Consider the following 243,197-nt stretch of genomic DNA (forward strand, 5'->3'; position numbering starts at 1 on the left):
AGGATGTGAAACCTAGTGGAAGACAGCAAGAAAAAAAAAATATAGAAAGGATGAGGAGAGAGTTTATCCTGTTTTATCCTCTAGCTCACTCCCTCCTTTTGCCACCTCAGACCAACTTCAAGAGGCTGGACGTGGAGTTTGAAATCTGAGAAGTGAAGCAAGATGAGGAGGGTCTTACCGCCGCTGTCTTTGCTCTGCCGTCCAGGTCAGTACCCAGAAAACAACAACTACTCATATCCTTTTTCTGCTTGTAATCATTCAGAATTAATTTCCTAGTGCAAATAGCTGCTGAATGTTATACAACAGAACAAATAATAGAATCTGCTCTGTTCTTCCAGTGCCCAGCATGCTAAAATCCTTGTTTGCATGCATACACGTGTTCAGGGTGGACAAACTCACCAAATTTGAAACACGTGGATGAGATGAGGGGGAAAACTCAGATGTACAGTTTGCTGAGTGATCACGTGGGAGACTACAGCACAGGTTAAGATGGAGATGAACATTTTGCCTTTCTGTGTTCAGTTACAAAAATATAATATAGACTGTGTAATTGTATTTGCAGTTTGGTTGTGATTGCTTGATAGGCTAAATCAAAATGATTTTACATTATTTACATTCAGATTTTTCTTATAAAGTGAATAATGTTGTTTATTTACTGTATGGTATTTGTATGATTAATAATGCAGTTTGAGACGTCTCAGTCCTAATCCGAAATCTCCTAAATCCATTAATGTTATTTAGTTTGGTCATTGTGAATTTACGATATTAATGTCTGTAATGGATTAGCATAGATTAGCTGGGGATTCCATTTTCACAATGGTACACATTTATTATTGCGGTCTCGATGTTGACCTCTCTAGCAGCTCACCCGAGCTTTGTTTGTCCTCTTTCAGTGACACCCAGTCAGGTTTTGTCTTAGTAGCTTTTGCAGCATTCCTTGCCACTGACAACTAGATGACAGCATTGGCCTCCTGGGGACTCATTGGCGGCAGGTTCATTATTCCTGGGATTTGGAAGTGGGCCAAACCACCTAAAGGGAACCAAACAGTTAAAACAGGATTATATAAAAGCACTTTGTAGCAAACCTCTGCCAAGGCCAAACAATAAGGATGGATAGGCCAGATTTCTCCTTCTGCGGTTAGCACTTTTTACAAAAGGCCAGGATTTAGTGTACTACTGATTACTTATGGCAGCTGAGTATATTTAGTGATTTCTATTTGATTTTTTTTTGGTAGAGTTAATACTGCTGCACATTGGGCAAATGGGCCTACATTGGAACAAGCTGTGACTCTTTGGCTAATGGCTATAGTGATATTCCATCCATTTTGTTTCACGAATTGTGCAGGCACATTTCAGCCGTGGTACTCTGGTTGGTAATCATCGGTCTAATGTGGTGGCGCTACACCGGGATAATGGGAAGGCTGAAGCCCCGTCGGAAATCTGTGTCAAACCTGTTAAGCCTCTTCAGCGTTTTACTTGATATTCAAAAATACATCCACCCAACCAGAAATTTATCAATTATATTTATAAAAAAAAAGATATATTTCTCAGCACCTCGAGGCCATCTTCAGCCCCAGGAGAGCAAAAATCCTGGAGTCATCCCTGTATGAGCCAAACTAATAACTAATTCATAGTTAGTTTACATTTATGCTTTTTCTGTACTGCCAATTTGAAATACTTCAAACACAGTTCATCATTGCACAAGTGACGCTTATCACTTTGTCAGGTGTCATTGCCAAGATATCTCGTGTTATTCTAAAAAAAATATATATATATATCTACTGTGCTGCTTGGTGTTACATTACTGTTATGTCTTAAAAATGAAAGGACCTTATTTTTAGAGCTGTCAGAGGCTTTCATTTGATTTTACATGTCATGTTTTAGTTGAACCTTTCGGAGGTAATTTATTTGAACACCAGGTTTAGTCCTGTTTCTGGCAGAAAGATGTTTCCCATGCATTCTTCCCCTGGCTCCCACCAGCGAGGGCCAATCTAAGGCTCCATGATCCATCACGCGGCAGGCAGCCATGTTTTCTGAAAGGGCCGTGAACTTGTTACCTCCCTCGCCATGCCAGACTGAATGTTCCCCCCCCCCCTCTTTTTTTCCTCCGACCCCTTTCTGTGGTCTTCCCTTCCTAACATCGTGGACGTATTGAAATAATTGGGCTGCATTCAGTGTGACCAAGTTCCCAGTGCAGCTTCTGAATGGAGATATCAAGTCTAGTGCTATAATTTCCCTCTGACCTCCCTTTCAGATTTTGTCCCATTGCCAAAGCCTGCCTCCCTCTGCGGTCGTGACAGGTCATCATCATGACTCTATCATCTCATTACAATGAAACTACAACCATGGTACATTATCATACACACATAGGGGGTCTACTGGCCTGGAGCCTTAGTCTAAAGACTTTTATTTCTCTCTGTTGTCTTGGATCCTCAATTCCAGCCTGTTCAACATGGCACACATTCAAAAAAATGCAACCTCAAGGGGCTTTTACAGAGTTACAGAGTTTAATGATCAGCGAATAGAAAGGAAAGCTTATGGGTTGCTGGATGATGGAGAGGCTGGTTCTGTATTGAGCCAAACAAAGCTCCAAGTGAGTTTTTTCCCCCTCCAGAGGCAAAAGTAATTGAGATGTGAGAAATCACCACTGACTCTGATGCTCAAGAGTTTAGATACAGAGATTTAATGTGAGCTCGAGGGGTTTAAGATAAAGAGGATTTTTGTTGCAAACTACAGATTTTTGATTAATGATCAAACTGATTTACATGGTTGTGTGCTCTCTCATCTCCAGTTTTGTGCTTTATTTGAATGACTGCTCTGCTTTACTGTATTCTTTAACACAGGGGTGTCAAACTAATTTTTTTGGCGGGTCGCATTGTAGTCATAGCTTCTTTTGGAGGGCCATTATGACTGTCAACCCAAATAAATGTATGAGCACCTCATATTATATACAGTAAAAGCTACAAAACAAACTGACAAACAACTCGTTTTCAAATCAGACGAGTAAAAACTGGTCAAATATTCAACAAAAAAAAGATATTATTAAAAGTGAAGACAATTTGCAATTCTAGTAATGAAACAAGAATTTGATGCACAATTTGTCTTCGCGGGCCATATCTGGCCCCCGGGCCTTGAGTTTGACACCTGTGCTTTAACATAAGCTAATGTGCGTGTTTTGGAAAGAGTACTTGACAGTGTGGGAAGTGAATCGATGTCAGTCGTGAAGTTCCCTGGGGTGAATAGATAGAATTCCATCTTAAAAAGAAAACATTTAAATTTTGCTTCTCAATGTATTGGGGTCAGAAGATTATATAAAAAGTGGTCGGCAATAACATAGACACGTTATTGTTTTGCCATTTTATGAACTCTTGTCACTTCTCAAAATCTCAAACGGTAAATATTAATGAGTTGGTAGTGCTTTATCACCCACGCTAGTGTTTTGTTTTGTACATATTGAGCTGTAGACGTGTGTGCACGTCCGTGTGTTTGGGTACATGTGCGAGGAAAGCAGCGATAGTGAATGTTGATGTATGTAAATAAGCATGCATGCAAATGAGCATTTATCAGTCCCAAAAAAACAAAACAAAAAAAACTTGCAAACTATTGTGCATGCAAATGAGCATTTATCAGTCCCAAAAAAATATTGTGTTCATTATTTTCTCATCAAATGATAGGCCAAAATAGTAATTGTTGAAATTACGGTGAAACGGTTACTTTACCTCTTTATGCTTCTTTTAGTGCGCAAATAAATGTTGGATGTGCATGTGTTTCCACTTACATTTCACTTGGCAAATGAAATCTTTTTGGTTTTAGAAATCACACTTAATTACTGACAAGTTTGTCGACATTTTTCCTTATTTTTCCTGGGAGCTGCATCTTGAGTAGTCTCCAAGCTTTCGCACTGTTCACGTTTCCCATTGATCAAAGTTGTACCGGTTTGGTCTTGACTGATCTTGATCAAAGATTCCGAGTCCGCTCTGTCTGAGAGACCGAGATAAGACCGAATAAAAATGCCTTCAATTCCGAGACAAGATCGAGACTAAAAAAGACGGTCGCAAGATCGGTCTCTAGACTAGACATCTCAATTTCGAGAACTGCAACACTAGAGTTGTCAATTTGTTCTCATTTCTCTTTAACCAGGTTAAATGTGTAGTCTTGGCAGTAATTTAAAAATCCAAATAAGCTATAATGCGTGTTTTAATTCCCCTTCATATTGACATCTGTAATGACATTGGGCGTCCGATTGTAATCCCAGGTGGGCATGACAGGTAATGATTGATCTGAAAATGAGCCATTTTGGCCTGGATTCTCCCATTCCTGTCTGTCACTCTTTGCTTCCAGTTACATTTTCAGGCCCATTCATATGGTAATAGAGGTCAGAAGATGAGGGGGTTCTCACGTTCAATGTAAAGCTCGGCTCTTTGTTTAGCCACGGCTCAAGCTGCCGCCACTGAGGCCAGAGGGGAAATTGAATTCAGATGAAATCCCCTGTGAGTCTGGTCTGGTCTTGCTCTGCGCTGTGCACAAGGACTGGCCTGGCCTTGATGAAGGCTGAAGGGGCATCTGCACTTTTCAATTAACACTGGGTCCATACAGTAAGAAGTTGTTGCATTTCTGCTCTTTGGATGAGTATTGACAGTCATGGACATGGCCATGTGCGACTTTGCAGATAAAGCCTTCCTTATGATGATGAGCCAAAACTTGAAAAGGTGGCGCACTGGTTAGCATGTCCACCTTACAGTTCAGAGGTTGTGGGTTTGATTCCTCCTCTTCGTGACGATTCACAAATGAATTATGATTCATGATTTGTAACGCAGTGGAAATTTCTGATTCAGTTTGAGACTCAATCTTAACCATGTACTGTACTCACATTATTGTTCATCAATATGCACACACATATCGATCAAAGTCCTTATCTTCTGTATCTGAATCAAACAAGTTCGCCGTTAATCATGACAAGTTCACGTTGCTCTTCGGCAACGAATTGTGCCTTGTAAGCATGTCTCTTTGTCGATGCCATTTTAGAGGGTCCTAATGCTGTTTGCTTTGCACAAACAGTATTTATTTATCAATGGTAACGGAGATACGTACTCTACGTATTACGTACAGTTCTCTGATTGGTTTACCGTCCCGCTCTGTGTTTTACGAAAAACGCAATGTCCTCTGACTGGTTCTTTGGGTCTACATTTTACATCTACATATTACTTTCCTGTGTCGGCAGCCACATAACATTTCCAGATTTTGGAATTCGGTCCACACAAAAGGCGCATCTTTGGTTTTTGAGAAAATTAAAGGCTTTTAAGTGCGCCTTGTGGTGCGGAAAATACGGTACTACTTTGTGAGCGGTCATTGAATGCACTATATATACACATAATATACAATATTACACAATATAAATACATAATTATTTTTTTCCCCAAATGTTGGTCAATCTCTGAAATTTGAACATTGACACAAGTATAGAGAGTACATATGTTCTACCCTGGTGGTTGTAAGTGAAGACTTCTAACAAATAATATCAAACAGCTCAAACAGATGGGACTCAAATGGATGACACCAGTCCAAATCTAAATCCTTGGTCCACAAAAAAGCGGTTGATACCAATTGATCAGAGCTCAGAGGTTACGTAACATTATCTAAACGCACAGTGACAATCTTTGCAGTGCAGTCCAAAATTTGGTGTGATAAGCCGCTTTGTAAGAGACTAAAAAGTCCTGTTAACTGGAAGGATTTGTTCTTTGTAGAAAGTCTTTTTAACGCTCGCACACTGCAACGTTGGAAGCAATTACAGAGCAGTCGCAGAACAAAAAGTAAATCCTTCCGTTCATAAAATCCATTTCTTTTAAAACCTTTAATCCCATAGGTAGTGGGTGTGATGGGCTATGAAGGTTGGGGATTTTAGAATCGGGCCTCTTGGGTACATGTGAGCGGGTCATGTTAAGGGCACATTTGAATTGTTATGCATAGCTTTCTTTTTTTGCTTCATATTGCTCAATTTTACTAATGCATCTGGTTTTAGGATTCTTGCAATGTTTGAAATTATCATGGGCGTTACTAATGTCCATCACTTTTTAATAGTCAAAAAAAAATACACTGCACATACTGGTGTGTGTGTGTGTGATTATAGTTAGTTTCCTGTGGAAGGAAGACATGTTTCAAAATGTGACCAGAATGTACTCATGACATGGGGCTGAAGGAAAGGCATATTTATTGACTCTGTTTTTTGGGGGGGTTGGGGGGGGACATTGCTCCTTCACTACTGGCTTTGGGCCAAGGACCACAGAGAATGTTTATTTTGAAATGAGGAATACGAGACAAACATATGAGCAGAAATCTATATTTCGGTCATGTCATGTGCACATGTTCCAACCTAAAAGCAGAGTTGAGAAGAATCATGAAATTAGCGACTGATTTTCTCACCAGGCGGTGCACTGGTTGGCAAGTCTGCCTCACTGTTTATGGGTGCAGGGTTTGATTCCAACTTCGGCTTCCTGTCTGGGATTTGCATTCCTCCTCCCACATTCTGAAAAACATGCATGGTAGGCCGATTGTCTACACCAAATTGTGCGTAAGTGTGATTGTGGGTGAAAATGTTTTTGTCTCTATGTGCCCTACAATTGGCTGGTGACCAGTTCAGGGTGTACCCTGGTTGTGGGATTTTGTAATTCCCAAAGTTTGCAATTTAGAGACCTTTAATGTTAATTGTATCCTTTAATACAGGGAATTTTTACTTTTATTTATTTATTTATTATATTTGGGTTTGTTGGTTTTTTACAAAATACACATACGACATTACCTAAAACATTGTCTGTATAGGGCTTCTGAAAATATATGTATCAACTTGAAAAACTTGTTGAAGATGTTTGAGCAAGTAACTGGTAAAACTTTGGAGAATACATTCCACTTGTCACAAAGACAATATAATGCATCTACTTTTAACTAACATTCTCCATAAATGTGTACACCAGATGTCTTAAACGTCAGCTCTTATCATAAGAGAAGATGAGGCTGTTTCCAGTTCAAGAGACTGGAAACACTGATTTATACCTTGTCCTTTTTGATACGATGGCATCTACTTTTGCAATAAATGTGACACGGATGACTGGCACATAAGATGGCATCGGATTGTAATGAAAGTAAAGGAGCAGCGCAGACTGCAAGAGAAAGCGCAGTGAGAGAAAATGTGGCTTATGAAAATGCTGTAAATTAAACCTGAGCAGGCGAGGAAAGGAAGCAGACTATCCCCAAGACAACCTTTTTTCAAGGTGTAAAATTATGGCTGCCCCCCTCCCGAGTGACAAGTAATTATTTTGGTGGTCAGCCCACGTCTCCAAAGCCATCCTGCTAACCGCATATGTCCACCTCCCTCGGGGAGGCTGTGTGATGCTGCTCCACTTTGTCTCGCTGAAAGGAAAAAGGGACAGTCAGGCATACCTGCACATCAGATCCCAGAGGAAATTGCTCCTCGTGGACTGTAGACGCTTAGATTTGCTTTACGCTGCAGGGTTTACTACCCAATCCTGATTTCTCGGCTAATCATGTTTGTCTGTTTACATCGACTGCGACTTATTCAACAAATTTAAAGAGGACTAAAATAAATGAAGGTAGTAATAATCAACAGCAATAAAAATAAAAGCTGATTTACCCATACCATCACGGAGTAAAAAATTAACATGCTCACAACACTATCAGTAACTATGAGCGGAAAAAGTCACCTAATGGCAGTTTTTTAAAATATTTTTAAAATGCCATAATGTGCCACAAGATGGCACCAAAGCTATTATGAAAGATGTAAATTGGTTTCAAGGAACTATGTTTAAGTGAGGTATTTCAACTGAGAGACAAGCTTTGTTGGGCAGAAGGTAAATTTAGTCCGAGTTATTAAAGGAAGAAAGTGTATTCCACACATATGCATGCATACTTGCAGTGAATTTAAAAAAAAATTCATATAATCTGAAAACTATTAATTTTAGGTGTAATGTTGTAAGATGTGTTTGAAATATCAAACTGAGCTATATTAATGTTTTAGACTAACTTGAATTTTCTGTGCCACAATTCTGAATTTTTCGACTTCTGAGCTGTCTGAGCCACTTTTATTCTTTTTGTTTTTATATTAAGAGTTTATTTAGATTGACCATCTTGATTGCTTTAGCGTTTTTAGTCAAATACTGTACATCCTCTCTCGTCCATGTCTTTGCTTCACATGCAAAAAAACACATTTCATCTCACACTGACTTGGTAATGAGAGAATAAAAGGGCCCTTTTATTGGCATGACAACTTCAAATGAAGGACTTTAGAGGCCTACTACATTGCTATACTCATCTTATGTGCTCCATGGAAAATACGCAGTGCTGTATTTCATTTGGGTTTGATAGATGACAATGGAGATCTGCTTACTGTTTTCAATTAGCAGCCAATTGTTTCTTTAGTTCTTTGCGCTGATCGCATTTATTTTTTTAGTCTTGCCATGTTTTCTCATTAGGGCTGCTTTAATTTATCTGCTTACTATAGAAACTTGTTTTAGTTCAACAAGACAAAATGTAATTAAGATGTTCAATTTCATGCAAATTGTACCTGAACAAACATGAAATAAATTATTACTACTTATATGTCACTCTTTATTAAATGTAACAGCCAGCCAATAATTTTCGGTTGCCAATAGAACAAAGAAAAAAAAACATTCATACTCTCACCCAGGCTCCCTGCACAAGTCAACTGAGAAATGTACAGAGGGTGTCAAAAGCTAAAGAAGGTCAGCCAATAAATCTTCAAAACGCTAACAGAGTCAAAATAAATGTGAATGAGGATAAATGGGAAAGAGAATCGAAATTAGTTACTTTATATGTCAAGGATCGACGTACGGACGGACGGACAGATGCAAGATTTTTCAGTAACAATTCTGAACAGCAGACTTTCGCAAACAATCACTTGAATGAGAAAAGTGATATAGAAAACCAATGTATTGATTCTTTTCATCCTTCTAATGTGTTTTTCCACATTAAAGTTTAAATTCAATACATCAAGAATGTGTTTATCGCAGCTTCAGCTCCAATTATCAAATATAAATCGAATGATAATTTTGACAAAACAGCCATCCCAGCCTACTTGTTTTTAGACTAGTGTTTTAGAAAACGGTGCTTGTAACATTGAATTAAATTGAATTCAATGAATTACTTTTGAATAGAAACTACTTAAATAGCTAGTCAGGTGACTGACTAGTTAGCCCCCAACAAAACAAATGCCAAAAGAATTATGCACATCCATTTGGTTTATTTTTATTTCATGATTTTTTTTACTCAAAGGTTTAATTCAACATTTAGAAAAAAAATGACATTGACGGGAAAATAAAGGATGGAATGGTGGAGAGTAAAAAGATGGCGACAGGGAGCTCTATATTTCTAGACAGCGCAGCTGCGCTCAAGCATAAAATCTGGTGTATCCGAATGATTTTCATGATGAGACAAGCCTTGATGCACTTGTTTGGTTCATTCCTCTTTACAGGTATTGTCAATTTCTTCACATGTGCGGGGCATATAAATTCATCAAAATTACATTCCTCGCATTCCCGGGTGTAGAAAAAAGAAAAGACACTAGTCGATCGACTAAAGTGCCTAGGCACAATAGGTTGCAGTAAATCATAATAGACAGCAGACAGGGTATAAAAATACCAAATATGAGAGGTGCCAGCTCAGACAAAATAATTCTGCCTCTCACTGAGTAATAGGAAGAGCCTGACTCTGTAGAAAGGTGGATGAGATGTGGAGAAGTGAGCGAGGGTGAAAGAGAGAAAGAAATTGTCAACACAGTTTGTTTGAACGCCTCACTTACTTTGGCTATCTTCCACCACTCTTGTTACGTTCTCCCTCAATTTTAAATTTGGTAAGTGAAAACAAGTCTTCAAAGTTTACTGTACTTAAACCTTGGCTGGTTTTTGAATTATTGTTGTTCAACATTGTTTTGATTAAGTACTATTTTATTCGTTTCATTTTGGTACACGCCACAATTGCAATGTCATGTTTTCTTTTTCTCTCTACAGTTGTAAGAATAGAATAGAATAGAATAGAATAGAATAGAATGTGGAAAAACTTTAACCACAGTGGGGAAACTACAAAATACAAAAATACATCTATGTGCAATTACTGTAGCAATATGTGGCACACGCCATACTGTGTAGGAGTGTCGTGTTTTGATTTTAGTTACTAGTCTAACAGCAATGTTTGACATAAGCATTTACTAGAGGTTTGTCAAAAATCCAACAGTCAAATATTGCTAACACAATTACACTGTAGATAATTCTTTAAGCATGTAAAGCTGATAGTTGAGTTTCTACAATGGTAAAAAGAAAATCAATAGAAAACAGTGTCTGCATTTATAAGGGGTTGATTGGGTAAGCTGATTACACACTGTAGTTTCTTGGTTGTACCAGCAGATGGGGAAAGTAATTGTCATTATTGGATATACTGTGGAGGGTTCAATCAGTGGGAGATGATGTGCATTTCAGTTTGTGTACACGTGTTTGTGTGTGATTTAAAAACACGATTCATATTAGCATTTATGAGAAGTGTCTGGGAGGTTTACGATTTCCAATGAAGTTATCAGCAACATGAATTTCTCTGACGTATTATTTTTTAATTAATGTACTGTTTTGTTTAATAAGTACACAAACAGCTGCCATTCCCTTGTTGCGTCTTTTCCTGAAACAGGCACATACCGTAATTTTCGGACTATAAGTCGCGGTTTTTTTTCATAGTTTGGGTGGGGGGGCGACTTATACTCAGGAGCGATTTATATACATATATATGGGTTTTTTTCACTTTTTTGGGCATTTTATGGCTGGTGCGACTTATACTCCGGTGCGACTTATAGTCCGAAAATTACGGTAATTATTGCAAATATTTTAAAAAACATGTTTAGGGAACTAAAAGGAAATAATACATGACATACATTCTTTTACAAAAATGTAAAACCAAAAAATGTGGCCTTCAGAACTACATACATTAGGTTTTGAAAAAACATGACGTAATCTTAGACTCCTTTTGACTTTGTTGAAAGTAAAAAACTGTGTGTTGTACATAGACACCGAATTTTGTCATACATATGCATATGCGTCCCCCACATCCGTGTCACATTACCTTCTACAGTGTAAGCGGGAAATGATTTCCTTCCCTCTCCGTCGTCCCCCTCGCAACCCCTCGCTCCTCCCTCTCCGGCCCCCACCGCCTTTCCCTCTGCTACACAGTGTAAACACAGTGTTCCAGAGGAATGTTGGACTCCCTGACCTCTATTGCAGTTCACTCGGTTCAGCCTGGCCGTGCTGTGCTCCGGCATCAGCAGTAAGCAAGCAAGCAGCAGCCCCCTCCCGCCTTCCACCCTGTGCTTCCCCCTTTAGAGCCCCTTCATCCACTCTCCCTCTCTTCTTCCTCCTTGCACCACCTTCTCATTCTGCCTTGGCTCCTCTTCCTCCTTTTGTCAGTGACCTTAAGCCCCGACCAGTCTCTTCCCAGTGCCCATAGCCTTTATTTTTTTTTCAAATTCCATCTTGTCAGAGTCCAAGTGATCCCTGTCTCAACTGACTGACTTGAGCAAAATGCAGGCAATGCTTAGCTGGAATCTGCAAAATCTGCAAATGGCTGCAAATACACACCTCACTCTGAAGCCATCTTAAACAGGACACCTCTTCCCCCTTCATCCCCCCCACAATTTACCTTACAGTGAGTTCACCCCCACATCGTTCTGCAGTTCCTAGAAACAGGATACAGCTCGAGGTTGTAATATCTCAGAGCTGTGAGGGGACCGCGGGCTAAGTGCATCCGGCTGATCAGCGGTTCGATTACAAAGGTGTCAAGAAGGCCACAGCAGACTTGTTCGACTTGGAGTCTGCCTGGTTGCCACACTTAAATTGCACTTCAGTTCACTGGGTTTGCAGTCTGACTGAGATTATAAATAAATGACGCCAGTTATTGCAGGTCATGCTTCGCATCAGCCTGTTGTAAAAAAAGATGGCGCGTTTGGTGTCCTAAGGGCTGCCACATCGCAGACGGTAGATCAGCAGATTATTTTTATAGCCAGGCAGCAGGTCAGGCTGCCTGACAAGCTGAACAGCAGGTTCTACCATCCTGTTGATTAATGAGAATTAACTTTCAACTCAAATTGACCTTTTGGAAACCGTAATCCTGCATTTGTGTTCCAGAAGAAACTCAACTGTATAAATTCATTTTTTGCATCTTTCTTTTTTGTGCCGATGAGCGTCTTTTTTGTTTTTAACCAGTAATTACTTTTGTCTGTGGTCCCCCACTATTAACATTGTCTTTGCCTAAGTGTCCCAAGCTGCTCTTCGGTGATACCAGAGAGGAGGGTTGTGCTCATCACTTCTGTTTCTGTTCATCTGAACATACTCAGTTTCACTCTTAACCCGTCGTTGTTAGCACTAAGCATCCATCTGAATTCATTGAAACGTACAGTTAACTTAAGATGAGTAATGATGTGTTCTGCCGCCCTCTGGTGGCAGTGTTGCTCTTTGCTGGCAGTGGTGCCATAAACACCTGGGCAACTATTACAAAGAGAAGAATGTTGTCTGCTGGAGAGCTATTCATATTAAGATTATGACTGTGGTTGTAGACGGCATTGATGTAAATTGACCGATGGATCGATCCATGCACCGATCCATCCATCGACCCATCGACCCATCCATCGACCCATCCATCCATCGACCCATCCATCCATCCACCCACCCACCCACCCACCCATCCATCCATCCATCCATCCATCCATCCATCCATCCATCCATCCATCCATCCATCCATCCATCCATCCATCCATCCATCCATCCATCCATCCATCCATCCAATACTGCTTTAAGTATTGCTTATAGTACACCCTGGATTGGTCAGCAACCAATTGCAGGTTAATTAGTATGCCGTACATGCTACATTTTTTGTATAGCACTCCTGTTAGATTTTGAAGTTCTGCCTCAGTCAGCAGTCTTTCAAAACTCAGGTGGTTCAACTGCGGTAGAAATCGAACCTTTTAGTACAATAGTACTGTTGTTCTCTTTTCTTGCATTGATTTTTGCACAGTATTACTCCATGCAGCAATAATGGTAGCAGGAGCTGGAAGTGCCTTTATAAAATGGATGTTTTTGCTAATTTTGTCATTTGAATTTTGTTTGTGGAACGTTACTGACCTAAGAGAGACAACTAGAGTGGAGAGAATGTGCCGTGGAGAGAAGAGGAATGAGGTAGGGAGAGTAAGAGAGAGAAGCAGATGGCTCGAAATATAGCCTGCTAAATTATTCAGCTAGGCTGGAGTCTGGAGATAGATGGATGGGTATGAGCTGGCAGTGGATGCTGCGAGGAAAGTGGCTCTAAACACAGTGATTGCCTTTTGAGATGAAGAGATGCAATTGCATCAGGACTGATAAGCAATTCTTGCAGAGGAATTAAACATCATGTATTAAATGAAGACAAGCCTGGATGTGTATACAAGCCATATTCTAAACACATATATGTACACCTCGAACAAATTTGGGGAAGGTTTGGATTATTTGTTTATACTAATTGCTGTGATGTATCTTCTTTGTTTAGTTTTCTGTGTATTTTGTTGTGACAGAGTTGCATCAATTCCATTTTTTAAATTTGTAAAAATCAGAACAGAAATAAATTAAAAGTGACCAGTATGTTAAGTGGGGAAATAAAATAGGATTTCTGCTCAGCATAAAATCTTTTGATGAATCCTCGCACAGTTTCCTCCTGAATTTATAAACATGACATGTGGAATCAATAGAGGTACTTAAACATATTTGTACCTGTGCTTTGTTTCCATCATAGTTCAAATGTGCCCTCAGTAAATATTTACTCTGCATTTCCAATTTTTTCCCCATTTGCTTTTGTGCATCATGATTCGTGTATGAATATACAGGACTATTCATAGACTCACACACACACACACATACACATGCACACACACTCCAGAGAGGAGGGCTCCGGGGAAATAGAGTGAGGAAGCTACGTGCCTTCGCCAAGCAAGGTCTGTCTGGTGCCATGGAAACCGGTGCAGATTACCCCATCCTCTCTCAGCAAGCGAGGAAAAGTGAGGTGGACACTCTCGCATTATGCACAACATGCACACATCGACTCTCATGAATGTATTTGTACTGTATGTGAAGATTTATAAATTTTCTTTAGCATCTAAAATTACACACATAACATTCTGTCATTTTTCACTGATGCTAAAACTATCTGAATCGACAGGTTAGGAAGAAGGGGGAGGGGGTTTTATGTGAATGTGAATGTGAGAAGACTGCCAGGTTAAGATGTGACACACAGTCCATCTAAATAAATGTGGGAGATATTTCATGGGGGTCCTCTCCACGAGTCATCACCTTGTCATGGTGGAGAGGTTTGAGTGACCTGATGAGCCTAAGAGTTGTCTGGGGCTTTATGCTCCTTGCAGGGTCACCCAAGGGAAACAAGTCCGGAATGAGGGACGAGACCAAGAATGACTGGCTCTAGGGACGTGGAAAGTCACCTGAGCTTGACCTGGTGTGCAAGGCAGAAAAATCCGCCTCCATGTAGCTTGTGCTCTGTCCTCTCGAAAGTTTTTGGACTCTCTTAAACTGGAGTTGCCCATGATGAGAGGCACTTAGCAGGTTTGGGCAAATTTATTGGCCCTCGGCTTAGTGCCGATATACTGAGGTACATTTAGGTTCGGGGAATGACAGTGAGACCTAAAAGGGCACAATTGGGAAGAATGGCCCGAACGATTAGAACCTGAGTGGTGTTTTGTTGCTGGACCTCTGTGATCATCACGGCTATCATTTTAGTACAAGCACTTCAAGTGCCATGGTGCAACGCTGTAGCAGCCCAGCTCGGGGACGTTGGTGGTTCCCATCAAAGACAATGCACGTACATTAAAATTAAGTTATAATTTGCTCGTCCAAATTTATTGAAGCTTACTTTTTTTGTCAACACCAATGTGTGCAATCAATACCGAACATGCATCCTTGATATTCAATTTTTTTCGTGCCAACACCTTGACCACGTATTGTACTAATTTTAACATCGTATATATGACAGCTGTAGTATTTCATGGATGAGCATGGGTAATAAGTGGATTTAAAAGGAGACTCAAAGTAAAAAAAAATAAGAAAATAAAAAATAAAATAAAATGTCCCAAGCGGCAGGAGACGAACAGAATATATATAGAGTAGGGGGGCAGCAAAAGAATGGCGGCACTTGAGGTCAGCAAAGAAAGAATATATCCCGCAAAAGTGACTGAGGCACATTCAGTCATATCGCAAACACTCAAACTCGGGATGAACCCCAGCTCTTGCTCTCTTTCACTCTTCTCCTCTCTGTGTCCTCATAAATCTTTACAGGCTTCTGAGCCAATTTATTATTTGCCTCGAGTCATATCCATTTCAATCCTTCATTCTTTTCTCTCATTTCTGCAGTCATTAACGGCGGCGATATGGTTGTAATAAGCGTTATTAATGTTCGCATTATAAACACAAGCTTTCTCCTCAAGAGTCACACATCTTCCAAGATCACTGCCATGATCGTGATTTCCTGAATGATTGTAGATACTATTGCTTGGAACATACACAAAGCATCACTTTACGGTAATATGATATTGAGTCTTATTATGCAGCATTTACCGTATATGATCTGTTGAAATCAGACAAAAGGTGTTTTTATCCTGCCAAATGAAAGCACATTCCTGCAATGTCATGGAGCATTTTGCAGTGTAGAGTGCAGTCACGGCCTGCTCAAGGACAGCATATGTTAGTGCATAGAACACTTCATTGCTTACACCACTCAAAGTGGAGATCCTTCAGTTTACGTGCCATTGTCATGCACAAACTCCAGCTAGACTAATTTTAATTTCCTCCATGTCACGCAGGGTGTACTCGGCATGGGCTCTCTACCGCCCTAATTTGGATTGGCCGTAAAACACTGGTTCCAGGGTGCACAAAGTTAAATGCACAATAAAGAAGGAAAATACATATATAAATCGCGCTGGAGTATAAGTCGCATTTTTGGGGGAAATTTATTTGATCAAATCCAACATCTAGAACAGACATGTCATCTTGAAAGGCAATTTAAAATAAAAATAGAATAGAGGCTAACGTTACATAAGCTTCTTTGGGTCCTTGAAAAGCGCTATATAAATTGAATGCTTGGACATATATTCCTGATATTTTACCCCTCTCATATAGTGACACAATGCAACCAACTGTTAAAAACTTAAACTACACATAAAATGATGAACATTGTTAAAAAACACCCTTCTTAATATGTCATTCAGAATTTAACATGATCATCCCCATGAAGGCAACTTGGTGCATTCAATTATTAGTATCTACTATAACAATATGAAAGAGTTGTCATGGAGTGCAGCCAACATATTGTAGCCTTCCATCTATCCCTCGGCAATGAGTGAAACAATAGTACGGGATGTTGAGGTTCCCGGTTTTATCCTATCTATTCATCACAGCAGCTGCACAGGCAAGAGGAGAGGCATCATTACAGTGAAACAGGGTCTGTTAATAGGTTTACTACGTGGGGGGCCTGCGTAGGGCTGACGAGAGGGGAGGGGACGGAATCGGCAGGTGGACGATGCCAGGTCAAAGCTCAGGGAGATGTTTTTTATCTGGGTGGAGCGAGCAGAGGAAAAATGGACTACAGAGCAAGATCTTAACTTTGGTTTTTTGTGCAATTTATTTCAATGTAATACTTTCTGCGATTTAAAAATGTATTTTTTTATGTGCATGTAATTTTTACTTTGTATTTTGAATGGTACTGAGGTATAATTACCGATAAATTTGTAATTGATTAAAAACAATGCTGTATATTAAACACAGTTCAGGTAATCAAGTCATCATTGGGCTGCACTAAGACCAGATTATTTTTGTAAATAATCATTTAAACTATTAGTTATTTGAAACCTTCATGATTTCTTTTAAATCTGTATTAAGTATGAATCCATAAATAAAACATTTTATAATGTTCACAAAAAGGGCAAAATAGAGGATTTAAAAAAATCACTCAAAATTCATATTCTCAAAGAAGACTATGTCCTATAATTCCATTCACGTATCCCAAAAAAGATTCAGAGCAAATGACAGCCTTTGCAGTTTAGTCAGTGCTTGCATAGCTGTACTTTTTTTTCTTGCCCTTCTCAAGGTGATGTCTATTTGCCATACTTTGTGTCTCCCTCTACACTGGAGGCGGGGTGAATTTTGGGTGTGGCCTGCAGACATTTCACTTCATATGATTTGCAATTGTGTGCATGTGTGTGTGTCTATTCCTGAGTGTCTGAAGGTCATGCCATCCCCATGCTCTGTTTCATGGAGGGCTGCCAATGCTGACGGCTGCTGTGCTGTGTGTCTGGCACACCTACTACCCCCCCCCCCCCCCCCCCCCTCCAGCCCCCATCACTATAGGGCATTGATTAAGTAAAACAGCTCTACCTCCCCTGCGGAGGCCAGCCAATACCAATATACCAGAAACTCCATTCAGCCAATACCAAATCGAGGCGGTTTCGAGAGGCTGGGGACAAACCAGCAGCCATAAAAGTGATTTTTTTCCCCCCTTTGGTGACGAAAGAAGGAGGTGGCGAGGGTGAAGGTTGGTGGTCGACAAATGCGGCGAAAACGAGAGAGAGAGAAAAGACAGCGTGAAGAATAATGAAGCACATTTATGACCGAGGTGCAAGTGACAATAGCAGCAAAGACGGGCAACATTGAAAAGAGAGACAGAATCAAAAATGCCACAAGGAAACAAAAGAGAACAGAAATCCTCAGCTTTTTGCCAGATTCTTTAATGAAGCTGTCAAAATGACATACGGGGCAGTAAAATCTAATGACAAGTAAAGAAACTCACTTTTCATGCTGAAGCCAGGAAAAAAGTTGAGCACAAGGAAGTCATTTACAATTTAGTTTACAGTACATCTTTTTTTGCTGACAATTTACAAAAGTAGGCTACGTATGAGGGGAGAAACTACTCATTAAAATTCCAGTTTCTCCTTCAATGACATTTTAGTAAATGTCACAGATACATACACACAAAATTCACCGCTGAAATAAAATCGTTACTAACATTAAACAACAATATGAGCACATGGATTTAATTATAAGATTAAGAAAAAAAAAACCATATGCTGGTCAGTCAGTTTTCCAAATTATCCATATTGTAAATTGCTTCTAACGCAAAGCATGCTGTTGATGGGCATGTCACGCAATATCTGCTAAGATTGCACAATTGGCAACAGGTAACATTTAAGTGGTGGCGTTTGCCATTTAAAAGCAGGTTTTGCAATGAAGTTTTGTGAGAGGATAGCAACACTGTGCACTGAACTGACCTGGATGGAAGGGAATTTAGTTGAGAGGTTTTATCACAGGCAATATGGCGTAGCTTCTCGTGACTGCCTCTTAGTCAGTTTGCCTCATTCGTCCTCGTTCCAACTGAGTACAGACTCAGACAAATGTTGTCCGTCCGCGTAATCCAGGTCAAGTGTCGACTAACCTCTCAGTCCGTCCGATAGACTGTTTCGTCACACTAACATGGAAGTCTGCCAAAGATAGGGGTTTCTGTTTCCGACGGAAATGATAACACGCTCGCTTGTAATGATGTGGAATTTGTTCACTCAATCGATTGGGCATGGCATTTTAAGAATTGATTTATAATTTGAGGACTCGGATGATTTATTTCAAATGAAGTTCTGAGGTCTGCCTGAGTCACTTATCATGGTCAGTATGTTTTTTATTTTATATATATTGCACTTTTCAAAACAAGCATTTCACAAACCTATACATACAAAATTGAGAGAGAATAAAAAGGAAAACGAGAGAGACGATGTAGACAATGATGCAAACATAACAGAACTGGCGCTAGAATAAAATAATTTAAAAAAACGGGCATGGGAATAAAAGGGAGGTTCAAAAAACGCTTGATGATCATTTTCAGGCATTTGTTTGAAATAGTCCAAGGATTCAGCAGATCTAACAGATTATGGAAGATGCTTCCACAGAGTTGGAGCCAGAAATGCAAATAGACTGTCTCATTTTGATTTGTGCTTTGTGCAGGGGATGGATAGAAGGCCAAGATGTGCTGAGCAGAGAGGTCGTGTAGTAAAATGAGGAACATGGAGTGCTTTAGACGCAAACACAAGTAATTTATACTGGGTTTTAAATGTTTCTTTTAGCTCGTGGAAGAATGTGAGTAATGTGGGATCTTGGGTTGGTTAGAGATTAGAAATCGAGTGACTGTGTTTGAATAACTAAGCATTTGAGACAATACTGATCGAGGCAATAACTGTACGGGGAGTTACAGTAATCCAACCGGTAGAAAGATTAATGTGTGGATTAATTGTTCAAGCGCTGAAAGGGGAAAAACAGGTCTTATTCTAGCTCAAATACTAAAACCTACCTTTTCAACTCCTCTTTTTGGGGACTGTGAATTGTTGCCAGTTTGATACACATTTCTGGAATAAAAAATCTGCTCAAATTGTATTTAATTGTATATGTAATTATGAATAATGAATGATGTTCTTTTATGTCAATCATGTCTCATAATGGGGATGGGCACCGCTAAGGATGGGAACTGATAAGATTTTTACGATCCCATTTTCGATTCTATTTAACGATTCAATTCTTTATCGATTCTCATTTGGGAGACCGAAAGGAGCACATAAAGGATTATGATCATTTTGTTTTATATATATTGCAACTTTGTCCAAATATGACATTACAAACCTAAGAGTGAAGAATGCAAACATTCTCCCACAATAGAAATCATCACCTACCGAAAATCAGGGGCTTCTACGGTGGCAAATGGGGGCAGGCCTTTAACGACAAACTTTGTCACGGCACGATGACATTCCTCAGTCCTTTCCTTAGACATTTTGCTCCTCCCAACTGAATGGATAAGCTCCAACAGTACTGCTGGCGTCTGAACCAGTCAGACGGTGTCTCTGGTCGTCATCTAAAATAAAACACAAGACGTGATTTGCATGACAGATTTTACAATTATAGAAATAGAGCTAGCACGAAAAGCAGTGTTAGTTGCCTGCAGTAAAACTGCACGTCCGGCTCGGGCTAATGTTGCTGCGGATCAAACACACGACATTCCGTTAAAGTAATGGCATGCTGCATGTACAAATGCTTTTGCATATTAGGGGTATTTCCTCCCTTTGGGGCGTTCCCGATTGACCCACTTCTGCAACACTGCATGGTCATAAGGGACAGTTTCTGGATTGTTAGTGGTCCCCACTTTTTACGAAGGAGTGTGTTTCAGTTTCAAATTCAATTTCAAAAATGGTTTGACCCAACTTCCTGGGTTGGTCCGATTTTTAACCCAAATCATGTTTAAGTCAAGTTAATTTGATGTATATAGCCCTTAATCACAGACACGTCTCAAAGGGCTACACATGGCCACAGTTGACAATTATTCTTGATAACACACAATATAATATATAAATATGTGTGATATAGACACGAATCTCCACCACTTGACAGAAAATACATTCCATTAATCGCCTAAAACTGTGGTGAATGCAAAACAGCAAAAACACAAAGATACCTTATCAATACTTGCCTACAAGTTGTTCGATGCATTCCGATAAGTTTGAGGAAGAAGCAAAAGAAGGTACACAATTTAAGTCAAATACACGGAACATTAAAATATGGGGTGTCTGCGGGTCAGGAGGTAGGCCGGGTACTCCAGGAACCAAAGATTCTGCTATTTGAATCCCACCCTGAGTCATGTCGTTGTGGCTTCATACGAAAATTGGCTTCGAATTGCCGAACTATACTGTGAAAATAAATTACAGTAGGGGTATTACAAAATAACAGTGAATTATCCCCGCTGCCAGTCATTTACGATTGAAAGTGCCAATGTGTGTGCGTGTGCGTGTCACATATACCAGACAGATGAACAAACAAGAATGCATACTGTCTGGCTTATTTACCTCCAGGCTTGTCTGCATTTTACTGAGTGACATTGTTTTATCCTAAGCTTTAAATCACTTTTTTAGCTTACCGACGTAATGTTTGCCTTGAACTAGCGCTGCCTGTGTGTTTTTTTGTCGGTTTGTTTGTTTGCAACTCAAGGGACATGCCCTTTAAAACCTATTTCATTTTCAATTGAGCCTCTTAAACTGGGTGAAGTATTTTGCATTTAAATCATCTGGTTCCTTTTTGACAAGTTTCGCACAGCCCAAAACATAATCGGAATCAATTTTTTGATTCTACTGAACTTGAACTTAAGTCTCATGAGGTCTTCTGAGGTCTTGCACCGTATGCTAATGTCTTGTACTTGATAGTCTGCGCTCAGATTTATCCAATTGGACAGTAAGGTATATTTGTCCTGAATGTGATGAGGTCAAGTTCTGATTTGTATGAGCATGGTGCAGTGGTCACAGAACGGGGGACATAAGCCCAAAGCTGTTTTTTACTATGGTCAAGGAACTTTGGTATTTGTTGTGCAAATTCCACCAGAAATCTGGTTTAACACGGAAACTTTGATGTGACTTTATGGGTGAACAGCAGGTCAGCCTATGTTTTCATTTCCAAGACTTCAAATTATCTTCACTTTTGCCTCTTCTCCTAACTCCATAACCTGAGCAGACATGAATATGCTGAACACACACAAGCATGCATGCACAACATCACACACTCATGTTGCTGCCCAAGACATGTGATGCACATACGTAGAATGAGACGGCTCCACTGGGACAACCCAGACGCAGATTTCATGCAACAATTTTCTGCTGAGCTTTCCATGATTTACATTCAATGTGAACTGCATGTTTTGCATGTACAAATCAGTTCATTTTCCCCATCTTATCCATACATGACCAGTGGGCATGAATGTAATAAAGCCTCTTTGCATGAGGCTAAAAAAAATCATGCAACTACATTTCATGCTAAATTCAGGTCTTTTCGACACACTAAAATTGCTATTTGGTGCTCAAAGCACTTTACAGGACACATAGTGTAGCTATGCTTACACATCAAAACTGAGTATCAAACACACGCAGTTATTTCATTCCATGTAATGCCATCTCTGTGTAATATGTTTGTGTTGTAACCAGTTCCCACTGCCATATGTTATCTGAAGCACATCTTGCTCTGGCAGGCACTCAGTAGCCTGCTGTTCTCAGGGCTCACCTCTCCTTGTCCAAACAAAAACTGTACTGACCAGTACGCACACACATGCATGCACGTACGCACGTACACAAACACACATCACAAAGGAATAGACTTTCATTATCATTTCATTCTCAAGGTTTTCAGAAGGACATTGCCAGACCACTTCATTCATTAATCCACCACATTTCTTTTCCCCCAAACTTAGCCTCACTGCCATTTTCAAAAACATGGAGAGCTGTTTTACAAATACGGGTACAATACATATCTATTGTATATTCAGTGGGAGGAACTATGAAACAATTTATTCAAAGGCATTAGGATCAATGTTCTGGGTAACATGAAAAAAACAACAATTTGAATAAATGTTTTTTTGCTGCAAAATACTGTATATGCAAAATATACTGTATAATTTACACAGTATGATACTTAAATAAAACAATGATCAATATTATCTTTCTTAAAGCAAAATATTTAATATACTGCTAAGCCTATCATTGTTGTATTGTGCTCAATATTAGATGACTGCTCTGTGTATTTATACAACATTATATAATAATAATAATAATAATAATAATAATCATAACAATAATAATAATAATACATGTTATTTGTAAGGCGCCTTTCAAGGCACTCAAGGTCGCCGAACACACATAGCAGGCACAATTAAAAGAAAAGAAAAGAGAGTCTAAAAGCAAAGAACATCTGCAGCAGAGTAATAAAATTAGACATATATTGATATTTAACCTTTAAACAGTATATACACATTTTACACGTTATTGTATAGTACATACTAGCAATCGTGGCGATAGCAAAATGTGTTAATCAAATTAGTTTAACAACTTTCATTCAACTCGTCTCCATTTCTTGCACACAAAACACAGAAGTGTTTTTTTTTTTTTTCGACCCTCTCTGCTCTGAATGTTGAGCTGGCTACATATTGGATTTTCCTAGCGCCAGGGGAAAATAAGCTCCAAGATGGCTGTTGGAGAACAAATCATGTCTCGGATTACTATGACATTGGCCTTGGTTCTGTGGTTAATCTGCAAATATTGAATACATACAGTAATAAGCCTTGACTGACCAAAATTGGCAATGGACTGTATAGCTGCTATATTTGCTTGTGCAACGGTTATGATTTCCCTAAAATTGTGATCACTTGTTCTGTAGAAAGAAAAAAAGTCCTCTAGACTCTCTTTCAACTGTTTTTGTCTATTCTGTTTGAAGTGTCTGTTTGACAGCTTCATTTGTGAAGTGTTTCAATGAGCCAGAATATTTCTGCCGACATATCTCGACACTCTGACTGTCTCACTTGAACATGAAAGCCTGGACTTAAGGAAGTCATCACACACCTCACCAGGGAAAGACTGGCACACACATGCGCATGCATGCAAACACTAAAAATAGAGGCAGCTCTCCTGCAAACGCTGTGTAATGCTCCTCACCCAGACAGCTTCATTTGCCTAGCTTTAATGTGATTTTTTTCCCCTTCTCCTTTCTCTTCCCCTTTCTCTTTTTTCTCCTATCTTTTGGGAAACCGCCTGGTTTTGTAGCATTTCTCTGGGGAGCTTTCAATACATTCTAGGAGGGTTCTTTTTGTATCCAAAAAAAAAAGACCTGAAAAGATTACAACAAACCACTGCAGTAATTAGACATTTTGGAAATTTGAGACATCCCCGTAGCCACCTCTTTCTTAAATCTACAATAGTCTCCATCTGGTTCATGAGGGTGAATAGAAAAAGCATTGAATCTCTTGACTGTATTGGTAGGCCATCTGGGCTGGGACACTCCCACCACTCTAAGGCCACTCAACAGTCCCAACTGACCAGACAACAGACCTGGCACGTCTTGATGCATAAGCCGATTTCAGGCCCAGTTTAATTGTTTATTCAACTCTTCTGAGATGTATCGTAGATCATCAACATTGTAATCACTTTCCTTGTAGATAGCACTAAAATGATAGGCACAGAAGAAAGAAAGTAGTCGTGAATCACAGGCACCTCCAAATCTTTGTCTAGTTTGTCAGGATACCTGAAAACTCAATGTGACACTAGCTGTGAATATTTGTGTGAATGGTTATTTGTCAAACAGTACGTGCCCCAAGTCAAGTCAAGTCAAGTCAGGTCAAATAAATAAAATAAATATAAAATAGATAAACTTGACATTGCAGTTGTCGCTTTCTTGGAACGAGTCAGCAGATTTTATTTTAAACCCATACTAATGGATTTATTTTTTTCCCTATAGGGCTAGACTTTAAACACAACCTGAAATAAATATTTAATCTTAATGTGCAGCGAACAGAGGGGGGAGTTTTTTATACCGCTGCTAGCCCACTGAGAAAATTGATTATGTGCAATTACTCATTGACGAAAAATGTTAATGGTCTAAAAGTAAATGTCCCTGAGGTATACTTTCAAAAGTTATACAACAGTACAAACGTGGAGAATTTGCCTGCCAATTGCTGTAGCAATATAAACATTATGGCATTGTACTTCCTCCGTAGAGCACATCCAGGACTGCACTCCTAACACAAAGACACTTAACTGAACACCACATGACAATCACATTTCCCTGCTTTGCTCCTTTAGGACGATTTGCTGTGATCGATGGAACCACGAATTCTGCTTTTCACCAGAAAATCCTGAAGGAGAATGTTTGGGCATCGGTTTGTGACTTCAAGCTGAAGCGCAAATGGGTTCTGGAATAGGACAATGATCCAAAACACACCAGCAAGTCACTTCTTAAAGCCATCGAACATAATTATCGGAAAGTTATTTGAGTGGTCTACTCAACATTCAGATTTGATTAAAATGCTCTGGTTTGACCTTAGAAATTCTGTTCATGCTGGAGTAGAGTCTGTTCTGGAATAGAACAATGATCCAAAACACACCAGCAAGTCACTTCTTAATGCCATCGAACATAATTATCGGAAAGTTATTTGAGTGGTCTACTCAACATTCAGATTTGATTAAAATGCTCTGGTTTGACCTTACAAATTCTGTTCATGCTCCTGTGCATTGTCTGATTTGCCAATGGAGCCTTGTTCTTTTCACTGATGAGTGCAGGTCGACACTGAACATTTGATACAGTAAAAGTATTGCGATGATGTGACGGACGCTCTGATGCCTGCAACATCCTCCAGCATGGTAGTTAGTGATGCTCTGGGCAGGCATATCCACTAAGAGTTCAGAATGAGTTCCTCAAAATTATTATCAGGTTCAGTGACCTCTTCATGAAACTGGAGTGTGTTAGTATACATATGTGTGAGAGTATCAAATTAATTTGATCATCCATTAAGCCTTTCGCCACAGGATAATAATAACCGTCATGTGAGCCCGCTATGCAGGAACATCGGTACCCTTATAGCGGGAATCTGTGTCACTGTCATCACTGTCATCTATAGTGAGTGTCAATCAATGCGTCTCTGTCAGGATTGCAAGGCGACTTTGATGGATCGAGTTGTCAACGGCACCTGCAGCCAGGAGCTGGCCCGCTGGCCAGCTGTCACATAAAGTGGCTTGAGCTTTCCACTCCACAGCTTATTTAACGTTTCTGCAGTCCCGCAAAAAACAAAAACTGAAATATATTGCTTCAAATGCTCGCTCTTTCTGCTATCACACAGCGGAGCAACACTTTTGTTTTAATTGGAGGAAAATTGCACATTTTAATGAGCATCACATGTGCAAGTTAGTGCGACTGTCGCGTTTGAGAAAGTGTAAACACCATTAATGGGCGTGTGCAAGGCACTGTGCTAAAGGAGGCTGGCCTTGATTGCGCAAGAGATATCACAAGCGTGGACCAGTCCTGCTGGGGTTTAAGGTCCAATTTCCCAATGGGGAGTGTCGGATTAATGTTCAGAGGAGTAACTTTGCAGAAGTTGGGACTTTTGCGAGGCAATCCTCTCGACTTTGTCTCAACACGATTTTGTTGTAAGCTTACCGCCAATGTGGGTATCAAATGTTGAATTTCAGTTCTATCGACTTGGTCAGAATTTATTCTGGAATTTTTCTGTGTTCTTGCCTCTAGCCACTGTCTGTCTGCAGTCTGTCTGCTTTGTCACCTTTGACTTCCTCTCTGTTTCTTACAAGAGTCATCCAAACTATCCAAGCCCCCAGCCAGTGGAAGAACGCTAGGCACCATGCCAGCAAGCCAGGGCGCCAGTTTGGTTGAACATCAGTAGCGTTAAAGATATGGTATCTACCCAAGTCTATCTGTCTGGCTTAGAGCCCTGATTCCCTGTTCCCCCCCATCCCCCATATGCTGTCCCTTGATTCCATTAGACCCATCTTGCTTTATCAGCATGGAACCCAGACATCTAGTATACCGCTTTAGGTCTCTTAAAATACATACACAAATAAATGAGCGAAGGGTTGGGAGTGCTTGAAATAACTACTTTCTCATCTGCAGCCAAGCTACCCCGATGATTAGGTCATTGTCTTTAAAGGGACAGGGACTGCGGAATGCAGACCCCTCTTAACCTTCATTTACTAAATTAATGAGAGGAATGAAAGTGTTAGTTTTGTAATATTTTGCAAGAATTATTTTCATTCTTCAAATGATGCCTGTGTGTGTGCGTGTGTTATAGTTAGCTGCACAATAGATACTGTCATGATGGTTAAAAATATATCTGCTCTTGTTTCATCATTTGTTTGCCCTCATTCTTTCCACTCTAATATAGATTGTGTTGCTTCAAATATTATGACACAATGATTCTGAAGTGGGACTTTGGTGGCTGACTTTGGTTATATGAGCTTCATGTTTTGGTTGTTTCTTATGGTTTGGCATGGCAGGAAAGTGGTTAGCGTAGCTACCTCACAGCAAGAAAGGGACTGCTTCATTTTATAATAAGAAATACATTTAAATAAATAATTTGGACTACGTGAAACACCTTGAATGAAAAATACTAGGCGTATCAGTTGGGGTTAGTTAACTACAGATAATATGCTTTTTTGTACAATATATGACTGAATTTTTTAAAAATCTTTAACTGCAACTGTTTGCTGTTTCAATTTTTATTACAGACACACTCTGGGAATATCTCTGATGAAGTCTGAGGGCACTGCCATCATGCAGGCGGTATGTAATTACCGATTGTTGCAAGTATTGACAATGTTGTGAAACAAAATAGGATCCGCTAACATGAAGAATCTCAACTTTGGAAATGTTATTTGAGATTACAATACTGGCCCGCTAAATAATCAAAGAAAAAAAAAAAGAATTACTGATTCTGGCAAGTAACCTCATTCGTCTTAAATGTTGCAGGTGATCTTATAAGATGATTGTAGAAGATCATTCATTATTAGCAATCATCATCATCATTGTTAGCAAGGTGAATTAAATGTGGTAAATTCATGTTTTGAACTTTAAATGAGAACAATGGAATTGAATTTTTGGTTGAAACTGGGATTTTTTTGAATGAGTAAAATAAGGGTTAGGGAAGTAGATGCATGTTAACATTATGGACATTTTCATCATTGACAGTAATGTATACACCGGTAACACAAGGGCACTCTCAAGGTGACAAAAAAGTGATGGAATGAAAATAACTTGCATGAATAAAAGAAGACCGTGTGTTGACCTTGGGTTTTGCGATTGGAAAATACGGACGTTTCAAAATTCAACACTTTTGTGTCAACTCTTCGGTTAAGTACTTGACACACAGGAGAATGAAAGCAAAATAAATTCTCGGAATTGAATCACAATGCAGTGGAAGACGACAAAAAACATAATAAGTATGACATCGAAATCAACAAAACTGTCCAATGTTAAAGCTGGGTGACAGATTATGACATTAAAAAAATGTGTGCAGTTTTGAACACTGACTTAATTTCGTATTTTAAGATTCTGCTGAACATGTAGATCTTCTTATTCTTCTTCTTATAATGATACTGATAGTTTTACTAGTTCATACATATTCTGACTAACCTTACTGAGATGAGAGGTCTGCTATCATTCATTACTTGAATTATCTTTAGTTCAGATTAAAAACATATTTTGCAAATATTCTAACCAGTGGGAGGCAGCAAAGTATTCATCAAATTCAGTCTAGAAAAAAACCCATTTTGTTCATATCAGCTTCTGGGATATCATCTTCACCTCAATTTACTAACAGGTTGGCTATGGTCAGCATGAAATCTGTATTTAATTATGTGTGAATGGCAAGTGAACAAATTATTACTATTGTACCTTTGGGCATCTAGTGGAAGAGCAATTAATTGTTCTGCCTGTCACTGTATGACACTGGTCTTGATAGATGATCTAACATATATTTATGATTCATACAAAACAACATTTGTACAAATTAAGATATATTGGATTAATGTAGTATCTAAAGCTGTTGGATGCAGGTGCAGCAAGGCAAGAAAAGTGCCATGAAAGAATCTTGAATTTGTTTCACCAAGCTATAGTAAGATACAGAATACAATCTGCAAACAAGTTACAATTTCACAATTTAGGTTTAATAATAAGGTCAAGTGCTATATTTTCTTTCAATCATTTAAATGTATTTAATTATTATATATATTATTATTATATATTTTATTTATTATTATTATAAACCTGCCATACTTATATTACGTCAATATTCCAAATCAACAAAGAAAGGGACTGTGAAAAAATGCTTGTAATATCTGTATAATGTAAAGAACTTTGCAATCTTGTAAAGACTTTCTGCCATAATGAATGAACAAAACAGTTTAGCAAGTAAAATGAAGTTGACTTTACTATCTTTAGAGGATCAAAAATGACGTAGCAGTACAGAAGTGGCCCACTGGCCTTGTTTTGAACACCGCTTATCAGCAGCTGGTGCAAAGTAAGCTGGGGCTGCAAATCCAGCCGTCAGCAACAAAAACATTCCTCCTGGTATTTATTGACCGGCGCCATTAATTGGTCGTGTTCCAATCATCAGTGGTAAAAAAAGAAGAGGATGCGAGTACCCGTGAAATATCTGAGTTGCTGCTGTATAAATTAGGAAATTAGCAAAATTCTCATTTCGGGCTTTGTCCCCCATGTCAGACAGACATGCAGAGCAGCAGTAATGGCTATCGGCTTTCAGCGCCAGTACCAGCTGTGCCCGATCCAAATGGGCACAGACAGCTAGCTATTCAGGCCAAGCCAGGTCAGATGAGGACGCAAACACAGAATGGGGGAGGGTTGGCAAGAAGGGAAAATGGAATCGTGAGGCGGAGGAGGAGGAGGGAGTGTGAGAGGAGGAAAAAAAGGACAGTAGAAGACTAGTCTTCTCGCAGTAAGGTACGTACTATATTTGCAGCCTGTATTGTGATGGGTGAAAACCCTTAAAACAAAAATGGAACTGAGTACAAAATAAAAACAGGTCTTGCTGCATAGTAAAAAAAAAATTGAGCAATACAATAAAATTAATTCAGAGTTACATATTGATATTCAAATTCATTTCAACAAGCAAGATACCGTGTTGGTCATACAGTGTAGTTGCAATATGTAAGACAAGAAAACATATGACTGGGAATTGAATACATATCAATGAGTACAAGAGAAAGGTTAAAAAAATTCATCTTCCTGTTATCAGCCACCAGACCTTCACTTGCAGTCAAGGAGCTCATAATATCTGAGCGTAAAAAAATATATAATAAAAAAATAACGCTTAAAAAAAAATGTTCACCCCTTGTGGGATTTGTAGCCCACTCACAGATTTCTCATTGAATTATTTTGTTTAATTTCCCCGCTATCTCTCATCATTCAAGGCCTGCCATGTACTCTTTTTATTGAAACATTCTTTTGAGAGCTTTTTTGTGCAGTAGAGATGACTTTTCTTCGGACGCACAAATACTGCTTCGAAGAGTGTGGGAGGGCATTTCAAATTAAACCACTGTGAAAGACTTGCACTATACTTTGGCTGTATTTTCATTTAAACTGCCAGGGACAGATCAACACACATTATGGACCAAAATAATTAACTTTGTAACTTGTCTCTGTAGCATCAGTGATATCATACATGAAAAATTTCATAATTTTTAACTGTCCTCATGGGAGCTCACATAGGCTCCCACGTAACTCCAATCCTGGATAATGTTACATGTGTGGAGAACAAATATGTGTTTTTTGATTTTGTTATTCACCCAGTTTTGGAGGGTTTGGTGGACTGCATCCCTGGTACAAGCAATGTATACAGCATATATGAGTAATATTTGCCCTTGGCAAAAGTGTGACTGCAGGGATTACCGTCCTTGATTATGAGTTCTCAGTATGGATTTTCCCAGTTGCTCGACAAAGCGACACCTTCTATGGAGCGTCTCTCTGTTTAACTCTGGTATCTTCGGCATCCATATAACAATGATTGCTAAGATGTACAATATGTTGAAAACTATCACGAGTGTAGAAGTGTCAACTGACAGGTAAAGGTAAAGTTACCTCTGGGAGCTTGTTTGTGGCAGGGTTTTTACTTTCTGGAACTGGATTTGACATTTCTGCATCAGTATCCAAGATAGGGTTCTTTCTTTGCAATACCTCGTTTTATGAATGTTTCGCGTTACTAATGGAATGAATTCAGTTCATACCACTATACAGGAAATAATTGCGACTGCTATAAATGCTACATCTACCTTGAACCATTCCATTCCATCTCACAACATGCAGGCCACTCTTTTGGCAAGGACATAAATAGTAGAATTGAGAATAGCATAATGCGTAAGTGGTCGTTGGATACTAGGCTGTTTTCCGCCCTTCTCAGAATAGTCTGAGATTACTGGAATGTAGGAATGCTTTTGGAGTGATGGAAGATTCTACTCAGGTGAAGAAGAAAGTCAAAATTTCCCTGTTAAGTTTCCATCTCAAGGCTCATCATTCATAACTGCCTAAAGAATTAAACTACTACAATCTTAGCTTTGTTTTGCCCCGTCCAAAGGAAAGATTCCCAAAGGTGTGCCAAATGTCATCACAAATAAATTTGAGCAACAAAAAGACTTTCACTTACTTAATGTGAAATATATAGTGAATAAAGAATATGTGACCTGGTTAATGTGATTTTGGTTCCTTTATCTCAGTATCTGCACATGTGGGCTGTAAGCATTGCCACCATTTTCCCACACAATTGTCAAGTGTCATCTGTGAGACGAGACGAGCGAGGTTTGTTTTTAATACAGCTCACGCAACATTAAACGTTCTGTTGTCTTCAAAAACTTTTCTTCAGTTAATTTATGCTTTGCCTACAGGGGGGTCAAATAGTTTAGTAAATCTTGGCATTGGGTGTCGAGCGCCATAATCTTCCAGTTTAGAGTTTGAAAAAAAAGTAATTTAAAATTAAACCCTGAACAAAACACGTGTCAAGGTTTTGTTTATGGTTAAAAAAATAACTGAAAAGAATGTTGTTTCATATAGTTACGTATATATAATTCAATGGACTGCTTTGACTGTAAAAGTTAGAGATAGCAAACTTACCCTTAATGACTCCCACTACATTAAGCCAAATGTTTAGTACTATTTTTGCTTGTTAACAGTAATACCCAACAAGAAACCAAATAAAACACAATAAATGTTCTTTTAAAAAATACATCGAGACAGACCTTCCATTTTCATTTGGCTTCTGGGCCCAACAGGTTGAATTCTAAGCTGTTCGACTGCCCCCATTTGCATGAATAAAAGTGAGTAATACCCAAAAGTAAGAAAGAAATCGCTAAAATCCGTAAATTAATGGAGCTACTATTTAAATGGGCTCCGTCTACTTGGGGGTCTATCACATGGTTGGTCCGTTGGATGCCACCATTTTAGTTCAAATAGCCCATAGGGAAGATTAGGAGATACTTTTGTCTGACAGCCGTGGCTGAATGGAGAGAGAGAAAAGGGAAATTTAGAGAGTTTGTGAAAGAATGAGCCAGAGCAAAGGAAACTGGGCAATGAAGAGCCACAGGGAGACGAGCTGAAAGGAAAGAGGGCTGAAAAGGGAGGGGGAGGTAAGCGATAGAGAGAAGCCAAATGTGTCTTGGGAAAGTTTTGGGGCTGAGGTGCATTGTGGGAGAGCATAGAGGGTGTTAGGGGGTCTGAATTTCACTTCACTTCACTTGAGGTGTGGATTAATGCCAGTGATTGGAGGAGGTCTGCCGCAGCCGTGCGTGAGCAGAATACTCGAGATGCATGGAGGAATTAAAAAAAAAAAAAAAAGGAGTTAAGATGGAAAAGGTAAATACAGAAAACGGTAGAAATATACAATAAAAAAAAAAAAAAGCTCCCTGCTCTCTTAACGTTGCAACAACAGGTCCGGTCAAAATGTCGGCAAGAAGAGAGGGGGCAAAAAAAAATTTTGATCATGAGCAAAACAAGGTGCCACCTCAGCCCTTTTTTTTATCTTGTGTTTCTTGCCCATGTGTTGTGAATTTAAACACATAAATAAATATCCGCTCCCACTCTAATTTTGCTGTGTGTCTGTAAATCTCAACTTATCTGTTTTAAGAGAAAATAAAGTCTTCTTTCGTCTACTACATGTATTTGACAAATTGTACATTTATGTATGAAGAATCTTTCCAAATTTTTATATGAGGATATTTCATTGTGATGTGATCGCAGTTGTCAGCCAGCAGCAGCAGGACCAGCAGATGTTTTATGAAAGTACATATTTCTCTCACAAGCTTTTGACAGTCTAATGAAAAATATCAGAATATTTTTTACTCAATCAAATTGTGTTTGAAATGCAAGTAAATAGTTAATAAAAGCATGTTTTATAATTAATATTCATTATCTAAAGTCATAAGGTATTAAATAGTGCTTTTCAAGGTACCTCACATTTTGCAGTGACCACACAAAACATAACTCAGTACAGCAATTATTTTGAAGGCTTCTTGAGCAAAAACAACTTTTGGTGTGAAGGCAGAATTTTTGGGCTGAAACAAGGATTAAGACAAGCATTTACAGTATTAAAAAATGATAATAGTACAAATTGATAATTGCCAAAAGCAAATTTTCAAGATGTCAAATCATTTAATATTAATGATTACATTTTTTTTCTAATTTGCGGTAAAATAAGGTGACTTGATGATATTTTCATTACTGTCAGATTTAAGGATTTCAGCGTTCTATAGGAAATTGTTACTGGCAGACAAAGTAACTCTGTTACTCCTGTGATTGAGACTGCAAGGTTTGCATTTCTTTCGAATAAAAATATTGTAATGCCTAGAGACAGAACTGAATAAATGCCGGCTAGATTCATGCATTTGTCGTTGAGGATGTGACGTTGACATCGACAAAGATGTTTGTAGACAGAATGTCGGCCCAGAAATACATTGAAACGTTTTCAGATGAGTGGAAATGTTTGAATTATGTCAAAAATGTTGTGACCAATATAATTTCACCAACACCTCATTTTTTTATTCCTATTCTATCCTCCAAATTACAACATACAATACTCTAAGTGTCATATAGTCATAGTACATTGCTATACATTACATTTGGATTTGATTGAAGATATTTAATTCAGTCATTTCTTTTGCCTCCTCATCCTCGAGTTGAACAGAACTCAGCCTGCTCCATATTGAATAATATGTTATATTTGGAGGCTGCCAGACAATTTTGTACAGTGACAACAGACATATGGCGTATGTGTGCCTTACTAAATCAAGAGTCAAGGCTTTAAGCGCCTTGTTGTTTTCAATCAGTGCGCTGGGGCTAAATAAAAATTGCTATTTGTTTTTGGTGCAGGGAAGTTCTCCAAGAAATGTCTGTGTCCGTGTCCGTGTGCGCGCGTGTGTGTGTGTGTGTGTGTGTGTGTGTGTGTGTGTGTGTGTGTGTGTGTGTGTGTGCGCGTGTGTGTGTGGCAGACAGTCTGCTTCTTGTTGTGTGGGACGCTCTGGAAGAAGAGGATACAAGTCCAAGTGTATGTGTGAGAGGGAGGTAGGGTGTTTTGGGAGGAGAAAGGCTGAGTGAGTAGTAGCTATACCTGGACTGGACTGTCCCTCTTGCATTTAAGTGGGTGTGGGAGGGGGCGGTTTGGGGGGGGCAGGAAAAAGGAGTGTGAGCAGAGAGGAGGGGGGAAAGGGGTGAGAGAAGATAGGAAGGAGGTGTTGGGGTGACAGGAGGACGGCTTCATGGCTGCTTTTTCCTTTCGCCGAATTTCCACACTCCCATTTCTCTCTCTCTTTTTTTTTTGCTTCATTCAGCTGTGCAAGTAAAGAAGATTGCAAAAGAATGAAGGACAGTTTCAGACAGAGAAAGGGAGAAGTTCATTTTTAAAGGGCCGGGATTTGGGCTATGTTGTGGGCAGATTGGCATTTGCAGCTTTTAGAATATAGAAGTGGAAATATGAGCTGTCTTTTTTTTTTTTTTTTAATATGGCTATGACATTTAGCGTACGCGGAATTTGGGTTATAACAAAAAAGTGTTTTTTTCTGTTCTTGTTAATTTTCCCCTCCTTCTTCCCCCCGACTAGTCCCTCATCCTCTCCTTTGCTTTTTTTCTCGTCTCATTCCGTCCCAACCTCTCCCCGAAGCGCCTTTCGCTGTTGTTTTTTTTCTGTTTGTTTTTCTTTTGTGCATGTTTTAGTTTGGTGTTTTTCGATCGGTCACTTTGGAAATGACTGCATATAATGTACGTAGCTTATGCCATGCGTCCAAGGCCCTGCCTTTAGAAAGAAAAGAAACATTTGGAAGCCAAAGAGAGCCAGAGAGGCAAAAAACGGGTAAGTCACTATGCTTCCGTTTTGCTATGAGCTGTGTTTGCTGTGTTTCCACGTTTTCCTTTTTGATATTCTCTCCTGACACACGGTGCTTTATTAGTAGTAAAACGGGGCCTCAACTGGCGGCAAGCATTTCTGCAAGCGCTGCATATCTGATTATACTCTGCGGATATTATGAAGTGATAACAGCATGCCTCTTCCTCACCTCTTACGACTTCACCTTTGTTCAACCACCGCACCCCCAACACACAACAACACACGTGCACACACGCAGACGCTGTTGCTGGGTAGATTTTGCTGGGCAGGTTTGGCCACTGGCACTTTTTAATGCCGACTGTTGCAAGTGTTGCCTGTTAGCTCTCTTCTTGGACTTTCATAAACCTCCTTACACATGCGCGCACACGAACGCACACACACGCACGCACGTACACACACACACATGTACACACACACATGCAGGCACACACACACCGTCTTGCAGCAGTAGACGGTTCTTTGGAACCTGCTGAACTCTTTTGTTCGAGCCAATCTCAAGGTGTCTTTCAGTGTGCTGGCAAAGTCCCACTAACATACTTTCAGCAACTTGGCAACAGCTTCAAAGTCAGATATCTCATTTAAATTCAGTCAGAGGGAGGTGAAGGAGAAAGCAAACTCCAAATTGAAATTGAGCAGCTCGCGGAAGGAGTCTTACAAGTGTTATTTTGTTGCTTGGAGGACAGCTCTCTTGGTGTTACTAGCGGATGTTTTCAAATTTGTACGACGTTGTGAATACTACTTGTGAAGTGGCCCTCACTTTCTTTTTCATAAAAAGTATGTGAGTAGCTAGATTCTAAAAATGCTCTTTAATTTAAAATGATTTATTTTGATTTTTTTTTATTTGAAAAATGACACTAAACCACCATCAGTATGCAAAATGTCATACAGATTTTTCCTCAATGAAGTGATATCACGTCGACACACACAAAAAGAACCTCATATCTTTGTTTTGGCAAATAAACATCCGCATTCATTCTTGTTATAGACAAACATTTTTCTCACATCTTATTTGAGCTAAGCCACATGGCTCTTAAAATGCCACATAAACTTTTCCAGCAATAACTCAGGCAACCACTCGCTTGTGGTCAGGAAAACAAGTTTGATATATATCGTTTTATGGACATTTCTTTCCCAATCTGTCACACCAATGGACGTTTGAATTCCTGTGCTTACAGCCCCAAACCCGTAGATCCGAACTTGTGTTAATTGCCACCACAAGCTTGTATCTACAGGTCTGCGTCTGTGTAGCTCTAACAACCTGAGCAGCATCACCTAAATCGTTAACAGCAATATTACTAATATTAAAAACTGGTCTCTTAATTCACTTCATCTATCGTCTTTTTTTCCTGATCTGCTGAATTACCATTGAATGTGTGTACACGGTACTGTGCAGGTTCGGGCTATCACTAGCTTTGCCGTTTTAATGCTCTTTTTCACAGCAGCCATTTTGGTGCAGCCATTTTGGTGTAGCATTACAATAAATCGCAAGATCCACACAGTTGGCGGGATTGCATGAAAAGCTCAACTAAAATCGGCATTTGCCTCAGCCATAAAGTTGGTGTCCCGCTCCGCTTGCTGCCAGGTTGAGGTAGTAGGTTGTATAGTTGAGAATTACACCATAGGAGATAACTGTACAACCTCCTAGCTTTCCCTGAGGCATGCACGACACCCTGCATAGCTGGATATTTACCAGTGCTAGATTAATTGCATATTATTGAAAAATGTGTAACGTCAACAAGTCTTAAATGCACAAATTTCATTAAATGTCAGTTTTGCATCATGACGCTGACATGAGTGGAAACATTCAGTCGCTTCTACTCCACTGTAACCTTTTATTAATGTGTTTTTGCTGATTGACACAGCATTTAAATTTGGAGCAAATGTGTTGAAATGTTGCTTTTTGCGGGATGACAAACGTTTTGACATCTGACTACAAAGGAAAATGCATTTGCGAGTGGCATTCAAACAAGGGGAAATAAAAGATTTGTTCAGTCAAGACGTGAACCATTTTCTGGGATATAATTGTCACAATATGCAATTTTCTTTTTAATGATAGCATCAACAAAACCATTGTTGATCAAAAGCCTTTCAAAAACTTCTGTGAAATCATCAAAAACCACAACAGAGCACACAATAAACTCTTTTTTCCCTCAAACCTACAATACCCTTCACAGATTATAAATCCTTTATTGTTCTCATAATAGTGAAAATGGGAGATGCAATAAAGCTTTTGCCACCTTCACTGCAACAGTCTCTGGTTAGCCTTAGCCACGTCCAGCTTATTTGGAGCAAAAGACTGACCCCTGTTGGTCTACACAATCAAGCTAGTTAGCATTAAATGTAACTCAATTTGAAAATAAAATTGCATTTGAAAGTGAAATCACCCGCTTTCCTTAAATTAGCGTATATGGCGGTTTGTTGGAAATTAGTGGGAACAATATATAAGGAAATGGACTGTCACTCGTATGGCGCTTCACACGGTTACCTACATCTCTCACATATTATCAGTATATCTCTCATATATTTTTATTCTTGGTTCAAAATGCACAAATTGTGAGGTATGATTGTACTCACTTTTTTAATGTATATATTTGTGTTCTTTTAAAAGGATTATTGCACTGCAATTTGCTGGCGACTAGTCCAAAGTCAGCTGGGATAGGCTCCAGCTCACCTTCAACCCTAGTGAGGATAAGCGGTGCTGAAAATGGATGGATGGATGAATGGATGGATGCCTTTTGGTGTTTTGTATAATTTTACGCAGTTTTTGTATTTTTGTCATGATTCAATTCTTTCCTTTACCCTTTTATTGGGTGAGGAAACCAAGTAGACAGTTTTGGGCAAGTTACTTTCAAAATGTAATATATTACATATCACTAATTACTTGCCTTTAAAAATAATATTTACAATATTACTTAGACGTTACTTATTTTTCCAATCAGGGAGTCATTCATTTAATAATGATTTCAACACTTTAAAAGGAAATTTGCAACCATATTGTAGCTGGTACGGTCAACTTGTATTGAGGATCTTATCCTATTTAGCCTGAGCTATAATGTTAAATGTTGGGAGATCACTACCTGTGATTAATATTTTTATTAAAAACAAGTGTTACTTTTTAATATAATAAATGGAACTCATATTTGGTGCAGTCTTAAAGATGAATTTGTCATTTATGGTAAGTGTCAACATTATTTCACGGTTTTAGTTGAGGATTTCATGTTGACATGAAAACCTTGTCTTGAAAATTTGTCATCGGTCGTCTCCACAAAAAATGTTTCAGCCGGATGTGGCAAATGTCAATCACTCAAGGCTTTTTTTTTTTCTTTTTTAAAATCGACACCTTCCCTGTCGTGTGCACCATCACACACCTTTACACACTGTCCAGCCTGAATGCTTGCGTTATTATATCTCAGCGCTTCCTCTGCAGTCCTGCTTTTGTGTGTGCGTTTGCAGTCTTGCTGCTATTTCGTCCAGTGTGTGGGATGTCGTGACAGAACTGGGTCTCCGCTGATGTGTTATTTGGCCTGGCCGACTGATCCCTTCCCATCAGCAGCAGATAACAAATGCTTGGGCAGGACTGAAATGAAATCAGTAAATCAATGGTGACTTGTCTTCAGTTACCTGAATACAGCTAATGTCAGAATGTGTTACTGAATGGTTTCAGCTGCTTTTATGTTAGTTCGCGAGCTGGAACATTACCGACTAGAAGTATTTAAAAAATAAAAGACAAATTAATCTGACATTTTGGTGCAGTTTCGTATGAAAACAAAAACCTCTGAATTTGGAAGCGCACTCAGTAATAGAGTGTGGCTTGCCGTATTTGTTTTTGTTTGTTTATGACATAACACATTCAGAATAGACAGGACTCTGTCGGGTCGCCATTTGGTGCAGGGGGAATTCTTTCTTTAGTGTCCCAGATAGCAAGAACAGAAAATACCGTTCTTTATTCACATTTGTATCCAAATACAACCAAATTAGTAAGTCATATCATGCTAGTTGATGGCATAGCAAGGGTCATTTTTAGACATCACGGTAGAGGACAAGATGCAATGCATTCAACACAAAATTGAAATCACTTTTCAAAATTTGCTTTGAGAATGGGTTCAAAATATATCGTGCAATTTTGTTGTCTATTTTTAAGGCATCTAAATGACCAATTCCTGGGATATGAAGTTTGAATCTGCTGTAATTCAGTGTTGTGTTTGTGTACAAACGTAACACCTAGTTCAAACTGATTGTGGTGCGGTACATATCCGTATGCGGAGCTCCCAAAGGTTTACACGAGGTTTCTATTTTTTTGAAGCTGAAAAAATTACACGAGCCAGACAGGAAGTTAGGCATTGGCGTACGAGGTAGAGACTTTAGGTAGAGATTTTTCGAAATAAAACCGTTCTGCGAACTTTTTTTTTTCTTCATAAAAACATATTGGATATCTACAACACCTATTTCAGCTAACTAGTATATAGCTTGACACGAGTCAAAAAATAATATAGAAATGTATTGAACATGACAAAATAACACTGTTTAAACACAAAACACAACGTGAACTAAAGGCAAGTACGGCTTGTGTTTTAAAAGTAGCTCTCTATATACATACACGGTTGTTATTGCACCGTGGTCGTGTGCATTGCAGTCTTTACGGTTTTCGCACAGACACTGCAAAGCTGATGTTTTGCAGTCAGTGTGAATTAGGTGTAACGTGTGTACGTGCATGTACTATATCTCCATGCGTGTGCTCGCAGGCATTAAAGCAGCTAATATTAGCATGTCACTCAAGAAGTGCTCTATTTGGACACAAAGCCGGTGATAAATATGGGGAGCTCTCCTGTATTACTCGTGTGTGTGTGCGTGTGTGAGCAAGCAAACGCAAATATGTGTCATTATCCAGGCTGGGTTTAAAACTGGTAATGTCAGGGATCTTTAGCCTGAGCGTGCCGTCGATTTTCAGATGCGATTTTCTGTACTTAAATAAAGAAGACAGCGCCCTACGTGGATCCAAGTCAAAAAGGCTTCCAGATGAGCTAGGGATGCAGACACACCCAGTCGGTCAGGCAGCCAAGCAGGGAGGACGAGAAGAATAGAAAAGGGCAGTGTGATCTCAGACACTTGCCTTCCGCACTGTGCAAGTCTCTTTGCCTTCGTCGCTGATTTGAGGCTACAGTTGGTTGTACGTCGCCACTCTCCCTCTCTGCTCCATCTGTCCCTCCCCCATCCTCTCTCCTCTTTCTCTCCTTCCTCTCTTCATTTCTCTCTCTCTCCTTCCTCTCTTCATTTCTCTCTCTCTCTGTCTCTCTCGCCGCGCCAAAGCCTGGGGGAGCCAGTGGAGATTATATGTAGCCTCTATAAGCCAAAGCACATCATGTTGCAATGTTTCTGCGGCCCCTCTCGCTCATACGCTGTCGGCCTCTCCTTCACTCTCTGAAGGGATAATGGGATTGATGTCGGCCCACAGGAGGACGGAAAGAAAGACAGCAAAAAAGAAAGAAAGACAGAAATTAAGAAAAGACAGAAATAAAGAAAAGACAGAAGTAAAGAAAAGACAGAAGTAAAGAAAAGACAGAAATAAAGAAAAGACAGAAATAAAGAAAAGACAGAAATAAAGAAAAGAGAGAAAGACAGAAAGACAGAAAGACGGAAAGACAGAAAGACAGAAAGAACGAAAGAACGAAAGAAGAGGATTTCCTTCAAGGGTGCAAATGTGACAATGGCAAGGTGGAAAAAAACAAGTCCGGGTCCACCCCGTTTTCCTCCTCCTCCCTCTCTCCTTACCTCGCTCCCTCGCTCACTGATATGGAAGAAAGAGTGGGCCTCTAGCTGTAACTGATTACAGCTGTGGGGCAAATTAATGGATGATATTTCTCTTCCCTTTCTTGCTGTTTCCTCTCCTGCCTTTATTATGAAGGGGGGGGTTAAAGACAAATACTAGGGTGAGAAGAGGGAGGAGTTGTTCAGGGGCTTTCCCCCCGCGTTTCCTCCTTTCCACTTCTAATCAAAAAGAGAAAAAAAATGAGAGAAAGTGGCAAGGAAGAGCGAAAGTGAAGCTGCACAAGAGATTTGAGTAATCCTGTTTTACGTATTTACATGTGGGCATGCTTGTCTGTGTCCAACCCGCATTTAGACCTTCAAATTCAGACAAAATTACGTAGTGTCGGTGCCGATGCGAGCAAGGTAAAAGAGTCCTTCAGTGTGTGTGTGTGTGTGTGTCCCACCCCCACCTCTACTCTGCTCAGTAAGTGAGGCTGCATACTGGTATGCTTGACTGGCACTGCGCACCCGGCTGCAAGCACTCCTGCTCTTTTCGACTCCCCTTTTTCAACGTCTGACGCTTCCACCTATTTTCCAGAAAGCGGAATTACATCGCCCTCTCTCTCTTTTCTCCTGTGAGTGAGAGAGAAAGGGAGAGGGGGAGAGAGGCACCAAAGATAGGGAGGGGAGGGAGAGAAAGAGAGAGAGAGAGAGAGAGAGAGTGTGTACACATGGTCCATTCCGGCTCGGTCTCGCACCCACCTCATGCCTCTCGTTCTTGCCTCTGCCATCACTCTCCTTCGGTTTATTGCGTCTGGCTGTGAGCAGCCTGCTTGAAACGATGGTTCGGCTTTTGGTGAAGTCATTCTTATTGAAAGCAAAGTTACTACCTGGAATCTCCTTGGTGTGCTGCTGTAACTTTAAATCTGAGCTTTCTCTCTTTGCCTGTTTTTCTTCTTCCTCTTCTGAGCAGGCAAGTGAGCTAGGAGACGAAAAAGCAGGAGGTTCCCGTTTCAAAAGGAGGTGAGTGACTACCTTGCTCCCCACTTCCATCTCAGCTTCCCATCTGTTTCCTGTGCTTTAGACCACCGTGCTTGCATGATGGAACCGTAGAGCTCTGTGAACTGCCTTGCCTGCGCTTAGTGCCGCCTCAGGACGTCGCTGAAGAAGCTCTGATGGAGCGCTGAAAGGTTTAGCAGTGGTGCTAAACATGCCAGGCAGCTACTGGGTTGTAATTTGGAGATTGGGGTTCTCACTCTCTGGAGTCGTTGCAGGTTTTTGTCATCCACATTGGTGGTGCAATGACTTGACATCGTCTGATTCCAGGTTTATAGAATAAGTAGGATCTTTTTGGTATGCTGGACGAAGACAGCCATACCTGATGGAGGAAAAGCATTTTTAAAGTATTCCTCGTCTAAAGAGGGGGAGGGACAGAGAGTGAAAGTGTAAAAAGGGGGGGGGGGGTAGTCAGGCCAATGTTGTGTCTGGCACTTGCTATTGTATATTCTCACAACGTATAGACGGGCAGCAAAGCTGGCAACCGCTGGGCTTAATTTATCTGGATACTGATGTGGCGGTATAATTGGCAAGGCTGCATGCCTTTTACTGGCAAAGAAAGAGCGCATGCTAGAGCTAAGCCACTTCGTCCTCATTTGACTTCACAACAAGTTTCAGTTTGCTAACAAAGAGTCGGAGCAGGAGCAGAACGGCAGTGTAAGAGGCTTAGAGGACATGTGTAGCTGATGTGGACATGTGTCTCTCTCCGTCCCTGAGACCCTAACTTGTGACGTTGTGTTTTCATGTCCACGGGTTAGGCTCTCGGGATCTGAGAGGGCTTCGCGCTCGCCACCATCACCTGTACGTCCGCCTCTCCCCGAACAATGCCCGTTTGATACCGCGCGGTCATTACGGAACGCTTCCCCGTTTGGCTCCTCGTGCAAAAAGGCATGTCACCTTGGCTGCTGCTCTTATCAGGCTGCTGCACCTTGCGCCATCCTCCATGAAGCAGAGAGCAATTTAGTAAGCCGTACTAGGGTGTGCTCGTGCGGGATTGTGCTTTCACTTTGTGTACGTCATGTGGACAAGTTGGAAAAGATAATGAATTGTAACAAGGGTTCTACTACTAGAATTATTTTTGGTCATACCTTTGATTTGATGGCATCAGGCCAACTTGAAAGAATTAATTTCGTTTGCCTAACGATGTAAGCCGATCAAATTTACATGCACTAACAATAAAGCAATCAAATCTGACAAATGAAAGTGATAGTTCCGCTGCTTTTCAAATCCGATAACTCTTCAGGTTGTCCCCCTACAGGTGTTTGCTCTTACAAAAGCAGAAGAATTTGATCCATTTTTCAAAAGTTGCTTGCGCTAATACCGATAAAGAAATACTTAACAGCCGGTTAGCAACAGGCGCTTGTGAAACCTAATGATCTGGTTAGTGTATGTAATACATTTGCCATCGCTTGTGATTCCTGAATTACGCAGCAGGCCTTTGTGTGCATTCACCTGTATGACTTGAGAGCAGCACAGAGTAATGTTGAGAGCGTGACCATGACAGCTCTGTACGTTATGTGCTTGACCTCAGTGAACCTTCTGCGTCATTGAAGATTACAAAAATGACACACATCCCAGTAAAATAGTTTTTTTTGGTGGTATTTCTTCATTGACATTTTTGTTTTGTTTGACCTTCATATTTGATTTGGATTTAGATCTGCTTCATCATACCAAAGCTATTGTGCGATTGCTTTTTTATTGAGTAAATTCATGACCCTTTGGTTTAGCTCGTCTGTTTTTGCTGCAGCATTTATGAATGTCAATTAATTGCTGATATTTTTTTGTACACGAGACTATGTATGGCTTGTGATTGAAATGCTTGTAACCCTGGAAATTCATTTTGGAATTTCCCTGTACTGCTTCTCAGTCATGGCTTATTTTTCCTCATCTTTCCTCCTAAGTGACAATTGTTTTGGCTATACTCAAGAATAATTTTTATATACACAATCTTATAGAAAAGATGCCTGATATGATTTCAACTGACTATCAAGAGATGGGTTTTCTTATTGCATTTCGTCCTGTAGTTGAGATTGGCTATGATGACCACTGCAAACAATATTCGATACAGCTCCAGTATCGGATTTTATTTCGCAGGTGGACCTAATATTTTGGTCTGTGAGTGTGCATGCGCCAACGCCAACATACTTCAAAGTGGATTCCGAGAGAGATTTCTGGCCTGTTGTTAATTAACAAATATGGATTTTAACTTCAACCCCCACTGCGCTGCTAATCTGCTGCTTTAGCAATTCTCTTATGTAATGCTTTTGTAAGCCTCGACTCTCCCTTTCCCACCATCCCTCTGCATCCAAATCATATTTTATTTGTTCAGCTTGGTGAAGAAAAAATTACCTGAAGGGACTTAGGGTGTCGCAGATAAGCTTGGGGGGGGCTTCTCTATTGTTCTGCTCCTCCACACACACAGTCTGTACGTTGCTTCTCCGTGGCCGAGTGAGGCAGACAGACTGAGGGAGTAGTGGGCTTATACCGGCCACAATAAGCTGCTTTATCAACCTAACGTTATCCTTGATTGAATTTTTCACAAAGGGGATTCAAGCGTGTCATCTTCTCCTGATTGGATGGAAATAATGCCGTATGCACCTGGGAAGCTGATTTTATGATCTGATCGTGCATTTCAGACGGATTGAGTTCAAATGTGGATGAAACAGTTTATCGTTGCGGCACTTCAGATCAGCTTGCTATGATAGCATTTTCTAGATAGTATTCTGTTTGAGTATTTAAATACAGCCTGTGGCGTTTGTTACCTAAAATGCTCGGGGGAAAAAAAAAAAGAAAAAGAACTGCTACACTGTTGATGTCACATATGACAACTTGGTCCTGAGGGCCACATCATTTTATGTGACCTGCGAAAAGCAAATTCTACGCATCGACTTCAAACGTCTTGCTAAAAAGCCAACACTGCAAATTGTCTTCAGTTTTTAAAACATTGAGATCCTGCAATCGCTTTTTGTTACCAATCCCACTCATAAGATAAATCTACGAATATTTGAACAAACACGAATGGCCTCTGTTTTCATAAGTCGTTCTTCACCAATTTAAGTCATATATGGCAATTTTGCATTTATTTGGATTTACAGCCATAATGGCCTTCTAAAGGACTGTTCAGGACAGTGAAAACAAATAAGTCCTACTAGACCTGCGGTAAACGAGATAGGACAATATTCTATAAATAAGATGCTTCAAGATGTCTATTGCTACCCTTATCTGAAGGTTAATGCCATACAAAACATAAGCATTTCAAGCACTGTATTTAAAGCAACCACACAGCCTGTCCTATGTGAATGCTAACATATGATGGGAATAATTCCATGGACACAGAGGATAACACTTAGCATGTATGCGGCAGTTTATGTAACAGGCATCTGACCACAAACATTGTTAGAACACATGTAGACAGACCATAGAACATTCCTCACATAATGACTAATATTAGTGCCATACTGATGATCTTTGTATTGTCGGTTCTGAGAACATTTTCCCTGGGATTGTGGTTTGGTTCAGTGTGCGGTGTATGGTAGTTGTTGAAACCATGAACCCACAATTTTCCAAGTTGGCCTTCAGGTTTTAGGATATCTGACATGTTTTTTTTCAATCATTCGCACCAAACTTTGAAGACCACCTCCCACCTCCCCACCCCCAACGTACAGGGAGGTTCTTTACAATTCTCTGCTCGGCAAACTTCTTAATCACATTATGCACTGTTGAAAAAGGGTTCCCAAGGTCTTTCGAGATGGCTTTATACACTTTGGAGGTCTTGTATTTACGAATTATAGAACTTCTGATGTTCTCAGACAGCTCCTTTGTTTTCACCAGTGACAAAGAAAAATGGGATAACAGGTGGCTTTTAAAAACATGAATGTCATGTTATAATTCATGTCACATTGGCACAGACAATTTAGAATACGCAATTCACATTTGTGATTTACCATAGGAGCGTTACAATGTGTTCCCATTGTTATTTAAAAGAGAGGGTCAAATACCAGTGACAGTGTTTTCTATGTTTTCCTCCCATTCTCGATTGTTATACTATATAGATGTTTTTTATATTTATACACTATATATTTACAGTGAGGCAGGATGCTTACAGTATATTACTTTCTTGCATTACACAAAGCTGGAAACATATTGTAATGTGCTTCAATGTCTCATGAGGACGATATTTTAGGTTTATTAGATTCATGCCATTAATATGGCCGTACATACCAATTGAATTGTCACATCATTGTTACTGTTCTAATTCAAGCTAATTGCTTAGGTTGATAAAATTCCTGATAAGATGAATCTTTTAGTAAAAGGACATGAACAGCAGGTGGATGAATGGAAGCTACGGTCCGTCGGCGAATAGGTCGCTACAGTTTAGTGAAATGATTCAATTGGATTACCCTCGAAGTTGAATAATTGATCAAGGGGAACGACACGTGGAGTGCAGGGACTGCTAGCTGGCAATACAGTATGCGTGCTCTGTTCCTCTTTGTGTCAAGTTTACAGCCACTATACTGCAGTTTCTTTTTGCCACACCCTTTTTTTTTTTCTCTGCTGCGGACAAGAAGCCACATCGTGAATAAGCGGCATACAAGGTTGGAATTTTTAACAAGATGGGTGTAAATGTCGACGGCGACCCCTTTGCCTGTGTGGATCAAGCAGGTCTTCTGTTCACTATCCCTGTGCACATTCCTTTGGGTGGAGCAACAAGATGGCGTTGTGGCGCCATGTGGTGCCAATGTGTGCAGCCTAGGAATCTTTAAGTCTGGACTTCTTTTCATTCCTTTTCGTTAATAAGGGTTTCATGATTTGATTGCTTTGTTTTTATTTTCAAAATAAACATTTTAAATCAATCAGACGTGATTGTTGGACACATGGGGAACTCACTGGTACATTAATGGCTGCAGTGTTTAAAGGGCCACAATGAAGTCAAAAGGTTTGGAGCAACTCCATCGTACAATACGAGCAGATTATTCAGGTAACGCTCGCCTCAATCAAAACAAACAAAATATACTCAAACGTGAAGGTCACTCGGCTTCAAAGCAGTTGCTTATGTTCATCCCAAAAAGAAAAGGCAAAGGTTTGGTGCTGAGGCAGAGTGAGCCGTTTGTGGAGTTGCCCTTCACATTGGATTTAATTTAATCATCATGTTGGAAATTGCTGTGTTCACAGACACATCGATCAAAAGGTTAAAAAAAATGTGGATGATTAATAGATCTTGTACAGGGAGGATATGGCGATGTGATCAGCCTTGGCTGAGTCTGTCGCCACAAAGACATGACATTAACGTTGTTTCATGTGGCTTATTTTATTGGAACTATGGAACTGCTCTGGCCTTCATTTGAACGACATCAGTACAGTGTTTAAAAATGTCGATTAGAAGCAATAATGCCATGTCTGATTCGTAGTATTTTGAAAAAACGATTTTTTTCCTTTTCATCATTTTATTTTCATCTCCTTTCAAGTATTTTGCCACAAAATGTCAGTTTCCTTTCAAAGGTCCAACGGAGAAAGTAAACTGAAACTTTTTCAATGATAGTACAGCACTAATTTATCTATGGATTTTAATTTGTAACTGGCGCCGATCTTTGGGCGTCATGTTTGTCATCTATCACCTCCAGATGATGTCATCATGCTGAGCTTCCTCTGTTTTTACTTTATATGAATCATTGCTGTTTTTTTTCCAGGCGCAAAATAAATGTTTATAGTAACATATCTAATTGACAAACATGTCACAAACTACTGAGACATTGATATACGTTTCGACATTCATTGCTGTAAGTAGTGGCTGTCTATTTTAATGATGTTATTTTAAAGCAAGCCCTTCATAACTTCCAGGTCTGCTTATTAATGCTCTTCTTGATAAACTGTGTTGTAAAGTTCCAGAATGCTGTTTGGCAACAATTCATTGTCGTGAAAGTTCTTTTGTTTTTGTATAAAAATAAACAAATAAAAAGAAAGGTTCTTGGTCGCATTCCACAATGCTTCATCACAAATCATTACAAACATACAATATTTATGAGAATAAACGAAAAAAGTTATCCCTCGCCGCTTCACGCTTCACCTATTGCGACCTCGGTACATCGCGGATTTTTATGAAAACAAATATTTCGGATATATTCGGTGCATCGCGTATCATCTGTATCCTTGCCGCTGATTGGCTTAGAGCTCTAAGAGTTCTAACCACGCTTTATCTCAGCTTCCCGCAGTCACGCTACGTATCCACTTTTCTACTTCGTTCGAGTCATCAGAATCAGCAGCATCTCTGATTTGCGCTACGTTTGCGTTACGGATCACTGTATGCCTATTAATTTCTAACAGTATCATGTTGTCCTGTCTGGTGTAGTGTTCAAATCAAATTCTTCTGTTCATAGATTTACTTTTTTCCCCACAGACCAATATGCCATTTGAGTTATTTATATATTCATTGGATCTATTTATATACTCTTTGAGTGTCTGAAAGCTCTGACAAGATTCGTTATTAAATTTCATGTCGACGCTTTATTAAAGCATGCTTGTAGGAGGGGCGGATCTTTATTGGCTCTAGATTTGCAGCGAGTGACATTTTTGATACGAGAGGGCTCGTCAATGTCGGTAAATATAGCAACAAAAATCACTAAATTGTCAACTCTGGGACAATATTCACACATCATTGAGTTCTTCTTTTAGTTGGGCAGGGTTTATTTTGCTTTCATTTACAAGCAGACTCGAGCACGGCATGCGCAAATTTATGACTCCCGGCGAACGACCGAAGGGATTTTGAGGTGAAAAAATGTACGTACCTTGGCAGATTATTGTGAAGCTTTTGCAAAAGAACTGCCCTATCTCTGTATTTAGAGTCCAAATGCTTGGTTAGAACACACTGAAACCTGTCAAAGATATATTCATGATACTATTTTGAGCCACATTAAGACTCAAGTCCTTGTTAAGAAATGTTGTGAAGTAACATATTTGTGTGCTGTTGATTAATTCTCAAGCCTTCGATGCCAAACTTCAACCTACCTCATCTGCATTTTATGAGCAAAACATTTGAAATATTTGCAACATTTAAAAGCATACCTGGAATAAGGAATCATAATATGTCCATTCTGTGAAAGAAAAGTATCCATCAATGATACATACCTATCTTTGCTCCCAAAACATTTGAATGTGTTTTATTGGTATGATCATTTCCCCTTGTTTTTGACTAAAAGCAACACAAATTGCATTTGTTGTTATTCATGTTCATTTGCTTACTCTTGCTCTCTCAATCCGTACATCGCATGCACACTCTGCCAGTAAACCCATGTCGAGATTTGGCACGCACACAAACACGCACACATACACAAGAGCTCGGCAGAAAATGTAGGCCAGAAGCCATCTGAGGATGGGGCTCAGTAAAAGAGGTACAAAGACAGACGACAAGGAAAGTATTAGAGAAAGACATTCATTTGGAATAGAAGGCAGTTATAAGTTTTATACCTTTAACATGATACAGTATGTATTCCAAATGCCATATCGTAGAGAGAGAGATTCAAATGGCTCAAAAACTACATTCTGCCCTTTGTCCAGATTATCTCACGTTTTCCTACTTATCTCTGTGACATGCAGTGAATTTGACTCCTCTAGATATTAAAATATGAAACCAAAATAGAAGCCTAGCCTGTATTTTAATTTGACCCTTAATTGAAATATTTGCTGCGATTTACAATCAAGGTGAAAATGGAATATTTGAACATTTGTTTTCAAACCTTGCTTTATTAATTTTCACACTCTCAATAATGTAAATAGCAAGAAAGAAAAGATTTAGTATAAGGTCAAGCATGCATTCTTGTTTTGCTGATCTTTTTAACAATCAAATAAGCATTTGGTATTCCCAGTATAATTAACGTGTTCTAAAATCCCCAATTATAAAATGATTTAGGCATCTGGTAACGTAACTGCACAGGATTCTAACAAACCAATAGATGTCAAGGTACATGGAGGAAACCCACAAAATCACGGGTTGAGCATGCTACTCAAGAATCCTGGAACCAAGATCTGAATTCTAAACTTCAGAACCGTGAGGCAGACCACTCATCTACTGTGCTGCTGTCTTCATGTTTAATAGTCTTGTCCAGTTTTTCACATTGCCTAAGACCTGGCAGACATGAGGGATTCAACTTTCCACACTGCTGCATTTTCACCTCTGTTTGCTAGCAATAAACAATCTTCTTTTTTCAATGTATCTCTTGTCTATATTTCTCCCAATGAGCCGGGGCTTAAAACCAATTTAATTAATGTATAAATAAAAAAAGTACGTTCAATTGACCTCTTCGCTGAACACCTGACTCAACCGGTATGTACGAAGACCTAATATGCACGTTAAGCGCAATGACACACATGTAAACATGGACTTTATCTGAAATTTGCTATGCCTTACCATTGTCATGTAAAATGAGATGTTGCTGTGAATCAGACCCAACATTGGTCGCTTCGGCTTAACACGAGTTTTGATCTGATTGGCTGTCCTCTCCTTCCTTCCTTAAGTTTGCACAGTGGTTTGCAATAGCCTCTAGTTGCCATAGAAACCAAATCTTGCTGTTTTTCCTGTCTTTCTCTCTCTCTCTCTCTGCAGGAAAATGACAGTTGAATCTGAACTCCGCGCCCTTGATTCATTTCATCTATCCCTCATAGCTCTTGTCACCTTCCATCTATGATCCTCTTTTCCTCTTCCTCTTCCACACTGTTTTCATTTTTCCTTTTCTTGCGCCCTCAGCCGCCTTGCTTCTCGGAGCTTAATCCGCGCTTGCTGAGCTGCTGATTGCTGCACATGCAGAACATGGGGTCACTATGAGTTTATGCTTGTATTTACATTACTTGCTGCTGTCAGATCTGAGGAATGTGGCTGGGGCTGAAATACAATTATCATATAGCAACTAAAGCACATTTCCTTCGGAGCGAGCTTACGTCCCATCAGAACTGCCTCGATTCATTCGCCTATGCTTTTGTTAAACCAACGACTCCTCCATCCGCAGCAGCCAGTCGCTAAAGTTTTAGGGGCGACTTTGAACGTTCTCTTCAGCAGCACATAATGTATCATCAAAGCTGGGATTAAAAGTTTTTTTTCTTCTGTCTTTTTTTCATGGTCTTGGCTGTTGGAAGAGTTGAGCTGGAAGATTTAAGCTTATTAGCTTAAAGAACAGGGGAAGGGAGTTTTGAACTGATGTATGGCAGACTTCAAAGATGGCTTAATCTCTCAGTACACATGCCCTATACAGGCTATTTTTACTGAGAAGCCATGTTTCTTCCAAAAGACTTCCTCCTGCTACCCTATAACAACTCCGGGTTTTATTATTGCTTGTATGTCTAGACAGACAAGACTTCCCAGCTGAGTATTTCCCCCTTTCTAGTAACTAAAGTGCATAGAGTGGATAAATAAAGTCCCCGTTTTGAACAAAATTCAACAGAGCGACTATTTCAAAAAATTTTACACTACTACAACTGTTGACCTTAGTTCGAGGTTAATCAGAGGCACTTTAAATGGTGGCAGATGTGTGTGACTCTGAACGTGGTTGTTAAATTCTGAACACAGCAACATCGCCAGTTACAAGAAGGTGTGCATACTTGTCCAACCACATTATCTCAGTTGTTGACTTTACTTAGACTTTTTATTTTCTTCATTTGAACAGATTAGAGATCGCAATGGTGGGAAAAGTTTTGAAGTGATCCATCTTTGTTTTTATGCAGTTTCTGTAAACTTTGGTTAAATCCACCTCAAATCCTGCCAATTGTCTTGTTACTTTTTTTCATGTTTTAATTTTTTTTTCTATTTTTCCCAATGAATATTTGGAAAAATGAAAGTCACTTCAACAAGTTTTTGGAATTAAAATTTGAAAATTCTATTTCATGCAATAACTCAAAAGTGTTTCGATTCAAAATCGGAAAAACAGCTTCACTAAATGAACAGACTGTTTTAGTATTTGCAGTCAAAGGTAAGGCAAGGTAAGTCCAGTGATTGAAGAACATCAACACACTAATGTCTTCTGGACTTTACGCTTTTATGTTACAACAATTTCCAGTGGTTCATCATTGGGACTTTAGTCGCATGCAAGTGTGCGCTCTCGGTCCTTGAAAAACTATTTCTGACATTCGAGCAGAGGAGTCAGAAATTTATGTGGTCGCTCAGGTGGAGGACTCAGGTGAGTCAAGAGGCAAACATCTGTTCTTCAATTGGAAAATTCCTTGCAGAGAATACAACCGGGAAGCTACGCAGCAAACCCAGAGTGACTGAATTTTGATCAAGAATGAGTTTTAACAAAACAATTTCTCCACAAACAACTCATGTTAAAGTAGATTTTTTAATGTGGCCCTGCTAAAAAAAATGAAATAAATTAAGAAAATCATTCAATCATTTCACCTTGTCCCTGCAATACCTATATTTCCCCGTTGGAAAGTGCATTGGCCATTTTATCAGTATATTAGTCTGGCAAGCCACACCCACTGTTTTACTGTATGTGCGTCTACTTTTGCAGACACTCTCGCATCATACCATCATTTTCCAACTGTGACTTAATATTATATATCGAAAGATATCGACAGCTCCTACCTGGGACTTTTAGCAGCTCCCGGTCATCGAGTTTCTGCATTGCGCAATCAGCTCCAAATATTGGACTGTATGTCCTGCTTTTCCCGAGCAGATCACAGTGGAGCAGTCCCAGATTGATACTGTGGAGAACTCCTTTGAGTGATTCATGCATCAATCTGGGAATCTACTTTTCTACAAAAAAAAACATCAAGCAGGACATAATTGGTGTTATTTACCACTGCTTGTATATCAGTCAGCCGATGCACTTGTTTGATTGGCTACATTTTTCACATCACAGTCCTCAAAGTCAAAGGACTTGGGGAGACCTCAATTTCCCCCACATATAAAGATTTTTAGTTGTAAAGGTTGTGCACGTTTATTTAGGATTATTGTCCGTGACCTATTTATGACTCCATTGTTGTGACAAAACCACACCTAACACTTTTCAGACCAAAGGATAATCTCATAGAACAATCAAATACTGTAAAACATACTGTAAGGTAGACAGTAAATGTCCTTAATTGGAAATGGGCAAAATCGTGACAAAAACAGCCCCATTGTACTCAACCTATAGAATCCATTGATGTGTACACCAAGAAAAAAGGTAGCATTTAATTGTTTCAGAAAACACTGGACGTTGGAAATGCATGAAAGGTGTGTGTGGTATTGGCAATGCTGTGTGTGGCATCTGGCCACCTTTGATCGCCCCCTTCAGAGCCTATTTCAAAAGACTCCCTTTTGGAAGAAAAGTGTGGGTGCTGGAGGGGAAGGAAAACGTTATAGAGGAAGACGGAGGGAAGCAGTGAAGTGTGAAGACTGTGCATCTTTCTCCCACTGTCTTTCATCACTCTAAGAAGCCTATTATGTCTGTGGAAAGTGGCAGAACAAGCAGACATTTGCTCACTCCCTCTCCCCAGTTTCTTAATATAGGAAGTTGGTTCCCACAGGCGGAACAATACGTTAGCCAAGCGGAGCAGTATTGTTTGAGGGGAGGATTTGCTCAACCTGAAACTACACAGACTTTAGAGGAGCTACTTATGAGTGCAGGAAACAACGGCACCCTATAGTCCCCAGTGGGGTACGACCATTATGGCTTCAACAGGACCTAAATTTGCCAGATGAACCAAAGTCCACATAACACAAGAGAAGAATTGCTTTAAACCTCAGAGATTTGTTACAAATTATGTGACAGTAATGGCTTGATTGTTGTAGGCTATCTAACAATCTCCCAAAACATCTACTTTAATAGCTTTAAACTTATTTCAGAGTGCATCTGAGGCAACCTTGTACTTTAGTTCTATTTTGTTGCTGGATCAACACATGTTCATTTTGATTCATTATTACAAGGGGAAAGGTGGATAAAAAGTAGCTAAACGCCCTTTTCTATTTCTACACTTTAGGTGATGCACAACAGTGACCTAATTCCTGGCGCACCAATAACGCTGGCGCACAAATTAGATTGAGTAATGGCAGTACAACTTTAGGGGATAATAACATGACAAAATAGGCTGAATCAGTTTTTTTTTTTTGCAGAACATTGTGAGGAAATGCTTATGATTGTGCCTCAAAATTCAGAGGATCTAGATTTGAACTTGAGACTATTAGGCTGAGGCCTTTCCGTGTATGGTGAGCAGGCATGGGCTTTCTTCAAAGACTCCTGCTTCTTCTCATCTTCCAAAAACATGCATGTTGGGCTCATTGAAGAATCTAAATAAACTCTAAATAGATGTGAATTTGAGTGTAAATACATGGTTGTGTACATGTGCCCTGTGATCAAGACCGGAATAGGACTGGAGTTTCATAGCTCAGACCAACCCATTCTAGTTAACGTTTTAATGAAGACAAATAAAATATCTAAATTCCGTTTGAATGTGCTTGCAAGATCAAAATCTGTGTTTATTTGAATTAACTTATGATGATAAATAGTTAAAATGGTTAAAACAATTTAGGGCATTTTGCTGTTTTAATTGAATCTTTAAATATGCAGAAGTAACTAGTCCGTTGCATGGAGGGGAAAAAAAATCCTGAACAAAAATAATTCCTAAAAATGTACGTTGTTTGCGAGTACATTCGGCCGTATTTGCCAGTACGTTCAAGCGTATTTCCGAGTGTATTCCAATCAAAGGTATTTAAGTCTCGAAAGTACATTTGAACGTATTTGCCGTGCTTTTTTTTTTTTTTTTTACTCTACCTTGGTAGCTCCACGCCTCCATAGAAATGCAAGGATATGATGCTTTTTTTCTATTTATCTCCCACTCCCGAGTCCCCACACACTTTCTGTCTCTCAAGCAATACCACATTCAACACTGTATGCCTTTCAAAGTCATCGGGTCATTGTAGGGCTACAAAAAACTACAAAACTAAACTTTCAATGAGAACTCTTGGCCTTTCTGACATTTCAAAAAAAACATGATTGAACAACGTAAAGGATTTAAGTGGAACTGTAGTGTTGCTGTTGCTGTGACAAAATGACTTTTCAGAATAAAATTGGGGACATGAGCTCAGCTTCCCTTTCACATAGCAGTTATTAGATACAGCACTTTTGAATCACGTTTTAGGTTTTGTTTTATCAATTGTTGTTTTTATCCTGTTGTAAAGCACTTTGGGTACCAGTTGGCTATTGTAAAGGGCAATGTAAATAAAATGTGATTGATTGATTGATTGATTGATTGATTGATTGATTGATTGATTGATTGATTGATTGATTGGACAAAGTCAGCTAAAAGTGAACAAGTGGTTAAATTGTGGAGGGAAATTGCAGATGTTATGTTGCAATTTTGAGAGAGAAAAAAAAACGTTCCTCAATCCCAGCTCCGACCCCTTTTTCCCTCTCTCCTTTGATTTTTGTTTCTCCTTCAACAGGCTATGCCTCAGCAGCGGTCAGCAAGGTATGCGACTCTATTGACAGCACGAAGTAGGGGGTCCAACACTGATCCGTTCACGAGTCCCGTCCCCCCCATCCTGGCTCAACCAAGCCCTCTGCTAGCTCTTGCCCGCCAAGGTTCAAATACAGGCCTGGCCAACAGTGAATGAACATGACTTTGGGGTGTGTGGGGGTTCGCAGCCTCTTTTCCTATGAGAGTGCTAAAGCAGAGAGGTGCTTTGAAGATGCACTTGAATCTGGAACTAAATGTTGAAATCGTTTCTTTATCATTATCATATAATATTGAACATTTAAAAGGAAATTTATTTACCAGAAATCTGTGGCTTTTTTTCCCCTCAGCTGTTCATTCATGCATGGTTTTTGGTATGTGAAAAGAAGATGGAGTGCCCATAAAAAGCCCATGCAAGCTCAGGGTGAACATGTAAAACGTCACTAAAATGCAACATCTAAAAATCAAATGCTTCTAAATCTATGCAAATTCCAGTACAATTAAAACATTTGAGGGAAGGAATGTGCCTCAACTTTCAAACAAACTTGAAGGTTCATCACTTTTTTATGGGGTAAACGATTTCTCACAATCGCATGCACGGTTTAAGTTTAATATCTCTGTGATTTGTTGATTTTTTTTTTCCTGCAATAGCCAATAAAAGATGAAAGGCTTGAAAAATGAGAGGATCTGATTGTGGCGACAAACTGGAATACCTTGAAAAAGGTCATCTTGGGCATTTCCAACACAAAAGAATATTTTAAACCCAATAAGATGAAAGAAGGAAAGATTAAAAAAATAAAATGATAAAAAGAAGGGTGGCATGAGACTCACAGCCACATGTCAATTTGTAGGCTATACAACACAGACTTATCCAACAGCTAAGAATGTTATAAAACAGTGTTGTATAACATGCACGTTTTAGATTTCAATTATCTGGCAATTATTAAGCAATAGATTGAATAATACAGTTGCAATTTGCATGGAGAAGAACGGCAATGAAATGAAAACATTGAAAACCAAAATAAAATGAAGAATGATAAAAATGATGATTGCTACATACCGCAATCATTGTTTCAACACTACCTAAGCTTCCACAGCAAATGTCTTCGCTCGAATTTGGCAAAATAATATGATAGCTTTGTTGGAAAATGTCTTGCTCATAACAAAAACATCTCTTTAATACAGTTCCCTCCTCTCACTGAGTTTTCTTTACCAGGGGGAGGTTGGCTCTCCTGCAGTTCTGCAGCTGCTTCCTCACCATTTGTCAAGGGCTCCGCTAAAACCCTATTATACGTCTGCGGGAGGGCGTCATTCAGATTGTCATGCAGCCGCGTGGATGAAACACGTCTCGCTCACACAATCACAGGCTGCTGCTACAGTAAGAATGAACGAGATTCGTTGGAAATCCTTCTGATCTCTCTCTTTCTTAGTTCTGTACGAGCAGGTGAATTTCCAAATCTCGGAACAAACAAATGGAGTCCTTCCCTATTTCAATGTGATCGCTTATAAACCTGTTCATTAATTCTATTCTACTACTGTAGTTTGGAATTTTTCTTTACATGATAGTGCTTGGTTGTTTGTAGCGACAATTTATTGGTTTTGAAAAATGCTTCGTTTTAGTTCAGTTATTTGATTTGTTAGTTTTAGGGCCTGAGGATGTCAGCAAAATCAGACAAAGCTCCTTTAAGAAAAATTGTACTACAGGCTATAAAATGCTAGTTCTTGTATCTGTGTGGGGGTCAAGGTGAGGGGCGGGTGAGTGAGTTGGGCAACACTGCTGAGTGCGATGAGCCGATGGCATCTGAAGGCTATTAGCATGGGGAGAATACATTCCGGAACTGGCCAGCCAATACAAACACTCAGCTTGCAATAATGAGGTGTGACTTGATGGCTCTGTTGCCATGGAGATCCACCAACAGGTCAGTGACACTTTCTCACTCACTCCATGTCCATGTACAATATAAATATACGTATTATATGTATTTAAAGGATATCTATTCATGGATGAACTTAATGTCTTGGAGATTTTCCAATCAAGATGGTGCATAGCACAATCAAAGTTGTTACGAATCTTTAATGATCTCCTTCTGGTAAATGACACCAGAGACTGTGTGCCTGGGCTTGTTGAATCTAATTGCAGCATTTGATAAGGTGGACCATAATATTCTTCTAGCTCTTTTGCAGCACCTGGTTGGCATCAGTGGGAGCGCTCTAGAGTGGTTTAGATCCTATTTAGCTGGTAGGACTCTGTTAGTCTAGGTCGCGTTGTCTGCTCCTCTGTCGTATGGTGTTCCACAGGGATCTGTTTCGAGGCCCTTGCTGTTTTCATTTTATTGCTGCTCCTAGGTTCCATCCTACGAAAGTCAGATCTATAGACCGCTAAACAAAAAGGATGTGTTCTCTTTAAGATTACTAAAGAGGATATCAGCATGGATGTCAGTGAATTTTGTCATTTTCAATGAAAAGAAAACAGAAATTCCGGTCCCCCAAGTTGACCTGGACCCACTGGAGTCTAATCTAAAGTCTTATCTAAAGCCAACAGTCTCAAACTTGGGTTTGAAATTGGACTGTGATTTTAAATTGGACCGCCAAATCAGTGACATTTTTGAACAAACAGAAAGATTGTGGTTGCCAGTGAAGATCACTACAGTAAATTGTAAATCTTTATTTTTAATGCTTCAGTTATTTGTTATGGGATTTTTTTCCCCTGAAATATGAAGAAATCAGAGCAGATTGAACAGCAGTCTTTTATATGTAGACTATTTCGACTATTTTACTAACTGGATAGTTCATTAAAATGAAAATTGCAGGAATATTCAGATGTTGACTTTGACATCTTAATTGAAATATACTTTATGACATCAATGTGCTCAATGCCTTTAAGTGTGGTTGGTTTTGCAGGTGATAAATTATGATTTAGGATGTAGAATTACATCCCAAACGGATCGTTTACACCTTTTACATTCAATCATCAAACCTTTTTATCTGGCACCAGACCAGGCCCTGAGCTTATTCACAGTACAGGTACATTCCACCCTCTTGGCCTGTCTTGTGGTTATTTCCAAGCATTGCTGTCTTTCCCAGGTCTCTCTTGGCCTCAGAGTGAAGGCTCTTGGCTGAGCTCCATGCTACACAAAGAACCCGGGCATTCCAGCTGTCTGCCTTTAATCCAGTGTGTCAACTTGTGTTAATGTTGCAGCGTGAAATCTGAGGGCGCAAAGCGGCATGGAATATCTACAAGAAAAAAAAAAAAATGCTAGAATAATTTCTCTGAATAAGGCCACCACACATTGAGCTAGACAGTCAGTGATCATGGTGGATGGTGGCAGTTATTTACGCAAGTATATTTCTATGCATGTATGCGTTTCTAGGTTTTCTGCGGCTGGTGGGGTGAGGGGAACCCAAATGATAAAGCTGATATTGCGTCATCAAGCCCCCTTACAACAAACTAGGATGTTAGTCTAATTAAACGGAAAAGCTGAGAAAAGACAAGCTCATGGCATAATGTGAAGCTAATTCAGCATTTCCGCTCCTCCTCAGGACCCCTGTGGTCCGCTCTGACACACAATGGAGGAATGACACGCTTCTGTGGACAGTTAATTATCTTGGACACACACACACAGATTGGCATCCAACCTCATGCACGGAACTTATGCATGGACCACAGACACAAATTTGGATGAACGTATGCAAGCGTCACACAAGTCAATGTGACCTGCCACACACATACACATTTCTTTTTGTCTGAAATCCAGAATGGCGCTCATTCTTTATGAACATCATGCATATTTTACTACCCGTTTTGGAGTAAGTATTAAGTGACATATTTGTTTGCACTTATTTGACGATTGTATATTTGCAGTATTATTATGTACTTCTTTCCTGTTTTGTCATTTAATTTTTTTTTTCATTTGCCTGTCGGTGACTCATTGTTTCTCGATGTATCAGTTGTTATTAAATTGCTGATCTTTTATTCTTTGTCCTTCTATTATACGTTCATTCTGTCATAAGCCTGATTCCATAATACATCAGTTGCTATGCAGTAGCCGTTTCCCTTATAAAAAAAAAAAAAAAAAAAAAAAAAGCATTGATAAGAATACCTTTAAAGCATCAGATCGATAAGAAGTATCCGTAAGAGTAGATTAAAAGATAGCCATCCCTATTCATTATCGAGAAATGGTCAACTGTAAACTGATCCCGGCTGTGGGCGAATGGTCAACCATCAAGGAAGCACTTGCAGAGATTTTTGGGTTTTCTCAACTTTTAAAGGCAATTCATACACAATTAAACAGGTAAGATGGAATCACTGACAAGCGCTTGCACAAAATTACCTGGATCAACAATCTTGAACAATTATTTGTGCTTCCATTTTTGTTGAAAACATCTGACACAGGAGTGTCCTATTCATTTATGTGGGTGGCTAGAAGCTTGCATAAATTCATCTGAACAAATGATGATGGGAATCAAGAGCTGTTGGCCATGCTTCTCCGTCTGTAGCACTGGAGGCACTGGTTTGAAGGTTATACGGTTTCCTTTCAAGTGTTTACAGACGGCAAAATACCTTTCATGCATTCCCTTGGCTCTGCGACTCAATTCCCTTCAGTCATATGTTGGGCATTTTTCAAGCTGAACTTTATGTTGAAGAGCATCATAAGTGTGGCCCGAGTGGTGTCCTCACACTAGTGGAAGGAAGAGAGAAGTGTTGCCATTTCAGCAGGAGATACAATTTTCCAAGAGTTGTCCAAAGAACAGACTGTTCATCCCTGCAAGTTTTCAACCGACAGTTCATTAATAGGACACACACAACGTGGAAAAAATATCTTTCCAAATGGTTCTCTTCATTTGCTACATTCCCTACGACATGGTCTCAGACAGGAGACAGCAGTTAATGTCTCAAGTCCCAAAGCTTTAATTAACGACCAGTCAGCATGATCTGAAAGAACTTGGTATGCTGTCAGCACACTTTCTGGTTCTCCTCTCAGCTCGACCACACGCATCTCCATTCAAGAGAACCCGCCTGTGTGTCAGAAGAAACAGTTGTCCATTCTGTTAGTCCATCTCCACCTCTGGTGGGCCCATTGTGTCTCCTGCCACTCTATCTTGTGCTGCTATTCCCAATTAGCAGCAGATTCCTGTCCCATTGACACAATGTCTGAATTTCCATGCAGGACATGAACCTGGGGTTTCTAAAAAGATGGGTCTAAGATTTCTTTTAAAATGGAGATAGTCATTAATCTTACTGTTACGGTCAAGTTACTTTCATCCCTCAAGATGCATCTGGTGTTTTGCGTAACGCTGCTCAAACTCATCACAAGTCCAGCTTTTGGTACCATAATGACCTTGAGTGGCTTCTAAGCAGAACCCAGAGCATGAGAATGCCTCTGTATGATCATGTTTCAAACAGCGTAATCAGTATCTTAGCTTGATCATCCATCGATATGTATAAAACCAATTGTATGCAAATTCCTTAATCTTAGGTGAAGATGAGTAAGCTTGCTAAGGTTTTATCTTACTTCACAAAATTGTCGTGTGCCCAAAAATCTTGTGATAATGCTCCCAGTGTAGGATTTTTTTTTTAAGGGGAAGAAGAACAATGCAGTGCGTCAACTGATCAAAATTCTTTTGCACTTGTGATCCTTTTATGAGCAGCAAAACTTTGGGGTCTCATTGTGGCTTTAAAAGAAGATCAAACATTTCCAATGGCCAAGTTTTTGACCTGGCTGAGCCTGTCCTCACAGCCAAGATGTCAACTCTGAGGCAAACCACCCTGGCGTATATAAACAAAAAAAAGAAAAGGAAGAAGAAGGGAAATGATAGAGGGAAAGAGCCAGACTGAACAAAGCTGGGAGTGGAGAGAAAGTGAACACAGTCTCTGTTGTGTGGATGAAGGGCGAACTTGGCACAAATGCTGGGCGGTCTGTAAGAGTATCCTGTCCTGCTCTGCTCCAAGTCTGTCTCCTCAATACTGTCTTTGTCCTCACAATGCACACAGTGACACTGAGAATGCACACACAGCAACACCTGGTTCCTCAAACACTGTCCCCTCCTACTTCTCCAAAGAGCAAAGTATGACAACGGGCCTTCATATACGTCGTGCAGGATGTAACACAATTCATCAAAAACCCTCATTGACTTCAGATCAGCTCACATCTGGTGAAGGTTTACAAGTTGAGGGCATGTGACAATTCCTCAGAGGTTCTCTGCTAAGCGTTGAGGCGTTTCAAACGATGGACCAAAGAGGAAAATCAGAAATCAGGAAATTGGGCATGGACACTCTCAACAGGAAGTAACTTTTATGCTATCATGGATGGACGGACAGCCGGACGAGAAACTTAGTGGATGTTACAGACAGAGAAGAAGAAAATGCAAGAGGCCTTTTCCTTTTAGTAACCTGACCTACAGAGAGAGAAGAAAAGGCCACGATAATGGAAGAAAGGACCGTTGTCCAAGAACCAAGAAAAAGGCAGATTACAGCCGAGCCTGGTGTCGGGTATACAGGCCATCAATCCCGGCCGATTGCATTGCAAATATATTAGGACGTGGTAGTTTACCCCTTCCTGACTCCAATGCCTCAACTCTCTAACTAGCTAGTATTGTGTCACCATTCGATGAACTGTTATGATTTATTATTCTTTTGTTCATGCTGAAGTATGTTTGGATTACATTTTCATGACGCTGCCTTAGAACAATGGATTCATCCATGTGAATTTTCGCTGTCTGAAATTCCTAAGTAATGAGAAGTTCTCCCCAGCAATGAACCCTCATCCTTTTCATTTTAGAGGATCTCTTCTTTGACAGTCTCCTGTTGTTAATGAAAACACAAAAAGACTGTTTGTTCCAGGCAGGATCCCCCCCGTAATACGAGGCAAATCTTCTCCTCTATTCCTCACTTTCTGATTCCCCCTGACCGTTAACATACTTGAACAAAAGCCACAATTTTTTTCTTACGTGAAAACATCTTTACTTTTTAATCCTAAAAAGGTTCTATTGCATTAAAACAAATATGATGATAAATTATGGAATGTCACTGGATGAGAAGTATAAATAGAAGAAATCTGCCATCCAACTCATCTACATGTAACACAAATCAAGTAATAAATTTAAGACAGTCAATAAAGTGAGGCTTCTTCAATACTGGTGTACAATCATTTTAAAACCTCAACAATACATACAAGTATTTATCCAAAACATCTCCCATCTCACATTCAGTCCATCCAAATCCCATCATCTAAAAATTATGCCACTTCCTCGCACCCTATTGTTTATTTTATCTCATCCTCGACATCTATCCCACACAGCAAAACAGCAGAATGATCAATCACCCGGCAGCCTCACACTGCTGCCATTGTCATCACCATACCAGAGTCAAGGAACCTCTGTTTGCATCCTTTCTCGGACGGGTCTAATAGTCCAGCCTTTGTCCAACCCGCCCATATTGATGGAATCTGAAAGTAAGCAGAATCTCTATGGATATCAACAGCAGTACTGCAGAACAATGGCACAAGTTTGAGAACAAATGCACCCTTTATGTCTAGTGGGGGGGCTGTGGAAATGGGCTGTGTATATTCTTATACTATAGATGGAAATGAGAATTCACTCCTTGCACTGCCACACTTATAATCGTGCAAACATGCGCATCTATAAACAAGTACGGGGAGCCACCATTGTACATCTATGGCCCAGACTATCCTTGCATCTTTTCTGCCATTCTCCCTTGATGGCTCTATCCTTCTGACCCTTTGACAGCATCAATGGGGGAGGGCGCTATTAGTTGAAGCAATGGGGGGTCGCATCAGACACACAACTCCTGCTTTTGCCTGAGGAAATGCAACAACTCTGTGGGGTCAAAAAAGCGGTCTTGACATTATAGCCTTTTCTGTTGATGCTTTTAAACAGCAGGAACGGCGTAACACAAACACCATCATTCCCTGTTTGGCATCACAAACTTGGTCAATAAAGCTGATTCTGATCATGCTCTGTATACAGTCAGTGAATAGTGGGCTCACTTATCAAAATCAGTTCCACTTTTAAAAAAAGAGTTTATTATTCGTTTGAGAGAAACACCATGAAAATACTGAGTAGCTATGCAACACTGCAAAATTACATTTAACAATAAAAACCTTTGTTTACAAAATAAAAGTATTACAGGGGACATATTAAGCATTGTTTTCACAATTTCAAACAGTTTCACGTGTGTGTTTTGTCAAAATGCCCCAAGAATTAGAATCTCGGCAAACTTTATGCACCAAATTACTTGACTTGCTCAAATTAGCTTTTTACAGGCCCTGTCTAATGCAAGTGAATGACTACTAAACCTGCCCCAAGGTCAAAGTCAAGCCCCACAGAACCCAGAACAAGTTGTCCTGCCTCTTCTTGTGCCATAAATGAAGCAGATGTTGCAGAATCTCTTTGTAAATGTGCAAATATATTGACAGCCCAAACACAAAACCTCCTGATTGGTGGATCTCACCCTGATGAATAGCAATCTGGAAGCACACAATTGTTGTTGTTTTTTTAATTAGTTTTCTTAAAATATATATATTTTCGGATAGGAGATTTTGTATTTTGATCACCAATATAGATCACTGGTACTTAACCTTGTTGAAGTTACTGAACTCGGTTTAAGACATGCATTCACTAAACTCTTTGGAAGTGAAAAAAAATAGTGTTTTTTTTTTTATTCAAAATATTCATAGAACAAAACCCATGAAGCATGAATTTCATCAAACAAAAACTCCATCTAAATCAATGAATATTTACTGCAAATAAATGTGACGGTTGCTGTTGCATTAGGTCAAGTCAAGTGAATTTTATTTTTATAGCGTCAATAATTCCCCACAAAAGTTGTTTCAAGGCACTTTACACAAGAAAAGCAAATAAACTCCCATAAGCAAAAACTTCTAGTAGGGAAGAAATTTCAATTGCCAAATGCAAAGAACACTGGAAACAAACAATCTCAATATTTTGTACTCACCAGAGATGATTATTTTTACTGTTAGATGACAATCCCCTCCTTTCTTTGCACCTGCATGTAAGGAAGTAGTTTGGTCTGGAAGGAGCGAATAAATCATTTTCCACGTTTAAACAAGCCAGCCAGCAATGGTGTTGGTTGACACATCTTCATATGGGGAGAGATTTGTGTCAAATTTATTCACACAAATACATCCGCACTTTTCACGTGTTTTGCAAATGTATTTGTGATTTTCGCAAATTTTTTTGCAGATTACAAATATATGCGTGATTTGTGCATTTATTATTTGTAAATATTCAAGTCCGCGCGTGAATTGTAGAATCTGCGTTGATGGCTCAAGGACATGTCCATTTATTTTTGACACAAACGTCACACCGTTTCAAGAAATCCACACGCACAAGTGTCAGATATTCACGTGTTGAAAGGCAATTGCTTTTCCATCCGCGGGGAGGCAGTGTTGCTATCTTCATTGACGTGCGCGGACGTCATGCTACGGCAAATCAAATTAGACAAACTACATTAGATAAAAATATTTTGTACTCTATATATATCGTTTACATTTGTTCAATTGAACTTGCACCTTATGCTTCGTGTAGTAAATTAAACCTAAATGTAATCTGTCCATCCATCCATCTATCAATCTATCTATTTTGATCACCCAATTATCAATTTACTTCTTTTATCTTTAGTGTTTGTGTGTAAATTAATTTGAGTATACTGATAATTTTATTTATGATGGGCAGTGTGGGATTGTTTATATACTTGAACAAACATCAGTTCGAATAATTACATTCAAAAAATAAATCTTATTATGATTTGTATTATTACAAATATTAATCAAAGGTAGTGATTTCCCACCAGAGAGTCAAAACATTTAGGATTATAGTCCACAGTAAATATGTTAAGAGCCTCATTACAAGTTAATTTTACCAGCTAGTATGGTTGTAAATTCTGGCTTTTCCTTTTAGCGTCGAAATCATTATTAGTTAAAATATTCTCTGATTTTAAAAAAACTTAAAAGTAATAAACGGAAGTAACGTATCACTCTACACCGTCAGTAATATTTAAAAAAAAAAAAACATGTTACTTGCAAATATGTAATATGTAATGCAGTACATTTTGACATCCACTTTTTTTGTCAACATGTTCAAAAACTGTTTGTGACAAGAAAATTGAACCTTGAACAAACCCTCTCGAGAACTCAACATTCATCACCTTTGCAAGTATTTACAAACATTCTCCCCTCAGTGGGGTTTGGGTTTATGAATCTAGGGACAGAAGCAATGGTTGGCTGCAAAGTTAGCGCTGATCAACTAATCAGAGAATGGAAAAATACAGAGGTCACCTTGAGGCTGAGAATGATGACTCTAATGATTGGTTTTAATAAAAAAGTAAATCGTATGTATGTGTCATGGCCACCACTTTTGGCATTGAAGGTCCTGGGTAGATTACATTGACATGGCAGATCCTGATATCTGATGGCACAAAAAAAACCTCCAACATACTGTACAACAGTAAGTTGGCCAGCCAAGAAACATTCATGACATTATGAATGAATATAATACTCATAGACTCTTGGAGTTTAATTTACTTTGTAAATATAAATGAGTGCTTGATGAAGACCTTGTTGGCCTTGAATGAGCAGCATTGGTTGTGACAAACCGTAGAAGTATCTCAAGGGCTTTCGATGCTACATTGTGATGACAAATGATGGCCAAGCGATGTGGCATGATCAGCTGGGGGCAATAGTGACCAGGCACTGCTTGCCATAATCATACAAAATCTGAAGTGTGATTTAAGCAAGTAGGGTAAATGTAAAAGAATTCTGCAAACCCCTTGAGGTCTGATTTAACAGTATAACCATTGATATGGGTTAGGATGGTATTGGTAGATATGCCAACTAACTACCTCTTACACAAATAAAAGAAAATAGTGCAGACTCTGAAATGTACTTGAGAGCAAAAATGTAAATGATGTTTTTTGACAGTCATCCATCCATCCAATTATACGCAAAACACATTTTGGGTAATAAAAGAAACTTCTCTGCATACAAAATAGTTTTGACTGGAAAGTGGATATACTGTATACCACAATGCTGCACTATGTTGTCAAAATGTCAATATCATACGGACAGCCATGCACCTTTGAGACGGCGGCCATGATTGTCCACTACGTCAACAATGCAGTCTAATGGCAAAGCGGTCATCTGGCAGGCTTTGTCCAGATGAGCACACTCCGCTTTGTTGTTTGCCGCTTTAACTTCCCTCCGATGAGAGAGTTTCTCAAACGCTGGCTTTCACCTTAACTCCACTCTGTTGACCTTCGACACCAGCAAGTCGCAAAAACCTCTTGACCCACATCTTAACCCTTGGAGAGTGAGACAAGTGGTTTGTTGTTGTAGACTTGTCTTCAATTGGCCTGAGTTACAGAAAAAATACTTCTTAATACAAAAAAAAAACGGGAGGTGTTACACTTTCTGTTGAATTTGATGTGCTTTAACAAATCAATAAGAGGACGGAAAAACGCTCACATAATTGTGGGAAAGGCTATAAAGTACCCAAAAGTGATACTTGGGAACACAGAGGACGATTCCTCAGTTTTGTGCACCATGGGCTGTATGTCAACCAAAAGTTTTGTTTGCTTTTATTTTTGCATAATGTGTAAGTAAAACAATTAGTGGGAATTTATGAGGGTAAAAGTATGACAGATTCTTATTTCAAAAATTGCAGTGGTGGAAAACTGGGTGTTGCCAGAAATAAGAAGAATGAAGTAATGTACACAAATGTGAAAATAATGCACCAGCAAAGTACCAAAATGTTTCTACTGATTGCTGGCCAGCTTGCTGGACCTGTGAGTTGAATTTGCATCTGCCAGCACTAAAGTACTGATTTTGAAGGCCGTGGGAAGATTACAGCATGGTAGCGCATACTGAAAGTAATGCAGCCAAGAGAAACACAAGGAAATCAAGAGAACAGACTGCTAGGAATTAAGAATTATAACTACATAGAACACATGTTAGTCAGTGCTTCTGATAGTTTAGGCCAGCAGAGAAGGCCTTGATGGTTAATCACTGATAAATTGGTGTGAATGTGAGGATGAATGGTTGTTTGTCTATAAGTGTTTTAAAATATTGTATATTCCTGCCATATTGTTGAAATGCTGAAATTACCTTGGTTTCAAAGCGCACCAAAGGATCTACTGCCCTCTCGTGGACCATATGAAAACAGCCTCCACCAAGTTGGAGGTCTGACGATCAGCACACACACACACGTTTTGATGATGGCTTGAATGAGTTAAAATTGAATCTTTGCAACTCAATTCTATAATATACTATGCAACTAAAATAAGGAAGTGGAGCAACTGTACATGGAATTATAATGTATATTCTATTTGTGTAATTTAATACTGTACAGCATATTCTTATATACACACTTCAAAAAATATATTTTTATGCTTTACCGTGAAGATGCTTAAACGTTTCTTTGATCAAATGTTGAATCATGTTTCTATTAAGATTAGAATGTGCCATCTGATGTTCCAAGTGCACAGAAGAAAATATCAAAAATAGTAAAATAAATATCTAACAGTTTCCAAACTTCAAATTTTTATGCTATACATTTTGTTTGTCAAGGTTAGGGTATGTTGAAGATGCCCTCTTATCGATTGGCTTATCAGATACGGCACACTGTACCCAGCAAATGTTCAGAGTAAAAGTGACAATAAAATGGAATTTTAATCACCTTTATTTCAGCATAAGTGGTTTTTGAAAACACCTCACACTGTTTCTTAAACTGTTTTTTTTTTATTTGCAACCTCTGAGTAAGCAAACAAGACATCAATATCATCAAAAATGGCCAAGGCCAGATTTCCATGCCAAACAACACTTTGAAGCAAACGTTGACAAAGACAAGTGGGGCGCAAATGGCCAAAAACAATAATTACACTTTGTACATGAGTTTTAAAAGTTGCTTAAAAGTATCCCCAAAAGCAAATTGGAAAAAAGCAGTGATTTGACAAAACTGAACAAATGCCCAAGAAATAGCATCATCCTAATGTGACAGTGTATGCATATAGGTGCAACATTGTTTTCTATCATTCATTATACAGACACCTGATGAGTCTTATAAGGCATTATGTGGTCAAACGCAAACAAAAATTACATTAAATTGAAAAAAAAATTTGTAGAGAGCAAACAACCATTGCCAGAAAAAATAAAAAAATAAAGTTAAGGCCAAGACTACACAAAAAGACGTGGAACGCAATCGAAAAAGCCCCAAAAAAAAAAAAGAGGAAGCAGTACCTCGAAGCATTTCCACACAAAAAGACAAACAAATAAAGAGCATGTGCTGACCACTGTGGAATGGTTTCTTACAGACCCACTGTAATAAGAATGAAGAATCAATCACATAAAAGTCACAGATAGTGAGGGAAGAATGAGATGATTACAAAATACATTCATGAAGACTTCTTAAAAAGAACAACAAGTCAAAATCAAGCAGAGGACCCAACGGCTCAAACTCAGAGGCTACACACAACTTTTCAGTTAAAAGACTACCATACATACAATCGGGGGACGGGTAAGTGGGAGGTAGGTGACATGAGTGACTTCATTTTCAATGCGGACACGTTTAGGGATGTGCGACAAAGAGCTTGTTATACACATGGTCTTTAAAAATGTTTAAAAAAAAAAACGAGGTTAGTATTAAGCCATGCAGACTATCTGATCTGGGGAGTGGGGTTGCTCAGTAAAATCTTCATTCAAACTCTGAATGTGAATCCTAACAGCAGCTACTTATCTATCTATTCCTCGGCTACTATCTGCATTATAACCCGCCAAGTGATCCATTACCATTTAAAGAGCAGGGTGGACCTAACCCGTGAAGATGATGACGGTGGTGCTTCGCTGGTACCCAAAACAATTCCCTGAGAACTCCAAACGTGGCGACTACATTTATGGCAAAAAGGCTGGGGATGATCACTTTGACTAGTTTTAGAAAAATCAAAATATACAGTATATTTTACAAAATAATATGGTGCAGCATTACAAAGATAGGATGTATTAAAAGCCAATATTTACAGATAGCTCTAATGAATTCAGGTGATGCTTAAAAGGGAAATTCAACCTCCCAAAGCTTGGAATTATCCAATCATTTTGGCACGTGTCAACATATAAACATACAACAGTGTGCTGGTGGTGGAAAATCGAAACAAAACAAGTTTATCGATGTAACAAAGCAGTCTCTAGAATGTTGTTTTATAATGTTGAACATTCAGCTCGTTCCCAAATCAAAGACAATTCAAATTCTACAGATGATATCTGATTGACAGCTGACTATTCTGACTCGCTCATACGGGATGAAAAGTTGTGTTTGCTGTGATATGTCGATGTCTAAACATACATTTGCCTTTTTTGTATTCTTCTATTTTCTTATGCGACTCATGTTTTTGTTTTATATGTGCATTTGTATGTTTGTTTTTTTGCATTCTATATTTAAGTCTCTGGATGCTTATTTTGGCTTTAAGCAATGGACCACTCAAAACGGGTTTGTCGTTTCACGTCGTACTCAACAAACGCTAAATTCTTCACAGTATGCCTCAGTGTCCAACACAACCTCCATATATTCTTTTCTTATAAAAAATAAGTTATTGCGCATCCAAAAAAGTGCATTGTAGATTTGAAAAATATCTCTATCTCTCATTTCTTCATGTTTCTTTCTAATTAGGTGGCTTCCTGTCAAGGAGGGGAGAAGAGAAGTACGTAAAAGGAGAGAGGCTGCGCTACGCAATGACCATGGGAACGTCGTCTGAGAAGCCGCTAATCATGGGCGCATCTTCGTCATCATCCACTGGGGAGCAGAAAGAGGGATAAAGTTCAAACCGGGATTTCTTTTTGAATTATCCTTAGTGATGTAACATGACTTTAAGGACAATGTCACAGATAACTCGATACTTCAGATAATATTTGAAATGTCACTAAAACATGCAACAAGCTACTACTGGTAGGCAAAAAATGTATCCTGCAAGATATGACATTATCAATAAAAACATTTTACTCACCTAATTCATCCCCAGAGGAGAAGATGGCAGAGCCTAGGCGTGAGTTATAGTGGGAGTTGGCGAAGGCGGTAAAATTGTTTTGTAGTCGACGGTGTCTGAGGTAGAGTATCACCAAACCGCCACATACTCCCAGCAGCAGCAAGAAGAGGACTGGAACCACGACTGCCGCCATGTCCTCAGAGTGGCCTTCACTTGCTGAGGCCTCACTTGCTCCTAGAAACGCAAAACAAGCAAACTTAGTACCTCTTCTGAGGTTTGCAAACACATGTATGGGACTTGCTCTCAACAGTTTCCAAAGGATTGTAATGAAAGGTAGAGTCATCCATTATATGCATTAAAAAAATAGAAAAATAGAAGATGGAAAAATTGTATGATTCAATACCTGCTCTAAGTTGATTATACAGCAGCACTGCGGGCTCGCCACACAGTTGGCTGTTGAGCAAGCAGCGCGCTTGGACATAGAACGTGTAGTTGTGTCCAATCTGCAGGCTGCTGATGCGGAAGTAGGTCTCGAGAGTATTTCCCAGGAAGGTTGTCTTGTTGGTCAAACTGTCGTACACGTGCACCTCATACCCCTGTAAACAATTAGCGTTCAAAATAAAGCTCTAGCGAATAAGAGCCGAGACTACTGCAACTACTTTCACAGCAATGATGAGTCTCTCACCCTGCTCTCATTGAAATTCTTCTCTTTGACTGCTAGGCTCTTCCAGAGCAAGAATACGTGGTCATTCTCAGTCAGTATCTTCACGGCCTCAGGAGCTGGAAGTGGAACTGCAGCAGAAAGAAAGTCAATTTCTAAGAAATATCAAACAAAACAAAACAAACACAAATACAGTAGACAAAACAAAACTATATTTTTAGAATTAAAAATAACATCTGCATACTGTATGAGTGATGGCTGCTGAACTACAGTTTATTTGTATGTATCTCCAACGGCTCATGATTAAATCATTACATGGCATCCAACTACTCATGGGCGAAGAGATGCCAATTGTCCATGCACAGATCAGACCGTAAGTATTCATGTGTTAGATGTTCCAACAAATCAACATGAGGTTGCTTCATACCAGTGCTGAGAGTGAAGCTGGCTTCCTTGCTCATGTTGCGGAGACGGACTGAGATGCTGTAACGTCCTCCAGGCTCCAGGCCTTTCAACTGGTACTCCACTGTGTTGTTCTGGGAAGCTACTTTGTAGTCCCGCTCCACCTTGCGGATGGCATCCCATACATGGATTGCATATGTCTAAACAAAAAGACCAGAAACATGAGATGAAATAATATTTCTCTTAGGTTCCAGGTGCGTGCGATCATCTCATGTCAGTTAAATGGTCTACTTACCTAGAACTTCACAACAGTTAATACTACTGGCATGTCTGACGTTCAAAATTTAGTACATTTGCAAGGAGGTTGTCTTCACAATAACAAAAGCGCATGTAAAAATATAATGGCAATAGAAATACATAAAGAAAACCATAATATTTGTAAATGCAGTACATATCTATTATTTCATTCTACAGTAATTTTATAATTAGTATGTAATGCTTCTTAGATTATGATTTTTTTTTCTTGGCAGACAAATTTATGAAAAATCGAACAATTGGAAAAAGAAAAAATTTAAAAAATGAGAAATTGATGGGCCTATATTAAGGAACAAATAGGATTGATTTCTTTTTCAGAGTTTGTCCATTGTGTTCTTATTTCGACCTATACAGGAGGTTTACGTACATATGAAAGAGTTCCACGCATTGGGCAGCGATGACTTGGTACGCAAGTCGCCTCCATTAACGCAATAGTTAATTCATAATTACAGAAAATATTAGTTGGGCATTAATATAAAACAATCTAATGAAAAGCAGTGCGATGGTGAGGCATTTGCACTCATCATAATCATGATTACATAAAGAGACGAGAGTTGTACCAGAGAAGTGTTTGGTGTATCATATGGTGGCTGCCACTTAAGTGTGACCTCTGTCTTGTCTATATTCACACGATGGAGATTCCTGGGTGGTAGCCGTTCATTGGGAATCATTTTGACCACAACATGCTCTGACGGAGGACCCAAGTAGGGAGAGACAGCCCGTACCTAAAGCCCAAACAAAGCAAAGATTAGATGACTCGGCCTTTCTCAGCCTAACAAACAATGCAACTGATAATGGCAAAAGGAAGCGTGTCCGTAAAAGACTCACCAGAAAAAGATACTGTTCGCCACTGTTCACAGTCAACGTCAGATTGGTAAGAGTGGTGCGGATTTGATAAGGACTATGGTACAACTCCAGGAAGGATGTAGCATAAAACACACCGTACACCTACAAATAAACATAAGGTCAACACCATCATTAAATTTTGAATCAAAAAGTTGGTAATTTGACAATGACACGTTTAACAGTGAAAAGCAGCTCAGACTTCACATTTCATTATAATCTGTCATTGTCATCATTTAATTTTTGTTCCTTTCAAGGTGGTTCAGATGAGCAGGATGGCGTCGCCCTATTATCGAGACAGTACTGGTAGACATGTTGGGCACCTGTGCAGCATTGGTGATGGTCCAGCTGCAGTCCACAGAAGTTTGGTTGAGGGCTCGGGCTTTGAGGAGAGGCTGATCTGGCTGGATGCCAGGAGTCTGATGATGAGACAAGGCTGTTGCACTGTCTCCTATTCTGGTCTGAGCCCACACAGCCACCTCATACACTGTCCCTGCTGTCAGGTTCATCGCTGAAGGACAGAGGAAACATTTCAAATTATAATTATTTAAGCAGTGTCTCATCCGAGTCTCAGAAATAACATGCCCAGAAAAAGTGCAGGATTTCAATGATTAGAAAAAAAGAGCTCGACTGTTCTTGGTATCTATAAAATAAATTTTGTTAAAATTGTGATCTGTTTTTCTTTGTTGTTCATGATGCATTTTCTTAGCGAGCGTTGTGTGCCTTGAAATTTTAATATCATAAATAATAAGCCTTCACTCAATAAAGGGTTTGAAATACTGCCATAGTGTACCTCTGAGGATTTTCTGCTTGACAGTATAGTTCTTGCTCTCCTTCATGTGCGAGTCAAACTGCCAGGACAGAATCACGATGTACTGTTCCACCTTAAACACATGTACAAATTAGTTTGTTGATAGGTACAATTTTTTTTTTTTTTCACAGCACATGCTGCACCTACTTCATACTGGGAATTCAGGCTGAATGAGAGGCTCATGGATTCCGCAGTGATGCTGTCGACAATCACAGAAGGAGGAGGTAGAGCTGCACCAGAGCAAATGCAAAACTCAGGATAACCCAACTGTCAATGTGTCTACATCAACAGAAGGTGGCAGTATGGAGCAATATTTATAGATGGAGCGTATACAAACAATCTCACCTTTCAAGGGAGTAATCGATTTGATTTCAGTCCAGCTTCCTAAACCTCGGCTGGTCACGGCTGCCACCTGAAAAAAAAAAGTCATGACATTGTGTACAGTGAAACTGGACGGTATTTATGAGCACTTCACTTTTTTCATATTTTGTTTTGTTCTAATTTCATTAAGCGGTGTTGAAAATGGATGGATGGATATGGGAGTGTGTGTCTGGCTTACTCTGAACTTGTACTGCATGTCTGGCTGCAGCTCCTTCACCTCGGCGCTCGTTGTGGCACTTCTCTGTGATGTCCACTCCATAGCTGTTTGTTCACTGTACTCAACCTGAGGGGGCATTGTCACACTTAATAAATCAGATTTCGAAAATGTGAAATAAAGAATAGCAAGCACAATTGGCTAATAACTACATTCATGTCTCAACCCCAAATGGTTCCCCTTCCTTCTCAATACTTTTTCAACTTAATACATTTCATTTTTAAAATGCAAACTGAAGAATAAAGAGAGAGATGCAGGCTGTGAGAAGAGCGTGAAAAACGTACGATATACTCTCGAACGAGGCCGTTTCCTTTGTCAGGGGCACTCCAGGAAACATCAACTGTACCATCCTTACTATTATCACAAGACAGCTGCAGGTTCCTGGGAGCCTCAGGCACTGCAGAGAACACACATTTTATATAAATATATATATATATATATATCTCAGCAATCTTCTTATTGTTTTAGATTTCAATGAACAAAAATAGGAAATAGAATGTTAATGTTTTTTTTTTTTAATTACCAGAGTATACAGGCAGGTGGAGAAAATAAAGTATCATGACTTAAAAATTAAGCAAGAGCAACACTTTAAAATGACACATTCTACTTTCTACAATACATTGAGCCTCAGCATAAGGTAGGTCAGATCATAAAAAAATCACTCAGACTCACATCCTTCTGGCGTTCTGATGGTAATCATCTCATTGGTCTTGTGAAGCTTGCTGAGACACTGTGTGAGAACCTTGACTTGATAGGTGGTGTCTGGTCTCAGAACAGTAAGTTTGTAGCTCATCTTGTTACTGTGAGTGTCCATGATGGTCCACTGTTGGGTGCCTATAAGCCTAACACACATATAAACATGTTAGAGATAGTCACGACTTCCTAGTTATGATATTCATGCTGCTGCAAAGACAAACTAAAATACAGGTACCTACCATATCTGTTGGTCATATACTCAATAATAAATAATAATAATAATAATAATAATAATAAAAGAGAAAACATCTCAAATATGCATACACAGACACATTTACACTCGCATTAAAATACAAATATTAAGGCTGGGTGTGGGTAAATGCTAAATACAGGGGTACCCACCTGTAGTAGATGAGGTAGTAACAGGAGTCCAGGGGAAGCTTTTTAGGATGAGACCATGTGAGAGTGATGGCCCCCGAGAAGTCTGGATTCCACTGAAGATTCTGGACTTTAAAGGCCAGAGTATCAGCTAGAAGAAAATAGAGTCCACATAAGACAGTGATACAAATATCAAAAACACTATTGTAATCCTTTCACGCATGCAATACAGACTGAGCAACTTCAGCATGAACTTACAGGTGCAGTTGTCCTCATCGCTGTGGTCAGAACAGTCTAAAAAGCCGTCACACCGCTCTTCGGCCAGCACACAGGCTTCCCCATCAGCGCAGCGGGTCCCGTTTACACAGAGCAATGGCCCGCGGGTGGCTGTGAAAAGAGTAATAGCGTTCCTCATTCTTCTGATTGCCAAGATTTTGAAACAAAAGCATTTTGCAGGCCGATACAGTTTATTTACAGGCTTTTTGGAGAAACATAAATGGTATAATGCACTGTAAAGAATTTCTGCAAAGTTATGCAGAATATGCAATAGCACCTTAGAACCCGTAGTAATATTTCATTGTTATTGAGATAGCTGTCAAGAACATTAAAATATGAAATTTTGTCCATATTGCAGAGCCCCGAGTGTGTCATCTTAATAAAGTCACCCCTGACTGCAGTGCAATTATTTTCTCTTATGGCACCCGAGGGACAATAAAATATTTCAGGCCGTCCCCAAGTCTCCTCAGTGACTATAGTATCATTTTGTTATTGACTAGCTGAGGTTTGTCTTGAAGAAGGCCTTGACTGTTTCCTTTACTATGTGTATAATGGTAGCACCACTTTATGCGGTACAAAGAGACTCACGACAATTGGCTTCGTCGGAGGCATCCCGACAGTGAATCTTGCCGTCGCAACGCTGCCAGTCGGGGATGCAGAGATGTGGATGGCGACAACGAAACTGATCCTTACTACATCCCCCATGGGAGGAGGGCGCCTGGGTGGAAATTGGCATCTGTGTCACAGTGTCATTAACTGCACATAGAAGAATAGAAAAAAAAAAGACATTGTTGCATGTTATTCTCAATGATTTACAGAGAATAAATACACGTGATATGCAAACACGTTATGGAACCAAGTACCTGTGGGACATCCCAGCTCATCACTGCCATCTGGACAGTCTGCATAGCCGTCACAAACCCAACTGTTGATGATACAAGCTCCGGTGCCACAGTGGAAGCGGTTGGGGGCGCAGGTCAATGGACCAGGGGACACGGTGTGAGGAACTGCTCCACCTGGTGGGTGGAAGTTTGTTAAATTATGCTGAGTGGATGTTGATATTTTATAAATTCATCCACTGGGATGCTTTAATGTAGACAAGATAAATAATCAATGCGAGCAGTTTAAATCTGTTAAAAATGTCAATTTTAAGAATGTCAGCAACAAAATGTTTCTGTCATATAATGACTTATATTTAGTTTAAAGAGAATATTTACAGTACAAAAAAAAGTAAAATCAGTAAAAATAGTCAAATAAAAAAAAAAGACTAAATACTTATTTTAGGGCCATTTCACCTATGTCCTTGGGGATTTTGGAATATTGTGGAATATAAATGGTGACGCATGTACCTGTGCACTCCGATTCATCAGACCAGTCCCCACAATCGTTTTCATCATCACACTTCCACCATGTTGGGATGCAGCGTCCACTTTTACATTCAAACTGGAAGTACCTCGAGCAACCAGGTACCTCAGTGGGAGCAGCTGCAACATATAAGGAAACAGACAAAGTGAGTTTTGTGCTACTCAAAACAAACCACTTCTGCACAATCATCTCTGCGTACTGTGTTCTAGATTACTTTCTGAGGACTACATCAGAATAATCCTTCTCACCACAGTTGGCTTCATCAGAGTAGTCACCACAGTCGTCCATGCCATCACATTTCCACTCCAGGCTCACACACACTCCGTTGGCACACTGGAAGGTGTATGCATCACATACTTTTCCGAACTCTGTTGGAGTGGCTGACAAAACAAGCAAAATGTGTGTCAGTAGGTTGAATAGTTACAGGTAAGCACAACATACTGTTTATTCATTTATATCAACCATTCACAAATCCACATTTGATGGACACATCAGTATGTCAGAATTGTGCACTCATTTCAACACAGATATTTATCTATTCCTTTTCATACCTCTTTCCAAGGTAAAACAAAGACAAAGAAATTGGTAAACAGGCAGATGTAAGATTGCTTACCACATTTGGCATAATCTGGATCCTCATCAGACCCATCTTCACAGTGTTTGACACCATCACATACCATGGATTGAAAGAGACACTGGGCTCGGTTCTTGCATACAAACTCCATGTAGCGAGTACACAAGGGGTCTGTGGGTGAACAAACAAAAAAGGTGCAATGTGCTTAACAAACGTGGATGCGTGGAACTGACACAATTTGCACAATCATTTAAGTTAACCATGCTCACCACAGAATTCCTCATCAGCACCATCTGGACACTCCTTCACGCCATTACAGTGGGAAGTGATTGGCAAGCAAGTGTCATTGGCGCAGAGGAAGCCTTTGCATTTGTTTCCCTCTGGAAAATGAAACAGTAAATATTACTGGGGAAAAAAAAGCGTCTTCATGATTATGACAATGACGCACAAATATATAACTCCTGTCCTGCAATTTGTCCATAGAGTATCTGAAATTTTCTATGGTGAAAACCATCAGAGCTTTTGTAACAAAATAATAGCAATATAATAACATATTTAGTCATGTTTATGAATTAATGGTAAGGTTCAGCAACTGGTAGAATTGTTTTCTGAAGTCAACTATTCCTTGAAGAACATCACATCACTTGTATATATAAACCAAAATGCTGATGTTAACAATCCAACAAGTGTGGCCTAGCTTAAGTGATGCAACAGATATCACTGTTGTGTTATGTACGTTAGTGTTAGTAAGTGTTTCATGTTACCACAGTAATGAGGGTCTTCATCTGAGCTGTCCTGGCAGTCATTGTCACCGTCGCACGTCCAGCGCTGTGGTATGCAGTGGCCCGTATGACACTGGAAACTACTGGATTCACATGTATGTTGGGCAGCTAGAAAGAAACAACAATTTGAGAAAATGGTAAGGAAAGCTTTGAGGATATCATTTTACAAAATTGTATGATTTTTCCTAGTATAACAAACAAGCTGGTAAATATTATGACTAAGCTAATGCAATATAATTATTAAAAGTGTTTTAATCAGTGGAATCTTATTACCTGTGCAGTTAGCCTCATCTGACCAGTCTCTGCAGTCGTTGTCTCCATCACAACGCCAGGCGTCACGGATGCAAACACCCCGTGCACATGTAAACTCCCCAGTACCACACACGTGAGAATCTATGAGTCAAAACAATCATCATGGACTTAAAAATATTCACACTTAGGGATAACGTCACTACTGTTGACAGCATATTCCTTTTGTGTGCAGCATAATAGCTAAATGCTGCTTCACCATTTTTGCTTTGGACTTTATGCTCTACTAATTTACTTCAGTGTCAAATTTGAATACACCAGAACAAGATTTTGTCATTTGGAATTTATTTTTAGAGTGACACCAAGCAATCCTCTATTTTTTTTTATTGCTAAAAACAATTACCCCAGCTTGGAAACATTGCATTAAAATCTACAGTACCTGGATATAAACATTAAGACTTACCACAATTTTCTTCATCACTGTTGTCTCCACAGTCATCTTCGTGGTCACATTGGAACGCCAAGGGAATGCATGAACCGGAGAGGACGCAGCGGAATTGGTTGATTGGGTCACAAGTTGTAGTTGCTGAAGACACCAACAACATACGGGCAGTTTGAGGGATGCTCACTTTTTATTGGAAGATAACACTCTCGATGGAGATGAAAAGAGAAATGACAGATGTGAGAATAATAAATCGTGACTGCCTTGATCGAGGGCCCACTGACAAATGGATTTTGTTCCAAAGCAAGACTCAAACAAATGACGCTCAAGTACAAAAGCGACGGCTTTTACTCAAATGACATGAAATGGCAATTATAGATTGCTTTTGTACCTTGGGGACTCCCGTTCTTGTAACAATTACTAATTTGGTGGGTTTCTAAATTCAAAACAAGGTCAAAGGCAACAGCTCGCAGCTTCAGTCCATAAACAGGAAACGCATAACCACTCCCCTGGGTTGAGTAAAACGCAAACAAATAGCACTCCACAGATTTTTACAGTAGACTTCTAGAAGGTAGTAAATACGAGCACACCATTCCATCAAACCCTTTTTATGGAAGATTGGGCTCCATGTCATTTTTACAGCCAATTACATCGAATGTCCAACAGGCCATGCAAGGACAGAAGTAACTAGAGCAGCACTTTCATAAAAATCCTGTCAAAGCCAAACGATGCTAGACAGCAGCAAACATCTTCATCATAATTTAACGACTATTACTGTATCACAGCACGACTGTGTGAGCGAAAGGGCGGACAACCCGTTTACATGTCCACCTGGGTTTGAATCCAGCCATTCTATATGGAGTTCTTGCATGTTCTCTGTGCTTGCGTAGATTTTCTTAGGGCACTCTGGTTTCCTTCTACTTTCCAAATACATGCATGGTAGGTTCATTGAACAGTTTAAATTGTCGTACCCTGATGAGGACAAGCTATTTTAATCAATGAATGGGACGAATGGATGAATGATGGACGGACGGATAGAAAGTGTGTACTTACGACACTCCTGTTCATCACTCATGTCCCCACAGTCGTCGTCACTGTCACACTTCCAGATATTACTAATACAACGGCCATTCGAGCAGCGATACTGATTGGCGGAACAGCTTAGCTCTGACAATGACAGGCACATCCACATGCAATAGGTCAATCATTTCTAATGGAGACATAATCTGACCAATTGCAGCACATGGTGTTTTTCATATAGCACAGTCTCACCAGTTTTAACGCAAGTTTTGTTTTGAAGCTGGTATCCTGTGGGGCATTGGCATTGTAGCTGTCCATCAGGCAAGGTGGTAGTTGGTGTGTCTTCTGGGCAAATGCAGGTGTGTCTAGAGCCAGGCTGAGGCAGACACAATAGTGTGCATGGCTGGTCTGCACAGGCATTGTGACCTGGTACATAATATTTCAAGAGATATTTTTGGTGGTGATGACATTCAGGAGATTCTACAGGACATACTACTATCAAGGATGGGGCGAAACCTCGTACTATGAGATCTGGCGGGATGAGAAACCCACTAGATTTCTAGTTATTATTTAATTATTGATGAACTTAATGATCTGCTAATTGATCTGGAAACAGTAGAATAAGGGCAGTATGGCAATTTTTTGCATACGTGTGTTAGACAGACATGTATCTCACCTCTGTTCTTGCCTTTATAAAAAATCTTGAGGTCCATGACACCAGTCAGTCGGCCAACAATTAGCTCATTACTCTGGCCACCAGTTTTCGGAGCTTTGAAGATGCCCATTCTGGACCAGTCGTCCCAATACAAGTCATTCTGCAAGCAAGTTTGTGAAAATATTCTCAAAGCATACTCATTTAAAAATAGTGAAACTAAAATGGAAAAGTACTCACCTTGAAGACAGCGATGGCATATGGGTGGGGCAACTCCTCAAAGAGAATGTGTCGTTGGCCTCCATTGAAGTCAGCCCTCTCGATGCGGTCGCTGAAGGCCTCAGTCCAGTACAGCCAGTGATCATCAGCGGTAATTCCGTTGGGCCAGCGGACGCCCTCTGATGCAATTGAGGACACATTGGTTCCATCCATTGCACTACGGTAAATCCCTGCTGCTCTGTCGCCCCAGTCAGTCCAGAACATCAAACTGTGAAATGATACAAAATGAATTAAATATCATTTATCTACAATCATATACATTCTTGGTATATATATATATTTCAAACTTATTTTAAACCGAGGCTAGGCAATGATAGCATATAGCAAGCAGGCCCCCGTTGTTACAAACTTATTGAAGCCCCGATTATATATTGGCATGTGGCTTGCATCATAGCTGAATGTTTTATGTTAGTAACAACCCAATCGGCGTTAAAATCGCTGAAGAATTCAATGAATTATAATAAACGGAGCCTAACACAAACACTAGGTGTTTTCCATTTTGGTGTTGTTTCAGATACTGTACTGATTTTGGCCTTAGAAATAAAGAGGCGCCTCGCTTGTGTGTTTGTGTGTGTGGCGTAAGATGTTTACCCCGCTTCAGGCAGGAGAATAAGAGCTCGTGGATGTTCCAGGATGGAGGAGTTAAGGAGGGTGGTACGGAAATCCCCATCAGGATTGGAAACCTTAAACAGCATTTTTTTTTTTTTTAAGGCTGAGTGAGTGACTACGTTTACATGCAGTCAGTATTCGTATTTTTTGATTTTGTGCACTTTTTTTTTCTTTACCATAACCGTTTCCCATTTTCAAATAGACATTATACAACCTTATAATATAGAAATTTCTATACATATTGTGTACCTCAATTCTCTGTGCACCGGCATCAACCCAATAGAGCAATCTGCTGATGGGGTCAAAAGCCAAGGCCTCCACATTTTGCAGGTCTTTCCTTACTATAATCTCCTGACCTGTGCTTCCATTCAGACAGAGACGCTGCAATAGAAGATACAAGTTAACCATGAACTTCAGAAGAATTTTTCCAAGATACCTTAAAATAAAACATGAGAAAACATAACAAAACTGTGATTTGATGACAGCAAACTTTTCACATGTGTTTTAAACACAGTGAACTTGATAATCCTAAACTAGTCCTCACTAAGTGATCACCCATTTGAAACCAGCTACATCAGGGATTTTCGATCACATAGAATAGATAAGAAAAGTATGGTAAGCTTGGATGTCTTTCAAAAATATCAGGTTTCTTACTTAGATGTGTTGGTATAGTCCCTGAAGATTTAAAAAAAGATTGAGATTTGGGACATTGACAACGCCTGTAATCCCTAATTGTATGTCTGTTAATTAACTTTGTCACCGAGGGACGGCACTCAAACCTGTATGGTATCCAGGAAGATGTCAGCCCAGTAGAGGCAGTTCTTATCGTAGTCAAAGTCCAGAGCCACGGCCTCCTTTAGACCCATCAGAGGGAGGACCTGGTCAGTACCAGTGGCCAGGTCATAGCGATGGATAGAGTTCCTCACAGCATACAGGATGAACTCGTTACTTTCTGTATGAACATAAAATACATTGCTGAATGATAAGAGTTGGATAGAGAGAATTGATCACTGGCAAATAAGACAAATTAGGGTCAATTAATTGCTCAATTTATCGAATTTTAATCATGATTATGATTTTGGCTCCAGACGATCTCAAAAGTCCTATAATCGAGGAAAATTTATTTATTAGGTGTTTTTGTTCTGAGTTCTACACTGGTGAGGTATTTTTAGAACAAGCAGGCTTCTCATGTGGTCCTTGGGGGCAACCTGGTGCCCATGCACACTCCATTGGGGACCTCTGAGCTAGAGTCTATCCTTGACAACACTGGGATGAAGCGATCAGTGTATCCCCTTGATTGGTTACCAAGCAGGGCAATATAATTCATTATCAAAAGTAAAATTGAAGCTGCTGTTACCTCCAACAGGACAAGGTAGCATCTCTCCATCCAGTCTGGCTTCCACGTCGCCACCACGGCAACTGTCCCCCGGTACCTTTCTGTATCTGTGGCAGGACAGCGAACGGAATTTTAAGTCAATTCATGTTTTTTAACTTTACTGAAGCCCAATGTAAAGATAATTGGGTCAGGTCTTTATTCCTATTTCATTTTTATATTTCAGCTCAATGTGAAAAGTAACTGAATATGAAAATATTAGCAAAACGACTGGCGCAGGACCAGTATCCTGTATTTTAAAAGGTAAGGGAGATATATTAAAAAAAACAATAAGAAATGTAGTACTGTAGCTTTAAACTAAGAAAATAGATGGGTATGTGAAATAATACTTCAAATGCTGAGGAATACCAAAAATTCCAACACACGCTACAATTCTCCACCTCACCCTTTGCTGTGGCGGTAGGTGGTGCCAACAGGACATGGAACGGGAGGAGCATGGAGGTTACCAGAAAACTCTGGATCGGGTATGCACACTTGCAGGGCCAAGTCTTCACTCAGCTTGAAGCCGTAGTCACTGCCAAGAGGATGAAGAGGCGAAACTTGCTTATCATCTGTCCTCTTTTTAACATGCATTTTGAAACTGACTCATTATTATAGCCGTGATGGAAGCTCCAGGAGTGATGAATCAGCTCACCAAGAAAATTTATTTAGATTAGATAGCAGCCATGCCAGCAAGTGAAAACTTCACCAAACAATAACTTTCTCCCAGACATTTATAGTCTATGAAATATTTAAATGAGTGGCCACTGTTCTTGGTCTCACTTGCAATAAAGAAAATGTTTGGGATCCTAATGAAGACACATACAATAAAAGAAATTGGTCCCAACAGCTTTGTACTTGGGGAAAAAAATAAACTCATTCAACTGTGGCAAACTTGAGCAATAGAGATAAATAAATTTGTATTTGCAGGATTAAAGCAGCATCTAGTCAAAGTATGTTATTATAAAGCTTCTGAATTGAGGACTTGCTTTTTATTCTTCAAATATAATTAATTCCTACACTGAAACATGTTTGCTGTTGATATATGTTGGTGTGTAAATGTCATGAGTGTTGTGTGCATGCGCGAGATCTCACCATTCATAGTCCTGACGGGAGCAGGAGCAGTTTGACATAGTGACCGGGCGGTCAAAGTCCTCGCCGTTGAAACATGTAGCATGTGGTGTTCGTCTTTTAAATGTTATCTCCCTGCCCAAAAGACATTCGTTGCCGTGATCATCTGAAGGGGACCAATGCTTGTAGTCAGCCTCAGAACATGGAACACCTGGACAAAAAAAAATGGTGGTGGTCCATTTATTTATTTGCAAAACTACGGAAGAAAAAAAACTAAAGTTATCATGGTGTGTGGAATATTGACGGGGGGAAACAAATATGCATTATTAGATAAGGTTGTAAAATAACAAAATGGGGGAAAACTGAAGCAGTGTGAATCCTTTGCATCCAGGCATAATAATTCTAATATTTTGATCAACAAACCTCAGTGTGTTACGGCTTTTCCCCGATAAGTACTGAAACACTAACTTTTATTTCCCCCAAGGAATAAATATGCCGCCAGTACTATCGTAGTTAATGATTCACATCATCTTTTAAATACCGGTAAAGATTTGGAACGATTCTTGTAGTCAACTTAATTCTGATAATAAATGTAGTCGTAGTGAGAAATAAATGTGAGAAAGAAATACATAAATAGGTGTTTTATGCTGATGCTGCTAAGCGCATAGAAAGTCAAATGTTGAAACTTATCCCTTTGCAGTGCAACCTACCCAAAACATCAGAGGTGTTGACCTGCAGGATGAGCCAACTATGTCTTTGGTGGGCGTAGGATCCAAAAATGGTGAAGATGGTGCTTTTTTCCCCAGGCTCCGTTAGTAACTGGTAAACATACACTTCTCTATCAGAGAATTGAAATTCGGTCCACGTCTCGCCCTCATTGGTGCTGAACCTGCAGGCACAAATTTATATTGTTTTTTTTTTCTTTTTATTTCATCTATTTTTTTAAGTGAATGGAAATTCATTTTTTCCTCTCCTTAGCATTCGACTCAGCAGCATCCACCAGAACCCCAAATGGTAGAATATAAAAGTTAAATTGAAGAATACATAAAGATGAAAACAGGTTACAGAGTAATCCAATTAAATTGAAATTAAATTAATTAAATTGATCAAGTTAGTGGTTTATCTATTGCTACCACCATTGTGTGCTTTTTATTGTTTCTATTGGAACAGATATGCGTAATTAAACCATCGAGGGAGATTCAGAGGAAACAATCAATTTTGCCTCTAGGCCCATCCTAATAACGCACACACAAACTGAACTTACTTGAGATGAGTACAGGAGTCTCCTTGTGGAATAGCCATCAGAATACCACCATGGTCTCCCCATGTATAGAAATGAGGACCTGCCAATGCCTAAAAGTAAGACCCGTAATAAATATAAACAAGTAAATAAAAAAACAAAGAAGCAAACCTTTTTTGTTTGCTTTCAAGCTCCGTCTACTGTTGTGAAGACAAAGTAATATGTGTTGTAAACTGGAAATTGGGTGTTTAAAATTGTTGTGAAATAAACTGCCTACAAAGAACAAAACCCACTTTTTAGTAATCTTCACCCCAAAGAAAGTTCAGGCATGCAGTTCAAGATGCTTTTTTTTTATTTTTTTTAATGTACTGTGTCAGAGTTTAACAAACCTCCCTCCAGCGGGCTCCTGCGCTGCTTGACACATACACATTGGGTTTGTTGGCCAAATTGCTGCCATAAGATCCTGTAATAACAGCAGAAACAAAAACATAAAATACACACACACACACACGCAACGGTTTGGCCAGAAGGGGGGAGTGAGTACACATGATGACGCCTCAGGAAAATGTAATGCTTTCTTTTTCACTAACAACCACTTCCAAATTGTGCTACGCTCTATAATGCTCTATCTGAGGTTTTGAATTTGAATGCTTGGTGCTCCAGCTTCTTCCTTCATTTTAAAACCATGCATATTGTTAAACCGAAAAGACCAAACAGATTTATATAAATATATACTGTAGTGATTATCATCATTTGCACCCTTGGTAATGGAGTAATCCAAAAATAATAAAAAGTAATAGTTGTATTACTTTAATGTTATGGTAATTGAATTATGTTAGGGTTTTTTTTTTGCATTTGCAGTTTTAAAGTGTTCCTGCTCATGACTGCTTTTGACTGCTGGGTACACAATATAAATGTAGCTCCAAAATCAAATGACGATAGCTTTCACAACCAAGTTTTATTGATAGAAAGCCGTGATAGAATGTGTCAAATGGGTCAGATCGTGATCACAATGTGAAAAACGTAAGGCATGACGTGCTGCCAGGTCATGAGGGAACATATAACATCCGTGATAGAGTGTGGGATGAACCGTCATGAGTATTTGAGCCCGACCTCAACAGCTCATCCTATATCTTGATCGATGATGACTTAAGCAGAACTCGAATAAGGAATTGACAAAAAAAAAAAAAGAATTGGCCAAAATTTCACAGCGCATATGCTTTAGGCAAACAGTCATCAGGAATATATGACGTACATTTAAATTAAAGGACTAAATCATAAAAATTCTTTGGTAAACACTAGACGGTAGTCAACATCTGAAGTTGCCTAACCGGTTACATGGCCCAAGTACAATTTGAGGATGTCTTGGTGACTTGATCTACTTATTGTTGAATTGTTAAGTTAACTTGTTTCTCAAGTAATACATACTTTGAGCTTCCAGGTTCTACAGAACATTTTTTAGATCTCTACCAAGGTCACATTGGATTCTTTCTGTGTCAATGCATGATCACGCCTCTATGATATGATTTATTCAGTTCATTTTTGGTTTAATTCACGCAATGGGACACCTCAGAGCAGGTCTCTGTGCCAAATCCAACAAGCGTATTGAAACTGGCAAGCATGAACATATTGCCTTTGTTTCTCATATTGCCTTTGTTTCTCAGTGAATAATGACTTTTATCAAGAGTAATCTACTCATATTGCATTTTAACTACTTCTCGCAAATGTGGTGTGAAGAAATGGCTAATGGAAATTCATACCATGTGAGGTTGTATGTATTATTGTACTGTATCTGAATGTAGATACTGTTTGAAATAAGAAACGGGAAGGACAAAAGTTCAATGATAAATACTTCAATGCAATTTGAATGGGTCTTTCTTGTTATTATTCAATACCTCCCTCTGCAGAACCAAATACTTGTTAATTTTTCTCTGGTTTCCTTTTCAGTAAACAACAAAAATCACATAAATTGTTTTTCAAATACTACCTCCAATGATGATGTTGTAATTTTGTTTTTATGTATTATTATTATTATTATTATTATTATTAATTCAATGCGAGACTAAGTGATGTTTCTAAGGCTTAATGTTTTTTTACATACACTGAGTTGTTTTGTGGAACAAAAACAATACTTGGGAGAATGTGTATTTAAAAACTATAGTTAGAATAGCAGACCACGATTCCACATTTAATGTCCTGAAGGGCACCATATTTTGAAATGACAACACAATATAATAAACGGTAATAATTGTGGACGTTATGAGAAGTTTATTCAAAATGTTTTGTAAGTCTGTCACTGTAGCGTGTGACCTCTCTAGTGTAGGCACTCTAGCAGTAATAGTGTAAGCCTATCTGGTTGAGAAAGATAAGATTAATCGTGCCGGAACATGTCAGTCTCTCCTCTGCATAGTCTTTTTTCCATCATGCAAATTAGTAGGAATTTAATTAGAGGGACAGTCTGGAGGAAGGGGACGCCAAAGACCATCAACAAAATCCTCCCAGATGGAAAGAGGCAAAGATTATTCAAATTGCGACCAACATCAAATCTACCTTATTCTGAAGAGTAGTCCCGCAAAATAATGTCTATCATGATAATATTTTTATTCTTGAGTGCATGACATTTTAAACAGGGCCAAGCCACAGAAGAGGTCTCAAGCCCCTTTGAGAGGAAGTACAAACCACATTTCCTGTTTCAAGCAATACAGGAAGCAAATATTTGCTATGAGAGGCGTTTGAACTGGTTGGCTGATGTTGCAAGTTTCCTGTATTGGGTTGCGGAATCATTTGTATTGCAGAAAGAGAAAATGGTTGAAGAATTACAAGATAATATGTATATATATATAAAGGATTATACCTGTCGCCATGATGAGACCTGGTGCAGACTCCTTGGATAAAATAGGAACTCTCCTGTGTTGGAAATTCAATAGTTGGCTCCAGCGCTGGGCCAGATGGAGCGAGCAACCTTTACTGAGCTGAAGAGGAAAACGAGAGGAGGGTGAAATGATGGTGCTTCATGAAAGGCGAACTTTCTCCATCCAACAGTGAGATTTGAATGTTTAATTTAATGTTCATGTCACAATACGTCTGTCTCAATGCACACCAGTTTATATAAGTGCAGTCTAAGGATGTGAACTGTCATGGATGTTGTACCTGGCAATCCACAGTCCCTCCCAGACTGTCAGCAGTGGGTGGCTGAAGCAACTGCCATGTCCCCCCCTTGTCGAACGTGATGACTGACCGCATGTTGCGTTCAATGACAGTCCCATTGACAAGTGTGGCGATGAAGACGCCTCTGAGACCCTCCACGCGGTGTAGATCAGCAAAAGGCTCATTAGCAAAATATCTATGGATTTAAAAAAAAGTCAAATCAATACAATGTACGGTTTCAAATATATTATACAAGAACAGTTTGGATATCTATGAGCTATATTTTTCGATGTGCTTCCTGTTAAGTGGATTGAGATATTTGTTTCTCTATACATACATATTTATTGGCTAATGAATATGAATACCTGATGAGCGTGTTGCTTCTGGAACCCTCTGGACTGTAATATAGAACATTCTCCAATGAGAGAGAAAAGGAAACACCCTGTGTGTCTGAGATGTACAAGTGTGTCAGATTGTTCAAGTGGTTGACACACACAAACACTTGGTCCTCAGAAGCATCAGCGATGTAATACTCCTGTTAATGGGAGGAAAAAAATTATTTGTTCATGGTCAGGAGGGGATAGGATATCATTTGTACTGCATCATTTCCTTTCATCCACACAAAAAGAGACTCACTGTGATTGGATGTCGGGTTCTAAATTGGGCAGCTTTCATTGGTTGCCGGTTGTAGGAGACCCAGAGTTGAACAGATAACGGTTCAATGCCAATCAATTTCTGATGGAAAAAAAAAAGAATTCAGCATATTGAAAAAAATAGTGATATTAGAATAAAGTTCATTTGAATAAATTTATTTCAGAAGTATGTGTATGTATCACTCTAGAAGCCCTGCGCATTAATACTTTTACGGCTTTTGAGAAAATTTTCAGTTTTTAGGTGCGCCTTATAGTCCGGAAAATACGGTAGGTACTAAAGAAGTAGCTCTTCATAAAGGTTGGTAATCCCTGCTGTAGTAATTGAGCTCGAATATAAAGGCTATATTATAAAAATGGCAATATAATATTCAAAAGGAAAAATTGCAACGATTCATACCTAAAACTATTGTGCAAAGTTTGTGAAGAAAAAAAAAAAAAGAATACTTGTATTGTATTCTAAAGACATTATCCCATAAGGTGCCCAACTCAGCAGCTAATATTTACTGTCACATTGGACAAATCCTTCACAGTAGAGCTCTCACCCCAATCAACTGCTAAAACATTACAGCTACAGGGTGCTTGAGCTCACACCAGATTGACAGCAAATCTGTCCTGGGTAACAAGAGAGGAGATGAGATCCAAATCATTTTCACCATCTGTTCCACTATCTGTTTTTTCTTCCTGCTGCCTCACACTGTCTTCAAATACACAAACACTGAAGGCCGACAATGTGTTCCACATTACCAACTGACAAATATTGATTTGTTCTGAAGCGGTTCTGTTACTTTCAGTTCACGATGTGTTAAGTGAAAACAACGCTGGGATGAAAACAAGCTTTGAGAATGCGTGCAGATGTAGAACAAGAACAGCAGGAAATACTGCGCATACTTTCATTTGCCTTGTTGCATGATTTACTCGAAGTCATTCGTGTACAACATTAAAATGAGGAATTAGCTCCCTGGCTCCAGAGAAACATTATTTTCTCTACAAACCTAATTTTTCCCCACCAAAAATGAGAATCCAAATTAATTCCCTTTAATAATCAATCTGCTTTGTTTTGTTCTGTAATCTTCATCATGCATTCACTCACAACATGCAACTGTGTCGACATTACAGTTTCTGCCCTACTTAGAAATTCAAAACTAATAACAACTAGCATTTTTTTTTTTTTTTGCAGGTGTGAGTCCAATGTTTGCTGGGATAGATTCCAACTCTCCTTTGCTCTGCATGAGAGAAGCCAAGCAAAAAATAGGCTTCTCATTCCATGTTGTTTACTAATTAAGATTGTACTGTTGAATATTCTTTCCGGGCAAATGTGTGCCTGGAGGATGTTTTGCAGCCCATCTCTATAAACAACAATGGTTCAGGTCAGTGAATATGTGACAATACTTATGCCAAAACAGAAGACAGTGACTGAAATGGAGTTGTCTTACCCTTGCGGTGGTGGCAAACATGTACTTTTCCCTGAGCTGGAAGCTGTCAACATGTTCCAAGATCACTTTGCGGTTCTGTTCACTCTGGAAGAAGTCAGTACTGCTGAGTATGATGGAGACACCCTGGGGCTCATGCCTCTGGACCAGCACTGTTGTGGGGGGGTCGTAGGGCTCAACGCCCCTACAGAGGAGAATGGAGATATTGCACGTTGAAAGAGGATAACACATCACCAAGGCAAGTCAAGTTTTTGCTTTTGCCAAGTCACATCAGAAGCCACCAAACATTGACTTGAGGCAACTTGAGTCCAATGAATAAAAACTGAAGTCCCCATCTCTGGTTAATTGTACATGTCTTCAAAAAATATATATAAGTTGACCAGTGCCCTAGTGCATATTGTATTGACTTAAAAGATTTCACCATAATGGTGACACAAAATGGACTAACGACAAAAAAAAAATAGAACTGGTTTAAATCTTAAAAAACAAACCAGTTCAACTGCTTGACTGTGTCTTATATTAAGCTTCCCAAACACTGTGTTTTCCTTCTGAGACTCAAAAGCTTAACAGAGGGAGCACTGTCTCTGCAAGTGTGGCTTTTAGTCCAAGATTCATGCTCAACTTATGGACCCCGCCCGAACCAGAGTGCATGTCAGACTATTTGCTCACTCTCTATGTCCCCTGCTTTGAATGAATGAACTCTAAGGGTCTTGAAAGAAAGGTCTTGCCGAGGGACCGAAATGGATGCTATCGTTCAGCTCAACCAGGATTTGATCCCCAGTCCCTTTTGTCCGAGGTCAGGGACGCTACCCACTGTAAGCAGACAGAAGATATTCTTGCTCACTAACAAGGAGTACTTTTTTTTTTTTTTTTTTTTTTGGTAAATTGGACCACACTTTAATATCTTTGAAAACTGGTCAATTAAAGTACAATACATGGGAAAATACATCAAATTAGAAGCCCAGACATTACTGTACAGTTTTTTGCTGATTGTCTTTAACTGGCTAAAGTTTTACAATGGCAATCAGTGCAGTCAAGTTGCAATTTAATTTTGATTGTCTTATACTGGCAAAAATGTTCCATTTTGCAGTCAAGTTGCAATTTCAATTTAATTTTACAACCTTAGTTTATTGATCCACACTATTTTAAACCTGCATTAGGAAATGATCTGACAAAATAAATTAAAATATTCAGCATTTCATTGAGTCCTTTGTTCAGTAAAGAGCATTTCATTACCAATACGACTTGAAGTTGAGGTATTATTGATTGCACACCCCACTTTGAGCTGAGCTGTTTTCATTTTTACTGCATTGAACTGAGATGCAACCACAACCATTATTTAAGGCACATTTAATCTTCTTTCATAATTTGATGGCCATTTCTTTACTAGATACTAGAAAATGTTTTATACTAAGTTAAGTTAGCGGAATGTGCTTTAGTAAATATATTGTCTTTACTCACTCATCCGCGAGCTCAGTTGAGCAATGATAGGGATGAATAAAAGCATGTGACCACCGAGTAAATATTATTCAGTTTTATAGAACACCAAGGCCACACAAGAGTTCATAAAAAGGACATTTTTAGAAAATGAACATGTTCTTTAATATCTAACAGATAAAACATTCATAAGAGGGACAAAAGTATAAACATGAAACTTTCAGCCCACTCAAATCATTAAGCCTTGCCTTCTCTTCGGGAAATATGATATGTTAACCATACAATGTAATTCAACTGAAACTATTATTTCTGTAAAATAATTCAAATCATGTTTCAGATCTTATTTATGTGCTCAAACCTCAGTCATGTATGTGGTGAACAGACTATTGACTATTTTGGTCACATCTCTGATATCTAGCGACAATGCACACCGTTTCTTACATTTAGTAAAACCATAAGCTTATGCAGCCAATATTTTCCAGTCAATTTATTTGGAAGCAAAACATACTACAGGGTATTTGTTCATTGTTTTGACTCATCTCAGTGCCCGACAGGCTGTCCTTGGCCTGTGCTCATACGATTGTTAACTTACCAAAAGTAGGTCTTCACATGCTCTTGGATCAACACCCAGGTCTCCCCAAAGTCATCTGACTTCCACAGCTACGAGAGAAGAGAGGATAGAGAAGAAGAGGGGGGGTGGTGCATTTAAAAAATGTAGGTCATGCTCATTCCTTCATTTTGTCTTTGCACATGTAAGCGGTGGGGAATTATTTAGTAGCTGCTATTTAGCTGCATGAACTCAAGAAGAAAGAAATTTGAGCTTCCATATAGCAAGCAATAATTTGTGCTTAGGGTTTCCATTATCTATGTTAGGCAAAACAGATTCATGATTACGACATAAAAAAAAAACTGTCAATGGAAACAGTCATTTAAAACCAAAATGTGTGTACAGCCATAAGTCAGTGGCTCATAAATATGTGAACATCTTATAAGAAACGAAACAACAATCATACAATTCTAAACATGTGTTATAGTTCATCGAAAATTGTATTGTCAGCATTCTTGTGGAGGGAAAATAAAATCAGCTTTATATGCATGGTCTGTTTTGAATACCCAGCGACAACAAATGCATATAGATGAATGTCGTATTTTATTATTATATATATATATATATATATATATATATATATATATATATATATATATATAATATATAATTACATATTAGATATGTATATTAGAATGTATACATTTCATTTTTGTAGGTAATAACTGTCGTAGTATTTTAAGGATCTGGACTGACATCTCATCAAATCTGTTTAAGGCCTTTCCAAACGGCACACACTGCCAATGAAGGAAATGAAGGCTCGCCATAAAACACTCCCATGTTTACGTACATGTTGCAAGGTACTGATGATACTGATGACTTCATTTTCAATGAGGCCAGTGAGAATGTGGAGAACCAAAGGCACTCTGACAAACAAACTTAAATCCTTTTATTCCTCTCACGGATTCCCTCTGCAACAATACTATTTCCATGTTGTTGAAGTGTTTCACACTAAATCCTGGAATGATTCAATCTTTTTTTCCCAATGCATTTTTTTGTACACAATTGTACACGCTGTGATTTTTCCTCACCCGATGCGCAGATGTTAGGAGTCCATCAACTAATACAACAAAACTAAAATGAAATGCTCCTCTCTTTGGTTTGACTGATTTAAAAAGAACGGAACAAAGAAAATTACAACCTTTCCAAGTTTAATATTAATTTGACTAAATGTACTATAGACAGAGGGTGTCTGCCATTCTTTACCTGCTTGTTTGGATGAGAGCTATCATACCCGAGCACCAGGTTGGGCATTGTGCTGTGGATCAACATGTCTGTTGGTTTGAATGGCAGCGAGAAACCTTGCACACTCTTGCAGAAGTCAAAGGTGTTCCACAGGTAATTGTTGGTGGAGTCTACGAAGAGGTACTGAAACACAAGGAATCACACGGTTTCCCACTAAATCGACTGCATATAAAATCAGTTTGAACTTATTTTGATTCTTTGCAATGCACCATGTACAATAGTTAACATATTAAATTCATGCACATTAACCTACAATGTTTAAACAGGCTTAGTCAGTCATTCACTATTAATGTCAAAAGGGAAATAAAAATAGGATCAAATAGCAAGCAAGATAATATTTTTACAGCTATAGCATATGCTCTTTATGGACGAAGACTTTCCACGTAGTTTTGGACTGTCTCAGTGAGGAATTTTAGTCTATACATGAAAAACATTTGTGAGGTCAGAGGTCACTGTACACTGCTGTTAAATGAGAGGTCCTAGCTCACTGTTATTTTTTAGCCAGAAGGTTTCTGATGGGATTGAGGTTAGACTTTTGTGTGAGTCAAAAACGAAAATCTCCCTCTGACCAATTTACAGACAGACAGCTCAAAATCTGAACGATAGCTTGGACTTGTAATCTCGAACATTTTTACTGCAGGGTGTGTCAGTAGGACAGAAACATTCTATCAATGAAATACTGACCTGATTGTGTTCACCAGGGCATGCGCTCATACAAGAAATAAGAATCTACTTACCCTCTTGTTATCTGCAGGACTGTGGTAAAACTGAGAGATGATCTGTGTGCTGCCATTCTTGACCTTGGTGTCAGACAACTGGAATTTTGCAGAGACGAGTGTGAAGGTGGACCCGTAGTCATAGGACACATAGACCTGGATTCAGAGCAGAAACAGATAATTCGTAGCTGAATATTTTCTGAAAACTTACATGCATTAAAAAAAACTTTTCCAAACTTTTTATGCCATGCACCCCGCTTAAATCATCCTGACAAAGGTGGCACCCTCAATAATGAACTAAACTGAACTGACACTAGAGCACAGAAAAATAAGACTTATAGTAATATCCCACTGTTTAGCCACTTGTGGCTGTCAATTGTGTTAGCGGTCACCTTGAGACTCACTCTAAAACTTAGTTAGAAGCCTAAGGGTAATTTTTTACTTGGACCTGAATTTTAACAGCCACATTAAATCAGTAACATCAGCAGCCTTATATTGTCTACAAAAATTCAAATTCAAAAGATTTTAAGAGACTCATTCAAGCATAGGTCTCCAAAAAGGTGGACTAGTGTAAAGGCCATATCATTGGGATTTCTGTTTGAGCCTAGCTGGGAGCAGGAAATAAGATCATATTAACCTTGGAAGTAACCAGTATGTAAATAAGCATCTCACCAATGACTAATTAAAATCAAGACTGGAACAGGACTTAAACCGTAACTTGGCAGTTTCGAGCGCCAAAATATCCGCTTGATTACAGCTTTAAGATGCCTTCCCAAATTTCAATCGATTTCTCAGTAGGTGAAGTGAACAGCAAGCAAATTGTTAACTCAGGGATGACGTGAGAAAGCATGCAAGCTCTTCAATTATTGTACGGTGTCATGTCTTATTCGTTTGGGTGTGACTGGTGAATGCTGCAGATTGTGTATTTAAGTCTCGCTCGACAATCATATCAGATGAAACATGACAAACCGGTTTGAAAAAAAAAAAAAAGTTTAACACGCTCTGATGAATCAATTGACAAAACAGGGAGGTTAATCATGGAAAAGAGTTATACCAGAAAGTATACTAAATCTATAGTCAAATCTCGATTGTTCAAGTTTGACACATTTCACTCATGTAGTATGTGTTGAACTTACCGAGCTGGTTCTGGGTCCAACAGCTCCAACGCTGTCTCGAGCCAAAGCCACAATGACATTGCTCTTTTCTCCAGCCCAGTGGACAACCATTTGGTTATGGGAGTCATTCAAGCTGGCCTGCAGAACAAATAGTGGTGAAAACAAGATGAGTATCAGTGAATTTGAGTCCAAATGTGATACTTTTAAAAGACACCCTAACATTTGGATTGATTGCATGATGAATGTATGAGCTAAAATATTTATGGCTATGCAAAAATAATTAGAGTCAAATATTTGTATCGTTTTTGGATTCTATTTTTTTGTTTCTGCCTGTATTGTGTGAAATAAAATACTTAAATAGGCCAAAGTAACAACTGACACACGTAAAGACACTTGCCACAAAAGTTCAGGAATGTGTGTTAGGCAGATTATTCTTCAGTTGCAACAATACTTCTTGCCAATAAAATATATACTGTTGGACTAACAATAGGCTCCTTGGGGTTGACCCTAGAGGGCAGCCATTTTACGTTGCCACTGTAAGAAAAGAAGATATTCTGCATTCATATAACCTTCAAGATGACAATTCGTTTTTCCATTGAGATACTGCCTCACATTTGGGTAGCCAAAGTTCAAACCAAGGGAGACTTCAGCAGTGAAAATGGGGCACCTTTTACATGTTCCTTATATTTTGTAATTGACACGTTTTCTCAATAATAACCCTAACCCTAACCCTAACCCTAACCCTAACAGTATAAATCTTATTGGACTGAAGCATTTTTACAAGAGACCTTTTTTTGTTTAATGTTCATTTGCCTTTTCCCAACTCAGGCTCTCATGCCTGTAAATAAAACCTGGTTACCATTTTGACTTTATTTTATTTAGCGCTCACCAAATACAATGAATGGCAGGTCATGGCATGTCGTAAATATGAATGACTTAAACTCCGACAGTGCAGTGTTGTGCGTTTGCAAAAGATTAACACTTAACACGAGAATATCAGCACGAACACAGTTAAACAAACTAAACACAATCCTGTTAGCCCAATTTGTTCGAGTAAGACAGCAGCTTATCATCAAAAGCGGATGAATTGCCTCCCTGTTTAAATATAAGCTCATGTATAGTACTTGTTTCATTGCAATTTAATTCTAAGCTGACCAAAGCTGAAACTTAAATGTTATCCATAAATATTTTAAAATTTAAATATTCTATTCACACACACACACAAGTTAACTTTGGGATTTTTTTTTTCTTTTGCACATCTAGAAGTCTAAATTCCATCTGCTATGCTTTCCATAGTTCTATAAGAAGTTAGCATCACATTAGTACTGTGAGGCTCTGCGTCTGGTACTACAGGACATGGGAATACAACAGGCATTTAGTCTGCACTCCCCTACCAACCTCCCTTCTCTTCAGCTCAAAGCTCTCCATTATTCAACAAGAGTGAAAGGAAGGGGGGTGCAACGTGGCCAAGAGCCCAATGGCAGCACAGTCAGCTTCAAGCAATGACATCATCTCTGTCGGACTGGCAGGCAACACATCCTTTGCTCTGCTTTCTGTCGTTAGGTGCAAATATCAGGATTCCCCCTCCCTTTTTCGACAAATACTCATTATTTTGATGAAAATTGGATCTCTCATCGACTTTGCAAAAACAAAAACTGTTTAGCAATTCTTTGGACTAAGAAAAACAGAGAAAAAAACAAAGCCCCAATCTTGTTTTGAATATTATTTACTTTTTCTATAAGTGAGGGTGATGAATGTAATAAAAATCTAGAACTGGATTTTTGTTGGGGGGAAAAAAAAATCTGATATTTTATTTACATACCAACCACCAAGCACAATAAGTGCATATGATTGTGTGCAAATCCTTTCTTTTCCAAAACTTTAACCTTTCGTTCTCATAAAGGTTCATCTTCGTCTCGTCAATGCATTAAAATTCCTCCCTAGCTTTCTTATTCATCTGGTTAATGAGTGGGTTTCACTGCCTCTAATATATGCTTAGCAACTGTCATCCCCCTCACAGTCAAGAGGTCGTTGGCTTCAAATGTTGCCTCTTCCTGACACATTTGATATGTCATATGCTGCAACTGTTAAAATTTATAAATGTGACAATATGTTTATATGAAAAAAAATCATTATTTTTGCAGTAGACAAAATGCCACAGTTATCAAAGCATTTAAAAAAAGAATTAGGATTGGACATTACAGTGGAGCCCTGTATGTTCGTCACATGGCATTCGCAAACTATTTGCCGATTGTAATGTGGCCAAATATATTAATACACACACACACATATATATATATATATGGGACTGTTGACAATATTTCAGTATTTATGGAATTTAAGAATGCTTTAATTTAGGGATGCTTTAATTGAGACAGCTAATGCTCATACGTTTATCCTCACTCAAGACAAACAAACATTCACACCCACATTCACATCTGCACTGGACTTCTCGCTATACAAAAAGATATTAGGTTGGGACACTTTTATTCACATTACAAAGTAAAGTCAGTTGATACCATTTGGATGTGCTCTCTAGTTCTTCATAAGGCAATTTCAAGGTATCGGACCAAAAATTTGCATATACTCAAAATCAAGTGACATGAACTCAGACTCAAAAAATGTGGTTGAGACAGGCGATTATAATCACTTTTGGCAGACGGTTAATTATTTGCGGAAATTCCCTAATTGTCTGTCTGACGTGATCCATAAACGCAATGAACGTATTGAACAAATAAAACGGCAATATATTCGATATGAAATGTATATATATTGCACAATATATAACATTGAATAAAAATGGTATGATACTGCTTAAATTACAAAGCCCACCAATTTAGCCAATCTTGTCTTAATTTTTCAAATGAGCAATTTTATACATGAGCATCTTTCAGAGCAATGAAATGTGATGCTAACCAAACTCCCCCCAGAGCCTCATTGACTGATGATGGATAACCAGAGTAGTTTCCCTCTGCTGTATGCTCAGTCTAATTGATCCTATATTTATTATTTGAATCAGCGGCGACAATCTGTGAATCGGAGAAGATATAATAACTTTAACCTTTGTGCAGATAAACTGGGTGTTGAAAAATGTGTAGTGAATTGGTCAACACGATTATTGGGGTAGGCTTTATAGGTCCATTATTGCTTTGATTGCATATTTTTAGAGGTGTAACGATTAGTTAATTCATCAATAATCGATCATGATTTTTGCTAACACCAGATGGTAATGAATTCAGAGTGTAAGTCAAAAGACTCGTTTGTATTTCTGTCAACGTTCATCACTGACACATCACTTGAAGTTAACAGTTTTCAGTCGTTTTTTTTTTTTTAAACCCTGCAAGGCAAAAAAATGATGAAATATGTTAAATACTTGGCTTTTGTTAGCTGTCTGTCTACAAACACCCTCGCTCCCCCCCTCAACCTCTGCTTTGCGTCTCAATGAAGATTTAGATCACAGCTTTTGAGATGAGGAAAATAATGTTTTGTCAAATTGAAATTACATTATAAATGCCATTAATTGTTCAGCGCTAACAATTCCACCAACAGCCCGCTAAATTTCAATGGAGCCAACACAATGAAGAGACACAGGACGCCCAAATATTTGGAACATACCAATCAGTGGAGAGTTGCTTTCCATATCAAATTAATAAGAACAGAAAAACAATTAGAGCAAAGCTTACTTTTCTTTTGAATATTTTGTATAAACAATTTAGAAAAATGGCCTCGTGCAATTTCAACCCAAATTATCTTGCAAACCCAATAAAAGGCTATAAAACACTGTAAACATGTTTTATAATCATTCCTACATGCAAACAATAACAGAAACTGCATTGTGCATTCATCATTGAGTCAACATGTTCCTAGACTTGTTCTGTCACTGTTGACAACTTCCTTACCAGAAACTCAAGCAGTTGGCATTCATTGATACCATTCTTATCACAAGTGTACCTATAAAAAAACCAAGACAAAATACCAGGAAGCTTTGCAGTGTTTCTAAACTAACAATGCATGCAGAGATATAAGGACTATTCTAATAAATGGCAAGTCACAAACTAGAGAACTAATGCTTCCCTAAATTACTGTGACACTTCTCAAAACTGGCTTGGTCATTGTTAGACAACTGGTGAAATCTATTTAAAGGAACAACACTACTTTAAAATACAACTACCTGCTCTATAATGAAACTAGAGCCCGAAGCAGGTGCATGAAAAAACATGTTCAACCAGACAGAGATAAATGTGTTGGCATGTGCAGTTGACTTCATCATTCATATGTGATGAGATCAAAAATGAGAATATTTGTTCAAAACAAATGTAAAATTAAAAAATGAATCACTACAATCATCATTGTTTTCGATGTGATGTATGTATTGCAGCAACAAATACAACCCATCAAGGAAGGAAGGAAGGAAGGAAGGAAGGAACGGAGGAAGGAAGGAACGGAGGAAGGAACGGAGGAAGGAAGGAAGGAAGGAAGGAAGGAAGGAAGGAAGGAAGGAAGGAAGGAAGGAAGGAAGGAAGGAAGGAAGGAATATTTACATATATAAACAATACATTCATTTCACTGTTTGTCATTACGGCATGCTTTTTGTTTTTAGTTTGAGTTTGTCAAGGCGAGTGACAGTCAACCTTTAGTCATTTTCACTCAAGATATCTCATTGTGTATTCCTTGTTGATGAGAACTCCTTATCTCCAAGCACCGGTATTACTTTCACAAAGAGAGGCTGTCAAATAAGCATGAATATCATTCCAAATCATATGTGTGATGGCAACTGATTATGAATGGCTTCTGCCAGAAAATGCCCTTATTGTTGCAAATCAGATTTTTGGAGCTAGCTTGCTATCAAGACAATACGTGACGAGGTAAACGCAGGTTAAGAGTTGCACACGGGGACATTAGAAAAACAGCAGGATCGCGGTGTCTTCGGCTGTGATCGCAACTGGGTCGTTTTACGCCCTTGTCAACTCAGCCTGCATTTAAACCTACTTCTGAATTCGGTGCATATACAATCACACCATTTGCTTAACGATGTGACTTAGATGGGCTTGAATGTTTTCTTTAAAGTGTGACAAGTCAGGACCATTGAAGGTTGCGCTGGTCGTGAAAGGTGTTACTCGAAAAGCACCACTGGGATGCAGCTCAATACCTGGCCGTACACCTTCGGCATGGTTGATTCACTAGCGCTCCGGCGGTTTCGCTTTGGCGGAAGGGCGCCGTAGTCCGAGCCGCCTTCAGCAGCACCAAGAGCGGCCAGTCGTAGAGCTGAAGTCGCGTTGCCCCCTCCATCTGCGTCTGCTAAATCCTTATTTGCATCTACTGTAAAATATCCTCTGTGTTGGGGTGGTATGAAGCGCTCGTCATTGTGAAGATGGAGTGTTGACGAATGTATTCCTACAAGCCATAAGATGATGATGTAAAGCGAACGCCGAAGAGGACACAGCATCCTGTCTGCTTGTGGTAACGCCATGTTTGTGTATGTTTGGTTTTCAGGTTAGGTAAGCGCAAAGAGCTCCTTCTACAGGCTGCGATGGGCCTGGTGTTGCATTCATTTGCTGTGGGAATTTTGAAACATCCAGCTTCTCAAGCTAGAGGCGCTCGCCTTATCGATATATCGTTTTGCTTTCATTTTTGCTCCTAATAATGAATAATATGAATATGCCACATGATCAGTGGTCAAACCTCTCTCGTTTTTTGTGCATCACCCTATAACACTTGTATGGAGAATCCATCTTTCTTAATACTCTCAAAATGTTATCAAAAGGTATCTAGTTTATCGGATTTTCCGTATTTATCTGTTTTCAGATCATCAAGTATTACTGAATGAACTTCATTGGCGCCTTGCAGAGTTTTCTGCCCTTGATTTAATTCATACCTTTAAGCATAAGATAACTGATGGTGTGAGTGCTATATTTATTTTATTATAAGAAATTTTGTCAAAATGGCTTTTGGGTGTGTCAGTCCGCAGCTATATACTTGTACTAGCACTTGTAAATTAAATTTCAACATCAAATGGAAGAAATTAAACGTTGACAATAAATTAAATACATTTATGATGGTACATTATGGGTGTTGTGTGAATCATGTACTGTAAACCAACGGATTCCATTTCTCAGAAAATATATCTAGGTGCGAATGTAACATTTTCGAGGTGCTTTGAAGGCCACGTAGGTGAGTGGATGCCTCAATTTAAGTAAAATATAACATTCGTGTGAGTGTGTGTGCAAAGAATGGAGAACGACATAGAAACTAGTAAGCTAACTAAGCGAGAATATTCAAGTCTCTCAGGAACTACTAATAAATTCTCGACCAAAAAATCTGCACCTCTTTTGTAAGTACGAAAAATAATTTTAAGGGTACTAAAGTTGGAAGCCTGTTAGCTTGGCATTTATCCATAGGCACAACATCTTTATGTGTAATAAATGTGTAGGTTAATTGACACATTCGACAGTAGGCTGTGTATATGACTATTAATAATTTACTGGATGTCTTGCGTTGCCATATTAACCATGTAAATTCCATGGAGTTGAAGTCCTTCAAAGTTAACTAACTATTCAAGGTAGTGGAATGAGGTTTAGCTTTCGGTCTAACGTGTGAAGTTGTGCTAATGTCACATTATAACATGTATTATTAACTTACAGTAAAATGTCACAAAAAGGAACAAAACACAGTACAGGACATAAATACACGACAAGTCAAGAGGTAAGTGGAACTGCTTCGTTGAATGGATGAAACTTTTTAGTAGAAAAGGCTTTCATTTATTTGAACCAGATGGAACAAACTTGTGGAAATGTAGACAAATCATCACAAGCAAAGATGAAACGTCATTCCAAATCTGCAACTTCAGTGGACTCACTTGAAACCGCAAGTATGCAATTTGTACAAACTATAGTTTATCATCAGGTATTTTATGAGACAGGACTCACAAAATGGAGGTACAATATATGTAACATAAGACCTTGCAATAACAGTTTGACGTTAATGTGAATTAATTCTGAAAGATCTCATGAGACTTTCATCAGGTTATACTTGTTATTTGGTAACTGGACCCAGGATGATATACTACATAAAAAAATGCAAAACAATCTTTGTCGTCTGGGTAACCAACAAAATGACACAATTGGAGCCAGGAACATGACACTAGTCAACCTCACCTACCTTCCTTCTTTAGCTGTCATTAATTGTTTTGCTTGTTGCAGGTGCAGTTGAAGATATCAGGATTCTTTTTTCTAAGTTTGCTAATATGTTACGGTAGGTCACTTAAGCAATTATTTATTTATTTTTAATTTTAATTTTAATTTTATTTTTACTTATTTATAATCTCAAGGCACATCACCAAATTGAGATATTTAGTTGTATGCTAACAGGTGGCAATACTAACCATATTGATGCATTTTCTGCCATCTAGTGGAAGAACGTTAAATTGTTCTGCCCGTCACTCGTAAGAGGCATAAATAAAGAAAATAATTTCAGAAATAGTAAGTGAAACTAGACAGTTTCCTGCGGCACACCTATTAATATCTCATAGCACTTTATCAGTGGTTGGGAATCACAGTAAACATCTTGCCACCTCTTCATTATTTTGCACTGCAGCACTTATCCTGTTTCTATTATTTAAATCATAACTCATAACATTGCTCATAACAAGTGGAAAACAGATGGCAGATGCATCAGATAATGTAAAACAAGGTCAATGTCATTAATAACAATTGTGCTTTCTCCCCAGTTCATGTCGGTCTGTTACCACTGCAATGAATCAGAAAACCAACAATCATTTTCTTAGATAACCACACCATACAATTTTATATCAGCAAAGTCACCATAAAATATTCCTAGTTTTACTGTCTTATAATTTACCTGGTCATACTACATGCTAGTAAATTCTTTATGGATTATTTCAGTGAGAAAGCAACAGTGGATACCGCTCAAAGGAAGGAGCTGGAAAGCCTTTTGCAAGAAGCTCGAAACCATGAATCCCTTCTAAAAGAGAAAAAGAATCACCTGAAGAAAACGTTGGTTCAGATTTCGGAGCAATTGTAAGATTAATTTGTATGAACTGTATACTTGCAATGTTTCCTTTTACAGAGAAATATGATAGCTTTATCATTTACTGTTCCTGGATCCTAATTCACTCCTGAAGTTCACATGGCAGTAAAGTTGATATAGTATGTGGCATTTGTGTGACTAGTCGCTTACACTAATACATCTTTACTATTTAATTTGACTTGCTTGCACTGTCATTTGCAACAATAACTCAGTGACAGCAATGATTGTAATATTATTTCTGTTATGTTATGTTTGAAGAGAACTCACTTTTGCCTTTGGATTTTCCACGTCAAATGTTAAAACGACTCAATTTGTCAAGAGTTTATCCCAAAGATATCACCTCACCACAAGGTGGAGACAAACTATTGTTGGCAAATTGTTAACAAGAATGTCCTGTACTTATATTTTATGATTGAACGTGCCTGCCATTTGGCTAAACCCCAGAATAAATACAGTAGCTTATAGACTTTGGCAATACATTGATTTGTTTATTTAATAAAAGAAAAACAAGCACACAGTGCAGGTTTACAAACAAGAAGCGAAATATGAAAGAAAAAAAAACACCTTAATGAAGAAGAAACAATGTTAATTATTTGTTTCATTAATGAGCGTATCCTTGCTGACTTTGGGTAAGGTACAGGGGAGACACTGAACTGGTTGCAAGCCAATCGTAAGGCACATACAGACAAAAGAAAAGTTTATATTACAATATTTCAAATAAACTATTGCATTTCTATTTAGTCATAGATATAGTTTGTAGTGTAGTGTGAAACACAAATACGATGAAGCATCAAATGGTTAAATGGCTATGCTGTGGCTTTGAATGTTCCATGGAAGCCGTACGGGATATTAACTGGCACCTCAGCCCTACCCAGTTCCTCGAATGTCTTGGCATCCAAAGCCAAGAGGAAAGTACTCTTGTCCTGAAAACAATCAACAAAAAAAGGATACTAATTTGGCGATTTCTATAAAAAAAAATGTATCAACATGCGCCTATATAATTTCTACGAGTAATTAAAATGGATTTTTAGTGTGTTAGAAGAAACTTGTACTAAGCCAACATTTAACAAGATTTACACATTTTGAACTACAAATAAATGTGACTTTTAAAGCTGAAGTAGCTTGGTACTAAATGATTTAAGAACTGATCAATGTTTTTCCCTGCGAAGTTTTACTAAACTGGACCAACCTTATTTGGAGTGATAACCACAGACAATATGACACCATCATCCTCCTCTGTGGCATCTGGGGTGGGTATGAAGACAGGTTCTGACGGGTATAGACCAGGTTGTTCCCAGACCTTTGTGGAAAAAATTGATTAAAAGGTATGAAACCATTAAAACAAAAAGAAAGAATTGAACGGTTTAGCTCATTTTGTATGTGTGTAATCTCAAATTGTCATGTTGCCATGATACTGTCTCGGAAAAACAGCGGAAGAGGCAAAGAAGTCAATTTCACCCACCTTCATGTGTTTACCCTGAAGATCCATCTTAATCAGTGTGTCCCCTACAAGGTGTCTGAAGCCACAGCCATAGAAGTAGCGGTAGGGGCGGGTGTTGTACTTGCTATAGTTGATCTGAGGAAACTCAAGACCACCGTACTCATGAAGGTCCTCCCCATGGAGATCCTCATGGGTACAGAATACCTGCACAGACATCACGTCGTTTGATGAATGAAACGGAACAAATAATATGAAATGCTGGTGCATGCTTTTTGTGTATTCTTTTTATGTTGTTGATTGCGAGCACTGCGATTGTGTACTTTAAAGTTAAAGATAAGTGAAGGTAAGCAGTTTCGTGAAAGAAGTCTACCTTTTCCTTGCCGATCCTTAATGCAGTAGCCGAACTGTTGGGCAGGGTGTTCAAGTTCTGCTTGAACGGTGTCGTGTTGTCCACATTGAGCGGTAGAACAAAGCGACGTGGAAAGACTCTACACATTGTGTTATACACCTATAAGGAAATAGTATAATGTCATTTTAGTCCCCATTCAGAAACATAATTGTACTTAAACCATTGATGTTACACGAGCTTTTTTTTTATCCTGCTTACCTCATCGAGCTCTTCTCCAGACTTGCGAAGGTTCTGGATATTGTAGTTTGAAATTGCGTGACCATCATCTGATGCGCACATATCTATGATTAAATAACCGTCTTCCTCAAAGGCGTTGATTTGGTGAAAGGTTGCCAGTGGCTGAGCAAGGTACTTCATGCGGTTCACCTGGAATTCAAAAGGAATTTTAAAACAAGTGCAAATTAATCGATTAACCGACAACTAATCTATTATCAAATGAATCGACAACTCTTTTAAGAATCAAGCACTTGCTTGGAGCTATTGTTTAACTTCAAATTGTCAAAATCAATTGATTTTAGCCCATCAATAGTAATTGTTCTTTTTTTTTAGTCCTTCATGAAAACACTTTTTTTTAGTTTCATCAAAATAAGACATTCGCAAGCATCTTTTACTTTGGAAGACGATGACTGAACCAGTCACTGACTCATTTTTAAAAAGGTAAGTTAGTATATCATCAATCTCTCTCGGGTGATATCGTTTAGTATTTGTATCACTAAAGGACACCAAATGAACATAAATTATTAGTTAATAAACAATATTCTAGGAAAAAAGTTGTTTTAATTCACTTTCATTCGAGATAAGATTTCGGATGAATATTCAATAGAATAATCGATTGTAAAAAATATTCAATTGTGACAGCCCTAAAGCGCCGAAAGATTTCATTGAGTCTCACCTTCCCTGTTTTTTTGTGAACCAGATGGAAGATTGTTTTGAGTTTGGGGTCCCAAAAGAAGCTGTTGCTAATGCTCTTTCCTGTCAACGTGCCCGTTACAATCTTCATCAGGTCCATCTTGATGGGCTGCTCGATGAAGACCACGTAGTTCTCAGACATAGCTGCAGACAGAAATGGGTTTGCCTTAATCACCATGACAACTTGCTGGCAACTCAGATTTTCTCTTGGCAAGCTAACTATCACAATCACTTGATTGATAAGTTTTAAGGAATATAACACCATTAACCACTGTTGCTTACCAAAACTGTGGTAGTAGGAGGGTGTTCCACTCTTTGCAGAGGGAATAGAGCAAAGCACCTTGGCTCCCTCCAGCGTCTCTTGGCTATTGTTTTTGGTGGGAGGCACTTGAATAATGTTGTAGTGTGACCCTGAAAGTACACAAACAGTTTTTTTCTTTTACCAGGCAAGTCGAGAAGCGGACCGATTTTTATCTTATAAAATCAAAATACCATACCTTTAGAGCAGTATGAATTTCCCATGTTGTATGTTGTTCCATCAATATCAGTGTGAGGGTGTGCGGTGGCGCCGTTAACAGCAATGAAATTGCTCCAGTTCACCTAATTGAGAGAGATTCAACAGAGATAAGGTGTTAACTTTTAAAAAACTTTGCTCAGAAATTGAAATTTGTGGAAGTGAAGTTTTTACTTTGTAAAGTAAAACTCATCATTACCTTTTTGGTTGTCTCCAGCGTCTCGGGGTCTATTTTGTGCATTGTGTTTGTTTCAGTGCTTACATAGTAATCACCCTTGTAGGTCACAAAACTCACGTTGGCATTATCTGTGCCCTCTAGAAGATTCCAAATTACAACACAGAAAAAAATCAGTTACGGTTGTTCAAATGTGAAATAGAATACGTTTAGGTTCTGCTGACAGACAAAGTACTCACTCGGTAATTCAAATTTGGAAAGGAAGCGTTGGAAAAAGTTTTTACACGGGTCCGGCACGCTGACTGTTCCGAATTCGGAAACAGCGATGCGGTTATTCTCATTGTTGGCCTGGTAACTGTCACTGGAGAGGAAGCGGCTTTTGTAAGTCACCTGCCCCTTGGAAATTTTAAACTGGTGAAGTAAAGCCATGCCGTCAAACCAGTGGTTGAACCTGAAGGAGAAGACAGTTACTCCTTGGGAGGAGGTTCCACCTTTACCTGCATAGTATTGGATTTACTCAAGTACTTACTTCTGGTTTCCAATTTCAAACTTCCCAGGGCCATTCCTCAAGAAACTGCCGTTGATCCATTCGGGGAATTTGCCCGTGATGTTTGTTTGGATGGGAAATGGCGTATCCACCACTGTGCGCACAATCTTCTCGATGCAAGGCAGACCGTGCACATCAGTGAAATGATTGATGTTCTTCTTTGATGCTTGTTTTTGAAGTGCTGGAGGAAAACAAGAAAACCATTAAAGACACAATTAATACATCTCATTGTTTGTCTGTATGGAAAGAAAATGGTTTACCTACCTTTCTTGTTTTTCTTCTGGTGCTGAGTGGTATTCATGGCTGTAGATTTGAACTCTGGTCAAAGTTGTCAAGCCCCTGCACGTTCCTCCTGTGATGCACTTTCTGCAAGACTTGACTTCGGTTTTATACAGTGCAGTCTCCAGGATTGTGACGTAGTCCGAGGCAGATAAGTCAGCAAACTACTGTGATTATATAAGGCTCAACGAAACAAATTCAGGGCAGATTACAGCAAATATCCTCAAGTATTTTATCCACTCCTTTAATAAATTAATTGATTACACAGAAAAGTCATAGTATAACTGGATATATTGTATCCACTGTACATAATTCTTTATTTTGTTGCGCCATGGTTCCGGCACACAATGATCTCTTCTTGGGGGTCATTTTAATGGTCATTTTCTATTCTTCTAATTTCAAAATTGTAGTTCTTGATATTTAGGCAGCACAGTGGGGCACTGGTTAGCACATCCGCCTCACAGTTTGGAGGGTGTGGGTTTGATTCCACCTCCGGCCCTCACTCCTCCAAATTACCCGTAGGTATGAGTGCGTGGATGGATGGGTGGATGGATGGGTGGATGGATGGATGGATGGATGGATGGGTGGATGGATGGATGGATGGGTGCATGGATGGATGGATGGATGGATGGACGGACGGACGGACGGACGGACGGACGGATGGATGGACGGGCGGACGGGTGGGGGGTGGATGGATGGATGGATGGATGGATGGATGGATGGATGGATGGATGGATGGATGGATGGATGGATGGATGGACATATTTAAGGATTCCTATGCAATTTGGTAAAGAACTACTATTTTTAGATTCAACTGGCTTACTTACTGTGATTCCGTATGACTCATTGGTGTTTACACATTTTGAAGACATCTACATCAATACCCTGCAGCTTTCTTACCGCATTGTCCAATTTAGAGTGAAAACTCTTGAAAAACAATTGAGCCATTTGCAAATTTGCAAAGTCATCAAGTGCCCCCACAGAAACTTACCACAATTTAGTTCTACTTGTTTAAAACAGTAAATCCAAGGGAACTTGAAAAAGATTGATTTGTGCATCCACCTTAAGGCAAAAAACTGCTGTGTCATTCCATGTTTTCGGAAACACACACTATATTTACTTCATTGACTATTATTGGTGTATGGTCATATATAGTATGCGACAAGTGAATTGTAATGGTATATTATTTTGAACCATTGAGAACAGTATGATCCCACTTCTCAATTCAAAACAAAAAAATAATAAAAAGATAAAGGAAAGAGAAGGTATGCATATTCTCCACTTGTTACCTTCTCCCTCGAAGGTGCTTCACGAATTTCCCCAGATGTGCCATTTGATACCTGCATATGTAAAAAGTAGTTACTGTGCTGTCATTGCTTCTTTCACCAGCCTCATCTGTGTGACAAGGCTAATAAATTTTAGTAGTAGTTAAAGTAGCAGTTGTGAAAAGGATCCATAGTTAGTTAGTTAGTTAGTTTATTGACAAAAGTATAAAACTTTGGGTCCAAACAATAATCGAAACCAATCATACAACTTTTTTTTTTAAAAAAGGAACACATTACAAAAGATTAAAATAATTAACATAATAGATTCAAATAAAAACACAACACAAAAATCTTTGCTTCATACTGTTTTCTGTTTTTCCAACGTTGACAGGCAGGCATGTAACATTCGCAAAGTTTCTCTGTTAGTGCCCACAAATAGTGACAAATACATCCATTCACTTATCCTTAATAGGTAAGCTGTTAGTCACAATTACTTAAATCTAGAAGCTTTTTATGAGAAAGTAAGAGATATAATATTTTACCCCATATAATAAAGAAAAAAATCATTGATGAATGGACTGTGAATAAATGTTCTGTACCTCCTATTCTATTCATGGTGGCTGGGGGTACAGTAGAGAAAATGAAGAAATGGAGAACATGCAAACTCACTCTGAGTCTGAGTAGGCACGAACACAAGCATGTAAAAGTGTAGAAAAGAGGCAGCAGTGTTCTGCCTCAAAATACTTATCAGTTCATTTAGGAACAAGGCTTTCTGTAAATAGCTATTTTAAACAGATTTTCTTCAGTGCTATTTAGTGGTTGATGTTATCTCCAACCAAACTCCGGTTTATGGCTAAATTTTCATTTGCAAATTGACACGGTGGAATACTAGATTCTTGTAACCCATCAATCCATTTTCCACCGCTTATCAGGAGTCGGGTCGCAGGGGCAGCAGTTTCAGCAGGGAAGCACAAAATTCTCTGTCCCCGGCCACTTTGTCCTGCTCATCCCAAGGCGTTCCCAGGCCAGCCGAGAGACATGTTTTTATTATTCTTTTTGTGTTAATTTTTCACATAACCCAATTGATTACATGTGGATAGGTATTATTATTTTTATGAATGAAATACAATTTATTTGGAAGCAGTTGTGTGGCCTTGCAAGGCCTCGCCACCCGCCCACCCAGGCCTCTGCTGCCCCCTGGTGGTTTTTGTGTTTTTGGAGCGTCATGTTAGTTCCACTTAGTTTGACATTACTTTTTGAGGGAGGGGGGGTTCAGAATTCTTTGTGACACCTGCACAGTATGGATTAAAGATGAATTTAAAGAGGGAGCCTTGGCACAAATATGGCAACAAAGTAGCAACCCAGGCAAAAGAGAAAGGTTAATAGTTTTGTGATTGTGTTCCAATTTGCGAGCATTCAACTGTTTTACAAGACCTTTATTTAAAAGGTGTGTGCGGTTCAATAGCAAACACATTTGGTCTCTTTTTAATATAAAACTCCAAAAGTAACATTTGTAATACATCAGTAATAGATTGAAAACCCCATCACACACACACAACAGCTGTTGAAGGTTTTTATTGAATTAATAAACAAAACAAAAACGGGGTATTTTTTTGGTACTAGCCTAAGATATTACAAATATATTTCAGCTAGTATAACATATCCGAGAAACAAAGCAATAAGTGGAAAAAAAAGAAATGCCAAGAACCCATTACAGAAAGCTCAAATGTGCGGCTAAGACAATCACAGCCTTGCACGAGATCCCTTCAGAGCATCTCACTCTGCTCCCTTGCGTGTTTTCTGTACGTTTAAAAACACAAAATAAATAATCTCAAAAAGCTCTTGGATCCTTTGATCTGTTGCGGTACGATGGATTGTTAACGCTCTCCCCACACTTCTCCAACGGTTAGTTTTTGATTAATACAAACAAATCACTCATAGTACAATCGGCAGCGAAAAGCTTGGTTTGAAAACTGACAAAGTGTTATTGGTTTTCATAAAAATGGTTGTCATCGATCACAGCCAATTGCGAACTTTCCAAAAAACACCCTCTACAATCATCTTCAGCTTTAGAATTAGCCAGAAAATTCTGTACAAAAAAGGCAAAAAAATAATACACACCTTTCCCAACACCCCCTCCACAAGTCCCCCCCCCCCTCCAACCGTAGGCCTCCAGTGCTACACAGGTTTTATGAGATTAGAACCTTTATGGAACTTCAGTGTAGTGAAGCCTATTGCAACCTCACCAGTGGAAATGTGCAAAATAATAACCCGTCAATTAGCCTCCCAGAAATGAATGTATTGCGTTTGACCTTGAGTTGAAATGGTTACCAATAACAATTTTTACTTATTTTGTATATAATATCAGAATTCTTCAGCTGGATATCAAAAATTCAACTTTGTAAACAAATTTGATGTAACAAAGAACAGCTAGCAGGATCAATGCCAGAACTTGCACATTTTATTATGCTTATTTTGTGATTCAAGGGAGGCCCATGATGTGGATGGGAGTTGACAACTTCTCACTGACTTTTGATTTTGCACAGTGTGACGAGATGGCCGTTGTGATGCTACGTGGCGTCGACTGTGACAATTTGATAAATGGGTGGAGAGAAGGGTGTAGTTGCAGGCACGGCAGGGACATACTCAATGATGGGAGGAGCCATACGCAGCCCAGAGTTGTCAGTTCAAGGAATGGCAAACTGGACCACTAGTTCTTCTTTCGCATCCACTTTGATTTGAGAGATTGCACTATAGGCATATGCCGCTATCTTGGATACCTGAAAAAGTACATGACAATGATTATAATCTTTCTTCAGACTTGTTTTGGGGTTCACATTCAGTCCCCGTGCAGCATTTTGAAAGTGAGTTGTGTGTGTGATTACCTGCTGAACATCCGAGTACGGCACCAGGTCGCTGGCGAGCACTTGGTGGGGCTGGCTAGTGAGGGAGGGGAGAGCCAGGGCTTTCTTCTGGGGCATACTGCTGCTCAAAACAGCAAGCTTGGTGCTGAGCAGAGGGACATACAGACATGTCATTTCATTCACATCTTGCCCACTCCCCCCACAGTGGTGGAAATTTTATTTTTAGTCCATTATGGTGATAGGTGATCTGGTCAGCACTAGAGGTCACAACTAGGGCTTGGGAATTAGTCTTGCATACTTTGTGCTATAGCCAGCACACCTATCAGTGTCACGTCCACAAAAAAAATAAAAATAATAAAAAAAGAAATATGTATGGTCACCTATGGAAGACTATGTTCAATGATATGTTCCATCCCCAGTCAAATAGCATTTTTCTAGTGATTTTCATACAAGCTTGAAATATACCTGTATTGCCGAGCTTTGTCCATATACTCGTGCTGCTCCATCATGACCGAGTCGGCTGCCGACACGTCAATGATGTTCCTGCGCAACAAACGACAATGTTTATTAACTTCTTAGATTATCAAACGGAGTCAGGGTGGATCCCAATCTTACTGTGCAGTTTTGGTGAGGATGGATGTGAGCAGCGCCTGCTCATCTGTTCGGGCTGAGGGGACGGTAGGAGTGATCCAGTCCGTGCCATTTGGGGGTTTGCTGACAGGGTTTGGGTGGGTGATCAGCGGCTTGCGTTCATTATCCTTCAATCAGAAAATTACCAAAAATTAATCTGGACCACTCTCTTACTGATGACTACAAAAGTATTTGTATCAGAATAAACTAATTTTTCACTTTAACTTTTCAGAAGAACACTACTATATATATATATATATATATATATATAAAACCCCCGCTGAAAACGAATTTAAGCTGATAGAATATGGAAAAACAAAAAGAATATGGAAAAACAAATGTCAAAAAGAAATGGAAAAAACTATGCAAACTTCCAAACTATGATTAGCTCGTGGATCGTGTGAGTAACTTTTGCCACATCTGGTTACAAATTCCAAAACTAAGACGGGAAAAATATACGTATAATGTCATTGTGACAGGCTATTCTGAACGAACGGGGATGTTTCCTCAAACGGTACTTGAGGAAGAGCTTGAGTCATACAAAAAATCGGAACTTGAAAGTATCTTGTGAGCTTTGTAAGACAGTAACCACGTCAATCAACGTTTTTAATTGCTTCACTTTTTTCAATGTGGCCATACGGATTAGCTCCCCTTTGCTTATTAATCAACATGGCCAAAGAACTCGTGACAGATTTCTTTACTTTCAGCAGTTCTCATTTCCACCGTGTGCAATCAGCAAACTACCCTAAACTAGGCCATCACTGAGCATGCTAAATGTAATCTTTTAAAAGCTCTAATAGCGGAATAAACCTCTTTTAATAATCACGCATCCTCTGACATGACCAATCGTTTGTCCTGTCAATCATTTCGAGTGAGTAGTGCTCGTACGACCGCGGACTAAAATCTTTGGAGCTTGTTTTAGCAAGCTAAGCGGCTAACTACCTGCTCTGCAGACTCGTTGTCGCTGCTGTAACAACAGCCCATGGCAGCGTCCGGTGCACTCCGGCTTCCCGGTTTTCCCGCAGAAAGCAGCCGTCCGTAACAACAAACATACAATTGGGCTTGAGCGTTATTTGGACTTCATCAAAAGAGGTGAGTTTGGTCAGCTCCTGTTGGAAACACTCAGCAGAAGCAGCTATCACATGACAGCTGCACTGCGCGTGCAACAACAAGGACGTCACTTCCGGTGGTGACGCCACGGCGCCGTTTTTAAACTCAAGGGAGCTAAAAGTACTCCTTATAAATTGTTTTATATTTTTTTTAAAAGTAACTGTTAAAGTTTATGCTAGTATACTTGCCATTTTTTTCCACCTGGGTTTTTCTCCTTGAACTATTTCTGTGTGAAAGAAAATGAATTGTAACTACACAAGGCTGCAGATTTGTCTTGTTTAGTAATTTGCAACTTCCGCTCTTTTTAATTATATCAGTATCGCTTACATAAATGTCTCGCCTACGTTTTTGTTGATTTCTTGTTATTTTATTTCTTTGAACCCTTCAACGTGAAATTATGTGACGATGCAGGTATTTTGTTGTCCACTTGGGGTCGCCTTCCTCATGTTAACAATGTTAATAAAGATATTACAAGTACAGTCTAATAAAATAAAACTGTGTTCAATGTTTTGTTTCTTATATAAACAGTACAGTAGAAAGACAGTCAATGCATAAATATTTATTGACTCTGTTAAAAGTTCCTATCAACATTTTTTTTTTCTGATGGCCAATTTTCTGATAGGCCAACAAAAAGGAAACACATATAAGAAGCTGTAAAATACAAAGACAAGATAAGGCTTGTTGGTGTATGCGTGGCAGCCTACCTCAACTCACACGTTTTCTTTCTTCTTCATTTTAGCGCCCCTCAGGCTAAGTACAGAATGACAGAGTAGAACATACTGAACTGTAACACTGATGATTCCATTAACAGCTGCTGACAACCACTTAACATAATGTACTAAGCATTTAGAGGTCGTGTACATAACGTGTTTGTAACTTAAACTTATCTAAATGCTCATGTTGTTGAAATTCTTGTTTCCACAGCAAAAACTGTTGAACCTTAAAAAAAAAAACATGAAACTGGTGCTCCTCTGTACGTATAGTGCAGGGATAGGCAACAATTTTATTTTCTACAAACTCAGAACGTTTTGCATAAAAAAAATCACTGATGCACATTTGTTTTTTATTTGATAAATAATTGGGGGGGGGGGGGGGGGAGAATCACAGGAAACTATACTAGAACTAAAATAGGTGAATATGCGAATCCACGTCTGCTGAAACATGAGTGTGCAGGCCTTTATTGTTGTTTTGAGTTGTAATATCATCATTCACCACTAGATGACAGACATGGCTAAGTTGTATCTTCTCTATATTACCATGTGAGTCGGCCTAATATTTTTTTTGCAAATGTGGAATGATGCTACACTTCTCCTCTGGCCTGGGAACAACCTAGTGGCTGGAGAGAGGTAATTGATAGATTACATCTATTGCACAATAAATAAATATGGGAACAATACAGCAACTCATCATTTATGCAATTATCTTTGGAACATCGAGTAATGTTTTGCATTCCAAGCCCGTTTCTCAGAAGTCACTAACTTCAACTCCATGCACACGACTCTTGATTGCACTTGAATGCCTCACGTCAGTTGAGCAGCTTTGCAGACATCCTGGCTGCAGACAAGAAGTAGTCACCAAACCTTTTGGGGGCGGTGGTGATGATTAACAGGCGTCTGTCCTCTTGTTTACCCTCCAGTTTCCTCCACACCTTCTCCTTTTATTTACGCCCACCGACAGAGGGGAGGGAGCAGGCGGAAAAGAGCTTCCAGCGCTGTGGAACTCACCTTTAGTTGGGGCTGGGACAAAAACAACCACTATGAAAGCGCTCTTGTTTGTTTTGATGCTTGGAGTTTCTCTGGCGTCTGACGCTCTCGCTCCTGCACACCTCGGACCGCCGTCGCTCGGCTTCAGTTCGTCGGTCCGGTCGGTGTGCAAGCCGATACCGAGCAGTCTGTCTCTGTGCCACGGCATCGGCTACCGGCACATGAGGCTACCCAACCTGCTGGGCCACGACACTCTGCGGGAGACCCAGCAGCAGTCTGCCGCCTGGCTGCCGCTTGTCTCCAAGCTGTGTCACCGGGACACCAAGAAGTTCTTGTGCTCCTTGTTCGCTCCGGTATGTGTGCCGGACTACAGCGGGCCGGTCAGCCCGTGCAGGAGCCTCTGCGAGGCCGTGCGCGACCACTGCGTCCCCGTCATGAACGCCTTCGGCTTCCCCTGGCCGGAAATGTTCAACTGCAGCCGCTTTCCACGCGGGACCCAGCTCTGCATCCCTCCAACTGGGGAGCAGGATGCGCGAACAATGGAGGAGATCACCCACGAGGAGGCGCTCAAAGGTTTGTGTGCAGCTACTAACTTTCTGAAACATGCAAACTATGGCCCGGGGGCATTTGCGGCCCACTGTCTTTTCTGAAAATATTCTGTTACATTAACAATTAAAAGATAGGTTTAGCTTACAATAGTTACTTTGTGTAACCCGCCTACATTCATTAATTATACATTAGAATGAGTCAATTTCTGCTGCAGATGGAGACATGTATAATCTCTCCTTTCAATACCCAGGAAGTGTCATTTGTGAAGCCTGCAGTCTTGCAGCTGAGGGAGAGACTGACATCCAGGACAACTATTGTCAAAGTCCATATGGTGAGGAAAGAAATGACGGGGTACTCTTGAGAGCAGACCATTAAAAAAAAAAAAATCTTTGTTTCCCATCCACATGAGCTGTTATTTGTTTTACAATGTGCCCGAAATCACACGTTTTGTCTCTTGTCGCAGCATTGAAGATGCGTCTGGGCAGTGTGTCAACAGTGGGAGGAGACCTTCAACTGGTGCCTTTGGCCCGAAGCCGCATCCTGAGGTGGGCAGGGGGAGGTGCGGAAAGGGCGGGAATTAGAGGCGCGATGGCCCATGATGCTCTGTGGCTGCAGGAAGGCGGCACTTGTGCGTGTCCCGGCTTGGACTCAGCAGACAACAAAGATGGTGTTGTCGGCAGGGAGGTCATGGACAAAAAGGTGAACGGGGTCCTGGATGGATGGTATTTGGCACTGGCTCAGGCTGAGGAAGGAAGGCTGGTGTTGACTCGGTTGGTGCGCTGGACGAGAAGCGACAAAGATCTGAAGAAGTTCATCAGGGGACTAATGAAACAAGCCTGCCCTGAACTGTAGCCATTCGGTCTGTTCCCTATTAGCAGCTCTTTTTCGACATGTCCCGTTCGCAAAAAGCCTCTAAATAATGAATCAGCCTCGCACAGACTTTTAAGCCAGAAGTGTGAAAAGTTACCACGACTCTGCATTCTGACCACTTGACTAATGAATGGTCCCCCATTACATTTTAAAAGTTGTTCGCTCAAGTTGTTGCAATATTATATTTTTTTGTAGGTTTCTGTGTGCATAAAAGATCTGCTTTTAATTTGGTGTCTCACGGGGTAGTATTGTACCTTTGACACAATTATGTAACCATGCAGCAATACAACAATGTTCTCATTGTTTGGTAAATATATGCATACATATTAAAACACGATAATGAGGAAACACTCAGTCACGCTTGTACTCGTTGCGGTTTTACATCATTGGGATATTGCTGTTGTATTAAACCAATCACGGCTCACCGGTTTTATGAAGCTGAGCCGTGATTGGTTGTGTCCTGAGATGTCATTTTCAGTTGAAGGCAAGTGGCAAATTGGCCGCCCTCTGAGATGGATATAAATGGGTCAAACGTTCTTAACTCATGTCTCACTAACAAAATTAATCAGAATGCCGTGTTTAGACTAGTGGGGGCACATATAACATAGTATTCTTGGAAAAAAAAAATTGGGGTTGACTTCCTCTTTAACATATGCAGAATTTATAACAAATAAGCAAATGAGAACTGAACACTAATATGATATTAACAGTTTTATACTGTGTATCTCAATACTTTTTTTGTATTTCATTGTAGTATTTTTTGTCAACCATTTGGTTAATTTAGTTAATTTGAGAAGATCTTATTGTAACTCTTTGCATTTGTATTCTATAAAGAAAGTTTGTTGCCTGTAACGGTTTTGTTTTTTTTCAACCTCCCATATTGAGCGAGTAAAGTGGGAAACTTGACTCAAAGTCAAACATACTCGCCTGCTGCTGTTAACTTGATACATCCAATGTCGGCTTCACTTTGTCTCACGCGGCAACGCGACTCTGCTTCCTTGATTATATATGGTACATAAAAAAAAAGAAATTGGTGGTTAAGATTGGAATTGATGACAAATATTATGCAGCAATAATGCAACTTGGTCTTACTAGTTTTACTGGCTGTAGATTAGAAACTATCAAGGGATAAACACATGAACGTGATGCCTAAATAATTCATAGCTTCTGGTCTCCAACCTTCACTCACACTACACACACACATACAGTATGCACACTTGGATCTAGCAGTACTTGGCGAGCTGGTTATCTGTAACCGTATTTTGCAGAGACTAGGTAAGTGTCTGTTGTGTCTGCAGTAAGTTAGTGTTGTTGGGTTTTTTTTTTGCTGTTATGAAATGTTACAAGGAATCAAAATGAAGTGTTAATTTGCTTTTTAACAATAACCCACTCAGTATAATTGACGGATACATTTTGAATTAAGATTATCAAATGTAGGCAGTTTGTCTCGGTCCTATTCATACATACTCATACAACATCACAGTAAACACTTTAAAATCATGAGGATGGTTAAAATCACTTGGATGGTACTCTGACTTTTAATAGCGTTGCGCTTCTAACTTTTCCATAGCAACCACAAACTTGTCTTACTGTTAATGATTGATTAAAACCCATGATAGGTGTGCAGAGACAAAGATGGTGTCCCCGGCCATCGCATTGGCTTTCCTCCCCCTCCTGCTGACGCTCCTCATCCGATATCGTTTCTACTTTGCGTTGTTCTACCGAGCGGTCCTGGTCCGCCTTTGGAAGGACTGCATTACCGGTCTGAGCCGTGAAGAGCGGGCTTACCAGTATGTTCTCACCCATGCCATACCCGGGGACCCTGACAGCATCCTGGACACTTTTGATGAGTGGTGCAGCAAGGTGGAGTACATCAGTAATATTGGACCTAAAAAGGGTGAGCGCAGGATATTCACAACCTTTACTATTGTCACTTTTCAATGAATAGAATTAGAAATATATCAATGGTTGAATTTGTGGTTCCGGTATTTGTACTGTATCTGCATTCGTCGTTTGTAGGAAAGATTCTGGACCGGCTGCTGCTGGAGCAGAGGCCTCTGACGGTCCTGGAATTGGGGACCCACTGTGGTTACAGCACTGTGCGTATGGCCCGGGCTCTACCATTGGGTGCCAGAATCTACAGCGTTGAGATGGATCAGAGGAATGCTGCCATAGCTGAGAAAATCATCCGCCTGGCAGGCTTTGACGATGACACAGTGAGCGACACAATCATAATTTCTTGATATGACTTGATCTACTCGTGTTGACTTTTGGAAGTAAGAAACGTAAAGCTGCGTTTCTTATCGTTCAGGTAGAGCTGATTGTGAATCCATCGGATGAAGTAATCCCACGGTTGCGATCTGATTTTGGTTTGGAGAGACTGGATTTGGTCTTCATGGACCACTGGAAGAAATGCTACTGTACTGATCTGCAGGTAGCAATGGACTACATGACTATATCTTCACGTGTATGGGTATTTCTTTGTTTTGGTGATACTAAATGTCTATTTCTTGATATGACGGTGTTGCAGATGTTGGAAGGTTCTGGTCTACTTGGGAAAGGATCTATAATTATGGCAGACAATGTGCTGTTTCCCGGCGCTCCCAAATTTCTCAGACACATTCGCAAGAGCGGCTTGTACGAGTGGAAGATCCACCGCGCCACTCTGGAGTACAGCAAGGGTATCAGGGATGGGATGGCAGAACTGGTGTACCAGGGGATTATGTAGACCAATACAAGTGCAAGTCAGCCTCCATCCAGCATTTATGGATGGCACAGCTTTCAATGCAAAGGATTAAAGCTACAGATTGGAGAATGTCTGTGCATGGTTAATCCTAAAGGTCCCTCGATCTATTTACATTTCCAAAATAGTAATACAAAATGTAATGCAGAGAGTGAAACTGATGTTTTTGATTATGTTAACTATATTTTACATGGATTTTGAAAAACCTCAAAAATTATGACATAATGCTTCCTTTTTTTTTTTGTTTAAATAAAACGTTTTACTGTGTTTCAAAGTGACTTTATAATACATGTGAAAAAAAAATAGAAACAATCAGGCGAGTTTACTGCAAAATCTTTCCAATAAATCTCCTTGAGTAACACATTTTATAGCTGACTCAGCTAAAATGTATTGTCAGGGTAGAAGCTGCAGTTGGTGTCACATGACAAACATGATATGGCCAAGGTTAACTGGTGAGAAGGGTTTAAACAGGATGTACTATAAAACCAAGAAATATGAAATCCCCTGTGAGGAACCTTGCCCCCAGGAGCAATTTTACCAGCAAGCAATGTCCAGCATTGACCAGCAATATGTTGTTAGATGATGCATACGTACCACATTTTTGTAGTCATAGTCATTTTTGTAGTCAACAAAATCACATGTTAATAGCAGAAGTAAAAAACACTTTCTTTGTCAAATCATCCATTGGTCTTGATCTTGGTCTTGCCCTTCCATGTCCACCTGGCCAATAGAAACAAAGAAATGGGTGAACTCCCTAATTTTCATTATATTTAAGATCCACAATAGTGCTAGTGACATATGAAAGCACCTCATTGATCTCGCCATCGTCAGGTGACTCGTTGTAATCGTTCATCTCGTCCATGTCCTGCATGTCTTCTTCATCTTCGGACTCCTCCTCGGTGTCCTCCTCGTCTTCATCATCTTCCTCTTCCTCCTCCTCATATCCCCCTCCCTGCATTCGGAAAATGAAAACGGTAAAGAAAGGCACAGTTTTGCTTGCAGAATGCTAATACAAGCATCGATAATAAAACGGTAAATACTATTAATACAACTGCATTCACGTAGAGCTTTCATTTGCAGTAAAGTTAGAACCAAACGTATCATTTTAAATCACATAATGTTGTCCTACTTTATCTAATGTAAATAATACTGAGCCCCCATCCGCCCCCATTTTCTTCAAGATGTTATGACACAAATAATGTATGTTAATATTAGATGACTACAAAAACAATATCCAACCTTTCCATTATTATTTGATACAAATACAGAATTACCTCAAAAATAGTTTTCCCAATTGGTAGTTGATTGTTGTCCTTCTCAGCAATGCTCTGCAACTATGGCAAAAGAAACGATAACGGTATGCTGTAGGAACTGAGTGAAGAACTGACGCCCAGCTCGTTAATGCGTCCTTTAAGACCTTACCCAGGTTTGATGCTGCTGTTCTTGCTGCTGGAGCTCTGTCTCGTCTACGCAAGGTCGGTCCAAGTTGAACCACAGAGACTCAGTTATTCGGGGAAACAAGGAGGGGAACAGCGTGGACATGTCAGCTTCGGAGCACACCAAAACAGGGAAGCAAACCTGTGCTTGACATGGACTTAGACGCGTTAAAAACAAACAAAAAAGCTTTACCTACGTGCTCTTATTCATTAATAGTCATAACTGACAAAGCCAATCAAAACAAAAAAAGATAATATTGGTGGAGTTACCATCCACTTGCTTGGTAATTCGACCGAGCGTTTTTTCGAAAATTCAAAATAGAGATGTCGGAAGTTAGGAGTGTTCGCCAAATGACGCCCGACTATTTCCGGTTGGGTTTTTGTTGCGCTAAGGTTCCACTTCGGAAGTGGAAGTTGGAATCAAGAGGCCAGAAAAGTCTTGCCAAGATTACAGGGGTCAGTATCTATAACTGAAAAAAAAAACCTTTTTTTTTTTTGCTTTTTATTTTTACTTTTATTTTGTTGTGTATATATTTTGTTGTGTTCATTTCCATATTTTTAAACCTTTTTTTTTTTTATTATACGTTTACGTTACTTTTTAAGTGTTATTTTTATCGTATTTCTGTTTTTATTTCTATATATTTTCAAATTAGTGCTCCAATTATATTCTTAGATTTATTTTCATTTTTAGTTATTTAATTATTGTTTTAGCAATTTTTGTCCTCATAGTAGTGATGGAGATGTCCCAAGAAATCCGAAATATTCATGCAATTGTTTTTAGATTTTCAGATCTTGGTGTGGGCGTAGGTTTTGATGTGCACTTGAATGTTGGTGACGGTTGGTTGTAGTTTTTTCTTTATAGTGAGTGTCTATGGTGAGAAAAGACTCAATGCCCATACAATCCCAAAACACTGGAAATTGTTCTCGCATCACCCAAAAATTCAGCAAAATTGAAAGTAACTTGCTTCCGTACACATTATCAGTAGTAGCTCAGAGGAAATTTTATTATTATAATTCTGAGGTCACCCAGACATTTACTCTGTATGCAATGGACTAACCTTGAGATAAGACTAAACTAGCTCACGTGTAGACGTAACATATTCCAGTCACATGTCTTTTTTCTACAATCACTCACACACACCCCCAATGGGAAGACTTTGGACTTTAGGAACACATACTTTATGTTCTGACATCTTCATATTAAAAGGTCATCTTTGCTGACGCTCGCACACCTTCCAGTTTCTCCGCTAGTCGGGTGTGAGATTTCTTGAGCTTCCGAACAATTTGCAGACAACCGCAATGAGGTAAACAATTTCATTCATCATTGAAAAGTACCTTCCCATCCTGGTTTGATTTTTTTTATTTTTAAAAATGTAATAAGATGTAAATAAGAGCATATATTCATTGAGTAGTGTGATTTGAGAAGTGATCAATATTTGTTCTTATATAATTAATCAGATTATTGGAAGGTTTTTCCACAGACTACCTGCTATGTGTTCTTTTAGTGCTTATGTCACGTTCAAACTCTCAAATATAAATTTGTTTTGACATGTTTGAATTTGTGTTAATGTTTGTAGCATTTCACAAGTTGTGGCAATAAGAGACCTCTTCTCTTACCTCTCAGTTGTTTTGTCACAATAGTGAGCAACTGGACTTTATAATGATTATCTCACTGAAAACAAAATGTAAAAAAAAAAGCAGTAGTTGGAGAGCACGATATAATAGCTTCAGTTAATACTACATGCAAAGGAACCCCCAAAAATGGAATTAGGAAGTTATAATAGTAATTTGAAAAGTAAAATAAAAACATTCATTTCACTCAAACATGTTCCTCTTAATAGCAAAATCAGAGGAACTAATAATCATGCTGTCATTTCTCTTTCTCTTTTTACAGAGAGCTATAGAATATGATTTATGTTTGGTCATCCCAGTGACTTTCTGTTGCAGAGCCATGTGGGTAGTTGTTCTGGTCTTCGTGCTGGCCCTCTCCAGGGGTTCTCTGTCTCAAGACAAACTCAACATATGTCTTGATGCAAAACACCACAAAGAAAAACCTGGCCCTGAGGGAAAACTTTACCTTCAGGTGATGGAAACAAATGCAATGGATGCACGACTCATTGACTTTTTGTTGTCATTTACAATTACTATAAATAGCAATAAGTGCTTATTGTGTGTTTTCAGTGTGTGCCATGGCGTGATAATGCATGTTGTACAGCAAATACCAGTGCTGAAGCTCATGAAGATAACTCGTACCTGTACAACTTCAACTGGAACCACTGTGGTTCGATGAGCCCCAAATGCAAGAGGCATTTCATCCAAGACACTTGCTTCTATGAATGCTCACCACACTTGGGGCCCTGGATACAACCGGTGGGTGCTGCTCTTCTTGTGTCAGTGTAATCCACATTGAGAGACTAGATGGAGGGAATACAGGAAGTAGAAAGTTTGTCAAAATTAATATTTTAATATTTGTGATGCTATTGTGTCACAATGCATCATCTTGTTAATTATGAGTTACTCATACTTTGTGCAGGTGGATCAGGAGTGGCGCAAGGAGAGAATCTTGAATGTTCCTCTGTGTATGGAGGACTGCCATGATTGGTGGGAAGACTGCAAAAATGATATGACATGTAAGACGGACTGGCACAAAGGATGGGACTGGAGCACAGGTGTGTTCTCATCACAAATGTGACTTACTCTTGGACACGAATGCTAAAAGATACTTGTTTCGTTCTGAAATATCTGTCCGTCCGTCCATCCGTTTTCCAAGGCGCTTATCCTCATATTGTGTTTAATATGACCAAGTAAAAATGAATAATCATCTTTCTGTATTACAGGTGTTAACCAATGCCCTGAAGGCAGCAAGTGCAGAAAGTGGACTGATGTCTACCCAACGCCTAAATCCATGTGTGAACAAATCTGGTCTCAGTCCTACCTTTATACCACACTGTCCAATACATCAGAGCGGTGCATGCAGCTCTGGTTCACTGGGCCAAACCCAAACAAAAAGGTAGCTGAGTATTACCTCAACAATGCTCAGCAACCTGGTCATTTCTCACTCGCATCGCTGCTACTCCTGGCTATATCATCTCTTTCTGCATTGAGCTAAATTGGAATGTACCCATTTACTTGCCTGTACCTCTTGGTTCTTAATCTAGACAGTTGACATGAAGTGTCTGCTCTATTTTTTTCCCCTGGCTTATTACATCTGGTTTAGTCAGTAAAAATAAATCCACAAATCAGAAAAACTTAGTGACGGGTTTTTCTTCTTCTGTGCAATTCAAGCTACAGCATAAGTCTCTTTTCATTAATGAGATGAAAGTGATGACATTTCAGACAGTTTTCTTTCTTTTATTTCATACCAGCAACAGTACATATTAATAAAATTTCTGTAAATATGCCAGAATTAGCAAGAAGGCTATTTTTCATCTGCAGCCCCTAGAAATAGATGGTGTCACCCTAAAAGAAAAGCTAAAAAGACATAACAGTAGCAAAATACTAGCCATACATTTACTGAAAGTACTATTAGGCTAAAAGTATAAAACAATAATTGTCTGTTAACACTGACATTCAGTGAGTCTAATCCAAAAGCATTATCAGAGAGCAAACATTGTTGAGCATTGTTTAAATAAACGAGAGCCGATACATGTTGCGTATTTTGCAAAATTGGCATTGATATCTTAGATAGAAATTGCTTCATGACATTTGACTCAGTCCGTTATCTAAAAACGACAACATTACAAACCAAAATGATCACATCCAGACAATTTTATCTTAACATACTGTCCGTGCTAGTAACTGTAAGCGTGACAAAGTCAAGGTCCTGCACGATAAATCTTCTGAATGTCAAAGTATGACTCAGTTTAAAGTTATACTATCTGACGATTCAAAGATGGCCCTGACAAACTAGTAAAAATGAGGCCAACATAAAAAGTTAACATTTAAGCAGCTCGGACAGGAGCAATAAACTGGGCAGTGCCGCACTAGTGGTTGGAATGTGAAGTGGGAACTCTGGTTTAACATTGTCATCGTATATGTTTCCTCTTTGCCATCACTGGTACCATTCTGTGGTAGCTTCATAACCCATGAAAACTCAAGAGACACATTCACAGTCATGCTCACTGAATAGAAGTCTCGTGAGATTTGCTCATTCCCTGCATGATGTCGCACACGATGATGGTTTGAACTGAAGTTTTGTGTCTCATTTCACCATGTGGAATGAACTCGTGTAATAGTTTCTTGAAACTTAACAGGACAAGACAGACATTATTCCAACTTTGTATGCAATTGACAATTAATATCTTACCCATTTTTCTCCTCTGTCATTGGGTAGGCCTTTATTAATAAATAGCCCCAAAAATAAAGCAAAAATAATACAATCAATTGTCTGCCTCAAGATGCTCTCTGCACTCCCATGAATAATGCCGCTTTACAATGCATCTAGCAAACAGGTGTGTGTCTAAGCAAATGGAACATGCAAATATGACTTATTTGGGAATAGTCAAATCGGAAGTTTACATTGTTGTTGACCACTAGAGTTACAGTCACAATGCATTTTCAAGGACTTACCATAGAAGTCTTCAGTTGTGACACTCTGCCCTCTAGTGTGTGTGTGTGTGTGTGTGTGTGTGTATATGTTCTGAAAAAAGGAAAAGATTGCATAACAGGATCGGAGAGGATTAACACATAAAGTTGATTTTCTCAGTGCTGGATGCAGGACAAGCTGATGATCAAACAGCGCATTGCTTTGCTGTGCAGGTCACACCACAAAACCTATGTGGAGAAGGAGGAAGCACATGACCGTCATTTGTGAACTAGACGGATGCAGAGAGCAGCTTTGGGAACAAAATATTCTAATCACTAAGAGACATTTAATTTGTTCATGAATGTGGATTTAATTTGCTTCACTGTGCGAAGACCTAAAGAATGACAGTACAGTAATCCCTTGTTTATCGCAGATAATTGGTTCCAAAAACCACCCGCGATTAGTGAAATCCGCAAAGTACAGTCGCCAACAAGAAGTACTGGGCAGGCTAACGAGTTAGCGGAAAGATGGTAATTCGCGATCGTGCTAACACGCAAAAACGGACTTCTAAAGGAATGTAAACGAACATTTGGAGCAATACTACATTGTCCTAAAGGTTAGACACATGTCTCATCAATTTAGAAGTTTTATTTTGACTTTTAAATGTTTTATTTTAATTTGGGGGAAAGAAATCCGCGATGTAGTGAAGCCGCGATAAACGAAACGCGAAGTAGCAAGGGATCACTGTAAAGTCGCATTAGAGAAAGTAAAAAATCAAAATCTAATGTTTTTAACGAAATGCGAAAGGTGCTTACAACAATAAAATATCTGCAAAGTGATCGGTCCATTTTAGCTTTTACTGTGAAAGTCTCCTCCAGACTTTTATGTGTTTACAGTTGGAGGCTACAGTGTGTGTACGTAGGCTGTGTCCACCACCGCTGTTCCCCGTTTTCCAATGTGGATTTACATAGCCAGATTTCCGTGGTAGTGAGGAGGGTGGCGACTGCCGAGCCTTTCAGGAACCGAGACGACACACAGCAAACAACTTCACTCCCCGCTTTGGAAACTTGTGTCGCCGTACTTAGTTTGGGCCGACATCTTCGACACTTTCCTCGGTCCTCAACTCTACTCCCCCTCCCCGTGACCGGAGGCAGGCTGGGAGGTTTTCGTGCAAGTTGGGAAGTAGTTGACGCCGGTTAGAGGGGCTTTGGCCATGGCCGGAGGTGGTGGAGGCGGTGGCTGCAGCGGGCTTTCTCCACTCGGGCCCGTACCGCCGATGTGGTATCACCGGGACCTCAGTCGAGCTGCGGCCGAGGAGCTGCTGGCTCGCGCCGGGAGAGACGGCAGCTTCCTAGTACGGGACAGCGAGAGTGTCAACGGGGCTTATGCTTTGTGTGTTCTGTAAGTACCCTTTAATCGTTTCAAAAATACAAAACTCATTATAGTTTACAAACAATACTCCTTGTCGTGTTTACTCTTGTTTTCTGCCCCAACTTGCTTTTTTGCTTTCATTTGGCACTGCTTGAACGTGAACAAATACATTCAGGCGTGATGCCTTCACTGTCTTAAAGTTTGGTGATTTTTTGTTTTGTTTCTCTTTTTGCTTGATCTTAATGTCTTATTACTGGTTGTACATTCTTGCAATTTAAACTTCGAGGACATAGGCAGCAGGGGAGAGACAGGCACGTAAACTCCAGCATAACATTCACTACTTCTAGATGTGGTAGCCTCCAGCGTCATTTTCTTTTACAGGGCGCCCGGCTCAGTGTGTGGGTGCTCAACATTGCTATTAAACTGTATAGAGGCTTTGCAGTCACGTGGTTTTATCACGTGATTTTGTGTTATGCCGCCATCTTGGCGGTCAACTAGTCAGCTCGTTCCTACGTGTTTGTATGGATTGTCTGATTTCTGCGCTACGTTTTCACCGATTTCTTCCGAATTATGGCTGATTTGCTATCCAACGAAGTTAGGCATTTGGATGAAGACTCCAAGAATCGTCACAGAGAGAAGTTGAACCTTGTTGGCACAACGGATCCGTACCTTTTACCGAGAAGCATGCTAAAATCGCCCGAGCATTTTGCAACAGCCGACCTGCCTGAACGCTCATATCCAGATATTTATAATTACCTCGTCGATTTGTTTTGTAATGGCATTTCATAACTTGACATATTAAAAAACTGAATAGAGTGAAATCATTCAGATACTGTACCTGTCTGTTCAAGTTGCTACCATTTTTATTATTTGTTTATTTTTGCATGATGCCACATCTGATTGTCTTGAAAACTTAACCAATAAATATAATTCAATATTTACATTGATAACGTTTTCAAGCATCATGAAAAAATAAACACAAAATAAAAACGGGGGGGTGAACTGAAGAAATCATCCCATTCCCTGCCTTGCTGCTCTTGCTGCCTTTCTAAAAATGCACCCAGCATTTTCAACAATCATATTTGTATCATCCCATATTGTATTATTTCACATTTTGTGAAACAAATCAGGGGTGAATAGTTTGTTTACATACCTGATATGAAGTCCTCATTGCATATCCTTGTGTAAATCGTAGGTTTCCATCGTTCACGACGAATATCCGCGATCCATTTATCACGTTTTTTCATGTTCGCCGGAAATCTATAGAAGCTAAGATTTGGTTTATCGCCTCGTCTATTGCTACATCCAACAGCACAGCAGGTATCCGGCATTCTTAAGCTCAAATAGCAGCAGATATAACAAGAAAGCGTGTGTGAGTCGTTGACCGGCACTGAAAAGTTGACCGCCATGATGGCCGCCAAGCTAATGTGGGTAGCTTGATGACGTCAGCTGCAAAGCCTCTATAGCCGTGGTTAAAAAAAAGGGGAAAAAAATGTTTTTATACAGTGCTTGCTGTCAGGAAGGATGCACATTATAGCCCAGTCCTCATGGCAGAAATAAATGATAAAACAAATCTTCCATTCAAATAACATCTATCCACTACTCCCTTTCATAAGACAACAAACATGAACAGATTACAGATCGTCACATCTAGACAAACTTCCCAACTGCCACTGATGTTTCATTTTCCTTTCAAATGTACCATACCATGTCTAAAAACGACAAGGTAAGTCACATGACTACGTTATTGCCCCCCACACACTCATTCAAGACTACCAGCGGGCATTAAAAAGCGTGTCACGTGACATAGTGCTGTGTCATTGACTTGACCTGCATCCTCTGATCATTTACTCCATGCTGATTTTAGACATGCACCTCAGTTTGGATGGGCGGTTTCTTGCATAGGCGACAACAGCCGAATTGCATCACGTGTCGCATTGTGAAACATTGTGTCGTGTAGCAACCACAACTCATGACTATGGAACGAGCAGCGAATATCCAGTTTCGGCGCGGCTTCTTTAAACTTTACATAGCAAAATGAATGTCACTGTCCAAATCAAATAAACAAATCCCATTGAAAGAAGTTTCAATTTCAGTATGCCGTTCCAGCTATCAGAACAGTCAGTAATTCTAACAAGCATCTGACAACTCTGCTTTTCCTCTGTCAAATTCCCCTAGAATAATTTATAATGTTTAATGGGATTGAGGTCAGAAGTCACATTCTGCCATACCCAGCCAAGCATACCTTTATGGCTCTGAGGCACAGTCATGCTTGACCAAAGAAGGGCCTTCCTCAAACCTCAAACCAGCAACAAATTGGAACTCTATTATTGTCTGTATACTGTACGCATAGTAGATACAAGCATGCTTGCCCTGTGGTGACTCATACACAGCCATGTACTTCCTTCATGTGGGCTTTGGACCCATCTATGTGTTTCCATGATGCTGATGTGTGCCGGTACACTGAAGGGAAGAGTGTTTGTCTTGGAGAATTTGAAGAGTCTGCTTTCACACTGCTCTCTCCAGCCAATTAGTCTTCAGAGGTTTGCATGTCACATCTGCTTAACTAAGTCGCTCTCCATTTCGACTAACTTTTTCTTTCAGGAAAACACCACTCGAGATGATTGAATATGATTGAGTTTTCAATGTGTTAAGTTCAGTTTCTTCATTTCATTTATTTAATATAATTGCACTTTACAATTTTAAACAATTAACCACTGCGGTAACTATTGGGGTACGTTTTAAAGTAACCCCTCCTGACATTTCTTATACCGTATCGTATTTCATCAAGAGTTCATCGTCCAAGGTGAGAGATTGCTTTGGTGACCAGGATGGTGACCAATTCCTGTGAGTCATCTTTTATCGTGTTCTCAACAAAGGGGTGAGTGAGTCTCACTCCTACATTTTGGGGAATGCCCCCCCCCTCCATCCATTAGCACCAACCTTACCCCTAGATCACTTTGTGGTTCTTCAGTTTTCTTGGTCTTATAAAAAGGCAGTGTGTGATTTCCTCTGTCATTTGAGACGGCTCCAACCAAATTGGAAATTCCTGTCTCGGTAACCATGTAGCGCGTCTAAACATGTTGCATTTCGGACTTGTCTTTCTGTGCATAGGTGATAACAATTTACAACATAATTGTAATTGTGTGCTCTAAATATTTCTCAGTTTGAGGTTGGGAATCTTTCTGGATGGCCATTGTTTTGAAACTTGATTAGGCACTCAATCTTTCATAAACGTTCCCACTCCAATTAACTTGAGCTCTGACGGTAAGGGTTTGTATATATTTTGGCAAGGCTAAGTGATTGGGTTTTTACTGTCAACATACTCTGTTGTTATCAACACAAGTACACAGACACACACATGCTTGCATAGAGCATACTCTCTGGAATTTTATCTGTAAAGTTTGTCTTTTTCTCCTTCCCCTCCCCCTTGAAACAACACTTGGAGAATCTTGTCACCCGTCAACAGGATGACAGACGCACTAAAGTTCAAAATGGATGTGATACCATTGTGATTCGAAATGATTTATGCTTACAAGATTCCCTGTGTTGTTGAGTAACATTTGGATATTTTTCCCATCATCTGCTCAGATTTGAGAACGATTGAGACTGCGTATGTTGCTTCTGTTCACGTCCAAACACACTGTAAACAGAAATGCACAAATATACAACCGACTGTTTAAAGTATTTGACACACATACGTCAACACACAACTGTGAGGCACACGGCCAGTGTACACAACCCGCAAGGTTTGCTTGGTAAATTGAATATTATGTCCGGTCCACTGAGCAGACTCTGAGCACAGACATGAAAACCATCGATGTGCAGCTCGTAGCTGCAGGCACACAGCCATGGCGGTGCAATCCCAATGTCACAACATTGACGGACAACTAGTTCAAAGTGTTTTAGTAATCAGAACGGCGGTTTGCGTTGATGTTGTTGAAATGACGAAAGCAACTTTTATTTTAAAAAGCATTTTATTCCACTATTGACTGTGTTTATGCCTCAATGGTCTGTCTGTAAAAAATGGTCCACTGTATCATGCCACTATAAGGATGCAGACTGCTCTCTATTTAATCGACAGCAACAGGTTCAACTTTTACAGACTCCTCCTCCCCCATTCTAGAACACACGCACACACGCACACACACGGCCCAACTAGCTGATATATACTGCAGAGGAAATGATTGTTTTTACACTTTTTTTGGTTTCATTTGTAGTACTCTCTAATCTTGTGTGCAGGTTTCAGAAGCATGTCCACACATACAGAATCCTCCCAGATGAAGAAGGATTTTTGGCTGTGCAGGTGCAGAGAAGACACACACTCATGCACAACCACATGCAGTACACACACACACACACTCGGTCCTTAAAAAGTTCAACATGTGGACTCGAGAAAAAAAAACGTATTTGCTTCAGTAGCAGCTGGTAGGCAGGCAGAGATGCTTTGCTTGGCTCTGGGCTCCCTCATTGACACACACACACACACACACACACACACACACACACACACACACACACACACACACACACGGTGCCAACAGTAGTCTCTTTGTGTGTCGTTCAACAGCTGTGCAGTCCACACCATCGCCACATGCCACCCACATGCCTCACAGGCACACGCCACCATGGCGCTCTCCCACATTGCAGACACACTTTGCTGCTTTAACTGTGACGTCTAACACTTAGTGTTTTTTGCCAGCTCAAAGATTCATCTGGCTAGCTTCAATGGAATCTGTGTGCAATGTGCCAAAACACCTCCTCCTGATTTCAACTACTATATTTAGACTGCTGGTCATATTTGCTTATGCGGCATGAATTACTGAATTATTTGGGCCACCAGACCATGACCAGACTATTTGTAGCAAAGTTGGTTCCATGTCTGCATTATAAAAATAACACTTCCTCTTTTCCCGTGTCTTTTGGTATATCCTTCCGTTTGTCTTCCTCCCAGACGTCACAGGGCGTGCAGCCCAAGAGGTTTAAAACATTACCAGAGCTTGTGTCGCTGTACCTGCAGCCCAGTCAGGGTCTGGTGACCACTCTGCTTTACGCTGTTGACCAAGAGGAAACCGCCATCCCCGATGACCGTGACTATTCAGGTACTTCTGCAAATAGAAGCCCAGTGGTGGCCAGTGTTGTCATGCTTTCCGGTTAAACATCTCCTCCATGATTGTTAGATGGCGAGGATGAGAAGCCACCCCTCCCCCCTCGCTCAGCCTCCACATCTACTCCTCCAAGTTCAGACACGCCCACCGACAGGTACAAAGTGCACCACTAAATCACAAACACTGTCTTGATTTTATTTTGTGCTACGTGTGCCTCCCTGCAATAAACGTGCGGTTGCTCAGTTGCACCCTGCACACACAGGCGCACACACAAACACACACACACACACACACACACACACACACACACACACACACACACACACAGACGCAGCCCTCCCTCCCTTCTCTGCTTAATAAGGCAAGCCACATCCCGTCGAAAGGCACCTAGATAACAGATGAGTGGTAGCTGTCATGAAAAGCAGCTCTAATCTATTTGTTATGAAATTTCTTTGGATGCCAAACTGCAAATATGTAGTAGGCCTCATATTTCTCAAACGTAATGTTTCTAGTCCAGAAGTTTTGTACTGTTCTTGAATGGTAATTTTGATGTGAGAGAGCCCTTTGCATTGGAAAAAAAATATGGTAATAGTGTTGGTGTTTTTCAAATATGTTTAAGAACTAATTTGTCATGTTTCAGTGCCCCAACAGCGAATGGCCTGACCACCATCTCCCATGAGTATCTGAAGGGCAGCTACGCTTTAGACCTTGAGGCTGTCAAACAGGGAGCCTGCTCATTGCCTCATCTCAACAAAACACTTGTGGCCTCTTGCAAGCGTCTCAATGGGTGAGAGAGATATTCCGTCACAAGCTCATGGGGGAATTTGTGGTGGACGGATTAAAAAGATGTAGGACGAACGGAAATGCTTTCATACTTTTCTCATTGTTGCTGTATACCGTATGCTGAAGCACAAGTGACCTGTGAAACCCCCTTTCTCCTCACGTGAAAAGGGAAGTGGATAAGGTCCTGTCTGGTCTCGAGATCCTGTCAAAAGTCTTCGATCAGCAGAGTGCCTTCATGGTCTCCAAGATGATTCAACAAGTACGTCCTCTGTACCTTTCAATGTCTAACTGCGTTTCTTTATATATTAATCACAGATTTGCCCAGTGCAAGAAAGGTGAAATGAAAGCTGAGACAATATGAAAGTGTCACTGGTTTTAATATTAATGAGACCAGGATATTCTCTGCAGTGAAGTCCTTTTTCCTCTCAGGATATAAAGCAATAGTGAAACAAAAATCTTACTGTCATTAAAACAATGCACCCCGATGAAACACTTCACCATAGTGTTTAGACTATTGAAGACTTTTGGCGCCGTTCAAATTTCATCATCCTTGGAAACGCACGATTGCATTTTTATATCTTGCAGTCGGTCAATCAGGGTGGAGACCAGGAGTTGGAGAACCTTGTGACCAAGCTGGCAATTCTCAAAGACCTCCTGTCATCCATAGAGAAGAAGGTAACCACATCATGCGTTTAGTGGTTGGGCTTGAATCCTTCACATTTGTGCCTTCCTTACTGTAGCCAAATATTTTACGCTGGCCTTTACATGGGACAGGGAAGGAAACCAAGCGAGTGCGATCGAGCAAGCTACATGTCTCAACCCAAGTGATGCTCCACCTTCTCTATTAGGTCACATCCAGGAAATGGCTAACAGTTTCCTTGTTGACTCCAACATTGTACCCCAGAACAATGCAATGCTTGTGTGTGCGCTCTCGGGTTTATCTTTTTGGTCCACATACTTACAGTATGTATTTATCTTATAATGCTCCTCTCAGGCTCTGAAAGCTCTTCAGGACATGAGTTTGTCCACCTTGTGCTCCCCTCCTCCTCTCTCCATGCGTCACAGCAAAGCCATCCCAGTGCAACTATTCGAGGTACGAATCCATTGCGCCACCTTTTTTTTTTTTTCTTCAAGCCCCAGGGGAATATTATTCCCACTGTGATTGTTTTAACATGAAAGTATACTCAATGTCCTATGGAGAGGACATTTCTGTTGCAAATCCTGATTTCACGAGGCATTGCAGACTTGAACTCTGAGCAGACTGTGGAGTCATGGATTGCTCATCATGCTTTAGGAAGTGTTTCCCAGACGAGTCATGTGAGACCAAAGGGATGTTTGTAATGCTTTTCCTGTAGCATCGTCCGTGGTTTTCACACACCCAATGATATTTGGCACTTTTGTTCTCACATTTACCCAGAAATGAGGCACCATTTTGAGTTCTTAAGTGTATGCCCTAGATTTGTACCAACACCAGTGCAAAGTTTTGTTGGGTTAAAAAAAAAACGAAGAAACTACCTTGTGAAAATGGTAATGTGATAAATGGGGATGTCTTATTTGCAATACTTAGCTTTCGGCCGATTTGGCATTCTCTGTGGTGAACTCTTTTCAACAGCTTCCTGTTTGCACAGGAATAGAGATATTTTCGTCACAGAGGGTTCAACATGTGGCATCTGATTCACCCTCTGGGACAGCAACAGGCAACAGTCAAGGTTTTAAAAGCCCACTGAAAATAAACATGTTTAAAAATATTCAGTGCAACGACTGTGATTTAAAACGAAACATTTGGAGTAACTTCCGAAGTCTCAAATGAACAAGATTCTGTGAGCTTTCATCTGACACTAATGTTCAATAAGGACGTCGGAGATATTTTATGTAATCGTGTGGTATGTTTGCTGATCTTCATACGACATTATTCCTTCGCAGTTGGGAGTGTTGCTGTATTTGATTACTTTGTATCCCTGGTTCTGAAATTAGCCATAGTTTCTCCTTAACTTGTCAACAAATGTATTTAATTATTTCTGTCACGCCTCACAGGTCAAACTGGATGTCTACCTGGCAGAGCTGACCAAGATAGGGAAGAGTCAGAAGTACACTCTGTCTGTAGACGTGGAAGGAGGGAGACTGGTTGTGATGAAGAAGGTGAAGGACAGCCAGGAAGACTGGACTACATTCACGCATGACAAAAGTAAGCGAAACAAATCAAAGTGACGATGACGGAAAACAGATCCCGCAAACTTTGGCATTTGAGCATTTTATTTGATCTTCTCTTTCCATTTCTCTCTTTGCCTTTTCCTCCCGTCCCATCACTCTTGTCTGTTGACCTCTCAGTCCGTCAGCTGATCAAGTCTCAGCGGGTGCAGAATAAGCTGGGCATTGTTTTTGAGAAGGAAAAGGACAAGAGCCAGAGGAAAGACTTCATATTTGCCAGTGCCAAGGTCTCTGCGTGCACACACATATATGGACACAGTGCCAAGACTAAACACCTGCACATTATAATCTTGACATGAACACAGAAATGGCACAGACAATAGATTCACACTGTCGTAAGGCATTCTTAAAAAATGAACTTATATTTTATACTGTAGACACGATCAATTGCTCACAATGTTACAACTTAAGGTTGTTTTTTAAGCGCATGTGTGCTTGTGTGTGTTTTAGAAGCGGGAGGCCTTTTGCCAGCTGCTACAGCTGATGAAAAACAAACATTCCAACCAGGATGAGCCTGACATGATATCTGTCTTCATCGGCACCTGGAACATGGGTGAGACATTTTTTCAGGGATTCTATTTCCTCTTTACTAATAACCACACTTTCTGACTAATATTTCTGTGGAATAGTTGTATTGGCAACAATAACTGTAACACTGTATTTTTCATATACTGCATAAACTGTCTAATCATCTGAGTTGTAAATTATCATGAAATATTTAATTACTCTTCCACCGTTGGTTGTCAGGCTCGGTTCCTGCTCCCAAATCAGTCGCCTCCTGGGTGTTGTGCCGAGGACTCGGAAAGACTCTAGACGAGATGACTGTCACTATTCCACATGACCTGTATGCATTTGGCACGCAAGAAAACTCTGTGTGCGATCGGGAGTGGGTGGAGTCGTTACGGGCCATGTTGAAAGAACAAACAGAACTGGATTATAAACCGGTGAGGAAAGCTTGTTGTCGTCATCCTTCTATTTTTTTTTTTTTTCTCTCAAAAGGATTGTTAGCCAGTCTGTCACAGGACACAAACATCAATTCACGCTCACACTCACACACGGACGACTCCTCGGTTAGGCGAGCGAGCATATTTTGGAACGTGGGAGGGAAGCACCTGGAGAAAATCCACATAACAGCAGGAAGAATATGCAAACACGACAGCGAAAGTCCAAAGATGAGATTTAAATCTGGAACCTTTTGACCGTGAGGCACAAACCAGATGTGCTTCCTGTTTATTTATTTGATTTTATAATTGGTAAACATAGGTAAACAAAGACACTGTTTCCTAACTCGCTTTTATTTGACTTGCTTTTAGATAGCGGTACAGACACTGTGGAACATCAAGCTTGCTGTGCTGGTGAAGCCAGAACATGAGAACCGCATCAGCCATGTTGGAATGTCCAGTGTCAAGACTGGCATCGCCAATACACTCGGTAACTTCAATACTACAAGCACATTTCCAAACTGTTGTTCCTGTTCAGCTGAAGCTTATCCCAGCTGACCGTTGGTAAAGGAAGGACAATAAATCAGACTGTTTGCCAGTCAATTAGAGGGCACATTAAGAGCCAGAGAACTATTAAACATTTGATACCATGAAGTTGGAGCCGTAGGGAACCACTTCTTTCTTAATAACGTGCTACAGTATTCATCTTTGTTATTTTTGCATTTCACACTGGTTAAAATTTAAAACATTGTATGTTCTTGAACACGGTTTAAAGATAGAATAGAAATTATATAGTGCAGTCTTATAAGTACATAATTGAGGTTCACAACTACTCCATGTAAAGCTATGCCAAATTTTGTCAAGTACAATTTGTGTAAATTTCTCCTAAAATGAGATCCAAGACTATTTGATATACAGCTTGTTGAAATGCAATTTCCTCTGTGTGGTTTAACGGTTCAGTGGCAGATCTTTTTTGTTAATTTTTGGTCTACTATATGTGTTTCCAGGTAACAAAGGCGCTGTGGGGGTTTCTTTCATGTTCAACGGAACATCTTTTGGTTTTGTGAACTGTCACTTGACTTCAGGGAACGAGAAGATTGCAAGGTACTGTTCCCATACTTAAATGTTTCCATAATCTGACATACACGTGTGTGTGTGTGTGTGTGTGTGTGTGTGTGTGTGTGTGTGTGTGTGTGTGTGTGTGTGTGTGTGTGTGTGTGTGTGTGTGTGTGTGTGTGTGTGTGTGTGTGTGTGTGTGTGTGTGTGTGTGTGTGTGTGTGTGTGTGTGTGTGTGTGTGTGTGTGTGTGTGTGTGTGTGTGTGTGTGTGTGTGTGTGTGTGTGTGTGTGTGTGTGTGTGTGTGTGTGTGTGTGTGTGTGTGTGTGTGTGTGTGTGTGTGTGTGTGTGTGTGTGTGTGTGTGTGTGTGTGTGTGTGTGTGTGTGTGTGTGTGTGTGTGTGTGTGTGTGTGTGTGTGTGTGTGTGTGTGTGTGTGTGTGTGTGTGTGTGTGTGTGTGTGTGTGTGTGTGTGTGTGTGTGTGTGTGTGTGTGTGTGTGTGTGTGTGTGTATATATATATATATATATGTCGCTATATGTAGTCAAGTAAACAATACAAAAAGTAAAAACAAGAAGGCACATACAATGAATAAATAAGAGCAATATATCTGTATATATGTATATATCTATATGTATCTATATCTCTATATATATATATGTATATATACATATATATATAGAGAAATATAGATACGTATATATATATTGATATATATTGTTAATTTCTCTCTACCAACCATAGTAACAGGCAAAACAATCAAATGCTCCTCCACTAAATAAGTGCAGATACATAATTAACCTGTGTAACCGCTTTTTGTGAATCGTTTAGCCAAGTGTTGTGGCGTAAACAGATATTCCAACGTGAAATATGCGCCTTGCCTCAATAACGGTTGAGAAACACTGGTCTACTGACTCTTGCAGGAGGAACCAAAACTATCTGGACATTTTGCGCCTGCTTTCACTTGGAGACAAACAGCTGAGTTCCTTTGACATTTCACTGCGCTTCACGCATCTCTTCTGGCTTGGAGATCTCAACTATAGGCTGGACATGGACATACAGGTGAAGCAGGACCCGTAAAGACACACATCATGCCGAGTGCCTGTGAAGTCACTTATTAGCGTTTCTATATTCACAGGAGATTCTTAACTACATTAACAGGAAGGAATTTGATCCACTGCTTAAGGTGGACCAGCTAAACCTGGAACGAGAGAAAAACAAAGTGTTTTTACGCTTTGGTTGGTATAACTCACTTTCCAGCTTTCAAATAGAATATCTGCTTGGGGACATTTCTCAAAAACATTTTCTATACAGCTTCTCCTCATTTGATTATGCTAGGACGAGTGTCGAATAGAAAATAAAAACAACCAAAGGGCTAATTCAAGATACATTACATGAATATTTGATTTCAATGAATTGAATAATTAATATACACATTTTACATAAATGTTATGAATGTCATTTTACAGCAGAAGAAGAGATCTCATTCCCGCCTACCTACCGATACGAGCGTGGATCCAGGGACACGTATGTTTGGCAGAAACAGAAAGCCACTGGGGTGTGTTTAGAAATTCATACACAAAACGTCACTTATATGCCTGGCAGCTTTTGTTCATTTGTGGTTTTCATTGCAAGCCGCTTTGATAATGTTGTGGTTTGTTCTCCTTTGCTGTCAGATGAGGACGAATGTTCCATCGTGGTGTGACAGGATCTTGTGGAAGTCTTACCCAGAAACACACATTGTTTGCAATTCCTACGGTAAGACAGTTCATCATATCTCATTTTGTAATTTTTTTTCGACTTTCTTTTAAATCCACCTACCAATACTTTTATCATTATATACTCTTTTTAGGGTGCACCGATGATATTGTGACCAGTGACCACTCCCCAGTGTTTGGTACATTCGAGGTGGGGGTGACCTCGCAGTTTGTCTCCAAGAAAGGTATAAATGGAAGAGATATCATAAATATTATCATCAACTAGTAAACTGTCCTAGATATGTAGTCCAGATCTTGTAGTCAATTTGTTTGTGGGGTTTGACAAGAGAGACATTCTTGTGTTCTGTAAATGTTTTTTTTTTTCTTTTCAAACTGGAATTTTACCAAATAATATAAAGCACTCATCTGAGTACAGTTGAAATAAAGCAGGAAAAAAACAGTTATGCAACTAAACGACCGCGACATCCTGTTTTTTTGTTTGTTTGTTATTTTTGTTGTCCAGGGCTGCCTAAATCTTCCGAACAGGCTTACATTGAATTTGAGAGCATCGAGGCCATTGTGAAGACTGCTAGCAGAACCAAGTTCTTCATCGAATTCTACTCCACGTGTTTGGAAGGTGAGACAAAGCAATCTTTTCCTCACTTGCATTCAGACGTACAGCCATCTCCCACAAACTAAGTCAACCTCACCTGCCACAAGATTGTCGATTTCCTACCTCGAGGTTATAATAGAACTTCATCTCTTTCTTCTTCTCCGTGTCTTTTTACCTCCCTCCCCAATTCCAGGCAGTCAGTATACCTTTACATTATGTTGCTCCCACCTCCGCCTGCCCACTCTCATTGCACTTTTGTATTAAAGTCCAAAGAAACGTCACCCAACTTCTCGTTCCCTTCCCTTCCCTTTGTCGCCTCTGCCCGACCCCTTCTGCCCTGCGTTTCTCTGGCTCTTTCTCTCTCAAACGTAGAATTCAAGAAGAGTTACGAGAACGACAGTCAGAGTAGCGATAACATTAACTTCCTCCGCGTGGGCTGGTCCAACAAGCAGTTGACGACGCTCAAACCTCTTCTGTCGGAGATCGAATACCTTCAGGACCAACACCTGCTGCTCACTGTGAAATCCCTGGATGGATATGAATCTTATGGTATAAGCGCCGTGTGTCTCTTTCGTCCATAAAGTTATAGTCGCTTGTTTCTTTTGCAAGTAATATGATTTGACCTGGAATTTCATTGCTGTGATCACCCTTGTGTGTTTGTGTCATCGCCAGGAGAGTGCGTGTTAGCGTTAAAGTCAATGATTGGCAGCACAGCACAGCAGTTCCACACCTACCTGTCTCATCGCGGCGAGGAAACAGGAAACATCAGGGGCTCGATGAGGGTCAGAGTCCCTTCCGAAAGAATGGGAACCAGGGAGAGGCTTTATGGTATTTGCACATATGTGAATGGATCATTTTAAAAAGTTACAGATTTACATACTTTTTCCATCCGAGTGCCGCAAACATTTTTTGCTGTCTGCTGTAAAATTTGAAAATATGCTGAAAGTTGAAATCTCTGTTCTATTTGACTTCAGAATGGATCAGTGTGGACAAAGATGAAACGGGCGTACCCAAAGGGAAATCTACCATGTCGTCGAGAGTGGGGCACGAATATGTCAAGTTAGTACAATTCAAACACCAAGCATCATACATAAAAACGTTTTTGTAGCGTGTGTGTTATTGTATTTATAATGTCATGGGTGTTGATGACATTTAAAACCCTTTAAAACATTTGGTGTACTGTATTATCATTTTCTCAGAGCTTCCTGTTGTGCGGACTTTATCTTAAACGGCCCCTACCTTTGTTAACAATTTGTTTCGCGTAACTCTACTGTTCCGCAGGCCACCTATTGTTCGTAAACAACTTGGAGAGTTGGGCAAGGTCAACGAAGAGGGCGAGAAGAGCAGCAGGGAGGAAACTGCTGCGAGGTGAGAGCATGATGAGCGCTACTACAGTCCAACCTTAAAAATCTGTCCTATGACACAGGTTCCCCTGCTGGAGACCGCAATTAATGCCACAACTGCCCTCGCGAATGTTATGTTAAGATAGTGGATCTTTAATACATGCATTAAAAAATGTATCGTCATTTTAAAAAAAAAAAAAATTAAATCAAGTGTTTAATCAAGCAGCTGTTCTCTGTTGTGAATTCAGGCCGAAGCAAGATTCGTCTGATGGTGATCAGTCTGTCGGCAAGAACAGCTACAACAACCCTGCCTACTATATTTTGGAAGGGGTCCCCAATCAATCGGCCGCTGCTATGTCACCTGAGCTTCTCCCATCGCCCACCGCTCCCCAAGCGATGAAAGGTCCCCCTCCCATCGCTATAGCTCGGACCAAACCCCCTTGTGCCCCCACGGGCCCGTCACACCCACGCAGGCCCATGACGGGTCACACGGTGCGTGCTATCAATGAGGAGGGGGCCTCAGAGGACGATGGAGGCGTTTGTGTCGGAGGGGCACAAGGGGGAGCTACCACCATAGGGAGCACACTTAATCGCCCACCTCCGGATTTCCCTCCCCCTCCCCTCCCGAAGGGAGCCATGGAGATGGCCGTGGAGGCATCTTTCCTGAAGCCCCGCTCACTTCACCCGGATCTCGCTGAAGTCAAGATCCCGGCGGTTGGTCCTGGTGCTCCGCTGGCCCTCGAGGAAAACTTCAGGCGAGGAGGTGCCGCTGTTAGCGGCGGGGCCATCGGCGGCGGGGCGTTGGACGACCAGTCTTGTTCTGTGCTGCAGATGGCAAAGACACTGAGTGAAACTGAGTTTCCGGGGCAGCCTCCGCGTGCTCCCTCGGCACCGCCTCCCCTTCGGGGGCAGGCCATGGGTTTAGGTCTGGACCCCTGCCGCACCTTCCCACCCAGAAATGCAATCACAGAAAGTATTGCTGAGGATCTTCCCGAAGAGGTGAGAAGCTTAATGCTGCTGAAATAACAAACTGTATTGCTAATGTTGTCAGTCCGTTTGTCCTCACTCAGGCCAGATTTAAACTGCGCGAGTCAAGTGACACAATTCCAACTTGTTACAAATAGCAAATTCGGATAGGGGTCATGTGATTGTCCTCAGTTTGGAAGAAGCATTAATTTTCATTTCATTAATCATTTGCATCTTTTAGGCACTTTGGGGTAGCAGCAGCTCTTCTTTGTCTGTGGGGGACTCTTCAGTAGGGGAGTGGCTACAAAGACTGGGACTTGAGAGATACGAGCAGGGCCTCCTGCACAACGGCTGGGATGACCTGGAGTTTCTCAGGTACATGCTTTTAGATACTCCAGTCAGACACGCCTGCTCGTTTATTGTAGTGCACAATGTAAAAAGGAAAAAATTGTCTGTGTTTTATTATTTGGCAGTGACATCACAGAGGAGGACCTGGAGGAGGCAGGTGTACTTGACCCCGCCCACAAGTGCATACTGCTGGAGAGCCTCAGGCAGCAACAGAAACTGTAGCTAAGGATTCGGAGGACTTTCTAAAGCAATCAAAACGTACACTGCCTTCCCACAAGGCCAAACGTCGGCAGAACTGAATGCAAATGTGCCATTTGACGTCCAGTGTGCCTTCTGAGAGTGCGTGCACTTTCGTTTTAGCTCTTGACTTGCTGACAACATCCTCTTTCAAACACCCTTGAACTGGTTGTTGTGGACGCGGCCTTATTTAAAGGTCATCGGATGCCACGGTAATACAGAAGGAAAGCTTACTGTCATGAGAAACAAATCACACGATACTGGAGAGGAATCTTTTTTTTCTAACTTCTGACACGAGTCACCTCAGCAGGAGGAAAATGGAGGCCTTTTTGCACCGGCTTCACATTTCAAGCCTTGTATGGGCTCCACCACTTTTGATGACAAAGTGGGCCAAGTCTCAGGTATTTCCCCGTGAATGGTCGCAACCTAGCAGACATGTGGGAGGAAGCCAGCCCTCTTAGGGCAAATGTCAAGCCACAAAATTCAAAGTGAAAGTGGTAGCTGCATTAGCATGATGCAGAAAGGTTCTCAATCACGTGGACTGAACTCGCTCTTTTTCAGTGGTCGGGATTTCCATTTCAGTTTCTCGTCATATTTATAATATTGTTTGTTTGTGTGAGGGTAAAGGGAATATGGTGCAAATCATAAATGAATGAGCTCAAAGTGCGGATAACTTCAGCAGTGGTCTGTGATTCTCACTTCATGATGGTTCAAGTTTCTGTGCTGAGTCACAGTGCACCCAAACGCACTTGGATTGATGTTTCCATTTCTCATGTCCGCACTCAATTTACTCTACCAGTGCAACTCAAGGTTCATGGACTTTATGATGTCACAATTTAATGTGAAATGGAGATCATTTGTTCTCAAATTTGTTAAGAAAGCCAAGTTCACTAACCTGTTGAAAAAAATAATTGACTGTAGTGTTAGAAACAACTATTCACCTAAGAATGCTTTTCAAACGAGGTATTTTATAGTAGATAAGGAGCATGCAGTCATTTGCACATTTGAAGAGGTCACTGATAAAAGAAAGGATTTGTTTTTCTCATTACGTGGTATTCGTCATGACCACTAGATGGTGCTGCTGCTACATCATCAGCTCGGAATACTGCCACCATCCATTTTGAACACTTCGCAGTATTCGTTCAAAACAATACAACCAATGCGAGTTATGTTACCTGACCAAGTTCATTTTATTAGTTCTTAAACGAGTTCCTGTTTTAAAAGCCATTATAGTGTTTCATTTTGGCGTTAACTTGTGGCCTGTAAGAATACTTCAAATGTCGCGTTACGTTGTGTGAACGGGTGAGTTTCATATACGGAATTGTATGTCTACATCGGGAATAAGACACATCTTTGTTTAAAAAAAATCAACATTTGTCACATTTCACCTTGCCCTGTGTGTGTGTGTGCGCGCGTGCGTGTCATGTCTTGTTCTTTGCTTAGTTCTTAGCTGCTGACTGTTTTAATTTAATGAAAATTGGATAGCTGCATAATATTCTTTTTCCAATTAAAACATAACATGTTTCCTTACTTCAGTTTCTTCTTTTGTGTAATAGAAAAACAGAAGAGATGCTGTGGATGTTCACACATACAACATGCCTCATGGAAAGAAAGGGCGTGGTAATGTAATGAACATTTAAGACCATGCATACAAAAAACACGTCACTGAACACATTGTGTCTTGATTCCATAATGTGATTTATTAGAATAATCAGTAGTGCTATAAGGTCTCATTCACTGGAATTTCTGAGACAGATGCATTGCAGTAAAATCAATCTGGTAAGCAATGTCAGGAAAAAAAAAATAACCAACTTCTATATTCCTATTTTTTTTTATATTACTAATTACAGGATTTACACTCACAAAAAGTTATGAGGAATTTCACAAGAAATTCAAGAGTTCCGTAGTGACACATTTAAAAAAAATTAATAAATACATTTTTTCAGTAGCTATCACAGCTGAAAGGGATTGCAAACAAGTACAAAGAGATGAAGCAATCTCTGGAGATGAACATTTTTTTTTTCTTTTTTTCCGGTGGAGACGTCATATATAACAGACACAATAGGAGCCTCATCTGTCAACATGATATTGCCCTCCTTCCAATTTTACACTTTTCAGAAAAAAATGGACCCATCAGCTGAAATTGAGCAAAAACATGTGACACGTCATCACCCCAAACGTCCCGAACGAGTAAAAAACCCGCAGGTCTGTAATAAGTACTTGAAAGACGAGCTTAGGCGGGAATCTGGCCGATGCAAAGCGGCCTCAAGTTGTTCTCCTTTCTGCTTTGGGAACAAAGTGGCCAGTGTTTAGTGAGGCAAGGCAGAATGGGCCTGAAAGCACCAGGAGTCACAGAGGGAGGTCACGGCCCGGACTTGTTACAGTAAAGGAGGGAGGAAGCCATGAATCGAGGGTCTTTCTAATTGGATTGAGGGGCTCCTCTTCCTTATGCTGGAGCTGTGTGTTGTTAGTTGCTCAATGTTTGAAATTCTGCTTAGGGCTCGTTCGTACCTGATCGACATGCTCATGAGCTCTGATGTGTAGTGCATGTGTATGTGTTGGAAGGCAAGATTGAGTGTTTAAGTGTCCTCGATGAAATGCGGATTTTGATGAGTTTGGAGTCAGATTGGCGGCCGTTTGTGTCCAGGCTGTCAGGGAAGAACATCTGTCTTCAATGTGTCTCCATCTGTGCTTCAGAACAGGTTCGTCTTGATGCCAGCGTTGGGTTTTCTGTGAAAGGAGGACAGGACTCCGGCAAAAGGCCCCGTCATACTGTCCGCCGGCTGCCAGGCCTTCAGAATCTCCTGAGTCTGGGCGGCGGGCTGGGCCACGGCCGGGTTGGATGGCCCCAGGCTGGACCAGCCAGCCGCCTTGAGCCCCTGCAGCACCGGAGAGGCGGAGGCGTTGACATAGCCGCCGTTGGCCGGAGCCGGGCTGGGGCTCAGGCTGGAGGGGCTGCCCAGGTTGCCGTTAGCCGAGCCCGGCAGAGATGCCGTGCTGTCGGGCGTGGGGCTGCAGGTGGATTCTTTGGACTCGTCGTCGTCCGATGAAGATCTGGTCTCGCCGCCTTTCTTCCCTCCGGAGTTGCTCGTGTTGCCCCCTCCACCGGAGCTGTTGGCTTTGGCGTTGGCGGCGCGCTCCTGCTTGCGGAACTTGGCACGCCTGTTCTGAAACCACACCTGGTACACACACAAACACACACACACACACACATGCACACACACACAAAGTGGTACTACTTCAGATGGAGGTCAAATAAAGCTAATCCGATCCGCCACATCTCGAAAGACCACCTCTCGTCTCACCTGTACTCTGGCTTCTGTCAGATCTATCTTGAGAGCCAGCTCCTCTCGGGTATAAATATCCGGATAGTGGGTCTCGGCAAAGACCCTCTCCAGCTCCTTCAACTGGGAACTGGTGAATGTGGTCCGGATGCGCCTCTGCTTCCGTTTCTCATTCAGGCCCGAGGGGTCTGAGAAGAATTTGTAAGGGACTAGAAAAGGATGGGGAGAAATAATTTGAGAGTCAACATTTTAGAAAATAAACTGCAGATTAAAAAAAAGACAGCTATATAACACTCAAAAGAAAATCAGAGCAAATCCTATTTTTTTTTATGTTAAATCTATAGGTTTTTGGTATAATCTATAATCTGCATATCACTGCAATCCATATACATGCACAAATGTTTTTTTTAAATGCATATGCCTATATGCACATATTGTCCATAGTATGAAATCCAATTATAGTGTCAAACATTTTTATTCTACTGGTCAAAAATACTTGGTTAATTATTGGTTCATAATGTGATTTGAGGTAATCAAATTAATTCCTTTTTTTTTCAGTTCAATTTCCATTCATATGAAAATTCATTTTTTTAGCGGGCTTGGGGGGATTTTTTTTTAACGTTTACAATAACTACATTTAATGTTCATATAAATAGAATCGCCAAAGGCCTCAGTATATCTAACATTTTTGTCTGTGCAGTTTGGACAATTCCCGTTTTCATTTCTCGACGTGTACCTGACGAATAAGGTGTGGGCTGGTGCTCCCTGAGGGCTCCCAGGGTGCAGCTGGCCGTGCTGAGCGGGGTGCAGGCCGGGTTGGAGAAGGGTCCGCTCCGGATGGGGTTGTACTGGAACGAGCTGGCCTGGCTGCACGAGCTGAAGTCCGCGTAGGCCGACGCTTCCATGGCGGCCATGCACGAGTCGTAGGAGTTCAGGTAGGAGTAATCCATTTTATACATGGAGCTCAGCCGGTGGCGGCACCGGGGCGCTGGGAGTCACGGATGGAGGGGAAGGTCGCTCCGGTATCCGCGCACAACGTCTCCCCAAAGTTGGCGCTAAATGTCAGTGCGTCTTAGAATAAAATCCCGTCACCGGTTGCGCGCGTTCTCTCTCCCCCGCTATACTTGCCGTCTCTGCTGCCGCTCGCTCGCCGCGTTTGACAGCGCCGCCGCTCGTTGCCTGTTTATAATAAAGTTGGCAGAGCAGCGCACAATAGCAAGGCGGTGGTCTTGTTTCCATGACAATGCTGGCCCCGCCCACTCAGCGCAGCGCAGGGCAGCTGCAGCTCCATCAAAAGCCATTGGACTTTACTTTGCGCCCATTAACGGACAGCTCTTAATTGCGGTCTCAACATCACTTTACTTCCTTTTATGAAAATGACATTGTTAGCTCTATTCGTATGAAATTAGTTCACTTGAATCTCAAATGACAATTTAATTTTATCTTCAATTGACCGGGTCACAATATGAATACTAAGGTGTCATATTGTATGAAAAAGATGACTTTAATCAAAAAGGTGATAATTACGGTTTAATTGACGCAAATAAGACGATTAGATGTAGCTTATGTATTGTTTATTATTGCTGTTGTGGCGCAGCAATGATAGCTGCTTCCTTTATTTTTTGACTTGTTGCAAAACGAGGCAAACAAAATATAAGTAGTAGTTCATGATTGCAAACTGCAACCGTATTGTTAAAACAATATCTAGTGTCAGACAAATCTGGACATTATTATATTTCGTACGAGCAGAATTAAAAACAGCTCTTAATTTGTACCCCTTCCCAGTCATTCAATAATGAACATATTATAAATTTTATTCCTCTCTCACTGCCAATCAAAACTGAATATGAGCATCATCGTGAAGCCTATCTTGCTTTGGATCTCATTGTTTTGCTCGTGGTAATGTTTGTTGTCTATTTCTAAATTTGCCTTGTGTGCAAAACACAAATACGTATTTATTCAACTTTTTCCTTGGGGCGCACCTCGGCCACAGCTTGCAGCACCGTCGGGGGGGCGGTGGGGGTCTTTACGTGGCGAGTAACATCCACTTGACGGTGATTGTTGAGATTAAAAGCTTTGATTTGATTCCGATAACTTTTACGCACGCGTCACGAGATTGCGCGTCACTTTGATGGATGGACGACACTGACACGTCGAGAGCGAGAGAGAGAAAGGAAGAGAGCGAGCGTGAGAGAGAGAGAGAAAGGCCGTGGAGACAAGCGAACAAGTCACCGTAAACACATTGACGCCCCATAAATTGGTTTAAGTTTATTGTTCGATGTCATAAGATGTGATAAGTCATATCCAGTATCACGCACGCACGCACGCACGCACGCGTGCACGCGCACGCACGCACACACACACCTGTATAAGTGTGGTGAAAATGAACACATCCAGTGTAACGTATTTAGAAAATGACTACATTAGGAATAAAGCCTTCACTATTTATTGATTTAGTATAATTACGCAGCAGTTATTTGGACTCATTTTTGTATTATAAAATAAAAACGTAATATGTGTGTTCAAGTGCTGTCAACGTCAAGTACACTTTTATTTATTATTTCTCAGCTTGTGTTACAATTACTATTCTGTTATTATTATAATAGAATATTCTATTGATATTTTTTTAAATTTGTTGTAGGACCATTACTTGACAATACACTTATTTTTTCGTTTTCTTTCTTTTTTTGAAATGATCCAATTAGCTAAAAGTGAATGCACCGCGGATGTAATTAGGTTTTGATCACCCGACACCCCTAAACCGCAACCCAATTGCATTATTCAGAAATAAAATTGTAATTATTGAAATGATTGTTTTTTTATTGTCAAATATACACAATAACGAAGGCGTAATCGTCTCACATTGCGAGATCTTCTGCAACGAATAATATACGTTACATTAAATGATTCCAAAACGTTTTATTACACCTGCAGTCAAAATTAATCATTGCGAAATTTCCACAGATATGAACAAGGTATTTATTACCTTATTATTTCTGCCTGTTTTTGAAAGCATAGATCGTCGCAGCGGCTTTAGGGCCCGTGATGCAGTCTGATCACGGGTTCAAAGGTGAGTTTGCCGTGAAACTTAAACAGTTTCCAAGTTAAACTGCATGGTCCCCTAAAAAGAGAGCAACCATGGAGCCAGAAACTCCCCCCGCCTAAAAAAACCCCCCCAATTTAATCCCTTCAAAGCATGGAGGGTCTCTTCCAGGCCCACTAATCCGCCCTTTTGGTGCGCCACTTTAGCACAGGGGGAGACCTCTTCTCCGCGGAGGTTTTCACTTTGGACTTTTACATTCATGGGCCCGTTTGACGGAAACAGTAACGTGGATCTTTTTCATTCATGACGTCTGAGTCAACAAGGAGGTTGGGGGGGGCACAATAGGGCATAGCGAGGGAGCCCAACTCCAGGGATTATATAGGCCCGCTGGGGTGGTGATTGCACGGGAGGGGGGGGCTCTTTAATTATGCAGTCCTCCACTATAATACCAATTATGGCATTTTCGTCTGATTGTATGATGTAGTTAGATTACAAAATAGGTCTCGTGTGGGGGATACTACTTGTGCGCGTGTGTGTGATTGATGTGTGTGGCAAAAAGGGACGCGTAAAAGGTTGCCGTATGGAAGAATGGGAGCCTTGCGGGAGGTCAGCTCCCATATGTGGGGCTCTGCTCGGCAAAGTGTCACTCATCAAAGCTGTCATTCATCCTTGCCAGGTCACCCCCATCCATCACGGACGCTCAAAGAAGAGCACATCATCGTCGCATGCATAGCTGCCGTTTGCCGCCTCGATGTCTGAAAAAAACACAACTTATATTATTGGGGCCGAGAATAACCATTTAAATTGGAATAACTTTCAAATATATTGACGTTTTTGGTAACAAATTAAGTAACAAGTTGTTTGCTCTAAAACAATTTGCTGCGTTGACAATAAACACTTATTTCACATACTTTTATTGAATTGCCCAACTTAAAATTTTATTGAAGTTTGCCGTCGTGGAATTTTAACCAACTTTTTATCTACTTATCATTATTATTAAAAAATTATTGAAGTTTGCCGTCGTGGAATTTTAACCAACTTTTTATCTACTTATTATTATTATTATTATTTAATTTTAAAATACATATTTGTATGGAAAACAACCAAATGAACATCTATGGCGGTATACTGAGCGTGCCTTCTTATCCTCGCGTCATTCGAGGCTTTCATTTGCCACTCCACCTGACTGCACTATCAGTTTTCATTTGTTTGCATCATCATCAACACAATATTGCTTATAACAATATTGTACTAAGTTTATTATATTGCAATTGCAGTTTGAATTGCACTTCACCATGCTGCAACCAGTTTCGACGTTTCTGTTATTATATTTAGATAAATGAGTCGAAATATTACAAACGGCTGCAGTTTTGTGACGGCAGAGTCGATGAAAACTAAGTTTGGGTAGATGGTGGCAGCTTTTCAATCAATCAAGTGGCATGTGTATAATGACCAATAGGACCTAATAAACGTTGGGCCAATAATAATAATAATAATAATAATAATAATAATAATAATAGAATAAAACATTGGTACATTCAAAACACATTTTTTTTTTAATTTAAAGTCGATTCTTTTTGCTACACCATCCAAGCTCAGTGAGATCTGTATTTAGAACGTAAGTAATTATGATTGAAGGCAGAGTGTTATTTTGTGAGAAAATATTCCGATAGGGGTTTTCGGTTTACGCAAAATAGCGCAAAAAAAAAAGTCACGTAGGCGTTTGACTAGCTTATGGTCTAGAACTGTCTTTACAGTAAAGTTCGTCTTTAGTGATGAATAACGGTGCTATAGGTATGGATCTCCGTCGTAAATTGGGGAGCCCCTGCCCTGCCCACATACGTCGACAGTAAACAGCAGTGCGCGTCTATACTGATCCATTTCGAGCAACTGCTTACAAGCTGCATGTGTCATCGGCCCTCATTGATTCAACAGCGCGTAAAATCAAATCAAAAGTCGGCCGTCACAATGTTAAAGTGAGCCCATCACTTGGTGCGCCATTTGACGGCTCAGCTGATGGATGGGAGACGAGGGGGGGGGGATGTTCCCCGCATGTCCTCCGCGTCCCTTGCTCCCAATTACCGCAATGCACCGTGACGCTGTCTATGCGTGCATGCGTGGAGATGAAGACACGCGCGTCTAAGCAGGTTAGAGACGAGCAGCGAGTGTTGCGTTCAAGTGCTGATGTGCTTCCTCAGCATTGTTTGAGAACAAAATTTCAACACTGGAAATCGGCACCTTAAATGACTCCGATGAATTTTATATGACATAGTTCCTATTCTTATGACAGGTCACTAATTTGCACAATGTAAAAGTGAAACAAATCGTACAAATGGAGAAACAAATAAAGAATAATTTGATAATAATAATAATAATAATATAGATACTGTATGTATACATTGTATATATAATGATTATGGTAACAATTTTGATCATGATAATAATATTCGTTGTCGTAATAATTGTAAACTAATAACAGCAACAATCGTATTAACAAAATGATATCAATAATCAATAATGTAATCTAATATACTCACAATGACAATGTACTCAATTGCACATATGTACATTTAACATATAACATATGTACATATCACATGTATGATTACATTATGCTGTACAAAAGTTAGACAAATAGATCAGGGAAATTAATTCAATTTTGATAAATAATTGGAAATTTGTCACTGAAAAGGCAAAAGCCCCATTGTGCCTCCACGTGCACATCTCATCTAGTAATGTAAAAACAAAATTAATTGCATAATTGCAGGCTATAATAAAATAATGATTATTTTGTAATGAATATCTGACGCTGAAATCATAGATGTGTTTATGCGCTGGATCAAAACAAAGCACTACCAACTTGCAACAGACCGCGGATGGCGTATGCAGGGCTCGTGACGCTAATGCAGAGAGGCAGGTTACTTAAAAAAGAAGCTTTTTAAGAGAAAAAAAAAGAAGGTCCCTGGAGAGCAGCATGCGGACGCGCGCCGCAGCTGGAGCGTACGGGCGGGCTTGCACGAGGATGATGAGGATGAGGAGGCGCACGCAGTCGTTCTCCAAACAAGCTAATTCGATCTGCAGCTCTGGCCCCTTCGCTCTCAAAGCAGCCCAGCGGCGGGGCCTCGGCGAGCTGTGGAAACTTAATTGAATTAAACGTCCCGCTAAACTAATTAGACTGCAATCTGCCACGCGAGCTGTCCCTGAGCAAGGTTCGAATTAGGCGCGATGGATTTGTCCCCCCACCCCTCTTTTTTTCTCCAAAGAATGACGGACAGACTGGTGGCTTCTCCTTTATTTGCCTTTTATGAATTCTCCCACGGGGGACAAGTCACGTGACCGCCCAGAGGTAACCGGTGCTCGCGTAAGTGGGAGCGCGCACTTTTACAATCCTACACCGCAACAAAGACATTTGCCTTAATTACCTGGAGTGGCCCCTTCGGGTGCGGGCAGCGTGGGCTGACTTGTACTTAGTGACGGTGTGGCCCTTTGAGGGATCGGCGACCAACGCGCGACCCTGAAAAGGATGACCCAGCACCAGAGAAGATGGCTATAGAGTGTGGCCCTACATATAAAGTCAAAGCTTGATGAGTCGACTTAATCGATCGTCTTTTCAGGACTTTGATGAGCAGGGACACATTTGATAATCGTGCACATAAAATGGATGGGGCAGAGGCAATTATCATGAATACAATGACCACATCTAATATGACAGATTCGCTGGCATTTCGTTTCAAACGGATCATACGGGTGTGTACTTGATATATGAAAAGAAATATTCATTTTAAATGACCAAAGAAGTTGTGGCTCCCGTGTTTCTTTAAGAAACGGGTTTAATTGGCTTTTCAATTACGGACACATGTCATATGTCCTTCCTGTCTTTCCGTACTGTGAGGCGCCATGACAGTCTAATCAGGAAAAACAACTCGTCGCCCAAATTCCAAAAACTGCAATTACTGGGTGGGTCACACTTTCATTACGTTGCCAAGTTGTGTTTTCTGTGCCAAACACTTGTTGACTCAGGTACATTATTATTCTTCAGTTCAGTTTCCATCATCAAATCTTTTTGTTTTGGCAGCTTATTCCCATTTTGCTACCAACCACAGTCACATTGAACAAAAACACACCAGAACACAAAACATACAAAGCTTGACTTCTCCTGCATCATTTTTCTTTGCAGCACCTTGAACTCGTCTCCGTTTGTCCTGGCGGCAGAAGGTGGACACTAGAGAGCGAGTGAGTCTGGAGGGAGCTTATGGGCATGATGGAGAGCCAGGTTTGTGTTTCTCCGTAATCTAATCAGAGAAATGGCAGCAGTCAGAAATAGCCTGGCAAACACACTAAGAGCCTCTTCTCCTCCCCCTCCGACTTGTCTTCATCCTCGGGGAGGCTTGCATCGATGCACACGCGCGCACCTTCAGACCTTAAGTGCAAAACCTGATCCAGCAGCTACTTAAGACAATGAGAAATGTATCTTGCTTACTTTTTGCAGCGTGTTTGCTATATTTCAGAGAGACTTATTCTCATTGAGGCAAACTTAAGTCAAACTTAAAATCCCAGCCACTCAAGATTAAATACTCAAGATTTTAGTAGTAACCTACTCCGTGGAATTTGACTGTTTATTCAAAAGACATTTGTAAACAATTGGTCTTAATTTGGAAAACAACAAGCAACATATCTTTGAATATTTTCTGGCTTGTTCTGGAACTAATCAAGAACGGAATGATCATTTTATGGTATGCATTTTCTGCCCTGTCAATTTGGAATGTTTTTGAATAACGGGATGGAAACTGAAAATGTGTTGATTTTAAAATCTTATTCATTGAAAAAAAATCAATGAATTGTTAGCTGCAGTCTAAAGTTACAAAATTATCCATCCAAATATTATGCAAATAAAATTAAAAAGTTGAACTAGAATTTTCCAAGAATGGAAAGCCAAAATATTGTTAGTCATATTTAGACGAGAATGAACCTGCAATGTTGTGTTCTGATATTTTAATTTTATTTTTCAAGCCCTATTACATGAAATTATTATTTTACACGAAATTAACATTTTACATTTTAAACCATAAATTATGAATGTAGATGAAATAACGCAGCAGTGGATGAACTAGTTGACGCCAGATTTGTTCCTGTGTTGTTGGGGGGTCCAGGCAGAGAATGAATCCTTTTTTTATGCCCCTGTGTGCTAATTCTTCCCTACAGAGAAGAAGACATTCCTGCCGAGTGTATGCGACGTTCTCTACACACCAGAATTCCAAAGAAATTCTCCTGTCATGTCGTCTCACAAGGTAGACAAGCGTTATTGTCGTATGGCTGCCACCCACCCGCGCGCGCACACAGACACACACACACATCCATCAGCGATGTCAATCAGGACAAACACACGCAACAAAAACTGGAGGAATTTGCTTTTTGTTGTGCTGACTTTTATTCCCAGCGTGTCGGCTGGTGCACACGAATGTGACAAATGTAGCTCCATTGCATCTCACTTGATCAAACATTCATGATCCATCAATTTATGGGAATATTCTACTCTAATGTGGACATAACTCCTCACAATTAGCATGCATAATGGGGAGCAATTCACACCACACAGCAATAAATTAACTAGATTTCATTCAATTGGATGTTCATGGAAGTGAACAACAGGCAGCTAAACCTTCCTGTTTTTTCAAAACCATTTCTGGTATCATCATCCAATGAGATAATAGTCATGATCCAGTTATTTTTCCTCACAGCTTCTACAACCTCGGCTTTGCCTGCAAATAAGCACACATTTGTGATAAATAGAATCTTCTTGAATCTGTGCGCTGTGGCGTAAGAGCTGTGAACGTGGCATCTGACATTTCACATTAACGACATGAATGAAGCGCTACTACACAACTCTGCTCTAAATGATGTTTCCTCCTCTATTTGCTTGTACAGCGGTACCTTGACTTCACCTCAAGTCATTTCGTCACAAAGCTAATCCGATTTTCCCTATTTGAAATGCCATTGATCAGTTCCAATCCCTAAACACACATTTTTTAAAGTAAAAAAATAGCACCACATTGTTAAAAAACCTAAAATATAACAAAAACTAAAAAAAAAACATCGTGTAATTAATTACTACTCTTGCGTTGTGCCTTCAAGGGTTGCGGCCAAGTGAGTGATGTCAGTCTTTGAACATCCTGATCAATAAATGGCAAAATGTTCAAGAGTGACTGTGACAAAAGATCTCATCACACATGCAAACCAGTTTATATTTAAATGGAACAATTGATTCAGTGTGATTCAGTAGAATTTCGATTCAAGATAGGATGGATTAGTCAGAGGGGGTGTGGCCTATTCAATGCTCACTTGTAATTCAAATTTTTGCTTGTGACAAAAGGCAAAAAAAAAATAACAACAACCCTACATTGTGGCACTCGTGCGTCAAGGTACGACTGTACATGTGTTGTGAAACGCCAGGCAGTGACGTGAGCTATGTGACAAGACCTTCCCAACCATTTTAGTGGTCAGGACTGAGCGGAGGGCGAATGTCCAGCGTCCTTGCCGAGCTGTCCTCCCCGACCACCTCCAGGCGCAAGCCGGAGGCGCCGCGCTCCTCGTGGCCGTCGGACTGGACGGAAAGTCGCAGGGTGCAGCCTTTAGGCAGCAGCTCCTGCTCGTAGGCCGCCGCCAGTTGGTTCACCACACGCCGCTCCACCTAACACACACACACACGCACGAGACGTCTTTGTTTTCTCCGCTTTTGTGGGGACTAAATTACATTTTGAATGGCCAAGGTTACCGCAAGCATGCCATTCGGCGGGACCGGAACACGTTTGGAATGTTGATGGAAAAACGAGAACAAGGCTGATGACATTATGACCACTTATAACGGGATCGCACACAAGGGTCTGCATAAAACGACCTTTTAATTGACATGTTCAGTGAGAGGATTCAGCCTTTTCAGATAGTTACGCTACCATATGATCCGTATCTGTGCACCCACCTCATGCTTAATGGAGCGTGCTCCGTAATGTAGGTTGTAACCGTCCGCCAACAGGTCCAGGACGGGCCGATCCCACTGAAGGGTGATGTCATGGCGTTGCTTGGCCTAATGACGACACACACAAAGAGAGAAAAGTCAGCCGGCGCGGAAAGGTGAAACCGAGACAGCATGACAAGAATGCAGAAGCGCAGGTGAGTTGTCCAGCAGCATTTCTGCCGGCTCTAATCGACACTTCCCTAATGCGTTTTTATCAAATGCTGATCAATAGTAATGATCACCGCTGCTCATTTAGCAACACATGTTAACCACTTCAGTCGATGACGACGATGTAAACAACCCATAATACTACATCACCTGCATCCAAATAATTGTCCACTCGAATAACAATATGTTATCATAAAAACGAGCTGCTGTATGATATTTTCCACCTTTACAAAGAAATGTAAATTTTCCATTGGCTTCTTTCGAGACGTATTACTTCAACGAGTTGGCAGTGCTGCGTACTGCATCATAATTCAGCTTGTGAACAGTCGCCCGCGGGGCCGAGTTGTCCATCAGGACAGCAGCTGTAATTTTAATAATTAAATATTGATAAAGACTCCACATGTTAAACACTGTAATCACATTAGAATGAGCAGCACTGATAATATTGATCTAGTGTGTGTGCGTGTGTAGACTGCAGGAGCCAGTGGGTGAGGGCCTCTAACGTTAGATACATATACATACGTCCATGCACATAACCAAAGACTATGTATGTCAAAGGTGGGCAAACTTTTTTCTTTTTGCAACTGATAGATGTTCGAGGTCATAACTCCATTTGCAAATTGCGTTTTGTTACCTTCCGTCGTGAATTTGTGCAATATAAATCAAAGCAATGCTCAATACCTTCTTAGCCCAGAAGTGGAGCTCCTTGCTGACCAGCTGGAGCAGCTCAGAGTGACAAAATGGCAGGAAGTAGACAATTTCATTGATGCGACCTAGAAACTCGTCCCTCCGGAAATGTGCCTGAGTAGGAACGCAAGAATTAAGTTAAAGGCTGTTACTGGAATATTCTTTCAGGTCAAAGTGCAAAGTTACCTTAAGGATTGGTCGAATGACTGACTCCTTAAACTGTCTGGAAATTGTGATGTCATCACCTTTCTGTGCATCCTCTGAGGAAACCATCGTGAGCATTTGCACAAATGAGAAGCAATACAAGAGCTATATCAGAAGTTGTCTCTTTACAAAGATAATTGTGTGCCTTTAAGGGGCGTGGCTTAAATGAGCATTTATAATCATCTCACCAAGATTAGCTGCCAACTTCCTGCGGGTGACCTCCTCCGCTTCCTGCCGCAGCTGTATCCCATGCTGGGCAATTTCGTCACTCGCAACGTTGGACGTCATGATGAAGATTGCGTCTTTACACTCTATGGTCTTACCCTTGCCGTCCGTAAGACGCCCCTGGGAGCGCAGCCGCCACAAACGGCCTTTTAGAACTTCAATAAGACGAGCGCCAGGTCATACTCGTTCACACAAACCTCATCAAAGAGCTGAAGCATGATGGTGAGGACGTCGGGGTGAGCCTTATCCACTTCGTCAAACAGGACCACGGCGTTGGGGCACGCCTTCAACAGCTTGGTCAGCTGACCTCCTTCCTCGTGTCCGACGTATCCTGGCGGTGAGCCGATGAACTTGGCGACCTGGAGCCAGACGTACGGGACAAAGTTATTTTCTTAGCCCAATTTAATGACTGCTTGACACATTCAAGGCTTTGGACAAAATCTGTCCATAAATATACTGCATGTTCAGTATTTAGAAATCCAGGCAGAAGAGCAAGGTACCTCGTGTCTTTCTTGGAATTCGGACATATCCATCCGGATGAAGCCCTGTAACGGCACAATGGTTCAGAGAGTCCCAACAAGCTGCTTGGTGAGGGTAGCAGATTCAGTGACTCTGGGTCAATTGCTCCTATAACTGCCATGGAAATGAAAGCACTGTATTCCTCCTGGCTGGAAAAATTCTCTACACTTTCCCTTGTTGCCTTGGGATGGCAATGTTTTTAGAATCTGTTAATCAGTGAATTATTAATTTTCACAGCCTGAAATCAGATTTGGACAATCTTTAAACTCAAAACGATTACTCAATTATTAAAATATGAGGAGATCGATTTATTGTTGTTTTAATTTCATTAATCAATTAATTTTGACGTCTCTACTCTTGACTTAGAACGACATGCGTACACACTCACCATAAGGAGAGCTAATAGCTGTAGCTAATATTTGGTTTGTTGGTGATGTATTCATGTATTGTGTCGGCGTAACTTCACCTTTTTGATATCTTTGTGCATGTAACGAGCCACTTGTTTAGCCAACTCTGTCTTTCCTGCGAAACACAGCACATTCATTTCTTCACCAACACACTTTGCAGCATTTCATATTCTTCAAAAAATAAAAGCAATATTTTACATTTCGGGGAAACTTAAAAAAAATAAAATAAAAATCCACTTCCTGGACAGGAGAGTGATCTGTCTTAAATCTCAGTGACGACCTCTAAAAAGCGATTGCGATCTTTAGAAGGCCACTTTAAGATTGTCTGGAAAATATTCAGCATATAAATGCTCATATTAGATATTGATGTCTTGTGTTTGGTATGCAGATGCGTGCATGTGTGTTTCTTGTTGCTGTGTTTAATATTGATGTCACTGTCGCTGAGGGCAACGGAGAATATGAACCGTGTCGGTCCTCATCTATCTCTGGAGCCTGCCATTTTACCATCTTGAACTTTTCTAGCAATCGCCTCATTCCGTAATGTCTTTCTTCCCTTCACACTGGTTATACTGCGCAAGACTAATTGTGGCGAGGCATGCAACAGTGGCATTGTTTTGATAACATCCGTGTACGGAATTTTCAAGGTGACGGAATTACTATTCCAATCTTGGCCAGTCTGTTATCTCTGCTAGAAGGACAAAGACTCTTCAGTCTTGAAGAAAGCGTTGTGTTTATTCTGGCAGCATGCTCTAAGAGGCTGTCAAGTGTTTTGCTGTCACCTCATGAGAACAAGCTAGCAGAGGAAGGGTTAGGGTCGAAAAACTCAGAAGCGATTTACCGATTCCCGATGAACCCAGGAAGAGGAACACGAGCGGGTGCTCTTCATCGTACCAACCATTCTCCTTCCTTCGGATGGCTGCGGGGTGAATGAGAGAAAGGGAGGGAGGGGTGAGGAGAAGGCTATTATCAGAAACATTTGCATTTGTTGACTTTGCTTTGAGATCCATTTGACCCGAGTTGACCCGACGGCGGCTGGTATCCCAGAAACTTTGATAAAGGGGTGTTAGGGCAGGGATGAGAAACGGGTCAGATGCATTTGGGTACAGAGAGAGAGAAGACGAGAAAAGCGAGTGAGAGAGCAAGACGAGAGACCTCCAGAAAGCCTCTCCTTCCCCCCACACAGTCAGTGGGGCCATTAGCCAACAGTAATTGCGTTAGCCTCCCTGGCGCGGCCATGGCAAAATCAGTTTAGCATGGATCGCAGCCTCACACACACACGTTTGCTTAAAGAGGAGTGCCTACCCAACCCTGCCATCACCCCAGCAACCACATTCGCACGTACACAAAGGCAGGATGATGAGCTGCGCGGCGGCCGAGTCAACAGTGCGGTTTCCGACTCGAGAATTTCGGCAGGTCGTGATCATGCAATCAGACTCCTGCGTGAAGATACCTCAATGTGAAGTCGATCTGAAATCAACGTGCAGTATTTCTTTTTAATGCAGTGAAAACCGGTTAACTCGTGCGATGAAAAGAAAAAGAGCAATATTTAGGGCGTAGCGTTTTATGGAAGTGTGGCTACATGTCAGTATGCAGAGTGCATGTGTCACTTTTCAGCAAAATAAGTTGGGCCAGTTTTGCCTGCAGTGTGAATATCCTCTTGCTTTCAGCCTACACCGACTTAAGCTGCTCCTGCCCGCTCTAGAGTCGAACACAAGGACTAGCTCTATAACCACACCCAACGGGCCTTTCATTAAAAATCGAGAGTGCACTGCGCTGAATCTCTTCCGTGCAGAGCTGCAGAGGCAACCTACACATACACTTGAATAAAATTACATTATGAAACACTTCCTGCTCAATTATTTGAGCTGCTGCAGCGAAGACAAACTAGTGGTGCTTACTTCCTGCACAAGTGCTACAAAGTACTGCAGCCAAGAATAGATGGTCATTGTCAAGAATTGATACTTGGCAGAGGTGGAAAGATGATGATGATGATGGAGGCAAAGATGGTGAGATGCGGGGAGGAACACAGATAATGGGAGGAAAAGGGCGGTAGGGGCAGAGAGATAAAGAGGGGGCGGATGGAGATAAGCAGACAGACAACGAGGCTGAGAAACAAACAAGTGTGTCAGAAATGGCCGCCAAGATGAAACGTGACAAGCTCCGTCTGTGTTATCAATGGCTGCGTGAATGACAGCGTAACCTTCTGTGTGCGCTTTAGCTGATTGAGAGCGACTTTGACAGAAGGACGCATTGACATTTCTCAGAGGAGCCTGACAAGAACACAGAAAGGAAGGAGGCACACAACAAATGAGCTCTCTCGCACTCACACACTCGCTCAGGCACGCACACACACAGATGTGTGTATTGGGCAGGTCTGGTCGGCTCTAACATGATTATAGCTAGATGATTCTCTTCAATAACTCTTAGCCCTGAGAGCTAAACCTGGATCAATTTAACCTCCTTCCTGTGTTTGTGTATTTGTACTTTGTGCTAGTGTAGCTGCAGGCCTTGCTGTGTGATAAGAAGGCCATTCACCAAAGTTTCCTTTGTCAGATTGTTGAAATAAAGTCCATGCATCATTTTATCGAGAGAGCAAATCTACTGCTTTGCTCACGTTTATTTAAATGTAGCATTTCGGAATCGATTCCCTCGGCTACTGTAGGTTTGTTTTTAATTCCTAAGGGTCGACAAGCGACATATTATATACATAGCCGTGTCATGAGAAAAAGAAATACACCGATATAAAAAAAAAAAAGGTTTTAAACTAGGCTGACGGTGAAGATATTTTAAATATATATACAATGTACTGATGATAACATGCTCTAGCTGATGGATGACTTGACTTTCATCCTCCCTCTTCTGCGTGTGTGTGTGTAGGTGCAAGTGTGTCTCGGTGACTTTAATACATCTCTGGGATCAATAAACTGTTCCCTTATCAATGTGGCCACGTCTTGTATGGCTTTCAGGACAATTTGCCATGATAACAGTCACCATTTATCACCATCCCAAAGAGCCGTGATTCACTGCAGCTCTGCAAAGCAAAGCTTGTAAATTACATGCGATCTGGTCGGTGTAATTGATGTTTTACACACTTGGGGTCATGCGGTTTATTTGACATTTGCCATAAAGAGCCATTTTGTTCTACCGGTTAATTAAACAGCTACTGTTAGGAAGCTTTTGCTCCTACAAAGGCATTAAAGTTTACAGTTTTCGGGTTCCACCTTTGGGAGGTAGTTGATTAGCTTGCAAAATCGAAACTGAAACAGTTGCAACATCATAAAAATAACACATAGCCTCACTTGTGCGCACACATACACAAACGGACAAAGGCACATGCACACACATACGGATCAATACCAGGCCTCTCTGGATGCCCGGTGTAATATCAGCTCTTTACTGTCTGCTGCGTTATTGTGCTCTAACTCATCCTCCTTCCTCTTTGCACTAATCACCGCCTCCACTGTCAATGTTTCCAGAGTCCATAAAAGCATCCCTGGATGAGGCTGGTGTGGAAGAACCTCACTGGAGACCGAAATACCGTTGGGATGGAACTACAAGAGATTGTGAGTGAGGCCCTCTCAGCTACCGACTGACAGACTCCCAAAATCATAATTTTCCCAAAACAGAGGAAACGACAAAAGTGTATCGTCCTCATACTTTTGTCCTCATACTTTTGTCCTCATACTTTTGTCCTCATACTGTCTCTCGTCTAGTCAAGAATCTGTGAGGAGGAGAACAATGATGGGGAGATTCTGTAGGTAGCATGGAGGCCATGTAGTAAATGTTGAAAAAGGCAGAAGGGGGATGGCGAAGGAGTGGGTGTGATGGAGATGGAGGATTGAAGAGAGAAAGCCAAATGGGGGAGGATGGGGGGAGTCTGTACTATGTCTCCCCTCTCAGTAATCGCGTTAACCGGCGGCTCCGAGCCTGGCCTCCTTCAGCTGTCTCGCGCGCGCATACGCCCAGCACCTGTGTACCGCGTCTGACAGACAGCGCATTCATCACAATTAACCAATTACGGCATCCACCGGTCTGTCTGAACCCGCCTCCTGCTCGAGGACCGCCGGGCAGAGAAGAAAAGAAAGCGGGGAACAAAGCAAAGAAAACAAACAGTGCCCGAGAGCAAGTGTTTGTGAAGAGTTGTGCAACACGTCGTGCGGGTTGAGCTTCACGTAATGCTCCCTATCAATAACCAGTGATGCGGCTTGCGCACGCTCGCCTAGTTACCTGAAGCCACGGTATTGATGGCCCCCTCCTGCCCGATGATGTGCTCCTTCAGCCTCCTCTCCAGGGGGAACCTCCTTCTCTCCTCCGCCTCCCGTCGAGCCTGCGCCTCCTTGAACTGGATGGAGGAACAGAAGTCGTGGAGCTCGTCTACTCATTTCAACATTTCGGTGTTTATTTGTATGTGGATTGAAACATCTATCAATCAGTAAACATTGTATTGTCAAAGAGAGCAAGACACTTTAGATTGGTCAAAAGACCCACTTGGGGACTGACAAATCGTAGAAATTGGGGACTTTGACAACGGAGGTTGATGACGTATAGCGTAGTCTGGGGTTTTAACCCCAGTTAACCTCTACCAGCTTTCACATTTCTGGTTCTCCATAGCAGCTGCCACTCATACACGGACCTCCTGATGAGTGTTTGTGTGATGCACGTCAATAAAACGGATGAAGTGACCAGGAAATAGACATTTGTACATATTCAGAGCAACGTTATTCTAATTGCTTGTACATTCTGGCGTGTGTGTGTACCTTGCCCTCCCACTCCTGCAGTCGTGTGCTGACTTCTCCATCTTTGGCATAGGCTCGTGCAGTGTGTCCCAAACCGTTGGCCTGCAGAGGATTCGCACCTGGATGTCAACACACATGGAATGCAGGTTGGCAATTTAAACATATCCATTTGTTATCGGCAGAAGGTTCCGAATGTCGATGAAAAAGTCAGCCAAGGGGGTCACACAGGTTCAGGGGGTCACAGAGGCCCTACAGCCACACACAATCTCAACACTGTGGGTAGTTACAAGTTGGGGGTCCACCCTCACACAAAGCACATAAATATGAACACATGGGCAAAGGTCAAGCAGAGGAAGGGTTCAGTCGAAACAGCTTGATAGAAGTGAAGAGACCATCAATGACAGTCAAACGTGATGACGCAGCATGTGTGGAGCGCGCTAGTGTCTATGAGGATGGTTAGCGCTGCCTTCCGCCTTCACTTAAGGTCCACAAGTTTCAAAACCAATCACACGTGCCCTCACGGAATGAAGAAAACATTCAGCACCACAGTATAAAACTCGAATAATGCAGTCAGTTCCGGCAACTTTGAATGCTTAGTGAGAAAATTCTTTTTCGAAGAGCGGGATCATACGTTCAAGACAAAAAGCATATATGCAAATGACATGCACGGGGGGGGTTGTAATCACTTTAAACTACACAAATGGGGCATCGGTAAGAATCAGATGAGTAAGCAACACTCAAACATTCTCAGTGTGTGCAATCAATACAGATGGAGCGTGTTCCTGTTTGTCTGAGCAGCAACCACAGAGACTAATAACGACATCGATAAACCCCGAAAAATTGTGACCTGCTCATGAGGCTATTGATTCAAACAGTAATATAGCGGCACACCCCACTAAAAACATGAGGGAGGAAAGCAATAAGGTGGGTGCGCAGACACACCAAAACGCACACGCGCGACCACACACCCAAACGCACAACATAATAAATAGCATCATTTGGGGCTTTAATATCAGGCCAACCCTCTGGGCCATAGCACTTTATAACTGGATCAACACTAACGACACACAACCACACCACAGTTGAACACTCAAAAACACGCACACACACACACACACACTTGCATACACAGGATCCCTTCATTAGGAGTGCTTTAGTTATGCCTATTAGGGTCGCCCTCCCCTTTCCTATTACCTCCGCCTTCTCTTTCACAGCAGCTGGCAGGAGAGAGCCCCTGCTGGTCTTTGTGCGTGCATGTGTGTCCTTGTATCCGCATTGTGTGCGTCTCGGAGCATGTGTGCCCGCCGTTCTGGCCTACCACCACCGACAGAGACGTCCAGAACAGAAGCCCCCTGGCCGCAGGCCTGATGTGGAGCCTTGGGGAAAAACTCTTCAGGTAGGGAGAGGGACTTGTGGTTGTGCGGAGGGACCCGAGGGTGAAGCCAGGAGACTGTGATGGATGGAGATGTGAGTGAAGGGCCGACTAAGGCCAAAAGAGCAAACCCAAGGCAACTATGGTAGGATGGACTTACTAACACAGGGGAAATAACAATGTATGGGACACACACAAAGTGTACATACATGGCACACACATCAAAATGTCCTGAAGCTGTGGCTTCCCAAGTTTTTTCGTGCGCTGGTGTGTAGCGTAGTATTGAAAAATGAAAATAAATAAATGCTATATACTAAAGACAAGAGAGCTGTTAACGACCCTGCCGATTTTTTTTATTAGGAAATTAATGTGAGGGATAAATATGCCACCCCCAATCAATCACAAATGGACTGTTTTGGTTGTCTTAGAACACGTTTTAAATCTCAGAAACCGCTTTATAAAAGCATTAAAAAAAAATTGACATTGTGGCATTATTTGCGGCCACTATGATGTCCAGATGGTTATTGGTCACGATAGTGGCGCCAAGCAAGCAATGATGGGGCCCAACAGGAAACAGTCAAACCCAGCCTTAATCCAATTGTTGTCCAAAACAAATGCCCTGGCTTTGTGAAAGTTCTTACCTTTTTTTAATTCAAAAATGCATCTACGGGAATGCATGTGATCGAGTTACACAGGGTGATTTGTTTAAGTGTGCTCACAGGGGCAGGGGTGAAATGGGACGGGCGGCTTTGAACGCACCATCCATCATGAATATAAACAAGACATTAATACTCGCTATATGGTGCAGAGATTGCGTAGTGATGTCATTTCACCAAAAAAGTGTTAAAGTCAGTAAAAGGCAAATGGCATAAACCACAATATCGACGTATTACTGCCAAATGAACGAACGCTCATGAATACATAGACGGGTTGAAATCACTGAAAAAGCAGGTCAGATGCACAAAGACATTTTGCTCCGGCACACATACACAAAAGACACACTTCCTGACTGTGAGTGTGGTGTTACCCCAAGGGCATGTTCTGTGCGGAGGTCACAGTTCAACTAGGCCTGGCTTGTTTAAGAGCTGCTCGCCTGGAAACTAAGGGGGGATATTCTGCCTCCAGGGTCTATAAATGTATGTGTGCGTGTCTGTGTGTGTCAAACGACAGGTGCGAGTGTGCCGGGGGTGAAAAAGAACGCAGTATGAACAAGTGATCAATTTCAAATGTGCTTTGTAATATTATGGATTCACTCAAGGGATGTACCCGTTCAAGTGGTGGAAGACTGCCAATGTGCAGAGACGGTACCACACTGGAAGAGGCAAATTCTATTTCAACAGAGCATCCTCTATAGTTGAATGGGGCCAAACAATTGTGAATTTTTTAAAAAAAGCGACTCAAACGTTGGACAGAAGATGGACCGCTGTTGTAATAATAAAACGCAGTGGCGGAGCTAAGATGTTTTTCTTGGGTGGAGGCTGTGGGGGGGGGGGGCAAGGATATTTCAACCCCAATTTTTATTTTTTACAAACCCTCCAAATTCTTCTGAAAACGCTGATAAAGATTCATGATATGGAAATGTTGTGTGACATACCAAATTGGAGAAGCATGCTGACGATGCCCAGGTCATCAGCGAGCGTAGCGTAGTGAAGTGCTGAGCAGCCACGGAAACCAGCCCTGCTGCTGAGCCGGCTGCTGAACTCGTCCTCTCTGGACACCAGCACTGCAGCAAGAGGAAATATTTGAATTTGAGAGACTTTTGCAAGCAAGTCCTGACGTCTAGACTAGTCCTGATAGGTTTGGTGACAAATTGATAGATGATTACAAATAAAGGAAAACTGTATCAGACTGGATGGAGCGTTTCAATCCATAATAACCTTCCCCAACTTAAAAAGTAATTTCCACAGTGCGTTCTAATGACAGCAGCAAGCGGCAACGACAAAATCAACTTTCCCGTTTCTCGCTTTAGACTTCATTTTCACACATTTCGGCCCAACAATGGGAGTCGTGTTTAGCTGTGTGCTCACTAACAGATATTGTTCTCTCTTTACTTCTCCTTTCCATAAGAGCACTCATCTTTGCCACTCAATCATCCTGCTTTCTTTTTTTTCCACCTTCTTCTTCTCCTCCTTGGCATCCATCAATTCCTTTCATCACCCCCCCCACCCTCTATCCCAATAACTTTGTCTCATCCATTTCCTGGCTTCCTCTCCCTCATCATTCCACCCAACTCCATCAATCCTGCATCCCTCTATCACTGCATGGTGCCCTCCATCTTTAACTTTGCACCATACGTTTTTGCTCCTTCCCTGCCGTCTCTCTATTCCTTTCCACCTCCTGTCCTTCATCAGTCTTCCTCTTCCCGCATCCCACTCTCAACAACAGTTCTTCTCTGCAATGTGTGTGTGCGGAAGAGAGAGAACGAGAGAGAAAAAGAGAGAGAGAGGGGCAGGGCGGGATAATCAGAGCTAACCCAATAAAGCGTCGCAGAGGCCCCCCTAGCCCATCCATCAGTGTGCATCTGGGAAACGCTTCCCCACGCTGTGCTGGCCCCACGTGGACTCAAACCTGACAGCCATATAAATGTCTGCAATATACATATCCCATATAAATATGTCTGCGGAAACGCAACACGGGCGGGCCGGGGAGGGGACGAAGCGTGTGTCAGTGCCACCCTGCCTTGTGGATGTGTGACTGTGTGCGCAGCTCAGGAGGAAAACAAATAACATGTGCACGACTAAGTAGAAAACATATACAATGAATAATACACAGGAAATAAAACATGCATATATGCTAATCGTTATGCAAAAACCTCATGTAGCGTACTTGTCACTTGCGAGTCATATATATGCAATATATGTATTACCTTCCAGTGAGTGGATGCCTCTCTCCCTTGAAGTGTCATAAACGTTGTTGAAGTCATCTCCAGCATTTGGGTCAGCACCAGCTTCGAGCAGAACCTTCACCACACTGGGGGGAAAATTGAAAACTGTTAAATAAAATAAAACACAGTGACAGAGCTAACATTAAGATCCACATTAGTATTTTTTTATACAAAGGCTTGTGACATCATTTCAAATGATAAACACCAGACAGACATATTTCCCTATTTTCTAGTTTCATCATTTGAGTCATGTTAATTTCAACTACAGCTGTCCCTTGACAGAAGATTTCAAATCGGCCTATCATAAATATTTCAAAGCAATATTGCATCGGTTTTAAGGATTTCATGGTGGTGCACATTCTCCCATACAGTTCCATATACTACTAATAAAAACCAATAGTTTGTCCATACCAAAATGCAGACACAATTGTTGTGATTTGATACCGTAATATATTAAAAAAAGTTGCATTAAAAAAAAAAAAAATCACTTTATGTGGTCTGATGGGTTTCCATAATCCCACCCATGCTGTGCTAATGATGCGGATCGAGCGACTCGACCAAGCACATGCATATGGAAACAAGGCCTGCAACACTCATTCAAGGCAGACATAAAGACAAGAACATTGGCCTTGACGCTTTGCTTGGTTCACCTCTTGTCTTGTCTCGTTATGGTGGATACAGCCCAGTGACCACTAGACACTAGTCTGCCTCGTCATATGTACATAAGAGTATATAGTAGGGGGCAAAGGGTCGGCCCAGTTTCCGGCCCCGTATGGATATGTGTTGTCCTTCATTGGTGCGTACCGACCGGCTTTGGGAACCAACACACACTACCTCGGCAACACCATTCACTGTGACGTGATTTCAGGTACGGTAGCTCTGCAAAAAAATGAATAACGGTGACTTGGAGCTTGAGACACAAACGTAAGCAGGCAAGATGGTCGGCCAGTCTAAAGAGAAAGAAAAATGGACTTTTTGTCACTGTATTATTTTGAACATGCTTCGAAAGTGAAGCATCCTAGTGTAGTTTTAAAATGTTTGTGGGTGAAAGCAAAATGGCTGAGAATTGTCTGGCCACGTCTTTGTGTCTGACATTGCCGAGGATGTCTAAAGGACTATCGTGGGGTCCTCTTTTGTTACTGTATCCCTGTGACCGGGCCGGCAAAAGGGCGGAGGGGGGCTGGTTTGGTTGACCCACGTTGGGCTCTGCTCTCACCCTTGCAAGCACTTCTACAAACACACGGCCGCATCCTCAGAGGCAGCAACCTAAGGGGGCTGGTCACACGAAGCTAGGCAGGCCTGTGCAAAGAAATGAGGTGGCGTGAAAAGCTTTAATAGCATCAGGAAGGTAAACAGCCAAGGATAAAGAGTGGAAAGCTGTGGAGGAGGCAAAGGAGGGGCAATCCATGAAAGGATGGACGGGCAGATAAAAAGATGAAAGGAGGAGATTTAATTATCGGAAGGATGCTGCCAAACCTAACGAGCTTTTGAAACAGAGTTTGTGTAGTTTTGCTAATTAACTGATGATCAAGTGACTAACTTTATTTGGGAGAAGTTGTAGCACTCATTTGAGGCCGATTCAAAAGAGATGCAGAGGTTAATTAGGTTTAACTCGCTTTCGACAAGGAATTGTTTAAGGTTGGAGACATCCGATTACCATATTATCAGTTTGATGACAAGATAATATAACACACAAGGTTAAGAATGGAGCCTCTTTGGCAGCCAAATGCTTAGAAGGCAATTCTCTTTTCTTGGCGACATATATGAAGTATTTTATTAGACACGTAAAACTGATTTGAATCGGGAAACCGGTTTTAGCTGCGATTGCATTGAATTCAACCCAATCGAATCGCTCCATTCTAAAATCGAAGCGTCCTTGTATCGCATTGCACCTCATGTATCGTGATAGGTATTTAATCGTCTTTCTCCTTGTATTTTGGTAAAAGCAGAGTATTTGCATTGAATAATGTCATTATACCGTGCAAGCAGTCATAATGTGACTGGTGCTGAGGTTGGTCTATTCCAACTTTGGACTCCACGGGTGCCAAACAAGTGACTGGGGGTCTTTGTATCCCCTGCCCTGAAGGGAAGACAGGAAGCAGACACTTCCTTCGCACCCGCAATAGAATAGACACCCGAGTCGAACTGACCATCCATGTCTCTGACCACCTGGCCCAGACGCTGGACCTCACTTGACCCTGCCTCACCTGCTACGCGCCCGAGGTCAACTAGGTGCCGGGAATGAGGAGAGTCAAATAAGTTGTGAAGGAAAAGGGATCAGATTAAAAAATAGGACAGTTTTGTCTCTTGGAGGCCAACGACCTCCTATTTGCCTTCTGTTATTGGTCAGTCAGGAGTGTACATGCACAACTTGCCAAGACCATGACCTTTCACCTTAAGGGGACCTCAACTTAACCAGGCACCGAGAGCTCGCTGAAGCATTTGACAAAGAACATTTAAAGTTAGAAATGATACAAACGATACATTCATTTTATATAACCAGTGACAAAAGCTTCGGGACCCACGTTTTATACTAACGCCATTTCATTATTTTGTAAATTTCCTGTGGGCCCTATTGCATATATGAGAGGATTCCGTTGTTGCTGCTTGCCCTTCAGTGACTCCCTACTTCTCTCCATCCATCAGATATCTACCACTTATCCAGAAGAGAACCACTGCATCGCTCAGTCCACCCTCCCATCTTGACTCCCTCCATCCAGCCACCCCGTGGACAGCTCGGGACGACCCACAGGCGTTACACCCGGCTAAGCGCTCATTGTGCACGTGAATACGGCGAGGGAACCATAGAGGTAGCGAAATAGAGATCGAGATGGCTATTGTGTGTTAAAGAGTGCAAACAGTGGGCCAGGCCTTGCGCCTCCCCGATTTAACCCCACATCAAAGCCAAGTCAACTCATGCCCACCCACTGAATGTCTGACCTTTCATTCTTACACACACACCACACACACACACACACACACACACTTTTCTGCTTGTGGCGTTACTAAAGTCACATCTCAACGCTTACATTTGGATGTCTGGTTGATACTACACAACTATATAACTGGTCTGAAGAATTGGCACTTCTGTCCAAGGTACATTCAGTTGGGCAGGAATCATTTTTGGGCGACAGGCTAGACCTTGGTCATGAGTTATGTTCCCTGGCTTTTCACTTAACTGCTGCAAATAAAGTTGCGTGTGTGACTGAGTAATAGGCAGTTGGCCTATAAGATATTGAGTAAAAACTCTTCATGGCTTTGTGTGCATTAACGCTCACACTTACTGAGTCTTGTGTATGTGTGCGCCATGAGCAGCGAGAGCTGCGTGAGGGATGTGCGGGGAAGCAAAGCTCCGTCTTCCCTGCAGCAGTCACGGCTCACTAGGGGGTTGGTGGACGGGATTAAAAACCGACGAGTGTCATCTCTCGGTTGAGTTATAGCACTCATAACGCACACTGTGACACACATCCAACCCAAGAATGGACATAAACATCAAATTTGTAACCAAAAAACAGTTGACGCACCGCATCATTAACACGTCACACATGGTGGCCATCACTCAACACGTGCGTCGCTTCCATGCTGTAACATTAAAGTAATATGACGCGACTGAAAATCACGTGTATGCAAAAATAAGTCCCGATGAATATTTAAACACCGTAATAGCCAATGCAGAAAAGCAGTAATCCAACAAAGAGAAAAATGTACAGCACAATAAGGGGACTGTGCAGCACCATTTGTTACTCGGTCGTATAAGCGCTCATCTCGTGTTATGTTCACCTTTGAGCTACACATTATGTTTCTCACAAGCAGGTGGGGTATCTGGAGAAGAAAAAAAATATGACCACAGAGTCCTGATGGGGGGGGGGGGGGGGGGGGATCTGCTGAAATTGGATTTGGCCTGGTCTTAACCTCGGCCCCTCTCTGTGTTGTGTGTGTTCTGGGGGCCAGCAGGCTAATTTAATTTGTTGGACCGAGAGACGGGGGACCGGGTAAAGACCTTCTGTTACTCTCAAAGTTGCACTTCTGAGGACCTGCTGTAACAACGCAAGCGGGGACATGACACACAATAAGTCAAGCAGACAGCTGGATGATTCGGAGATGGGGCACCAAGACATGAATGACATTATTCAAACCACGACCACCTTCTGATGCTTTCTTTGTTTCCACATCTCTTACGCTTTACATGAAACTTGTACGATACGTTCCCAAAATAAATATATCTTTTTTAGCAGTTAAAAGAGGTATTCATAATCGTAATTACATGCCACACTATAGCCACAAAACAAACTGTGAATGAATACATGTTCACTCATAAATTAAAGTTAGTATTATAAATGAAAGACGGGAACTGTCACTGTAATTTTCTGTTTTGTAACAATAGTAAATGACCACATAGTAAAAATTAGATCAAGATATTTCGATTATGTTTTGGTGCAAAATAAGAAAATATTCAACGTAGACATTTAGGAAAATATATTTCTTTGGAACACTAAAATTATGTAGTTTCTAAAAAAAAAAAAAAAGGCAGTCGTTCAGTAAAGTACATCAGGTATGATCATTACCTCTTAATTTTGTGTCTATTGAGTCAAAAACAAACACACACCTGTGATGACGGTTAATGGCAGCCACCATAAGTGGGGTCCAACCAAGACGGTGTCGGTGATTTGGGTCCACCCCTTCCTGCAACAGTCTGGTGGGACATGAATCAGAAAGAATAATACTTATCTTATTTTTATATCATAATCAACATCAAACATTATGGGAAGTCAATGTGTCCAGGGGACCAGAACATTCTACCTCTGCCCAGTAAGTGTGTGTAACCCAGGTGTGTGTTAAGTTCTGCGCCTGAGGGTCTGTACTTTGCAACAGCGTACTAAATGAGGGAGAGTGTCTATGCGTGTGTGTGTGTCCATCTGTCGTCTCTAATGCCGTACAGGCAGACAGAGTGTTTGTTTACAGTCAACACTATGGCCTCCATGTAATCTGCACTCCATTCGCTGGGTCTGTTTCGCTCCCTGGCAGTCCTTGGGCAGGGACAAATGATTTACTACTGTGCTCTGCTTTGCAAGACACACCACCTTGAGTTTTCCTCGGGATATTCTGATTAAAACATTTAAAACCTTTGCTATAGCATTATAGGTCTCCAAAATCTGAATTCCCCAAAGACCCAGGGTCAAATAGTATACGTGAAAATTAATATACTGTATTTAGTCATCTATGTCATCACATCATTTTCTTTCATATTTAGTTCCTATCAGTGTAATGGCTACATGTCCAAAACTTTTGTCCATATAGTAAGAGTGAGCAGACACACCTTGGCCCCTGACATTCCTCGAAAAACCTCAAAGCACTTAACACATCTGTCTGCTTGCACTCTCACCTAAACCATCTGTCACATGTGCACAGGTAACCCAAGCTTATAAATAGACACGAACAGATAAACACACAGACACGTGGGAAATGTTGAGTAATTCTACGGTACAATAAAATGTGTGCTGCACTCCTATTTGACCTTTTGCTGACATTTACAAATGATCAAACAAGTGCCCAACTATCTCAAAGCAGAAACATTTGCTTATGTTTACTTGCCCTCTATTCATTATAATAGTCCCCGATACAGTTGCCTGTTGCCTATTTGTTCTTAAATTGGATCTACACTGTATATATGCAAAATAATATCCCTGCATAAGGTTTGCCCAATTTTGTATACACTTACGGAATTCATGCAAGTTATTCTAAATGTCATACATTATCACATTATGCACATGTTTACAAATAATATTTTCTTTATTCAAGGTTTTACTTTGCAGTAAATAAAGTGAGCAAATTAATCTATTTGCTCGGGTATACATAGTGCTAAAGAACAACAGTACAATTACTTCACAGGCAGAATTAATTATCTTTATGCCGCTGAAAATGAATCTAGACATGAGAAGTAGTTCTTGGAGTCCCAGAAACAAAAATGTAAATCCAATATCTGCAGCCCTTTTCTGCCACCTGCTGGTTTACAGATAAGACTGCAGCAACATGATGCTTTCATAGCCATGTGACTTGGTAGTCTTATTTAATTAATTTACAATTGCAGTTCCCAGGTGACATAAAACATAGACAAGATATAACAAGAAAATCCTTCAGTTCATATTCACTGTTCACAATTCGCTGTCAGTCCAAAGGGCTGAAGAGCAAATAGAAAAGTGAAGTGCTGCAGTTCCTATTAATTATTTATTAATAAAAGACTGAGCATTATTTTTTTGAAAGTCTGCATACCATGCTGCCTCTCACAAGCTAGTGTTGGTATTAGGATGCTTGGCACAAATCCTAATTACTGTTATGTGCTGTGTTGCTCATCTGTAGTACACCACAACTCATTTGAGCAGCAAGCACACTTTTTCCTCATGATGCGTAGTTAACAAGTTCATTACCTGTCCACATCTTGGGGGTTATTGGTTCTTGCTGCCTCCAAAAGGGCATCACCTTGAGAAGTGAAAATATAATAATATATAATACAAATATAACATGCATACAAACGTGCAGAAATGAAAACATTGATGAAAATGAGTTGTATTGTTACATCAGGGCACCTAATCTACATTACCTTTGTCATCAGAGTCTTTCTTCAGGCAGAAGGCCACAGCAGCAGCAGACAGTAGACCAGCGGAGGCCAGTTTCAGCGGGCTGGCGCCTCCACTCGAACCCCCATCCTCGCCTCCGGCTCGCTGACCAGCGTCCTCCCAGTACATGTTGTTGTTGCGCCCTCTGCTGGCCAGCGCGGCCCAAGAGCTTCGACGGTTCTCCAGGCTTGACAGCCATCTAGGGGCGAGGTGGTGATACTGCACCGACTGGTTGACGCTGTTAGCAGCGGTGTCATCAGCCAAAATCCCCCGTCTTGACACCCGGGAGGTGGACACGATCGGGTTGCGGTTGTTATCCACCGGTGGCTCTCTGATTATGGGCTGACACGCAGAGGCGGTCGAACTAGTCTGGAGAACGCGCCTGCACGGTGACAGGCTTCGCGACCTTCGTGCAAACAATCTAGTGGGAATAGACGATAGCATGGCCAAGAACTCACCCGTCAACGGATCTGGGAAGAAAACGGCTCGTGCGTCAGTAGCCAATGAGTTAAGCACGACAAGCAGATGTCGTGCAGAGTGAAACGGTGACGCCGGAGTGCCTTTACTGTGTAGCTATTTACAACATCTACACGCATTCAAACGTTTCCCTCATCCTCGAATGGATAGTGCTCGAATGCGCGGTGCAGTGTGGGATATTGAGTCTCGTTGCGTGTATTATACAGTATGTACGCATGTGCGTTGGCTCGACGCTGTTATTTTATATTACAGCCGCTAGGCGGCGCCAATTCACAAAAGATCAAGATGACAGGTCGGGTGTGTTGAACTTGAGTTTAATATGAAAGAGTAGCATATTGTTTGAAATAGTTTTTAAATGGAGAGGAGTAATTCGCCCAACTCTTATTTGTGTGCCTTGTATATTTAGTTTATGTGGTAAACAGTGTACTAGTATGCCCCTGAAATATTATTATTATTATTTAGTCACGACACGTTTTCTTATAAATAATGTTCTGCGACTATATGCAATCTCAAAATAGCTACTGTAAAATGGGCGGCAGCTTCCACCAAGCAGTAGAGGTTTAATTTATGAAGTGGATATTTTATGTCGCAGCAGCAGACTTAGTGTGCCATGCCATGAATCATTGAGCACATCGTGCTCTCTTATCATAAATCAACTTGCACCTTATCCAGACATTTCATTAGGTCACATTGAATGTAAATTTGTCATTGCAAGCACGTCGTCACCCCAAAAAAATCTTCTCTCAACAAATATAGTGCAACAGTGTTTGATGTGTACATTCAGCCTTGGCCTCAGGTTTAATACTGACTGCCATTATTATTATTTTTTTTTTTTTTTACAGAAAACTGCGTTCATAAATGTTTCATTGCAACACAATGACTCGCACAGACATTCAAGATAGCCTTTATCATTAAAAGTAAAAAGTAATCAAAGTGTAACAGTGGAGGTCACCCAGTCTTTTGTCTTCTTTCTTCTTGGCATGTGGCAGTTTGTTTAGTATTTCGAAAAGCATAAAGAGGATTCTGTCCACTACAAAATGCAATCATTTTCGGAATAAGGTATAGCAAGCCATTAGATAACTCGGGGTATTTATTGTCTTGCATAAGCATGGGTGTCCCTAAAAACGCCTCAGTCAAGTGCAACGTCATCGGTGAGCGAGCAAATGGGTGAATCCCAGCTGCTACATTTACGAGGCGCCCTAAATGCATCACTCGGAGGCGTTCCCATTGAAGCCGTCTACTGCGTCGCCTGTCTGACGTGGATCAAGCCAAGCGCTGTCACCCTCCCTCCCTCCCTCCCACTCCCTCTTTCGTTTCACGCCGCATCCTCCCAATGATCACCGACTGCAGGGATGGAGAACTGGGACCAACCATCACAGGACCAGTGAAGAAGAAATAAAGCAGTGAAAGCCACAGTGCGTCGGTGAGTGTCAAGCGGAAACGTAACCATATGGTTGGTCTTCAGAACGGCTGTTTTTTTAGGACTGCTGCTCGAGCGAAACTTATTTGGAACAAACACAAGCTTCGACTGAACCGTTTCGGTGCTTTTCTCGACGCAGAACTCGACTGTCACCTGTGCGCGCGGCGGAGGCGGTGTCCACACCTCTATTTGACTACTTCATTGTACCTCCCCGAGTGAGCATGCGCACACATCACAAGACCGCGCTGCAGGTTTCTCGCTAAATTGAATTAAGCTGTTAACTTGTTCAAACACAAGAGGAGGGAGACTCCCTGCAACATTTCCTTTTTCTCGAAGCCCCGCTCGCGTCCCAACATCTTTTCCCCCGGGACAGAGACATGTCTGGACGAAACGTTACCATCCCGGACGACCAGGCGTTCGCCAGCTTCAAGTCGGAGTGTCTGAGTGAGGAAGGTTGGACTGTGACCTACAACAAGGGGGGCATCGCCGTGTGGAGCCAGGCGTTGGAGGAGGGCAAGAGTGTCCATAAAATTAAGGTGAGTACACGCAACATCATCCAAACGAGAATAGCGTGTATAATATGCAAATATGAAACCGCTGAGCAACATGACGCACGTCTGCAAACATTAGCTGCCCCAATGCGGCTATGAAACTCTATCTAACTTGCACAATATCAAAAGATGTTATGAAATTTACTACACGCTTCTATGAACATGCCTTGCTACTCCCTCGACTTCACTCATTTATTTATGAATGACCGCCAACTATCTTGCATGTATGCAGAGAAATGTACTTCTTCAACCGTGAAGTGACAGCAAATGGATTTTTTTTTTTTTTTTTACTCTTCCATCCCCCTTCCAACCGGTATGATTTTTGTCAGGGCTGATATCGATTATTGGAGATTAAGGAGGATGATAACAGATATTTTAAGAGAATATTCATTTGAAGTCAAAAGGAACATTTTGGCACCCATTATTTTCAAGAATACAAACCAAAACGTACATGCCAATTTAAATGCCAATGAGCATATGGTTATTAAACAGCAGCTTTTCACATTCACTTTTGATGTATTACTTTCACCTTCGCTTTTTAAACAAATGACATCATTATTTGCAAATTGGATCGAAAAGAGCAAAAACAAAAGTGCAGGCGGTTCCAAGGGTCAGCAGCACATTTGGTCAAGTTCAATGAAGATTTTAACAAATAAATAGCTATCTGAAGTTTTATGAAATAAATATAATTTAAATGTTAATCTTTTACACAAAAACTAAGTGCAACATCTCTTATAAAGTGACATGTTGACAGTGTCAATAAAGGAGGAAAATTACGTTTTGAAAGGTTAAGTGGACATAGCTGTCATAAATTTATGTTTGTTATTGTTGTGGTTGCCGTTTGCACAGTATACCAAAGTATCTCCAACACTCCACAATCTTTTAATCGTTGCCCATTGCTCCACTCCACATTTGATAGAAATTGCTTGCGTCGGAATTTGAATATTTGTCGTGGGAGGTAAGATGGCGGCTTTGTCAGAACTGTGATGTCACTTTAAACTAGAAAATGAATTGATGGACAATTAGATATAATTCAAACAAACGGGATTATAATTTAATTCGATATGGTGCATCCCAGTTTGCGAGAATGTGATGCAATGAGTTTTTATGTTATCAATATGAATGAACTGTCACTTAGGCATTCCTTTCAGGTATATTCCTCCAATAATGGTTTTTCTTAATGTATTTGAAAGTGGAATGATTCGATTCAATGCACTGTTGCACTCGTATTTTTTAAAATCAATTTCCTTATTCCAACCAGTTTTTGTTGCAGCCCTAATGAATATTAATGCAGTGGACCACAGCACCTGTGGATTCACCTAGTTTGCAGATTTAATTTTTCAACATATTTTCATTATTATTTTTTTAATTTTCTTCACATAATGCACATTATAAGTTTACCAGCATTTTTGGAAGAATTTTGGGGGTTTAGAATAAAAAAATCTGTGGATTTTCAATGGTCAAGGGTCATTTTAGTAGTTTGTTGTGGTCTCTATTATCTAATGTACATTTTTAACCTTGTACCGCCATTGCACATGACCTTTTTTTAAAATTGCAATGCGAATTTGCTTGTTGAAAACTTGTCTTGTCTTCAAATGTGCCTTTGCATGCTTTTATGGTAGACTGATTCTGAAAAACCTTTATGGCTTCCATTCAAGTTAAGCTCAGGATGCCATTTCTTGTGGGTATATCCGGGTCAGGGTTGTGTGATCCAGCCAACGGTTGTTTACTTTGCCGAATAAAGTGCGTCCGTGTGCTTTAGGGTGTTATCTTTGTGTGCAAGAACAGCAACAGCAGGCTTTTCCCAGTCCCCTCCCAGAATTTGCAATGTAGGCACCAGTCAGGACGGCATAGCATTCTCATTATCCAGCACGATTCCTCCAGGTACATCCTGGAGCTGTTCTAGTGAAGGTGTATCATGTTTGCAGCAGCTCCGTGTTTGTGTATGCACACAATAAGGTGCTATTTACTCATGCTTTCCCCCCCCCCCCCCCCCTTTTGACAGAACAGGCTCAGCAAACAAAGAAGTGTGCAAACGCCCACATATGGGCGGTGCTTCTATCCTATATTGGCGTGTTAATGTAAATGCTAGTGTAACGGAAGCATGCATTTTTCATGGTCACTTTATCGTCTGTTTGCTTTGCTCTCTGAGCTCTGACATCACACAGTTAGCGCAGTCACTGAACGTACAGCACTACGTTTACGTTACAGTACCTTTTATTCATCACGCAGCCTCGTCATGAACATCAGTTTTATAATCCAACACCAAATACACATAAGCCACTTTAACATAGAGAAACCAAAAAACAGCAACAATGTGAGGAGTCCGTTTTTTTGTTACACACGTAGATGGTTTTGTTTACATTTTGTAATTTGGCCAATGTGCCAAATAATTTCTGCTGCTTTTCTGCCATACGCACACAGGCGGAATCCTCCTTGATGACTCTTGAGGGGAGCCTCTGATCCACTCACAGGCTGAGATCTGTTTTTTTTCCCCCTGTTTTGTTGTTGCCCACAAATGTCTTACTAGCGCCAAATGAAGCTTGTGAAAAGCGCAGACACTTTGATGAGTCATGGTTTGCGTGGAGTGGTTATGCAAGGCAAGGGTCAAATATCATTTATTATCGTGAGTGGGCACTCCCCGACGGTGTCATGCGGGGCTGTCCAAATCCAGTCATCGAAGGCAAATAGAGGAGGGCAATATCTAAATTATGCAGGATAGTGGCTCTCGAGGACTAGATTAGGACTCCCCTGGTAGTGGTTCAATAGCCTGACTTGTGTGCTTGGACTCAGACTCAACTTGTATCATGGGGTCAGTTTCTACTCAGTAATGGGAAAGATTTAGATGTGAATGATCGTCTATATTTTCGACTCTGTCTGTCTGAGCACGGCTGGGACAGGTTCCATCTTCCGGCAACCCTTATTGGGATAAGTGGAATAGAAAATGGATGGTTGAGTGCATAGTGAGTAGGCTGGGCTTGAAGATCCACTGACAAACCCCAAAACACTCAGTACATTGGGTAACTATCATCGGTTTATCTCTCTTGAAGTCATCACCGTCTCCTTGCTTCATCTGGTGAGCTAACCAAATTAAAATGTAAACGAATTAAGCTACTTGCTGGGCTGTTTTTCTCCATTCTGACCAGAACATCTCTGACAGCTCAGCGTAACATTCTCTAAAGCTCCGCCCGTTTCAGTTGGATTGCAAATACTGACGTCCATTCTTTCCTCCTCGAGTCGTTTCAACTCAATGAACTTCGACTCTTGTCTCTCCTGGATTCAACCAACTAAATCGAAGGCCCAAACGCCCCTATGGTTTTACAACCACTTTAAATAAAAATAGTCACACAACACTTGAAAGTCGCTCAAGAAGTCAAAGATGAATTCTCGAGTGCATGTTTAGTTTTTCTTTGGCTTTTTGGTGTTTTTTTTTGTTTTGTTTATTTTTGTTTTTTTGTTATTCCAAATGATTAACCAGCATTACGGTGAGCCAGCAACACCCAAGATGTCAACCCACCTTACGAAAGCTCAGTTGAGTGAGCATCAAATGACTAAATCTTTTGAGGGCGGAGTTAAGGTGTGTTTAATTGACTATTGATTATCCATTGTCTTCCTCTTATCCGTGGTTGGGTCGCTGGGCCAACAAGAAGCCTAGACATCCCTTTCCCCACCCGCTTTGTCCATCTCTTCTGGGTGGATCTGAGACAGGTCCTCCTCATGTACTCCACTCAGTGGAATGTGCCTGGAACGTCCAAGAAGCATCCTCAAAAGATGCCTAAGCAGTCTCCTGCGGAGGAGCAGAAGCTCCACTCTCTAGAAACTAGAAAGTGACGATGAAAGAGAGCTGCCTTTTTCTTCTATTAATCCTCCATGGAGTACAAGAGCAGAATGTTCCCCAAGCCCCTCTGGTCTGATTTGTAATAAAGTGACTGGGGACCAAAAGGCACCGACAGTCAATGCTTTTCTTTCTCGTTCACTCTGTCTCACTAGTGTTTCAATGACCACTTTTTCTCCCGTTGGTACGGCTTTTGCACTCTATACGCGTCCTTGTCTGAAGTGCATCTTTGCTTTTGTTTTGTCTTCTTATTAACACAAAATCCCTCCGGAATTGTAACTGTGGTAACAGCGGCAATCTGCCCTCAGCTTGTTTCTATTTTAAACATCTGTTCTTTAGCTAACAGGTAGTCCCCGTTGGTTTTTAGGCATAACCACGCGTAACAATTTGAGAATACACAAATAGAATTATACAGTAACAATGTATTTAAGCCATACTTTAAAATGTAATATTATTGTGTACAGACTTTCAATCATTCTTAAAGACAGACATCCTACTAAGTTAACCAAATTTGGAATGCCCGCTTCGTTACTTGCTTCTGTACGTGATCGCTCACCACACACTTCCACATGAATGAATTGATTGCATGTTCCTTTTTCTCTCTTTCTGATGCAGTGTCGGATGGTCACGAAGGATGTGTCAGCTGAGACCATGTATGATGTTCTCCATGACATTGAGTACAGAAGAAAATGGGACACAAACGTCATCGAGACCTTTGATATTGGAAAGCTTACAGTCAATGCAGATGTTGGGTATTATTCATGTATGTTCCACTGATGAGCTATACGCACATGTCTAATGTAACCTACTCAAAATCACAACGGTTTTGTGCATCTGAATTTGACAACAGGGAAATGTCCAAATCCGCTCCGTAACCGAGATGTCGTCACGCTTCGCTCCTGGTTGCAAACGGGGAAAGACTACATCATCATGAACTACTCGGTTAAACATGCGGTAAGTTCACGCGCAGGCATATGGTCACGTTGGTTGCTGCAACTCAAAGGTGCGTGGAGATACCAATGTAGCCGAGTGAAACAAACGACGAGTGCGCGCTGGATGCGTCGGATCAAGGCGGTTCAGTTCAGCAAGCTTTTGAGCTGAATGTGTCGTGTGCATCTGTGCATGTTTTCGTGAATAACTCAAGCGTGTTTTATGCTCCTATTGCTTTTGAATTAGATTACTTGAAAAATGCCTGTAGCCAGGTTTTAAATGTCCAACAGTTTTCCCAACTCAAGGTAGTTATTTCATGCAAAAAAAGTTCAATTGCAAGTTTCAAGAAAGAGTTTTCTTATTTTTTACCGAGCCTGCAGATATGATTGTATTTTAAAATGTTGGGCTTTATTTATATCTCCAGGAACTCGGTTTTTGTATCACATGACCGGGGAAGTAGCCAGCTGGTGACGCTAATCTCCCGGTTTGTTCTATACAAACAACTGTATAATTTCCCGTGTATACTTTTTCTTGGACCCTCCCAGGCTTACTTACTAGGTCTCTCCATGTGCCCAGGTTTATATTTGCCTCCATTGTCATTCAGTCTTAGTCACTCATGAAATGTTTGCACAAGGATAAGAGCTCTCGCGTGATGATTAGCTGTTCACTTCCACCTCGCCTTCCGCATTCCTGCGTGGAAAAAAACAAAACAAAGAACAGAGTGTGTGCTTTATGTCCCGATGTCCCCTATGCTGCATAGAATTGCTAGACAATACTGTATATTTATTTATTCAATAGTCCCATTTGGGAAACTTCTAACCAGATTATGTGATTCTGTGCTTTAATTTCTGGAATTGATGTCAGCTAAGTACCCACTCAAGTGACAGCATTGCAACTCACATGTCGGTATTAAAATCACGGGTAGCTTGTTCAGTTTTTTGAGACCAAGCATTAGGTCAGGAGTTTTTTTTTTTTTTTTTTTTTTTCACGGTATGGTCTTCAGATATTATTGCAATATAATGAAGAAGGATGGATAACATTCTGTCACCAAATAACGTTTGTTTATTTTTGTATACACGAGTAGGCAAGGACACATGATAAGGTTTTGTCAACTTGAGGCACACACGCATTGCCAAGGTCAATAAATGGCAAACAGTTGCACCTGATCGTAGAAAGCATAAAAAGACAACGAAATCAAATGGAATGTAGAGCACTTGATCAATTTATGGAACCACACAAAAAAAAACCTTTCAATGACAAGCCATTTTAACTTTATACATTTTTAAACAGAATTTCCATCTGTTTTCATTGACTTGAGTCAGAAATGAATCCAGTATAACCACTAAAACACACTGCCTATGTTTAGTAATGTAAGTAAATAACTACAATTTAATCATCATGAAAAAATACAGATGAATGAAAAACTATTTTGGTATGCATATGCGTTAGTTAAGCATGCATATTCTACCCTAACATGAAAAAAGGCAAACCCGAAGACTTCATAAACTTGCTTACTAAATGACCTCTATTACTCATTATTGTTCCCCCAATCATTTACACAGCACGATTCATCGTAGTTACTCAAGTTGGATAATGGTTCGATGAATGAATCATCATATGACTAAGAAAGTTTTCAACGTGCCATATTGGCAAAGCACTTAACTGCTAGGCTGAATTTCATATTTTTCCGACGCAAACTTCACATGATCACGTGATGCGAATGGCAAGCTCTGACTTGCCATCAAACAGGAAACACCACAAATGGTCACTGATGGTAAACCATTCAGTGGTTTTAGATGCATCTGTGCTCGAATGTGACAAAGATGAGTAGCTTCATCTCTGCAGAAGCTTGACAATCACACTTTTTGGGTGGAATTGGGCACAAAACTGTTCATGGAATTATAATTTAGTATGAAAAAAAAAATTTGTTTCACTCAGATAATCTACCCGATTTACAATAGTTTTGTCTCTGTCTTGTTATCCTGTAATTTTGATTTTATTTCAAAAATAACAATGAAAACAATAATAATAATCACGTGGGAGGTGTTCCTGAAATGTCGTTATTTTACCTTTTGGTGATAAGCTTCCTGCAATGCTGCATCTGTTGTTGGAGCATTTGCAAATGGAGTATTTGAAGCTAGCAGGCGGTATCATGAAGTATCTTGAATTGGACTAAGCTCAAAAACTGTGAAGCAACATATAATTAAGTACAAGGGCAGGCACCAAAAATAGATAACGTAGAAGCCGGTTCTATTTTCTACAAATCAGATTTCTTCTTCAGGGCCTTTCCTATTCTAATTAGCACAGGCTATCAACTGGCGACTTTATCATACTGAATAATAAATGAAGATATTAAGTATAAGTAAAGGAGGCAGCGGTGGCAATCGTTTCATCAAACTTAGGAGCTGTGTTTTGCGTGGACAAAAAGTCAAAGCCATAAACTCCCTTGAAAACATTTCAACGGGAAATCGGTGTGTTTTTGTCTTTCTACAGAAATATCCGCCCAAAAAGGACATGGTCAGAGCCGTGTCCATACAGACTGGCTACATGGTGCAGAGCCAGGGGCCCAACCACTGTGTCCTCACATACATGGCACAGTTAGATCCACGGGGTAACTAAGTTATGACGCACTTTGAGCAAAATGCAGACAACACTTGAATGCATGTCATTCACATCAGCAGCGACCTGCATTGCTCACTCTTTCTTTTCTTCCCTTCTTCTCCCCCAGGTTCATTACCCAAGTGGGTTGTCAAAAAGTTTTCCCACTTCCTTGCACCGGGCGTAAGTCTTCTACAATTTAATAGAGATGCTAGAAAAATGTGTTTTATGGACAAGACTGTCAGGTTTAGTGGTTGTAGACGAGATCTCGCCTCCCCTCCCCTCAGCACCCCCCATTTTTAACAATGATACTGTGTATACCGTTTGGTGAGAGAATACATGGCAGATGGGTTGTTAGAAGCACACAACAGAGGCTGCGGGGCCAGCTCACTCTATACGCTGATGCTGTTGTGTTACCTCCGTGCCAGACAGCTACTTGGCTAAGCACTTTTGGTTTTCAAGTCCTCTGTTTACATGCAAGACAAGCTCATGCTGAGGTCACATTGTGGCATTATTGCCTGCATCAACCATCCATCCATCCATCCATCTTCTTCCGCTTATCCGGGGTCGGGTCGCGGGGGCAGCAGCTTCAGGAGGGACTCCCAGACTTCCCTCTCCCCAGCCACTTCATCTAGCTCATCCCGGGGGATCCCAAGGCGTTCCCAGGCCAGCCGAGAGACATAGTCTCTCCAGCGCGTCCTGGGTCGTCCCCGGGGTCTCCTACCGGTGGGACATGCCCGGAACACCTCCCCAGGGAGGCGTCCAGGAGGCATCCTGATGAGATGCCCGAGCCACCTCATCTGGCTCCTCTCAACGTGGAGGAGTAGCGACTCTACTCCGAGTCTCTCCCGGATGACCGAACTCCTCACCCTATCTCTAAGGGAGAGCCCGGACATCCTGCGGAGAAAACTCATTTCGGCCGCTTGTATCCGGGATCTCGTTCTTTCGGTCACGACCCATAGCTCGTGACCATAGGTGAGGGTAGGAGCGTAAATCGACCGGTAAATTGAGAGCTTTGCCTTTTGGCTCAGCTCTCTCTTTACCACGACGGACCGGTACAGAGTCCGCATTACTGCCGACGCTGCACCGATCCGCCTGTCGATCTCGCGCTCCATCCTCCCCTCACTCGTGAACAAGACCCCAAGATACTTAAACTCCTCCACTTGGGGCAGGATCTCATCCCCGATCCGGAGAGGGCATTCCACCCTTTTCCGATCGAGGACCATGGACTCGGATTTGGAGGTGCTGACCCTCATCCCGACCGCTTCACACTTGGCTGCGAACCGCTCCAGTGAGAGCTGGAGATCACGGCCTGAAGAAGCCAACAGCACCACGTCGTCTGCAAAAAGCAGAGACGCGATGCTGAGGTCCCCAAACCGGACACCCTCAACGCCTCGGCTGCGCCTAGAAATTCTGTCCATAAAAATTATGAACAGAATCGGTGACAAAGGGCAGCCTTGGCGGAGTCCAACCCTCACTGGGAACGAATCCGACTTACTGCCGGAAATGCGGACCACACTCTGGCATCGGTGATACAGGGACCGAACCGCCCTTATCAGTTGGCTCGGTACCCCGTACTCCCGAAGCACCCCCCACAGAACCTCCCGAGGGACACGGTCGAACGCCTTCTCCAAGTCCACAAAACACATGTGGACTGGTTGGGCGAACTCCCATGCACCCTCGAGGATCCTGTTGAGGGTGAAGAGCTGGTCCACTGTTCCACGGCCAGGACGAAAGCCACACTGTTCCTCCTGAATCCGAGGTTCGACCTCCCGACGGACCCTCCTCTCCAGCACCCCTGAATAGACCTTACCAGGGAGGCTGAGGAGTGTAATTCCCCTGTAATTGGAACACACCCTCCGGTCCCCCTTCTTAAAGAGGGGAACCACCACCCCAGTCTGCCAATCCAGAGGCACTGTCCCCGATGTCCACGCGATGCTGTAGAGACGTGCATCAACCAAACAAAATCAAACCAATATACGTGTTCTAGTATAAGCTCATCAAACTGTACTTTTACTACCAGCCAATAACATAAGCGAGGATTTATTAGATATATGTTGAAGATATGGTTGGAAAAGAAACTGAATTAAATGAAGAAGCTAATTCGGCGTTTGAATATTGGACGTCTCAATTGTAGTGGACATTTGTATTTCTTTTCATTTGACATTCTTCATAGATGGACGCATTTGATATACAAATGTTCAACCTGAGCTGCTCCATAGTGAACATAAACAGTGCATGTCAAGAGGAGTAGCTTTCTCTCTGTCGTATTTATTCCAATAGGTTAAGCACAAATTGAACTTCTTCATCGGTATTTTTTGTTGTTTTAGTGCTTGTATGATTTAATTTTTTTCAATTGATTAGACTCTGAGTAGCTTGTAAATATCATGAGTGAATTGTGGGCGGTCCACAAGCCCAGGATCAAATTAATTGTTCTTTGCTATGATTACATTTTTACCTTCATAGGCAATGAAGTCGATCAACAAAGCGTGTTTGAAGTATTCCGATTGGAAGCAGAGGCACAACCCTGGATTCAAGCCCTGGCTGTACCCTGAACAGACTACATTACCCAGCATCCCGCTTTCCGAGCTTAGCATTCAGCATGCCGAGAGCCTGGAAAATATTGACGAGAGCTCCCTGTCTGAGACCCACGATAGAGATGACGGCTACTAATTCGTGCACACGCAAGTTAGACCTGGGTCATGTATTCATGCGCACGCATCCATCAATGCAGGGATACATGCACGCCAGATACACAATGACACATATGCTATGTAGATTCATTCATACACACGCGCACCCTACTAGTATATCTACTCATGCTCACTGCACATTTTGTGGGAGCATTCAGATGCAAATGGCCATTTCACAAAGTCAGCTCCATGTTTTCCTACATAATGCATGCACGCATATTTTGCCAATGTCAGAAGCATTCACAGCTGCACACACACACTTGCTGCGATGGGCCGCAAGTATTTTTTTTACAACTTAGTAATATCCGTCAAATGTCTGTAAATGCGATTTGCCTTGAAATGTTTTCAAATTCGATTGGTATGGAAAAGCATTTTTTCGGTAAATTTACTATTTAGATGTTTTTACGGTAGCCTCTGTCGTATTGAAACCTGAGCAAAAATAAAAAGGATGTATTTCCAATAGCAATTTGCAAAAATACAGTTCATACATAGTTAAATATGCTTACAAAAAAGACGTACCCATTTTGTTTTCCTTTTTGTCTTTCTGTCATTAGTTGTACTTATATTTTGTAAGCACACAAGAAATATGCAGGTGTACTACAGGAGGCAGCTGAAGCTCACGACGAAACTCAAACAACATCTTTTCTATACTTGCGAGGGTTCCGTTTGATATAGCGTCTTAAATCCTAATCTAAACTCAAATCTCTAATCTATGAACTGTAAAAGCAATGAGCAGTCTCCTGGACTGATAGGTGATGCTGATGTGGAAGTGCCTTATACCTGCAATCTTTCAAATGGCCAGCAGAGGGAGACTCCACAGGTTTCAAAACTTTACAGTTGAGAGGACTCAAAATCCCAACTTGGTTTAAATGATAGTCGATAAAGCAATGACTGAATAGCATTGCCCTGATGCGGTCATGTTCATGCTCAACTACACAAAATCTGTAAAGAGCAGCCAAAATGTCCCACCAGAAATGGCCTCACAATGATAGAAACGTATGTAACAATGCAGCTGTAATACACATTTTCTTTCTCTTCCGCTCCTCAAGATGATGTATGAATGTATGTCTACAAATTTAATACAGAACCCTACAGTGGTTTTCAAACTTCACTTGACATTTGAGTCGTTTTTATGTCTGTGTGTTCGCGTCATGTGGTTGTATGTGTTTTGTGTGCCTCCATCAGCCCATATGTTAATGTGCTTTTACGTTCTTTCAGGGAAACTTGCATGCAAAAAAAAAAAAAATCCTTAGTGTCCAGCACGACATGCAAATCACTGACTGAATGCATGAGGCTGCACGTGAGGCTGTGCCCACTGGCCTAGATTTAAATTTAGGAGTCCCTCAATAGGTTGCCGAGATAACCCTGCTGTGATCAAAACCTGTGGTGGAGAGATGGCACTTTCATGTCACGGAGAAACTTGCTTGTCAGGGTAAAAATGCTTTCAATGCCTTTTTTCCACATCACCCTACCCTTTTCGCAACGCCTGCATATATGAGCCACTTAATAAAGTATGAATGAGGTGTGTACAGCTCTACTGAAGTGCTCTCTTTGTCTTCCTGCAGCTGTCTCTGTGTCCTCTGTTTAAATGAGACCCCAACATTGTGTGTGTGCGCGCGTGTATGTGCTTGTGTTACAAGTGCAAGGATGTGGCTCAATGGCATCATCATGTTGTGTTCCATTTACCTCCACAGTAGGAAACAGGGCCGAAGCGTGACAATCAGAATCCCTCTGTGGGTGTGTGTTAGCGTGTGTGTTTGTGTGTCTGTATGTGTCATACTGCCACCCCTGCAGTATTTCAGCCCACCAAGGATGCTGGATGGGTGATGACTAATCAATCTCCTTGATCTACCCTATCTACACTAGCTGCTTTCCTCACATCTTTCTGCCATATTCTTTGCTTTCTACTTCCCTCCAATCTTGTGTCTTTGGTTCTCCGCTCTTGAGCTAATTTTTACCCTCCATTAATTCCCACCCTTTTTTGAATAGATAGTCTCTAGTCGCCACTAAAGTGTCACTCGGTGCTTTACCTCATGTTGCTTTCATTTCATTCAAAGAAGTACTGCAATAATTTCCAAAGGTGATTTCTCTCTAGATTGTATGTTTATCATACACAAGTATTACATCATAAAGGACGTCCCCCGAGCGAGCATCCACCTTTCACGTGTTAAATTAAACAAGTAAATGAATCATGAGTTTCGTTCGTATTGCTTATTTTATAAATTGGTCTGCGAGTGAGCCATTCTATATTTCTGCAGAACAGAGTGGCTGAGGGTAGCTGAAGATTCAGATCCACTTTCAAGCAACTAAACTCTATTGTGGAGATCCAGTCATGTAGAAACACCAAGACCGTCCACGGGTGCATTGCCTTTGCTATCAAGCTAAGGGCAAAAAATAAGCAGAGCTGCATTGACATGCTTGATAGACAGATGAGCCTTCTGCGACGTGGCATACGTATATCCCTGGTTGCTAGGTTATATTGTCAAGCCGGTGGGATGTATTCAATTTGTGTGCATGTGCCAAATAGACACAGTGTCGTGTATGAAGTGCTGCCTCCATTCGCGAAAATGCTTTGCGATCTTCATAAACGTACAACGTACTATTGTGGGGAAAAATATCTAGTCAGTCAGTAGCCATTAACACAACGACTTGGCCCCTTATGCATGTTTGTGTTGTTTTTAACTTTTTTCTAATGAGCATTTCTGTTGCCGTGATTGGTCAGAAGAAAGGTTTGGTGGGCTGCACAAGTTGCTACATTGTCCAATCAGCTTAAAATATTCTATTCAATCGCCCCTCCTTTCCCGGGTGGATCATAGTGGAGCAGTCCGGATCAATAAACTATGAAGACCTCCATTGAGCGATTTGCATATCACTTGTCTGGTTACACCAAAGCAGGATTGGGCGCTGTTTGCTTTTTATCCATCCATTCACTATCTGAAGCATTTTTCCTCACGTGGCTGGTGGGCGCGCTGTAGCCTATCCCAGCCCTTTTCAGGCCGTTGGTGCACCCTGAACTGGGAGCCAGCCAATCGCAAGGCGTACATGTACATCTAAATTCAGTCCCAGCTTTGTGGTACACAGATGGTGTCCTTCCTTGGATACTAACCTCTGAAGTCAGGTTCCAAAACTGCCAATTTTACCAGCAGCTAGCGTGAAAAGGCCTTTGTTGAAAGTCACATTTCTGCCTTCGGACGTTACATCGGTAGAACAGTAGAATATCCGTAGGTACACTCTCTGCGCCCATCCCATTTTGGTTGCATTTTATGCAGAAGTTCAACGCACGCTCGCCCTACAGAAGGAAGATGTCGTCATACGTAACTTGTGCATGGCTGGGGCCTCACGTCCTCTATTATGGCCTGCAACCAAGTGTGTGCGCAAGCCTCCTTTTTTTCCCCCTTTGTTTTTGTCACCTTTGTGAGCTCCTCTGCGAGTTTTTGTCCGCTTCTGAGTGGAGGACAGCAACACAATTGGAGCAAAACTCTCCTGCTTTTTTTATGCAGTCTACCATCTCAAAATGTATATTTGCAATGGAAAATGAAAGTGGTCTCTCTAAATTCAAGCACGTGTGGTTCATTTGCAAAACAAGTTCGAAAGGAATCGATGGATTTCGATTTCAAGTGTGGCGTCGAGCCCATAGGTTTTTGGTAGTGAATGAAAATGTTGCATTTGACTAACTTTTCTGCTTCAGCCTCTTTCTTTTTCTATTCTAAATTCTAGAGCCTAACAGATTAATTGTCCAGGCACATTAGACAGGACTCCGTTTTTGTTGATCATGGCAGTGCCAATGGACAAAACGGGTAGTGTTTTCCATGAAGACGGTGACCACGTTTCCAATGAGCGCCAATGCTTTTCGATTTCTGAGTGGCCCCGTGATGAATATAATTGTGTTTAAACACAACTGTAGATTGATGCTAAAACGAAAAGTTTATTTTTGGTTTGAACAGGTATTCCATTGAGCAATCAGTGTTTTTATCCTCGTGATCCCTTACACAGTCATTTCTAATGTGCCGCTGCCATATGCATTTACACAAAACATGGCGTTACTTTGGCTCTGATCCAAACCCAACTCGGAGGTTTGTAAGTGACAAAACTTGTGCCCCCCTACCTCCCTTTTTTTCCCCAACTTGTGCCCCCCCCCTCCTTTTTTTTCTCCATTATTTATTTGCGGTCTTTTTTATTGCGAGTGAAAGGCGTCTAAGAGGTCACGTCCACTCTCGCCAGGTCAAAGGCGTGCAAACGTGTTAGGAGCTTTTGTGACGTCACGTGTTAGCCGACGTCATAGTGGTATCAAAACACGCGCGCCTTTTGTGACTAGTATAGTCCGTCCATCATTTGCTTTGGAGTCGAATTGTTGACTGCAAACTATTTGCGTGGAATCTCCTCTCCCGTGAGCGATGAGAAACCAACTGGCCGCGCGCCTTGTCCGTATTCTTGCGTTGAGCGCCGCGTGGACTTCGTCAAGTGAGTAATTTGCGATCTCGGAGTTGGATTGGTACGGATGAGGATTAGGGCCGGTGAAGAAAAAAAAAGGGGTGACAGGATTCTGACTTTAAAGTGAGAATTCTTAGACTTTAAAGTCAAAGTGGGTATTCTCACTTTAAAGTCAGAATTTTCACTTTAATGTCAGCATTTAGACTTTATAGTCTTTATGTAGACTTTAAAGTCAAAATGTAGACTTTAAAGTCAAAATTTAGACTCTAAAGTCAATTCAGACTTCAAAGGCACAATTCTCACTTTAAAGTGAAACCAGAATTCTGAGGGAAAAAAAATCAGAATCCTGTCGCCCCCCCACCCCTCTTCACTGGCCCTAATCCTCTTCCGTATTTTGAGACTTTGAAGTTGTTGTGAATCATCTTTTTGCCCTACGGCACTGTAGTGTCCATGGATATTCTGCGCAGGCATGAAAAGAAATGTGCTAAATTGAACAAGTGGGCCTGTATGCCTCTCATCAGTCCTGAATGCAAAGGATCTAAACCGTTTAGATTCTAAAAGTACAACCTTTAGATCCTTTGCATTCAGGAATGATGAATAAACTATAATAGAATAAAAATGAAGTGATCAATGACTAAATTAAAGGTCTTCTGGATGATTTTGATTTTATTTCTTGTTTAACGAGCAAACGACGTCACCGGCGAATCCATTATGACAAACTAAAAGTAAAAACTACGTCACCACTTTGGCTTCGATCTAACTCGCAGGTTTGGGCCCGGATCGAAGCCCAAAAGGTGACACCCCCCTATCCTGCTTTGTTTGCCCTTCCCAAATAAAATCCCGACAGAAAGGAATGAAGTTTTTCGTTGCTCAGCGGTTGTAGTCAAACGGGCCAAATGACGTCACGTCCCCTCAGAAAGCCGGTGGCGTGCGCACGAACAGCGTACGCGGGCCGGACGTGTGCGCGCCTGCTGTTTGTAAACTGTGCGCTGTGCGAAGGAAAGTGGAAAGCACCCGCTCGCCAGTCCGCTGGGTGTTTGGCCCCCCTTGGACTCCCAGACGATGAGAACGCACCCGAAGGCGCTCGTGACGCTCGTTCTTACATTGGGCGCCGCTTTTCAAAGTCAAAGTCTGCTTTATTGTCATTTTCTTCACATGCCAGGACAGACAAAGAAATCGAAATTACGTTCCCACTATCCCACGGTGACAAGACATAGTACACAATATACATACAAGTAAACAACATTTGTTGTATTTATTGTTTTATTTTTATCCATTCAATGTTTTACCAGGTAAGTCCATTGAGAACACTTTCTCGTTTACAATGGTGACCTGGAGGCAATGTGTGTGAAGTGTCTTGCCCAAGGACACAACGACACGTGACTGAGACTAATGATGATGATATATCTTTATTTCGAACATATTTAAAACATAGAGAGAAAATAAAACAAATGACACGTTAAAGTGCCAAATTTAAGTCCATGAAACAAACAAACAAAAACAAAAAAAACCAATAAAGATTGCTCGATAGAGTCGGAGGAAGCAAAAAGAGAAGAATTGCTGATGAGAACAGAGGCTTTAAGAAAGAATGGACTGAATTATTTGCTTTCATTGCCAATGCTGAAGCATTTGTCTGCGTGTTTGACATGCAATGAGACGTCAAATAACGAGGAATTTGGAGCGACAATTTCAGCTAAAGCATGCTAAATTTGCTGCCGATCACCCAGTTGGAACTGTGAGCAAAGGTGCAATTGCAGTGATGGTGAATGCCATTTAGGACTTTAATAAAAATTTGAAAAAATAACACAGGATGTCATCGTAAGTGCAAATGGAGAAACATGCCCTGGAATGAATGCTGGTTACAAAAATAACCTAAATTCGTTTTAAAGAAATACCAATTGGACTGACTCACCACTTGGGTCAATTTGAAGCAACATTCTGTCTTTTAAAGTCCCCCCAAAGTCCCAATGATCATCGTCACACACACATCTGGGTGTGGTGAAATGTGTCCTCTGCATTTAACCCATCCCCATGTGATTTTGGGGGAGAGGGGAGCAGTGAGCAGCAGCGGTGCCGCGCTCGGGAATCATTTGGTGAAACGAAACCCGAAACAAATGCCATGACGCTACTGACAAGACAGTTATGCCAGTACGTCATACAAGTCTCAAATGTGTCCTCAGCTGATCCGGGCTTAGCGTGTGAGAAAGACTGGCTCCCTTTCGGCTCCTGTTGCTACAAGAAGATGAACACCCCCAACGGTTGGCTGGGGGCTCGGCACGACTGCGTCTGGGAGGGCGGCGACCTGGTCTCCATCGCCTCGTCGGACGAGGAAGCCTTTGTGAAGAAGGAAATGGGCAAGGACCGCTTCTGGATCGGACTCTCCAATCTGGTGAGACGGAAGCGCAAGCAGTTGATTCTCTACTGGTACGCACGCGACTGACAAGCGGGAATGGTCTCCGCAGAAATGCGACGAGGCTTGGTGTCAGTATGACAAGGAGCAAAAGGAGCTGACTTGGTCCAATGTCCGCGTGACGGCGAGCTACTCCAACTGGGACAACCGTCAGGTTGGAAGGTAAGAAGGTCATGTGTTGAATGTTAGGCAAGGTTTTGGGGCTCCTTTCCAAAATGGATGTCCGTGTGACGGTGACCTACTCCAACTGGACTGAAGGTCTAAACGGAAAGTAAGGAGGTTACGTTTTTGCGCCCTTTTACTGTCAAAATGTCGCTTTTCCAAAATGGAAAAGAGCACCGTGATGAGGGGGAAATAAAAGCTTTTGTCAATTTTTCATCAGAAAGCAAGAAAAAATACTGAGATGCTTTTCACAACTTTTCCCGACAGCTCCGACGTCGAGTCCTGCGCGTTCGTCAACCAAGGCGTGTCCACGACCGTGCGTCAGCTAGGGAAGTGGCGACACGGCTCGTGCGGATCCTCGTTGCCATACATGTGCGAGCGCTCGCCGGACGGTAAGCCCGCATGAATTGTCATGTCAAAAGGAACATTTCAACTGTGTAGTCCTTCTGCAGACTGCCCGGAGGGCCGACAGTGTTCCTTAAAAGACTTTGGTTACGATCGAGTGGAGAGTGAGTGGCTGCAACCCTTGTTTTTACTCCAGAACCATCCTGCCATGCTTTTCCAATCCAAGTTTGTTTGTGGCTTCAGCTTCCTCCTGCGACCCCGGCGAATTCCTGTTCAACGATTCTTGCTATCATTTCACTTGGCATCGTTACCGTTGGAAGGAAGCTGAGGACTTCTGCAAGGAACGCAAAAGTCATCTGCCCAGCGTCCACTCAGAGGACGAAATCAAATTCTTGTCAGGTGAGCGCCAAGACAAACTGACAATTCCACGATTATCCCGCAATGCTCACCAGCATCTTTGTAACTTGCGCTTGTTCTGCTTTTCTCAAGATCACCTAAAAGACGATTACTGTTCTTGGGTGGGACTCAGGAATAGGAAGGACAATTTTAAGTTCACTGACGGAACATCTACCGTAAGTGAAATGTTGAGAGTAACCTAAAAAGTTGTCATTTGTCCAGAATGAAGATGTCATACTGAAATGCAAAACATAAAAGTGTCATTTAAGCAGGAAATGAACATTTTCTTGAACAAAAACAGTCAAACTTTATCCGGAATGGCCGCAATGTTACGAGAAGAGCTGCAAAGAAATGTTTTCCAGAAAATCAGCTGGAACAAGTTCGATGGCAATTAGAATTGTAATTGACAAGAGCAAAAAATAAAAGAGGAAAAGCTGTCGTGCGCTCAAAACCTCTGTCATGTGTGCAGGCCGACGCCCCAGGATTGCAATTACTAGATAATGCCTGCGTTGGTGTGATTTCCACTAATGCAGATCTTCATACATACGGCTGCACCAATAACGACTTTCTAACCATCTGCCAAAAAGGTCTGAAAGTCACGACGGCTCCCTTTGCCCTTTCACGCGCGCGCTCATACTTGATCCCTCTTGCAGCCAAGGTTCGAGAGGTTGTTACTGCTCATTCGTCGTCAATATTCAGGCCAGGTGGGCGTCACATCCGTGGTCGCGCTCTTGTCGCCAGTTGGCCCTCAAGTGACACGGGTCTCGCTTGCAGGCTGGAGCGAAAAGTGCGGCCGGTGGATGGGCAACCCATCCAACGATTTCTGCTACCTGATGAGCGGCAACCATGCCGTGACCTGGCAGAAGGCGCGAGACAAATGCATCCACCACGGAGGCGACCTGCTCAGCATTGCCGACGACACTGAACAGAATTTCATACGAGGTAAGGACACGATGGAGGCTGGCACAGTTCATGCCGCATGGACTCCAGAAGGAACAACGCCGCGACACACGCACCTGTACAATGTTCAAACTCTTGATCGTTGTTTAACTTTGATCCAAAGCTGTCGTGACCAGTCCCAGTCTGTGGTTGGGCGCCAATGCCAATATCACTGAAGACAGCAGGTGGACTGATGGATCCCCGTTCACTTACAAAAACCTGACAGCAGGTCGGTCTATAATCCGGCAAATGTTTGTCTGCTTAGTGCTTAGCATCTGTCGCCTCCTTCCAGAAAATGCCGGTGACGCCACTGGCGGACGCTGCCTTTACTTTGTCACCCACAACGGTGGCTGGAAATTTCACCATTGCCAACGAAACAGCAGCTACGTCTGCAAGAGAAGAGGAAGAGGTAACGTGACGCTTGGCCGATTCGCGCTGATGTTGTCAAACGCTAAGATTTGAGAAGGCTTCTGAAGTCCTCTCGATGAAATGTACCTGTTAGGGTAGTGCTCACTCTAACTTATTTTGCAAGAACCACACTGGAGACAAGTTAGTCGTTTCAAACACCTGCAGGCGGAGAGTTCACTCGTCGCTGTGCTTACAGCGATGGTCGAATGAAGTCTGAAGTCAGGCCTCATCAGGTGCATATTTATTGAGAAGAAACACAGTGGGGTTGAAAGTGGGGGTGTGAGAACCCAGGAAGGGGTGAAGACGCTCCCCTGCTGATCAAAGCATAGCAGGGGGCCTTTTACGACTTTGTGGAAACAAAGCAACTTTGATTGCTTCCTCTGCAGCTAGTCAATCAGGTGAAAATATCTTAGCACTTTGGTCTACAAGCTAGGTAAATTATTACAGGTTACATTCCAACATAATCATACGATGAAGATATTCTGCAAACCCTAACAGTACCAGCGTGCTTCTCTTTGTGAGCGTGTCAATTGTCAAGTCATGGAGCTAACGCAATCGGCAAAACTGGAATGAAGATTGCAGCTGGTCTGAACTTCTTGTTTTCCACGACAATCTGTGGGAAGAAAACTGATCAATTGTATTTGCTGGTCAGCGTGTCTTTGTGTTTTTTACATTGAGTCTCTACCCTAAACGGTCACAAACCAAACCACTCATTGTTAAAAGTCTGATCCCAGACAGCCGATATATAATTTCTGTCCCCGAGATGGTCACAAACAAGACTGCTTGATGGTTAAATTTGGATGGGACCCAGCTGACCCAATTCTATTTTCTACCCACGTCCGGAGGCCCAAACAGATGAGCTTGAATAAGTGCTATATATAGATATTTAAGAAAAAGAATGGCGGCTCTGTGGCGCACTGGTTAGCACGGCCGCCTCACAGTTAGGAGGGTGCCAGTTCAATTCCACATCCGATCCTCCCTGTGTGGAGTTTCCATGTTCTCCCCGAGCCCGCGCGGGTTTCCTCCGGGCACTTCGGTTTCCTCCCATTTTCCAAAACTCTAAATTGCCCCTAGTGCGAGTGCAGATGGTTGTTTGTCTCTGTGATTGGCTGGCAACCGGTTCAGGGTGTCCCCCGCCTACTGCCCGATGACCGCTGGGACAGGCTCCAGCACTCCCGCGACTCCCGTGGGGACAAAGCGGTACAGAAGATGGATGGATATTATTATTATATAATAAAAATATTCTACAATTCCCCAAATGTTTCCTCAGTCGATCAGAAGTCATGTGATATGGCCGACGGCTGGCTCCCTTTCGGCTTCAGTTGCTACAAGAAGATGGCGACCCCCAACGGTTGGCTGGGGGCTCGGCAAGACTGCGTCTGGGAGGGCGGCGACCTGGTCTCCATCGCCTCGTCGGACGAGGAAGCCTTCGTGAAGGACAAAATGGGCATCGACCCCTTCTGGATCGGACTCTCCAATCTGGTGAGACGGAAGCGCTAGCAGTTGATTCTCTACTGGTACGCGCGCGATTGACAAGCGGGATCGGTCTCTGCAGAATTGCGACGAGGCTTGGTGTCGGTATGACAAGGAGCAAAAGAAGATGACTTGGTCCAATGTCCGCGTGATGGCGACCTACTCCAACTGGGACTCGCGTCAGGTTGGAAGGTAAAAAAGTCACGTCTTGATGTCCTTTCACTGTCAGGCGAGGTTTTGGGGCCCCTTTCCAAATTGGGAAAGAGCACCGTGATGAGGGGGAAAAAAAGACCTTTAGTCAACTTTTCATCAGATAGCAAGAAAAAATACTCAGATGCTTTTCACGACTTCTCCCGACAGCTCCGACGTAGAGTCCTGCGCATACGTCAACCAAGGCGCGTGGACTGAGCCAGGAAAGTGGCGACACGGCTCGTGCAGATCCTCGTTGGCGTTCATGTGCGAGCGCTCCTTGCTCGGTAAGCCTGCTCAGGAGTTGTCATGTCGATAGGGACATATCTATTGTGGTGTGGTCTTTCTGCAGAATGCCCGGAGGGCCGGCCGTGTTCCTTGAAAGACTTTGGTTACCTTCGAGTGGAGAGTGAGTGGCTGCCACGCTTGTTTTTACTCTTGCAGCGTTCCGCCGTGCTTTTCTAATCCAAGTTTGTTTGTGGCTTCAGCTTCCTCCTGCGACCCCGGCGAATTCCTGTTTGACGATTCTTGCTATCGTTTCGAGGAGGCGAGGAAGGTGCAGAGGGCCGCCGAGAGGTTTTGCAAAGGACACAAAGGTCACCTGGCCAGCGTCCTCTCAGCGGAGGAAGGCAATTTCTTGGCAGGTCAGCAACTGCCAAGAAACATCCGACAAGTGGTTGCTCTTTTTGTGCTGAAGCGCTTGATCTGCTTTCCTCAAGCTCACATGCGAGATGCAGGAAGATCTCAGCCTTTTGTGGGACTGAAGAAGAAGAAAAACAACTTTGAGTGGATTGACGGAAAATCTTCAGTAAGTAAAAGATTCACTGCACTCTAAAAAGTTGGCATTTGCCTCTACCTGAAGGCAAAAGATTGGAATTGAATAGATAAATGCTTTATATGTCTGTAAGCTGGAACGTTTGAGGAGCAAACTTGCCATTTCTCCTTTAGAATGATATTAAAATGAACAAGAAAACTTGAATGAGATTAGAAAAAAAAGGAATCCGTCTTGTAGGATAAAGTGCAGAATTTGACGGCAATCCGGAGAATTAAACAGGATGACATGACGAAACTGGTCCCGGGTTGCAGTTTACACCGAAACGCTCAAAGTTGTGATTTCACCAAAAGAAAGTTGAAATGCTACAACACGGGATGGAAAAACTCATTCAACCAAGCGCAACACAAAACGGGCTCAAGTGGCGTCCGCCGTATCGTCCGCAGGACTACGTCACGAAGTTGGTGGGAAAAAAGTCTACAGGACTCAAAGAGTGCTTTGCTCTGTCAGCTTCTGGACAATTTGATGAGTGGTCCTGTGCTGAAAAGCTGCCATCTATCTGCAAAAAAGGTCCGCAAGTCACCACAGCTCACTTTGCCCTTTAACCTGGCATTGCTCTCATATTTGATCCCCCTTGCGTTCTTGCAGCCAAGGTCCAAGGGGCTCTCCCTGTTTTGCCATCATCAACATGGGGACCAGGTGGGCGCCCCTCCCTGCAGCCGACACGTGGTCGGTCGCCACTTTGCCCTCAAGTGACGCGGGTCTCGCTTGCAGGCTGGAGCAAAAAGTGCGGCTGGTGGATGGACAACCCGTCCGACGACTTCTGCTACCTGATCAACCACAACCGTGTCAAGACCTGGCAGGAGGCGCGAGATGACTGCGTCGGCCTCGGAGGCGACCTGCTCAGCATCACCCACTCCTATGAACAGACCTTCATACAAGGTAAACTGCCCGGAGGACACGATAGAGGCTCGCACAGTTTATGCCCCGTGGACTCCAGAAGGAACAATGCTGCTGCTGCTACACACGCACCTGTATGATGTTCAAACTCTTGGTCGTTGTTTAACTTTGATCCAAAGGTCTGTACGCCCGTCCTCTGAGCAGTCCCACTCTGTGGTTGGGCGCCAACGGCAATATCACTAACGGCATCGAGTGGATTGACGGATCGATGTCCACTTACAAAAACCTGAACACAGGTCGGCCTATAACTTGGGGAATGTTTGTCGGCGACAAAACGGACGAGTGCTTAGCATTTGTCGTCTCCTTCCAGACATCGCCGGAGAAGGCCCCGGTGGAAACTGCCTTTCCTTGCTCACTGCCGACGGCCGCTGGGCAAAAGCCGATTGTGAGGAGAAGCGCAGCAGCTACATCTGCAAGAGAAGAGGAAGAGGCATGTTTTGACATTGGTCTTATTCTTCCAGTTGCGTCATCAGATACGAAGTATTATTAGAGAAGGCCTTTTCTAAAGTCCTTTGATTCTCGGTGCCGCAGTTGACACGATTGGTAAAAAACTCCCTGTCAAAAAAACTCGTGCGGATAATTCTATATTTCTGCCATTCTAAATAACGGCATAATAATGGTGTCCTCAGCCATTCCTAAATCCGCGTGTGAGAAGGGGTGGAGTCTTCACCAGTCCAGTTGCTACAAGAAGATGGCGACCCCCAACGGTTGGCTAGGGGCTCGGCACAACTGCATCTGGGAGGGCGGCGACTTGGTCTCCATCGCCTCGTCGGACGAGGAAGCCTTTGTGAAGAAGGAAATGGGCATCGACCCCTTCTGGATCGGACTCTCCAATCTGGTGAGACGGAAGCGCAAGCAGTTGATTCTTTACTGGTACGCACGCGACTGACAAGCGGGAATGGTCTCCGCAGAAATGCGACGAGGCTTGGTGTCGGTATGATAAGGAGCAAAAGGAACTGACTTGGTCAGATGTCCGCGTGATGGTGGGCTACTCCAACTGGGACTCGCGTCAGGTTAGAAGGTAAGAAGGTCATGTCTTGAATGTTAGGCAAGGTTTTGGGCCCCCTTTTCAAAATGGGAAAGAGCACATGTGACGAGGGGGGAGGAAAAAAAAGGCTTTTGTTAAAAGAGAGCAAGAAAAGAACCTCCGATTTATCCTGTTTGTAAGACGCTTTTCACGACTTCTCCCGACAGCTCCGACGTAGAGTCCTGCGCGTACGTCAACCAAGGCTCGTGGACCGAGAGTCCGCCAGGAAAGTGGCGACAAGCCTTGTGCGGATCCTCCTTGGCCTTCATGTGCGAGCGCCCGCTGGACGGTAAGCCTGCTCAGGAGTTGTCATGGTGATGTCAAAAAGGACATTTTAATCGTGCGGTCTTTCTGCAGACTGCCCGAAGGGCCGGCAGTGTTCCTTGAAAGACTTTGGTTACGATCGAGTGGAGAGTGAGTGGCTGTCATTCTTGTTTTTACTCATGCATCGTCCCGCCGTGCTTTTCCAATCCAAGTTTGTTCGTGGCTTCAGCTTCCTCCTGCGACCCCGGCGACTTCCTGTTCGACGATTCCTGCTATCGTTTTGAGTGGAAACGTAAGAATTGGCACTCGGCTGATATACTTTGCACAGAACAGAAAGGTCACTTGGCCAGCGTCCACTCAGAGGACGAAATCAAATTCTTGGCTGGTGAGTGCCAAGACAAACCGACTATTCCACGATCATCCCGCAATGCTTCTCAGCATCTTTGCAACTAGCGCTTGTTCTGCTTTCCTCAAGCTCACGTGCGAGATGATAAAGGATATTGGCCTTTCATGGGACTCAAGAAGAACAAAGACAAGAAATTTTCCTGGAGCGACGCAACGTCTGCAGTAAGCAAAATGTCTACAGCTGTCTAAAGATGTGTCCAGAATGAGATATGAGAAAGCCAAAGTTGGGTTGGTCACAATGTTGCAAGAGCAGAAAAAAATATTTGTAAAGTTTCAAAGGGGCTGGGCCACCAACACAGATTAACTTGCAGTTGTTTTAAGACAAATAAAATTGACAAGCTTGAATAAAATAAGTTATATACAGATTTTTTTGTCTGGTCATATCAAAGTGCAGAATTTTACAGATGGACAGTCTAAGAACAAAATAGGAACATTGTAGTTGTTGATGTTAAAAATGGAGTACAGTAATGAGAAAAGAAAACAAATTTGAAGAAAATAAGTTGCAACACCAAACGCACTCAAGTGGTATCCATCCTGTCATCCGCAGGACTACGTCACGCTGAGGGGAGAACAGTCTACAGGACGCGGTGACTGCTTTGCTCTGTCAGCTTCTGGACAATTTCATCAGTGGCCCTGCACTGAAGAGCAGCCATCTGTCTGCAGAAAAGGTCCAAAAGTCACCACAGCTCACTTTGCCCTTTGACCTCTCACTGCTCTCTCATGTCTGATCCCCCTTGCGATTTTGCAGCCAAAATTCGAGAGGCTCGCCATGATGAGCCGCAAGCAGGTGGGCATCCCATCCTGCGGCCGACACGTGATTGGTCGTTGGCCAGTTGGCCCTCAAGTGACGCGAGTCTTGCTTGCAGGCTGGAGCGAAAAATGCGGCTCGTGGGTGGAGAACCCCTACAGCAACTTCTGCTACCTGATCAACCGCAACAATGCCAAGAACTGGCAAGAGGCGCGAGACGACTGCGTCCGCCTCGGAGGCGACCTGCTCAGCATCACCGACAACATGGAGCAGACTGTCATAGAAGGTAGGCTTATGGGCTCGATCAGGACTGTTGGTTGAGAATCTTGTGATATTTGTAGAGGGTGGCGTATATGCTAAAGTAAAGTGACATTTTGAAAGAACGTTTTTGCCAGTTGTCTTTTTCATTGCTCAAGACAAAGAAAACGTTTGTGACGTCACCTGCAGTTGGTTGCGTTTTCGCATCTGACCAGAAAAGGACAGCTATAGGGATTGACAAATCCTTTCAAAAGGCCGCCATACAAAAAATTCGACAGTGTACAAAAGAAACTCGTCATTAAAGATTCTGTTCCTTCAATCTATGGAAACGACGGACACAGTAAAGCGCTAAGCTTGAGATGACACAAAAATAATAAACTGTATTTAACTTTTGTATTGTGTGTCTAGGATGCCCTCATTGTCGTAGCATTAGCATCGGACTTTCTGCTGATTTTAGCGCTGTGCCCTCTGTTGTCACTTCTTGTGGATGTATTTTGAGTAGTCATATCAGCTAGTTGCATGTTTTATTCTTGGGGAACGCAAGAATGTGTTAAATGCGTTTGTAAGCTTCTCGCTAATGCTAGTATTAGCTTACTGCTTATCTTAACCACGTTCATAAATATTGGGAGGGGATTTATTCTGTTATGTATGTTTGACAAGTCTTCTGCTGTTGACATCTTTAATTCGAGCTAAAGGTTTGCGGCGCAAGGAAACTTCCGGCCTGGAGGCGGCGTGGTTTGAAATATCTCATTTGCATTTAAAGAGGCCGCACCAAAACGGCTTGCTCTGAGACGCTACTCGGAACAGGGGTGAAAATGAGCTTGTGACGCTATGACGACGAGCAATTCAGACAAAAGATATGCTGTTCCACTTTATATTGACCACAATGAGTAAAATGTCAAATGGATTTATAACCGTGATACATATAAGCTTAAAGGCATTTACTGATGTCATCTTATTCGTGTTTGATCCAAAGTTCTGTCGACCGGACTTCAAAACGTTTCTTCTCTGTGGTTGGCCACCAACACCACGATCACTCAAGGGTGCAAGTGGACTGATGGGTCTCCCTTTCGTTACACCCACTGGACCACAGGTTGGCCCAAACGCCATCCAATATTTGTTGCCGACAGTCTGGAGCAATGGAGAGGAGCGTTTAGCATCTGCTGTCTCCTTACAGATAGCCCTAGTAAACCCTCTGGTGAAAGCTGCCTTTCCTTTCACACTAAACGTGAACTGGGAAATTGGAAATTTGACAACTGCCAGAAGAAGAGGAACTACATATGCAAGAAAAGAGCTCGAGGTAAGATATGACTCATGGCCAATTAATGTTGATGCCCATATTTGGCTTTTGCCTCGCAGGACATAAACCGGAACCTCCACGCCATGACGGTAAGTCAGTCTCCCCGAATCCTGAATGTTGACGTCAAAAGATGCGAGACGGAAAAAAGACACCACGGTGCGCTCGCAGGTTTTCGGGAGATCCTTGTGTGCAACCAGCAGAAGCACGTCGACCTCTTTTGTCAGAGTGAGGGTCAAAGCGTCATCCGCATCCAGTCGGCCTTCTATGGACGGAGGAGCGGCAGCCTTTGTCCAACTCAGAACGCAACCAAGGGTAAGACAGGACATAAGCAACGTCGTCGCGTTGCATTTTGGTTCGGCGATACGACCGTTGCAGCCAAATAAGCTTCCACTCGGCCTTGTGACTTGCAGAGACTTGTGTGGTGCGAGGAGCTCTCCCTCACTACAGGCAGAAATGTGACAACCGTCAATATTGTCTTGCTGACCCTTTTGAGGGCGTCCGGGAGACCTGCCCTGCAGTCTCCAAATACCTGCACATGGTCTACAGCTGCGAACGGAAAGGTGGGCTTCACGTCTCTGTTGTCTAATGCGGTATCTCCCGACCAAAGTTGGGGTATGACGGCACATTGAATGGTCTGTTCTGCTACGGACGTTGATACTAAAAGGTTCAGGGGACCACTCGCCATAAAAGCTTGGCGACCATTGGCCTAGTGAATCGACGGCGCCTAACAATGCCCAGAACAATACAACACAAGGATTCAGTTATCAGGGATCCGTTGCAACATGATTCTGGGTTGTCCTCAGTGTGTCTTGACAGTTTGGTCGAGGCGGACAAGCGCATCGCCGACTCAGCGTTTGAAGCCTCCTCCTCTATGAGCGACACCAGCCCAGAGAAAGCTCAATTGAGCAAGAATTCCTGCTGGAGACCGTCACAAGATCGTACGTAGACAACCGAAAGTTACTTCGGCGCTGGCAGTTTGGTGTCCTGAGCGAACTTGTGTCCTGCAGCCTCCACCAGCTGGATCCAGGTGAATCTCGGTCACGTGAGAAAGGTGACCGGGATCGTCACCCAGGGCTGTCCTCATACTGACCAAAGGTCCTGGGTCATCGACTTTGAGATGAAGATTAGTTTGGATGGCAAAAGCTGGACTGATCACCCGGACGAAAAGGTGAGCGGCCAGTCGACCTGACGCCGACCGGGCTGCCCAAACTAGCCATTACAAACGAGAGTGCTATTGCTAGTTTACCGGAGGGGGGGAGCACCGGTTTGGCTCTGCGTTTTCCGCTCAGTACGTCCGCATCCTGCCGCTGGAGGACAGCGTTGACTTCGGCCTCACCTTTGACCTCTTGGGATGCGCACGTGACGGTAAGCGAGTCTCTCCCTCCGCTGCCGGGAAAAACATACAACCCATCTTTTGATATCACCTTTTGTCTGACAGATGCGATGACCTGTGACAGCACGTTCAACAGCCTCCACTTGACCAAGGCAATGACGTGAGTCGCACTTGCCCCGGTGTTTCCACGACGGTGGGCGCCTGTCGTCAATTTGCTTGTCCTTGCCTTCTGCAGGTTCCACTGCCCACCCAAGTGCGCCAACTCCAAACACAATGTCACAGGAACCTTGGTCTACAATAAGGTACGTGATTGCTGACCCTTGGACTGGAGAGGCACTGGCTCCTGGCAAAAATAAACATTTCAAATATGAACCTACATTTCATTTGCGATTTTCAAGTGAGTTCCATTTGAAAGATGATTTCATTTCCACACACCACTCAGGAAATCAAATCCTCCCTATCGTGACCCGTCAGTTGAGTTCTTGACTTGATGTGAGTGCAGGACTCAAGCGTGTGCGCGGCCGCTATTCACGCCGGCGTCATTCGTAACGACATCGGAGGAGACTGTATTGTGATGAAAGCCGTGGCAAAGAAGGACTTTGCTGGCTCCACCCAGAACGGGATCACCTCCCTCAAGTGAGTGGCCAACGTTTATGGAAAAGCACCAATAAGAGGCCCAGCTCATTGTCACATGTACGACCTGCAGGAATGCCGACTCGACGGATCAGGCCTTCACATTTGCAGACGGAGGTGAGTTCACGGAGCATTTTTTCATGTTAAGTGCTCAACTACTGCTAACCCCGCACGGGATCTCACCTGCAGAGCCGAGATGCTTGGGAGAGTCCTGGGAGGAGTTTGCGGGCTTCTGCTACAAAGCTTTTGAGGACAAGAAGGAGTGGGCCGCTGCTCAAGCTGACTGTAAGAAATTGGGTGCCAATCTGGTGTCCATCCTTTCCGAGGTGGAGCAGACGTGGGTGAAAAGTGCTTCCCCCCTCGGTGCGTACACCGTCTTCGTAGAACTACTATCCCCTGAACGCTGGGTGAGAGATCTTCTCGCCTTTGTCCTCTGCAGACACCAGCGACATGTGGACCGGACTGAATGACCAGAGTGTCCTCGGCATGTTTGAGTGGTCGGACCGCCACGAGGTGACCTTCACCGACTGGGCCGCAGAAGAGCCCAAACACCTGAAAAAGGACTGTGTGGCGATGTCGCAAAAGGTGCGTGGCCAATTGACCGTTTGCGAGAACATCTGCACGATCCGCTGAAATCCTTCTTGCTCATCTTTCAGGCTGGAAAATGGAAGCAGATGAGCTGCAAGATACCCAACAGCTTCATGTGCAAGATGCCCAAAGCGGATTATGCAATCACCTCAGAGAAGGCAGAGGAGAGCCATTCTGGTGACAGAGTACTCTTGCACAGAAGCAAGCTCGCCAAGTCAACGAATGCAGTGAGTTGATTTTATACTCTCTCTCTCTCTCTCTCTCTCTCTCTCTCTCTCTCTCTCTCTCTGCATCCCACGTTTCTGGACAGGTTCAAAAGACAGTAGTAATGATTTCCACACAATCTCATTTTAGTGTCAGATCTTAGCATTCGCATGCAATTTCTACTCAAGATGTTTTGATGACCAGTTATGTTTTGATTACATGTTTGCAGCTTGGATCAATGATCAAGCTGAAGGGAGGTCTCCGTGTGAACAACGTCATCACCATCACAGGACGAGCAAATAAACTGGCAGATTGGTACGAGGACCCCCAGCCACTCCCACACGGGCACAAGAATGCTAATACCACAAACAAACACACAGTTGTACATCTGTGTTGCAGGTTTAAAATCAACCTGTTTGTGCCTGACGACGAAACCGACAACGTGGTCGCGCTGCTCCTCAAGTTGAACTTTGTAACCAAGAAGATTTGGTTGTACTCCAGAGTGAACACAACTTGGAACGAAAGAGAGGAGCATCCCACACAAAGCTCTGGACCCGGACAAGAAGTCAAGGTGACGTGAATCACACTGTATTTCTGCACACACTCTCACGTCCGCCTTACAGTTTTGGGGTTTCCAAACTTTGGTGTGGAATTTTCCTTACCTTTGATTGATGCCGGTTAGTTAATTCTATCTAATTGTTGCTCCGTTGTTTGTTTATATGCTCAAGGCGTATTCATACAACTGTCAAAACACATTCCATTTTGTAGAACCTCCCTAAACATACGTCAATCTTAAAAAATAATTGAGCCAAAAACGTGGCGAGCAAGTCACAAGTCCCGAAAATGGCAACGTGAACGTCACATGACTGGATTTTTTCATGGTGTCCTGTTGTCGCTCAGGTTGTCATCAAGTGCGCCGACGATCACTTCCAGATCACAATCAACAGCGTCGACAAGGTGACTTACAAATACCGAGAGGCCAATCTACTAAGCATCACGCAGATGAACGTGTGGGGTCTCGTATCCATCAAGGAGATCAAGAAAAGCTCCGCTTAGACCAGCCTGCGCTAAAATGTGAGGACTGGCACAGCGTTTTCCACGAGCCTTAGATGGTTTGTGGAATAATTGTACAAAAGTAACCACTTTATAGTTTAATATTTAAGTCTAATTGGCTATGAGAAAAAGCCAAACTTGCATGATTTTTTTTTTCTCTTTTTGATTGCCTTTGTGCATCCTGGCTTTGTGTTTATTGCATTGAAATGCGCAGTATTTGTAGTTAAGAGTTTTCCTGGCCCGATCAAGAGCTCATTTTGACTGATTGGATGATGAGTAAGGATAAGAGAATGTAGTGTCTTGAGAAGCTGCGTGTGAAGGCAAAGAAGCTGGATGAAAACTTGCGAATGGGGGAATGCTAGCGAATGATGTGAAAAGGCGAGAAATAATGACAAGCGAGAAAAACGGTAAGCGAGAAAAAAATGGTAAGCGAGAACGGTCAACGAGAAAAAAGTACGATAAGCGAGAAAAAAACAGCGAGACAAACAGTAAGGGAGAAAAACGTAAGCGAGCGTTAAGCGAGAAAAAAGCGGTATGCGAGAAAAACAGGAAGCGAGAACAACTAAGATTAAAGATTAAGATTAAAGTCCCAATGATCGTCACACACACACCTGGGTGTGGTGAAATTTGTCCTCTGCATTTAACCCATCCCCGTGTGATTTTAATCCATCCCCTGGGGGAGAGGGGAGCAGTGAGCAGCAGCGGTGCCGCGCTCGGGAATCAGTTGGTGATCTAACCCCCCAATTCCAACCCTTAATGCTGAGTGCCAAGCAGGGAGGCAATGGGTCCCATTTTTATAGTCTTTGGTATGACCCGGCCGGGGTTTGAACCCACAACCTTCCAGTCTCAGGGCGGACACTCTACCACTAGGCCACTGAGCCACTAAGCAGCGTTAAGCGGGAAAAACAAGAAAAATAGTTCGATGAGGGGACGTGAGAAAAGCGGCACGTAAGGAAAAAATCGAGGGAAAGTGGTAGGCGAGAAAAAAGAACGATAAGCGAGAATAAAATTGTAAGAAAAAGGTACGCAAGTAAAACGAAGCGAGAAAAAACAGCAAGTGAGAAAAAAACGATAGGCAAGAAAAACAGTAAGCGAGAAAAGACATAAGGCAAGAAAAATAGTAAGTGAGAAAAATGGTAAGCGAGAAAAAATGTAAGCGAGAAAAAACGGTAGGTGAGAGAAACGGTAAGCAAGCGGTAAGCAAGAAAAAACGGTAAGTGTGAAAAAAAAAAAGATATGGTGTATGTGTGAAGGCAGATTTGTTACTGGCAGTGATGCTTGGAGAACTAGTTGAGAGTCCTGTAATTTATTTTTCTTTCTTGTATTGATGACAAAAGCCAGTGTAGTGATTTTCTCTTGTCAACATATTCAATAAAAAATGTGCATGCGAAAAAGACAATTAAGAGCCTCGATGTGCCGTGTCCTTTGATGGTGTTATTTTAAAAAGGAGGTATTTTTCCACTCTAGTGCCATCTACTGGCTCAGGTTGAACACTGAAAATCAAATCAATGTTGATTTGCCAAGTTTGAGCATGCCAAACAAGGAATTTGACTCCGGTACATCTTCTCTGTACAACATTTAGGTAGCTAACCACATTCAGGACAACATGTGCAAAAATTGACATTCTCAAACATCCCCTGATCTTAAAACTCCCAGGAGGGCAAGGATAAACTCAGAACTCCTACTAGGGGAAATGAGAAACCTTGAGAAGAGACCACAGATGGGAGGGAGGGAGGATCGCCCAGGATGACCAGGCTGCAATGGATGCAGACAGGACACAAATTCAAAGATGAAGCGTCGAGAGCAGGAAGTTATTGCACAGCAATGTCTCTGAGACTCTCAGAGAGGTGTGAGTTCATCAAAGCGACAGCCTGGAGGAAGAAGCGCTGCTTTTGGCCTACAGCGCTCTAACGCCGTCCGGAGGGGAGTAGTTCCAACAGACTGCAACCTGGGTGTGAAGGGTCTGTAGAGATGTTACTTGCACGTTTCCTGGTCCTGGATAGGTACAAGTCCCGGATAGATGGGAGGTTGGTCCCGATGATCTTTTCTGCAGTCCCGATTGTCCGTTGCAGTCTGTGCTTGTCTTCTTTGGTGGTTGATCCAAACCAGACAGTGATGGAGGTGCAGAGGATGGACTGGATGATGGTCTTCAGCAGCTCCTGTGGCAGGTTGAACTTCCTGAGCTGTCTCAGAAAGTACAGCCTCTGCTGGGCCTTCTTCCGGACAGATTCTATGTGGCTGGTCCATTTCAGGTCCCGAGAGATTGTGGAGCCCAGGTACTTGAAGGTGTCTGTGGAGAGAATAGTATTACTGTGGATAGTGAGGGGTGAAAGTGGCGAAGGGTCTCGCCTGAAGTCCACTGTCATCTCCACGGTCTTGAGCGGCTTCAGGTCCAGGTGGTTTTGGCTGCACCAGTGGACCAGCCGCTGCACCTCTTGTCTGTACGCAGTCTCGTCACCGTCCCGGATCAGTCCGATAAGAGTGGCGTCGTCCGCATACTTCAGGAGCTTCACAGAAGCGTCGCCTGAGGAACAATCGTGAGTGTAGAGAGAGAAGAGCAGTGGGGAGACGACGCACCCCTGGGGGGCGCCAGTATTGGTAGTCCGGGTGTCGGATGTGATTGTCCCCAGCCTCACACGCTGTCGTCCCCTGTTGGTCAGGGAGCTGGTGATCCACTGACAGACGTCTGTCTATTAGACGTCAAGATGCTCGCAGGGTATTGTCGCCCTCCTGTGGTTGAATTACACCCTGCACGTTTTAAAGAAACACTTTCTGGTCAAGATATTCCTATTTAACGAGCAGTCATTCGATAAATAAAAATGCTAAATGACAGAATAGGTTCCAAGGCAACGCAATGCAATGCAATTCACGAATATGGATTCACAAAGCAACATGACACTTGCGGTATTCGTCTTTTCTAAATGTTTTGTTGTTCTTGTTTTCTTATTTTGTAACGGAGACGTATGTATCTTTAACGGGGAGGGGGGGGGGGGGGGTAAGGGAAACTTCATGATGGGTTGAAGCTTTTGACTGGTTTGTGGTCTTGGGGTTCTCACCGGTCACGTGATCATCTTTTGACCATCTGAGTGCGCAAAGCACATCGGCGGAAATCTCCTTCTCGGGGCGTCCAAAAATAAAAGACATTCGCGTTGCCGGTACGTTAGAATTTTTGTTTTGCCATACTTAAACGGAACTTTATTTCGACCTTGATTCTACTCATGATTAGTGTGTGGTTGTGAAGTATTTCTTGCTGTTGTTTCATCCGTGAGAAAATGTTAACCACTATTTGGCGTCGCTGTTGTTGAGGATGCTGGTGCAAGTTACTTCACTCGGCCGGTGACTAAAACGGTAAAGCCATTGAATTGCAACTTTTTCTTTCTCCAAACTAACTTTCGCCACAGCAGTAATAGACTGACACTCGTGATGAGCGATAAAGTGTGATTCTGCATGTAGTGATCGCCAGTGTTGGTGGCCGCAGTTGGATGATATAATTCTGGGGTTTGTAGGTTGATTGCAACTACTAAATATTTTTTTGTCAGGGCGAGCAAGTGGACTTGTGACGAACAGCACGTTGATCCGCATTGGAATTCATTCTGCTTAAGCAGCTTGCAACATAATTGGGGGGAAACACTCATTTTCGTAACTGATTTCTGCTTTTCCCCAGTCGCTGCGTAATTTCAGCTATTGCATGTAAATGAAATGATGACGTATGATCACAAGTGGACTTTTTTTTGGAAAACGGTGTCACTGCAACAGTTTATGCAGTACATTTTTGAATATATTGAAATGTATTCAAAAGCGTGTTCACTCTGTTGTGTGTGTATATATAAAGAGGTCAAAAGTTAACAAAGAAGAAAAAGAAAGACAAATATACTTGGGGCTTTGGTAAAACGTTCATTTGGTGGTTTCTAAATTGAATGTATTGATTCTTATCTAGGGTTTGCTGCGTTTGCATAAATTAAGCAGTTAAGAGTCTGAATTGTAACAAACAAATAAACATAAGTCAGTAAGTAAATTAAACAGCACAACACGCGTTGCGCTTATTATCCCTTGAGATTAAAAAAGTGTTAAAAATTCCAAAGTATTCACTTTTTTCCCCTTTCTATTCCATTGCCGTCACATCCACCACTCATTGGATTACTCAAGATTGAGTCAGTCAATGAAACATTGAGAGGGGACATTTGTTGTTGCGGGAATCGAGGGGCAGGTCAAGCAGAATGTACATCTATGCAGGTTAAATAAAGAAAATGTTGGATACATAGGACGTGACTAATTGAGCTGAATTCAATATTTAAAAATAAATAAATAAAAGATATACACTAGGCAAGATAATATAGGGCTCATGAGAAAGGCCTGGAGACTTATTTTTGTAGTTTTTGCATTGACATTATCCTGATTTTGTTACTTGCAATAGACTAACAGTCACACTTTCTCGTCTTATTCAATGTGAAACTGTCCAAACTGGTGGAAATGTGCACACAAGTGATTGCATAACCTTAGTTTGGAACAGTGTGAAATGTTGTTGACCGAGAAGTAAGAAGCATGTGCCTTTTCTCGCGCACACAGTGGCACGCTCACTAGACTGGGACATTGTTGGGATGCGGTTCTTTACCGGCAACACTGACTCATCATTGAGATGCGGTTGAAAGTGGGCTAAAAGTGAGCAGCAAGACCAAGGGTGAGTGAATTACTCATTTTCGATCAGAGTATTCTTTTGTATTTTGTGTGGCCATTCTGAACATCTGCTAGGAATCACATGACTAACCAATTGTGGAGTTTAATGCATCCGGTAGCTAATATAACACAATGAGAAAATGTCCTTTTCTTGTTTTCCTAATAATGTACCAGGACAAAAAGAGGATGAATAACTACGGTTTCTGTATTTGCTATATATAGTTTGTAAACTAATAAACAAACAAGCAAGGAAGCAAGCAAGCAAGCAAGCAAGCAAGCAAGCAAGCAAACAAACAAACAAACAAACAAACAAACGTTGAGATTTAAATACCATTTTTGTCTATGATATACAACTTTCATCTAAAAAAGAGAAGCAACAATAAAATACATTGTACCATACTCCCGTATATACGCATGATATGCGACTTCTTAAAATTCATTTAGGTTAGGTGGTGTATTTGTATGGCGCTGATGGCAGAATAGTAGATCTAAGCAATCATTGATCTCATTAACTAATGATCTGCTCTCATTTGAACGTCAGTGACACGCCATCCTGAACATCATTCAATCCTGAGAATGACTAAAAGGCTACAGCCATACTGCAATAAACCACAGCAAGGCTTATTTGCAGAACTCCAAATAGAAGAGAACACCTTTAACATTGCCACACCGACTTCACTGTACATAGAAATGACTTAAGCAACTCTGTTATATCCATAGAATGGATTACAAAACCTTTTTTTTTTTTTTTTTTTTTTAAATGAAGGTTATTCAAAAGTCTAGCTAGAAACAAATCTCAAGTGGGTTAAATATAAACTACAACCATCCAGAGGAAAACTACTATTGATTTCACAAAATATACAACTTTATTTATATGGCACATTTCACACCATAAATGATAACAAAATGATGTCATTAAATTGTACAGGTATACCCAATATTGTGACTGAATGTGTTTCATGCTTGCAGCTTAACGCTAATTCAAACAGAATGTTTTTTTCAGCCCTGAAACACGCTGACTTTTCCCCTTGTCATTTGTATGATGTGTTTAAAAAGAGAGTCTTGAGTTTTGTGCATGCATCCTGGCTCAGCATACTTGTCAAAAAAGAGGATATGAAGCCTGAAGCACTGCCTCAGGGACCCCCATTACCTATTCACACGCATTATTAAGTGATTGCTTGTTATATAATGTGTGACCAGAGGCTACAAGTGTTCCTTCACCGCGTGTGTGTGTGTGTGTGTGTGTGTGTGTGTGTGTGTGTGTGTGTGTGTGTGTGTGTGTGTGTGTGTGTGTGTGTGTGTGTGTGTGTGTGTGTGTGTGTGTGTGTGTGTGTGTGTGTGTGTGTGTGTGTGTGTGTGTGTGTGTGTGTGTGTGTGTGTGCGCGTGCGCTCGTGTGTGTACGTGCATGTGTACCCAAGCAACAGACGGCTTCATTGTGAAGGCCACACAGAGATCCTGTTATTGGCTGCTTTGTGTCCGAGAGCGATGCAGTGGGAGGTGAATATCAAGACAATAGGAGAGAGTGGGGACATAAATTAATTGAAATGTGCAGAAAGCAAAACACTTCTAGGAGAAAACTATAGGGGATTGTCACATAATGAGGTAAAGGACGTTGGAAAAAGGATGTAGGCTGTTGCTCAACTAGCAAACCCCAATGTTGACCTCAGCATTCTAAAGAAGTGTGTTGACATTTTTGGATAAATGGTTGGTCGCCCAGTCCAAGATCGGGATCAGTTTGAGTTCTGGTTCACAGCTTCACAGTGACTAAGTTTCGACTAACTCAGCACAGAAACAGGAGGGGTCAGGAAAAATCATTACACGTGGGCCTCACAGTTGATCGGTTCGAATTTAACAAACAGATTTAAGTCCTTTTCAAGTGAAATTGTCTAAATTTGACACATCACATAAAAGAGAGTCGTGAATGATACGGCCTAACGTAAATAATTAAATGTGGCTAAAAAAAAAAAGAAGTCACAACCAATCACAGCTCACTGTGATTGGTTGTCATCTGAGACCTGGCATCCATGATGTCATTTGCAGTCGACAGTACGTCGCAAGATGCATAAAAACAGGAGGATTTTGCCAGTTTAATTCATCTTCCACAAACAAAACCTTATTCTGAAGACTGTGTTTTGACTAGTGGTCCGCACAGAACACAGAATTAAAAAAATATTTCAGTTGACATCCCCTTTAATGAGCAAGACACTAAATCGAGTTGTATAATTTTCCATGAAGCTCTTTTAATTTGAACTGAAAGAAGGGGCTTTTGGTTCAGAAAACGGTCCTACTCAAATTAGTACAAACTGACAGGAAATTGCACTTGTTTCAACATTAACTCACTGTTGTGCAGTATGTCTTTCTCCAATCGCAGCAGGGATACTTGTCTCTTTATCTTACACTTCCATTCCTCCCATCATGTGTGTTGTGACTTTTGCTATCCAGGTACAATTATTTGGCACACTGGCTTGTTATTAAGTGAACAGTGTCATTGCCGTGGCAACCCTGACTCGCCTGATTGATGGGTCAATATCGGCAGCAATGCATTTTGAGTGACTTCCATCATTGACATGATAGAAAGGCCAGACAATGTGTCTTCTCGTTAACTTGCTGCCCACAGCAAATGAACAGCTTTTTAAAAATAGCTCTCAAAGGCAATATGTAAACATTGGTTTCACATTCATAACTGATTTGGCCCGCAGAGAGTAGCGTGCCGTAAACTGGACAAGCTGTGTGCGCGCTGATGTTTGTGGTGTAAATTGCACTTCCTCTCTCTGTTGTGTTTTGTGATTGCGTGTCTTCAGAGGCTGCCTAATGGAATAATCCTCTAATTATCCTTTTAACTTAATATCAAAATATCTTTTACCCAAGTAGTGTGCTAATCAAGGCTACAATCTGCTTACTGTACTTATTGACCTGGCCGGTACAAGCAGGGAAAAGACAAACATTAAATTGATCTCTCTTCTGCAGATTACATGGACGGTGAGCTGAAGTGTGAAAGACTGCATTGCCATGTCTCACTCTGAGTCCGAAGTCACCGTGTGGGACTGGTTATGCGGGCTTCGTCTCGAACAGTATTCCAAAGCGTTTCAGACCGCGGGCCTGTTGACCTTGGCGGAATGTTATCAGCTCACACCAGATCAGCTGGAACAGATGGGAATATCTCTTCCGGGCCACCGGAGACGCATCCTGGCCAGTCTGAACAAAACTCGAGATGTCACCTCCCTGCAAGTTGATGCGCATTCAATCTTTGCGCAGGACCCAAGAGCAGAGCACGAGCAAGTTATGGAGGAGAGTGGACCCTTGATTGCGGAAGCAATATCTGGAACGCAGGAAAAACGTTTTGTGAGTGAAGCTGAGAAAGAAAATGCGCGTACCCCTGAACCTGCACCCAGAGAAAGAGAGAAACCAGTCCCGAGGGACAGACAAGCATCCAGGATGAAAGAGAAAACCGGAGGGACAGAGGAGCTGGTGACTCCTGAACATAATGAAAAGGCAGATGGAGATGCCGAGAAAAAGAGGCCAGTACCAAAAGAGAGATCAAGGTTCCGCTCCAGTGCTCCAGCCTTGCCGGACTCCCATTCCAGCCCCCTCATTTATCCGTCTTGTGATACGTCTTTGCCGCCAGTGCCCCCACGAAGCACCTTGAACTGCCCGCCACAACGCTTCACAACGGCCTTGACACCTTCACCCCTGGCACAAAGCCCCACCTCACCTCAACACACCAAGTTGCTCATCAAAGACACAGCCGCACACAGTCGGTCCTTATCCTTCACCTCAACCCAGAACGTCACACGAGAAACTGTCCAGCCACCTCAGGCTCATCACACCCGAACTCTGTCGATCCAGGATTCGAGAAGCGATAGAATGCCAACTATACCCCCCATGGCCTTCACCGTTCTCCCCAGAGAAGAGAGAAACGCTCCGCCTCTCCCTCCAAAAGTTGGCTCGGCACCACCAAGAGGGCCCCCAAAAATACCAAGCAGGCATCCTGTACTTTCTTCCTCCAGAATTGAAAGGTAAGTTTGCTACTCCTATTAGCATAACCTCTATCGCGACAGTTGTCAAGGTTTCAGACCAAATACTTGGACTTTGATTTATTAAAGGGCAAAGGATAATGACTTTCTGAGATGTTTATGTAGCAGGCCAAACTGGACTAAGTCAAATATTTATGAGACAACACTGCCACCTGCTGGACACAATGACACAATTCACTAACGACCTATACTGAAGATTAAAGATTAAGATTAAAGTCCCAATGATCGTCACACACACACCTGGGTGTGGTGAAATTTGTCCTCTGCATTTAACCCATCCCCGTGTGATTTTAATCCATCCCCTGGGGGAGAGGGGAGCAGTGAGCAGCAGCGGTGCCGCGCTCGGGAATCAGTTGGTGATCTAACCCCCCAATTCCAACCCTTAATGCTGAGTGCCAAGCAGGGAGGCAATGGGTCCCATTCTTATAGTCTTTGGTATGACCCGGCCGGGGTTTGAACCCACAACCTTCCAGTCTCAGGGCGGACACTCTACCACTAGGCCACTGAGCTGAAGTTGAGAACATGCCAAGAAATGTATTTTTTTTTTTTCTTTCTGATATTTTAAACTGCTCGTAATGGTTCTAATGTCATTCTTCTTGAGTTGGACACATGCTCTTTGCAAACTGCTCTCTCTTAAAAAGGAAGTCGCTGCAGTGAGATGTAGGAAGTCACAATAGAGAACGAAAATATGTTCCAAACTACCCTGTGATTGACATGGAGAGATTGAGAGAGTGGGTAATGGATGGGGAAGTTGGTTTCATTTTCTTGACAGTTTTGCTCACATTCAGATGTTGTCCTGTTGTCGTTATCAACGTGTTTTGTTGCACCTCCTTTTTTTCTGGTGAACAGGCCATTTCCTCCTCTCTCTCTCTCTGTGTCTCTCTCTCTGTGTCTCTCTCTCTGTCTCTTTCTCTCTCTCTCACTCTCTCTCTCTCTCATTCTGACTTTCATATTACTGACAAGCGTGTCTTTTAAAACAACTGTATCAACATAAGGGGAAGAGGACTTGTTTTTACCATGACAACAGGTAACTTTATTCATATTCTCGATGTCTCTTCATCGTTCCTTTGTCCCCTTCTCCCTTCCGTATCTCAAACAAGGAAGGTATAAAGTCTCTGCTGTTTTCTATTTTCAGGTTAGCTGGTCTGATTTCTTGTTCAGCTTACAACAAAACCACCTGAGACAGTCTATGTACAATTTTAATGTATTTAAAATAATGGATGTTTTTTTTCTGGGGGCTGCACACATGAATGGAACATGTTAATATTAGATTTTTTCTTGTTTGTTTAAACTTGTGGTTACTATATTTAGCAGGACAAGAAACAGTTTCCCCAAGCTGCATTGCTGCATAATGTTGGTTGCCACAAATCATTAGGTGTCAAATAGAAGGATTTGTTTGTTCAGTATTGGCTTTGTGCTGTTTTCTATAAATGTCCCCAGAATTCGACACAAGCATTAAGGCGTCAATTTACATTGTAAGAAAACCGAAATTCGATTGTGTAATACGAGTTAATGTGAGCTTGTTTGTGGAAATGAACAATTGAAAGAAAAAGCGCTCCAAATATGCAGCTACTGATTTATAGCAAAATAAGTGTACGCCTTTCTTTCGGTGCTCTTCCTCTACAGAAATAGGAGGAACTATGCCAAAAGTCCAGTTTCCCGTTATTGTGGGCCTATTTTTGGGAGGCATATTGAGAGGACTCATACACTGATGATGACACGATGAGGTTTTAGTTAGTGGTCATGCTTAGTATGACGTCATGTTGCTCAATTACAATGGTCTGAATTCCATTGTTGTGAAAATGTGTTCGTGTCACTCGTCATATGTTGATGAACTAGAATCCTTTTGTGAGATTTGTTAATCGCTCCTTCATTGTGCTGTCCTATTATCATTTTAATTCCACATAAAACTGAAAGTTATTTGCTGTCCTTTCCAATGACCGACACTTGCTGTGGTTATTTGCGTGCCAATTTCAGACATGAACCACATGAGGGCGACTGTAAAAAGACACCCACGTGTTGTTCACCATGTTGAAATGGGTGGAATTTCTTCAGAGGGATGAGTCAAATCTGTCTCTCCTGTCAAACAAATCGTAGAATATTAATGTTTTGTTTCTCTCCAACATTTAGACATTGGATCCCATGGTATGTTGTTTACACGTAGTATCTCATAGGAGGACGCAGGTTCAGACATGTTGTCAACATGAGAGGTAGAGAGAGAAAATTTGACAGGGCGGAAGAACGGAGAGACAAGTTGTGCAGGGGTTTATATTTTTTCTAAACATGGACTCAAGAGCAGCTGTCAGAGTTGTGTGGAAGGAAGTTGTCTGAAGACCTTTGTTTTTGTAGTCCCTGTATAGAAGCTTGATCATTTTTTTTCCTCCAATGGAATGAGCATCGACAGAACATTTTGTTGAAAGGATTCTTTCCAACAGAGGATGTATAGACTCAGCCGTCTCTGGGGAATTTTGACCCAACCTACCGACACTGTGATCCTCCAAGACTCCTCTGGTCCCCAAACCTCTGGTGACCGCTCCTGTTCTTCTTTGTCCCCCAGTCCTCCTCCTAGCAAGACTGATGGGCTCCTTGAAGAGCAAACTCCAAAGCTTCCACCTCGCATCATGACTCCGCAAACTCAACAAGTCACACAACAGTCAAGCCAAGCTGCAACTCAAATAGCCGTGCCTGCTAAAGGAGTCCCCCAGCCGCCTCTTCAAACAAGTGAGCACTATGAATATGTATCTTTCTCTTATGCGCTTTCTATCAATCAGATTTATTTCAAATTCGGAACCGGATGTGGCTGCATGAGTTGTAAACAAAGCAAAACAAAAGCTGCTCTTAGGGCCAGCAGCAGTAAGTTAATGCTGCAAAGACTGCTGCTGCTGATTACCTCGGTGTAATTGATCACTTTAGTTCCATTTACACATTTTCTGAATCTATACTATTGGGTATATCCTTTTTTTGTGTGTGCATGATTTTTGTTGTATTTAAAAAGTATCGTGCATGCATTTATGTTGTCTCAGTCCTGCTTATATCCTAATTGTCTGAATTGTTTTAGCGTTGTGCCCACCAGATTCCGATTCTGATATTTATGAAGAACCGGACACATCTTATGCCAGTGTTCATCCATTGAACCTTTTAGACAGGGTATGAGGTTTGAGGTCTTTGTCGGAATTGCATTCATTTAGAACCTGTGTGAATGACAACAGTCTCACCCTTTAGGAAATGTCCCTGCAAGTGCCTCTGACAGTGAAGGGGCGGTACAGTTCTTTATGCAGTGATGACGAGCTCCTAGAAGATGATGAGTGAGTTATACCCGACAATAATATTTACTACACACACCAAAAGACACACAATTGGTGTTTGTCACAAACTCGGGCACACTAGTACTTTAATTAGCAAACAGATAGATAGATAGATAGATAGATAGATAGATAGATAGATAGATAGATAGATAGATAGATAGATAGATAGATAGATAGATAGATAGATAGATTTAATGTCAAAGTTTGAAATGTCCAACTGCATTTGAATGCACCTACAATGGTGGGGTAATTAATTCTTGGCGTCCTAAATTTGTGATTTTTATAGAAATGTTGTTTTCAAGTGAGCCTTTGCATCGATGGCAAGGTTTTTGCAGCTTCCTTGACATGTGTATATGATGGCGCACATGCCAAATAAACTATAACTAGAGTCAGGGGAAGAAATGCTCAAAAACTTTCAATAGTATTTTTATTTATTTTTTTAATTTAAGGTACCCAAATTACCAAAGCAAAGGAGGAAGACAGAGGTACGGTGTAAACAGTCCCGGTACACTAGAGGCCAAAATGGTATGCTGGTAATCCGTACCGCTGCGTACCGGCCTCTTCACGCAGTGAGACGCACTTGAAATGACTGCTGTCAGGAATTCACTCCATACTGGCCCCAAAGTGAAAGTGAATTTGATTACAGTGTACGTAAGGTTGCCTGTAATTTCTGACACAAAGGGACCGGAAAAACTTGTCGTTTCTCTTCTGCCACAAACAACATTCATGTTTTATTTTGAGGGCAATGCTTCGCTGTTTTTCTTGCTGAAGTTAGTGTTACGTCGTGTTGTAGGTGCTCATTTGTGCTCATCTGTAGTCCTAGCGCGTGGGAGGAAGCAGGCCTCAGCCCCCTGCAAGGCAGCATCTTTCTGCCCAACACTGGCAGACTGGCGTCGCCCCCTAAGGAAGACAGCTCCCAGCTCGCCGCTGTCATCAAGATGGGCTGGCTCGACAAGAATCCACCTCAGGGGTATGACATATTGAGCAACTTTGAATATGGGTGCACAGATATGGAGAAACAGTCCTAACCAAGAGCCATAGTCAGCAGTTCCTTATGATTGGTCAAAATAAACATTTGGCTGTGCCTTCTGCACAATGTGTGGATACGCTAAACATGGACGACTGCATACTATTGATGCATGTGTAAACATCACTATATGGACAGTATTAGGGCACCTGGATGTTACACATGGAGCTTGTGAAATTGTGGAGTTGCCTTGCCATTTGCAAAATACATTCTTCTTCTCCAAAAATGTTGTCTGTCAGAGCTGAACGATTTTTAGGTTTTGCGATTGTTCATGGTCGTCAAAGTCTTTTAATAGTAAATATTTCACTTTCACAGTCAAAGTAATAGCTTTCAAGGTTTTAATGTCATTTTTCTTTCATGTTTAAAATGTTAGGGTACATAGTGGATCGCGCACAGAAGCTTGATTTGATCAAAATTGTCATTTGAATCAAAATCACAACATTTGTCAGAAAAAGTGCAATTCGGTATCTTTCCTAAAATCGTTCAGTCCGTGTGTCTGTGATAAGTTGGTAACGTTTTGTCACCATCAAGAAGAGGACTTGTGAGGCCAGAGGTCGGTCACTAGTGTGTGATATCACATTCCTGCACTTTGAGTGTTTTCTTCTATGTGTATGCTTCTACACAGGGCCCTTTATTATCAGAGACGATGGGTAAAGCTAGATGTTGACTACCTGAGATATTTTGACAATGACAAGGTAACAACTTGCTGACAATGCCATATCTCCATTCTGTTTGTTTTGATATTCTTCCGCTTGGTTAATTTTTTTTGTGGCTGATATCTTTTACAGCAAGTCTATTCTAAGGGAATCATCTCGACAGCATCAATAACTAATGTGACAAGTGTGGGAGAGCTTAAGTTTGAGGTCATCACAAATAATCGCACATTTATCTTTAAAGCTGAAAGTGACGGTTAGTCTGGTTATTGAACTGTTTATTTTTTAAATAGTACCTTGTGCAATTATAACTGGTTTTACTGTTTGTGTGCATGTCTTTTTCTCCCCCCCCCCCTTCGCTTCTTGTGCATACAGCTGAGAGAAATGAATGGGTGAATTTGCTGCAGGATTGCACAAGAGGGCGCCAGAGACGCAGTACATTCACCCCTGGTTCACCTTTGACTCCTGAGTTTAAAGGCTATTTAGAGCTCAAAGGTCTACGCTCCAAACTATATACGGTTGTGGCTTCGGACAAGGTCTTTCTCTATAAAAATATAGAGGTGCGTGGTTGTAATTTTCTTGTATAACTAGTTTGTAGACTTAAAGTACTTTCCGAAGGTTTTTTTTTGTGTGAACTATTTTTCAAGTAAGTACTACGCATGAACGGTCTGAGTACTGATTTTCAACTACCTCTGTTTTTTTTTCTCTTTAGGACTACCGTATTGGAGTGGGCATCACATCAATTGAGATGAATGTAGGAAATGTTAAAGTCACTGATCGACGCAGTTTTGATCTCACTACACCCTACCGCATTTTCAGGTACTGTATGTGCAGACAAAATGTAATACCTGCTCTCCTTCTTTTCAAATCAGACTTGAGTTTGTACTTTTGAACTGCATGATTTTTATTTTGTATGTATTAGTGCTCGTATCAGATCATGTTAGTGGTGGAGAGGTTTGTGTGGTTTATTTGCGATCGTTAGTGCGTGTGTGTGTGCGTGCATGCATGTGTGTGTGCGAGTGTGAGAGAGACATTTACTGTCTGACACGTCACCGCCCACTGTGAAAAGACTCAGCCTGACAGGATGTGGAAACTGTACTTGTCATATGACCAGTATATTTTTGGTTGGCTGTTGAATCTTAAATCAATAATTTCAAAAATTAATTTGAATACGTTGGTCCAAAATCCAGTCCCTCAAAGAGGATTTGTTTTGACCTACAATCAGAAATGTGCCAGTCTTGTGATTGTTCATTTATTGTAATGATTTGTGGATACAAGGTTTTTAAATTAAACACAGAGAAAAGACATTGTGTTGGCCTAAAAAGAAGAAGTACTACTTAATCTATTTGTGTATATCTGGAAGTTGGTTTGGATCCCAGTTTTCAACTTCAATATATTTAGCCAGACAAAAGCGGAATAAGAGTCATTTGTGAGAAGATTTGAAAGGATTCACTTTGGACTTTTTTGAGTCCCATTACTTGATTACATTGATGTTGCGATGGCTGCAGTAACACTTCGAAGTTTGTTTGTGTCTGTCCGCAGTTTCATAGCAGAGTCAGAGCAACTGAAAGATCAGTGGGTAGACGCAATGACCGATGCCATAGGTGAGGCCTTGTCCAATAGCGAGGTTGCTGATCGGATGTGGGCGGAGCCAAGCAACAGTTCCTGCGCCGATTGCGGCGCCCCCAAGCCGGAATGGGCGGCCATCAACTTGTGTGTTTTGATCTGCAAGCGATGTGCAGGTTTGCATTTTTTTGGATTAGAGAATAACATCTTTATAGAATTAGAAAGAAGTTTGGTGTACAGATGGTTTGAGTATTTTCCCAAATGTGTTTACAGTATATCAGGAATGTATGGCTTTTTGATGTGATACGAGAATGTAAGACAAATGTGCGTCGTGTGGGGGGGAAACTTTCCTCTTGATCTAAGAGTTGGAGCCAACAAAAGTATTTCATACTAGTATGTCACAGAACACATGTGGGTTTCCTTCAAAGTCGGAATGTTCGATGTGTACATGTGTTTCAGGAGAGCACAGAGGACTGGGGCCTAACATCTCTAAGGTTCGCAGTCTGAAAATGGACAGGAAGGTTTGGACCGAAGAACTCGTACAGGTATACACACACATAATTTGTGGCAGTTGCGTTTGATGGAAATGTTAAAAACTCTTTGGGTGGGGCCCTACTAATAAATGACAAGTGTGTACACTACCAGGAGAACATACAATGTCAAAGTGTTGTATCCCTCCACACCTGTGCAGGTGTTCCTCTTGCTTGGCAACAACCGTGTTAACGGTTTCTGGGCAGCAAACGTCCCACCTAGCGAAGCTCTGTCGCCCTCGAGCTGCAGCGACGACCGGCGGCGTTTCATCACTAACAAGTACCGCCATGGCAAATATAGGAAGTATCACCCTTTATACGGAAACCAGAGAGAGCTGAATAACGTAAGTTGCACGTTCCTCTTAAATTCACTCGCTTTTGTTTCTAAAGAAGTGCATTGCTTGAGCATATAGTGAGGCCATTTGGGGGGGGATTCAGACATTTAGGCAGGCATTGATATATACTGGGAGGATTTAGATGTTGACCGCTGTCTCGACATGTTGACTTCATCTACGTGACACCCGTTTTTACGGTATGTATGTGTCAACACCCTCGCTGCCACTCACTTGAGTGTCGCCTGCACCGTGTTTGCCCTCGAGGCTCACATTTCAATGCAGCACGTATACTACGGCGGAACATTTCAAGAATACACATGAAATCGATTTTTCTCTTGCATCCCTCTTTCATTAAAATGATTGACAGGTTTAACCACAGCATATTTTTTTTTGTCAAAATCAAAAGTAAAAACACTCATCACTCAATCTGACAGCGATATTTCTTGTGTGAGTAAGAAGAAAAAAAAAACAGCATTAAGTTCCCACATATACAGTAAGAAGGTTTATGTGTTTCGACTCTCAGTCAAACAGAATTGATGATGCGAAAATAAATGTAGCTTCTGAATCACAATTGCGTACTAATTTGTTGCTAATTTTTAAGTGTTTTAAAACAGTTGAGAACTGATTGCGTGGACACAATCGTACATTGTTGTGATCTGTGCAGTGAATAATCGTCACACCATCATAAGCAGTTTTGGAGAGCATTAAAGAAAAAGTCCCTGAAAGTTTTTCAGGGCGTTTTACTTCCATTAGTGTGATGAATGTGCCGGTATTTGCGACCCAGCCGGCTCGCTCGTATGTGGCTTAACCCACTTAACCGCAAACAATGACGGCTGCTCTCATTGAGTTTGGGAGTGAGTGACTCACATTTACCACCTGACTGGGTACTCCCCCACTCCCACCAGATTAAGTGGAAATGTGTTTGTGTATGTGTGTGTGTTACACATTTGGGAAATGTAAAAGATAAAAGTGTAACAACATTTCTTTTAATTTTTGTTTGTTTTGCCTTCCTCTGCTTCAGTCCTCTTGCTTGATCATGTTCCCTTTTTTTCCTACTCTCACTGTTTGTCTTGCTGGCTGTCATTTGAGAGCTTGAATTCTCTGTTTTTGTTGCAATGCTGGACCTAATGGAATCCAGAAGCCTCTCTGCGAGGAATCGTCTCTGTGACCATCGGCACTGTGTGAGGGGTCAAGCAAAACATCTGCAGCTCTTTAGAAAACTTAAAAGTCAAGCCCAAAGCCCATTTCATCTGGTTCTGCCTTTTTACTCCCACATCTCAGCTTCCTTTCTCCTTGTTTTTCTCCCTTTCTCGAATGTGACATCACTACTCACTGCGTGAGCTGGAATGTGCTCTAACCCCGCCTCCTCCTCCTCCTCCTGTGCTCTTCATTGCTGGCCTGTGACTGCCAAAGAAAGTTTCTCTCTCAAATGCTGGTACATTTTAGTGCTTCTAAATGTCTAGTATTCCTTCAAGTTAGTCTCAAACTTCAGTGATGTAAAGCAGCGTACCTCTCCCTGGAATTGTGGACTGTAGCACCTTAAAGAGGGAAAATTGTGCGGAAGCCAACAAGTAAGATTTTGTTTATTGCTAGTGTATGTTGTATCTCAGTGTGTGTTTATGTGCATTGGGCCTTTTTAAAGAGTGACTGTTTGTTTTAGTGAGTGCTGGAAGCAGGAGTTTACTCAGGAATCTGTTTAAATGGACTTTGGATCTCTGGCAGCATTTGATTTTGTCTTTGATTGGAGACTACGTTGAAAGTGATTTGACTTTGCAGCCTTTGTGCTTGCACTATTTCTTACTGGAGTGGGCTGAGCAAGGTCAGCGTGCATAGGCATATTTTGCGTGTTAGTGTGTGTTTGTTTGTGTGTGTGTGTACTGTGGATGATTGGCTCTTCTGTCAATGGAGATCATTGTGCTTCGTCGCTTTCATTCAATTTCACAAGTGCTTCACAACCCCTTCTTCAGCTTTCTGTCCTCGCCACCAGTTAGTAAACTTTCCGTCGTCCTGCACTAATCAGTCCAAAATGATTGTTGAATATGCATTGCATGACTGAGAATGTCGCAGTCTAACAAAGAAAGTTCTAACATAAGACTGACTGTGTATGTGTGTGTGTGTGTGCTTTGCTATACTTCAGTCAAGACACAGTTCTCATCTTTTGTTGCATTTGTTTAAAACTTTGTTGAAGTCCTGTTTGCTGTCCCCAAATACGATTATGACCCACATTTATCGTGAGCGTGCCCTCGCTTGGCACAGCATTGGCTACATGACGCATGATGGTGAATTGAGATCACATTTGAAAATTATGTAATATTGCATCGTTGTTGTGTAATGTCGAACAGGTTTATATGAGGCATACATCACTGTCATACATTTTTAAACTGTTTGGCATTTTTAATGCAGCTACACGACAAAGGCAAAGTATTAAAAAAACAAGAAACATTCAATTCAACTGCCCCCCCACCCTCCAAAAAAAAGTCTTATTACCTCTACCAAGTGTGAAAGTCCAAGGTTATGTTTTCAGCTAAATTTGTCGGTTGGCTTGTTAGCAATAGATTACCAAACCGGTTTGGTTGAGTAGTAGAGCGGATATAATATAGAATAAATAGTTTTCTTGCTTTATGGCAAAGTGAGCCTAAGACCCTCTTGAATGGGGTAATGAGCTGTATCGTGTTGGCATATTGTTAGCCAGTCCTGCTACGGGCGGCTCATCCGTCAGCCATACTTTTTCTTTTTTTTTTTTTAACCTTGGTTTACTGCTGTCATGCCAACTGCTCATCGGTAATAGGTCAATTTCAGAGAGCCAATTCTGTCCATGCATGAGCCACGGGAAAAAAAAATGAAATCACCGGTCTTAGAGGATGTTCTTTCAATTGTGTGAATTTGTAGAGGAAAAACAAAACAGATCACAGACATGTCAGACAGACAGAAAATGCACAGCAAAACAAATGTGGACCAAATGGGGCGGAAACCTAAGAAAGTGCCTAAAGGAAATTGGATTTGCATAAAGAAAAGGTCAAAGACAGCCATCATTAACACCTAAACAGAGAAAAAGAGGGTGAGAAAAAAAAAGGAAAAAAATAATTGTGTACTGCGAGGAAAGGCGAATTTGCAAGGTGGTGATGCTGGAACCTTTGTATGGTTCCATTCCAATGAGATTTTGCAAACAGAAGAAGAAAAGTTGCACTTTTTCACTCATTTGACCTATTAGTCATGCTCTCTTTTTTTATATATTCATTTTTGCTTCATGTTTCTTTTATCTTATCTCCTTTTGTCTTTTGCCCACTCCATTTTTGAAGTCAACCCCTTTTGTCTGTTATTTCTCCTTGTCATTCCACCCCACTCTATAAACTATTTCAGGTGAGGTAATGGTGGAAAATGACGTGGAAAAAAATAGTTTTCCTCATCTGGAATTAATATCTGGACCAATGTAGAAATATGGGTGTGCACACCAGAATGTGTGCATCTGCGGGCATGACATTCACTACCAGCACAAGGAGTGTCGGATTAATGAGTCTCCTCAATCTCAGGCTTTCATCTTCTTTTCACACTTGTTTTTCTGTCCCCTTCCTCATTATTTAGTCCCATTTCTAACTTTCCTCCTTCTGCTCTCCAAGCAGCCAGATGGAGTTATGTGATTGTAGACACACCCAGATAAAATCGCTGTGTTTCTCTCATTCCCTCTCTGGGGATGTTGACTAAGATTCTTGAATTCCCGCCCCATCTTTCCTCCCTCTATGTGTGTGCGTGTGTTATCCCATTCATTTTCTTTCCGAGGCAGCAGATTTTCGAGGGCGTCTGAATTTACACAGCCATTTCCTGGTTGTGCTTTTCTCTAATTGGGTCCCTACTCTCGAAAGCTATTGATATGTAACACTAACCTACATTCAGCATGCAAGCAATCACATTAATGTCCAGGGGCTGAATTAGATTTGTTGAACTGAAACACATAAACAGAGAATTATGTGACTTGGTTATCATCACTCAGCAGCTGCTATGCTAATGTACTGTTGTGTTTGATCAGATCGCGATGTCCGTCTATGTTGTGTGACTGGAAGCTTAGCAGCTAATGAGTATTGTGCTTGTGGGCCTGATTAGGATGTCATGTGGATAAAATAGAAAACTGTATCGTTGCGCTCACAAGTTTTCTCAGTGCTTCCCCCTATTTTTATGTTCCAATTATCGAGCCGCTTCCGTTTTTGTTTGTCAGCCTCATGGTTTGACTGGGCACTTGTAATTATTTTTCTAAAAATTTCAATGAGTGATCCGCGCAATCAACTTCTTAAAATGGCACAGTAAAAAAAAATATCAATATACTTGAATAGTGTTTAGTTTACGTTATACACTGCCAGATTTCTTGAAATAAAATTCCCAAGTGTGAAGTTCATGTCTCAGTTTCTCCACAAGACCTTTTCAAGGTCGAGTGGAGGCCTGTTTGGATAATTGGATCATCAATGACAGAGGACAGACAAATAATCACAGTGTTCTTAATGCAGGCCTCTCGTGGTGCGAGAAAGTAACGTCCGTGCTAGACTGCTAGTGACAGTTATGGTTTGGTTTTCGAGCGTTGAGGTTTCCTGTCACATGTTCGTATGAATCTGTTTCTTGGGCGGAAGATTAGTCGTGTTTTTTTTATTTTAACCCTTTCACCCGTCACCATTTTAATGTTGCGGTCTTAAGTTATGCGATTGATTTTCAGCTTTTTTTTTTCTCTCCAGTTACTCTGCTATGCTATATTTGACTGTATTATGCAAAATTTGCCATCATGAGCGTATGGTTGAAACACATTACATGGATGAAATGTTTTGACAAAGTGGGTTTGTCTCAATACTTGTCAATGTGATATCACTTTTAATGTCATAACAACAACTCATGTAAACACCCATTTAGAGTTATGTTCCTAATTATAACAAGGTGACAAGATGGTGCTGAAAACTAGATCCAAATAATGAACTGACAAATGTAAAAAGTCATCACATCTGCACACTAAGTTCACGTTTAGTTCACACAAAAAGAAATATAGGAAATACAAGTCATGGACTGCATTAAGCAGTCAAGATTAATTTAACATCGTTTTTTTCTCCTTTTCCACAGGCATTGTGCATTAATGTGCGGTCCACTGATGTGCTGGAGACATTAAGCCTGATTTTCTGCGGAGCTGATGTAAATTGTTCAACTGGCATGGCCGATTGTCCCACCCCTCTTTCCCTAGCCAACACACACTCTCAACCCTTGCAAGCTGTATTACTGAGCCACAATCTGAACACAGGTAGAGCATGACTGCATGTTTGTGATGAAGGGCCAGCCTTTAGTTTCATTAGAACGATGGACCGTTATTTTTGCTATTCTATTCTACCTGCTAACATTTAAAAAGACAATTCTATCCGTAAAATACATCAAATCAAATATATTGTATACACTTCCGCTAACTAGATAACACATTTATACTGCATTGGCTTGTTCCTTTGTGGTTTAATTCTTACTGTTAATTATGCAAATCTTTTTTGCCTCACGCCTTTGATTTTTGTTGCACAGATCTTCCTCGGTTAGAGGTGGAGGGAGGCATGGAAGAGGTGCACTTTTCAGCTCCAACGAGCGTGTATCACAATGGCTTCCTTTTCAAGACTGGATCTATGGCTCGGCCTATTATAGAGCGCAAAGCCAGAGAAGGTATGCGAGGCGTGCTAGTTAACAGTATCGATTTCCACCCAACATTGTGTAGTGGATTGTATGATATTGATGTGTCGTTTGCAGTTTTCCACATCTTTAATAATTGTGTGCAGAGTTCAGTCGCCGCTGGTGTACACTCAATGATGGCACATTCAGCTACTACGAGAGTGACAAGAACTCAAATCCTAATGGAGCTCTGAGAGCCTCAGAAATAGTTTGCTTGGCTGTGGATGTACCCGACAAACATGGGTATGCATATCTGCTGTTTGTGTTTTACGCCAAAAACGCACATCTGAGCAGTCTTCTTGTCTCACCTCGTAGGTATGAGCACACCTTCGAGCTCTACTCCGAATCAGATCGTCTCTATCTTTTTGGCACCGATGACCCATGCAGCCACAAAGAATGGGTGAAGTCCATTGCCAAGGTAACCATCTTATTGACCCAGTGCGAGTGGAGGAAGGAAACGCTGCGACTTGTTTCCGTTGAGAACAACTTTAACGACAGCTCGAGATTCTCTCCCAAACTGGCGTTCTTGAGTAACAAAATGATATACTAAAAAAAAGGTTTACTATGAATGGGACTGTGATTGATGGAAGTATTTGGTGTATGAAATTATTCTTAATCCTAAATCCTCAAACATTGAATGCACCTCTGCTTACTGCCATGAAAACTACTCATAAGAATAATAAGAGGATTAAAAAACACAATAGCATTAGGCAAGCAAAGGCAAAATTATTTGTATAGCACATTTCATGAGACAATTCAAACTGCGCTTTACATAGTGAGATGGCTTATCCTTCAGTTTTAATGCATTTTTAATTTTCGGGTAAAGCTTCGCGTGAGATATCTCCCCTACGCTGTGATTTATTTCAAAATAGAGGGATTCGTATTGAATTAGAATTTTTGGTTGTCACGGGAAACACAACTGCAATGCTCTCTGGGTCCATGGCTCCTGCCTGTCTCGCCGTTAAGACAGTATGACTGAACACACTGTACTAAAGTGACCTCAGGACCATATTTCTAGTAAGCCCCGCCCCTTCTCCACAAGCAAACCACTCCAGCCTTCTTTATTATTACCGAACTTTGACTTTTGCAATGTGTTCCAATGTTCAGCTAAGAGGAGGAGAGCATTTATTTATTACAAATGATCTATCTTGGTAATTTCTTTGATTTTTGCAGAGCTTCATCCCAGCCCGAGCGGAGCCTTTACTGAGGTTAGGCTTTGAGCGGATTGGGCGACTAAAATGTAAAGATGGCCTGAACCTCCAAACGTCCAAGGTGGGCTGGTTTGCTTTGGTGGGCTCCACTCTTCATGCGTACCTGGATGACAACCAGGAAGAAGAGATACACCTTCGCAAGCTTAATGAGCTCTGTGAGTTGAATGCAGTCATTCAAAAGATTCAAACAATCGGAATGTTGATTGTGAACACGATTATTTTGTCTTTTTCAGCAATTCAACAAGATAATGAAGTATTAGTTTTGGTGGAGAGAGGAAGGTGAGAGTTGTTTTGCCGTCACACTGTATAATGTAGAACTACATTTCCATTTTCTGTCCTCCTTTCCCATTTTCTTCATTTGTTTATGTCCTCACTCTGCCTAGAAGAACACTGTACATAGAGGGAGAGAGGAAGTTGGATTTTGCTGGATGGTGTGCTGCCATCCAGTTTGCAGCGGGGAGTGGAGGCGACACTCTGAGTCAGCAGCAGCTGACCGACACAGACATACCAGTCGTAGTCCACAGCTGCATCGACTACATCACACAGTGCGGTGAGTGAGCCGTTGGGAAAAAAAAAAGACAAACGCAGCAGGAACAGAACGCAAGAGAAGCACGTGGTAGTACACATTGTTTTCATTTATACGGCTAACATAAAGATAATGACGACAAATTGTTGACATGTGACCAGTTGAGGGTGTACAGTGGTTTTGATTTCCTTTGAATTCAAAGAAATGTGAACGTGCAGTGCACAAATTGCAATAAATATGCTTCTACATATTTTCTTTTCCCAAATACACCTGCAGTTTATTCCAATTCGTTTTTGCGAATCCTCACATCTCGATCGCACTGTGGTTGCTGTAGGCTTAACGTCCGAGGGGATATATCGCAAGAGCGGCGTGAACTCGCGCGTTGCAGCTCTGTGCGAGAGGTTTCGTCGAGATGCTCGAAGCCTCCGCCTGAAGGAAGGCGAGCACCAGGTGGACGACGTCTCAAACACTCTCAAACGCTTCTTCAGGGAGTTGGAAGAAGGGCTTTTCACATCCGAAGACGGCGGTACCTGGCTTACGACGGCTGGTAAGGTTCACGACTTGCGCAGCATGAGGGACTTTTGAAAGTATTTCTCATCCAATCACATTTTTCTTTCCTCTCGCTCGATCCAGCCATTCAGGATGAAAATATGAAAATTCTTCAGTATCAGACGCTTTTGAACAAACTTCCTCGTGTTAACAGGGCAACACTACGGGCTCTTATCAATCATTTGTACTGGTGAGTAATACACACGTACACACACACATACACAAAGCCACGCCAACATTCGGCCTGCTTTTTATCTTCCAGTGTGCAGCGGTTCTCCGAGCTGAACCAAATGAATCTCCATAACTTGGCCATAGTGTTTGGTCCCACATTGTTCCAGACAGACGGAAAGGACTACACAGCAGGCCGTGCCATCGAGGACCTTATCCAGTACTACACGCTCATCTTTAAGGTCAGATGCAGTCAAGTGAATTTTCTAAGGTGTTTGTTAATCACATTAAAACGCAGTGCATATGTAATCATCAATTTCGTATTTAGTTTTCCTCCGAGTTTAGCTGAAGATGTAAATGTGGATATTTCTTCTCAAGAATTAGACTTTGACGCTGTTACCCGTCATGATATTATTCTTAATCTAAATTTCCCTGACCTGACGTAACAACGTTGCTGATTTGCTGATACTTTGTAGGTGGATGAGCAACAGCTCAAAAAGCAGCTGGAAGAGATCAAGGTTATCATCCAAGTGCGCGAGAAATTAAACACCAAATTTCCTGTGAGTCACAAGCATTTTATTTATTTATTTATTTATTTATTTCATGGTCAGTGCCGCACTGTATGGACTGCCTTGTGTGCACTTTTAACATTATATTAAAATATGTACATGATTAGTGTACATTTTGTTAAGAGCACAGACGTGCGCTGTCGATGTGCATAAGTGAATGTATTTTTTCACTACTAATGTTTTTCCATGTGTCTGCTGAAAACCTCAGAGCACCGAACCTGGCGGGCATTTCATCTGCACAGTTTACTTGGAGGAAAAGAAGGACACTACTGAGCAACATGTGAAGGTAGCTTTGACCATCAAGTGTTTATATTTATAATTTATATATATTTATTATTGTCTATGAAAGACTGACGTTAGTATGGTTTAACTTGAAACGTGTGCTCTCGTCCCACAGATCCCTGCTTCTATGACAGCAGCGGAATTGACCTGTGAGATATTGGACAGGCGCAACATTCCTGTTAAGGACAAAGAGTACTGGAACTGCTGGGAGTTCATCGACAAGGAAGAAATAGGTGAGACTTAATTCACAGCATTTAATAGTTAAATACAAAGTAATGTGAATTCACGTTAGTAGATTTCAGCAGAAATAACTCACAAACGCACGTTCCAAGCTCAACAGTGTATTATTTTTTTAGATTCTTTCTTGGTGGCCATCTGGTTCACCTCCGGAAAGCCTGTAGGTGGCTATTCAAATGCCAGTAACAAAATAAATAATAATTGGCCTGATTCTTTGTTGCTTTCATGAAAAAAAAAAATGGATGATGAGCTGGAGAAGATTCATTGTAGTTGTTTGTCACAGTTGGGCACTAAAACACTGAGGAAGCTTTTTAAAATTTGCTATGTAGGTGGGAAACTATTATGAATTAAATGATTGTGTCTCTTGTAGTTCCAGTTGACCCAATACTGTGATTTGACTAAAACTTGTTTGTCATCATCTCTTTGTGTTCCCTGTCTACCTGATTATTTCGCAGAACGCCCTCTGCACTATCGGGAGAGAGTCTTACCCATCCTTCACTCTTTTGGCACCGATTCCCATCTTCTCATCAAGAAGCACATTGCGATGGAGGCAATGATCATCTACCTGGGTAAACAAGTTTGTCACAATACACATTTTTGGGAACATTTTTAAAATGTTAACTCCTTATCTTATGCCCTCCAGCCAATAAGGTTGACCCATCCAAACATGGCATGATGAAATTCCGGGAGGAGAGAAGCATCCTTGGGTTGGGGCTGCCCTCTGGCAGTTTCCACGACCGATATTTCATCCTTAACTCCAGCTCACTTCGGATGTACAAGGAAGTCCGAGTGAGTTTGGCACAGGCACACATGCAGACACATCCTCCCACACAGTCCTTGTTCTCAATGACCTCCCCTCTTCTTGTCCCCCTTCCAGAGTAACCGTCCGGAACGTGACTGGCCAGTCAGGAACCTGAGGGTCTACTTGGGTATCAAGAAGAAACTCCGTCCTCCAACATGGTGAGTGTTTGAATTGTCACTTGTGTTGTGATGAGTCTCTATAGTTTGGACTCAGGGTCATCAACATGGCGACTGGGGATAGCTCCTATAGACCAGGGGTGTCAAATTCATTTCTGTCGTGGACCGCATCGTAGTCATAGTTTCCTTCCTACACAACAAACTGATTTGTTATGAAACCAGAGAATGGTAAAAACTAAGTATTTTTCTATGTTTTAGAAGTGCAGACCATTTGTAGTTTTAGTATTGACACATGAAGTCGATGCACAATTTGCCTTTGCGGGCCACATAAAATGATATGACGGTCCCGTATCTGGGCCTTGGGTTTGACACCCATGTTATACACTCGACCGTATACAAGAAGTACAAATTGCGCTGACCACTTTATGGGGATTTTTTTAAAGTGTGGCGAAAAGGGACTTTTTTTTATTTTTTTTTATTTCTTATCATACAGATGAGCCACAGCGCAAAGCTGCCATGCCCACCAGTAACAGTGTCAATATGAAGCTTAACCTCCAACTGCAAAATTATTCTAATAAATTCTACACACTCAGCTCTGGAATAATTCAGTGATGCCACTGACTTGTAATGGATTTCCATTGACTTTGAAATCATGACATTTCCAGAATACAAAAATCTTGCTTTTGCGTGACCTCCTTCATAAATTAGACTGTTTATTATAATTGCACGGAATAATGATCAAAGATGTATTTAAATATTGTGACCTAGCTAACAGGGTGTCAAATGGCCTCTAGAGGGCAGGCTGATTCAAAAAATGACACTACACTGTGGCTTTTTTTGAAATAACCACTGTGGCTTTTTTTGAAGTCTCTTCTAATCTGCTCCTGATTGCAGTTGGGGCCTGACTGTGGTCTACGAGAGCAAGAAACAAGAGAAGGCAGAAAGACAGCAGTGGTGAGTCGCGCTCAACAACATATACAGATGTTTACATTCACTACAGCGACTCTTAGTCAAAGTTCTCACACTAAATTCAAACCCAACTTTTTTACGTCATATTTTATTCCTGTGGCACAATACCACATCACTGCAGGTGTTACCTCGGCTCTGCTTGGACTAGTCAGGTTTTTTTTGCTTGAGGCTCTATAATTCTGTTTTGTTACGAGTAAACACTTGCAGTCTCACTGGGGGGTTGTTGTCTGTGTACATAAAAAAATAGCTCTCAGTTTCCCAGGAAACATAACAAACGCACACGCACGTGTGATCTATGTTGCATCCAGTAGAGTACATCGTTCAATATACATGGGTAACGTGTGTTTATCAATGTATGCATTAGTGTGTTCCAGTTGCAGTGTGCTCGATACACCCTGTCAACAACAATATATGTCAAATCTCCAGTAATGGTCTTGCTGCTTTCATTCTGCTGTTGGCTTAATTTATTTTTTGTTTTATTTTTTTACTTTTTATCATCATGTTACTCACGGCAAAAATACCAGTAGGGGAGGAAAGGAGCAGGAGGGAGTTGATGGGAGTTTCTGAATATATCTAAGGTGGTGCTGGAGAATGAACGATATTTACCGTATTTGGCACCCAAAATCCCAACTCGTCGGCTAACACTACTGCAGTTCTATTGAAACTCAAATTTGTGGAATTTAACGTTTCCTATTGGATTTTCTCTCGGTATCTCTGGCTTCTTCACATATTTGGAAAGCATGCATGTGAGAAGACTCTAGCTCACTTCCTACATTGGATAAATTGTCGAAAATAATCATAGTCACTGCCGTTATAGCTAGACGACCTAATATTTTCCTCATGGTCGTTTTTAACCTATCAGAGTAGATATGATGTGCAACGGATTGGAGACGCCACTGCATCATTACCATCTGAAAAAGCATCATTAGGATCCTAAAAAAACAACAAACGTATGCATGCCACAATAAATGTGCACAGCGTGTCGTGTATCTTAGCGTGCAAACTTTAATGAGCTGTGTTGTTACTAATGATAAAAGTTTGGTAGGAAGCAGATACTGCATGCGAGGTACCTGAGTTCGGTCTTTTTTACCAAACTTCAGCCCTTTGTGTTCACCAATTTTGTTCTCAATTTTCTTTCAATCTGTGTTTCCATTAGTCTTCAGCAAATGAATAAATGTTTATTCAAAATATGTGCTCAAAGCCAAAATCATGTATAATTAAAAACTATTTATTCAGCATCACAGCATAGCTGATGAGTCATTGCGCTGCGTGATGGCAACCTGAGTTGCATAAAACCTTCGAGCACACGCACGGATATCGCAAGCGCACCCACTAAAACGAAAAGGATTCTTTAAATAGGCTTTACCACACACAATGGTACATCTTATCTGGTTTTATTTCTGCAGGTATCTCTGCTGTGAGACTCAGCCTGAAATGAGGGAGTGGTACGCTACTTTTCTGAGTATTCAGGTTAGTGTTTCCTCTCACACGCCGCACACATACTCATGGATGCCTGATGTTGCATTATGATATTTGTGCATGCATCACCCCAACATGAAGGGCATGAAGAATGAAGGGCAACGGCCACATAAAAGCTGCGGGTCATAACCGATGTCAAAAGCATTGACTTTGCACTGTGTGCACTCACCATGCTGCTCTTCTTTAAAGAATGACGGCGACGTGTGGCCTCAGGATGGACTCCAGCCGAGCCGCGTGAGCCGCGCGCCGCCCGACACGCGTCACGGTAACGTGTCACTGATACCGCTGCGTGGCAGTGAGAATGAGATGCGGAACAGCGTAGCAGCTTTCAGCCAAGATCCGCTTGCTGTGAGTCAACGTACCAATCACTGCGTTCAATCTTGACAGAAGCTGGCGGCTCCTATTTGCTTGCTTGATTCAGAGATGCTAGTGCTCAAACCCTCAACCACGGTCCGTAACGTGTGTGTAGTTAAATCCAAAATGATTCATAATCTGGTTAGGTGCATTTGTAAAAGGGTAACTTTTCAAATGGAAAAGATCCATCCAATAAGACACGTGCTTGGGGTTTGTGCTGTGATTCATATATGATTTAAACATTATAACTGGATCTGGCTTCCTAAACTGCAAGTTTTGATACCAAAAGCAAGAGGTGCTCCCACTTGGCAGCGCACAAGAATAGATGACTAATTTGCATCCTGGGCTGAAAACCAGAGAAAGAGGAGAAGGATAGACTGCATCCTCTCCATATTGTCGTTGGCGGAGTGTGTGTGTGTGAGCCAAGCAGAGAAGTTATTCTGTCACAATTTTGCCAAGTTGGCTTTGAAAAGGCCGAGACAATGAAAAGGATCTCGTGCCCGCAGGAACACTGCTGCCATAGCACCCTGCAGCCTTGTAGACTTGGCAGGGCGCTGACAAACATCATCTCTGAAGCTCTGTTGGGTTCCACCACCAGAGCACTCCAGCAGCATCAATATCAACTGCTCCAGCTGTTTTTTTATGTTTGTTTGTAGTTTTTTTTATTTTGAGTGAAAGGTTAATGTCACCTTCCAGATGTCAGTTCTGCTCTTACGAGACATCCCATAGCTATGATTCGCGACCAACAGACTACAACAGTGCAATGGCTCACATGATCTTGATCGATTGTCATTCATTGAGCCGTACATTTGGGTTTGAAAGGAGTTGCTTTAGGAAGCTAGATCCATGCTTCGATGTGCGGTTGATTTTGTGTGTGTGTGTGTTTTTGACAAACTGATGTGAAAGTTCTCAGTGTGTTTTCAATGCACGTTCATTTGCTTGAGCAGTATGAGAGTCAAAGCAAATTCTTCAAGATGCTATGTGTGCTTGTTTGGGGCTTACTGCCAAGTTTCCATTTTCGATCCGCCTTCCAGTCTTTATCTGGTCTAAACTATTTGTCCATGTATCTTACAGCTGTTTAGAGACATTCGATAATGGAGGCTACAAGGAAGGTATGTTTTTTTTAACGCTTGCTCCCTTTTGTTTATTCACGACGTCTATATGCATTGCAATGTCATAGTGCATCATTTATAAGGATGGATGTAGTGGAACGTCTATATTTGATCAAACTCCTATTTCTTTATACTTTGAAGCATTTCTTTCCTCCGTTGAAATTAATATATGCTGAATGAGTTGATTCCAGGGTCACACTATCGCCTTTAAAATTGCACAAATCTAATTTTACGCATGCTGCATAAATAATGTGGAATCAATCAAATGTGTACTAGGCCTTTGAGGGTGCACAGCCAACACATTGCCTTCTATACGTAAACAATACGGCTCACTTTGTAGTGCGTAAAATATTATCATTGTTAATACTTGGCAGCCTGTACAGAAATGTGTGCAGAATGGCCACCTCTGTGTATGAGACATTAAGCAGGCTTGCTGTATGTAAATCGCCATGACGAAGACCCCGCCCCCCCCCCCATCCCCCTGGTCAAGGCCAGCGCAACTCGTGCAGCTGGAATTTCAATGGAAAATATCCAGCTTGTGTGCCAACATCCATGATAGGTTAGCCTCCTCATGTTTTGCTTCTCTATCTCATGAGCTCGAGTCACCCCCACCCCCTCCCTTTTTTTACGGCTTCCGACAGAAATGTTCATCGCTGTTTTTCATGTCTCTGTAGGTCTTTATTCTGAGGAGCAGCAGAGCCATCTTGATGGCAATTGGCCAACATTAGAGAGATCAAAGATGAAAAAGCAGCCTTTGTGTGCCCTGAGCGGGTTATTGCGCTGCAGCTGCCATGGCCGAGATGCTGCACATTTAATTGTCACATTTTCCTGTTTGCCATTCCTGGCTTCTGTTATGGTGTCACAGAAAACAGAAAAGCTCAACAAAACTATGTGGAGTTCATCTTTTAGATGCCCACTGGGATAAAGCATTGACGTGATTTCGGAAAAATGCTGAGGATTTATTCCAGGATTTTGTGATTTTAAGATATGGTAACAAATGTCAGGAAAAGCCAACAGGAAGATCTGAACTCTATTTGTGTTTAAACTGAGGCACTTGAAATGGAATTCGGGCATGTACTGACTCCCATTTAACACAAGTTTGTGATGAATTCTGACTAGATACGAGATTGCGCACACTTTTGTAACCATATTCTCACTTTATCTCCTTTCTTGATTTTTAATTTTTTTTTTAATTTTGTTATATCAGTTATTGTATAGGTCAAAAATAATGGCAGAAAAAAAAGTTATCTTGATCTTTTTTTTTTTAAAACATCACAAAAACCTTCCATTTGAACAAGGGTGTGTAGACTTTTTATATTCACTGTAGCAATGGCCACGACATTATAATAGCAGGAGTGTCACAGTTGTGTTTATATGTTTTGAAAACCTTCGTATGTGCTTATCATGGTTCAGAAATGTCTGACGTATAGATTTTGAGCAGCCAAGGAGATTGACAGCTTGTATATTTTTTTGCAGGGCAGGTGTTTGGTGTTATCAGGCGACCTCGCCACTCTCCAGTGACATCATCAGTGCATGACACTGACATGAAGAAACAGGAAAAAGTCAAGTGGACCAAAAGTGAATGGACAAGAGAGACATTATTCGATTTCCCCTGCACAGTTGAAGTTTATACTTGAATGTGTTTTGGACACTTTGATGGAGGAGTTTCCATCCCTGATGGACTCCTGAATGGCCTCCAACATGGCAAGAGTCAAGTGCGCATTGATGTGCGCCCTCCGCATTACTGCATTGCATCATGGACCACAAGCCTTGAAGCACATCCCGAAGGAAACTTTCAGTGCGATTGTGTATTTGTTTTGAAGGATTTGCTTGAAAGCACCACTGTTTTGATGCCATTCTTATTTTTGTGAATTCTTTTTTTTTTTTAATATAAATATATGTGCTATGGTAACCCTACAGTTCAAAATGCAATCATTGCCATTGTACGCAAAGCATCATGTAATGGTTGCCGTGGTCCAGATTTTTGTTTTTCATATTGTCACTTATTTCAAGCCCCCCCACTACTTCATATTAATGAACTTGCATGAACGTCTCATGCTGAAACAATCGCTTGTGTCTGACTGCTCTTGACTGTCCACCTCTTGCTTGTAAATCGCCATCTTTAGGTCAATGCCCTCATGTGAATTATTTATTTGGGTTACAGAGGACGCAAGATGAAGAGTTCTGAAGTTTTTTTTTTTTTTTACACCATTAACTATAGTGTGTGTGTGTGTGTGTTGGGGGGGCAACTGTGTGAAATGTGTTTATTGTCGCTTAACAGCCCTCATGTCAATCCACGTGATTAGAACAATTTCCTCCCCACTCCTTACAATTTCATTATCAACAATGAGATGTAAATTGGAAGTTGTTTTGCTCACTAAAGCTATCAAACGTCGAGTGTTCCGAGCGGACTGTGGCCTTTCTAATGTTCTGAGACCTAATACAGATGAATGTTTCTGTCATCTGATAGGTATTTATTCTTAGGACACTTACTACAAGTCGTTTTTTTACTGTTCTCCATCAATAAAGGTAGCGCCGACTTCCATGAGTGTACTTTAACATGAATGTCAATTTGCAAAAAAATATATAAATACATTATCCTTTATCAAGCACTTGTTTGATCAGTAATTGGTAGACACTGCTGAGGTATTTTCATCTGACTGTCAAAATAAATCATGCCAGTTCATTTTTTTTATTTCTTGAACTCTAATAAACACTTTATGCCAATTTTGTGTGTGTATGTTCCAGCTTGTGCATAAAATGATTGCACAAAAGTCTTGCTAAAAGATTAATGGACAGTCCACTGTGTTTGTAAAATGCAAATTGTGTGAGGTCAACCTGGCCCTTGGGAACATGTATACACACACACACACACACACATGATGTATGTCCAATGTGACAACTGTTGGACAAACTTTTCCTGGCCTGTGGCTTTCATGGCATTAAGTGGAGCCTATAGACAAGCCTGGAGGAGAATGTCACAGGGATGTATGGAAAGTCATCATGCAAGGTTAAGTGGGGGAAGGGAGGGGGGTCTTTGCAGAAGTTTGTGTCTTCTGAGTGATTCATGGTGGTCCACCGGTTGTGTGGTTATTGCTATAAGCACAAGTGACACATTAGGGTCAGTGTGTACCTTAAGACACACACCGGAGAGCCCCGCTAGGGACCCACGCACAGTAGGAGACCTTCACGTTTTCCGCACGCACAGGAGACCCACTGGGGATGAACACAGCGGGATGCATAATTGTATGCACGCGTGCATTCCAAATGGCCTTTGCTATATAGGTCATAGCGGTAGTTGCATAAATCAGACGCACTAAGACAGAGCAGAGCAGTTCAAAGTGGAGACAAATGGAAAACGGAGATAAAGGGAGTTTTGGGGGAGCTTTGGGCTCACGTGGGTCAACTCAATATGTACCTGTGGGCGGCTGCGCCCTTCATTTGCACACAAGACCGGAACAGCGTGGGAGAGTGACCTGTGCTTCATGCTGAGCGTCAGCAGCACACATTTTGCGTCACGCTGAACAAATGGAACTTTTGTCATTTGTACGAATGCCAATTTGGAATTTTTCCTACCGCTTATCTAGTTCAGGATTGCGGAAGGAGGAGTGCTAAATGTGTCTTCTCTGTTTATTGTTTCTTTCTTTGACCCCCCTCCTTCCTCCTTTATGTTACTGATAATATCTTTGGTAGAATAAGTGTCTCATCCATTTCAATTGATTCAATAAAGAAAACAATATTTTATTAATGCTATACACTAATGCACCCTCAGTCTACAATGTTGAGAGACCGTTTCACCCCCTCCCAGATGCTTTAAACTAGTTTAGACTTGTGAAAGCACAACTTAATGTTTTATATCATTTTTAAGCATTCCTCAGTGACTGTTCACACACATTTATCCAACTAAGAAGCAAAGTGTTGAAATTTATTGTGCAACTCAAACATTAGAAATAAATGAAACACTATTTTGAAACACAAAAATGTTAAAGCAAGCCATATTTTGACTACTTTGACTATGCACTTCAAATCCATTCAGGGACATTGTTTAACGCTTGCATTAACACCCCTCACAACTAAAATTAAGATTAGACGTTGATTGGTGTCGATTTAAAAAGTAATAATTGATGTTGAATGGTTAGAGTTGAGACAATTTTCTCAAGCATCATTCTCCTCCTTGCAAGATGGCATCTCTGGTATTTGATTAAAAAAAAACAAGGCCTCATAATTTGGTTTCCACTTGAATTTTCTGATTATCTGATTTATTTGAAAACAGATTGGCCAATAGTTGTATTTTATGTGACCTCATGTTGTCACATGGGCTACACGGCCAATCGGGTTCATGAACATGTTTTGTTTGGGTGTAGCAGGTGTAGGCAACTGAAGTGACAAACTGCACAGGACACAAACACTATGCCTTTTGTTTTTTCCTCAACATGTAACTATGATATGAAAAGCCAAGTGTCCTGCAATTTGATTGCATTGAAGGGTTCATGTGAAAAGTTAATGTCTATATTATCTCGGTTTTTGGAATTCCTAATCTGGAAGACAAGGCCTCACCAATTTATGTGAGTATTGAGTCACCCAAAAAAACTTTTAGGTTTTCTCATTTAGCTATGACTGCCTACAGGAAATGAAGTTGCGGATGTAATGTTAATAGTTTTTTTGTCCATATTCTTCTGTTTTTCTTATGCAAATTGAAGGTGGCCCAATGAGTCTGCAAGACCGTTCACCATCTGAGCAACCATCAAGAGATTAAGGCTTGTCCATGATGAAACATTTGGCCAAACAGGCAGTTGTCAAAGTGTCCAAATAAGGCACCGAAAGATGCTACACCATCCAGACCAGGTGAGGTCTTGTGTTGCCACTACCTACTAAAATGGCTTTTTTTTTAGACTGCTATTGGGTTTGAATGAGAATGTGTTATGTGTATGTCCGACCGGATTTTCTTATCAGCAAAATAGGCAGTTGTCCCACGAAAATGATGAAAGAACATAACATTGTGTCCTTCTGCTGTTTTGGAAGAGCTGTCTGGACTGGCTTTTGATAAAAGAATAGTGATTTGAATTGAAACTTTCAAATATTTTATTAAGTGAGACTCAATAGTGTCAAGACAACATTTTATTGCTTCAAAAAATAGTAGGTGTTGAACATTTAACGCTTTACATCTTAAACATCAGGATGCATGTAGCCGGTGTTAAAATTAACACTGGGTGTTGAATTAACATCAGAGGATTTGTATTCTGACAGTTTAGCAAGTGTTTTGTGAATGTAGCATGATTGCATAACTGACGTAACGCATTTATTTAAATAACGTCGCTGGCCTGTGTGATTGCATAAAAGATTGCAATATGGCAAGTGTGTGTGAAATATAAGGATTGATGTTCTATTGAGCGCATGGTTTTTCTTCAGGGATTTCTGTCTGGTGCAACATATTACATTTAAGCTTGACTTTCTGATAGAATATCACAAAAAAGATGAGCTTTGTGATACATAAGGAATCAAGTTGACCAACTGCATTCAAGGCCAGAGTGAACAATCGTGTACACCTACTACACATTTTCTTTTCAATCATGTATTCTTGTACCACAAGCTCAAGATTTGTAGCACACTTTATCCACCCTATTTTCTGTCATGATGGAATGAGCTTTGATTTTCATGCAATGAGTTATTGGTCACCACACCCATACTGCTGGACCCCTGGCAAATATTCATTTTGTTACCATGATGATCAGGGCTGGAGCCAGTAAGTTGCTTCTACCCACAGACGTGATCAAGACTGTGATTAAGACTATGTGATTTGGCTATAAAGTGGGTGTGCCCGCCATTTTATAAATCAATCACTGGTGCCCAACCTTCCTTGGGCCTTGGTGAGTTATTTTATCTTCTATATGTTTGGATAACTGGCAGAAAAGCAGATAGCAAAACAAAAGATTGTTTAACTCACCTTTGCACTATTACAATCAATGTTGTTTTTCTTTATAGTTTCCCCTCGTGCTTTATTCACTCTCCATTCAATTATGACTTTGTGAAAGTCACATGTTAATGCACAAAGGTGTTTAAATGACAGCTAGGGAACAAATGTCAAAATCAAACGAAGGGAGATGCAGGATTTTTGTCTGACAGCAACTTTCCTTTTTTTTTTTTTCCTTACTAGTCGTTTGCCTCAAGCTGGCAGTCGTGTGGGACATCATACAGTTAGTTCATTACACTGTTGTCAGTCACTTCCAGCTGACAGTCAGGAAAACATCTGAGATTTTACACACACACACGCGCGCACACACATTTCCTGAGTCCTGCAGTGTTTCCTCCGTTGTGCAAAAGCCACCAGGCTGTGCTGCGTCTGATTACCTCCCTTTGGCCTGGCCCTTCAACTTGATCACCAATTACTAGCCCTTGACAAACAAAGAAGGGAAAAGGTCCTTATCATGGTCTCTATGGCAACCAGTCTCTCAATCTATTCTGACTGATGATTCTCGTCCGCTGCCCTGTTCAAGCATGGGTACAGGCTGATTGGAACGAGAACTAAAAATATAGACTATTACTGTGGTTTCATCTTGTCTTAGATTAGGAGATGGTTAATTTAACACATAATTACGTCAATACAAATGAGTAGCACAGCGACCAAGACTGCCTCACAAGTCTGAGGTTTGAATCTCACCGTACCTGTTTGCTTGTTCTCCTTGTGTTCGCCTAAGGTTCTTGGGGTAGTATTACTTTCATATACTGTAGCTTTCTCATGCATGTTAGATTAAATTAAATCTCTGAAAGTGTGAATATGAGTGTGAATGATTTTGTCTATATGTGCCTTGCCATTGAGAAGCAGAGGTGGAGAACTTGAGTCACATGACTTGACTTGAATAAGACAGCATTTGCAAATTTTAGGTCTTGCTTGGATAAAGCTTATGAAAGCCTTCACACGATGTCGACGTTTGATTTCAAAATCTGAATTTTTAAGGTTGTGCTTGAAAGAAAAGTTTGTCTTGCAGATGGCAAACCTGGAAATGGAAAAGAGACAACATTGACTTCTAACTTCATCAAAGTTAGCTTAGCTATTAACTTACCGTCGCTTCACATCAGTTATGAATTTGATTGAGATGCGCAAGACGGAAAGTGTAAACTACCACACACAAGGAAAATTCTCATGTTTGAATAACAACCAAATGTTTTTATAAACACCTCTGCAAAGCTTAGCACTTTCCTACCTCTCGCCTCTATTTTCTTTTTTTTTTTTAAAGCTTTATCTTCCAGTGTGCCTATTTCTTGCGTGTAGCAGTTACAGTGGAATTGCAGAATATTCTCTGTCTGACACAAGCGTTATCTCCCCCGAAGCAGTCAGCGCAAATGTTCTCGGG

The 243,197-nt window shown here is 41.3% G+C and overlaps 14 protein-coding genes and 4 long non-coding RNA genes across 38 annotated transcripts; 11 read left to right on the forward strand and 7 right to left on the reverse strand.

Moving 5' to 3' along the window:
• Window positions 1-67,737: 67,737 nt before the first annotated feature.
• On the reverse strand, window positions 67,738-100,524 carry sorl1 (sortilin-related receptor, L(DLR class) A repeats containing). 2 transcript variants are annotated; one of them, XM_037268123.1, is made up of 48 exons: window positions 100,180-100,524; window positions 95,052-95,168; window positions 93,937-94,071; window positions 93,161-93,322; window positions 91,940-92,007; window positions 89,914-90,094; window positions 88,464-88,562; window positions 88,193-88,362; window positions 87,831-88,023; window positions 87,535-87,652; window positions 85,070-85,143; window positions 84,705-84,793; window positions 84,151-84,329; window positions 83,465-83,651; window positions 82,776-82,904; window positions 82,360-82,440; window positions 81,777-81,954; window positions 81,247-81,378; window positions 80,980-81,071; window positions 80,350-80,596; window positions 80,134-80,272; window positions 79,710-79,883; window positions 79,491-79,604; window positions 78,459-78,581; window positions 78,020-78,139; window positions 77,729-77,854; window positions 77,234-77,344; window positions 77,004-77,135; window positions 76,639-76,770; window positions 76,375-76,509; window positions 75,889-76,041; window positions 75,614-75,781; window positions 75,008-75,136; window positions 74,774-74,900; window positions 74,348-74,517; window positions 73,960-74,072; window positions 73,640-73,744; window positions 73,426-73,492; window positions 73,228-73,310; window positions 73,063-73,153; window positions 72,593-72,780; window positions 72,255-72,374; window positions 71,987-72,151; window positions 71,137-71,311; window positions 70,734-70,840; window positions 70,452-70,644; window positions 70,070-70,282; window positions 67,738-69,858 (listed from the first exon to the last, which is right to left on the reverse strand). In XM_037268123.1, exons 1-48 carry the CDS (start codon window positions 100,498-100,500, stop codon window positions 69,791-69,793), a joined length of 6,693 nt encoding a protein of 2,230 aa, XP_037124018.1. In that variant the 5' UTR covers window positions 100,501-100,524; the 3' UTR covers window positions 67,738-69,790. The 2 variants fall into 2 exon arrangements, with proteins under 2 accessions (XP_037124018.1, XP_037124017.1); XM_037268122.1 differs by having other exon boundaries at window positions 81,777-81,949; window positions 82,355-82,440.
• Window positions 100,525-100,554: 30 nt separating this feature from the next.
• On the forward strand, window positions 100,555-101,944 carry LOC119132675. Its single transcript, XR_005099924.1, has 3 exons — window positions 100,555-101,361; window positions 101,672-101,732; window positions 101,802-101,944. It is a non-coding gene; the product is annotated as an uncharacterized LOC119132675 (long non-coding RNA).
• Window positions 101,945-103,540: 1,596 nt separating this feature from the next.
• Window positions 103,541-107,488, reverse strand: bco2b (beta-carotene oxygenase 2b). The gene is made up of 12 exons (XM_037268337.1): window positions 107,336-107,488; window positions 107,054-107,252; window positions 106,764-106,975; window positions 106,549-106,664; window positions 106,333-106,435; window positions 106,118-106,246; window positions 105,819-105,979; window positions 105,125-105,292; window positions 104,888-105,025; window positions 104,539-104,721; window positions 104,266-104,376; window positions 103,541-103,999 (listed from the first exon to the last, which is right to left on the reverse strand). The coding sequence occupies exons 1-12, from the start codon at window positions 107,370-107,372 to the stop codon at window positions 103,883-103,885; spliced, it is 1,674 nt and encodes a 557-aa protein (XP_037124232.1). The 5' UTR covers window positions 107,373-107,488; the 3' UTR covers window positions 103,541-103,882.
• Window positions 107,489-110,174: 2,686 nt separating this feature from the next.
• Window positions 110,175-113,290, reverse strand: lamtor1 (late endosomal/lysosomal adaptor, MAPK and MTOR activator 1). Its single transcript, XM_037268064.1, has 5 exons — window positions 113,052-113,290; window positions 112,095-112,237; window positions 111,945-112,022; window positions 111,501-111,624; window positions 110,175-111,395 (listed from the first exon to the last, which is right to left on the reverse strand). The coding sequence occupies exons 1-5, from the start codon at window positions 113,091-113,093 to the stop codon at window positions 111,303-111,305; spliced, it is 480 nt and encodes a 159-aa protein (XP_037123959.1). The 5' UTR covers window positions 113,094-113,290; the 3' UTR covers window positions 110,175-111,302.
• Window positions 113,291-114,747: 1,457 nt separating this feature from the next.
• On the forward strand, window positions 114,748-116,956 carry sfrp2l (secreted frizzled-related protein 2 like). Its single transcript, XM_037268021.1, has 3 exons — window positions 114,748-115,495; window positions 115,722-115,802; window positions 115,935-116,956. Exons 1-3 carry the CDS (start codon window positions 114,976-114,978, stop codon window positions 116,321-116,323), a joined length of 990 nt encoding a protein of 329 aa, XP_037123916.1. The 5' UTR covers window positions 114,748-114,975; the 3' UTR covers window positions 116,324-116,956.
• Window positions 116,957-117,278: 322 nt separating this feature from the next.
• On the forward strand, window positions 117,279-119,453 carry tomt (transmembrane O-methyltransferase). Its single transcript, XM_037268025.1, has 4 exons — window positions 117,279-118,238; window positions 118,361-118,557; window positions 118,653-118,775; window positions 118,872-119,453. The coding sequence occupies exons 1-4, from the start codon at window positions 117,977-117,979 to the stop codon at window positions 119,067-119,069; spliced, it is 780 nt and encodes a 259-aa protein (XP_037123920.1). The 5' UTR covers window positions 117,279-117,976; the 3' UTR covers window positions 119,070-119,453.
• On the reverse strand, window positions 119,329-120,877 carry anapc15 (anaphase promoting complex subunit 15). 3 transcript variants are annotated; one of them, XM_037268024.1, is made up of 5 exons: window positions 120,718-120,877; window positions 120,507-120,631; window positions 120,359-120,418; window positions 119,893-120,036; window positions 119,329-119,804 (listed from the first exon to the last, which is right to left on the reverse strand). In XM_037268024.1, exons 2-5 carry the CDS (start codon window positions 120,624-120,626, stop codon window positions 119,757-119,759), a joined length of 372 nt encoding a protein of 123 aa, XP_037123919.1. In that variant the 5' UTR covers window positions 120,627-120,631; window positions 120,718-120,877; the 3' UTR covers window positions 119,329-119,756. The 3 variants fall into 3 exon arrangements, with proteins under 3 accessions (XP_037123919.1, XP_037123917.1, XP_037123918.1); XM_037268022.1 differs by having other exon boundaries at window positions 120,714-120,876; XM_037268023.1 differs by having other exon boundaries at window positions 120,507-120,678; window positions 120,802-120,857.
• Window positions 120,878-121,574: 697 nt separating this feature from the next.
• On the forward strand, window positions 121,575-123,772 carry folr (folate receptor). Its single transcript, XM_037268677.1, has 5 exons — window positions 121,575-121,824; window positions 122,468-122,603; window positions 122,702-122,890; window positions 123,054-123,189; window positions 123,358-123,772. The coding sequence occupies exons 1-5, from the start codon at window positions 121,820-121,822 to the stop codon at window positions 123,627-123,629; spliced, it is 738 nt and encodes a 245-aa protein (XP_037124572.1). The 5' UTR covers window positions 121,575-121,819; the 3' UTR covers window positions 123,630-123,772.
• Window positions 122,865-125,520, reverse strand: LOC119133045. The gene is made up of 3 exons (XR_005100039.1): window positions 124,827-125,520; window positions 123,045-123,130; window positions 122,865-122,934 (listed from the first exon to the last, which is right to left on the reverse strand). It is a non-coding gene; the product is annotated as an uncharacterized LOC119133045 (long non-coding RNA).
• Window positions 125,521-125,932: 412 nt separating this feature from the next.
• inppl1a (inositol polyphosphate phosphatase-like 1a) lies at window positions 125,933-143,243 on the forward strand. The gene is made up of 27 exons (XM_037268666.1): window positions 125,933-126,446; window positions 130,659-130,722; window positions 131,371-131,518; window positions 131,597-131,678; window positions 132,165-132,311; window positions 132,476-132,566; window positions 132,893-132,982; window positions 133,302-133,400; window positions 134,342-134,492; window positions 134,636-134,742; window positions 134,966-135,068; window positions 135,263-135,459; window positions 135,829-135,946; window positions 136,464-136,560; window positions 137,433-137,571; window positions 137,648-137,747; window positions 137,979-138,067; window positions 138,186-138,267; window positions 138,362-138,451; window positions 138,730-138,843; window positions 139,192-139,368; window positions 139,492-139,647; window positions 139,794-139,878; window positions 140,101-140,187; window positions 140,411-141,161; window positions 141,370-141,503; window positions 141,602-143,243. Exons 1-27 carry the CDS (start codon window positions 126,259-126,261, stop codon window positions 141,696-141,698), a joined length of 3,783 nt encoding a protein of 1,260 aa, XP_037124561.1. The 5' UTR covers window positions 125,933-126,258; the 3' UTR covers window positions 141,699-143,243.
• A 149-nt stretch (window positions 143,244-143,392) lies between these two features.
• phox2a (paired like homeobox 2A) lies at window positions 143,393-146,581 on the reverse strand. The gene is made up of 3 exons (XM_037268668.1): window positions 145,734-146,581; window positions 145,019-145,206; window positions 143,393-144,892 (listed from the first exon to the last, which is right to left on the reverse strand). The coding sequence occupies exons 1-3, from the start codon at window positions 145,954-145,956 to the stop codon at window positions 144,407-144,409; spliced, it is 897 nt and encodes a 298-aa protein (XP_037124563.1). The 5' UTR covers window positions 145,957-146,581; the 3' UTR covers window positions 143,393-144,406.
• Window positions 144,805-153,330, forward strand: LOC119133044. The gene is made up of 4 exons (XR_005100038.1): window positions 144,805-144,895; window positions 145,698-145,932; window positions 152,218-152,313; window positions 153,243-153,330. It is a non-coding gene; the product is annotated as an uncharacterized LOC119133044 (long non-coding RNA).
• Window positions 153,331-153,444: 114 nt separating this feature from the next.
• clpb (caseinolytic mitochondrial matrix peptidase chaperone subunit B) lies at window positions 153,445-173,517 on the reverse strand. Its single transcript, XM_037268667.1, has 16 exons — window positions 172,853-173,517; window positions 172,680-172,731; window positions 170,861-170,947; window positions 166,237-166,340; window positions 164,965-165,093; window positions 162,020-162,117; window positions 161,490-161,604; window positions 158,101-158,178; window positions 157,322-157,377; window positions 156,837-156,881; window positions 156,534-156,695; window positions 156,300-156,456; window positions 156,094-156,167; window positions 155,902-156,021; window positions 155,017-155,121; window positions 153,445-154,728 (listed from the first exon to the last, which is right to left on the reverse strand). The coding sequence occupies exons 1-16, from the start codon at window positions 173,310-173,312 to the stop codon at window positions 154,531-154,533; spliced, it is 2,040 nt and encodes a 679-aa protein (XP_037124562.1). The 5' UTR covers window positions 173,313-173,517; the 3' UTR covers window positions 153,445-154,530.
• A 1,064-nt stretch (window positions 173,518-174,581) lies between these two features.
• stard10 (StAR-related lipid transfer (START) domain containing 10) lies at window positions 174,582-186,488 on the forward strand. 8 transcript variants are annotated; one of them, XM_037268674.1, is made up of 8 exons: window positions 174,582-174,768; window positions 174,811-174,980; window positions 175,102-175,301; window positions 179,767-179,914; window positions 180,002-180,105; window positions 182,575-182,692; window positions 182,810-182,862; window positions 185,146-186,488. In XM_037268674.1, exons 3-8 carry the CDS (start codon window positions 175,143-175,145, stop codon window positions 185,350-185,352), a joined length of 789 nt encoding a protein of 262 aa, XP_037124569.1. In that variant the 5' UTR covers window positions 174,582-174,768; window positions 174,811-174,980; window positions 175,102-175,142; the 3' UTR covers window positions 185,353-186,488. The 8 variants fall into 8 exon arrangements, with proteins under 8 accessions (XP_037124569.1, XP_037124565.1, XP_037124566.1 ...); XM_037268670.1 differs by having other exon boundaries at window positions 175,139-175,301; XM_037268671.1 differs by having other exon boundaries at window positions 174,828-174,980; window positions 175,139-175,301.
• A 3,119-nt stretch (window positions 186,489-189,607) lies between these two features.
• Window positions 189,608-193,371, forward strand: LOC119132737 (lymphocyte antigen 75-like). The gene is made up of 7 exons (XM_037268210.1): window positions 189,608-189,833; window positions 191,984-192,192; window positions 192,266-192,375; window positions 192,643-192,767; window positions 192,828-192,884; window positions 192,964-193,292; window positions 193,339-193,371. The coding sequence occupies exons 1-7, from the start codon at window positions 189,767-189,769 to the stop codon at window positions 193,369-193,371; spliced, it is 930 nt and encodes a 309-aa protein (XP_037124105.1). The 5' UTR covers window positions 189,608-189,766.
• Window positions 193,372-193,441: 70 nt separating this feature from the next.
• On the forward strand, window positions 193,442-193,987 carry LOC119132308. The gene is made up of 3 exons (XR_005099840.1): window positions 193,442-193,703; window positions 193,770-193,820; window positions 193,891-193,987. It is a non-coding gene; the product is annotated as an uncharacterized LOC119132308 (long non-coding RNA).
• Window positions 193,988-195,753: 1,766 nt separating this feature from the next.
• LOC119132738 (macrophage mannose receptor 1-like) lies at window positions 195,754-204,670 on the forward strand. Its single transcript, XM_037268211.1, has 34 exons — window positions 195,754-195,945; window positions 196,019-196,128; window positions 196,297-196,412; window positions 196,478-196,534; window positions 196,614-196,769; window positions 196,845-196,937; window positions 197,546-197,596; window positions 197,672-197,839; window positions 197,977-198,093; window positions 198,168-198,287; window positions 198,487-198,695; window positions 198,769-198,878; window positions 199,052-199,173; window positions 199,242-199,298; window positions 199,378-199,533; window positions 199,624-199,715; window positions 200,101-200,221; window positions 200,302-200,340; window positions 200,420-200,587; window positions 201,536-201,652; window positions 201,737-201,859; window positions 201,919-201,948; window positions 202,028-202,171; window positions 202,270-202,419; window positions 202,663-202,797; window positions 202,867-203,027; window positions 203,101-203,224; window positions 203,298-203,352; window positions 203,428-203,494; window positions 203,695-203,828; window positions 203,899-203,942; window positions 204,015-204,188; window positions 204,265-204,410; window positions 204,482-204,670. Exons 1-34 carry the CDS (start codon window positions 195,754-195,756, stop codon window positions 204,647-204,649), a joined length of 4,026 nt encoding a protein of 1,341 aa, XP_037124106.1. The 3' UTR covers window positions 204,650-204,670.
• Window positions 204,671-208,872: 4,202 nt separating this feature from the next.
• On the forward strand, window positions 208,873-238,572 carry LOC119132173 (arf-GAP with Rho-GAP domain, ANK repeat and PH domain-containing protein 1-like). Of its 11 annotated transcripts, none has more exons than XR_005099804.1 (35): window positions 208,873-209,018; window positions 210,237-210,348; window positions 213,313-214,361; window positions 216,937-217,100; window positions 217,438-217,526; window positions 217,602-217,684; window positions 218,478-218,654; window positions 219,337-219,406; window positions 219,500-219,620; window positions 219,740-219,924; window positions 220,077-220,183; window positions 220,907-221,106; window positions 221,390-221,475; window positions 221,622-221,804; window positions 226,890-227,064; window positions 227,331-227,465; window positions 227,579-227,714; window positions 227,787-227,889; window positions 228,645-228,837; window positions 228,916-228,961; window positions 229,066-229,232; window positions 229,543-229,755; window positions 229,842-229,947; window positions 230,020-230,167; window positions 230,402-230,485; window positions 230,703-230,780; window positions 230,892-231,009; window positions 231,469-231,582; window positions 231,657-231,802; window positions 231,891-231,973; window positions 232,826-232,885; window positions 234,307-234,370; window positions 234,569-234,644; window positions 235,808-235,872; window positions 235,918-236,464. XR_005099804.1 is itself a non-coding variant. In XM_037267186.1 (35 exons), exons 3-34 carry the CDS (start codon window positions 213,355-213,357, stop codon window positions 235,826-235,828), a joined length of 4,821 nt encoding a protein of 1,606 aa, XP_037123081.1. In that variant the 5' UTR covers window positions 208,873-209,018; window positions 210,237-210,348; window positions 213,313-213,354; the 3' UTR covers window positions 235,829-235,845; window positions 237,322-238,572. The 11 variants fall into 11 exon arrangements, 10 of the variants coding, with proteins under 10 accessions (XP_037123081.1, XP_037123085.1, XP_037123082.1 ...); XM_037267186.1 differs by lacking the exon at window positions 235,918-236,464 and adding an exon at window positions 237,322-238,572 and having other exon boundaries at window positions 234,569-234,727; window positions 235,808-235,845; XM_037267190.1 differs by lacking the exon at window positions 235,918-236,464 and adding an exon at window positions 237,322-238,572 and having other exon boundaries at window positions 235,808-235,845.
• The last annotated feature ends 4,625 nt before the right edge of the window (window positions 238,573-243,197 follow it).

The sequence above is a fragment of the Syngnathus acus genome, chromosome 13, assembly GCF_901709675.1.
Source record: "Syngnathus acus chromosome 13, fSynAcu1.2, whole genome shotgun sequence".
Lineage (NCBI taxonomy): Eukaryota > Metazoa > Chordata > Actinopteri > Syngnathiformes > Syngnathidae > Syngnathus > Syngnathus acus.

Coding starts and splice junctions, on each gene's coding strand:
- sorl1 (XM_037268123.1), bottom strand. CDS start 100,500: ATGGCGTTACCACAAGCAGACAGGATGCTGTGTCCTCTTCGGCGTTCG. Junction 74,901..75,007: donor CGATGAGGACAACTGCACCT/GTAAGTTCATGC, acceptor ATTTTCTTCTAG/CTGATACTCTGGCCTTTAAA. Junction 72,781..73,062: donor CAAGCAGAAAATCCTCAGAG/GTACACTATGGC, acceptor TCTGTCCTTCAG/CGATGAACCTGACAGCAGGG.
- bco2b (XM_037268337.1), bottom strand. CDS start 107,372: ATGAATACCACTCAGCACCAGAAGAAAAACAAGAAAG. Junction 107,253..107,335: donor CCAGAAGAAAAACAAGAAAG/GTAGGTAAACCA, acceptor GTTTTCCTCCAG/CACTTCAAAAACAAGCATCA. Junction 106,976..107,053: donor TTTGAAATTGGAAACCAGAA/GTAAGTACTTGA, acceptor CTTCTCCTTCAG/GTTCAACCACTGGTTTGACG.
- lamtor1 (XM_037268064.1), bottom strand. CDS start 113,093: ATGGGCTGTTGTTACAGCAGCGACAACGAGTCTGCAGAGCAG. Junction 112,238..113,051: donor ACAACGAGTCTGCAGAGCAG/GTAGTTAGCCGC, acceptor TTCTGATTGAAG/GATAATGAACGCAAGCCGCT. Junction 111,396..111,500: donor CGTACTCGGATGTTCAGCAG/GTAATCACACAC, acceptor GTACTTTTTCAG/GTATCCAAGATAGCGGCATA.
- sfrp2l (XM_037268021.1), top strand. CDS start 114,976: ATGAAAGCGCTCTTGTTTGTTTTGATGCTTGGAGTTTCTCTGGCGTCT. Junction 115,496..115,721: donor CCACGAGGAGGCGCTCAAAG/GTTTGTGTGCAG, acceptor TTCAATACCCAG/GAAGTGTCATTTGTGAAGCC. Junction 115,803..115,934: donor CTATTGTCAAAGTCCATATG/GTGAGGAAAGAA, acceptor CTCTTGTCGCAG/CATTGAAGATGCGTCTGGGC.
- tomt (XM_037268025.1), top strand. CDS start 117,977: ATGGTGTCCCCGGCCATCGCATTGGCTTTCCTCCCCCTCCTGCTGACG. Junction 118,239..118,360: donor TAATATTGGACCTAAAAAGG/GTGAGCGCAGGA, acceptor CGTCGTTTGTAG/GAAAGATTCTGGACCGGCTG. Junction 118,776..118,871: donor GCTACTGTACTGATCTGCAG/GTAGCAATGGAC, acceptor ACGGTGTTGCAG/ATGTTGGAAGGTTCTGGTCT.
- anapc15 (XM_037268024.1), bottom strand. CDS start 120,626: ATGTCCACGCTGTTCCCCTCCTTGTTTCCCCGAATAACTGAGTCTCTG. Junction 120,037..120,358: donor TTGGGAAAACTATTTTTGAG/GTAATTCTGTAT, acceptor TTCCGAATGCAG/GGAGGGGGATATGAGGAGGA. Junction 119,805..119,892: donor ACGATGGCGAGATCAATGAG/GTGCTTTCATAT, acceptor TCTATTGGCCAG/GTGGACATGGAAGGGCAAGA.
- folr (XM_037268677.1), top strand. Junction 122,604..122,701: donor AGGGAAAACTTTACCTTCAG/GTGATGGAAACA, acceptor GTGTGTTTTCAG/TGTGTGCCATGGCGTGATAA. Junction 122,891..123,053: donor TGGGGCCCTGGATACAACCG/GTGGGTGCTGCT, acceptor TACTTTGTGCAG/GTGGATCAGGAGTGGCGCAA.
- inppl1a (XM_037268666.1), top strand. CDS start 126,259: ATGGCCGGAGGTGGTGGAGGCGGTGGCTGCAGCGGGCTTTCTCCACTC. Junction 132,567..132,892: donor TCTCCAAGATGATTCAACAA/GTACGTCCTCTG, acceptor TATATCTTGCAG/TCGGTCAATCAGGGTGGAGA. Junction 139,879..140,100: donor GTGGGGCACGAATATGTCAA/GTTAGTACAATT, acceptor ACTGTTCCGCAG/GCCACCTATTGTTCGTAAAC.
- phox2a (XM_037268668.1), bottom strand. CDS start 145,956: ATGTATAAAATGGATTACTCCTACCTGAACTCCTACGACTCGTGCATG. Junction 145,207..145,733: donor GCCCACACCTTATTCGTCAG/GTACACGTCGAG, acceptor ATCCTTTTCTAG/TCCCTTACAAATTCTTCTCA. Junction 144,893..145,018: donor TGACAGAAGCCAGAGTACAG/GTGAGACGAGAG, acceptor TGTGTGTACCAG/GTGTGGTTTCAGAACAGGCG.
- clpb (XM_037268667.1), bottom strand. CDS start 173,312: ATGCTATCGTCTATTCCCACTAGATTGTTTGCACGAAGGTCGCGAAGC. Junction 156,168..156,299: donor GAAGTTGGCAGCTAATCTTG/GTGAGATGATTA, acceptor TGGTTTCCTCAG/AGGATGCACAGAAAGGTGAT. Junction 154,729..155,016: donor CACGCTCCATTAAGCATGAG/GTGGGTGCACAG, acceptor TGTGTGTGTTAG/GTGGAGCGGCGTGTGGTGAA.
- stard10 (XM_037268674.1), top strand. CDS start 175,143: ATGTCTGGACGAAACGTTACCATCCCGGACGACCAGGCGTTCGCCAGC. Junction 180,106..182,574: donor ACTACTCGGTTAAACATGCG/GTAAGTTCACGC, acceptor GTCTTTCTACAG/AAATATCCGCCCAAAAAGGA. Junction 182,863..185,145: donor CCCACTTCCTTGCACCGGGC/GTAAGTCTTCTA, acceptor TTACCTTCATAG/GCAATGAAGTCGATCAACAA.
- LOC119132737 (XM_037268210.1), top strand. CDS start 189,767: ATGAGAAACCAACTGGCCGCGCGCCTTGTCCGTATTCTTGCGTTGAGC. Junction 192,376..192,642: donor GACAACCGTCAGGTTGGAAG/GTAAGAAGGTCA, acceptor TTTTCCCGACAG/CTCCGACGTCGAGTCCTGCG. Junction 193,293..193,338: donor TCACTGACGGAACATCTACC/GTAAGTGAAATG, acceptor TCATTTGTCCAG/AATGAAGATGTCATACTGAA.
- LOC119132738 (XM_037268211.1), top strand. CDS start 195,754: ATGGCCGACGGCTGGCTCCCTTTCGGCTTCAGTTGCTACAAGAAGATG. Junction 196,938..197,545: donor TGACGGAAAATCTTCAGTAA/GTAAAAGATTCA, acceptor GCGTTCTTGCAG/CCAAGGTCCAAGGGGCTCTC. Junction 203,353..203,427: donor CACTTGACCAAGGCAATGAC/GTGAGTCGCACT, acceptor TGCCTTCTGCAG/GTTCCACTGCCCACCCAAGT.
- LOC119132173 (XM_037267181.1), top strand. CDS start 213,355: ATGTCTCACTCTGAGTCCGAAGTCACCGTGTGGGACTGGTTATGCGGG. Junction 217,101..217,437: donor CCAGCCGCCTCTTCAAACAA/GTGAGCACTATG, acceptor GAATTGTTTTAG/CGTTGTGCCCACCAGATTCC. Junction 227,890..228,644: donor GGGTGAAGTCCATTGCCAAG/GTAACCATCTTA, acceptor TGATTTTTGCAG/AGCTTCATCCCAGCCCGAGC.